The 238,291-nt window shown below is 34.0% G+C and overlaps 10 protein-coding genes across 16 annotated transcripts; 5 read left to right on the top strand and 5 right to left on the bottom strand.

Moving 5' to 3' along the window:
- Window positions 1–3,738: 3,738 nt before the first annotated feature.
- On the bottom strand, window positions 3,739–28,231 carry LOC105329528 (trans-1,2-dihydrobenzene-1,2-diol dehydrogenase). Of its 2 annotated transcripts, XM_066070382.1 has the most exons (10): window positions 28,093–28,231; window positions 23,269–23,394; window positions 9,569–9,665; window positions 9,304–9,415; window positions 8,732–8,895; window positions 8,159–8,411; window positions 7,840–7,964; window positions 6,693–6,843; window positions 4,660–4,784; window positions 3,739–4,520 (listed from the first exon to the last, which is right to left on the bottom strand). In XM_066070382.1, the coding sequence occupies exons 2-9, from the start codon at window positions 23,298–23,300 to the stop codon at window positions 4,684–4,686; spliced, it is 1,035 nt and encodes a 344-aa protein (XP_065926454.1). In that variant the 5' UTR covers window positions 23,301–23,394; window positions 28,093–28,231; the 3' UTR covers window positions 3,739–4,520; window positions 4,660–4,683. The 2 variants fall into 2 exon arrangements, with proteins under 2 accessions (XP_065926454.1, XP_065926455.1); XM_066070383.1 differs by lacking the exons at window positions 23,269–23,394; window positions 28,093–28,231 and adding an exon at window positions 16,651–16,807.
- On the bottom strand, window positions 27,654–30,549 carry LOC136270672 (trans-1,2-dihydrobenzene-1,2-diol dehydrogenase-like). Its single transcript, XM_066069031.1, has 4 exons — window positions 30,489–30,549; window positions 30,175–30,299; window positions 28,093–28,243; window positions 27,654–27,790 (listed from the first exon to the last, which is right to left on the bottom strand). The coding sequence occupies exons 1-4, from the start codon at window positions 30,547–30,549 to the stop codon at window positions 27,654–27,656; spliced, it is 474 nt and encodes a 157-aa protein (XP_065925103.1).
- A 61-nt stretch (window positions 30,550–30,610) lies between these two features.
- LOC117690426 (trans-1,2-dihydrobenzene-1,2-diol dehydrogenase-like) lies at window positions 30,611–35,069 on the bottom strand. The gene is made up of 5 exons (XM_066070384.1): window positions 35,002–35,069; window positions 31,938–32,034; window positions 31,673–31,784; window positions 31,072–31,235; window positions 30,611–30,747 (listed from the first exon to the last, which is right to left on the bottom strand). The coding sequence occupies exons 2-4, from the start codon at window positions 32,025–32,027 to the stop codon at window positions 31,108–31,110; spliced, it is 330 nt and encodes a 109-aa protein (XP_065926456.1). The 5' UTR covers window positions 32,028–32,034; window positions 35,002–35,069; the 3' UTR covers window positions 30,611–30,747; window positions 31,072–31,107.
- A 68-nt stretch (window positions 35,070–35,137) lies between these two features.
- On the top strand, window positions 35,138–49,235 carry LOC105329554 (poly [ADP-ribose] polymerase tankyrase-1). The gene is made up of 26 exons (XM_020067753.3): window positions 35,138–35,362; window positions 37,555–37,779; window positions 39,393–39,488; window positions 40,584–40,696; window positions 41,550–41,644; window positions 41,766–41,832; window positions 41,938–42,240; window positions 42,355–42,446; window positions 42,545–42,623; window positions 42,871–43,042; window positions 43,505–43,584; window positions 43,835–43,986; window positions 44,114–44,180; window positions 44,292–44,390; window positions 44,503–44,596; window positions 44,721–44,846; window positions 45,099–45,208; window positions 45,306–45,428; window positions 45,753–45,818; window positions 45,937–46,378; window positions 46,490–46,581; window positions 46,725–46,793; window positions 46,912–47,095; window positions 47,279–47,387; window positions 47,794–47,950; window positions 48,166–49,235. Exons 1-26 carry the CDS (start codon window positions 35,167–35,169, stop codon window positions 48,250–48,252), a joined length of 3,495 nt encoding a protein of 1,164 aa, XP_019923312.3. The 5' UTR covers window positions 35,138–35,166; the 3' UTR covers window positions 48,253–49,235.
- A 2,377-nt stretch (window positions 49,236–51,612) lies between these two features.
- Window positions 51,613–60,448, top strand: LOC105329527 (sialin). Its single transcript, XM_011430809.4, has 10 exons — window positions 51,613–51,876; window positions 53,928–54,181; window positions 54,434–54,667; window positions 56,141–56,228; window positions 56,443–56,538; window positions 57,779–57,921; window positions 58,012–58,161; window positions 58,342–58,468; window positions 58,878–59,119; window positions 59,371–60,448. Exons 1-10 carry the CDS (start codon window positions 51,810–51,812, stop codon window positions 59,566–59,568), a joined length of 1,599 nt encoding a protein of 532 aa, XP_011429111.3. The 5' UTR covers window positions 51,613–51,809; the 3' UTR covers window positions 59,569–60,448.
- A 4,341-nt stretch (window positions 60,449–64,789) lies between these two features.
- Window positions 64,790–81,121, top strand: LOC105329553 (sialin). The gene is made up of 10 exons (XM_034472604.2): window positions 64,790–65,087; window positions 67,739–67,980; window positions 69,619–69,852; window positions 73,019–73,106; window positions 73,301–73,396; window positions 75,122–75,264; window positions 75,345–75,494; window positions 77,479–77,605; window positions 79,730–79,971; window positions 80,114–81,121. Exons 1-10 carry the CDS (start codon window positions 65,024–65,026, stop codon window positions 80,309–80,311), a joined length of 1,584 nt encoding a protein of 527 aa, XP_034328495.2. The 5' UTR covers window positions 64,790–65,023; the 3' UTR covers window positions 80,312–81,121.
- A 1,991-nt stretch (window positions 81,122–83,112) lies between these two features.
- Window positions 83,113–90,603, bottom strand: LOC105329524 (polycomb group RING finger protein 3). Of its 2 annotated transcripts, none has more exons than XM_011430808.4 (11): window positions 90,573–90,603; window positions 88,957–89,058; window positions 87,591–87,732; window positions 87,140–87,236; window positions 86,992–87,047; window positions 86,011–86,064; window positions 85,587–85,752; window positions 85,115–85,139; window positions 84,885–84,986; window positions 84,511–84,606; window positions 83,113–83,735 (listed from the first exon to the last, which is right to left on the bottom strand). In XM_011430808.4, the coding sequence occupies exons 1-11, from the start codon at window positions 90,582–90,584 to the stop codon at window positions 83,661–83,663; spliced, it is 927 nt and encodes a 308-aa protein (XP_011429110.2). In that variant the 5' UTR covers window positions 90,585–90,603; the 3' UTR covers window positions 83,113–83,660. The 2 variants fall into 2 exon arrangements, with proteins under 2 accessions (XP_011429110.2, XP_034328496.2); XM_034472605.2 differs by having other exon boundaries at window positions 90,531–90,582.
- Window positions 90,604–90,656: 53 nt separating this feature from the next.
- LOC105345062 (nucleolar protein 56) lies at window positions 90,657–95,764 on the top strand. The gene is made up of 10 exons (XM_034472602.2): window positions 90,657–90,704; window positions 91,119–91,326; window positions 91,541–91,708; window positions 91,900–92,098; window positions 92,642–92,829; window positions 93,368–93,519; window positions 93,840–93,940; window positions 94,245–94,393; window positions 94,744–94,865; window positions 95,144–95,764. The coding sequence occupies exons 1-10, from the start codon at window positions 90,702–90,704 to the stop codon at window positions 95,486–95,488; spliced, it is 1,635 nt and encodes a 544-aa protein (XP_034328493.1). The 5' UTR covers window positions 90,657–90,701; the 3' UTR covers window positions 95,489–95,764.
- A 1,655-nt stretch (window positions 95,765–97,419) lies between these two features.
- On the bottom strand, window positions 97,420–104,649 carry LOC105345043 (uncharacterized). Of its 3 annotated transcripts, XM_034472607.2 has the most exons (5): window positions 104,462–104,646; window positions 101,853–101,914; window positions 100,306–100,488; window positions 97,815–98,170; window positions 97,420–97,685 (listed from the first exon to the last, which is right to left on the bottom strand). In XM_034472607.2, exons 1-5 carry the CDS (start codon window positions 104,578–104,580, stop codon window positions 97,545–97,547), a joined length of 861 nt encoding a protein of 286 aa, XP_034328498.2. In that variant the 5' UTR covers window positions 104,581–104,646; the 3' UTR covers window positions 97,420–97,544. The 3 variants fall into 3 exon arrangements, 2 of the variants coding, with proteins under 2 accessions (XP_034328498.2, XP_034328497.2); XM_034472606.2 differs by having other exon boundaries at window positions 97,420–98,170; window positions 104,462–104,641; XR_010708221.1 differs by lacking the exon at window positions 101,853–101,914 and having other exon boundaries at window positions 97,420–98,170; window positions 104,462–104,649.
- Window positions 104,650–109,790: 5,141 nt separating this feature from the next.
- LOC105321734 (uncharacterized) lies at window positions 109,791–234,538 on the top strand. Of its 3 annotated transcripts, XM_066069434.1 has the most exons (15): window positions 109,806–110,099; window positions 113,138–113,357; window positions 125,181–125,297; window positions 130,779–130,851; window positions 133,723–133,835; window positions 135,536–135,595; window positions 142,605–143,006; window positions 155,671–156,060; window positions 171,297–171,347; window positions 172,971–173,047; window positions 196,328–196,592; window positions 198,567–198,641; window positions 206,877–206,981; window positions 231,114–231,226; window positions 231,321–234,538. In XM_066069434.1, exons 1-15 carry the CDS (start codon window positions 110,028–110,030, stop codon window positions 231,597–231,599), a joined length of 2,412 nt encoding a protein of 803 aa, XP_065925506.1. In that variant the 5' UTR covers window positions 109,806–110,027; the 3' UTR covers window positions 231,600–234,538. The 3 variants fall into 3 exon arrangements, with proteins under 3 accessions (XP_065925507.1, XP_065925506.1, XP_065925508.1); XM_066069435.1 differs by lacking the exon at window positions 125,181–125,297 and having other exon boundaries at window positions 109,791–110,099; XM_066069436.1 differs by lacking the exon at window positions 142,605–143,006 and having other exon boundaries at window positions 109,808–110,099.
- Window positions 234,539–238,291: the final 3,753 nt, after the last annotated feature.

Raw genomic sequence — 238,291 nt, 5'->3', positions numbered from 1 at the left:
TATGATCTCCACTCCAGCTGGTATCGATGACGTCAAATTAAATAAGTTTTGTTTTGATTTTGTGTTGGTTATGTTTTAGTATTCATGAAAGTTCGTATATTGCACGAAGAACGATTTTAGAGGTCGTTCAGAGCAATTGTTCATTTAAGAAATAAGGTATCATTTTTGGATGTCTATCGGGATATAGACACGGGTTGGTCACGTGATCAAATCCCATAAAGCATTTGATTATTGTGATAAATGAATATGACACTACTTTTGATGAGACAACACTTTTTTATCATTAAAAAGGGAAACAGAAAAGAAAATTCACTTGTACAATTGAAAAAACTGATTGAAGCTTGGCGGAATAGTACCACCTGTGTTGAAGTCGCAGAGCGGTTAGAAATTTAAAAACAAGCGATTGAAAGTTGAGTTAGAGTATACCAGTATATATATACTTAGGCATTTTCAGGGGGAAATCTATCGCAGAATCAGATTCAAGAGCATAATGATTTCCTCCGACATTATAGAGGAAAGGGATTTTAACTTCGATGATCTTTTTACGGAACAAATCGGACAAAAAACACAAGGAGTTAAATTTGACCGTGATCCGTGAATGTACTACACACGAAAGGTATGTAATATTGCGTTTGCAATTTTGACCGAGGCTTGTAATAAAATCAGAAATGAATTTTAACTGAGTTAACTCCTTTGACAAATTACGATTGTAATTTTCAAGAACGCCTCGTTACGATGTCGAACCATAAACATTCTGTTTACATGCCTAACGTGTTATCTATAACATGAATCATTTAGGCCTATCCCCACAATTAATGTTATATTTTTTATGAGAATGAATGAATAAAACTTCGTATAACAAAATACAAATACGTTTATTTTTTATGCCCAAATTATGTTTTCATTACGATATCTAATAGGTGTGTTTCAGCACAAGTACAAGTCGATTAGTTTGTGTACATAGAAAAAGTAGTGACCTACATTATTCATGCGCTACTTTGACCTCTTGACCCATAATGATGTTATGCAGAAATAACACCGGATTGCTCAAACAGTGTTATATAAGGGAAAACATTTGCAAGTGTAAATATATTGCATTAGATTAAATTTCAATCATTCAGATGTTTAAGGATTTTTCAACATGTTCAAAAAGAAAGAGATTTGGTTCCTCTTAAGTTTGTATTCTTTGGATGTCTGATTATGTTGCGTCAGATCAATATTTGTTTCCCTATTACTCTAAGGTATAGGCCTATATACCATCCCGGTTAATGGGATTTATCCGAACTCAAAATGTCCCAGTAACTGGGAAATACGCGCCGCAGCGAATAATTCAAAATAAATAAATCATCATGACTTTAACTATTGTATTAATGTATATTATTATTGTCATAAATAACATATTTCCCCAATGTGTTTATTTATTTTTTACAATGTATCTACATAACGTCAAGTAAATTGTATATCAATCCACATCATGTCCTTGAGTTATCTCTCCTTTGAATGCCTTGTGGAAAATGTTCAGAATCAAAAGGAGCCAAATTTAAAAGACAAAGGCTGTTTAGATTAAATAATAGCCGGCGCTAGTGATGGAACCCGGATAAGTGTGGATAAGACACTTTGAAATACACAATAAACTACACACCTAAGTTATACGTGCATTTAATTCATAATTAGAATACCGGCCTAACCGAACTCAAAATGTTCCAGTAACTGGTAAATACTCTCCGCAGCGAATAATTCAAAATAAATAAAAAATGTATATTGTATTAATGTATATTATTATTGTAATAAATCATATATTTCCGCATATGTGTCTATTTATTAACTCACCTGAACCAAAGGTTCTAGTGAGCTTTTCTAATCGCCTGTTGTCCGTCGTCCGTCTGTAAACTTTTCACATTTTTGACTTCTTCTCTATAAAACAGGGCCAAATTTAATTAAACTTGGTACAAAGCATCCTTATGGAAAGGGGATTGTAAATTGCTAAAATAAAGAGCCAAACCCTTTTTAAACGGTAGATAATTTGCGAAACAGTTAGTATCGGGTGTGTGTCTTTAAAAATCGTCTTCTCAAGAACCACTGCACCAGAAATACTAATATTTACAAAAAAGCTTGTATATATAGTGAACATTCTATATTGTAAAAATTGTGACCCCCTGACCAAAACTTGGGCCCCAGGCGGGGTTCAAAGTTTAACATAGAAATACAAACAATTTTCTAAATCGTCCAAATGATTTTCTAATTCTTTCTAACGATTTTCTAAATCGTTCTTACGATTTTCTAAATCGTTCTAACGATTTAAAAAATAGTACAAACGAATTTGATTTATTTGTATTAATTTGTGAAATGGCACTTATTCGCCGTCGTAGACAAGTGTTGGTGAGATACTTTAAAATATTAAATTATTTACCTACGTGCATTTAATAGTTCTACACCATTATAGGCCTAACGCTATTATTATACCCCCCCTACAAAGAATCACCTTGTCTGTCCGTTCGTCCGTCCGTCTGTCTGTCTGTGCAATCGTGTCCGGTCCATATCTTTCTTATGGAGAAACATTGTAAGTTCTTACTTCACACAAAGATTGCTTATGACCTAAGGGTGTGTCATGACTCTGACCCAAGGTCATTCGGGCAAGGTCAAGGTCACTGGCAGAAAAAATGCAAAATTCGTGTCCGGTCCATATCTTTCTTATGGAGAAACATTGGAAGTTCTTACTTCACACAAAGATTGCTTATGACCTAAGGATGTGTCATGACCTTGACCCAAGGTCATTCGGGCAAGGTAAAGGTCACTGGCAGAAAAAGTCCAAAATTCGTGTCCGGTCCATATCTTCCTTATTGAGAAGCATTGAATGTTCTTATTTCACACAAATATTGCTTATGACCAAAGGGTGTGTCATGACCTTAAGCAAAGGTCAATTGAGGAAGTTCAAGGTCATTGTTCCAAAAATTCTGTCTCTGCCATGTCTTGTATTAATGGAAATATTAGAAGCTAAAATTTGACACAAAGCTTGCTCTTCTCAGGCCACATAAAATCATTTTAAAATTCTCATCCCCGTCTCTCTCAGAATGGCCTGCCCCGATGAAATTTTTTTGGGGGAAAAAAATGTGTGGAAAAAAAATTTCGGAAAAAATTGGGCTCAGTATACCAATAATTCAAAATGTTTAAATATTAAATGGCTGCTTGACATGTGGATTTCGTTTGATTCGAGTCATGGTTGTTAACGGAAGGATGCAAATGTCCTCATGCATTAAAAGTTAACTTAAAATAAAATGGAATTAAAGGATAGAAATTGGTTTGTTTACTCCTATTAGCATTAACTGTTTTAAAAAATAGAGCAGTTGTTACTTATAGAAAATGGACAGTGAAATAGATTCATCCAATATTTTCTATAATAGCAAAAATACACGCGTTATGATTTTTTCTTAGCGGGGGGTAATACCGTATCAATTGTGAGCTTGCCCACAGTACCTCTAGTTTGGTTTGAACCACTGCTAAATTAATCAGTGTTGGCAATTTAATAAAATTCTTGCTATATTTAACCAATTTTTCTTTCTTGAAAATAAAAGACAACTGTATCAACAAGTTGTGTTAATAAAATTTTATAAAGCTTTACATAATAACCTGCATATATCAAACATTTTAAAAGTAGATATCAAGTAGTAAACAAATCACATCAAGTAGTAAATAAATCACACAGTAAATACATGTTTGTAAAAAAAATTAGCACCTTAATCATAAACAAATAATTTAATTCTGGTTGTAATGCACTTTCTGAATGGCTAAGATATTATTTTATATCGTATAAAGAATGTTGCCTACGTCATAGTAAGACTAACGTCAAAAACGTATCAATACGCCTGACGTAACGTTTGAATTTTGTACAATTTTACGTCATTTTAAAGGTCAAATGACCGTTTTATCTACAATGAAGAGTAAACAAGTTAAATTATAAGCAATGAATTCAATATTTATTTAATTTACTGTGGTTTCATTAATTTTCAAGGGCATCAATTTTCGTGGATAAAGTGAAAATAAGTTTCAAGGATACGTAAATTCGTGGCCAATGACCCTATTAATGTTAATAAAAATTGCACTTCAATGAACATTTAATTTCGTGGATCAACTAAACAATGAAATCCACGAAAATTGGTATTCAACGAATATTGATGAAACCACAGTAGCTTTATACGATATAAAATGGTTTGAAACAATTTACGCTTTCTTATAAACCGCTTCGCGGTTTATAAAGCGGAAACTGTCCCAAACCATTTTATTTCGTATAAAACAAATAAATATGTATAATTAAATTATTAAGAATAATAAATAATTGAATATTCATTAATTGTTTATAGTCACAAATACATGTAAATCTTATATTATAAGCATCAATAATCGATAAATTTCATGTGTGTGTCATTTGCAGGTATTTATCTAGCACCACATTCATACAGTTTATACTGATGAACTCTTCATTGGGTTTAAAAAAAAAACTCCCCGGAGACAGTTGGAAAAATCTATTAAAGAGAAAAGATAGATATAATTTTAGATATCTCACCAAGATTATCAGCATACCAATAGCTTACTTATTAAGCACAAAAAGACATACCGATTATCAAACATGACATGGTCTGAGTCTCTCATTGACATACTTACCATTCAGAATCAGAAAGCTTCTATTCACCATTGAACATTAATTCCCGTTAGTCTCACCACTTCATCAATGATCTGGTAAATAGCCTGACTCTCAGCGAAGGTCACTTCACTGCACTCCAAATTTCCTACCAAGATATTGATAAATATTAAAAGATTTGAATTCACCTAACAACTCAAACTCTTAAATATTGCAGATCTACAGGGCATAAAGTAAAGATTATGTGGATGCCTTCTTCAAAAGCCAGGGTGCTAGATCCACAAATCTTTTTTACAAGAGAGGAGTGTATTGTAAACCTTTGGCATGCATTGACTGATGCAACTAAAAATATGTATGCGACAACATTTTGGAATTCATACTTGTATATAATAGCTTACATCACTTTTTAAATAACATATTTCTCTTTCATTTACCGAGTTGCCCCTTTGTCAAGGCACCAAGATATTTTTTACAGGTATCTCTTACACCTATAATAACTTTCAAGTGTATCCAAAAGATATCATATGATTTATTTTCTTCTAGACTAAGTTATATAAGATGTGGTGCAGATTTTCACATGCATTGTTGTTTTTATTATATACTTGAATTTAGAAAGCTAGTTTTCATTTTGATGTGGGAAAAACTTTTACATATTTTTTCTTTCTATCTCAAAACTGCATATTTTCGACGTTCAAATATACTGTGACGTCATCTATAATGAAATGTTTCAAACGTGACGTCATAGTTTCGACTTCAGATATGCAGAGAAAAATAGAATAAGGTCCGAAGTAATCCGAATAAAAAGTGAAAGGTGTTCAGGAAAGGTGTAATAAAGGTTGTGATAAAGGGTGAAATAAAGGTTGATGATACGGGTGGTGTGATAAGAACGCGTGCCACCGTTCATATCTTACCTCCTGCTAAATTTTACGTGGAGACTATGTATATTCCATACATAGTCAGAAGAAAATATTATACCCCCTTCAAGCATTACGACGTCATTTTAAGGCATTATGACGTCTGGTTTTGTACTCAAATTCAAACTTGTAATATTATTATCCAATCCAAAGCTTGATTTCCATTGTTTTATTTACTTTTTTTAAAAAAGACAGTCGGTAAGATATAAAAGTTACACGGTTTGTAGTTGACCGAATATGGTTAATACATGGTCAGTAAATTCCATACGGGGGCTTGCGCTCCGCTCTTGCCCCATCAGAAAGTTACTGACCATGTATAAACCATATTCGGTCAACTACAAACCGTTTAACTAATAATATCAGGGGTGCAAATATTATAGCACGGAATCATGAATTTTTTAAGTACATGTATACGGTATCATAACTGCAGCGGTGTGTGTATACAAATTAAGTAACGCGCGTTATACGGTATAGTCATCAAAGGGCACCTGCTCCTAAAACTTTACCCAGCTCCAAGCACCTTAATCTCCTCCACATTTGAAACCTTTGGCTCATTTAAGCCTGTCAAGTGGGTATGTATCATAAAACACACCATCCGTGCAAGTATGGTGAAGATAAGACCAGCTGTAACTGAGATATGGTCATCAAAAGGCAACGCTCCTAAAGCATTAACTAAGCTCCATAAACCTTAACCTCATCTAGCATCCGAAACCTATGGCTCAGATTCAGCATCCAAGGCTATGGAGTGCATTATTATCACAAAATGCACAATCCATGCAAGTTTGTTGAAGATAGGACCATGTGTATCTTCCCATCAAATGGTACTTGCCTAAAAAAAACCATAAACCAGCTCTTTTAAAACACCCAAATCTTCTCCAGCATCTGACATTCATGGCCCAGATTCAGCATCCAAGTCTTTCAGGTCTATAGGTAGGCCAAGATGCATCATCCTTGCAATTTTGGTGGAGATAGGATAAGTAATAACTTAGATACAGGACCTGATCCAAAAAAGTTTAACCAGGTCTGGATGCCGAAGCCAACGCCGAGGGAATAGCATCAGCTCCCCCTAACTTCCTCTCAGTGAGCTAAAAAGGAGTAAGCTTGGTCGCCATGGATGATCAGGCTGTCATTGTATACTTTACCTGCTTCAAGACATGTCTTGACACAGTCGGCCTCATACCGCAGACCCCCACTGTTGGGAAAGTTGTATGGAGCTGGACCACAGGGTATTTCATTGGTTATCTTACCCGACGGCAGATTTGCTGAGGCTGGGGCCCAGAAGGGTTCATCGATCTAAAAGATTTAAGAGCATTCATATTTTCATATTCACTGGCTTTCCAGCAAAAACTAAACATTATAATAAAGGCAAGCCTTGTTATCTTGATAGGTTGGTACTGAAATTCTTAATTAGCTGCATGCAGATCTGTAGCTCTATTCTGGAAAAGTCAGACTGACCGACCTTAAAAGTTACCAATTCTTGCATGAAAAAACCTGCAAGTTCAATTTTTGGCCTTCAAAAACTGGTGCTGATGTTTCCCTTTCACCTAATGTCCACATAACAGGTTTTGAGTAAATATTTCATGCAAAAAATTCTACAGTACCGGTAGATATTTAACTTTCTATCACTTAACTTGACTCAGACATTGAATTCGCTTAAAAACCAGCAACAGCCTCTGAAATAGACTTGTGTTCAATTTATCGGCGGATCCTAAGTCACCATTTTTACATGTGAACAAATGGCTCTCTTACTTACAGGGTTGATGAGGGTGTTTATAAAAGAATTTCACAGGCAAGTGAAGTAGCGTTAAAACAGGTAGTGAGATTGTTTGACGAATAATTTCGCATAACATATTACCACTACAAAAGTTTGTGTTAGAACATTAGATTGATAAATCAAAACGTATTTTTCAAGTAAAGACTGTAAAAAGAATTTTCCACAGAGCTACATGTACCCATCTACAGCTAATTGTTGGCTGGAGATTTGCATTTATTAAAATGTAATAATATATGTGCATGGTTTACAGAATCCAAAGATACCCAGAATGAGTTACCAATATTTTTAAAATTTATCAAAATTAATATATAGGATTTGGGACTTAAAACTTATTTCAACCAATCCATAGTAAATGTACTCGAGATATCTTGAACAAGTCTATAGACTCTAATCTGAAAGATAGATACCAGTATACCAATTAAAGTTCAACCAAAACTTGAAACGATAGTGACAGCACAGAAAGTTTGAGTGCCTTTTGCTTTCTTCATAAGTTCTGAAAAAATCAGATGTCTCACCTCTATTTTTCCCTTTGAACCATATATTATTGCTGAATTCTTTCCTTGAAACAGTGTACTGTAGACGAGCACTGCTTTACCGCCATTCTTGTAGGTTAAGGTCATACAGCCATTTTGATCCACTCCTACAGATTTTCAATCAAAATTTACCTTTTAAAGTCCATTTTGTTTTACATGTCTTTTAATTTTTTTTCAGTAAATAAATGGCTGAAAAGCGAATATTCATAATTGTTACTTCAACCAATTTTCTTTTGTAAAGAATTCTGCATGTGAAGTGAAATACCAGTATATCGGTACATGTACATGTAATATGACAAACCTTCATCAGAAAATGAAGCATCAGCTGTGATTTTCAAGGGCTTTTCATTGTTAAATACCATTGTAGCTAGCTGGATTGTGTAAATTCCAAATTCATGCAGACCTCCTCTCCCTAGCTCAGGCTTTTTAAAGCGAATCGTTTCAACCACAGTATAACAAAACTGGCATTGTACATGCTGGATTTCCCCAAGGTTTCCAGAATGAATCTCCTCCTTGATTTTACGATAAATTGGAAAGCACCTGCTCCAAATTGCCTAAAGAGAATGTGAACATGATATAAATTTAAATGTTGAAATGTTATATCTAAAAAGTTTGTAAACCATCTTCATCCCCCTCTACTAAGTTAACTTTAAATATTGAAAAAGCAGAAATCTAGACAGGGCTAAAATTTCGTTGATTTGTTATTTTATATAATTTTTAGGGGATTTAATTTTTGTGCTTCAAAATTAACCATACTGAAAATGTCCTTTATTAATGATATCAATGAAGTAGTAGCAAAAATTAATCCACAAGAAATACAATGTATTTTCGCTTTTACAGTTAATCTAACTACTAAGAGGAAATTTCCCTTTACCTCCATGAAGAAGCGTTTGCAGTCTTTGGCCACTTGCTGGACCTCCAAAAACTGATTCAAACTACTTGCTACTGGTTTTTCACACAGAACATTTTTTCCTGCTTTTAGGATCTGTTTGGACAGCTTCACATGGTAACAGGGTATCAAACCAATGTACACAACATCTGAATGATTTTGGAATATTAGCATAAAAACATATTTTACCAGATTTACATGAAGAAAAACTGCCAAATAAATTTGAAACGTAGCAGAAAAGTGAAATATCTGTTATTAATTAGGTAAGCAAAACTCTTACCTTTACCTTGAACTACTAGTATGTTTGCTCAAAATAAAAGAGTTGGTGGATCAAGAGGCCCATGGGCCATATTGCTTAGCTGAGCCAAAATGCCCAATTGAAACCCGAGCAGTTGATTATAGTAACATGTTTGACATTTCACAAATTAATATTTTCTAAATATCTTTTAAAAAAAATAATTTCTATGCAATAAAAGAGCTATTTTTTAAAAGACAAAACATATCATAACATTTTCCAATTGGGTTTAAACAAAGTTATAAACTTTGTAAGATCTTACCAACATTTGGATCAGTGGCAGCTTCATCGTATGAGCCATAGGCTTTCTTGATACCAAACCTGTCAGCAAATTCTTGGGCTCTAGCTAATGATCTTGCTCCAACGCAAACTACCTTTAACAATCATCAAGGATTTAAAATTAAGTATAATGCTAAAAATAGTTGTCATTTATAGTCTTGATATTACCGTAATACAGTAAACAAATTTACCTCATTGCCTCATAAACATTACTGATAATACAATAAGCAATAACCTTATTTATTTACCTCATGAACATTATTGGGAGGAGCTAACAATGCCGACACAAAATCATTACAAATCAACCCTGCTCCACAGATTCCCCAGCGAAGGACCATTATGTTCCTATCGAAATCAAGAAAAAAGTTGTTTTAAGTTCTATACCGGTATTTGTACTAGAAATGAACACAAATTCAAACTTGAAGAAAACAATAATAAAAAAAATGACAAGCATATGCAATATATCATTTCGTAGGTAAATTGTCCTAAAAGAGAATGGTATTTAACACTAGTCCACTGCTGTTCCCGTGAAAGGGAAAATGATAGCAATCTACCGGAGGAGGTACTCCCAGAATTTGGAGTAAGGTATCTTGTGTTGTAATATTACTATAAAGCGAAACAAGTGCCTATGATCAAATGGGACCTTATCAAGAAAAATATGAGGTAAAAACAGAAAATATGCAATATGATATATACTAAAATATAAAATCTTAACTTTTAATATTAGAGTACTACCAAAAAAGTTTGGCGGAAAACAAAATCTGCAAAATTTTGCCCGAATTTCCTCTGTTAAGCTAAAAGTCTATTTTTGTTTGAGCCTAATTCCGTAATAGTGTAAAAATATCGAATGTTTTGTCAATAATAATTCATTTCATAAATTCTTTTTTTGTTTAGAACAAATTTTACTCATCAAATTGAACTTTATAACAATCCAAATTTGAAAACCCTGAGTAAACAAGACCTTTAATGCAGATATTTGTTAAAGCATAATCTAACTGATTAATGTCTTAAATGTGGTTACTCTTATAAAGACTGACTGTGTTCATTTCTTTTTTTCATTGTTCATATGTTATTCTGCCAGAAACTCTTTGATTGATGATATAAATAACAAAAAGATACCAATTAATGTTAATATTGTATTATTTGGCTTCAGCTGACCATACTATGACGAAAAAATGTTGAGTTTTTTTTTTTACCAAATTCGTCATTTTATTAAAAAAAACAAAAAAGGATTTTAGAATGTACAGTTGCATTATAAAACAATACAAGTGCTTTCATGTAAAACTATACATACAGGTACACATAATATTGCTAGGCCTACTTTATATTTTACATTTTATACATTTTTTTCCATATCTTTGCCTTTTTAATTTTTTTTGGGAGGGGGGGGGGTTGGTTTATTTCATTTTTCAATATTTCTATTATAGTTAATGATGTTTAGCACTTTAAAAATGATTAAGCAAGAGCGAGCGCAGATCTTAAGAAAGGAGTCTTCTCAATATCAAGCATACTTCTTGTAATAAGAAACACATTCAATTTTGACACAGTGTAACAGATCATATAACCAAATGATTCTATCAGTTTAATCAAATTTGACCTCCTTGTTTTTGCATAAAGGTCAGGTCAAGGTCACTACATTTTCCTTAACTTCCTTAAGGATGATAAAATTAAATGTAGTTCTTTGCAGTAATGTAGACATTTGTTTAAGATATGAAGATTCTATCCTTCAATGAAATGATTAAATATCAGAATGTGTATCAGCTTATACTACTTAATTGGAATAAATATTTAAACTAAAATTGATATTGCTAAGCCCGCATTTCCTCTAATTTTCTTAAATTTTGAAGACATTTTGATTATTTTTTATTTATGCTTCCAATATTAAAATGTTTCTGATTTTATATTGACCATTTAATAAGAGAGAAAAACTGAGTTTAATGATTTTTTTTCACAAAAATCAATGTATAGAATGGGAACTTTAAAAAGCTTATAAAAATGTAATTTGCAAATCACATTTTAAAAACATATTCTGAAACCCAAGTATCCTATCTCTTAGTTCACGTTAGTTAAAAAAACCCAACATTATGTTATTATTTAAAAAAATGCTAAAACAGACTCATTAATCTACAGCAATTCTAAATTGCGAAACATGTGATATTTTCCTACGCCAATATTCCGCCAATAATATAGTCCTTGTTAGCTCTAAACATTGATTACTATTTCTATGCCAAGTTGTATGATAGTAATAAAGAAAGAAAATTATACTACTTTAATTTCCTTTCATCTTGATATAATGAACAATTAATCAAATTTACGTTTGACAAGTCGAAAACCAGAAAAGACTCCTTCCTTAAAAGCTGACTCTGCCCCATGCAGAAATGCTCATCTGCTTAGCGTGATGATTTTGTGGAAATGGTAAACACAAAGACCATTGCTAGAAAAGAGGACCATTGTTTTTCATGTGTGTAAGCCTTCAACCTTCGTTCTCTCCTGGAGATGCGTCTCAATCTTAGTAAACACTAATCCAGTAGTTCTTTCACAAGCAGTTTATTAACAAGCGTGATCGTATAGTCAAAATTACATCAATTAAAAGCAGCCCAAATCAAAGATCTTTAATTCAAAATCTAAATCAAAATCTCTAATTCCACATCCAAATTAAAATCCTAAATAAAATTTTTAGCCAAAAAATTACAGATCTAATATAAAATTCTAAATCCAAAAATTAAAAATCCGCCTTAACATTATTTTACAGAGGATTATTAATATTACATTTTACTTATGATTGACAGTTCTGAGTAGTTCGGCCCATCTACGATGACCATGAGTGAACATTTAGTGTTCAAATTCCGGAGTTATATTTTATTTCTAAATAAAGCAACAAAACTGTCTATCATGGAGTATGGATGCAGCTTTTAATCTCTGAGTCCTGGGTCTCTGAGTCCCCCACCTGAGTATGAGGCATTGCTTACGCATAATACATTCATTCATACACGGCTTTAGGGTTACAAAGGTTAATTAGATGTAACAAGCATTATATGGCTAACTTGCAGTATCAGGGCCTTCATTGCAGACACAAGATCGCCAAATATGACAATTCGTTGATTTAAGATTTGAATTTAATAATTTTTTTATTGATCGACGTATCAAAGGAAAAATTGACCGGAAAACATCAATGCGCATTACGCATTGGTGAAAAAGTACCAAATTTGAACAGCAGCGTTACAGACCCTGAAACGTGCTACTACACCGGTTGCACGGTTCGGTTCGTTACGCTTTATGAACGGTACGGTTCGTTTTGTGAACGGTACGGTTCGTTTTGTGAACGGTACGGTTCGCTTTGTGAACGGTACGGTACGCTTTGTGAACGGAACGGTTCGCTTCTTGCACGGTACGCTTTGCTAAAAATAGCTGCACGCTTTGTGAACGGTTTGCGCGCTTTATTAATGAGGTAGGCGTGGCCTGAACGCTTTGATTTTTCTCCATATAATTTTGTTTAGTTTTTGCCCGATCTACTTCAGCAAGGTGGTAAATATGACAAGAATTTTTCTTTTTTTATATGATATATTACAAAAGAATTTCAATCGATCTATTTAAAATCAGAACGTCCATCCGATCCGTTTCCCCGTTTTTGATACGTTGCATGAACCGTGTACTCAGTGACAACTGGGAAGTGGGGGTAATTTTAATTTTGATCAGTCTGTTATTATTAGTATTTAATTTAGATTAATGTAATCATTCAGATAGATTAAAAGAACTGTTTGACTTCAATCCGCTATATTTTTGTTAATTCAGCGAGCTGTCGATAATTTTACAAAGCATCTCGAGTTTTAATTTCTATACATGTTCTTGAGTTGAAAGTCCATTAAATACTTCTAATCCATTTAAAATGGCTATAACAAATTGCCCCGACTTTATTCCGATATTTTTTTTGTTTAGTTTCCTTTATCGTTGTCTTGATTCTCGGCTAGTTTTTATTATTCATAATTCGTATGATCATTCTTTATTGCGTACTACTGTAGTACTATTGCCGATCGCCGATCGCCTTAGTGAATAGACGATGTAAAATTAATGGATAGATAAGAAATCTTGAAATCAACTGTTATATAGTTTTTTGACACGAATTTTTATTCATTTAAATATTAATTCTATGATTTTCTGCACTTGTTTGTATACATAGATCATACCTACATCTAACCCGTCATCGCCTCTCTTATCTGAACTAAGATCGCGTGTATAGTCAAAATTCGACTATCAGTTTTTGTTTTTCCGTTAAACTATTAATACATGTTCATGTAACATATTTCATACGATATGTACACAACTGGATATACACAACAATTCAATAACTCTAATTTATATAATGGCGATATTTATCATTCTGTTGAACAAGTGTCCGCTCTTCAGTGTATGCATGCGATTTAGCTGACGTTTTACAACTGCTGACTAACCTGTTTATATTTTATTTACCTTTTTACACACATACCTGTTGTAAACAGGACACGAAAAAATACCCGGTAATCAACAAATGAATGTTAAAAGTGATAAATATATAAGAATTTATCTAGTAACAATAATAATACGACAGCGAGGGAAAACTACTCTGATCGCCAGTACATGAATTATAATCATGAAATCGGAGAGAAATTATTGTTGAATAATTTAAAATAGGAACACTCGTTTCAATAGGGATATAAGAAAACATAAAACAAAAACGTTTCATTCGATAATTTTCTTCTAGCCATATAGGAGGAGCCAAGTAGCACGCGGCGCGATCTGTACTGTTATACTTAAACTGATTGACAGGCGAAGCACGTGGAGTCCTGAGATAAAATCCCGCTCAAACGACCAACTATAGAAACCTAAAGCGAAATTTAAATTAATAAATTAAAGTTCAGTGATAAAACTTTAATTTAAGTATTATAATCAACACACAAGTTTTATTTGTATGAATTGAATTCATTTATTTTAGACTCATGGTTTTCACAACGATTTCAACACTGTGACAATGACTAAAAGTTTGTACAGCGGACGATGGTACATATAGATTGATCTCGACGGTTAAAATTTCGACGCTATTTCACATCACACATATAAGATTGAAAATAAATTTTAAAAGAGCTGTGTTTGTGCTTACACGTACTTGTTATCTCATTCAACTATTTATGATTTGATTAATCATTTTTTTTTTTTGGTACATTAATGTACCCGGTAAATGATATTTTTATCGCAAGTTAATTTGTGAAAATCCCGCATGTATAGAGTCGCTGAATTGTTCCACGGATCCACGCGCCGATAGTCTTACGTGTAGTTGTTAGTGTGTATATCTACAGACAGTTCTTTTATTTTTTAGAGATTAAGAAAAGCCACGAAACTAACAAAGTAGAAGTAAGATATATTCAGACTATACACACAACAGATTGTGATGAGTGACCTAACAGGTGCCCGTGGAAAGGTGTGAATACCGGCATCTCGTGTACACCTATTTAAGCGTCCAATTGCAAATATATAGAGTTAGTTGTAAAGTACAAGAACTGCTAAAAACCAAAGAAAGACAATAACACCTGTTGTGTATAGAACCAAAGATCAGCTTCTGTACACGTGTTTCGCACGAGTGATTCTTGTTCATGTGAAATCACGACGCCATTACCAGCTATGCGGGAAATAAAGTTGAAAGTTATTTTGTGGAATGCGTGTACTTTTTTTCCGTTCAATGCTTGCATTTAATGCATTAAGATTTTGTACATGTATTTATTTACAATTCATCATACATGTATGAGTGATTTTTTGTTTATTCATTGGTACATAAATAGCTCAAGAACAAATCACTCGAGTCACCGGTAATATGTGGTTGTCATTTACATTTTCTGGGTCTGCGTAACTTAAGTCGACATTTTTTTTTTAATTTAAAAAGGATATAAAATTATATATAGATATATTTCAACCTTGTTTAGCCATAGTGTATATATATATTTCTAAACAAACGCTACTTTTCTGACGTTTCGGGTAACGAGATCTCTCTCTCTCTCTCTCTCTCTCTCTCTCTCTCTCTCTCTCTCTCCCGAGAATCACTTAAAGCTATGTAAAGTCCAGTATGTACCCACTGTTTCAAACATTTCATAAAAATAATCAAAACAGTTTAACCACGAATTGTGTGAACGTTAATAGTTTACAATGTTTAAGAAATCGGCGATGCAAGTTTTGTCGAAAAACAAAGAAATGGTTACGGTATAAGAAAGGAAATATTTTTGTGACTGTTTTAATAAGAATACATGTAACAGTTTTAAATCTTAGTATGTGTTATCTAATCCCGTATAAATAATCTAGCAAAATATTGAACTTATCTGGTCAGCGATAATCTCCGTCCGTATTCATCAAAAGACATTAGGTCAATAAGCCGTATATGGAAGTTGCACGCTTATTGCACGGTACGGTACGCTTTTTTGTCCGTCTGGAGGCGGGTCTTGCATAAATTATCTTGCACGCTTTTTGCACGGTACGGTTCGCTTTGTGAACGGTACGGTTCGTTTTGTGAACGGTACGGTACGCTTTGTGAACGGTACGTTTCGTTTTGTGAACGGTACGGTTCGTTTCTTGCACGGAACGGTACGGTTCGTTTTAGAGGTGTAGTAGCACGTTTCAGGGTCTGTACCCTTAAAGTGTATGTGCCTATATGTTCGTTATGATTTATTCCTGGAATTGGAATAGCCAGCTTCTCAGTAAATGTTGATCGTTGATCTAAAGCAGACGAAATCGTGAGAAGACGCTTAATTTTCTATTTAGAGAATTAAATTATTGGTATTATTTATTTTTGAAGGTAAAACTTTCAATTTTTATGTTCATAAAGTTGCATTTTGTTTGCTGACAATTAAACAGATACAACTTTACATTTTGTTGCCAGTGTTTATCTTGGAAATTCCCGTTCTATAAATAGTGTTAGATCAGAACAGTTGAGAAAAGTAGATCCGGCAAAATTTTATTGATGCAGGTATCAAAGAAATTTTTCGACCAATCAGAAACGCCAATATCGTATCAAACTAATAAGTATTAAATGATAACTTGTCTATATATTATCAATTTGGATTTTACTGTGCCCGAATTCAGTACCTGATGAATTAACGTCATTTAAGACTTGTTGGGATGCAGGCTTTGAATCTCCCGCCTGAGTATGATGCATCGCTTACGTATAATATTAAAAGGTCATACATAAAAGTATACATGAGTTGGTTACAAAGATTATATAAAGCATGCGATACATGACTCAGTATAGAGTACTAGAGCTATCGATGCAGACACAGAATCGCCAAATATGACAACTTATTTAAAAACTCACAATTTGGATCAGGCAAAGATTTTTTTTCCACTGAGAGTAATTCTAAATCTCAGCCTTATCGTTGTGTCCGCATTCTACACCTGATTGCATAACATCATTTAGGAATGCTGCGCAGTGCTACAAGTGTCACAGAGTTCATTCTGTTATTTATTCATTGCGCACTATCTAGGTATACAATACAGAATGTTGCTAAAACGCAGAACGGAAAACGGAACGGGAAACGGAAAAATACTATCACGTTTATCGCTTAGGTATTGTTTAGATTGGACACAAACTTTTACTTTGTAACATTTATTCATATCATATGAATGATTATTATCAAAAGGTTGCTTAATTATTTGATATCATTCTATCAACTCAGTCATTGCATTCAATTTGCTTAAACAAGTGCGAAACGTAAAAATAAAATGTACACACATTGTGTTTAAATAAGCTATTAAAATAACCTTTTGAATTATTTTCCTTTTGTAATATTATGACAAAAATAGTGTACCTACCCTTGCAGTTGGTTGAAGCGTTTGGTTGTGATTTTCATGACTTCAAAACTTGCTTGGGATTTTATACTTATTTTTAAAAATTCATATATTATGAAACCTCATGCACATTAAATTTTTCGTGATCCATAATATTTTTAAAAATTATCAATTATAGCATTATTGATATCAAAAGCGTGACCGGCGAATCATTGTTACGAGGTTTTGTTGCAACATCTGTTTGCTTACCCTTTCGTCTCGCTATTTTAAAGATTATTAATCGAATTTTCCGTTTCGCACTTCTTTAAGCAAACTGAATGCAATGATTGAGTTGATAGTCAAGAGAAAAGTGAGTCTGATCAGCAGTGGGAAACATTGGATTCAGGTAGTCTTTCTGATGTTGCAGCCGACTCTGACATCCTGTTTGCGATCCTCTGTTACTACAGAAGTGACGAGAAGGAAACCCACTGGACAAGTTCCTGTTTATGTTCCTAGAGTGAAGACCATCATGAGTCATGAGTCTTGATGCCATTGTTCCAACTGTTCCAAGTCCTTTCATTACTACAATAATAACTCTACATCAGCAAGCAGCTAAGGGCCTAACCAATACAGCATCTGCAACCAAATCCAGACCAAATCCAGACTTTGCTGTTTTATAACTGATCTAAATACCATGGCGCATTAACCCAAATCTTGACTTCGACCCAGAGAAGATGCATGTTGTCACACAGGCTGAATGAACCAAGAAGAGGCGCTTAGATCAAGTTCAGAAAGCATATCTAGTTGGTGGAAAATTCCTACAAAAACAAGTGTGACAACTATCTGTGCATATTACAGGAAGATACACACCGCAAAAATGACATCGATCAACATCTGATGAAAATTACAGCTTCTCTACTAACAGCATCCGACCAACATATTCCACACGGAAAGTTTAGACATTACTTAAAACCATATTGGAAAGACAGCGGTCTCGACCAAGCTCACTATGACATGAGAGATGCCCGCCGATCATGGAAAGCTGACGGGTCACCGAGATCAAGAGATGCAAACTCGTTTTTAAACTATAAGAAAGCAAAGCGAAACTTTCGAAGATTACACCGACAGACGGCAAAACAATGGCAGCAGTCCGTATTTGACGATATCGACAAGGCAACAGAAATGGACCTAGGAACGTTCTACAAGACGGCATGGAAAAACATGAAACGATCCTCATCCAAACTCCCTAGTTCATTATCATATCAAGGCAAGTCCGCAAACAACATACCTGACATGTGTAACTTGTGGAAAGACTCAAAACTAGCAGAGGAAAATCAGGACCCGACTAAATTCGACAAGTTATTTAAACAGCATATTGACCAGCGTGTGCACGATATCGACAATGATCTCAACTCAACATTAGATTCAAAAATTTCATTATCACGCGAGGAAATTCAACATCATATTAAATCATTATCCAAGGGAAAAGCACCTGGTCCAGATTTTCTCACGAACGAACATATCATTTTTTGTGGCGATAAAATTGTTGATGAATTATGTATTTTGTTTAACTCGATACTTAGACATGCTCATGTTCCCGAAATGTTTAAAGTTGGAAAAGTTATATCAGTTTTCAAAGGTAAAAACAAAGATAAAAGTAATCCTACAAATTATAGAGGTATAACTCTAACATCAGCACTTAGTAAACTGTTTGAGAAGGTTATTCTGTCTCATATTGAAAATGATTTATTAGATAGACAAATCTGTTTTCCACATCCATTACAATTTGGTTTTAGAGCTGATCATGGTGCTGTCCCTGCCTGTTATGCTATAAAAGAAATAATTGGTTATTATAATAGTAGAGGTTCACCAGTTTTCTGTACATTTCTTGATAACGAAAAGGCTTTTGATAGAATATGGCACAATGGTCTCTTGTATAAGTTATATGAACTTGGAATTGACAAAACTTAGTGGAAAATTTTAGAAAATTGGTACTATGATAGCAAATGTTTTGTACCTTTTGCTGGAGTCAATTCTGAACTCTTTAAAATATCTCAAGGTGTTGGCCAAGGTAGGATGCTCAGTGCCTTTATGTTTCTTGTTTATATTGATGACCTATTGTATGAACTATGTACATCTACCAGTGGTAAACTAATGGGCAGTTTGCATATTCCAGGGATTCTGCTTGCCGATGATACAGCGCTAATAAGCAACTCGCCTCGATCTCTTCAAGAATCATTATATGTTGTTGAATTATATGTTTACAAATGGAGATTACATTACAATCCAAATAAAAGTGTCTCTGTTGTATTCAACAAACAGTCACATATTTCATTGGAACTTGATGTTCAACTCTTTGACAATGTGATACCCAATTGCAATGATGTTATTTATGCTGGCTGTTTATTGCAGGCTAATCTGAAAAGTGATAGACTTGTAGAACGAGCTTGCAAAAATGCAAGAAGTAAAACTCATTCACTCCATCCTGTTGGCGTTTATAATTCCCAAATCAACCCAGCTGTGTCAGCCAAAATTTGGAAAAAAATTGTTCTTCCTTCTTCTCTTTATTCATGTGAACTTTGGACTGACATCACAAAAAAGGACCAGTCCAAACTGGAATACACCCAACCACATTTTTCAAGAATTGTGCAAGGACTCTCGAAATTCTCACCTTCTCTATCCTGTACATCAAACCTGGGCCTGTGGTCAGTAAAAGGATATATAGACAAATGCCGCCTTCTATTTCTCGGTAGACTAATGAGAGCGGACAAAACCACTGTTCATGATAAAGTTTTTATGTTTTTATCTTCCGAGAATGTTTCAGATAAATATATTGTTACGAAGACTATTCAAAAGACAGCAATTGAGTATGATTTGTCTCTTAATGTTATTACAGATTGTGTGTACAACAAAGCTAGCTATATTTTCAAAACAAGTTGTCAAGAATGCGTTTATTGAAGAGGAAACAAAATGGAAACAATTGTTGTACAGCACTCCTGAAATGTCAGTATATAGAAATATTCATTGTAAATTAAAGCCAATTCATTTATGGGCAATTGTTAAAGAAAACCCTGGTCTTAGAAAATATTTTAATCGATTTATTGCATTATTGTCTATGAAAACGGTTCCCAAATTGTGTAACCATTGTAAAAGAATGGAAAACAATTTTAACATGCACATTATGCTCAATTGTTCATTATTTATGAATGAGAGAGACAAACTTTTGGAAGATTTATTATATATTCTAGATGTATTTGAATATGTTTCTTTTGATTTGCAAGATACCGAAATCCAATATTTGGCTCTATTAGGGTGCATTGCAAATACCAGTTTTGCCCAAATTACATTTGAAAAGTGGAAAAAAATTATAATTTGTGTATCGAAATTCGTATTTTTATTGTGGGATCATTTCGTTATTGATTGTAGAAAAATTTAAAACAATACTGTTTTCTCCTGAACTGATTGTAAATATGTTTGCATTTATGTTTATTTTTCTCCTATTGTTTTTTTGTTATTTAGTTTCATGTTAAACATCATAATACTCTCCTATTGGACCGCCGGTCAATAGACAGCGATCTATTGGACCGGCAAAGTATATCAGAACGCGGGTATGTTAATGTTACATCCTTTCGATAGTTCTCAGGGAATGTATAATTATTCCTTTACATAGACGCTGTTTTTAGTACTTGGTGAAACCAAATTCAATGTTATCAAAATGGAGTATCAAATAATCAACAGTTTTAAAGCTTTATATATGGTAAAATACTATTTAAAATCTAATGGGTTGAAGACTCCTCCTTCTTTGTGTAAACTTATATTTAATTGAGATGTTGTAATGCATGCAACAGGTTTTGGTGCATGTAAAAGATGAAAAAAAAATCTGTGTATATTGCATAATGGCACGAAAACCATCTGCAATATGCAACCCCGAAAACTAAAAACGGAATTAGGTAATAAAACAATTATTTAATGCTTGAACGGTCAATAGACCAGAATGTTTTCCCTTGGTGCAGGGAACAGCTCAGTATGATCTGGCCTCGGGCAATAGATCATACTGAGCTGTTCCCTGCACCTAGGGAAAAATATTCTGGTCTATTGACTGCTCAAGCATTAAATAATTGTATCATATATACGCATAGTATTGTTGCCCTTACACATTGATACTTGTGTACAAATAAGAACGTTCTAAATTCGATAATAAATGAAATGCGTATGTCATTTTAACTGCGCACATCAGTGGATCAAAGTTTAAAGGTTTTGACTTTTGATAAGAACCCCCGATTTAGCGAATCTGAATTCTTTTGACGCTTGTCTGTTCCCAAATCGAAGTGAATTCGCAGTGGCGGGAGCGGGAACCAGATTACGTTTATGGCCGATATTTCGCGTGAAAAGCTGTATGAATATGTCGATTAAACGATCGTTGCTTCAAAGCAATCCATCGTCTCCTTCTAATGCCAATGATCCTAACAGGGATCTGTTTGAAGCTTGTAGAAACAGAGATCTTAACAAAGTAAAGAAACTGGTGAATCACCGTTCTTAACATTATGTTAACGCGAAAGATACAGCGGGAAAAAAGTCTTCCCCACTTCATTTTGCAGCTGGTATGGATGACGTCAAATCACATTAGCTTTGTTTTTATTTTGTGTTTATGTTTTAGTATTCGTAAAAGTTCGTATATTGCACGATGAACGTTTTTAGAGGTCGCTCAAATCAATTGTTCCTATTGCATTTGAATAAATTGCAATCATTCAAATGTTTAAGAATTTTTCAACGTTTAAGAAGAAAGAGATTTGGTTTCTCATAAGTTTGTGTTCTTTGGATGTCTTTGATTATGTTGCGTCAGATCAATATTTGTTTCCCCATTACAATTATTCTTTCTAATGTATATATACATGTACCATCCAGGTTAATGGGATTTAACCGAACTCAAAATGTCCCAGTAACTGGGAAATACGCTCCGCAGCGAATAACTCAAAATAAATAAAACATGACTTTAACTATTGTATTAATGTATATTTTTATTGTAATAAATCATATCTTTCTCCAACGTGTCTATTTATTTTTTACAATGTATTTACATAATTGTAAATCAATCCAAATCAAGTTCTTGAGTTATCTCTCTTTTGAATGCCTTGTAAAAAATATCCAGGTTTAAAAGAAGCTTTTAAAAGACAAAGGCTTTTAAATTATATAATGGCCGGCATTGGATAGCGGATAAGTTTGGGTAAGACACTTTAAGATACACATTAAATTATTTACCTACGTACATTTAATACATCATTAGCCTATTGACCTAACGCTATTATTTAGTTTTAAATCACTGTTAAATTAATTAGTGTTGGCAAATCTTGCCATATTTAACCAAGTTTCCTTCTATGAAAATATTTATGACCAATTTAATTAGGCCTAGCATGTAGGATTTTATTAATATAAAAAATTAATCAACATTAAATGTGTCCCTAACAGCGGCAGGTGTTTTAGTCACTCGTACTCCCGAATGTTTTGATTAGGAAAAAACGAACACTTTGCTTATCCGATTCTAATTAAGAGAGAGAATTGTATCAACATGTTAATAAAATTTTATTGATTTTTATATCATAACCTGCATATATGTAAAAAGATCACATTAAAAAAGTTTATCATGTAGATTAAGTAATTAAAAGGAATTAAAAGAAATCAAACAGTAAAAAGTGGATCTCAAGCGATAAACAAATCACTCAGTAAATACATGTTTGTAAAAAAAAATTAGCACCTTAATCATAAATATAATTGTTTATGGCCACAAGTACATGTAAAACATATACTACAAGCATCAATAATCATCAGCATTCACATTTGCAAATATGTTTCCTTATATAAACCTACAGAATAACGAAAACGTTCAATTCTGTATGAATATAAGTAACAAAAATCAATGTTAAAAGGTTCACCGGGATATGAAGTTGGTTGGTGCGTGATCAAATTTGCTGAGAAGCCCATACTGATGCACTCTTAATTGGGTTTTAAAAACTCCTCGAAAGCAGTTGGAAAAATCTGCTAAAGACAAAATATAGACATAATTAATACCTCAAGATTATCAGCATATCAATAGCTTACTAATTAAGCACAAAATGACATACCGGTAAGCAAACATGACATGGTCCGAGTCTCTCATTGACATACTTACCATTCCCAATCAGAAAAGATTCTATTCACCATTGGACATGAATTCCCGTTAGTCTCACCACTTCATCAATGATGTGGTAAATAGCCTGACTGTCAGCGAAGGTCACTTCACTGCACTCCAAATTTCCTACCAAGATAAATATTAAAAGGTTTGAATTCACCTAACAACTCCAACTCTTAAGCATTGCAGATCTACAGGACATAAAGTAAAAGTTAAGTGGATGCCTTCTTTAAAAGCCAGGCTGCTAGATCCACAAATTTTTTTTACAAGAGAGGAGTGTATTGTTAACTTTTGGCATGCATTCAATGATGACAATTATAAATGCATGCGACATCATTTTGAAATTCATACTTTAGGTAATAGTTTAACTTATTTTTTTCAATTACATATTTCTCTTTCATTTATCAACTTGTTGAATTTTCCCCGAGCTGCCTACGATCATGCCTGAACTTTTGAGACCACCCGTGTGGAATCACTGTGTTTACCCAAAATGAACAAGCATACAATGTACTTCAGATTCAGTTTTGTTCGGGCATTCGAAAAGAAAAGCCGCTTGTTTTTCTCGGTTAAATTTTTTATGCCTGCGGTCTTAAAATTTCATATTCATTTAAAATTTGCATAAAATGTAATAGAGAAATGACCGTGTTGGATGGCAACTCAAAGTGCTATAGACACACAGTTTGCAACGAAGCGTTTCCATGCCATGCAGTAATTAAGTGGTCAGAGGAAAAACGGACGTTAATCAAAAAGATGATTGAATGAAAGAAAATAGAAGCGAGGAAAAAATCAGCTACATTGCCAAACCCAAAAGTTCCCTTTGTGGGAAATAATGGTAATCTGAATCGTTCCGGTAGTCAAGTTTCCTCTGCGGGAAACGTAGAGCTCTGCATCAGAAAACCTCTCTCCGCGGAAACGAGTCAAAATGGCGCAGGGTTCAGTCCCTCTTCAAGTAGGTAATTTTCCGCCTTTCATATTGGGAAATTTCGAAGCCCAATGGCAACATCATCAAGAGAATTGCATGAAAAAGTTGAATGACGCTAAAATTAAAGAATTAGTTCAGGATTCAAATGAACAACCGACTAGTGCTATAACGTCTGACGTTCGTTCAAACAGGGCGTGTAACTGGTTGGATAGATTTCGACCGTCAGATGATCAACTCTCCAGAGAATCGGATGACGATGATCTGGTAAGCCACAGAGGTGAAACTGATCAAGTCTTAAGCAATTCACTTGATGATGTTATTGATGTTCACGAGGACAATCGTTCAGAGTTTGATAACTCTGTCTTGGGTTCAGTACATACGCATGATACAGACTCTAACGGTTCATGCATGGTAGACTGGGAAAATTTTGTTTAAAAAGTGTCTACAGACACTGAACATCAACTCGGTTAATGTTTCTGAAACTCAGAGCCGATACTTCAAATCATATATGTCCAATCGTTTGATATATTGAGGACAGCAGTTTTACAACAGGGAGGAAAGAAAACAAAAATCCCTACCGTTTCCGTAACCCTATGTTGCATTCACGCACCAATGTGTTATGGAAAATAGATCAACGATCTCGACTTCCTCTCAGAATGTTGACATATGCCTCTCTAATTTCGTCTACGTTGATAAATTTGTATCTGATGAGGACAAAACAGAGGCCCTAAAATCATTGATGCAAGTGTTTAAGTCAATGGCTGATGTTACTTCCTACATATTAGTGGGTGCAGTTGCAGCCCGTAGAGCCATTCATATTGAGGATTTGGCTTTTAAAAAACAAAGCAACTGAAAAAAAAATACTTGTACAAACAACTCTGAATTCTAAACTGTTTTGTGGGAAGTATTTTGACATTCTTCTCTCAAGTGCAGAAAGTTTGCGCGATGCTAAAGAAACACAGCACCTGAGAGGTTCAAAAAAGAGAGGTGATGCAGCCCTCAGTTCTGCAAGGAAAAGAAAGAGAGATGAGTCCATGGGCACATCAGAACCAAAACAACAGAGTAATACTTTGCAAAGAAGGGAAAGTTTGTTGCGGAAAAGAACCATAGGACTACCATAGGAGGGGGACGAAATTTCAGTTCGAAAGTTTCTTTCAGAGGTCAAACTCGTGGCTCTTGGTTTTGCAGCACCTTCTTTGTTGTTCCAAAACGAGATGGAGGTTACCGTCCGATTCTCAATTTGAAATCGTTAAATATATTTCTCTAAAATCAACATTTCAAGATGGAATCTCTAATAAAGGTCAAAAATACAAGCTCTGAATATACAAGACTGGGTTGCATCAATAGATCTAAAGGATGCATATCTACATGTTCCAATTTATCCAGAAGACAGGAAATACCTCAGGTTTTGCATAGACAATTCAGGTCAATGCCCTTCAGTCGAGCAACAGCCCCAAGAGTGTTTACAAAATATATGGCAGCGTGTATAGATTTGGTTCCTCTTGTCAGACTAAAGATGCGTCCCATTCAGTTCTGCCTTCTGTCCCAGAGGCGTCCACAGTAGACAAACTGGATCATATGATTCAAATCGACAGTTCCCTCATCCCACATCTTCTCTAGTAGACAGAGAGAGGGAACGCTCTGGCAGGTTCATCTATTCTGAGCTTCAGAGCAGACCTAACCTTATGGACGGATGCATCAACTTAGGGTGGGCAGCCCACCTAGAGGATCGCAATGTGTCAGGAGAATGGACAGTGATAGAACAGTCATCACATATAAATCTGTTGGAACTCAGTGTATTGGAGAATGCACTTCATCACTTCACAATGTCGTACTGAGGACAGACAATTCAACAGTATTGTCTTACATATATCACCAAGGGCTACAAAGTCTGCAGCCCTGTGCATGATGACATGAAGGATTCTGCATTTGTGTCTTCTTTTTAGGATACAGCTCAAAGCAGCTCACATTCCCGGGAAAAGGAATGTAATAGCAGTTGTCCAGAGAGCGACAAATTCCCAAGATGACGGAATGGAGTCTCAACCAAGAAAAAGTTCAGCAGATTTTTCGAGTTTATCCCATTCCAAACATAGATTTATTTGCAACAAGGGAAAAACGGAAGTTAACAGTGTTTTGTTCTCATTTACCGATCCCTTAGCATGGGGATGCAATGCACTAAATGTAGATTGGACAGGAATATTTGCCTATGCATTTCCTCCACCCATATTAATTCTGAAATTACTCAGAAAAGTGGAACAGGAGTCGTGTGTTCTTTTTCTCATTGCTCCGTTTTCACCAAGACAGTCATGGTTTCCAGACCTTCTAATTCTATTGGTAGACATTCCAAGGGAACTTCCAATAATAAGAGACATGTTAACTATTAAAAAAGAGGGCAGTTCATTCATCCAAGTCCAGAAAGTCTGCATCTAGTGGTTTGGAAAATTTCAAGCAACAAAGAACAGAGAATAGATTTTCTGAGCAAGCTAAGTCATTTATCTTCAACTCCCAAAGACAGTCAACAAGAAAAATGTATTATGCTAGAATACGAATCTACAAGTAATGGTGTGCCAAGAACACAAAGGATTCAGTTGAGGCCACTGTAGCCGGTTTAGCAGACTTCTTCATCTTTTTGCATGAAGAACAATTGTAAGCCACATACGTTAATGGGTTACAGGTCAGAGATAGCATCTATGCATAAGGGTTGGAGCAATAGCTCTTTCAGTAAAAACACTGATCTCTCAAAGTTAATAAAAGGAATATACAATTATTAACCAAATGTACGACCATTACTTAGGTATGAACAAAACTTACTTCATTTTGTAACCATCTCCAATTTGACTTCTTAAATTTTAAACCACCTAAGCATCTAGATAATCAATATCACTCTCTGTATCTGAAACTACATGTACTTCTGTGATTAATTTACAGAGATAAATCAACCATGCAAGTTTGAATAAGTACTATTTATATTTTCAAAAACATGTGATCGGCTCCAAAATCCTTAAATTACTCCAGCATCTGAAACTAATGGCTCAGATTCAGCATCCAAGCCTGAAGAGTGCATCAGTATCACAAGATGCATCATCAATTTAAATTTGGTAAAGACTGACCCAAAAATAATGAAGACTTGTCCATCAAAATGTACCTGCTTCAAAACTTTAACCAGCTGTGGAGTGCATTAGTATCACAAATGCACAAGCCATGCAAGTTAGGACCAGTAGTAAGTAAGAAATAGTCATCAAAGGGCACCTGCTCCTAAAACTTTTCCCAGCTCCAAGCACCTTATTCTCCTCCACAACCGAATCCTTTGGCTCAGATTCAGCATTTAAGCCTGTCAAGTGCATAAGTATCATAAGACACACCATCCGTGCAAGTATTGTGAAGATAAGACCAGAAGTAACTGAGATATGGTCATCAAAGGGCAACGCTCCTAGAACATCAACCAGTTCGAAAAACCTAAACCTCATCCAGCATCCGAAACCTGTGTCTCAGATTCAGCATCCAAGGCTGTGGAGTGCATAATTATCATCAGATGCACCATCCATGCAAGTTTGGTGAAGATAGGACCAGCAGTATCTTGGATGTTGCCACAAATGGCACCTGCCCAAAAACTTAAACCAGCTCTTTTAAAACACCTAAATCTCCTCCAGCATCTGAAATTCATGGCCCAGATTCAACATCTAAATCTTTCAGGTCCATAAGAAGGCCCAGATGCATCATCCTTGCAAGTTTGGTGGAGATAGCTTAAGTGATTTTAGATATAGGACCAGCCCAAAATTTAAACCAGGTCTGGATGCCGAAGCCAGCTGTATGGCATAAGCTTCCCCTGACTCCGTCTCGCTGAGCTAAAAAGGAGCAAGCTTGGTCAACATGGTTGATCAGGCTGTCATTGTATAGTTTACCTTCTTCAAGACATGTCTTGACACAATCTGCCTCATACCGCAGACCCCCAGTGTTGGGAAAGTTGTTTGGAGCTGGACCACAAGGTATTTCATTGGTTATTTTACCCGACGGCAGATTTGCTGAGACTGGGCTCCAGAAAGTGTCATCGATCTAAAAGATTTAAAAGAATTTATATTTTTATAATCATTAGCTTTCCAGCAAAAACTAAACATTATAATAAATGCAAGCCTTGTTATCTTGATCGGTTGGTACTGAAAATCTTAACTAGCTGCATGCAGATCTGTGGCTCTATTCTAGAGAAGTCGGATTGACAGCCTTAAAAACAAATTCTTGCATGAAAAAACTTGCTAAAACTTGTGCCATTTTTCCATTTCACCTATTGTCCTACCAGGTTTTGAGGAAATATTTGATACAAAAAATTCTTTAGTACCAGTACATATTTAACTTTCTATCTCTTTACTTGGCTCAGACATTCTCTTACAAGCATCAGCCTCTGAAAAAGAATTTTATTAGACCTCAATATGATTATTATACATAACGCGTCATCTGATTGGTCTAGAGAGTCATGTAACAGGGCACACAAAATGTTGTGTCTCCCGGGAAATAAATATCATGTCTCACCTCTTTGGAAATTTTGGGATTTTTTATTCCAAAGAAATAAAAAAGACAGTATGAGCATACCATGTTGACAAATATGAATAAAGCAAAAATATTTGATCATTCAAATTTTCTTAAAACCACAAAAACCAATTTTACTACCGTATATTTGATTCGAATTTATGAAAAAAAAGAGAGACAATAGCAAAAAAAAATCCCAAGCAATGACACTACGTTATTGCTTTTGACAAGACAAAAAATTATTAAAATAATTGAAATTAACGTATTTTGTAAAATCATATATTATTCGGTATAAGAAAACTTATTTTGCATGAATGTTTGAGTAATATGAGGATTTATTCCCCCAGAAAAATCATATTACTCTCGTGCGAAGTCCTCTGGAAATATGATTTTTCTTGGGTGAAATAAATCTTCATATTTCCCTCACTTTCATGCAATAATGTATATTGTTATACTTTCATGTTAAATACTGAAATCTGATTGGTTAAGACGCAGTTAATAATATTTACTATTACCCTCAGCGTTAGCAACGCACTTGGCAACGGGTAACATTAAAAAATGTTACATGCGCGAAAATTATGCGCGTACGGTTCGCTGTAGAATTCACGTTATTCCTATATAAAAGCAGTAAAATTTTCTTAAAAATTTTAAAAAAGACATTCAGTATAACAAAATAAATAGTGCCTGTTTGGGAGGATAACAGTTGAAATTGACACCCCTCGAAAACCATTGTCAACCTCCGCTTCGCGTCGGTTGACAATGGTTTTCTCGGGGTGTCAATTTCAACTGTTACCCTCCCAAACAGGCACTATTTATATAGTGTTAAATTCGTTGGCGGATCCTGAGTCACCATTTTTTTCCTGTGGACAAATGACGCTCTTACTTTACAGGGCTGATGAGGGTGTAAATTTATAAAAGAATTTCACAGGCAAGTGAAGTAGTGTTAATACAGGTAGTGAGATTGTTTGACAAATAATATGGCCTCAAATATTACCACTACAAAAGTTTGTGTTGGGACATTAGATTAATAAGTCCAAGATTAAAGCACATTATTGTGTCCTGAAAATAAAAAACATTTTTCAAGTAAAGACTGTTAACTCTAAAGAATTTTCCACAGAGATAGACATCTACAGCTAATTTTTGGCTAAAGATTTGCAATTATTAAAATATGATGATATATATGTGCTTGGTTTACAGAATCCAAAGATTCCCAGAATAAGTTACCAATACATTAAAAATTTATTAAAATTAATATATAGGTCTTGGAATTTAAAACTCATTTCAACCAATCAATAGTAAATATACTCGAGATATCTTGAACAAGTCTATATATTCTAATCTGAAAGATAGATACCGGTATACCAATTACAGTTCAACCAAAAATTGTAACGATAGTGTTGCACAGAAAGTCTGAGTGCCCTTTGCTTTCTTCATTAGTTCTGGAAAAAATCTGGTGTTCTTACCTCTATTTTTCCCTTTGAACCATATATTATTGCTGAATTCTTTCCTTCAAACAGTGTACTGTAGACGAGCACTGCTTTACCGCCATTCTTGTACGTTAAGGTGATACAGCCATTTTGATCCACTCCTACAGATTTTCAAAATTTACCTTTTAAAGTCCATTTTGTTTTGCATGTATTTTAAATTTTTTTCAGCAAATAAATGGCTGAAAAGCAAATATTCGTATGATAACTTCAACAAATTTTCTTTTGAAAAGAATTCTGTCTGTGAAGTGAAATACTGGTATACCGGTACATGTACATGTAATATGACAAACCTTGATCAGAAAATGAAGCATCAGCTGTGATTTTCACAGGCTTTTCGTTGTTAAATACCATTGTAGCTAGCTGGATTGTGTAAATTCCTAAGTCATGCAAAACTCCTCCCCCTAACTCAGGCTTTATAACACGATCCATATTTAAATTAACCATAGGAAAACAAAACTGGCATTGTACATGCAGGATTTCCCCAAGGTTTCCAAAATGAATCTCCTCCTTGATTTTACGATAAATTGGAAAGCACCTGCTCCAAATTGCCTAAAGAGAATGTGAACATGATATAAATTTAAATGTTGAAATGTATATTATATCTAAAAAGTTTGTAAACCATCTTCCTCCCCCTCTGGTAAGTTAACTTTAAATACTGAAAAAGCAGAAATCTACACAGGGCTAAAATTTCATTGATTTGTTATTTTATATGATTTCTAGGGGATTTAATTTTTATATTTCAAAATAAACCATTCTGAAAATGTCCTTTATAAATGTTATCAATGAAATATGGTTGGCAACAAAAATTAATTCACAAGAAATACAATGTAATTCCGCTTTACAGAGAACTACTGAGAGAAAATTTCCCCTTACCTCCATGAAGAAGCGTTTGCAGTCTTTGGCCACTTGCTAGACCTCCTGAATCTGTGACAGACAAGCTGCTACTGGTTTCTCACACAGAACATTTTTCCCTGCTTTTAGGATCTGTTTGGACAGCTTCACATGGTGAATGTGTATCACCCCAATGTACACAACATCTATAATTATTAAGTATGATTTTGGAATATCAGCAAAGAAAACATATATTGATTTACAATGAAGAAAAACTGCCAAATAAATTTAATACTGTTTAGCAGAAATGTGAAATATTTTGACTGTAATCTGTTATTCATTGGGTAAGCAAAACTTTTACCTTTACCTTGAACTAATTGTTTGTTTCTTCAAAATATAAGGTATTTTGGATCAAGAGGCCCATGGGCCATATTGCTCAACTGAGCCAAAATGTCCAAATGAAACCCAAGCAGTTGTTTTTACAGTAACATGTTTGACATTTCACAAATTAATATTTTCTTAATATCTTTAAGAAGAAGACGATTTCTACCAATAAAAGAGCTATTTTCTTGAAGACAAAACATATCATCTTCAATTGGGTTTAAACAAACATAAATTTTGTATGATTACTGGTACACCTTACCAACATAATGATCACTGGCAACCTCTTCATATGAGCCATAGGCTTTCTTGATACCAAACCTGTCAGCAAATTCCTGGGCTCTAGCTAATGATCTTGCTCCAACGCAAACTACCTTTAACAATCATCAAGAATGTAAAAATTAAGCAGAATGCTAAAAATAGTTGTCACTATAGTCCTGATATTACTGTAATACAGTAAAAAAATTAACCTCATTGTCTCATAAACATTAATGATAATACAATGTACAAACACCTTATTTATTTACTTCATGAACATTGCTGGGAGGAGCTAACAATGCCGACACAAAATCACTACAAATCAACCCTGCTCCACAGATTCCCCAGCGAAGGACCATTATGTTCCTATCCAAATAAAGAAAAAAATTATTTTAAGTTCTACATTTGTACTACAAATGAACACAAATTCAAAATTGAAGAAAATGATAATTAACTAGACTCTTGTTGCTATAGCAACAAAAAGGTCTTCCATTCCTCATGTATAAGTAAAACAAAGCAGAATGACAAAAAGTCAATTTTTGAGTACTTTACGTGACGAACAGAAGTTATGCCGGATCAAACAGAACATAGTAAACAAATCTTCATACATTGTTCTGTCTTTCCTGAAAGTTTGGATGCTCAAATTTTTGTCAGTTATGAAATCTCGTTAAAAAAAGATTCTTTGTCTCGGGACTGGAAACGGACAAACAGAAGTGATTAAAGAAATTATAAGTAAATATTTTTAGTATATTTACCTACGGTATGTAACTGTTCATCACACTGAGAAAAATGTTTCCAAAAAAATTTAAAAACTTTTCAAAAACTCCTCGAGTGAGAACCAGAAGTGACAGACGACCAGGGTGCGAAATTTGCATTAAAAAAAAACCTACCTGAGATATTTAAGATGTCTTACCGGAAGTAGAATTTTTTGTGGGTTTTTTTTAACCATGTGTAGATGACCTATTGTATTTCTATTACTAAAATTGGCTACAGTTGTCCAACCCTTGAAGGAAATTTAAAATGTTATTTTTTGACCGAATTCATAATCATTTTATATAAAAAAAAAAATTAAAAGATTTTAAAATGTATAATTGTATTGTGCAACAATACTTTTATGTAAATGGTAGACACATAGACCATTACTAGAAGGAGAACCAATGTTTTCTGGTGTGCAATGAGCGCATTATGGAAATTAGTCAATTCCAGGGAGAAACATGTGATAAAGAGTGGACGGAAGCCTCGCCAGAAAATGTTTGAGTTTATGCCACCACCAAAGAAAGTAACATACAGAGACACTAAAGAATACAACATAGTGGAAATTCAGGAACCACTTCCAGCTAGCAGAAAGTGAGTCTGATCATGAGTGGGAAACATGGGATTCAGGGAGTCTTTCTGACATAGTAGGCAACTCTAACATCCTGTTCACGATCCTCTGTTACTCCAGAAATGGTGAGGAGGAAACCCACTGGACCAGTTCCTGCTTATGTTCCTATATATAGTAAAGACCATCAAGAGTCATGATGCCATTGTTCCAACTGCTCCAAGTCCTTTTGTTACTCCAAAGATATTTCCATATGAACAAGCAGCTAAATATCTAACCATTACTGCTTCTGCAACCAAATCCCGCACCTTATGGGACTTTGCTGTAGAAGCTGATCTTAATACCATGGACACATCCACCCAAACCTTGATTTCCGCTGGAGTAGATGTTGCTTAGATATACATTCAAGGAATTAAGAAACCCAGAAGTGGTGCTTAGATTAAGTTCAGAAATCATATCAAGTTGGTGGAGAATTTGTGATAGAAATCCATGAAGATGAAGATTGGTTCTAAGATGACTTTTGGATATCAAGCTACGTACAGTGCAACTTTCTGTCACCATCAACATGTTACAAATTAAATTATGTCCATTATTGTTTTCAAATTGATGGCAGCTAGGGCATCTGTGATTTCAAACATGTTTCTTTTTAATATAAAGTGGAACATATATTTTTCAAAAAAATATTCCATTTTTTTGTTCACGATATTTTGATATAAATGTGCTATACGCATTTCTCAATTAAAGGCATGACTTATGAAGCAAAGTTATAATCAAAATCAGAAATATCCCATTGAATAGCTCGATCAAGCAGAGCAGCCGTTTTAGTATCAAACTATTAGAGACATATTACAATATTTTAGCTTGTGATATAGAATAGTTAATATTGGTTGACATTCAATCATTATTCATAGGACAGCACCATCAGTGTCTCAAACTACAATGACCATCTTTACCAGGTTACGTTCAAGATCGTAGCTGCTAGTTGCGTGTATTATAAGCAGTCATCCTGTTGAACAGTAAGCTAACCAAGATATTCATTGCCTTAATTTTTAATGCTAATTAAGCATCAAATTCAAGCCACATCTTAATATAGTTACCACTTTGTAACAAAAGTTAAATCTATTCTAATAATTTAATTGTTCATCCTATAAATTATTATGAATTTAACAAGTATACATCCGCTGGAAATATAAATAATGTTGATGTATTAATTAAGTCTTTGTTAAATAAATATCTAACTTAATTCGAATCAGAGACATAGCAGCTAAACTAGCAGTCCGTTCAATAGACCTAGATATCTACGACCTAGCAACTAAGTTAGATGCTACGATCTAGGATACATTCCAGGATTGTAGCAGCTATATTCACCTGTATACCTCTACTGAATAGCTTTCAATAACTGCTATATATATATATGATCTTGAATGATATAGCTTAGCAATATAACAGCAATTACAGCATTAATGTAATGTAAACGTTCCAATAGACTATCAAAGCTAGCAGCTAGGCTACTAGTTACAATCTTGAACGCAGACCGAAGCACTATCAGCATATATGCACTGTATAGTTGCCCTTGCACTATATAATAGTTGTTTACGTTGTATGTGCAAAAGAACGTTCTAAATTCAACAATAAATGATTCCCTTCCATAAATGCGTATGTCATTTTGCAGGCACGTAGCATCAGCCACCCCCCCCCCCCCCACTTTTTCTGGCAGCAAATAATTTTCTTAAATTTACACAGTAAAAATTGAATTAAATATCATGGAGTTGCCCCCCCCCCCCCCCACTTTTTTGGGAGTATGAGAAATCGAAGTTATAAGTTATAGATATACTACGCCAGCCCCCCCCCCCCCCCATTAGGATTTTGAAGATTTTTTTTTATTTGCTTGTCAAGATTTTTTGGATGAGTCTGCCCCCCCCCCCCCACTTTCAAAATCGATGCTACGTGCCTGTTTTGAAACATAATCAATTTTACCGATCTTTACTATGTTAAAAAAGAGTGACACTTACGAGAAAGATTAAACTGCTATTATGTACACTCAAACAGCAGTGGATCAAGTTTGTAGGTATCGACTTTTGATAAGTACCCCCGAGTTTGCGAATCTGGATCCTTCCGACGCTTGTCTTCAAATTTTCAAATCTCGTTTTTGGCCGATATTTCGCGTGAGGAGATGAATGAAAATGGCGACTAGACGATCGTTGCTTCAAAACGAATCGTCGTCTCCTTCTCATGCCAATGATCCAGGCAGGGATCTGTTTGAAGCTTGTAGAAACGGAGATCTTAACAAAGTAAAGAAACTGGTGAACCACCATAATGTCAATGCGAAAGATACAGCGGGAAGAAAGTCATCTCCACTTCATTTTGCAGCTGGTATGGATGACGTCAAATTAATTAAGCTTTGTTTTGATTTTGTGTTTGTTTATGTTTTAGTATTCATTAAAGTTCATATATTGCATGAAGAATGATTTAAGATGTCATTCAGATCCATTTTTCCTATTGTATTTGAATAAATTTCGATCAATGATCAGATGTTTAAGAATTTTTCAACATGTTCAAAATTGACAAGAAGAAAGAGATTTGGTTCGTCATAAGTTTGTGTTCTTTTGGTGTCCTTGATTATATTGCGTCAGATCAATATTTGTGTCTCCATTACAGTTATTCTCTCTAAGAAAATAACACATCTTCTTACTTAAAGTTCTAGTGGTTGTCATGCCAACTTTTACATTCTTTTTTTTTAGACATAATGTCAGTTTTGTCTTTTTATATCTTCACTCAGTAAGAATGCTAGTTATTGCTTTCTTGATAATTTTAATGAAATTCAACATGCTTGGATATTTGTACTTTACCAAATTAAATTCTTGAAGCCTTTGACCTGAAAATTAATTGGTACATCACACACTATAGCAATATCTAGGCTTCAACCTGCTTCAGTGTAAAATTGAAGTAGGTTTGACCTACGGAAATTATGATTTTCACTGAAAATTTATCTGACATGCATGTATCGAAGGTGGCCTATTTCGCCAAATTTAGCTGAAATAATATCTTAGTCCCAGCTTGTGCATGACTTTGGCTTAGCAAAAAATAACTTTGACAGGTTTGTTGACCAAACCTAAATTACATATGGAAACCCAGATGTTCTAATGGACATATTATCATTCCTGGAAATGAAAGTATCAATTTTCTTATTTTTAACTCTTAAAATTCATCTAATTTCTTGATTTTTTCTGCATCAAATGAAAAGCTTATGTCTCCAGTAAGAATCAATTATTGTGTGTTGAATATCCTCAGTGTTTTGACCATCTGTCAAGCCATTTGGGGGGGGGGGGGGGGGGGGGAGAGGATGGACAAAGAATGAAAATGACCTTTATTTTAGTAACTCAAGAGGAAAGAGAGATTTAGTAATATCTTCACTTTTTTTTGTTGCCTGACGTCTGTAAGCTTTTTGAAAAAGAACACACTTGGTAGACTCCTGTTTAGCATAACATTTCTCATGGCCTGAGGGTGTGTCATGTGTGATGACCCTGACCTAAGGTGACTTTACAAGGCCAAGGTCACATCATCTAGATGATGACTTTAAAATGAAACAAGGAAAAATTAATTCATGATGATTTTTGTATTAATTTGCTTCAAAATGGTAATGGCAGTACATTTCAAATTCATACCCCATTAAATAAGATTAAATTAATATATATACTGAGCAAGATTTCTAGATTTATTGTAGTATTTGGTATTGATCTGCAATATCTGCATATTATTTTGTGGTTGAATGGCTTTTGTTCTTTATTGAACAATATTGATAGGTGCTGCATACATGTTATTTGGATTTCAGTGTCACAATTTGCAAGTCCAGGTATTTACCTATGAATAAGTAATAACATGTAACAGCTGTCAATAACAGCAGTTCCAATGATCCAGACATGGATATCTCAGCAGTAGTTAGCCAATTACTTGACTGGTTTTGTGTGTCATATAATGTTCACTGTGATTTTATGTGTGTTCAGAAAGCTTTGAAGATTAGGAATTCAATTTTTGTACCTGTTTAGGCTTAAAGCTGTAATTCTTTTCTGTTTTTCCCCAAATTTATATAAGAAACTACTCTTTTTTCCAACCTTCCATCCATCCTTAAATTGTTCTTTGAAAACATTTTGAACACTGTGATTAGATCTAATCAATGTTCTGATTTTAATGGTCAAGAAGAAAATTTCCCCTGTCTGATTTTCAAACTTTATTTGGAAGCATGAAGACTGGACAAGAAGATTAAGTTTTGTTATATAATTTATGTCAGAGAGGATTTATATAGGCAATGCCTGCTATCCGTTTATGTGATATATTGCATAATAAAATGTTGTTTAAATTAAATTAAAAGTTTTGTGATATTAAATGATTTCAATGGAATTTATTAAAATGCAAATGTTCTAATAATTTGGGGGAAATATTTACAAATTTCAATTTGACTTTTGGTGTATTATAGATTATTCTTCACCATTGTAAATTTTGCATGTCATTGTTAAAAGCTGTGTCTTTATAAGGTTTTAATGTTTACAACTTTTATTTGACTCCAGGTTTTGGGAGGAAGGATGTGGTAGAGCATTTATTGGAGTGTGGGGCAAGTGTCCATGCCAAGGATGACGGGGGACTGATCCCCCTACACAATGCCTGCTCCTTCGGGCACGCCGAGGTGGTGCAGCTTCTACTGAGGAGTGGGGCGGACGCCAATGCCCGAGACAACTGGAACTACACCCCCCTACACGAGGCTGCTATCAAAGGGAAGATTGATGTCTGTATTGGTGAGTTTCTTTTTGAATGTCAGTCACTTGATGTATTTTGATGAAGATTTTTGGGAAATATGACCAAGAATTTGTTTTTAACAAAAATTATTTGATTTTGTGGAATTGATAAGCGGATTATCTGAATTGCATTCTTAAAGTTTTGCCAGAAAAGTTATGAAAACCAGAAAACCTGGTTTTGTAAGCATTTGAAATACGGCTTAAATATGAAATGACAAGATAACAACCCTACAAGTATTGTAAAGGCTGTTCTATTGCTGGAAAAACAAGCAAGTTTGATTGATGATCATGCTGAATTAAAGACGAGTTCAATAGATTTTTTTCAAACACAGTGTTTGCAAAGTCAAAAAACAAGATATTTTCACCCTTATTAGAATAGGGTTGAGTTATGTCCTATATTCAAAAGACCTTTGTACAAATGTCATGCCTAATTTAGAAATTAACAGATGCATCATAAATACAATGCATACTGGTACACATCCATATTTAAAACAAATGCAGCTTTATTTAGAAAATCTCCAATGAAAATAGCTTTCTATGTCAGAACCAGCTATTGTCTTAGTGATTGTATTGGGTACAAAAGGAAGTAAGAGTTTGCAGTATGGAGGTCTGGTTAGTGATTCTAACAAGGAAACAGAATCAGGGCCATTAATTGTTGAGTACACATACTTATCTCCTCCTAATGAAGCACACATGCTGTTTCCTGTAAGTGATCTGATTTTGGTGATTTACCAATTGATGATGCTGTGATTTTGTGGCCTAATTAAAAGCATTTCCAGCACCCATGACCTAGAATGATTCATTTATGAGAAGTTGCTGCAAGTCTACAACTTGTTTATCACTGTTTTATTGGTGTTTTCTTATATATAACACAGCATTTACCTGGGGTATAGGTGGAGGTGTGAATTTGTGTGTCCAGATAAGTGGTTACCTGTATGGCCAATCAAGTGTGACCATGTATTCAGGGCTAGCTTTCACTGTGGTCCCTCAGGCGTCCAGTGTCACTTGGCAGCTGAGTTGTTTTTTCCTGGCTAATTGTGAAGTACAACTTCTTTTACACAAGATCATGTAATGTAAACAATAGAAGGTTTATGGGGTCTTGAGTAGTTTTACAATCCTCCAGAGAAGTCACATGACTGTCCTCTAGAGACTACTGGTCTTGCTGAATTACACACTGTACACATCTGCTGCCCATACACAGATGATCAGTGATAGTAGACTTCATTAGTAGAAGAAACTTGCAGAGGAAAGGAGAATTTTATAGAGATTTTTACTTGTTTTAAGAAAAGCTTTCAAAAAGGAAGTAGGTTTTAGCTGTGACTGGTTTTACATGTGAATTAATCCTGGATTAGACAGTGTGTTTATGGAGTAGTAGATTAAAGAGCATAGAATCCCTTTAAGTGTCTGTCTTGGAGATTACCACAGATTTTAGTGTAACTGGCCACTTCAACCGACTGTTTGTTGTATTATGTGATCGAATGTGAAAAGAGGAACAATGCCCAGAAACAAACTCCAGGATCGCCCAGATACTCAGGGCAGTATCCTGGATATCAGTCTCTCTGAGATCTCCTGTATCCACCCTGTCAATGCTAACTGTACTGTTGCCTCCACAGTTTTGCTGCAGCACTGCGCTGATCCAAACATCCGGAACACCGACGGAAAGACGGCCCTGGACCTGGCTGATCCCTCCGCCAAGGCTGTACTTACCGGTGAGTAAGACCAGAATCAAACTGAATTCAATCAAACTAATATAAATAATCATAATGTAAAAGTTAGACAGGGTTAATTGATTTAATCAATTGCTAATTTATGTATGAAAAAGCAATTGCATAATGCACATTCTTCCAGGGTTTCAAGGTAGGATTTGATTCATATTTAGATATGAATAAAAGAATCTGACATCTGTCAACCAGAATATAATAATGCCATATTGAGTCAATAAAAAGTAAGCTGTTTTCATAAAAAAAAAACATGTACAAGCTGTTTGCTTTCAGAAGTTTTTTTTTAAATATGTAATGCAAAGAAAAGGGGAAAAATACATACTTGAAAATAACTATTAACTGTGTGTCACAATATTGCATTATATAGATCATGACAGATTACTATGCAGGGTCAAAATGATCAATTTGACTGCGACATATTTTAACTTTTTATGGGCAATTTTCAAATCCACATGTCAATTTCCAGATTCAGGGAACATTTTTTACAATGCCACCAAATGAGCTTTTATTGTTGTACCCCAGGAAGTGTCAGCCCATTCTTCTCCCTGGCACCTTGCTCCTGTTAGGCAGACAGGGAGATAAATGGTCCTAGATTATGTGGTGATTGTCTTTTAATTGACCAATAACAATGTCAATTCTAATCCCTCATTGACCAGTGTCCAACAGGGCCCTGGGGCCTCACCTGGCAGGAGGTGGTAGGAATTGGGATGTTATTGTCACACCTGGGGTGTGGGGATGGCCCCCAGCCCCAGAGCCTGACACCCAGAGAACAGGGTTTATAGTCCCTGCTCATCAGTAGGACTATTAGATTTATGATTTAGTCTCTCCACAGTATGAGAGCTAGTACACAAAAAGATTAACCAAGTCATATTTATAGATATACACTTCCCAGCCAAAGAATTCTACCTCATATCATAAAACCACATCATGCTCTGAAGATAAAAAACATAAAACATGAAAATAAAAGGTCTGGATAGAGAGAATTGCATTTTTTTAAATCAAAAAATCAACATCTTTGAATATCTTTGGATTAACTATTAATGAAAACCAAATCATTTATTCTTGTACCCAAAATATTTACAGGAGAATACAAGAAAGATGAGTTGCTGGAAGCAGCCCGCAGTGGAAATGAGGATAAGTTGATGTCCCTACTGACCCCTCTCAATGTTAACTGTCACGCCAGTGATGGGAGAAAGGTAGGTACCCACTCATTAAAAATCTCAGCATATGTCTCTCTTATCTCTCTTGTTTTGCATTTGATAACTATCTCCAGGTAAATTGAAAGTTAATCTGATGGCTTGTATTGAGTTCAGTCTGTGACAGACTTGGGTCAACAAAATTAACTGACAACAGTAGCATGCTCCAGCTGTCAATGTATGTATCAGTATAGATACACAGGGCCCCATTCTGTTGAGTAATCTGTGTTGACTTAGGCATGTTAGTCGGAGTTGTAACTTTCATGTTTTCCTTTCACCTGGGTGACACAGTACATGTTATGTTGGACAGGGTTTGACAGATATCCAATCTATAAACCTTCAGACATCTGTCTACAAATTCACTCAAAACTGACAACTGTCACTGGATCAGAAATAAAGAAAATTAATTATTTAGACTGCATAGAAAGCAGGCATGATGTATAGCACACATCAGAATTAATTAGTGTTGTCATGGGGTGAAAATTACTAGGTTGTTTTTTGTGCTTGTCAATCATTATTAAGGTCTTGATTTATGTTGATTTGAATATAGTTGATGCTATTTTTATGGGAGAAATGTTTTTATAAAATGAAAAAAAAAACCAGCTTTTAAAATAAATTGGTTTTAAAAATTGTTGTTATGCTTGGAAGTATTTAAAGATTATTTAGTACAATATACAAATACTTTAAAATGACTGTTTTATAAGTTCATGATAAATATCAACATGATGTGGGGGAAGGGAGAGTAATGGCATCGTATGAAAATGTTCATGTAGCACTAAACAGTTTAATTGTTAATAACATTAACTATGATGAATATGGATTTACATTAGCAATATTGATGTTATTTTTTCAGTCCACACCACTACACCTAGCTGCTGGTTATAACAGAACTCGAATTGTACAACTGCTGTTACAGCATGGAGCTGATGTTCATGCTAAAGACAAAGGGTATAGCTACTTGTACTTATTTAATGAAGAAAATAAAATCACTGCTTGAAAGTTCAGTAACATATTTAAATTGTTCTTCTTGCATGTAACTTATTTTCTGGACTTTATTTTTTCTTTTCAGGGGACTTGTTCCACTTCATAATGCTTGTTCATATGGACATTTTGAAGTTACTGAAATGTTACTTAAGGTACAATATGGTCTTTATATATATATATTCTATTTAAAATAGCTCAAATAAAGAACTGTAAATACTGATATCTTCTCATCATAATTATCTTTTTAAAAAATTTAGGCTGGAGCCAGCGTGAATGCAATGGACCTATGGCAGTTCACTCCCTTGCATGAGGCTGCCTCCAAATCCCGAGTAGAAGTTTGTTCGCTTCTTCTAGCGCACGGGGCTGACCCAACACTGGTTAACTGCCATTCAAAGAGTGCTATTGACGTTGCTCCCACCCGAGAGCTCCAGGAACGACTCCAACAGGAGTTCAAAGGTCATTCACTGCTAGAAGGATGCCGACAGGCGGATGTAGCCCGAGTGAAGAAATACCTGGAAGTAGTCAACTTTAAGCATCCATACTCTGGGGACACAGCTCTGGTAGGTGTCATTATAGCATAGTTCAATAGAGAGCTACATATTGAGTTATGGTATTTTTTAGGCACACAAACTGATAAAGTTCAAAATAATAATTAAATAACTTCTGTTTTATAGCACTGTGCAGCTGCATCACCTTTCCCAAAGAGAAAGCAAGTTGTTGAAGCTCTGATAAGGAAAGGAGCAAACCTCAACGACAAAAACAAAGAGTAGGTGTCTTATGGAATACTGTAACATTGTAATTGAATTACATTTTGCGAAATGATTTTTGTGATTTTTTGAAAATTTGTACCTTACTGTTTTACAGATACGTAACTGCTCTCCACATAGCTGCTGACAAAGCTCACTATGATGTGATGGACGTTTTACTGAAACACGGTGCCAAGGTAGGGACTTATTTTACCAGTCAATTTAAAAGATGCATTGTAAAAATTACTTACATTTCTATCATTTCTTTATAAATTAGTGAAGTTAAATTGATTTTTTGCACTTCAAAGTATGCTTAATATGCTTGCATTTCATGTGTGATTTTTTTATTTATTTTGTAAATGTTCAGCGTGAAATTGTGTCAGAAAAATGTTTGAAATATCCATCCTCTCCATACATTTCATATGGCTTGATTTTACCCCATAGGTGAATGCACTAGATGGTTTAGGACAGACTGCCTTACACAGAGTAGCCCAGCAAGGAAACATGCAGGCATGTCGACTTCTCATGTCCTACGGAGTGGACTCCTCTATTGTCTCATTACAAGGATACACTGCTGCCCAGCTAGCCACAGAAAATATCCAGAAAATGCTCAAAGGTAATATACAGAGCTCACTAGAAATGTATAAAACATATAAATGGGTAAAAAAATACATTAAAATAAATTGAAATACTTTAGAAGCAGATTTGTTGGGTTAAATTTTCTTTGTTTTTAAGCCAAATTAAACTTTGTTGAGATATAATTTTGTGTTAAAGTAATCTATAAAATGGATACCAACTTTTGTGATAATGTAATCTATAAAATGGATACCAACTCTGTAATTATAAATACTTGGGTTAAAATATGTCATGGATTTAATTTTGCCGATTAATACTGCTTACGAAAATAATGAAATTAAATCCTCAACGAAAATTTTTTGCCTCTTCAGTACATGGAAAGGAAACATAATTTTTTATATTCTTATGTACTCAACACTGTAAGCGGTAGTTGTTTTGCAGTGTTATTTTTGTTAACATTGATGTTTAGGATGATAGTAACTGTTTGTATTGTTGTTTACAGAGGACCCACCGGTAGGAGGAACAGACGTTGATATTCAGCTGTTGGAAGCAGCCAAAGCTGGAGACATGGAAGTAGTCAAGGTCTGTTCAGTGCAACCATCATGTCTTTTGCTAAGAATTTTTTTTTACACCCATTAGAAAATCTATTACCTCTGAACTAAGAATTTTTGTGCTCCATAGAGATTACAAATGAGTCACATCTGAATAATTTTTGTGTTGTAGACTAGTATTTAATGTTCATTAGAATTTCTGTTACCTTATATCGAAGAATTTGTGCACTTTGTAGAAATTAGATACACATCTGATTAATGTATTCAATTGTTATTTGTAGAAACTGATATCCCAGAATCCTCACTCGGTGAACTGTCGTGATCTGGATGGACGACACTCCACCCCCCTCCACTTTGCCGCGGGATACAACCGAGTGGTGGTGGTGGAGTATTTACTACAGCACGGGGCCGACGTTCACGCCAAGGACAAGGGGTGAGTCACCGATCGCACACCTAACTGTGTGTACAGTGTACTTGCCTGTAGATTTACTTTGAGTTGTGTGTTGCTTTATAGGTTGTTTAGACAGAGAAGTTATTCTATGTAACATTATTCTTTTCAGTGGTTTGGTCCCACTTCACAATGCCTGCAGTTATGGTCATTTTGAAGTCACAGAACTCTTAATAAAGGTATTCTTTTTTCAATAATGTTTAAAGAATATAAAATGTATGGTACAAATGCCATGTATGTGGTTATTCAAGTGTGAGAATACTAGCATTGTCATCTTATGTGTTTTTCAGCATGGTGCTTGTGTAAATGTGGCAGATCTCTGGAAGTTTACCCCATTACATGAAGCTGCTGCCAAAGGGAAATTTGAAATCTGTAAATTATTGTTAAAAGTAAGTGCTTTGTTTGTAAAAAAGGTTTTATCTTTTAGCTACTGTTTGGCATGTCTTGATCTGATGCACGTTCACAGATGTAGATATATAACCACTGTCCGATGTATTTTAGCATGGTGCTGACCCAAACAAAAAGAACCGGGACGGTAACACACCTTTGGATCTAGTCAAAGAGGGCGATCAGGATGTGGCAGACCTTCTCAGAGGTAAAAACATCTACAATTTACACATCAAGATAAAAAAAAGTAAACATTAACCATACAATTAGATCTAGATACAGATAGATCAAGAAATGAATTTATACCATGGTGTTGTTTGATTTTATTTTAGGGGATGCTGCTTTACTAGAGGCTGCCAAAAAGGGAAATCTAGCCCGAGTTCAAAAATTAGCATCACAAGAGAACATAAACTGTAGGGATACACAAGGCAGAAATTCCACACCACTGCATTTAGCAGGTATTAATTCTGTTTCTGATAATGTCATACTTGATTTTGAAGGTTAATATGATTGGAAGATGACTTGTTAAGTTCAAAGTTTTATCAAACTCAAAGTGACATTGTTCTTAAGGACAGGATTCATTGTAGAGTACATGCATTGTGAAAAGTCACAGAATCTATGTTACATATGTTTACCCATTGCTTGTGTAGACCCAAGGCCCACTGATATAAGCACTTCCTAACGTATGTTTGTAAATATGTTTCTTCCAGCTGGATATAACAATGTAGAAGTAGCAGAGTTCTTGTTAGAAAATGGTGCTGATGTCAACGCCCAGGACAAAGGGGGTCTGATCCCACTCCACAATGCCTCATCTTATGGGGTAAGAACATTTCAAGTTTGATACATTTATGAACATGTGGACCATAATTTTTTTATGGGAGTTAATCTTATTTGGATATGCTTTCTGTGTTTTTCAGCATGTGGATATTGCAGCCCTGTTGATCAAGTTCAACACCTGTGTGAATGCGGTGGACAGGTGGGGATTTACCCCTCTACATGAAGCTGCTCAGAAGGGCAGAACACAGTTGTGCTCTTTACTGGTAAGATACAGATTTATTTCATGTAGATTCAGCAGGGTTGTCTCTAAGACCGGGGGTGGGAATTCTCCTGCCAAAAATGGCATAATTACCCCGCTATTATTGCATTTCTAACACAGTCTACCTGTAAGCTAGACCCTCAGACCCCCCTTCTACTTTTTTATTTCTTCCTTCTACTTCAATTTTTTTTAGACAACCCTGGATCATTCAGGAAGAAATCTGCTGGTTTTTCTACTTTTGAATACTCTATGTATGCTATGTAGTTAATTCTTTAAAAGACACACTTACACATACACTGTACTACAGAATTTTACATTTTAATTCTAGCTGGCTCATGGAGCTGACCCTACCATGAAAAACCAAGAAGGTCACACACCTTTGGATTTGGCCACTGTAAGTAGATATGCCTGTTTATCAATGTAATATCTGATTTAAACTTGCAGATACACTGTAATTTTAAAATAAGCATTCAAAAGAGATGTGTTACATGGAATTATTTCCTGTATTGTAGGCTGATGATGTACATGCTTTACTACAAGACGCAATGCCCCCTGCTGTTCAACCTCCCTCTCTCACAAAATCCAGTATTAACTTGGGTAACACAAGTGATGCCAGCTCTAACAACAGTTTAACGTTTAATGCCTCGGACCTTGGGGTCGCGGCCGGAACCTCTGGCACCTCAGCCGCTGGGGCCTCAATGTCGATGGGCGCGGAAGGGTGTAACATGGAGCGCACCATGGCAGAGGGTGAACGGGGAATAGACAGTATGAGTGTGTCTGCATTCCTGAACAGTGTGGGATTAGAACAGCTTGTGTGTGTGTTTGAAAAGGAACAAATTAGTATGGACATTCTTGTTGAAATGGGACACGACGAGTTGAAGGAAGTGGGAATTAACGCTTATGGACACCGACACAAAATTATGAAGGGACTAGAAAAGTTAGCAGCCAGCAAAGGTAAGACTGAACAGAGTAAAGTTATGGACATGCTCAAACAATAATTGAATGTTCTGTGAAAAAGTATTTCACTGGTAGAGTTTTTATTAATTTGGGTGTGTTTTGTTTCAGCGTCAGCTTCATTGCCTGCAGTGCCAACACAAGGAACAGTGCTAGTTGATCTGACTACAGATGACCCGGAGTACATCTCTGTCGATGAACAGGTAACCACATATGTCTATTGTCTGTTTCCTTGGTCCATAGTTAATAAGACGTGGTAAAGTTTTGGTAATTCAAGGTTTTTTCTCTTCATATGCCAGGATATAATATTTCTTTTCTGAAATTGAATTGGAAATCATCTTTTCAGATGCAGAGCACTCTTCGAGAGCACAAGGACAACGTAGGAGGATTATTTAATAGATATAATATATCTAAGGTCAGTTGACAAAAAAAGATTATCCAATTAAATTTTTGCTTTTCAAAATTCACTGATATAAAACGGGAGAGCATGTTTGATATTATTTTGAGAATTTTGCCCGATTCATATTTCACAGATCCAAAAAATCAGCAACAAACGATTATGGGGTAAATACTGTCACCGACGAAAAGAGGTGGCAGAAGAGAATCACGGCCACGACAATGAGCGACTACTGTTTCATGGCTCTCCCTTTATCAATGCCATTGTACACAAAGGCTTCGATGAGAGACATGCCTACATTGGTGGAATGTTTGGAGCAGGTTAGATTTGAATTGACTCATGTATTTATTAAGAAATATTACTTGGTAATAAGTAATCAATATACTAAACATAGATTTGAAGTTATTTGCATTAAAAAAAACTGGAAAAAATTTCTTTTTTTTCCCTGTAGATTTAATTAATTTATTTCTAGTTCATCTGTTAAGGTGATTTCTTTCCTAAAGGTATTTATTTTGCTGAGAATTCGTCCAAGAGCAACCAGTATGTCTATGGCATAGGGGGAGGGACAGGATGCCCTGCCCATAAAGACAGATCCTGTTATATTTGTCACAGGTAAATTGTAATTTTGTTTAAAAAAAATAAATACAATATTAAGCCTTCTTTTTGTGAAATGTAAAATTATAATGTGATGTTTTCTTCTTATTAGATCCCGACCAGGTCAAAAGGATATTAAATTTCTAAGGCATCAAATTTCAAAACATATTTTTGTGGGGGGGGGGGGGGGTTATTTAGTTTTGATAATTATTAAAAAGGGGGTTTTAAGATGGACGAAATGAGTTATTCCCCTTTAAGAGATGACCATAAAGTTACCCAATGCAGATGCATTTAACCTGAAGTGGCAGTGCCAGAGAAACTGAATATAGATATTATTTTTAGCTCAATCAGTACAGTTTACTGCTCCAGTCATTGAGATGGGATTTTGTTTAGGATCTGATGTTTTATGTTTTTGACTTTGCAGACAGCTGATCCTATGTCGGGTGACACTTGGCAAGTCCTTCCTACAGTTTAGTGCAATAAAGATGGCCCACGCTCCACCAGGCCATCACTCCATCATTGGGCGCCCCAGCAGTGGTGGGCTAATGTTCCCCGAGTATGTTGTGTATAGAGGAGAACAGGTAAATACCATTGTTAATTTCTCTAAACGCATCTCTGCAAATGCTTTATTATAGTCAACAAGCAAATTAGTCTTAACAACTTGTTTTGTTTATTTTTCTGCATTTTCTAACTGAACAAAGTATATGAATTTGAATTGATTATCCACACAATTTAGATTAAATGTATTATGTTATATATTATTTTAATATAACTAATATGTTATTTTTATATTCAGGCATATCCAGAGTACCTGATCACCTTCCAGATCTGTAAACCAGAGTCCCCCGATAATTCTGCAGCTCCAACCCCCAAGAAATCCTAACCACCAAAACAGTTGACCACTCAACCAAGAGATACCAACCTGCCCAGAAAATTGGCACTAACCATATGATTTCCTTGTCTCGCTCCCCGTTCTGATGTCAGTACTGATAGAGACAGTAGAAAATGGCAAAGAAGGGAGTGGCAATGTCCCTGTGGAAGTTTTGGATCATTTTAACAGTTGAATTTGGACAATAATTCTGTGTTGACGATGACCCAAACTGAGCTCGGCACATGGAAACTTCTTGTTAATAGATATGAAAAACATCTTGTTACACGATCTGACAAATTTAGTCATGATAAATCATTACGTGCATACATCCGAGTCTAAACCAGATATTTTTTTGTTTTCAAAGTTGATGTCAATTCTTGCCTGGTTGTGAAAATAAATTTATCCAAATTTGATAGGTGTGCTAAATAATCAAAGAAATTATTCATTCTTTGGGGTATTTTTTCCTTTGAAAAAGTATTTTGAGTGCCATACATTAGTGTTGTTACAGAACTATGCAAGATGCATGAGTTTTAGGTACCTGTTTTGGTTCATTAATGGCAGAATAATTAGTTGAAAACTTATTTAATTTGGACCTTGAATATGATTTTTAAGGTGTTTTGATTTCAAAATTTTAATCATAAGATCATGCTTTCGCATTATTGATTTAGAGGATTTTATGTTTTATTAAAAAAAATAAAAATATTTTTAGATTGATCTTATCCAGTACAAAACTTCTGACAATTTCTTTTTAAGTTCGTGTTTTACAGTAGATATTTTATGTGACAACCAAATGAGAATCTCATTCTAAGTACTTTGTATGGAATGGAAACTGACTGTAATGTAACGGATACTGACCGGGAAGCTGTTATTTAATACCTGTACATTTGTAGATATACTTTGTGAATATTGCTGTGTGTAGTCTGTCAGAATTCTGTGTCCTCTCATGTCTGTATTCGCAAAACCACGTGTCTAAATAAAGCCATGAAGAAAGATAAGCCGTTGTTTAATTTCTGTTTGCCTAGTACAACTGATAATGATACACCCACTGAACCTTTTACCGTTGAATGCTATCCTTGTGTTCTATAAAATATTGTATGCAAGTAAGTTTTGGCCCCCTGTTTTATTTTCACCACTTTTGTCCTTGTCAGCGGGCAAATTTGAGACTTGGCTATTTGCAATGCCTCATATGATCTCTTTTTAAACAAAAAACTGTCTCTGGGCGAATTCCAGAGAGGGTGAAACTGTTTGCAAGTGTAGAAGGGCGAAGATTACACGGGGTAAAAATAACCCCTATAAAGTACTAGTATTGATAAGAAGTAAATACTGGCATATAGATTGACTGATACCCCTTTTCGTAACAGTTTGAAGACAAAGATCTTTTGCATTAACGACCTCTTACTAGTATAATAAAAAAAAAATGCGTGTTGACACCATGAGTCACAAGCTCGTTGTAAGGTATAAGTTGTATTGAAATCCCCCCCCCCCCCCCAAGTGTATTGTATTTGTACTTGGGATAAATCGTTTGAGACTATGCGACAGCTGGGCAAAGATTTATATACTTTATCACAGATCAATGTGCTGGGTTTTCTATTTGGACTTCTTTTTACATGTTCTATGCGGTAATGTTGAGTGCCTAGTGGGAGTGAAACACCTACCGGAATTTCGTTTATCTGCGTTGAATTCAGATCAATTCGGAGAAATGGGTCAAGTGAAGATCAGATTTTGAACATCCCCCCACTTGAACCTCACTCCCCTGTGTCATTTTGCGGAAGATGTAAATGTAAGAGTATTGAGGTTTATTTTAAAGACATCCGTATAAAAGTATGGTCATATTTGAGACATTGGGTTAACACAAAAAGGATGATATTGGGAATATTGCTCTTGCAAAATCTGTGCAATATGCAAGCGCTATAACGTTTGAAGATTTTAATAAAAATACACGATATCTTTTTCAGTACATTCATACAAAATAATTATATTTAAATGCCTCTTGTATGATAGATTTCGTCAGCGCTTGTTTTATATATATACTTTAGTTGCACCATTTTAATATATCTTAAAATTTACCGCTTCTAATCATATTGTGGTACCTTTTGTTATTATTTTTCAATTTAATTTGAATTTTAATAGCATCCATTTTCACTTATTTGTTACTAACTGTGTACAAATGCAGTTCAATATGTATATATCGCCAAAGCCAGAGTAGAAGTATCGCAATGCATTACGATATCTATGAAAAAGAATGAGGCAAAAACCCCAAAACATACGATTTCATGGTACTACATGTACTAGCATATCAATTTTTACATGGCTGATTTCTATATATACATGTATATTACAATTTTGATTTTACGACAGAGTAGAAATAAATTTTTTTAAATCCTAAATTCTGCATGTATAAATTATGGACATCATAACCTCTCTCTTTTTTATTTAGTTCTATACAATCTTTGTTGAATCTAATGCGAACGAATATTTTGGCGAACAGACTCTGGGCCCAGAAGCATCTTACCCGCTCTGCTATATACGCCATATACATGTATATGTATTATTTATACATGTATATTATTATATGTCACAGAGACCAGAGCAGATAAGATGTCCCTGTGCTCTGTGCGAATGCAAATTGCTGCATCGATGCATTTTATGTACGAATCCTTTAAATTCAATATTGTCAATTTGGCGTGTGCGGACCCAGAAATGTTTACAGGGGGGGGGGGGGGGGGGAGGGTTGAGGCCTCTTTTCGGTAAATTTACGTGAATTCATTAAATTTTAATTTTCCAGGAGAGGGGATCCGACCTTTCTCTATAGATTTTTGCATGAAAGATAACACATTCTTAGAAAGTTATTAAAAATGTACGAAAACTGAGCTGAGTAATCATTATATTACATGTATATATTTCATTTTTACTAGTTTGTTATGAGGAAATCGGACGGGGAGGGTGACAGGCAGAATTTATTTCTATACGAGGAGGGAGGGGTTTTACTACTTTTTGGACAAGGCGATTTACCTTCCTTTTTTACACTGACCTAAAAAGAAACTTATCAAGTGTTGGCCTTTTTATTTTATGTAATTGAAATTGTAAGATTAATACAAGTGTAAAGAATGGTGTAGGAAGTTGATATTGCAAATCATATTCATCTACCCCGGATCAGGTTTTTGACTATATATCTGCGGGTCGTAGCTCCCGGTCTGAAAAAATTCGGATGGACGACCTGGGAGCAGACCTGCAGCTAGTTTTTGACGTGCCTTTCGAGGCAAGACTTCGCTTCGTTGTACGCAGTAAAATACTTCAAAAGTCAACCATTGTAAATGAATCGATTTATGCAGTAGGTCCGCATCGCCAGGCCAGATTTTCCACAATGCCTGTTGCATCATTCATGCTGACGTTTTGTTGTTGTTTCATCTTGCACACGTGTTAAAGGAAATTAAAGACACGAACGGCTTTGTGTATTTCTGTGTATCCTCAAGAAACCATTGGGAAATGGCCAGATTTCTTTAATCCCCGACTTTATTAACAAGTAGAAAGGATATTGCTGTGGTTCTATAAACTGCAAAGGTGCAGAAATGACCAAATCTAAAGATTCTTTTGCCGTTAACTCTGGAGATGAAAACACGATTGATCCTAAGGACGGTAAGTAGAGTTTATTACAGAAAAGTTTTGATTCTTACTTCGAATTTGTTTTTAGTCTTTGCATTATTTTAGAAAACGGGTAATATAGGCCTACAAAATGATGTTCATTTCTGCATGTTCTAAAAATATATACTTTTCTATGGCAACGTTGTACATGTAACAATATTGCTCAACCTATATTTCTTACAAATAAATTTGTTTCGACAAGGATACCCCATTGTTTAGAATTAATTTTCTAGCACAGTCAAATTATAGTCATTGACGCATTTGAAAAAAAGATAAATGATTTTTTAAATCCCCGCTTGGTCGGCATAACCTTGTTAATTATCTTGTACCCAGAGAAACATGGGGCATATTGTAAAATACGAGATGGCACATACCAGGGTCGAGTTTTACTATAGTCTGTTCCAAGTTTTATTATTTTTTAAGCCACATTTAAACGATTTTTATGAAATAAACATACCTGTGAAAGAAGTGTAATTGAGATAATTGAAAGGGAAAATATTCAGTACATTATTTTTCAGTTGGAAACCATTGTCAACCGACGCAAAGCGGAGGTTAACAATGGTTTTCGAGGGGTGTCAATTTCAACTGTTATTCTCCGAAACAGGCACTATTTATTTTATTATACTGAATGTCTTACTATTAGAGAATTTTTTACTACTTTTATGTAGAAGTGACGTGAATTCTACGCCGCACCGTATGCGTATAATTTACGCGCATGTAACAATTCGTTGTGTTACCCGTTGCTAAGTGTGTTGCTAACGCTGAGGATAATAGAACGGATTGTCAACCGTGTCTTAACCAATCAGATTTCAGTATTTAACATGAAAGTATAATAATATCTTTGGGGTATACTTTCATATCTGTTGCAAGGAAAATCCCTATACACTCTTTTTCTTCTGCCATGTATTGAAACCTGATAAGCTAGGGGAGGTGTTTCAGGTGGAATGTATAAATAGTAAAATTAATAGCAGAGGGATATTAGACCTTAAAAAAGAAATCTCGACAATTTTTTTTACTTTTTAATGAACATCATTTAAACCCTGAGGTATTTATTAATATGGAGTAATTATGGAAAGTGTTAATCAAAGACGTATTGGAACAGAGTATAAAGTTTGCAATTTTGTTGTTGATGTAAACAGACTTTAAGTTCGAATTTATGTGTTGGTGTTTAACCAAAGGTGGTAACTACCTACGTAAATGTAATTTACTCGTAGACATTGTCATATTTCATGAATGGAACTCTTTAAAACACGGTGTATTTAGTAGAGTAATTGTAGTAACTAATGCTATGCAGGCATGTTCATTACTTCCATATTTTCTGTTTATCTTCCATGACAGTAAACATATCCTGCATAATTAAAAAGAATTAGAATTATACTTAGCATAAGCTGCAGGTCTGTATCTACTGGTTTAAAAATTTGGATGAACAACCTGGGAGTTACTGTGCCTGTAATAATTAAAAAACTGCAATTTATGGTGCGCAGAAAATTGCGCTTGCTGATCAATAACCTTATTTTCAGAAAAATCATGTGGAAAAATTTAGTACCATTAAATTCTTCTTTAGTCAATTTACAATTGATATTGGTAATTACCAGTAATTTACTCATATCAAACTTTCTTTTAAAAAATTAAAGTATGTTTAATTAAAATAAAGTTCAAGAGTTACCATTTTTGCAAGTAAAAAAACTGCACCACTTCACTCTACAGGGCTGGTGATGGTGTTAAATAGAGTATCAGTGGCAAGTAAAGTGATGATATATTTTAAAGTATAATATGTCTGAGGATTTTGTTAAAATCAAAAACATGTATTTGTATGGAAAGTGTTTTGTAAATAAGGTTTCAAAGCTCACAAGCGCAATTTTTTGTGCATGGTAAATTGTCGTTTTTTACTATGGGAGGCACTGTAGCTCCCAGGTCATGATCCAAATTTGTTCAGACCGGAACCTACAGATTTCACCTGCAGCAAACTTTAAAAAAATAATGTTGTCTGTTTTTTATGCAAAAATTGTTAATGAATGCATGCTGTCCTTAATTTTTACCCACAGTTCCTTGGTGGACCTCCAGTCGTCTTGGTCTGGCTGTCCTGGGATTTTTTGGGTTTGTCAATGTCTATGCATTACGGTTTAACCTCAGCGTGGCCATTGTGTGTATGGTCAATGCAACAGCGGTACGATTGAATTCCAACGGAGAGAGTGATACTGCCAACAGCACAAATTCTATCCTAGCCAATGAGCATTTCACGAGTAGTTGTGGATTGATTTCAGCAGATGCTAATGCAACTCTAGGTAGAGAATTCGAGGTATTGACACCAGTTTTAAAATGATAAACCAAAAGTAACATTTATGATTCATTTAATTTTGAACCAAAAAATTAAGAAAATTTTCTGTGAACAATGATATTGTTGGCTATCTTTGTGCTCTGTAATGTTCAAAGAGTAAAATTTGTAATAAAGAATGAACTGCTCCAACACTTTTTTCAAATGATAATCTTGATATCATTGACATGTACATCATACTTATATAACATTTTCATCATTTTGTAAACTTCACAGGATGGTGACATTATATGGGAAAAGACAACCCAGGGACTTATTCTCGGGTCCTTTTTCTGGGGTTACCTGGCAACACAGATACCTGGGGGATGGTTAGCGGTGAAGTTCGGAGGCAGAAGAGTCCTCGGCATCAGCATGGCTCTCTGCTCTCTCTGTACATTTTTGACTCCTATCGCAGCCCAGACTGGATACGTATTTCTGATGATAATCCGAATTATATTGGGCATTGGTTCAGTAAGTATTGTTACAGTATGTCATATATATTTAATATTGATAATAACTTGGACGACTTCATTTTTATTTCATTTAAATCTAAAGATATCTGACTTATTAATGTAGTTTTGCACCCAAATATATACATTTTCTCTAATCTGTTAGTTAGTTATCAGACTTTAATATTAAATCAAGTACAGTTATTGCCAAGATCAAAGAAATGCTGTGACCAGTTATTCTCTAATATACCAAGAAAGTTATCAGTAAATTAACAGATGTTCCAAGGACCTCCCAAACTCATTTGCAATGCATGCAGTTCTCTCCCCCCCCCCCCAAAAAAAAAATTATCTAAGTACCATTTTAATTATGAGAAATTGAATTTCATTAAACAAAAAAAAAAAAAAATAAATGATACAATGATAATTAAAATGTACTGTATTATACATCCAACAAAAATTCTATCATTTGCATTCCAATTTGAAGTCTGCTATTGATATACTTGAAAAAAACTTATGAGGTTCACAGAACAGCTGTCTCAATAACCTACTTAATTTGTCTCTCTGAAGAGAAAGAAAATCAGCAGAAATTCTGAGCTGCTAGCTATATAGTAGAATAGAAGTAAAGTTCTTATTATTGTGGTAATGTCTAATCTTTTATATTTCAAAACAACATTTCTCAACCAAGGAGGTTAACCAGCATCATCCACAATATGTGTACTTATTGAATGCAAAATCTGCCATCTTCCCTAGATTTCTCAAAGAATTGTCAGCATGAGAAACAATTAATGTATTTGATCCTGTATTTTGACTACAAGTACATGAAGCTGTACAGTAAGCTATTAGTGTTGATATATAGTACATTTGTGTTAGGATTCAGAGGAAGCTGTGTAGGAAAGCAAGCACAGTGTCTTGCATGTAGTCAGTACCTAGGTCATATACCGGTATATCTTCAAAACAAGCATGGTGATAAATAGGTCATAACATAATTACTGGAATGTATATATGTACAGTAATGTCCCTTTCGATTATCACAACTAAACAACTTACCTGGTAGATATAGAAAATGTAGATCGGAGTAGACTATATAGCTACCAATAAATATGAGAGAGAGAGAGAGAGAGAGAGAGAGAGAGAGAGAGAGAGAGAGAGAGAGAGAGAGAGAGAGAGAGAGAGAGAGAGAGGGTTTGCAATGTTCATTAAACAAATTCTGGATCAGTTGTTAGGATCTTAAGAAAACTCTTGTCTTGGATTCTTTCCCATGCACTGGCTCAATCTGACTCGTATAGTAAATACTTTACCAGCAAAGGGCCTAGGATAATAATTAAGCAGTTTCCTTGGATCAAGTTTCTTGGTCAGAGGTCAAGGTTATATTAGACCACTGAAAAAAATCCTTTTCTGGACATACTGTATGGCAAGAAATTAACTTAAGGAGTTAATATGGACCTTGTTCTGTGGATGCCCTGTAGTGAATATTTATATCTTAATTGATTTGTAGGGAACAGTTTTTCCAGCCATGCACACCATGTGGGGAAAATGGGCCCCACCCCTGGAGCGAAGCAAGCTTACTGCATTTACATATGCAGGTGTGTATAATTTTATTATGATAACAAATTTGACCATGAAACACATGGTTTGACAAGTTGAATTTTGTAATTATTCTGTGGCAATATGATTGATAAAAGTGCTTGCCACATTGTACTAACCCATAAACATGAATGTGACCTTAAAGGTGTGAGGCCTTTATTTTAAAGTATAATTGTTATTTTATGTATTTTGACTTGTTTGATTTTGTTCCAGGGGCTCAGGCAGGAATAGTGGTGACATTTCCTGTAGCTTCTCTGTTGTGTAAATATGGTTTTGCTGGTGGATGGCCTTCCATTTTCTACATATTGGGTGAGAGCAATTTTTTTTTTTCAATATCCTAGCTCCTTCCTCTCTCTCTGTTACCAACAACAGACTTTATAAGGAATTGAAATGCAAGCTCATTTCATTATACTAAACTATTACTTTATACTTTGTCAAAGAGTGATAAATTTAGTCCTTTTTAGTTTATCACCCAATATTGACCAATGGTGACCAGCTTATAGCCATGGAAACTATGTTGGACAGAACACACTTTGTTGTTGAAATTTATTCTTGTTGTAAATTGGAAACCAGTTTGATGTAGTTATAACGTGCAGTATCCCTCTTTAGTCTTTTTTTTATAGACATTATCTGTTGATAAATATTTGATTACCGGCATGTGTAACATTAAGTTTTAAATATTCCTTTTATAACATCATCATAAGTATCATAATAAAGAATATTATGTAATGCCACTTGCACTTTTATGTTACACATAATCAGATATTTATCAGCATTATACATCAGTTCTGTCTTGGTTGTGTAACATGCCAAATCCTACTTGTTGTAGGTGAAGAAGGCAGTATTCCTCTTGTATGCAATTAAGTTCTGTCTGGGTTGTATAACAGGCAGTGTCCTTCTTGTTGTAGGCATTATAAGTTTTTGTATCGGTTATTTAGTAGGCAATGATCTTCACGTTGTAGGCTTTATCAGTTCTATATGGGTTATAAAACAGACAGTGTCCTTCTTTTTGTAGGCATTATAAGTTTTAAACTGGTTGTATAATAGGCAGTATCCTTCATGTTGTAGGCATTATAAGTTCTGTATGGGTTGTGTTTAAAACAGGCTGTATTTATCTTGTTATAGGTATTATTAGTTTCTGTAAAGGGTTGGAATCCAAGCAGCGTCCTTCTTATTTTAGGCATTATTAAGTACTATATGAGTTGTATAACAGGCAGTGTCCTACTTGTTGTAGGCATTTTAAGTTTCGTATGGGTTATATAACAGGCAGTATTCTTCTTGTTGTAGGCATTATCAGTTCTGTATGGGTTATATAACAGGCAGTATCCTTCTTGTAGGCATTATCAGTTCTGTATGGGTTATATAACAGGTAGTATCCTTCTTTTTGTAGGCATTTTAAGTTCTGTATGGGTTGTATAACATGCAGTGTTCTTCATGTTGTAGGCATTATAAGAACTGTATGGGTTATATAACAGGCAGTGTCCTTCTTGTTGTAGGCATTATAAGAACTGTATGGGTTATATGACAGGCAGTGTTCTTCTTGTTGTAGGCATTTTAAGTTCTGTTTGGGTTGTGCTATGGATGCTGCTCACCAGTGATTCACCTGAACAACACCAAAGGATTTCACATGTAGAAAAGCTCTACATTAGGCAGTCTCTTCAAAGCACCGCCTCCAAAGAGGAGCCAGGGAAAGTAAGTTTTATTTTCGTAGTTAAAAAAGTATCATAACTTATTTAAGTTTCCAATTTTAACAAAATTCTTTTTATTTACATTGTTATGTAGAAGCTGAACGTTCCATGGAAGAGCATATTTACTTCAATGCCAGTTTATGCCATCATTGTGTCCAATATTGCTTGTGATTGGGGAGGATACACACTACTGACAAACATTCCTACCTACATGAAGGAAGTCCTTAAACTGGACATCACCTCAGTAAGTATCAGTATTGGATATCCAATAGGAGTACCGGTACTTTGTATTTTAAAAAGTAAATACAGGTGTCTCCATAGCATCAATCTTACAGCATTTAATAGTGAAACTTTTAACCAACATTATAGAAAAATATTAGAAAAATATTTCAGTCCTAATTGTGTGTAAACATTAATTTCTTAGAATGGATTCTACTCTGCATTACCTTACATTGGATTTTGGGCCATAATTAACATCGCCGGGGTGCTAGCAGACTTGGCACAGAAATGTTTTTCCGCCACCTTCACCCGCAAATTTTTCGACATCACAGGTGTGTTTTTTTAACTTTTTACATATGTTTTTTCTCAATTTAAAAACAATATACTTTTTTAGGTAAACATAACATAAATACTGATGTGGCATATGCTAAATAAATATAACATTTATGATATTATATGCTGAAATTTATTCAGAAATAATTCCATATTTCAATGCAGGTACTTAATTCTTCTGCCATTTCGCATGTTGTAACAAGTTGGGGAATGAAAAGATCAAAATTCCAAACCTTTATTATATAAAATTTCATATAGATTAGAACTGTGAGAAAAATAATAGCGAGATTTTAAATTCTGTGAAGGGTGCTTCCCATAATTTTATTTGGATAATAATTCCTTGCATTAATTAAGGAATCTACAATTAATCTTTAATTATGTTAATTCCATTGGTTTTTTTTTACACAGGTAAGGTGATTCCAGGCCTCCTGCTAATTGGTCTGGGTTACCTGGACTGTACAATGAAAGGCCTGGCCATTGCCCTTTTGGCCCTAGGTGTAAGCTTATCTGGATTTCAGTACAGCGGTTTCCTCATCAACCACATGGACATTGCTCCAGCCTACGCAGGAATCCTGTTTGGAATTTCCAATGCTGCAGGAGCAATCACTGGCTTTATATCTCCAGCTGTGGTTGGACTAATTACAGAGAAGGTAGGGAGAAGAAAAATATTACACTGTATATTTAGCAGTTTCACATAACATTACAATTGTGCAAAGTGCAGCATTCCCCGTTTCGAAAAGATAAAATTGTGAATTTATAGGGAACAGTATATGAATCCATTTTTGAAGATTACTATCTTTAAGTTGTTATTTATACTGCTTTTTCCCACTCATTAGCGCAGAAACATTTTACTAAAATTCTTTCACCTCTTATGCAATTTCCCTCTCTTTTGGTTTTAAAGGGCCAGAGTCAGGTCGAGTGGCAGGTTGTATTTTATACTGCGGCAGCTATATACCTGGCGAGTGCACTCTTTTACATGATCTTTGCTTCCGGAGAAGTCCAGAAATGGGCCGTTGAAGAGAAGACTCTGGACGTAGAAGAAATGAACATGCTAGAAGACAAAGCAGAGACAAAAAAGAGCAGAGACCTTGAGATTTAGAAAACAGCAAAATTTCTGTGGCATTTTACAAAGATACAAAATAGTACCGGTAGATGTATATGGGTTAATTTGCATAAATGATATTTCAGCAGTTTGATGGAATATCAGCATTTATTTGGAAAAAGCCAATTCATGTATTTTCGGTGCCTTTTAATTTGTCCATCATAAATACATGTAATGGTTTGTGTAAATACAGCCATCTTTTTATTAGATAGAATGCGGGTGTCTTGTAGAATTACATTTAACTAAACTGCTAGCACATATGTAGTGAAATGGGAATATCGTTACTTTTAGAACAAATGGTCAGAGACTTTTCCATGTACATTCTTTGTAGAATTCTCCTCCAGCATATGGCATTGAAATCTCATTAAACAATACCAAATTTCTCTCATAAATATATATAGCTATTGCTCAAAGACAAAGTGTTATTTCTTACATATGTTTAATATAATGTGAGTCAATATTATTCAACAGGTGCCAAAATATTGAAAACAAAAGTCAGGGCTTATTATTCTCTGCTTATTCATTTTTGTGACATACGTGTACCTCAGATGTCTCATAATCGGTCAAGGGTATCGCCATCATTGTTCGATAAGGTCTCATGCAGTGATCTCAAATAGAGGTTTTTTGTGTAAAATTTTAGAGTAAGATGAAAGCATTTCTGGTTTACATGTATAAAACATGTATCATTTTGCAAAATAGAAATGAGAGTGTATGGGTGTATTGGGTTGATTTCATTGCAAGTTAAATATTTTCATTGTGAATTTCATCTGATGAGATTATACATCAGAATATAATGGATGAATATAATTATGTGTACCTATATATCTACAATTTTACATAATTAATATTTGTGACTGCAGACAACTTTTATTACTGGTACATAAAACGTGTATTACTGATAGTATTTAAAGAACTTTATTGATGAAATAATAGTCCTGTATACTCCTTAAATCTTAGTTGTGAGGGTTGAGTAGGTGTTATGTATAATATTTGACAACACTTTATGTAAACATGTATACCTTTGACTTAGAGAATAAGATGAGACATTTTACTGTTTTAATCAAGCTAAGTTAGCTTTACATCTGTCTCAAAAGACATTGCTCAGGTGAGTGATTTTGCCCATGGGCCTCTTTTTGTAATGTTCTACTTTTTTTCCTTTTCTTGTGCCATATGATGCATCAAATAGACTTAGAAAGACATTTTACACTGTATAATATTCTATGAGATTGAGCATAATAAATTAGCAGGAAATTTTTGACAATACCCTACAGGTACATTGCATTTGTAATCATGAGACTCTAGCAAATACTGTATACAGGGAAATATTTGCCCCCGTTTTATTTTTGCTACTTTCTCCCTCCTTGTCTTTAGGCAATTTAAGACTGGGCGAACTGCATTAGCTCAAATTATTTCTTTTTAAACATAACTTTGTCTGGGCGAATTCAAGACGGGGCGAAATTATTTGCAAGTGAAGAAGGGTGAAAATAACACGGGATAAAAATAATCCTGTATACAGTATACAAGCATGATGTCATGTATATACAAACATTCTCCAAATTGGTCTTAAAGTGACACAAATACCACCCTGTAAACAAAATTTGTCTTTATAAGGCAATTTACATATCTCATACTCCCATTTATCTATTAACACACAGTCCCATAAATTTTAGTACAATGTACTATGTAAAAACATTTCCCAAAATGATATCTTTTAATTAAACCATTTTGTAAATTTATAACTAAATGGATTCCTTGCATTTTATTATTCATTATACCTAGTAAAAATTACTAAACTACATGAATGTGGAAGTTAAAATTATTTTACAGTCGACGCTGAGGATATTTCTTTTAGTGCATTAGTATTACCGGTAATACTTTGCAATGCTGAGGATATTTCTTTTAGTGCATTAGTATTGATACTTTGCAGTGAATAGACACTGAGCACCCATTAATTTTGTGTATCAAGCTATTTTCTGTTCTACAAATGTCTACATCAGCTTTTCTATTAGTGCTTTTTATAGTCATACTTAATGAAATTTGTATGTATACATGTAAGTTAAAATTGCATTTCTGTTCCATATATCTTTGGTACAAGTACTTAAAAATGTACTTAAGATTGACAGAATCTTTCTTTGTTGTGAATGATTTTTAGTTTGTTGACTTCCTTTCTTGTTTATTTGATTTCTCTTAAATTACAGGGTGTATATATTTTGACTACAGTGTTATATCTACAATATAATTTTTATACAATGTATAATATTTGTGACATATGTGATTCCTTTTGTGGTAAGTCAATGCATCTTTTCTTTTTAAGATTTAATATATTCTATTTTATGAACTATAACTCTTCTTATATACTTACATCACATATCTTTCCTTCCTGAAAATATACATAATTATGTACATGTATGTACTCAATATGTGCACTTTAACAACAAAAAAATAAAAAGAATTCAAATCAACTAATGTCTTTACAGCCTGATAAACATTTGTCCTCTGTCTTCTATTGAGAAGATGATCATGATGACAGCATGATTATTTCGTGCAGTCTGTGATTTTTCATAGGCTGTCGAATGTGTCGACCAATGGATAAATGGAACGTGTATATTTCAGTCCCGTAAGTTTCTACAGAGCTATGAATGGGCATATTAATTCCCGTAAGAAATAGAAGGAATCATACTTAGTGGATTGAGTCATCAAAGAAAGCATTTTATTCATGATCGTAAAAAGCAAGAAAAATTCTCTAAATTAATATTGTTAATGTAAACTCAGTACATTAAGTAAAAGGAAGAGCCAAATCGTCTTATTTATAAAGATTTAGTCTGGCATAACAGCATTATTATTTTGTGCAGTCCGTGATTTTTCTTAGGTTGCTGAATGTTCCTACCGATCGATAAACTTTCTATAGAACTGGATAGTGTAGATTTCAGTCCTGTCAGTTTCTATACAGCCGTGAATTACAATTTATTTCCGTAACAAATAGAGGGGGCATGCATACTTACTGGATGTAAATATATGTTCTTGACAATGTCTGTATATTCTCACTGTTTTGTTCCATGACTATATGACTATAACATATTGGGAAGATGAAAAATTAAAATGTTGATGATAATTCCAGCAATTTAACCCTCTAAAGTTCTAATCTCCAAGCTACATTTACAAGTACGAATAAAACAACTTTCAAAATGGTATTTACAGGTAGACTGAGTGTAAACTGTATTAGGGCTAAAATTGTAAAAAAAGAGGGAAAAACTGCTATTTGATTTTCCTTGTACCGACATCTTCCCAAGTCAAGGATCATAGCAAGCCTGCCATGTGTTTTGTGGATGTAGATGATATACACAAAACCCCCGTAGCTTGCGACAATGAGGGATTCTGAGAAGCCAAAAAGGTTACATCATATGGAAGTTGATTGTAATTCACAGCTCTATAGAAACTGACAGGACTGAAATAAACAACACCCCCCCCCCCCCTTATCAATTGGTCAAAACCTGCAGCAATCTAAGAAAGATAACGGACTGCACGAAATAATCACGATGATATTAGACTCACATTCTTATTACAGCTATTTCTTTTATTTAATGTACTGATGTACAGTAACAAAAAAATAGTTTTAATAACATGCTTTCTTTGATGGTTCATGCGGGTTGTGAAGGTAGCAATTATTTCAGAAAAAAAATCAATAACTTGCTAACGTGGGTTATGTATTTTCCTGCAATTAATTCTGTAATTTATGCAGTTTAGAGTATAAAGAAATTGTCATGATTGTCATTTCAATGTCGCCAAAGGAAGCATTATTTTTTAAGTAAAACCACATTTGAAAATCTGCTTATCTTAATTATATACAACAAATACCCATAAACGCTTTTTTTGAAATTTTCTTATCACTGATGTCTAATGAATGCATATACATGGATATGATCAGGTAGCACTGCTTTATGTAAACAACTGTAACTACTAGTACCTGAAAGGTTGAGATTACCCCATGCAGATCCGTGGAGTCCATGCTCTCAATATAGCCCAAATTTCAATAATTCATCTTAAAAAATCCCCGCAAACTCAACATTAACAAAAGTTCAAAGAAGACATTAACGAATAATGTTTGAATTATTCATCATATCTGCTAGTGTTTGAATTAAAGATGACAGCACATGTTCATACTACGACATAATTTCACTGAATCGCGTAGATTCTTGTCAGTTTACTACTGAACTGAATACAAATAACTTTCTCAAGAAATACAGGAAAAACTGAATGTTTATTATTATAAATTGAAATTATAGAGTAAAACACATCAACACTACGATATGTAACAATCTTATTCAGTACACTGCATTTTAATTAGATTAACTGTTTTCTGTAAGCTCCATAGCTAAAAAAAAAATGCTGTTTTGTACTCTGGAGTATGTGTATAATTAAAAAAAAAAAAAACCTTGAGTACAATTTGGAGCGCGGAGTACGATTAAAAGTATAATATCGTATCCAAGAAATGTTTATAATCTCGTGGCCTGCTCAAAATTTGTCCCTTGTCTGTCATCGTTGTTGTCATAAACTTTTTAACATTTTCATCTTCTCCAAATCTGTTGGACGAATTTCAATTTGATTTAGCAAACTTAAATCTACATTACCTGATGATGCTTCTACACAAGTTTCAGCCTTTCTGGCGAAATGGTTTTCGCAAAATAAAATTATTAAAGAATGTTCATTATTTATTCCTATATCAAAATGTCAGACGGACGCCGGACAAAAATTCAGCTTAGGTGAGCTAAAAACTCGTCAGCCCTACTATTAGCCTCTTCGTTTTTCAAAGAGAGTGTAAAAATTATAATATACTCTTTGAGAGAACATGAAAGTGCATATTGCAGTTAACATAAATTACCCCAACCCTATACCCTCGGACCAGTATTTATTCATTTTTAATGTGCTTTAGTAAAAGGTTTTCAAACTCTACCCTGTCCTAAGATATTTATGCAGCACGTTTACTTAAATTATTCTATAACAATAGATACCCCAGGGTTCAAACGATGTTCATATAAAAGTGTGAAAAAAAATCTCAAGATCACCTCCTCTGGCTTAAAAAATCTCAGATTTGAATGCAAAGCTAAAAATATAAAGTATACAGTGGTTTGCATTGAAAGATGCAACGTTTTTAAATTCTGTAACCGAGTCACCGATTTATATTTGCTCGGTTAGGTCCGCATTACCACACCGGATTTTTGACAAGGCCTGTTGCATTACCCGATAATGCAGCTGACGATTTGTTGTTGTTTCATCTTTACAGTGCAATGACTTGCACACGTGCAAACGGGCTTTATTACATTGCACACCCACACTGGCCACAGGGAAACTTTTAAAATTGACACTGTTGCTTTAATCCCCGACTTCATGACCAAGCAAAGAGGTACATGTAATTTCCCGTGGTTTAGAACCGAAAGGCAAAGGAGCAGCGGAAATGAAATCTAAAGATTCTGTCACTGTTAACTCTGGGAATGAAAACACGATTGATCCCAAAAGCGGTATGTAGAAATTATAACAAAGCGTGTTTTAATATTGAATTTATTTTCCTTATTTGCACTTAAAAAAATATGATCAATGCTAATTGTGATTGAAGATCGATGCATGTACATATTCATATATTCTTTTACATCTGAAATCTAATGCATGCTTAACACATATTTATATAACGTATGACTTAAACGGCTATATAACCATATTGTCAAAAATCATTTCTCTACGTTATATTCGTTTAGTTGTTGGCGCAATTGAAAAATGAAACACAATATATTTAAATAGCCGCATGGTCTGCGTAACCCAGTTTTATATTTTTATCTGAAACATGGGGCTTATTGTAAAATATGGGATGGAAGGGAAGCGTAGTAGGCTTGATATGGTTTAAATTATATGGTTTAACATGTTTTGAAATTGATTTTTGGTTTAAGAATGACATACCTCATTCATTTCTTATAATTTAATTCCAAAAATAACATTAAAATCAAAATTTATATAAAGTTTTAATGAGAACCATTAAAAATTGTTTGCACTTTAAAAATATCTTAAGTTATATATCCACTGGTCAATGGGGGAAATGTAATTCATATGATTAAAAAATTTTCACGGTGTGAAAAATTCTGGAGTGGATTTTCAAACCAAATTAGTATATGATACATATTAATATAATGATTTTGAAAATTGAAATATCATTAAAAAATGACTTTGTCATCAACATGAACATAGTTTTCATGGAGAAGCATGCCAGATTGCAGTGCATTATTTTCATTCATGCAGGTTTCCAATAAAAGTACTGTGTAATTTAAACTCTAAAAAAGGTTTATGTACATCATTGTGGTTTATGAAACTCAACAACTATTAGAGTTTGTAAAGAAGAATTTTGACCCGGGTTGAAAACCAACCCAGGGGAAACCTGTTTCTTTTCCCGATGGGATTGTTTTTATTTTGAAAAAAATGTCCTATTATTATGAATTTGCATGTTTTTATAAATATTGAAGATAAACAGGAATAAATAGATAATCATTTATTTCCAAGGAATACAATGTTATGAGCAATTAACATAACAGTTGCACATTAACAGGATGACAATAATGCACTTTTGCTTCAATTTAAATCTCTAAGTAGTTTTTCTCGCTCAAATTTGTTCATCAAGGTTTATCAATTGGTAATTAAGCGATACAATTGTTTATAAAATAGCATATTAGAACTGGATAAGTTCTCATTGCTATTGTAGGGGGACAGTAGGTATTTAAGGTGCAGTCCCTTCCTACAGTTTAATAAAATTTCGTAAACGAAGTTGTTATATCTAGTGTTTTAAGAATGTTGAATACTTCCTTAAAACACCCACAGAAAAGTGTCAAGTTAATTTATTTAAAGTAGATCCAGTGTTCTGTGACGTCACACTTTTTTGTAAAACTTTGAATTCTTTAAAAATTGTGCAAGATAGTTTTATTTATTTTATGTGAATATAATCACATGGATGTAATTAGAATTATTGGTAGGTTAAAGATATTTTCGCACTTAATTTTATACTTAATTTCCAAATTTTTATATATTTTATCTATGCAAAGGGGAAATAACTCTTTTTCTGACTTTCTCTCAGTTGTATGTCTAAATGCTATAGTTTTTCTTATTCCAACGATTAATTTTAAAATATTTTTGTAATTTTAGTTTTCTGATAAAGTTGACATTAAAATTAAAGAAGAAAAACAAATTTCTGCCTACAAGATTTTACTTTTAACAGAAAAAAAATACATTTTTCTAATGCTTAAATATGCTTTAGTTTGTGTTTATCTGGCATCTCAAAAAGTGTGATGACATGTATATTTTTTCTAACAATTGATGACATTTAAGTCTATTAAGTCGAAATCAGTTCGGTTTTTCAACTTTCCTCAGAGAATTTTACGAGTATGGAGCTACCTTAAATCAGGGAGAGCAATTTCAAGTTCAAAGATACAATTCTGTAGCAAGTTTAGCTTGAAATTGACACCCCGAGAAAACCATTGTCAACCGATGCGAAGCGGAGGTTGACAATGGTTTTCGAGGGGTGTCAATTTCAACTGTTATCCTACCAAACAGGCACTATTTATTTTGTTATACTGAATGTCTTAATTTTAAAGAAAACTTAACTGCTTTTACATAGGAATAACGTGAATTCTACGGCGAACCGTACGCGCATAATTTTTCGCGCATGTAACAATTTTTAATGTTACCTGTTGCTAAGTGCATTGCTAACGCTGAGGGTAATAGAAGGGATTATGAACTGCGTCTAAACCAATCAGATTTCAGTATTTAACATGAAAGTTGTACAAATAAAAAATTAAATTATCATGAAGTTGCCCCCCTCCTCCCCCCACTCAATTTTCAATGTTGGAAAAACACCCCCAGATCCATATTTAGTGTTGAAGTATGATCCTTGAGTCAATTTTCAACCTGGGTCAAAATTCTATATTAAATTTTCTACACATTTTCTATTATAAATATTTCAAAACTTATAAGTACTTACCAGTTTAACTTGATTTTCAATATGAGTGATAAAAGACAGCTACGGGTAGTATCCCTGGATCTGTGATTAGGAAACCATTATGTGGTCTCTCGGTGATGCAAGAAAGATATATAAATAGATGTCATACTTTTAATTATTTTATTTTACCCACAGTTCCTTGGTGGACCTCCAGTCGTCTTGGTCTGGCTGTCTTGGGATTTTTTGGGTTTATCAACATCTATGCCTTGCGAGTTAATCTCAGTGTGGCCATTGTGTGTATGGTCAATGCAACAGCCGTACGATTGAATTCCAACAGCGAGAGTGATAGTGTCAACAGCACAAATTCTATCAATTTCCCAAGTAGTTGTGGATTGATTTCAGCAGATGCTAATGCAACTCTTGTGAGAAAATTTGAGGTACTGATATACCATATGTATAATACTCCCCCCCCCCCCCCCCGAAATTCTTTTGTAAAATTTATGATTCATTATGCCTTTCTGTTTAATTATACCACCAAAAACAAAGTTAAGAAGGGTTATTCAAATCACACTGTCTGCCCATCTGTTCTTCTGTCCGCATACATTTTAACCTCCAGTGGTGAAAAAGAGGTAATACATTTACATACATATTTAAATACATACATTTTAACCTCCAGTGGTGAAAAAGAGGTAATTAAGAACAGGAAAGAGGTAGCATTGTGCGTGGCCTAGTTTGTGTATATTTTAAAGCATATAGTTTTATATGCTTTATATATAAATAGAGTTTCTTATTTGTAATTGAGAATTTCAACTAAAATATGAAAGACTAAAAATTTAGCAATATCAACACATGCCAAAAAAAGTTTGCATGCATTTACCATCAATCTGATTAAGCTATTTTTTTGGAGGAAAAAAATCTTTGTGTGCAGAGACTTTGACAATTGCCTTTGTTCATGCTGTAAAACAAAGTTAGTAGTAAATTGCATGAACATGCACATTCTTTTTCAATATCACAAGTCATGCAGTGTAAATGTTGCAATAAAATGCAAGTCAAGTTTACTGTTATGGCCAAGTTAAAAGATATGCTCAGCATCGATAAAGCCATGCGTGGAATAGAAAAGCTCCTTTACTTCTTGGCGAGGATGATACAGACATATCTTGTAACTTATGAAATCCCTGGCTTCTTTCATCATTTAGTGTTAAACAAATGCTTGAAAACTTATCATTCAACCAACTAAGAAAAGTGTTTGTATGCCCCTGATTCAAGTCATGCGCTAATTTCTGGACCACAGTGTCTTTCAAAAAGGCTGTCTATTAAAACAACAAACATATTTTGAAGAAAAAAAGCAAAGTTTTTATAATAAAAGCGGTAGGCAAGAGACAGAGTTATAAAAAGTGGTAGACTTCAGCATAAGGCGGTGGAGTTAACATGTCTGTTGTCCATCTGTCTGTAGACACATTTTTGTCCCCCCAATAGACTTTTTAACTACTGCATAGAATAATCTGAAAATTTGTACATATGTTGAAAGCCATCTGAAGATTTTTGGACAGTTTGTATTTTTCGTAATTCTACTGTACAAGTAGTTATTTACGCTGGTGGTAAAATACGTGTTTTATACAGTCAAACAATATACGTTGGTATTAAATTTGTGAATGTATAGATTTACCTCGCTAATGTTTTATGTTCTATATATGTATTCCATCAACTCACAAGTCAAAATATTTGTTTGTCAATGATAAATTCTTAGGAGCTAATATAAGAACATCAAAGACAAGTCTGTCTGAATTCATTTGTCCCAAGGGGGCCATTATCTGAGCCATGGTTTAAATTCCATAAGGTTCTAGTTTTAAAACAGGTTGCTATACAAGTTATTTTGCTGTAAAGAGTAGTTTTTAGAATATTTTTGTGGTTTGAAATGATTAAAAATAGGTTGTCGATCTGCATTAATAGGGTAACGATCAGAGAGTAAAAAGATGTTCCGCTACAGCGCTTTTTTCAACTAAAAGATTATTTTTTAGTGTCATTCATCATTTTATGTACATTCTAAGCATTTCCATTGTTTTGTTTTTTGACAGGATGGTGACATTATATGGGATAAGACAACCCAGGGACTTATTCTCGGGTCCTTTTTCTGGGGTTACCTGGCAACACAGATACTTGGGGGATGGTTAGCCGTGAAGTTTGGAGGCAGAAGAGTCCTCGGCATCAGCATGGCTCTCTGCTCTCTTTGTACATTCTTGACTCCTATCGCAGCCCAGACTGGTTACGTATTTCTGATGATAATCCGAATTATTCTGGGTATTGGCTCAGTAAGTATTGACACGTTATTTCAATGTTTAGTTGGATGAATTTTCATTTCATTTTAATCTAATCTGTTCCTCAGTCATCTGACTATCGAATCTAGTACTGCGAGTTATTGCATAGTGCAAAGAAATGCTGCTATCATTATTCTTTAATATACCACAAAAGTATAATGGTTTTCATAAATAATTACATTACTCTGCCGGAGCCCCATATGGAATTTACTGACCATGTTTAAACCATATTAGGTCAACTACAAACCATGTTTTGTAATACCAGACCTAGAAAACATATCAGCCTCTTATTGATAATGAGTACCGGGTATATAGCATGTAATTCTTACTGAAACAATGTAAATATCACATCTCTATACCTTGTGTAATTTTTGCCTCAAACCCAAAGAGCTCAATGCAAGGAACCATCCCCCTAAACATATTTGCACTTAGCACTGTGTGTTCTTCAAATAAAAAAAAAATGCAGACTAATTGGAATAACTGCATTTTATTAAACAAAAATTAAAAAGAATATGATACGAAGATATTATTTAATTAAAGTTTACATCCAACAAAAAATATGTAATGTGCAGTCCATATACCAATAATATGGTCTGCAATTAAGTGTGATTGACACACATGAAATCTATTACTAAACAAAACTTTAGGTTTAATGGACATGCTGTTGAACTTACTTTGTTGCTCTATAAAGGAAAGGAACAGCAGAAATTCTGAGTTGCTAGTAGAAATAAAGTTCTTGTTATATTTCAAAGCAACATTTCTGAACCTCAAAGGTTTATCCAAATAGCAGCATCCAAGACATTTGATTAACTTATTTATTTCAAGGTCTGCCCTCTTCCATAGATCTCTCAGAGAATTGTCAGAATGAGAAACAATGTTTTTGAGCATGACTTTGATGTGACAATGTGCATGAAGCTGTGTAAGCTATTTGTGTTAATTAATATACATGAATGCCGTTGTGTTAGAATGCAGAGGAAGCTGTGTAGGAAAGCATGCTCATTATCTGGCATGCAGACAGAATATGTCATATCTTCAAAACAGGCATGGTGATCATAAATGAGGTTTATACTGTAATCATGCACTGGTATGTAGAAGCACAACAATGTCTCCTTTGATTATCACCACTTAACCACTGAAGTGTGAAAAATGTAGACTAGCTGACTAGCTACCAAGCTACCAATACATTACCGGTAAGTGCAGAGAGACACAGAGAGAGAGAGAGAGAGAGAGAGAGAGAGAGAGAGAGAGAGAGAGAGAGAGAGAGAGAGAGAGAGAGAGATGCTTACATATACACATACGGTAGGTGTGAACATTGTCATATTGTCAGATACCATTAGTGCTGATTTGTCATGCTTTGGTATCTGATTATGATCCCTCAAATCATAGTACAGTTGAATTGAAATGCTTGGAATTATGATCGATATTTGTACCAATAAAATACCATATGCCACCACAAATTGTTTCAAAAGGTTCAAGTGAGCTTTTCTGATCACCTGTTGTCTGTTGTCCATCTGTCTATCCATCTGTTCATCCATCCCTCTGTAAACTTTTCAAATTTTTTACTTCTTCTCAAGAACAACTTGGCCAAACAAAATCAAAGCATGTTTATGGGAAGGATATTCTAAATTGTGAAAATAAAGGGCCAAATCTTTTTTGAAAGGGAAATAATTGCAAAACAGTGAAAATAGGATGTGTGTCTCAACTGCACCAGATAAGCCAATATATTTAGATCAAAGCTTGTATATATAGTGGAGATTCCAAATTGTAAAAATTGTGACCCTATAAGGACTAATACTCACTTTAGGGGCTCCAAGAGGGATTCAGAATTTAACATAGAAATTTATAGGTAAAATGTTTAAAAATCTTTTACTCAAGAACTTTAAAGCTACAATTTGTGATATTACTATAATGCAAGCATCCTCAAATAGTGCAGATGTTAATTAAATTATTAGGGTAAAACTGTTAACTCCCAAATCAACTTATTTTCATATAATTTTCAGTAATTGTATGATTAAATATTAGAATATTAATAAGTAACCCCCCCCCCCCCCCAAAAGCATCCTCAAATAGTGCAGATGTTAATTAAATTATTAGGGTAAAACTGTTAACTCCCAAATCAACTTATTTTCATATAATTTTCAGTAATTGTATGATTAAATATTAGAATATTAATAAGTAACTCCCCCCTCCCCCCCCCCCCCCCCCTCAAAGCATCCTCAAATAGTGCAGATGTTAATTAAATTATTAGGGTAAAACTGTTAACCCCCAAATCAACTTATTTTCATATAATTTTCAGTAATTGTATGATTAAATATTTAAATATTAGAATATTAATAAGTAACCCCCCCCCCCCCCCCCCCCCCCCGCCTTGCACTCCTACTATTATATTATACATGTATGTCTTTATGTGATTTGAATTTATTGGACTGTACAATACAAAAATGATACCCAGTGTTATCACATACAAAGACATTGAAAAAAGGTAGATAATTTGCTATATAATTATACATTTGATCATTCTTGGGTATATATTAAAATCAGAGCAAAGCTTTGAAGTTTGCAGCAAAAATTTCCTCACGATTAGCATGTTCACATTCAATAAGCCCGAGAAAATAGCAGTGAATTTCACCCTTCAATGCAAAGTGGATATTTACAATTTTACTGGCATACCATGCAGTAATTGCACAACATTTTGCATCTTTCAGCTTTTGTTCAATTTTCTTATGCTCCACAGCAGCTATATTGATACATGTACAAAAAAACTCTTTACAACTTTTTACATTTCTGTATGTTTGACTGACATCAATGCCCTTTTTCTCAACGAGTCTTGCCATCCATGTATCTTTTGCTATATTGCATGACTTCCTTCAAATTGAACAAATTTTGATATTTTTCACCCACAATATTAACCTAGCTGTTATCCAATATTTTCTCTCCCCATGTCCAAATCTATTCATGCAAGCCCCCAGAGTTGGACTTTATTTATTTATGAGAAAAAAATACAGAGCTGACCCATGGTCATTACTGGTATCAAGAAATGAATAATAATTTACATTGATGACTTTAACTGGGATAAATATAGTAATTTATATTTGTTTCTGTAAGACAATTAACATCAACACTCAAGGGAAAAGATTGATATTTATATCTTGATTTTCAGGGATCAGTTTTTCCTTCCATGCACACCATATGGGGAAAATGGGCCCCACCCCAGGAGCGAAGTAAGCTTACTGCATTTACATATGCAGGTATGTGTGAGTTTATCATATTACTTCTGTCAGTAAAACACCACTTGACAAGTTGAAATTTGTGGTTGTCTTATTGCAATATAATGTGTTTGCCACATTGCACAAAAGTATAAACTTTAATGTGACCTGTGATGTCATTCTAATGTTTTATCTGTGTTGATCAGTGTAATTTGAGTTGTTTAAATTTGTTTCAGGGGCTCAGGCAGGAATAGTGGTGACATTCCCTGTATCTTCTCTGTTGTGTAAATATGGTTTTGCTGGTGGATGGCCTTCCATATTTTACATATTGGGTAAGAAAATTAATGGTTTTCTTTTTGAGCATACACTGCTCTCCTTCCTTCATAAGTGACAGTCAGACCGGTTTGAATACCGGTGCCAGACAGCGCAGTTGGTAGAGAGCACGTGACTAGAGATTCAGGGGGTCTAGGTTTGAATCCCGGTCTGGTCCATCATTATTTCTCCCATCCTGTTACATTTGGTGCTGTGACCAACATCCGGAACTGACAGGTTTACTCCTGCCAGGGGAAGAGCCGGGGGTGATCTGCGAGGGTGATATTTTGTGATATTTCTCACCGTAGTTTAGTCTTATATGCTTCTGGTTGATTTATTTTTCAGATAGCCAACTTTTTTGTGAAAATGAGTAGCCGCAAACCAGTATATCTTTCAAAAATTGCGAAAAATAAATTCATCGCAAATGAAAATTGGTTTATTACAGTATTTTCTGATAAAGATTGACATATTAATTATTTCAGTAAAGTTTTAGTTATTTACTAGTATTTAATAAAGAATTGCTGTATGGTCTTAAGTGTTATGTTCTGCTGAAAGTTTTGTTTATATTGAATTTTCTCATCTGAGGTTGTTTTATACTCAGTAGGACAAGCTTGACTGTACTGCCATACTTTATTAGGCAGAACACACGTCTGTGTTGAGATTTATTGCAGTTAACACGGATACCAGTTTGTTGTAGGTAAAACAGGCTGAATCTTTCTTGTGTAATAGTGTGTATATAAAGGCTCAGTACTGCCACCTCCTACTAGCACTAGCTATTTATTATTTTTGCCCTTCTTTACTTGCAAATGGTTTTGCCAAGCTTAAATTTGCCCATACATAGTTGTGTTTAACGAGAGATAATTTAAGACATTGGAATTTGCTCGTTTAAATTAACCCGCTTACAACGAGGGCGGAAGGGGCTAAAATAAAATAGCAGCGATTATTTCCCAGAATACAGTAGTGTGTATATAAAGGTTCAGAATTGCCATGCTCCTACTAGCACTAGCTAGTGGGTTAACCCTTTAGCTCAGTCGGTAGAGCGTTGGTTTTTAAACTGAAGGGTCCCGAGTTTGAGCTTAGTTGTGGTCATTCCTCCTCTTCTATTTTACTTGTTTTAGGAAATGTAAGTTCTATATAGGTTAGACAACTGCATACAAGGAAATAACAATTTTGTTGTAGGCATTATAAGTTCCGTATGGGCTGTATAATAGGCAGTGTTCTTCATGTTGTAGGCATTATAAGTTCTGTCTGGTTTGTATAACAGGCAGTGTTCTTCATTTTGTTGGCAAAATAAGTTCTCTATGGGTTGTGTAACACACAGTGTCCTTCTTGTTGTAGACATTATATCTTCTTTCTGGTTTGTATAACAGGCATTGTTCTTTCTGTTTGAGGCATTATAACTTCTGTCTGAGTTATATAACAGGCAGTATTTTCTCTTTTTGCTCTATATGGGTTGTATAAGAGGCAGTAGACTTCGCATTGTATGTAGGCAGTACAAGCTCTATACTGTGGTTTCATCAATATTCGTTGAATACCAATTTTCGTAGATTCGTTGTTAAGTTGATCCACGAAATTAAATGTTCATTGAAACCCAATTAACATTTTGTATTGAAATGGTCATTGGCCACGAATTTACCTATCTTTGAAACTGTGATTTTCACTTTATCCACGAAAATTGATACCCTTGAATATTTAATGAAACCACAGTATATGTTGTATAACAGGCAGTGTTCTTCTCTTTGTAGGCAGTACAAGCTCTTTATGGGTTGTACTATGGATGGTACTCACTAGTGATTCACCTGAACAACACAAAAGTATTTCAGATGTAGAAAGGCTCTACATTAGACAGTCACTGCAAAACACAGTTCACAAAAAGGGACCAGGAAAAGTAAAAAGTTTTATTTTTGTTACTTACGAAGTATTATAACTTTATAATTTTAACAAAATTCTTTTTGTGTTGGTTTACAGAAGCTGAAAGTGCCATGGAAGAGCATATTTACTTCAATGCCAGTTTACGCCATCATTATGTCCAATATAGCCTCTGACTGGGGAGGATACACACTTTTGACCAACATTCCTACCTACATGAAGGAAGTTCTTAAACTTGACATCACCTCAGTAAGTATCGGTATTATTGAATATTGTAGTTCTATGAAAGAGGTCCTAAAGGTGGATGTCACTTTAATAAGTATGAGAGAGGTCCTTAAGGTGAATAATACTTCAGTAATTATTAGTATTAGTGAATATTCTACTTACTGTGGAATCATTAGATTTCGTGGTGGTTCATTTTTCGTGGATTTCGTGGGTACCTCTCATCCACGAATTAACATCCTCCACGAATAATATAATAGGTTTATAAAGTCATATTTCGTTTTGTAGGTATAAGAAAATACACGAAATTACGTCCCCACGAACCTATAAAATGTCACCAATCCACGAAAATTGGCCCCCACGAAAATTGATGATTCCACAGTATATGAAATACTTTATAAAGTACATCACTTTAGAAGTTGTCAGTTACTGTAGTATTCTACCCACCCCAGTACAAGAAAGAGGTCCTAAACTGTACATCACCTCAGTAACTATCAGTAGTTTTCTACCTACTTCAGTACAAGAAAGAGGTCCTAAAATGTACATCACCTCAGTAACTATCAGTAGTATTCTAACCACCCCAATACAAGAAAGAGGTCCTAAACTGTACATCACCTCAGTAACTATCAGTAGTATTCTGCCCACCCCAATACAAGAAAGAGGTCCTAAACTGTACATCACCTCAGTAACTATCAGTAGTATTCTACCCACCCCAATACAAGAAAGAGGTCCTAAAACTGGACACCACCAGAAGTGATGAAAATTCTTACTTGTAAAAAGGTCCTTAAACTGGATATCACTTCATTAAGTATCAGTACTGATGATTATTCTACCTACCCCTTAACTTAAAGGAGGTCCTTAAACTGAGCATCACCTAGGTAATGAAAATTCTTACCAGTACGGAAGAGGTCCAAACATTGGTTGTTTTGTTAGTAAGCAATATAAGTTAGAATAAAGTTGAGGTCCTGCAACTGCTTGTGTATATTCTCAGTAAGCTTTGATAAAGCTTAGGTCCTGCAACTGCTTGTGTATATTCTCAGTAAGCATTGATAAAGCTTAGGTCCTGCAACTGCTCGTGTATCTTCTCAGTAAGCATTGATAAAGTTGAGTTCCTGCAACTGCTCGTGTATCTTCTCAGTAAGTAGCAATGGAAGAGGCCCCTTATAAACTTAAATACCACCAAGAATGTTTTGAATGAAGCGTTCATAAAATTAGACATAACATAAGCATGGACATTTTAACTATATATTGAAAATAGATATACAGTGCCACCCATTGAAAAAATTGTGTATTTATTGCATTAAAAAATGTGCACTATTTTTGGATTGTTTAACCATATTTATATGCAAATTCTGTGAAAACAATTAGTACCATTAAATTCTTCATGCAATTTACTACTGAAAATGTCTCTTTACTTGCCTCAGAATTTCTTTGGACACGCTACCCACCTTGGGAAATTAAGTATGTTTAATTTACATTGAGATTGAGAGTCACCATTTTTTCATGTAAACAAACTGCACCACTTCACTTTACGGGGCTGGTGATGGTGTTTAAAAGACTATCAGAGATAGTGTAGTATCAGAGATGAATAAGCTTGATCGTGAAAAAAAGTTGTTGCAAACACGTTTATCTCTCTTAAATCACAAAATAAAGTCATTGTGAATATTTTAAAGTTGGTTTAAATAATTAATCTACCGGTATTCAAAATGTGTGATAACATTTACGGTATACGCCCTGATCAGGTTTGGTGTATTATTAAAGAAATTAAATTATTATGAATGTCACGTCAGATTTCCATAACATAAGAGGGAATTTGTTCACTAAATATACTAGTAAATTCAATATAATGATTAAATGAAATACTGATATAGTAACTTCTTATTAACTTTGTAAGCATGCAAATAAAAATGTGCTATAGCATCAATTTAATATCAAGCGAAAATGTTCACCAAAATTTAAGATATAAAAATTGAAGAATATTAGAAAAGTAATTTAAACATTTATTCTTCAGAATGGATTCTACTCTGCTCTACCTTACATTGGATTTTGGGCCATGATTAACATCGCCGGGATGCTAGCAGACTTGATACAGAAACGTTTCTCAACCACCTTGACCCGCAAAATTTTCGACATCACAGGTGTGTTTTAAAATAAAAGGATTCCAATGTTTTTTCACCAACTTTAAGTAATTTTGCTATGTAATTTAAAGAAATTTTATTTCTTTGGGGGGGGGGGGGGGGGGGGTGGGGGTGGGGAGACTTTAGCTTTTATACATAACAAAGCTCTGTATTTCCTTTGTCACTTGACTTTTGAATTTTAGAGTTTAGTTTAGTAATACATAAAAAGTCTCACTTTACCTTTCTAGACTTAAAAATTGGAAAAATAATATGTATATATTTATACCCCCACTCCGAAGGAGAGGAGGTTTACTGTTTTACCCTTGTGTCTGTCCGTCTGTCTGTCCGTCCGTAACAAAAATTTCTGTCGCATTTATCTCAGCAACTACTTATTGCAGATGCTTGAAATTTTTACACAGTGTTTGTTAAGGCATGCAATATCGTGGGATATATTTTTGTACTAATCGGACGTCAACTTCCTGTTAAATGACGACTTTGCTTATTTTTTAACCAAAATTTTCAAACAAATTTTCGTCAAAGATTTCTCAGCAACTATTTATTGCAGATGCTTGAAATTTTTACACAGTATTTGTATAGGCATGCCATATCGTGGGATATATTTTTGTACCAATCAGATGTCAACTTCCTATTAAATGAAGACTTTGTTTATTTTTTTTAAAAAAATTCAAAAAAATTTTTGTCAAAGAATTCTCAGCAACTGTTTATTGCAGATGCTTGAAATTTTTACACAGTGTTTGTTAAGGCATGCCATATCGTGGGATACATTTTTGTACTAATCGGACGTCAACTTCCTGTTAAATGACGACTTTGCTTATTTTTTAACCAAAATTTTCAAAAAAAATTGGATGCCAGCAGATTGGATACCAATTGGATGCCAGCTTTCTGTTAAATGTCAACTTGCTTATTTTGCAAATTCACATCAGAGCGGGGGTATCACTAGTGAGCATTGGCTCACAGATATCTTGTTTTATGTATATATAAATATGTATATATTTTGGGGGGGGGGGGGGGGGAGGGCTCTCTAATCGTGTCCAATTTTAGGTCACCTTAAGGAATTGATTCAGAAATTATATTTTCTAAGAAATTATTTTCCTATATTATGCTCTCATATACAAAAGTTTTGAAATATTTATGGTATATTCTCGAGACATTAGAATATTGCAGTATGAAAACAACCCCATCAAAAATGTGCTTTCATCTTTTTATTGTACTGGGACTGTCTAGCTAGGGGTTAAATTAGTCCGGTACATAATCCGAGTTTGGAGGGATAAAAAATTAAAAAAGACAATTTCAGTGTTTAAAGAATTGATTTCATATTCTGTGTAAGTATCATGCAAAACAAACATTAAAGATATGAAACAATATCATATAAAATCTAAGAATGGGATAATTCCCATTATTGTAGATGGAAATTTAGAACCAAATCCCCGCAATATGTCTAATTGATAATTAATAATATCACTGACTGCTGATGATTAAGAAAATGTACATACTATATGATAATACGTACTACATGTAAATCCCGGCCGGGTACTATAAAATCTACTAAGAAGCCCTTCAGGCTTCACAGGCTTTGATCACGTGACCAACCAACTTCATATCCCTCTGAACTTTTAAACATTGCTGTTTATTCCATTATGCACAAAACCATCACTTTATTCTTAGCATACTGTATAGATTGGTTAATTGGAGACTAGGTTAACTACTCAGGCAACGCTTGTTCGTGTTTCAACACAATTCAGTATTGCAGGTGCGTAGTGGGGGAGGGGGAGCGGCCTCCCTTCCACTTTTTCTTGCAGCAAACATTTTTATAAAATTCACATATGAAAAACCAAATTATCAAGGAATTGGCCCCAACTTTTTTTTGCAGTATGTAAAAACTGAAAGCAAAAATAATGATATTAACATTGAAAATAAAGTTATTGGTGGGCGCATACTCCTTTCTATCCCCCCCCCCCCCCCCAAGTTTTGACAGAGTTATGCCCCTTGGACATTGAAAAATTCCAATTATTTGCAGTTTTCATAGGAATGATTCATTTTTTACAGAGTTCTTCACGGGAAGGGGGGATACATGTTTTACAAACATATCTCTTGTTAATCAAAAATGAATTGTTTTGTTCACAGGTAAGGTGACTCCAGGCCTCCTGCTGATTGGTCTGGGCCACCTGGACTGTACAATGAAAGGCCTGGCCATTGCCCTTTTGGCCATAGGTGTAAGCTTTTCTGGACTTCAGTACAGTGGATTCCTCATCAACCACATGGACATTGCTCCAGCTTATGCAGGAATCCTGTTTGGAATTTCCAATTCTGCAGGAGCAACCATGGGCTTTATATCTCCAGCTGTGGTTGGACTAATTACAGAGAAGGTAGGAAAAATATAACTTTTTATTAATAAGCACATATTTACCTGTCCACTCATAAACAGAAATATGTTTTACTACATATACAGTTGTAAGCCTGTATCTTCCTTGAATGTTTGTTGCAACTTCCTTTTTTTTGGTTTTGAAGGGCCAGAGTATTGTGGAATGGCGGACGGTTTTCTACATTGGGGCATCTATTTACCTAACTAGTGCACTCTTTTACCTGATCTTTGGATCTGGGGAACTCCAGAAATGGGCCGTGGAAGAGAAGACTCTGGACGTAGAAGAACTGAATATGCTGGAAGACAAAACAGAAACTAAAAAGAGCAAAGGACCTGAAAGTTAGACAACAACTATAGGCGTTCCCATCCAACATTTTACAACAATACAGTCACGCACTTGTACGTTTAGTACAATGTACATGGAGTTTATGTGTTTTATTAGTTCAAGAAATACTCAATGCATTCATTTTTACAAGATCAAAATTAATGCAGTTTGATTAATTAAGGGAATGTGCAAAATCTCACAGTTTTTCTTTTATTATCTTTTGAAAACAGTTTTGGGCAGAAACAAGCCAGCTTAAGAAATATTTACTTTTTGATCCTCAAATGTAAAAGACATCCCCCTTTAGAGGTTATTAAAGCTTTGACTAAATTTCATAATTTGATTTTAGTAAGCACAATTTATTTGCATGAATGCCATAAATGATTTACATGCATTAGCAATTTAAAGCTGCATGGTCCAATTTCTTGGATATTACAGTATCAAATAATTTGCCATACAAAACCAATCATCTTAGTAAGTTATAGACTTTCGCCTATCTACACCAGAGTCGGTCTCATTTCAATGTAATAATATAATCAAAGTTAATAAAAATTCTTTATTTATGGTAACACAAAGAGATCAAACCAGTTGCATCATGGGCATGTTTAGGAAAGGAAAAATGAACATCCATTTCTAGCTCACCTGAGCAGAAAGGCAAAGAAAAAAAACCCCCTAAAACTTTTGTGAAGCATCTTCATATCCCCAGGCCCTGCCGTCACCATGTTTCCTCAAGTCAATACTCTGCCTCAAGTCTGAGTTTTGACTTAAAATGTATGTTTTGAGAATTTGAGTTGTGGACTGAGTTAAGGGATGGGAAATTTTGGTGACGGGGGGGGGGGGGGGGGGGGGGGGGGGGGGGGGTGGACTGAGTTAAGGGATGGGAAATATTGGTGACGGGGGGGGGGGGATCAGGTATAGTTAGACTCAGGTTTGTTCCAGTTATGATTCTCAGGGGTAGGGCTTGGGGGGAGGGGGGGTCTTTTTACATAGGAATTAATAGAAAAATTATAAAAAGAAATGATCTTTAAAGACGTTCTTCTCAAAAACTGATGCACAGAAAGGGACTATGTTTCAGCAATATTTAACATGATTAATAATATGTAGAGTATATTTAAAAATCTGTTTGAACAAGATTTTCCAGATATTTTGTATTTGATACTTTACACCTAATTTAATCAGGGTATTGAATATTGTTGCTCAGATGATCGATGTAGTCCATGGGCCTCGAGATCTTATTGTGACATACATATACCTCCGAAGTCTCATAATCAATTAAAAGTAGTATATTCATCATTAGCTGCAGGTCTGTAGCTCTTGGTCTGAAAAAATTTGGATGGACGTCCCAATTTTTTCAGACTGGGAGCTACAGACCTGCAGCTAATTCATCATGTGATGAAGTCCCATGCAGTGATCTCAAACATATGTTTTGGTTTGTTAAGTTTGTAGTAAGAAGTAAAGCCCTTATATTTTGATTGAATACATTTGTCATTTAGTATGAGTTATCAAGGTGTATACACTATAAATTGGGCTATAAACATATACCAGGGGAAAAGAAATATATCATTACATTTGTGTTCATGCTCAAGTTTAATTACATGTTTTACTGTTTAATAGATGTATTTTCCACATATACAAAGCATCTATCTACTGTAGATTCCAAATTAACGCAAGGAATTAATATCTGCGTAAAATTGGAGAAACACATCGCACAAATTTTAAAATCTCACTTTTATTTTTCGAACATAATTAAACTACATGAAACTTTGATGAAAATTCGGCAATTTTATGTTCTCATGATTTGATGGAAACTGGTTGAATCCGAAATTAAGTTCTCTTGTAAAATAAGGAAACTACAGTATGTAACATGCAGCAGGGAATTTATATACACACCTTTGTTGTATTTACTTTAATAAAGCTATTTACATTAGTATGAAGCAATATATTTTTTTTTTGTCAAAAGATGTTATTTCTCTGATGAGTAGTCGTGCCACTTTTTGGTTGTTCTTTCCTTGTGCCATACAATATCTCCAAATTTATCGATGTTACATGTAGAATGTATTTTTTTACACTGTTTTATTGTTTTCAATTTAGTAAAGCTAATTAGCAATGTATTTTACTCTCACTCAGATGAGCAATGTGGCCAGTAGGCCACTTTATGATTTTCCTTTCCTTGTGTCATATGATATTTCCAAATTAATCAATGTTACATGTAGCATGACATTTTGACTCTATTTTATTGTTTTAATTTAGTAAAGCTATAATTAGCAGTGTATTTCATTATTGCTCAGATGAGCAATTAACAAGGCCAGTGGGCCTCTTTTAAGGATTTCTCTCCTTGTGCCATATATTTCCAATATGATGTTAGAAACAAAAGAAATTATATTCTGTGATTTTTAAACCAGATTGACCACATTAATTAAAAATGACTGAATAGAAATTCAAAGTAAACATATTTTGAAAAACCTTTTGTACAAAATGTATTTGTTCAATAAAAAATGTTTAAATCAGAATTAATCAAATCATAAGACTTTAAAGAATTGCAAATATAATATGTAAATCAATCTTATAACAGGGCTTAAAATAGCACATATATTCCTGTAAGTATGTAATTTTTTGGGTTAAGTTGCTTTCTCCAAGGTATTCTTTTTTCATAATTCATACAACTATATCTAGAGTCTGTGTATGATAATACGGTTTTATCGAAAAACGCATGCTCTTTCTGCCCATTCATTTGAAATAAAATTCATTCAAAGAAATATGATGCAATTTTTTGTGACATCATAATTTAAAAAAACCCATGTTTTTCTCCCATATTTTATGTTGGGGAAAATTAAACAATATTACTTTTTATTTGAATCACAGTTTACAAGTTTTGGCCAAATACTTTTTAATTTATACAAATTTCAAACGGTAGAAGATTTTCTGGGACATCCTGTATATGTACTATTATGTAGCATTTTAGAATTATTTTACAGTCAATGCTTACAATCTTGTACACAGGTGTACTTTACAACAAAATGACACTGCATAATCAGCCATGCTACTTTGTGTTTTCATATGTTTACATCAATTTTTCTATTAGTGCTTTTTAAAAATAAAATCCAAGTTGCATTTTTGTTCATATAAATGCACTTATAATTTGACATTATCCTTTTTTTGTTGTAAAAGATTCTTAATTTATTTCTTCTTTATTACAGGTTGTACCTCTATACATGTATATATTTTGACTATGATATTAACAGCATTAAAATACAATATTAAGAATATTTGTGTTATTTATGTATAGATTTAATTTGTAAAGGATAACAAAATCAACAACAATATGCGTAAAACTAAAATTAAAAAATATTAACAATGAAATGGGGAAATCATCATGTTATCTCTTCTTCTTTCAAAACTTCCTCTTCTTTTGGATCTACTTTGTAATGGAGTTCAATCAAACAGTCCTGAAAAAAACCCACCCAAATATATTCAGTTCATGATAACCATTAATAACTTTTAACTTGATAATATTAGTTAATTAACCAATTGACACAAGTATGGTATAAATGATGAATTTAAGACTTAAGCTTTTTCACTCCACATTTTGACAGTAAGAAACCTGCTAAGTGGTTTATCAGGCCTCGGCATCACCAACATTTCTAAATCACTCAATTCAGTCCTCAACTCAAATTGTTAGAGGGAAAAGCACATGAATTTGAGGTAAAAACTCAGACTTGAGGCTGAGTATTGACTTGAGGAAAGTTGGTGATGGCGGGGCCAGAATAGAATAGATACAAGATATTAAGACTTACTAAGGAGGAATAAGCAGCTAGAATATTTGCTATTCCTGTGAGTGGAAGAGTATTGTAGGGGACTGTTTACTAGATGACAAAGATATTTAAATTGTAACAAGTACACCAAAACTTAAACTCTTGAATTTTGTGCAAAACTGAAATGTTTCTGATTGTGATTTGTTTTCAAAACCTTTAAGTGATGTTATATTTTACATATAACAAAACAAAGGTTGGCTGGGTTGGAAAGAATTGATTATATGAGCCTCCTTTGGATGAAAATATTGTCTTCTGCTCCTCTAGGGCAATGTTTCATATTTTAATGTAGCCTTCAACCCCAGTCAACATTTATAATATAATACCCGATAATTAACGAAGAATAATTTATGTTTTCTAGCCCAATTCTACATTACTTTGCCGTTTTCTAGTGTAAATGTAATGGCCTTACCTGACCAGCATAATAATTATCTCGTACACTTTCTAATGTTGTATCCTCTTTTATGGATCCAATTGAACTTATTTCTTCAGGGTGAAAAATGTTAACCTATCAAACAAACATACAATTTACCATTAATTTTTAGTCAATTTGGTGAAAAATTATCAACGAAGGATAAGTAAAAGAATGAATTTGAATAATTTTTTTTTTTATTTAAAAAAATGTGTCTATACATGTATTAATATTTCTGTTAATATGGGAAATCATTTATTTCTCAACTATGAAAAAACCAAAAATTCCATTCCCTTTGTTCTATACTGTTTTATGAGATTCTTTCTACCATCAAGTGTGAAACATTTGTGTAATTATATGACAACATGACTTACTGTGAAATAATTTTCTAACTGTAACTTCTTCTTGATAAAGCTTTTAACATTTCCTATTGTTGCTCTCTTGGTGACTCTTATATACTGCTTCTCAAGTTCAAACTAAATATAAACAACGTCATGACAATACTTAAAGCATGTTTTTAGTATTTAGTTAATCTAAAAATATTTTTCTCATAAATTAATGTATTTTGCAAGTACAAGACAACTAAAATAAAGGAATAAAATACCTCTTCATCTAAATCTTCTTGTTCACTGTAAAAAAAAAATAAAACAATTAATGATAAAGATACTCTTAATAAATTGATCCTGATCTCGCCTGTAGTTTTTGTATTTTCAGAATTTTGTAGACATTTAATATACAGGTGCCATAAATCAAGTTTTTTGTGTTTTTATTGTGTAAATTGGATTGACCTTTATCAATTACCAGTAATGACAAGAGTTTGATGTTAGGTAAACATTATCTGTGACCTATTAGCTTAAAACTGAGTGAAGTTCCCAAGAAAAAGTAAAAAAAATGTTGGAAAAAGATTATTCCCTCTCCTTCTCCCAAAATGAGGATGCATTAAAAAACAGAGAACTAAATGTACAATTGTAAGGTTTAAAACAAACATGGTAGTATAAAACATGTACTGTAAAAGTACATGGTACATTTTCATTTCTGTTAGTCAGTTCTGACCTTGTGTATGTACTGGTACTAACCTGATTTGTGTTAGCACTAAAGAGACAAACAGAGATCTGAAGTTCCCCAGCACTGGTTCCTTCTTCTTCTTGCGGATGTACTCGCTGGGGAGGAGAGGTTGGTCCATGCGAGGGGGAGGGGTCCTTGGAGGGGAGGGAGGTAATTGTAGTTTGGGAAGAATTACCTCTGTAAAATAAGAGAAGGAGTCATCTACGCATCACAGCAAAACAGTTACAAATAACTCTAGTCCTTATAGTGAATTCTGAATTCGCAAATACAACAAAACATGTTGCTTACAGTGTACTGTTTCTCATTCTTCATAGTTTTAAAATGCAAATATTGTGCATATGACAAAACATTTGTATTTAGAGATATTTTTTTTGACATACTTGTACATGTATCATCAATATGCTATTATAAAATTTACACACATATTATTTTTACCTCCAGTTTCTTTTTCATGATTTTCATAAAATTCTATTTCTCTCTTCTGCTCCACTGAAAAAAAACCCACTCATTATAGTAAAAACTTAATTTATTTTTTATAGCATTAGAATATACATATATATTCATGATATTCATTTAAATATTTATTTTAACAAGAATAGAATTCCTGGGTCCCCCGCCGGTCAAGCAGTAGATCTATACTAGTATCGACCAAGGCTGATTTAGGAACTTGACCAAGGTATTAGTGATATAAACATTTGGTATAAATTTCATGTAAATCCGTCAAAATTTGTAGGCATGAGAGCGCTTACAAGGTCAATTTTGGGATAAAACGGAGTCATTAATATTGTGGTCAAAGTCCCATAATTCCAACAAAAAGTATCGACCAAGGCTGATTTTCGAACTTGACCAAAGTATTAGTGGTATTAACATTTGGTATAAATTTATTGAAAATCCGTCAAAATTTGTAGGCATGAGAGCGCTTACAAGGTCAATTTTTGGATAAAACGGAGTCATTATTGTGGTCAAAGTCCCATAACTCCAAAAAAAAGTATCGACCAATGCTGATTTTCGAACTTGACCGAAGTATTGGTAATATAAACATTTGGTATAAATTTAATGAAAATCCGTCAAAGTTTGTAGGCATGAGAGCGCTTACAAGGTCAATTTTTGGATAAAACAGAGTCATTATTGCAAAGTCCCATAACTCCAACAAAAAGTATCGACCAATGCTGATTTTCGAACTTGACCAAGGTATTAGTGGTATAAACATTTGGTATAAATTTAATGAAAATCCGTCAAAATTTGTAGGCATGAGAGCGCTTACAAAAAAGTGTGACGGACGGACACACGGACGGACGCCCGGCATTTCTATGTCCCCTCTCCGCGTTGCGGCAGGGGAAAAAAATATACAATAAGAAAAGAACCAATTTCAATTTTAACATGATTGAACCAGGCTTTTATTGTAAAGAGGCATACCTTCGGCAACTTTTGGCAAGAGTCTGTAAACTATGTCTTGTAAAGTACTGTCATGTCTGGAACAAAGACATAAACTTTAATTCCAGGAAAAATGTAGTGCATTGTGAGTCATTTAATTGATCCATAGCAGAGTTGTAGCTTAAATTACCTGATATGAACAAAAGGATCTGTTGGGTGGATAGGGGTGTCACAAGTAGGGCAAGTCAGACTCCTCTCTGTGTAACGGACAATGCATGTTTTGCAGACTGAAACAAAGTACTAGTACTTGCAATTATGGTCTACTGAATACTGGTAATTTATTTACACATCCCTTTTCAAAAAAGAAAATTTTTCAAAACAAGAGATTCTGTAGATGTCTTGTCATTTCAGTTAAACTTTTCTATAAAACTCTGTATCTTTCATGGCTGTTTTAGCAGCTAGCATGCAGGATGGTTGGCAGAAAATTAGTTCAAGTGACGAGAGTACGGAAATACCAAATGGTGTTTTAATCACCAGAACTTTGCCTTATACCAGAGCATTTAAAGCAGTATAAAGTGCAGTATAAAGCACTTTTACTCTTTCAACCAAATACTTTTCAATTCAAACATTGATCTACTCACAAGTGTGCATGCACTCTGTGATGGTAGATGCTTCATACAAGTAGCCCCCACAAAGAGCACAGGTTATATAGGGGTTCAGCTCTCTCAGCTGTAGCACTATGGGTTCTTTGCTGAGACTGGGTGGCTCTGGTAGTAACTTGAGCTGGAAGAAAATATAGTTCATACATATAGATAGAGAAGAATCAAAATGCTGTGACTTATTTATATGAATGTGACTCATAAAAATGTATTTCATCAAATGCATTTCCTGAATACTAAGTAATCATTTTAATCATGTTTTTTAATCTATAGAAATACTGTCTTTTTATGACCATATAAACCAATAACAAAAACTGAATTTTGACATGAGTTTTGTAATTGATAAATATTATTGAATACTTTTTGGGAGTTGATTTTAATCAACTCTCCTATGCAGTTACTCTGGCAAACCAAAAGTGAAACAGTGTTTGGACCTAAGCACAAATCATCGCCGCTGACAAGATTTAGTTCTTGAAAATAATAGAAATATTCAATGTAACGTATGCTGAAGCATTGTTTTTCAAGGAAACTTATCGATAAACACTTTGAAAATAGTCAGATTTTATATAATACGAACAATTTAGGTATTTTTGTAATCTCATGTGTTCCTACGCCAGAGTGTAATAAAGTCTCGTTCAACCAGACGCTCGGCTGTCTCCGTAAATTTCCGACAAGCAGAAAGGCTCTCTTGCTTGTCGGAGATTAACGGAAACAGCCGAGCGTCTGGTTGAACGAGACTAGAGTTCGATATCAATAGTGCCTGGATCCATACGATTTTTAGAATTGTTTACATACATACATAGTTTAAAATCTTTAAATATTACACAACATGATTCATAAGGGATTTCTTGAAATTCTTGTCGGTAAAGTAAAAAAATCCATATAATAAAAAAGTGTGCAATTTAAATACAGACTAGAAACTAATTGCCATGCAAGATAAGTTGATTTTAAAATAAATGATAATCTATAAAATCAACTCCCGTCAGTACTTCAGTACTTTGATTCTCTGAAGCAATGATCATGAATATCAAATACTGTGGTTTCATCAATATTTGTTGAATACCAATTTCAAGGATTTTGTTTGTTGAGATGACATTAATTTTAATTATTTAATTAAATTAATCAATTAAACATTCATTGAAGTGCAATGTCTTGCAACCTTTCCGATTGATAGGATCATTGCCCACATTAACATATCCTCTAAATCATGATTTTCAACAAATTCTTCAAAACTGATGACCATAAATATTCATGGAACTCCAGTATTTAGGGCAACATTTCTGCAAGCTAAAGTTCTGTTATTGTAAAGTTTCATAAGCAATGTGATAAAACCTACAGAACTACTGACCTGCTCCAATAATGATGCTGGCTCAGATGCTATTTCAGGTTTAGACACACTTTCAGATGACAAATTTATCTTTTCAGTTTCATTGGAGAGTTCCTCTACTTCCTTGATAAAAAATTAGACATAAAGAATAATTAAATATTGACAGATCTATACAATCATCATAAATATCCACCATAAAATAAAAATGCATATGTGAATCTGATTCATCATGATACATTAACATTTGAAAAAAAATGCTGATGGTCTCTGCCTGCATAGTTGCCAAATCTTATGCCTCCTTATGTGCCATTAAAAGGCCAACCATTACGTTCTGGACTTTTAATTAATGAAGCAGTTTCAAATCAAAACTGATTTACATCAGTTTCTTTCCATGGTTAACTTTATCATTAATCACAGTAGAGATTGGGCTTAGTTATTTATATCAGTCTGAGGTCAATCCTTCATATTTTATTTTTAAAAATTCAGTCCAAGCCTCTTTTTTAATCCAGGTTAAAATTGATAAATATAATATACACATGTGTGCCTCTTTTACTGCAGGTACCGGTATATTTGATTTGATTTAGCATCTTCTTTTGCTCAATATCCATACGATCTCGATGTTCAAGCTATGAATTATGAAGGAATGTCCCAAAATTTATAAAAGCGTCAGTCCAAATATTAGCTGCAGGACTGTAGCTCCCGGTCTGAAAAAATTCGGATGGACGACCTGGGAGCTATAGTGCCTCCTATAGTATCTTCACACAAATTCTGTAAAAATAATTAAAACCATTAAATTCTTCAGCAAATTTACTACTGATATCGTCACTTTACTTGCCGCAGACTTTCTCTTAAACATGATAACCGACCTCGGAAAATGAAGTATGTTAATTTATGTCGAGATCGAGAGTCGCCATTTTTAAATGTAAACAAACTTACACCACTTTAATTTACAGGGCTGGGGATGGTGTTTAAAAGAATATCAGAGGCAAGTGAAGTGACAATATTTGTAGTAAAAGGCCGAGGAATTTTTTGGGATCAAATATTTGTACAGAATGTGTTCTTAAATAAGATTAATCAGTCCAAAACTAGCGCATTTTTTTGTGCGCAGTAAATTGCAGTTTTTTAAGGTAAATAAGTACAAAACTAGCGCAATTTTTTGTGCGCTGTAAATTGCAGTTTTTTACTATGGGAGGCACTGTATCTCCCAGGTCGTCCATCCGAATTTTTTCAGACAGGGGGCTACAGTCCTGCAGCTATCAAAATATCTAACCTTTATCTATCTAGTTCTGTTGAATTTTAAATATGTGAAAAATTGACAATTAACGAGACATTTTCCAAAGAATAGTTTGTAAATATCAAATTGAAAATATTACTCAATAGTCAAGGTAAAAGGTGCATAAACTTTTACACAAGTTTGTTTATCTTTAATTAACAAATATGCAATTTAACATGAAAAGTTATTTTAAAACTATTTCTCTGTCAGTCTGACAATGTTTTCTCATTTTATTTAACTACAACGCAACTCCAATGAAATGAAAAGCAAGTGAGCATCTGTATAAAAATATTAAAAGCAGTGTGGATAAAGTATTCAATACTCTAGATGCGTCCATGCATCACCTATTCGCAATACAACTTACTGTAGCAGCCATTTTGAAGAATTAACCAAACGCCGCTATGAGATAAGTTTTCATTGGACGAAATTTCGGAAGCTCAAAATATAATCCAATCCTTTTCATCGTAACAAGTTGTTGTAGTATGTTGTGAAAATGGTAAGAGAACACGTGGGGATAGCAAAACACTTTAAATTACCTTATTTAAAGAAATACAATCAACTTGTTTTAGTTAGTGATGTAAAAAAAAATCTTCAGATTTATATTTATTGCTTCTGCGTTCTTATTATGCTGATTATAACTTATTTGTTTTATTTTTGGAAAGGGGGGGGGGGGGGGTTGTATGCAAGTATGGCAATGCTATTTTACTGATTTATACTCTTTAAGACATGATTGAAATGTCAGTTTGTCTGCACGCTCTATTTAGTACACTTTAATAGGTAACCGCTCTCCTGCCAAAGATTAAGATATGTAGCATGTGTATACAGATGATTACGTTATATGTTTTTGTTCTTTAAGTCATGACATGTGTATGTTAAAGTGAAGGAAATCATTTCCTGTTTTATTTTGTAGCCACAATCGTTATACGTGTTATTTGAACATGCCTCTGGGTATGGCTTGTTCCGAGTCAAAGAATTTGAGGAGGTGGCAACCTTTATCCCAGAGGTGGAGAAGAGCACAAATGATGTCAGCAAATTCCAGTCGCTCGTCAAGCTGCTGGCTTTTTCACCTTTCAAAAGTGGAACAAATGCCTTGGATAACATGAACAGCATCTCAGAAGGTAGTTTCAATGTACACAATCAATCTAATACTCCGTTTTCTGTGTATAGTTAAAGGATATCCTTATAATTTATGAAAACGATGCTCAGGAACACAATTATCAGATTTTTAAAGTTTGTTATAGGCACATATTTTAAAACTTTCATTGTCTCTGTGTATTGAAGACTCAGGAATATATATGTTCTCTCAAATTTGCTTTTTGGCACACATTTCAGGTCTCCTTCATGATGATCTGCAAGTTTTTCTGGAGTCTAATGTTCCTAAAGGAGGAAAGAAAGACAAAGTGGTAGTAGGAGTGTCCGATGCTAAAATTGGTGCCGCCATTACTGAGGAACTAGGAATCAAATGCAGTCATATTGGGGTAGTACCAGAGGTAATCAGAGGTAAGGTGCAAATGTTTATGCTATAGATGTATAATTAATGATAATTAAAGGTTTCAAGAAAATGAACAATTATAATATATTGAATTTAAAAAATCATATAAATTTTTATATGTGCAAAAATAACACTTAAAGACCAAACATGTTTTGCTTTTGTTTCCTCTTCGTAAACAAGTACATATTGTTTTATTTAGGTATCAGACTTCATTTTCCTAACATGGTTAAAGGACTGACGGAGGTTTCATCCGCTAAAGCTCAGCTAGGTCTGGGTCATAGCTACTCCAGGGCTAAAGTCAAGTTCAATGTCAACAGGGCAGACAACATGATCATCCAGAGCATCAGCTTAATGGACCAACTGGACAAAAACATCAACACTTTCTCCATGAGGATTAGGCAAGAAAATTCTTTTAATACCTGCATTCCATAAAGTTCTGTTCTGCTCATTACACAGTTGGATTCAACATAAATAATTGACAGTATTAGATATATTGTGAGATTATTGGCAAAAGTTTATGCAACCATGCTGTATTTGATTCACATATTTGACAAAGTTTAACTTCAATTGTTCCTTTGAGGAATCCTATGTCAATGATTTTTTCCATGAGTGTTCTTATAGTTTACACTGTAGCTATATTTATTTGAGTACCAGAGGTCTGCTGAATTTTGATTTTGATTTATATATTAGTAGAATGCCATTCCAAAAACAGTTGTCATTTTGGGAGAGGGCGATCTAAGTTTTTGAACTTGTGTCCAATCCCTGTTGTAATTTTTGTACAATAAAAATATGTTCAAATCAAATCAAAACAGTAATCAAATCAAAAGAATTGTAAGAACATTTAATTTTGTATTAGAAATACATGTATTCTAATAAAAATCCTATGAAGCTACACGTACAATGTTCCAAGTAAGGTAATAATGTAACTTTATGCATTGCAGAGAGTGGTACTCCTATCATTTCCCAGAACTGGTGAAGATTATCTCGGACAACTATTTGTATGCTAAGGTGGTCAAGTTGATTGGAAACAGGAAGGCGTTTACAGATGAGTCCATGGAACAACTGGAAGAGCTGGTCATGGACGGTGGCAAGGCCCAGGCCATTCTGGACGCCAGCCGCTCATCTATGGGTCAGTACTTTATGTACAGTCTGTTAATTAAGACCACTTAGAATGTGGGGAGTATTTGCAAGAACTTGTAAAAGTTGTCATTTATGCTGGCGTAAATGTCAACATTTGATATGACAAATTACTAAATATGTTAGTGGACGGATGCATGGTTTTAGCCAATCTATCATTTGATCATGTAAAACTTTTGTCTATTGAACATGAATAAAACATGTACATCTGGTATGTAAGAAATTGTATTTTTGATACGCTGCATTTATATCTGTACAACTTTTTTCAATGGTCCAAACATTTTGAGCAATAAACAAAATATAACCTTTTATAAAACAAAACCTTTTCTGACTCCTGCAACAAGTTTAAAAAAGAAAATAAAATAAGTTTAGATTTCAGGCATAATGTCAGTATCAATACCCATTTTATTAAATTTTGCATGTTAACTCTTGGAAAATATGTGACTCTTGGGTCTTTGTTTATCATTTTTGGTTGTCTCCTGGTAATAGTGTCTGACAGTTCTTGTAAGAAATCTTGTTGTTATTGACAGGAATGGACATTTCTCCGATCGATCTGATGAACATCGAGGCATTCACCTCCAAGGTGATTTCACTGACAGAGTACAGGAAAGGTTTGGCCGACTATCTCAGGAGTAAGATGAAGCAGGTGGCTCCTAATCTAGGAACACTCATTGGGGACCAGGCAAGACTATTGTTATATTCTTAATTTTTTTTGTAATTACTTTTTTGGTGGGAAGGGGTGTTATACATTGGTAAGATTTTAGGCGGGGGAGGTTGGAATTAACACATTGGTAGAATTTAAGATTTAATTCTGAATTGAGGTGTCGTGAATTATTGCTTATGTTGAATATCATTTTTATTTAAAAATTGCTTGGGAAAAAATCTTAGAAATTGACTGATGTGGTTGTGAAGAGTTAGGTTGGGGTGTCATTGTTGGGTTAAAGTTTTGTTGTACATACTATTTTTGTGGTAAAATCACAAGTGATATACAATGTATTTCAGGTTGGAGCCCGTTTAATTGCTCATGCAGGCAGCCTGACAAATCTAGCTAAATACCCAGCATCCACTGTCCAGATTCTTGGAGCAGAGAAAGCTCTGTTCAGGTGAGATTGACCAAATTATGAAGCAGGATGATGATACAAAAAGTAACTACCGGTACATTATTTTCTACATTACCGGTAATGTAAACATTGTAGATATTAGGTTTTTAGTTTAATGTTAAAGCGTTACATATATTGTCACTTTTGAGAATTTGAACATACAGAGGGCTCAATTGGCTTACATTGGGCAAGATGTGACTAAAAACTGATGTGACAGTTCATATCAGAAGTAATACCAGAAGCTTCCAAAGACAAAAGTGATATTGAACTTGAATTAATCTTATTTTGATGATTTCCGTCATTTTAGGGCTATCAAAACAAAGGGAAATACTCCCAAATATGGGCTCATCTTTCACTCCACATTCATTGGTCGGGCTGGAGCAAAAAATAAGGGAAGGATATCTAGATACCTAGCCAACAAGTGTTCCATTGCCTCTCGTATTGACTGCTTCTCAGGTAGTTTTGCTCAATTTAGTGGTTTATCACTGTAACGCTATGTTGAAGAAAAGTATACACAGTCATTACTCCTTTTTTATGATATATATGCACATACAAGTGTACAACAATCTTAATTAGACTAAATATTATACTTGTATCAATTGCTATGTTTAGTTTAAACAAAATGTTATACTTATATCAATTGCTTTAATGATAAATTAAGTATTTTAGATAAATGATATTAATTGAAAACAATTCAGATTAGTGTAGAAGCTACATGTACTGTTGATGCATAAAAAAAGAAATGTATATTTGGTCCTAAAGATAGTTGCAAACAGTGTATGATTTATATACTTTATTTTGTGAAGAAATTCCAACACAAGTGTTTGGGGACCATCTTAAACAACAAGTGGAGGACCGTCTGAAATTCCTCGACACTGGGGAAGTACCACAGAAAAATATTGATGTCATGAAGGAGGCAGTGCAGGAGGCAAGTATTAGAAAGGGTTGATCTAAAAAAAAATTTTAAGGTTTTCATCATCTTAACAACATTTGGTTATGAATTGAAATGCAGGCAGCAAACATTGATGAACATTTGATTTTGATGTACATTTGACTTTGATGAATATTTGTTTTGTCAATCGACTCAACAATGAAATCCATGAAAATTGGTGCTATTCGTGAGTACATTGTACATGTATTAATGATGAAAACACTGTTACTTCAACTAATGTTTAGTGAAGACATATTTGTTTTATTTTATTACAGGCAACTGTTGTTCAAGCCAAAGTGGCAAAGAAAGAGAAAAAGAAGAAGAAGAAAGAAAAGAAAATGTCCTCTGCCAATGATGATACCCTGGATACTACACAGGAAGCAGACACCACTCAAGAAATGGATGTCTCACAGACAGAGGAGCCAAAGAAGAAGAAGAAGAAAGCGAAAAGAAAGTCAGAGGGAGAGGGTATGGACACCACCCAGGAGATGGATACCACCCAGGAAGAGGAGCCTCCCAAGAAGAAGAAGAAGAAGACTAAGGTGGAGGCTGAGGAGGTTGATGAACCTGAAGAAGACCTGTCAAAGAAGAAGAAAAAGAAGAAGAAGAATAAGGAGTAATGGTTAAAGGGGAATGCAAAATTTTTTGAAAATTGCCACATACAATAAGAATCCCCCACACACATGTACATTGTACTAGTATTTACTGGTGTTTCATTTATAACAAATTTTAATGTAATTCGTAAATAAGTGAACAACTGGTATCAATTTTCAGTTTATTGCAAAATATTTTACACAAACATGGAATTCTCTTCTGTTAAAATGCTGGAATGAAAAACAGATACATTTATTGCATATAATAGAGTAATATTTTAATAAACCTGATAGAAAATCATCGGTAGAATTTTGTTTGTGTTCGTTTAATATTTTCTGGTATCTTTCTTACAGAGTAAGCATTGGTTTTAATATTCCGTGTTGGTCGTGTTAATGTTGCAATATTCAAGTTTCAGTTAAAATTCATTTATTTACCCGAAAAATCATTGAATGACATACTAGTACATCAATGGATTCGTATATAGTTATCTCTGAGAAGAGACATGATAATTTTCAATACTTTCCAGAGTTTCAATATCACCAGAAGGCATGTGAAAATGGTCTTGTAAAACGCTTACTACTATTGGGGTGTTTATTAAACTAAATTTGGCGTTAATTAAAGGCAAAGATTGAATTCCACACTGCGTCCCCATTTGATTTTAATAGAATACCAGTATAATCTCATTATAACATAACTCTGACGAATAAAAAAAATCTAGATTGGAGCTATTCCGATTGAGCTATTTCACGTATTTAAAATAGATCGAAATTAATGGTTAGTATTTTAATTAAGTGACACAATCTCAACAGGAAATTTTAATTTCATGTAATTTCATTCCTATAAAAGTGAACAGGAAGTTAATGTGGATATACTTGTAACTTTTCGGATTTCCGAGCTTTCTCCTATTCAGGAAATAATTCAGTCTAGGCATTGGTGGTTAAGTAGAAAATGTCTGGTTTTTGTCTATATTCAGAAACATTTAAGATATATATGAACTGTGTGGATAAGGCCAAAAATGCATTCACATGAACAATAAAATGCTTTCGGTGATTCGGGATATGAAGGTGGCGACTTTGCAGAAAAAAAATACATGACCCGCGTGAGCGGGTTAACGCGGGTCATGTAAAAAAAAATTCTGCAATGATCGCTACCTTCATAACCTGCATGAATCATCAAAGAAAGCATTTTATTGTTTGAATTTACATCTTTCTTTTAACAAATTAATAAATGGATGGTAAAAAGTAAGTTAAGGTCAGACGACACGTTCCTCGAGCATCTTTTTTAGTATCTCCTCGTAATAGAGTTCCAGTAAGAATTATTATTTTCATAATTAATTTTAGAATGATTAAAATTTACTTGTGTATGGAGAAGTGCCTAGATGGCCGAGTGGATAGACCCATTGCCGCTCACTGTCATGAGCGTAGGTTCTAGAGGTCCTGAGTTCAAAGCCTGGCCTCGGCCGAGATAGAATTTCAATATGGTGAATTTCGCTGTCCTGTATATTTATTTATTTTGATATCAGCATTGAAGTGTATTTTCAGATGATTTGTAGGGAATTGCATACTCTAGTATTTTGCAGAAATGCCTGGTAAGGTATCCTAATTTTTTGCAAGAAAGCTTGTCAAAGTAGTAGTAAACCATGAGTAAATTCCTTGAAAAAGTTATATATAATTGAGGAACGTGTCGTCTGACCTTAAATTAACTATAAATTACTGTTAACGTACATCAGGTACGTTAGCGAAAAGAAACAGCCAAATTGTCTCTTTTGGGAATTTGAGTCTGGCATCATCATGATTATTTCGTGCAGTCCGTATTTTTTCGTTTTTTGTTAAAGGATAAATGGGGCGTAAAGATTTCAGTCTTGTCGCTTTCTACAGAGATATGAATTAACAATCTATCTCCGTAAGAAATTGAGGGAATCATACTTGAAGCATGTAAATATAAGATAATACAGGAACGGATTTGAGAAATTTATTTTTAAGATGGTATGGATACCTTAAGATATCAAGATGGATAAAAGTACATATGATTGTTAACACATGAAAAAATGATATAGTATTGCTCATAAGCATCCCCATCTCTCTAAATTGCTGACAGATACAGCTGCTTGGAATAAGTATTTTCACTCGCTGAAAATTCAGGATCCCGTGTACTATTCTTGGGGGATCCAACAATCTCTACGTACTTCGGTAAGGTTCTGTCCTGTGCCGTCGCATCTTCCGCCTGTAAATGAACGTTGATGTTTGATTGGCACGGTAGTGGTTCATTGTTTTTTTTGTGGACATGTTCAGTATAATTACATGTATTAATTTCAGTGTAATGGGAATCTCTCCGTCCAGGTTTTGTGTTTACCTGTGGCATGTCATCTACCACCGGGGGCTGGTCTGCATTGATGACGTCATATGAATTCAAATTTACTCCCGTGGTGCTTTGGGTTGTTAACGTGTTTTTGTTTAAACATTTGGATCGAATCTGTGTTCCAACAAAGACAGCGAACAATACAATGAACAAACCACAGAGCACGAATAATCCGAACATCGTGATCTTTTGTAAGGTGACCGTATCATTTTGTGAATCACTGTTTCCCAGAAACATCCGATTTCCCGTGCTTGTAGATAAGGTTTCGCCAACAGCTACATTTGCCGTTTTGGTTGTTGCGCTTGCACGGGGTGTTGCAACTTCGTCAGCTTCTGTTGTCCTGATATCGTCTGCATTAATGATTGAGGGTTAATTACAATATATAAGATATACGATACATGGACCTAATATGGCCCCCTAGGATGAACATCATTAATTTTCTGTAATTTTCTGCTTCCCTCGTACGGATATACAATCAAAAGAAACTTTTTCATAATTTTCATTTTAATCCAAATGCCTACAATTTTGAAATATGACATCAAAAAGTTAACATTTCCCCGCCATTTTCGCATTTTTAGCATAAAACGGTTTGTTTTCTAGCAGTTTTCCTTTCAGAAAACATTGAGCGATTGCTTGAAAGAACAAAATATTTTCATCAAAGATCATGTATCTATCCAAGGCTTGTAAGTGACGAAAAGTTTGTTCTTGTTCAAAGCATCGTTCTATTCTTTTAAAATAATGTCAATTTTTGACTGATTTTGATTGAATTTAAAAAATAGCGTCACTTCTGATGTCATATACATGTACTGCCATAGAATGCAAATAAATCAAATAGGTAAAAAACAAAAAAACATTATATTAACTATTCTAAAAAAAAAATTACAACAATTTGCGGATAAATATAGGTAAAAAACACATACTTAATCATCTATTGTTAAAATAACAATATAATGTACCTGAAACACTTTTTAAAAATGCGAATTATGGGGCCAAAGAGAGTGTTGCAAAAAAGCAGGAATATTCCCTAACGTGGAAAGGACCTTATAAAATATCCGTATCGCTTGAGGAATCTTATCTAAATATAGACACATTACGTAGACGACTATATTTACAGAGCGGGCATGTATGTAGGCAAAATACAGTAAAACACAAACATTAATTATCGGACAAGGCAACCACCAAATACAGTTAGGAAGATGACGATATTTTCTGTATTTATCAATTTGATTTCTACTGTCCAGCATGTTTTAAATAAATCTGACTCTGGCTCTTCAAAACCGTCAAAGTTGTGATTATAAATTATCGCATGTTTCTATAGTATCTAGATAAACGCCTAGTCCGGATAAAAAGTTGGAGCAAATTTATCCATACATATTTAATTTCATTAACCTGTTGCTAAATCACCTATTCATACTTTTTAATGATTTTTTTTTGCGTTTAACAACCTTTACACGTATCTTTGAAAACAACACACTCAGTTATTTCATAAAAGGGAGATAATCAACTTTCTGCGTTAAAATCCCTTATATTGTTCAGAAGAAAACGTTTATAATTCAAGTTTATAACGGGGACTTCTTACAGTTAATAATGTTGAAAAAAATTAAGCGTGCATGCAAAATATTACATTTACAAGCGTTTAAATAAATAACTTTATTCCGGCATCCTTGAATTATCTATATATACATGTACATTATTTTTTCATGTGATCAAAGAAAAACACGAGCATAAAAAATAAATTCCAACTGTTTCGGGATTTGAACCCAATCGAAAAATTCGGACACGGTTACAATCTATTCTACCTGCGATACCACTCGACTTATCTAGACATTACTTAAAATGGAGGAACTTAACACAGCGGTCTTAGATTTCAAATGTATGAATGATTTTTCTAAAAGTTAGAGTTTTTCAAGATATGCCCCTTAGAAATTAAACAAAAATCGGAAATGGCAGTTTTCAAGAAACTGTCTTATTCTAAATTTTAAGATTGAATTAATTTTATTTCAAGGTAGTATTCCTATGACTCCAACTTTTCAATATTTCAATCTTTTCCAGGTAAATTTAGGAACAATTATATTTGCTGCGACAATAAGTGGGGGGGGGGGGGGGGGAAGGGGGGGGGGGGGCTGAACCCTCTCTGATGCTATGTGCCTTATGGTTAGGTCTAACTTTGCAAAAAAAAGTGGCGCTAACCCCCCCCCCCCCCGCCCCCCGATTCCGACGCCTATGATGTTCTTATAAAAGTTACTACAAACTTTTCAGATAAAATTCTACACTGCTTTATATACAACGTTGCAAGCAAAAAACAAAAAAACAATTACATCGAATTATGTAACTTTAATTTTTCCATTTTATCTGCAAATCCTTTAAGGAAAATTAGCATAGGAACTGCAACACCCTTTTTGACTCATATCATTTATATTCTTTGATATGATAAAAACGAGGTTTCTGATCTACAAGATTTATCTACACATTATAGTAATAATACCTTCAGTTGTTGTTGTTATTTTTGTTGTAGTTTCTGTTGTTGTTGTTGTCGGTAGGACACAACCAATAGATGGGTGACATGTTTCACTTCCTTTGCAAGCACACGTAAACTGACACCCCACTCCGTAACCTGGAGGATCACAAGGTATGGTACAGTTGGGACCCAGATACCCTGCTGGACAACCTGAAAGTGTCTGAACTACTATATTAAAATGATAGACTCGAATATTTGGGCTTTAATACTGAGAAATCGGAAGAGTACTGTCTTTTGTTTTATATATTTTCAACATCATTGGTACTTGAAGATTACCAGTTTGTTTTCATTTTTTCTCAATCAAGCTTCGCTAATTAATCAACGAAAATTCCTTTAAAAAATCCGGATATCATCTGATTTTTTTGGATTTTACATTCTTGCGCATGCGCATTACATTCACGCTAAATCACGGGAGGCTCTTTAGTTTATGTTTCCACAAAATCACATTTGCATGCATAAACTCAGAAACGATCATACAAATACCTATAAATTTTCATTGAAAATTTGTCATATATTCTGTTCACCAAAGGTAATACGGGAGTATTACTCTAACTCAGTGAATTTAATATGAAAAGTCCAGAGAGTTCTGAATGTCAGCATGGGTGTAAATTCGAAGCGAATAAACAGATAAAAAGAAGTTGGTGAAAAAGTGTTTAATTCTTCATTAATATGAATTAAATTTTTAGATGAAAGGTATTCACAGCCTCAAAATGGTTTTTTATGAATAATTTAACTGTTATTTTCAATGCACCTTTGTTAATTTTTTTCTAAAATCGTTTCGGCATTTCTGCAATTTTTTGCTACATTACAGGTATATGGAAGGCATTTTAACTGTGGTGAAGACCTGTCCCGTGACACATTTAGATTATTCTAACTAAGCAGAGTGTAGTGAATTTAATAGCAGTATTGTAGGCTGAAAGCTTGGTTATTTAAACGATACGGTGTGTCGATGTATTTATTTCGTAAATGTCCGATATCATATATGCAAGATAAGATAATTTTATTTCCTACGGAAGCGTATTAGTGCCACTTTGCATTTTTTTTTCTTTAAAATTCCAACTTTAAAGTTGGAAATTCAAAGATTAAAGTTGGAAATTCCAACTTTAAAGTTGGAATTATAAAAAATAAAAATATATATAGAGTGGCACTAATACGCTTCCGTAATTTCCTAAATCTTGTCCCTTTTGGGCATACAAAGGTGCATGTAAAAAAAAAATAATAATAACCTTCACACTAACAGAGAGAGAGAGGGAAGTTTTCTAAATGATAGTTTATATTTACATAGAAGATGAGTCTATTACATTCTCAGCTGAACATGAGGCTTTTCTCAGCTGAAAACAACTATAAATAAATGTAGCTTGCAAAAATTTAAATAACATTATCACATTGCAATGTCAACCAGTGCACGCACGGGTCAACGTCTAGTTGAATTATAACTTGTATTTTAACAATGTTGCGGTGTTTAGTCTGTGTTCACGTTTCATCATCCAGTTTGTCCTGTAAAACGTACTCACCGACACACTTGTTCTCTTCATCGTCCCATATACTGTCTGGACAACACCTTAAGTGGGGGTAACTGAAGAATAACGAAACAATTATTAGAAAGAAAGGGCAAACAGACAGGCGATCAAGACATTAAAAGCCCATAAAATATAATAAATGAAAAAAAAATGAAAACAGATAATTATATAATAACACATCAAGTTAATATGTACTCATATATATATATATATGAATAAATTTTCAGATATTTTCATATCGGTAAATATCGGTCTTCTCTAATGGGGAAATTGGTACATGTATTTACTGTGTACTGAGAATGTAAGTATCCCTCTATATTAGACACACTTAAAATTTTATTATTAAAGGAATCGCAATCATAAGTAGTTTCACGAGATTGTTAATCGTTTTCACGAGATATTCATAATAAGTCGTTATCTCGAAATAATATACGAATGTTGTTTTCACGAGATGTTGTCGTCTACACAAGATATAATATGTCGTTTTCTCGACATAATTTGTCCCTGGTATCTTGAAAAAAAAAATTAAATGTACCACGTAAACAATATCTTTCTATCAGGAAAAAAGCTAAATCAACAGAGAAAAAAAATACATTGTTACAGTGTATAATGTACTTTAATAAATTTATTATCATTACTTGAGTATAGTTTCTTAAAAAAATAAACACTTAGAAATCCCAAATTCTGGCAGATATGGTAAAACCAAGGAAATTTAAAAGTCTAGTACATGTCATTCTTGGTATATGTAAGTACATGTCAGTGTGGGTTTTTTCAATATTATAATGTTTCAAAACCAATCCGACAGCGACGCCAAACATAGAAAACGGTTGAAATTTAAGGCCTTATGGGCTATATTGTTCTGTCTTGATTTCAAGAAAGCATGGGGAAAGTCAAATTAAAGCACTAAAATGTTGTTTGCTGAGTCTTAATTAGTTTAATTAAGTTTGTTTTTGACTTGTAATGTTTGTTGTACAATCATTATAGGTAAACCGTTTGGAGTTTCGATATTGTAAGGAGAGGTAATTAATGACATGCTTGCAAACAATACATTTCGAAGAACAAATCATACTCTCGACTAAACTTTGGATATACCCATGTCAAAATATCTCCGTTTTACGAGTTTGCTATACAGTTCCAATTCTTCCATAGCTGGCCTGTAAACATTTTGAACAGTTTCTTACGTACAATTTTCACGTTGAAAGGACGTCTTTTAGCCAAATATTTTGAATCTGCTCAAAATCAAATATATCTGCTAAATGGTTGTGGGATGCGTGCGGTGTGTGTATCTGTATCTGTTTGTATACGTCATGTCTGCGTAGTCAGTATCGCTTTCAGCCCCCTCCCCCCCTGCTAGCAGCTTGCTGTGAAAAATAAACGGATGTCATAGCTCGAAAGCAACAGAACAGAAGTATATGCTTCACTGCGATACATCTGGAGATCAACAAAGATCAGCAATAACACCAAACTCAGGATCTGCAAGAGTAATGGGGTCCTCGTATATATCATGCTGAATCTTGGAAAGTGACACAAACATTTCAAACAATTGCAAGATAGACACCTTCCAGACCCGATGTCTTTGCAGATTACTGCGCATCTTTTGGCCAAACGCCATCTCAAATGAAGAGATATCTATCAGAACACAATCCCTCTATCCCATGTTATAAGTCAGAGAAAATGACAGTAGATTGGACATGCATGTAGAATGCATCCAGCTTCCATCCCAACGATACCAATGAGGTGGACACCAACTGGAAAGAGAAAGAGAGGAAGACCAAAAGAGACATAGGGAAGATCAGCAAACAAGGAAAGGAAGGAGAACAATTAGAACCATTCTAACAAGACCTTGGACTTTCGGTTGGACGCAGCTGTCTATTTCTTGCGTCAAAACAAGTTAAAAATGACGCGGTTACAAGCGAAATATGCACCGTTTGCGTAGTCTTGGCTCAAAAGCCAGACAAATCTTGTTGATTTTAAAGAGCATTGGCTGAGTGGCCAGCAATGAAATAGACAGGCCTACGTTACATTGCTGTTTGACACAACTACCCAAAGTCCAAGCTCTTGTTGGACATGGGGACAAGTTCATATATAGATTGACACAGGACAGACCAGAATGGGGGTCTCTGATGATGGCCTTATGTGCTAACCAGCACAAAGAGAAGTAAGAAAGTATTAAAGTAAAATGAAATAATTATCATTTATAGTATCCTAGAGTAGTTTCAAAATAGACCAATTCAGAGTTTTATTGAGAATACACAACGAAATGCTTTGTAAATAATTCAAATCGGCTGAAGATAAAAATCAGATATAATCAAGATGCTTTTTCTTGGTCTTAACGGTGAAATCATATTCAAAAGATTTGATTGATGACAATTGTGGTGTAGAATTCTATCTTAACATTAGCAATTAGCTTTTAATTATGGAGATGTGGGGTATGCAAATATTATTTTCTATAAAAAAATCACTCAAATTGAAGATCAGTTAAAATATTGTTTCGCATATGTTGTGTACTATCTCACTGATAGATAATAGTAAAACTGTTCGACCCTCTTCGCTCGCTCTTATTTTAGACTTAATATTATATCATGTAATAGTTCTGTACTTACCTTGGACATTCTGTGTTAACTCGGCAGGGTTGAATTAAAAATATCAAAACGTAAATAACAGAATTATTAATCATTTCAGTCAGAATATTAGCTCTTGTTCTTCTTCCGCATTTCAACATCGTATTGTTCAAAATATATTGAACCTAGAGACCCTTGTCGATTTTACAGAAACTTGATGTGAAAATTCCAAGTGCCTATCATAGTCTGAAATACAGGAAATTAAACACACAGGAAATACAAATTAGAGATAATAGATTTAGATAGTGGCACTTCATGTATTGAATACACATGGTTCGTATACCAAAAAAGAAAGGGGGGATTTTCAAGCACTTTTCCGGAAAAATGTGCCGTCTCTTTAAAATGATTCAAGCTTCAAGTATTCGCAGAAAAGCATATGTGCGAGACAGTTTTATAAGGAAACATTATAATAATATATAATATGATTATATAAATATGGATATGGCAAGTAAAAGTGAAATCAACACATTTTTTTCTATTCTACATCTTGGAAAGTAGAGTACGCGGCAATAATTCAAAACCACAGCAAAGAATTCAATCATTTTAAAAAATAGTACACGTATATATATATATTGATCCAGCCGGTGTTGTATAGCGAGACTCCCTATAAACAAGGTATTTTTTGTTGTTGACAAAAAGCCATTTAATATTGTTGAGCGCATCAAATGATTTAATGCGCGAATTCAGTGTATTAATTTAATTCAAGACATATATAATTTCTTTTTTATCCCCTCAAGATAAAGTTTTGAATTTTTTCAAATGGAGTTTTGTCAAAATCTTTTTTTTTTTAAATCACTAAAGCCCCTTTCACAATTGGCGCACGAGCAGAAGCGACAAAATATTCGTGCGACCGAAAAAATTTAGATGTGAATCGTAAACTGTTGCCGAAATAATCGCATTTGAAAAAATATTCGTACATAATTCGCACGATCTAAGCGAGCGTTCTGCGATGTAAACGCATTAAATCTTGCGATATACCTTGCGTCTATATGCGAACGTTGTGCAATGAATGCGACTGATGAAAGATAATGCGATAGGATCGCGCGAGAGACCAGGTGATCGGACGTTTGAACGTGCTCTAACGCGATTGGACGAGCGATTGTGCGTTCCATGGCACGAATGCTCGTGCGAGTCAGATGGGTTATACGTACCGCCCATTCCCGACGCTCTTCAGTAGATATAGTTGAAAGCGAGAGAAGAAACAGAATTAATGCAGCTGCATTTATTATTATACCTGAGTTTGATTATTCTATCGTACCTGATTGCAATTGGTCTTAAAAGTCACGTGACAGGTCGATTTCATATTAATAAAAAAGCCTATATGAGCATACGATGTAATCAAATATGATTAAATCAGAAATATTTAATCATTCTGATTCTCTTTATATCACAAAACCTACAATCCATGATTCGAAATTATGAAAGAAAAGTGAGACAGTAACATAGGAAATCAAACAATCACAACGTTTTTGCTATTGAAAAGTCAAAAAATTTTTTTTTTAGAAATCAACGTATTTTGTATAATCATATGTTGTTCGGTATAATAAAACGTTTATTGCATTTATGTTCAGGGAATATGAAGATTTATCCCCCCCCCCCCCCGGAAAAACAAGTTTCCCTCGGGAAATATGATTTTTCTTGGAGAAATAAAACTTCATATTTTCTTCCCCATCATGCAATAAATGTATTGTTGAATTGTGGTCTGAAACAGAGACGCTTATACAGGGTATATATACTAGTGGTAAAGCATTGTACATTGAGGCTGATAAGTCGTCCATTGATAGTAAAACATTGCAAGATTACAGGATACATGTTGAGCAACAGTCTCGTGATCGCAAAACACATGCATATACAGCGGCGATTCATCTTACGACCTTTAAAAATCGTGCGTCACTCTTGCGAGTACACAAAACGTTGTAAAATGTTCGTACTAATGTTCGTGCGTTGCACTGCGATGATTTTGATCGCATTCGGTCGCGTCTGAATAGTGTGCATGTCCACTATTTTGAGGAGACTTGATGCGAGCACTAAAACGAAATGCAACGAATACGAGAGCTCGTGCAACGTATGCAAGCGCTCGTGCAACGCATGAGAGAGCTCATGCGAATCTAAAAAAATTCCGATCGCAAAGTGTTGTAAAGTGCTCATGCGCCAATTGTGAAAGGGGCTTTATCTAAATTTCCGAAGCTAGCATAAGTCAAAATCGACATGCATGATTCATAAATCTTATATTGAACCTTTCCTGAAAGACTGTGATTGTTTGGTAGTTTTAATTTGATTATAAAATATGCCTTCCTTTCTCTACCTGATAAATCCTTACATGCATATTTCAATTTAAATTACTACTATTTTTAAGACAACACCCAAATAAATATAACCATCAACAAAAACAATGACATCTTCTTTATACCTCTTTGTTTTACAACTCAAATTTTTAAAGATTCCTACTAAAAAATATCATAGCATTAGTTTTTGTGTATTAAAACGGCGCCCCATACAAGAGGTATAGCGCACTTAATTAACATACGATTTGACCTAAAATATAGCACTTTTGTAAACATCAGGCATTTTCAACACTATACAATATTTATTTTAAATATATTGAAAAAAAACCCCGCAAATTACACAATTACCATGCTCTAGGAGTCTTAATTATCTTACACGACATCATTAAAAAAGTCAGTTGTGTCAGGGATATATAGGAAAATATAGTTAGTATGCGATATAAATTGTATATACATGTACCACTATTTGAACCACTTTAAACCAAAGAAATATCCGATTAAAATTATGTTCTACATACGGGTATTGTTACAGTAGTAAACGTTTACATAGAACTAATTTTGGTTTAACGTGGTCTATTTCAATAAGTGAATTTTCTAATACAATCATGTATACACGTATAGCTATATATATTTAAAAAAAGACATCCAATGAAAGTTTTCTATGCATGGCGTAGTGATAACGCGGAGGTTATTTTGATTTTGTGGTCGCTGGATGATTATTTTTTTCACTTATAATTGTAGATTAAAGGAAAAATCTAAATAACTTGTATCTAATCGGCTGGATTAAAAAAAAAAATATCTTGCTTAATTCAACCTGATGATAAGCACACCAAAACCAGGTCTCTTCAATAACACTATATATGCATTTATTCAATATACAACTGTACACTTGGATTTATTGTATTTTGCTAGTTATCACGGTTCAGAATACGAACTGACATAAATTCATTTCTTGATGCAGGTTTCCCGAATTTATGACAAATCAGTTGATGAGCTGATTATTGCCTTATATACGTCCTGCCTGACGTCAGGCATATCTAAGGTTTGATAGTTGCATTCTCCGAAACAGTGCAGGCAATGGAAGCAAGAAATATCAAGATTTTTCATAAAAAGATAAATCACTGCATGTTTAATACGTGTCTGAGGGACGTATATACTAACGTCCCTGAATGTGTCAACATTTACATTTACAACTGATGAAAATGTTATATAGGATGTTATAAAGCAACAGTGAGCAAAAGTTTTCAAGTATATGTAAAAGGACTGTTCACCATGCACGTGTGTACATGTTGTAATCCTGATTTAAAAATAGATTGTCATATTTGAACGGTGTCAGGCAGGGATGTCAACGGAAAAATTTGTTACACATTGCTATTCTCTTTTGAGAAGTTGACAGGCATAGCCTACATCCATGTGAATGTAGGCTATGCCTGTCCACTTCTCAAAAGAGAATAATACATTGCCTATTACGGTATATAATTTTATTAGACTTCTATGTTTTCTTCAATTACTCTTTGGCAAACGATACTGAAAAATTCAAATCTGTACTTTATTTATTTCTCGAGAAAATGAATAATAAGTAACAACAAGTTTTGTCAGGCGGCGCAATGTGCGACGTCGAAAATTTCCAGTTTTACGTTGTTGCTAAGCCCTCCACATCGTTTACGATAACATTTACGTTTTATTTCCGAAAAAGTCTTATATATATATATATATATATATATATATATATATATATATATATATATATATATATATATATATATATATGTGTATTATCTTTGAACAAGAAAACCTGAGTGCACATTCAACATGTATTTGTAGGTTGTTTTTTGTTTAATATTTTCTTAGTACAAACGATCTGTTGGCATCAAACTTGCCCTGTATTACTTGTTGTCTAACGTCCGTATTGCCGAAATGTGTCGTTCAGCATTTTGACGTCCATTGATATCGTTCGGGGTTTCTTTTTTCCACTTATTGTTATCATACTTGTTCAAATAATTTCAATGTTGTTTAACTATTCATTCACAAAACGCATTTTTAATCAATTTTGTTAATTTCGTTTACTTCCAAAGCCACTTAGGATTTCTTTCATCTGTTCATGGTATTTACAAAATTGTATCAGTTACTGCTGCGCCGCCTTAAACGCTGACATCGTCATTTTATTACAAGTTAACTTTTCAACTTGTCACAAAACGTGCTATAAAATATTTAAAAGTTTTGTTATAGCCAAAACATTTTCGAAGTAAATAATAGAATTATTATCAAATATCAGTGTATGTTTTATTTGAATTTTTTCATTCGAAAAGTACTTTTCCTCGCAATTTTCATCTCATTATGTTGATTTTACCTTTTTGTTTTTGACATTGCGCCGCATGTCGAATTTCTGATCTAACATGTTTTCATTTCACTTATTTAATCTCAAACAATACTGATTCGATTTTAAAACATTATTTGAATGCAAATTTCTTGAACCCTAGTGGCACAAATTTCATCTTCCTTTGTCTTCGATTAACTGAATAACGCCACTTGTCTACGCTATTTTGGGACAACCCTCGTACAAGTCTTGTCTCTTTGGCTTTATAAATTATAATATCAAGAATTTCTTAAAACACAAAAAACTTCTGCGTTTTGGAGGGAAATCCGCAGACCAATAAAACCCAACTATACAAACTTAAAAACCTTTTATTTGACCATATAATTATATGGACCATTTAATTAACTTAAGTCAGGTAAACCTAGGTGTTCTATCTGGGTGACTTAATGTATACTATACATGTATTGCCAAAATATATTTATTTATATCCTAACTAATCAGTATCAATACTGTAATTTGATTTATTATATTTTAATATACAATATAATAATTAAGAAATCTCATACTACATGTACTAAATATGTATCGAAAATCATATTGTGACAGGTACCTGCAGCTATAATTAGTAACAGGTACTTTCCGTTCATGCACAGGTGTAGGCGAAATAATCAGAAAAGGCGCTATACATATACCTCTTTATGGCAATGATCGAGGTACATGTACATGTATAGGACGTCGAAAAATGATAAGACAGTGCCATTGCTGAAGATCTAAGTAATTTAAAATTTAAAAAAAAACATAAGTGTACGAGTGAAGAATTTAAAAAATACTATAGGCATATAATCAAAAGAGTTTGTAAAGTTACACATTTGCATTGCACGTGAGGATTATTTTCAGGAAGTTGCTATTTTCGGTTTCTATATAGTTTTTTTTCCTGTCGTCAGTCATGGTGGTCGCTGCTAAGAATATCTTACTCCATCTGTGCGTGATATCGAATTTCATATTAATTGGAAATAAGGTCGGTATAGTTTACAAATATGACATATTCTATATCTAGAGGTGGTATATATAAAAGGTTGAAAAAACTTCGTGACGAGCCCCTGTGGTTGGAACACTTATACACCAAAATTTTATTCGATGGATCATTAGAGTATCATCTCTGAAAGATGTCGATTTCCTTGTCCGAAGTAGGATAATATATACTCTTATACTCTGTCTCGAGTTTTTGCTTCCACCACTTTTTGCTCATCTTCGCTAGCCAAGGGTTTTCGGTCCACTTTGCTCCCCATAAACCCTTGGCGCATTTCATTACGAAAACTCGGTGACAATTAAGCTCCGTTTTATGATTGGCTGCAGCTGCAAGTAGGTGCAGCATGATCCAAACGCAGTGCTGGTAAATATAAACTTTAAAAGAAAACACAAGTGTGATCTTTGGTAAAACATTCCGTGTTTTTTACAAGTTGGGACAAAAGTTCCGAGTATAGTGCCTCCCCAATGATGGTCTAACCAGGTCGCTTTAAAAACCTCTATAGTTTACTGGAATTGAACATAATGTTAGTTCTACAAACTTGTGTCAAGGCTCGTGTGATAGCATGGGAAGTAAACATGGCGAATTGAGAAGTTGCCTATCCCGTTAGTATATACGTCCCTGCTAATTATTATTACTTTTAAGGGTTCAATGAGCTGTATTTTATTTAATTTCTTTGGTCCGCAATATTCACGACAACGATACCTGGTTTTATGGCATTGAAGTTTTCATACAAATTGGCGACTTTTTCACTCCCGGTACAGGTCCTTACAAAACACTATGAATAAAACACTCCGTGCTTTCCCTAGGCTATAATGTAAATATGCAAGGGGCTCAAGTTGCTCGCCAGATAGCGCCACCACATCACAGAGTTTTCGTAATGAAATCCGCCAAAGGTTTATGGGGAACAAAGTGGACCGAAAACCCTTGGCTAGCGAAGATGCTTTTTGCTTGACATTTTGATAATCATAATACATTTGTGCTCAAACTACAACTTCATCCAGTAATATGAAAAATGACCAGATTATCTGTTTTGAAACGCCCCCTCTACCACTTCAGGTTGTAATACACATCCCAAAATAAAAACTCTACAGGGATTTTGCATTGTATCAGCCATTATTAAGCCCGGATGATAACATTGAAAAATTGCGCGAGGTATCTCTATTACTTCCGAATGGAGAAAAGATGTAAACAATTCCCATTATAAATCTCCGTACGAAAATTTGTTTTCATTTCTGTGTACTTTTATGAGTGAAAAATGATAGTTGTTTAATGAAGATAACTTGGATAGTGAAGATAACTTGGATATATTCCCTTTTATCGATTTCAACTGTATTTCTTTCACTGGTATGTGTATTTTTACTAAAAATCATCAAAAAGTGATGGAAGCAATAATTTGGGAAAGACTATAATTATTTATTTTTTTCTGTTATTTTTATAAAAAAGTAGAAAATCTGTTTTGGTTGCAAGTAACACACTCAGATCAGTTTAAAACTTGCCATGTTTGCGTGAATAAATGCATAATGTTAATTAAGGAATCATTCTTTGGGTATTATGAGCCATTGAGGTGATAATTTTGGTCGGGGCTTGATCAAATCCCAAAAAGCCCAAAGGGCTTTATGATAGACTTGATCACGCCTGACCGAAATTATCACCTTATAATATTCAAAGAATCCTCGCTTGCGCCCCTGGATTATACGTCATTTGAATTCATTGGACTGTATGGTACAAAATTGATACGTAGTGTTATCACAGGCAAAGACACTGATAAATATAAATATTATTTAATAAATCATATCCATTAATGTCGTTTTATTTTTTTTGATTAAAAAATTATTTATGAGAATAAAAAAATATCTTTTGTTCATATTCTTTAAAAACCTATGGAGAAAAAATCTTTTTATAATGAAAAATTATTGTTGATTTTTATTTTTTTTTCAATTTAGATTGGGATCAGTTTGTTTAAATCAGGATTGATCAGATTTTTAAAAAAGTAGCAATATTTCTAAAATTTTGCCAGTTTTATTCAATATCTTTTAAAAAATTATTTTATTTTATTTCTTCTCTATATGACACACCTCTTTGAAAGAATTTCTCCATAGGTTAATTTTCCCCTTTGTTCCTTTATACAACAAAAAATCATTAAAAATTCCACCATTTCAACTCAAGTATATGGCATACCTATATAATGACACTAGTCCACCAACATATCCAAACTACAGCAAAATTAATTAATTCAGAAACTATGTGTAAACTGACCTCTTTAAACCCCTCCGATTGCAGTCCTTTAAAGATAAATTTTCTGACTTTTTTCCAGCTTGTATTTTTTTTTCAAACTTGATTATTTCCAATCATGCTCTATAAAGAACCGAATTTGCCCATTTAACATCCCTGGGATATTTTTGAAAATTTATACATTTTTAGAATGGAACTACTTGTGTGGTCAGTGAGCAGAAGATAAAAATAGTGGTATGTGATCTAGCTAATAGTATTCCACCTTAAAATATTTCAAACCCAACTCTTATCGGTGTATTGTCAAAACAGTGTATCGAATATCACTTAACAGGCGTACTGGTACATTTCTATATATTTACATCTACCGAGTATGATTCCCTCTGTTTCTTATGGAAACTCAATGTTAATTCATATAGCACCACCATTCCAGGGGAAGACTCACTATATAGCAAGCCTTCCAGGGGGGGGTGGGGGGTGATCAGATGATTTGATAATACTAGTTGGATCTGATTTCACTCGCTGTATAGGGAAAGTACAGCTAGTTGAATGTACATTCAACCAATTATACTTAATGTTTTACTTAATGGCATGCTTACTGCCTACATGGCATTTTATAATCATCAATGTTGCCCAGCCCTGCAGTCAATATTTGCTATTATAATATAACTATGGACAAACAGACGGACACTGTTTAATTATGAAATGTCTTTAACATGTTTAATTATTCTCTATATATATACACTCATGTAAGCTATCATATCACCAGTTTTAAAAATTTATTCCTCCTTTTTCAGGGACTTGCACATGCCCAAAATTGTTTAAAGTCAGCAAAGACGGTGCAGGTTGTTAAAAATTGTCCAGAAAACCAAAGAGAATGGGAAGAGGCGGCACAAAGAAAGAATTGCTTAGTGATACAGAAGTATGACAACTGTTCCAAAGTGGAGTACCATTGTTTGGTGAATGAATTTAGAAATGAAACTATTGAGGTTTGCACAAGTCCTAAATATTTACAAGGTAAGTACAGTTTCGTTATAAAATACAATTACATGTACACTCAACAAAATCTCTAAGTGTTCACCTTGATATTAAACCTAAAAATAAAAAAATGCTGGCCTAAAGTTAAACAGAATAATTTAAAAATTTTGAAATAAAATAATGTGAAATTTTTAATATTTCATAACTGATATGTCTTCTCACCAATAGCACATATAAAATAAGACAACAGCGTTTGAAATCCATTAAAAGTGGCGAATTGCAAACCATCAGATTGGTAATTTTCTATGCAAGCTTAAAATGATTGGCAATCTTTGAAATTGATATTTGTCTTTGGTGTTAGAGCATGGCCAAAATGTTCATTGAGAAAATAGCCAGAGCCGTTGGAATATTGGTGTCTGCATTGTTTCTATGACAAGATTGTTCTCACTTTAAATATATGCTATTAATTTTGTCTTTGACATTGTAAAAATGAAGCAGTCCAAAGGAAACGATATTTTGACATAATAGTTTTCTTCCAAAAGCGTAACATCATTTCCGTCAACGACCTAAAAATTTAAAAGCTGTGAGTGAAATTCAGTGAAACCGGAGTGTTTGTGATATTTAGCAACGGTCAGTTGGGTCAAAACCAGAGGTCAAGATCAATATTCGTATTTAACTATTTGAAAGTTAAGTGGAAATCAGTCATCCCAGTGATGAGATAAATACATTTTTATTATTTCATAAGTAATACATAATACTGGGTGAACATTTAGAACTTTGGTTCACTGATGTATAATAATAGATGTCCTAGCTAGTGGAGAAATGATAACATACAATATACAGTACAATTATATAGAGTCATTGACTGGATATGATTTGCTAGACCTGTTTACTCAAATGTTGCCTATGACCAAGAGCCAAGGGCAACAATTCTGAATGTCCAACAAATCATGTGTTGCCTGAATCCCAGTCAAAAACTGTTTTGTATAGGGATGTCAGATTAATCGGGAGCTTTGGTTGAATCAAGTATTCATTGATTTATTTGAAGCTGTTTGTCCTTTTCACATGAAATATGCTACTGTCACATAAACAGTATCTTTAACACCAAAGCATTTAGCAAAGCCGAGTACAGATCGAGTACGCATGCTTTCGTGCAGCGTTTCATTTGTATTGTGACGTCATCTTTTTGCTTGGTTGTTGTCATGGCGTGATAGTTTCAACTGCAGATGTTCAGTGAAATTTGTTGAAAATAGCTTGTTTGATGCGTAAAATTGATATTATATTGTGGAATAAGCATAAATGTCTCAAAGTATAAGCTATATTTGGGCTTGGGTTGAAAACGTGAAGAGGGTTCAGCAAGCCTAGCCCTCTGTCATGTTTTCTTAAACCCCCCTATATATACAAGGTAACTCGATCTTGATGGCTCGAACTTCGATCGCTCGAAGTTCTTGATCCCTCAAAGTGAGTCTAGGGTCCCGATTTTTTCCCCTATATAACTTAGCAATTTTACTTTTGATTTCTCGAACTCTTGATCTCTCAAAACCCTCGATCTCTCGAAGCCAAACTGCAGTCCCGTTATTCATAATCTATAGTTTTTTACTCTCGATACCTCGAAGTGGTTGTTTATATCCAAGCGTTGCACCTAATTAACACCTACTTGGTCATTTAAATGGCTCCAGGCGTTAGACGCAGGACCCGTGTCAAGGGTTGTTTATTCAGGCGACACTTAAATTGTCCTGCAAGGTGATAATTGTTTGATGATTGACCATATCGATACCTAATCTATAATTAACACTGACCGTTTTACGATAATTTGGAGATGCAGGGAAAATTAGAAGTAAATTCAGACGAAGAGATAATTTTGAGCCATGGTCAAAATTTTAGAGTTATTAAACTGTAGAAATTATGCTTATTAGCATCATTGGCATTATAATGATTATTGCTGAACAAGTTCTTAAAGCTGGTGAAAGACCCGTACAGTGGGAACAATGGTTGATCATGTTGATACTCATTTATCTAATTTACGACATGTAGTCTCGCAGTTAAGAAGTACTGAGCAATCTGATCATCATAAAATATATATAAATTATAGTGTATCATGAATTTATTCAATATTTGTTTGTATATAGTTTAAAAATATCCAGGTCTGTATATTGAACTGAAAAGAAAATTTTGTTTAAGGTTCCTCGACACACCAAAATTTTATTTTATGGATCGATAGAGAATCCTTTTTGAAACATGATTCCACAAAACAGAGATCAATATCGGCTTTCAGTTATTTTATACGAATTTTTTTGTATTTTTTCAGTGAAATAGGAAAAACTGTTTTGCAGACAAACAGAATATATCAGAGCTTAAAACTTGTTGTCAATTAATGTGTAATATAATTATAAATAAATTCATGCCAAAGATCGTTTGGTCAAGTGTTTAATTTTTTAATTAAAAAAATATTTCTGAAAATCAAAATTGTAATTCTTTAATATCTTTTTAATCTATGGATAAAATTTTAAAAATAACATATAGTCACATAAACTATTTACTAAACAATGATATTTTACAAAGAAATTGAAATGAAAATGAGAAATTTTGGAAAAATTGCTATTTATCAAATTTGAACCGATCCCGATTGAAAAAAAACTGATCCCGATCAGAATTATTTTAAAATTGAAATTTTACAAATAAACTGCAGTTTTTTTCTAAGTAATTGATATAAATTATAAAGTTAGTAAATGATGAAACCATTTTACAGCTAAAAAACGTGAAATTTTTGCAAAATTCTGATTCATTCTAACTTTATGTGATTTCGTTCGGGATCAGTTTAATTACAATCGGGATCGGTCCGATTTTAAAATTTTCCATTTATACTTTAATTTCACTATTTGGTTTCAATTTCTTGTTGAAATATGATTGTACAGCTATTGTTAAATGCGAGTAACAGTTTATCTGCAGTTTTTATCCATAGATTTAAAAAATATCTACAATCCTTTTTTTTCATTTTCATAAATATTTTTTTTACAAAAATATTTAAAAGATTATCTGGCCGTTTTTGATATGTATTTATAGATAATTGTATTGTGCATTAATTGATAACAAATTTTTAGCTCTAATATATCTTGTTCGCAGCTAAAACGATGTTTCCGGTTTCTATAAAAAAAATACAAAAAAATTCATATAAAATAATCAGAGGCCGATATAGGTGTCATTTTTGAATAATCATTTCTCAAAGAGAATTCTTCATTGATCCATCAAATAATGCATTGGTGTGTCGAGCCACCTTAAGCACGTGCGTAAGATTAGCACTAAATAAATGGGTTAATTATTAATCATAACATCCGGTAAAACTAATTCCAAAACCCGTCGGTCAACCTGAAAAATTCCGAACTCTTGAAAGCTCGAACTCTTGATGCCTCGAAGTTTTTCCCTGGTCCCATGGACTTCGAGCTATCGACAGTTACCTGTAGCTTAATTCATAAATTTCAAGACAGTAACCATGCATTTTATATTAATGACCCTTAAAATGTGATGTTATATTATATTTGTTTATTACTTAAAGCAACATGAGCTGTATTTTTTTGTATTTTATTTTGCTGCAAAAACCTGCTAGTATGATAAATCTGCATGTATTAAACTTTCATGATAAATAAGCTTGAAAAAAATCATTAAATTTTATCATAAGAAAGATTTCTCCTCTAAAGAATTTATAGCAGATCAATTTATTGTACAGGATCATCGATGACAATAATTATTCCCTCGCGCAACTTGTTGCGAAGGGGATATAGCATCGCTACCGTGCGTGTGTGTGTATGTGTGTGTGTGCACTCCATTTCAATTTTCTAGTAAATTAAACAAAAACCTTCCAATAGAATTTCCTCAACCTTTGCACAAATATTCCTCATTGTAAAAGATTAAAACAAATGCAATGTCATATTAATTGGTCAAATTTTTATGCAAAAACTTAGATAAAATTACACCATTGTAAATGAGGGGGGGGGGGCATACATTATGACAAAATTTGTTCAAAACTAAAAATATTTATCATAGATTGCACACTTCTGTAAAATAAAAAATAAAAAATGCATGTGCCTTTCCAAACCATTAATACTATTACAAATTATTATTTCATTAAATCAATGTCATAATCAACTTTGTATACGAGTTATCAATCAAAATTTCTGAGTAAGAGTTATCAATCTTCCGCTTCACTTCTTTGAAAACAAAGTGAAAGTAAGCAGTTCAAATCAACAACTTGATATTTTTTGGATTTAGATGTAGTACAGGTAAAGAAAATGTAGCTTTTGCAGTAATGGAGGGTTAGAAGAATGTGGTCTTCTCATTAACATAACTAATATATATTCCTAAATAATGCATCCCTACACACAATAACTCATGTCGCGAGGGGATGCTCCGCTTAGCGGTGCCCTTGTTCAATTTTGCTTCAGTTAAGGCTTTTAACGGCTTTTCCGACAAAAATAAAGCTAACAGAAATTAAAAAACCATGGTTTTTTTGTCATTTTAGTAGAAAACAACATTCTTTTAGGAAAAAAAATTCAACATGAAAATTGCAGCTCATATTGCTTTAAATATGTCTGAGTGTTTTAATAATGCTATAAAGATCACCATTTCTGCTTTTGTCAAATAAAAAATAGCCATTATTTATCTGACAAATCTAGGAAATTGGGCATACAATAAACAACTTTGATAAGACCCCTGGAACAAACCAGGAGGTAAAAGGTTTTTTTTATTTGACCATTTGATGCCTTTAGCAAAAACTTTAATATGTAGTTAAAAATTAACAAACTTTGAGATGAGCCTTAAACAAACGGTGTGGTAAATGTCTTATTTTTTTTTTATCTTAAAATAATGATTATATCAGTAGAAATTCATGTAAAAAGTTTCATTCAAAAATCTAGGGCAGAACAAATTAGACCCAGCTTCGTTAAAAACATATACCGGTAATCATATACTGTAAACGTATTATATTTGGCGTGTACGATATTTTGCTGAAATTAGTTTCTGAACAAGTTGGCATAGATTTGAATTAGCGCATTCTTGAATGTTACTATTCTTATACATACAGGTATGGCATTTAGCGATGTACTTGATTTAGCAGAAGCCACTTTCCGCCAAAAGCGCTAAATAGAATACACAACCAAATGTAGTACGTTTATAGTATGTACTGGTATTATATTTTTGATATATAAAAAAAAAGGAATTTTTTTTTTCAAAATGCTGGCGTAGTATATCTATAACTTCATTTATTTTCATATCAATTTTTTACATACTCCCAAATAAATGGGGGGGGGGGGGGGGAACTCCATGATAATTCAATTTTTTGATATGTAAATTAAAAAAGATTAGTTGCTGCAAGGAAAAGTGGGGGGGGGGGGGGGGGTGCCTGATTTAGCGTCCACCCAAAACTCAAATCTTACCTTTCTATCAAGAAAAAAAACACAAACCTTAGAAAAAAAACACAACTTTAAAGGTTCCACAAAAAAATTGTTATATATTTTGAAGTGTTTTCTGTATTTTGTAAAAAAAAAAAATACAAATATAACAAATACCTAATATGATTTCCATTTTGAATGTTGTTATATTTGATTTCCAGTCCGGATTTAAAAATGCGATCCTGAGCCCGACATATGAAAAAGCGATCTAATTTTAAGAACAACCATTGTGGGTTTTTAAATTTTTTTTTTTTACATCTTTAAACCAGTCCGTCCGTGGACGCTAAACATAGAAAAAACTTGGAATGGCCTTAGCAAATGTTCAGGCTTTTTCAGTTTTTGTGATGCACGTTAATGTACTACATATAATATAAGGCAAATCAAACATGCTTAGTCATGTCCCTTAATTGCCCAATGAATAAAGTTGAATGATTATATTATATTTTAAGATGTAAATAAAAACAATAAAATGCTTTCTTTGATGAATCATGCAGGTAATGAAGGTAGCAATCATTGCAGAAAAAAATTAAGGCAGGTTATATATTTCTAACTTACCAAGACGAAGTCAGGGGGAGCTTGTGCTATACCCTCGGTGTCAGCATCCCGACCTGGTTAAAGTTTTTGTTGCAGGTCCTGTATCTAAGCTATTGCTTGTTCTATCTCCACCAAACTTGAATGTAGGATGCATCTGGATCTACTTGTGGACCTGAAAGACTTGGATGCTGAATCTGGGCCATTAATTTCAGATGCTGGAGGAAGTTAAGGTTTTTGGATCAAGTTAATGTGTTTGGGGCAGGTGCCTTTTGATGGCCATATCTAAGTCACTTCTGGTCCTGACTTCACCAAACTTGCTTGGATAATGCATCTTGTGATACTGATGCACGCCAAAGCCTTGAATGCTAAATCGGAGCTGTAGGTTTCGAATGCTGAATGACGTTAATGTTTTTGGAGCTGGTTAAAGTTTTTGGAGCAGGAGTAGCTCAGAAGTAGAGCCTGATCTCCATTATAAAGGATGCTAAAAATCCCTACCTCATTCAGACTTACTTGATAGATGTGATTGTTGTTTTAAAAATGATATAACATGATTCCTATGATAAAGTATTGTATGATATGATACACTATTGTATGATAAGATACAATATTGTATAATATATACAAATATATATATATTTTGTGTAATATATGATATGATAATATATGATACAGTATTGTATACAGTGAAACTTCTCAAAACCGGCACCCCTGAAAACCAGCACCCCCTCAATATTGCCTTATATAAAAAGTCCTGCCCAGCTCTCTATTTATTTCTTATATAAAAACCCTTAGAAAACCGGCACCCCCTGAATAGCGGACACCGGCCGTTTTTTGTCTGCCGGTCTTTAACAAACAACAAACGTGTGAAATTTACCCTCACAAAACCGGCATACAGCCAGAGGACAGAGACACCCCTATAATTGACGGAAGGTGTGAAAACAGAGTGTTAGTGTGATAGGTGTTAATTACACATATATCATAGTATCATAGGATGCAATATCTTATTTTTAGCTCACCTGAGCTGAAAGCTCAAGTGAGCTATTCTGATCACTTTTTGTCCGTCGTCCGTCCAGACGTCTGTCCGTCCGTCCGTCTGTCTGTCCGTCTGTAAACTTTTTACATTTTGAACTTCTTCTCTAAAACCGCTTATCCAATTTCAACCAAATTTGGCACAAAGCATCCTTATGGGAGGGCGAATATGAATTGCAGAAATAAAAGTCCGATCTGTATTCAAAGCGGAGAAAACCTTGAAACTGTAGAAAAAGGGGGGTGCATTTTTAAAAATCTTCTTCTCAAGAACTACTGATTCCAATTCAACGTAGTTTAGCATAAATTATCCTTATGGGAAGGAAAATATAAATTGCAAAAATATAGTGGTAATTCTGTTTCAAATCTGAGTTATTACGAAAATAATAAAATAGGAAAGGCGTGTTTCAATCAGTTTAATAGCTTCGGATTCGGCATCCGGTAAAATGGGTAGACAAGACTTGGCCTGGGCAAAACAAAAGATTGGCAGTTATTAATCTGCCAATCTCATTAAAATTTCAGGATATTTGATGGACCAGTATATTTGTATTTGCTGTAAATATTGCTGCAAAATAATGCGCATTTGGAATTGACGATTGCCGATCTGCCCCGGCTTTTATTTTGCCACGGCCTGGGTTTGCGTACCCATTTTACCAAGACTCGTATTCCATACTTCTAAAACGAGGTTCTTTGTTTAAAGCAGCCATGACATTATACGAAAAAGGGTCGATCTGACTATGATGAAATTGCTTGTTGTGCAACAGTTCGCGTATGAAGGGAAATTTTTGAAACATGAAAAATATATTGGTGCCGATTTTGTGAGGTAAATTGAGGCTAAATATTTCAATGCGTTGACAGTTTTCACACATGACGTTGGTGTTTGTTCTGATTTTCGTTTCGTTCTCATTATGCTTTGTAACCTGGAAACTATCGTCTGTATTTCGTGATTTTTACGTATCAAATCAAACAGAGACTTCGGTAAATCAAACAGTTACCTGTTTACCTGCGCAAATTAAGCAAAATCGGATGTAGGGGTACTGAAATACAATTCATTCTATCGGTAATTCGGCATTATCTTTTGCGTAATGGTACATGTAGATTAATGCAATAGGTTTTGTTGAGATGCTCGGCATTTTTTCGAGTTTATTCAGTTTAAATAGAGTTTGATATCACTGACGGAAATATGTAGGTATATATATGTATATATATGATTCATTTCGCAAAAATAAATTGTGTTCTTTATTTGTTATACATGTAGTGCATGTTTCTTGTGTTTAATTGTTTACAATTTCTATTTACTAACCATATTTGAGTGTTAAGCTTCGAATTATAAGCAAGATACAGAGATTTGCTCACAATTCTATGTTTGTACACAGATCTTAAAAACTAAAGCTTAAAAAAGTAAAAAAATTGTCAATATTTATTAAGAAAATTTTCAAAGTCTGTTCTTCCAGAAACCAACTTTAACAACTTATTGTATTGTAAACTTAACCTTTTTAGCTCACCTGAGGGTGGGGCCACAATGGGGGGTCGAAGTTTAACAAATGAATATATAGAGTAAATCTTTAAAAATCTTCTCCTCAGAAATTAATCAGCCAGGAAAGCTGAAACTTGTGTGAAAGCATCATCAGGTAATGCGGATACAAATTTGTGAAAATCATGATCCCCGGAGGTAGGGTAGGGCCACAATGAAGGATCGAAGTTTAACATAGGAATATATAGAATAAATCTTTAAAAATCTTCTTCTCAGAAACTAATCGGCCAGGAAAGCTGAAACTTGTGTGGAAGGATCCTCAGGTAGTGTAGATTCATAGTTGTGAAAATCATGACCCCCAGGGGTAGGGTGGGGCCACAATGGGGGATCGAAGTTTAAAATAGGAATATATAGAGTAAATCTTTAAAAATCTTCTTCTCAGAAACTAATCAGCCAGGAAAGCTGACACTTTTGTGGATGCATCCTCAGGTAGTGTTGATTCAAAGTTGTGAAAATCATGACCCCCGGTGGTAGGGCGGGGCCACAATGGGGGATCGAAGTTAAACATAGGAATATATAGAGTAAATCTTTAAAAATCTTCTTCTCAGAAACTAATCAGCCGGCAATGCTGAAACTTCTTCGGAAGCATCCTCAGGTAGTGTTGATTCAAAGTTGTGAAAATAATAACCCCTGGGGGTAGAATGGGGCAACAATGGGGGGTCGAAGTTTAACATATGATTATATAGAGTAAATCTTTAAAAATCTTCTTCTCAGAAACTAATGAGCCAGGAAAGCTGAAATTTGTGTGGAAACATCCTCAGGTAGTGTAGATTCAAATTTGTGAAAATCATAACCCTGGGGGTAGGTTTGGGCCACAATGGGGGGTCAAAATTTAACAAAGGAATATATAGGGTAAATCTTTAAAAATCTTCTCAGAAACTAATCAGCCAGATGTTTCTTTATAATTGTTAAGACTTTGGCCCCAGGACAATTCTTTGGCCTCCCGAGAAGGTTCAGAGTTTGATGTACGTTTATATCTAATATATAAACTATTGTTAAGGATCATTTTGAGAACTGCAATACTCAACATATGATATGACTATAAAATCATCTTGTTAGAAAAGGGACTAATGATTATTAACATAAGAATATCCAGGGGAAAATGGATTTTATTTATACAGGATCTACATGTATTATTGTACATTGTCCAGATAGTTTCTATTATGACTCCATTAAGCTGAATTTATCATACCTATTGTTCCTCAGGTGAGCGATGTGGCCCATGGGCCTCTTGTTTACATTTTGAACTTCTTCTCTAAAACCGCTTGGCCAATTTCAACCAAATTTGGCACAAAGCATCCTTATGGTAAAGCGAATATAAATTGCAGAAATGAAAGACCGATCTTTATTCAAAGGGGAGAAAACCTTGAAACTGTAGAAAAAGGGGGGTGCATTTTAAAAAATCTTCTTCTCAAGAACTACTGAGTCAAATTCAATGCAATTAAAATAAATAATCCTTATGGAAAGGAAATAACAAATTCCAAAAATTGTGGTGGGATTCGATCAGTTTATAACTTCGGGGTCGGTATTCCATATCTCAAAAACCTCTTTGAACCGGCCATTTTGAACGTATGATAAATGGGTCAATCTGACAAAAATGAATTTGGTTGTTGTGGAAGAGTTCGCGTGCGAAAGGAATCTTTGAAACATGCAAGATACAATAATGCTGATATTGTAAAGTAAATTGAGATTAAATATTCCAATGCATTGACATTTTCACCTTTGACGGTGGTTTTAGCTTGTTTTGATTTTCGTTTCGTTTTCATGAATTACGGTTTGTAACTTGGGGGAACTATCGCCTGTATTTTGTAATTTTTACGTATCAATCAAACATAGACATCGGTAACTAAAACAGCTGACTGTTTACTTACGGAAAATATGATGCATTAACGGGTACAGTACATTAACAACTAAAATACAAATTCTAATGGTTATACGGTATGATCTTTGTGTAATAGTTGATTTATACTGCAATGTATTTTAGGCTTGTCATTATTTTCTCTAGTCTATTCAGTCTAAAGGGAGATTAATTTCGCTGATGTAAATACAAAATGTGTGCACATGTAGCAGAGTCATAAATAATTGTTAGCTCACCTGGGTGAAATATACAGAAAAAAATCTTTGAAAATATTCTTCTCAAAAATCAATTGGCCAGAAAAGCTGTAACTTGTGCGGAAGCATCCTCAGGTAGTGTAGATTCATATTTGTCCAAACCATGATCCCAGGGGGTACGGTGGGGCCACAATGGGGGATCAAATTTTTAGATAGAAATATATAGAGAAAAATCTGCTTCTCTAAAACCAGTTACCCAGAAAAGCTGTAACTTGTGTGGAAGCATCTTCAGGTAGTCTAGATTCATTTTTTTTCAAATCATGATCCCCGGGGGTAGGCTGGGGCCACAATGGGGGGGGGGGGTCGAAATTTTTACATAGGAATACATAGAGAAAATCTTCTCAACTAAAATCAGTAGGCCAAAAAAGCTGTAACTTGTGTGGAAGCATCCTCAGGTAGTGTAGATTCAAGTTTGTTGAAACTGTGATCCCGGGGGTAGGATGGGGCCACAGTGGGTGGGTCGAAATTTTACATAGGAAAAAATAGTGTAATATCAAATCTTTAAAAAATCTTCTTTTCAAAAACTAATTGGCCACAAGAGCTGTAACTTGTGTTGAAGCATCCTCAGGTAGTGTCGATTCATTCTAGTTTGTGCAAGCCATGATTTCAGGGGGTAGGGTGGGGCCACCATGGGGGTCGAATTTTAACATAGAAATGTAAAGAGTAATACATGTATATATCTTCTTTTCAAAAATCAATTAAGCAGAAAGGTATTGCTTGAGTGGAAGCATTTTCAGGTTGGGTAATATATATAGAGAAAATAAATCTGATTGTTTTCTAAAATATATAGTATGTAGTATTACTTATATGCAAACATATTGATATTTGTTGATTCTCAGTTGTTTAGACTTTGGCCCTGGATGATTCTTGGGCCACACAAAGGGTTCAAAGTTTGATGTAGGTTTATATTTATATGATCAGTTGTTTAACTAAAGTTTTTTTTTGAGAATGGTAATGCTCAATATATAACTATAAAATCATCTATTTACAAAAGGGGCTCAATATAAGAACATGGGTACAAAAAATTTGAAAATCTTTTAATACAGGATCTGTCTTACTCATTCTTTGTCCCAATATTTTGGATATGATTTCATGAAGCTGATCTTATTATATATAATGTTGCTCAGGGAAGCAATGTGGCCCATGGGCCTCATGTTAAATTATCTATCATCATAATATCATTACAACCCATGTGTTTTTTAATTTTTTCAGGTTATTGCCCTCATTACTATTTGAATGAAGCAAAAAATGACTATACCAAGGAATGTGTGGAATACTCATATCCTTGTAACTGTTCCAGCAGATATCTCTCAACAGAGGCATATAAATGTAAGGACATAACTCATGATTGTTTTGTGAATGTCGGTTACACCTTTATTTTGCTCACCTGAGCCATAGGCTCAATTGAGCTTTTCTGATCAAAATTTGTCGTCGTTGTTGTCCTTGTCATCATTGTAATCTATTGAATTTCATCTTCTTTACCAGAACCACTGGGCCATTTTTAACCAAACTTAGCAAAAAGCATCCCTGGGGAAAGGGCTTTCAAGTTTGTTAAAATGAAAGGCAAGTTACCTTCGAAGGGGATGTAATTAGGAATAATGAAAATAGGGCTAATTGAATTACTTATCTTCTCTCGAACCACTCTGCCAATTTGAACTAAACTTGGCACAAAGCATCCTTCGGGGAAGAGCTTTTAAATTTGTTCAAGGGAAAGGCCACTTCTTCTTCAAAAGGGAGATAATTAGGAAAGAGTGAAAAAAAGGTTTGGTGTTTTAAAAATCTCCTCCAAAACCACTGGGCTAATTTCAATTTAACTTGGTACAAAGCATCCTTGGGGGAAGGGCTTTCAAATTTGTTCAAATAAAGGGCCAGTTCCCTCTTCAAAGGGGATTCTTCGGAAGCAAATGGCTAGTAGATGCGGGAGGCAAATGAGGAAACAAGGCTTAAGATTTTTGTGAATTAGGTTTGTTATGATGAAGTTAAAGTGTTATTATCTATTGCAAATACATACATTAATAAGTTAGAAATTTAAAAACATATTTTTTAGCTCACTGAGAAAAAGTTGGGGGTAGCTTATGCTATACCCTTGGTGTCTGTGTCCTGACCTGGTTAAAGTTTTTGGAGCAGGTTCTGTATCTAAGTTATTACTGGTCCTATCTTCACCAAACTTGCATGGATAATGCATCTAGGCCTGTTAATGGGCCATGAATTTCAGATGCTGGAGGAGGTTAAGGTGTTTTGAGCAGGTTAAATATTTGGGGCAGGTTCCCTTTGATGGCAATATCTAAGTTACTACTGGTCCTATCTTCACCAAGAAAGTCCTCTATTTTACGACAAGTTGCCATGCAGTACTGAGCAAGGTCATAATATGATGCATCAAATAAAGATTGCAATTTTATTAGGGTTCAACTCTGCGGGCGGCTATAGTGATTAGTCTGTCTGTCTGCCCGTCTGTCCATCCTTCTGTTCATCTGTCTGTTACTTGCTCGAACTTCACTCACAGAGTGCCCTTGGTCAAAGGGTGTGCAGTGACCTTAAATGAAGTTTGTAGGTCAAGGGTCAAGGTCATATTGGATTATGGAAAAATTCTTTTTTTCAGATATATACTCTCCACATAGCCCTATTTGGCTCATTATTCACATAAACAGAGCTTTTGAGTAAAGGGTATGCAGTGACCTTGAACCGAGTTTCAGGGTCAAATGTGAAGGTCAAAGCAGAACTGTATAAAAAATCCTTGTCCGGAGCATATCTTTTCTCCCTTTGGTCCAATCTGCACATACTTCACTCACAGAGTGCATGTGATCAAAGGATGTGCAGTGACCTTGAGTGATGTTTGTAGGTCAAGTGTTAAGGTCATATTGGATCATGCAATATCCTCTTTTTGAGAGCATATATATACTCTCTACTTGGCCTTTTTTGGTGCCTACTTCACATTAACAGAGCTTTTGGGTTGATGGTTTGCAGTGACTTTATAAATTGAACAAAGTCAATGTGAAGGTCAAAGCAGATCTCTTTATAATCAGTTTTAGACGATAGATTGATTCCCAATTGCTTAATGTTGCTCAGGTTGAACCAGAATGTTTGTATGTAATGGGTAATGAGATTAAATGAAAAGTTTTATGCAGATGGAAAATTAAGCGGGGCCCTTTGAGATGGTTACCATCTCAATGTTGTCTAGTTCATTATAGTTTCTATTTTGTTTTTAAAACATCAAGATCTGTACATGCATTCAATCTAAGAAAAAAATGTTAAAGCACATGTGTAAAATTAGGACCAAATTAAATAGCTTATTAATAGCTTCTATTAAGACTAAGTTTAAAACCTGTCGGGCAACTCGGAAAATTCTGATCCTTATCCATCAAAGTTTTTCTTCTGTCCCATGGACATGAGAGTCGTATGTATATGAGAAAAACTAAATGCATGGTAATGATGTCCATGAAGTCCTCTACCTAAATTTTGAAATTCATGACCCCTGGTTCAAGGGTTCATGCCCCTGTTTAAGGCCAATATGATCACATTGTGATAATATTTCATAAAATAAAATGATAAATAAATGCATTGTCATTATACCCATAATGTCCTCTGCTAAAATTATGAAATTCATTACCCATGAGGTCTTTTATTAAAAAATTATTCATGAAAATAAAAAGCATCTTTTGTTTATATTTTTAAGGCGTCTAGCTCATGCTCGGCAGCCTTCTAGCGATTGTCTGGATTGGCAATCGTCCAAAAAAATTCATGCTCTGCACCGCCATTTAAATGCGTATAAGAAATAAGTTCCTTAAAGTATTAAACGTATTACAAGATTTTTGTGATCGGCTTCGGCCGATCACTACTGTGTCCGTATGAGGCATCCGGCAAATGCTTCCACTTGCGCACACATTCCGCTTGCATATTAAGTAGTTCTTATAAAAACTTGAAGCTTTGATTTAGTATTATATAACTTTTTGCTCAGTTTTATTTCAATTCATTTACCTTAAGAGATGCAAACATACATTAAATACAGTTCGACCTGTTAATTCAAGAATGCACATTTTGTCTCACGCGTAAGAATTTCGATCGAAAGGTTCATTCAGTAATGCAGTTGACCTTGATGAACTGACCTCGATCATAAGAAGATGCTCCATGAACTGACCTCGATCTACTGATGTTGCATAATAGTAGCTAGGAAAACGGCTTGATTTATAAACAAGGTTACGTTATAATGCGACCTTAATAGCAAGTTATGATGGCATTCAATGTTTTTCAGTCGCATTAAATTATTTTAGAACAACTCTTTTTTTTTATACGTGTTACGTGAAGAGCTCTACTCAGTATTCTGAAGAAGAAGATAAATTAACATTTAATAATTACGTTAAAAATATAAAACTAGACAAGGAGTTTGCGAACGGCTTTCCCCAAATGTATTTCCAAATTAAATTTGTTGACGGTTTATAATGATGAAATTATGGTGTACAAATTCAAAAAATTCTATATTTTGTAATAATGCATTACTTTTTTAATTATTTTACATCAAACTGATCATTTTGATTGCATCTAGCTATCTATATATCTTTATTGCCGATCATTCCTTTAAAAGGAATACTTGTTTTCCCATTTATTCAACTAAATTGTATACAAAAAACCCAACTTTGCCTCCCTGGTGATTGACAACTCATTGCATAAGAATAAATTTGCTTAATCAAGAAATGGCGGATGAATACAATCAGGCCTAAGTGTAAAGATTCACTAAATATTATTTTAGTTTATCGCTTACATTTTAATTGGAGACCGTGCCTGATAGAAATAACATTTTAGATGTAAATTTATTTGTTATCGGGCACTGTCTCCAAAATAAATCTAAGGCTAGCGATAAACGTATCTAGTAATTTTGTTGCAAAAAATAAACACGATAATGCAGTTGGTTTGGTCGAGCATTTTAGATAGCACGTGTTGTGGATTTGTTTGTAAACAACCATACCATAGGAAATCTTGTTTCAAACAGGAATTAAAATAAATAATATTTTGAACACTGTGTTCTATTTTTTATAGGGGGTCCAATATTTTGCAGCAAAATATTGAATTGAAGTTCAGAATATCACATTTTATTTTGAACCCGCGGGTTCAATATTTCATGGTATCAAAATATTATATGACACCAGGTGTAAGATTGGGCCACATGGAGGGTGGGTGTGTGTGTGTGTGGGGGGGGGGGGGAGTTATTGATCCCAAAATTAAAAGGTGGGGCCAGTGTGGGTTAAATTTTTACATAGAAATAAACCAAATCAAGATAAAATCATTGAAATCTTTCTCCCTAAAACCATTAGGCTAGAAAAATTGATATTCTTAGTCTTATATAGTGTCCTTTCATTATGTTTAGCATGGTCAAGTAATGAGGGAGCATAGGATATGTTAGCTTGCTCGCTTTTCCTTCCTCAGTACCTGTAAATATGTTAAAGAGACAGTACGGCGCATCTTATAAAAAAAATCGACCTGAAAAAATTTTCCGATCGTGTTCGGTATTTTTGTACTACTCATGAATGTATAAACTTTCAGAAAATTACAAAGTTCTCCATAAAATAAATCTAATTATTTCATTAAAATTAATAATTATGTATAACTTATCACATAAATACATCGCAACGTACGGGTTACGGGGTCAGCCTTCTATACTATTACGCATGCGTATTTACTGTAAACAAAACACATGCAGGGCTCACAAAGATTCTCCTGAACATGTTTGTTGATAAAAATATGTCTTTTTTACTTCTCCTAGGTAATAGTTGTTCAAAGTTTTTAAAATAACCACAATTATTTTTTTGTAAGCATGCATGTATTTTGCATGCTTATCATAGGAGTTGACTACAAGCTAAATTTATTTTTGTAAGTGAGGCTCCTTGAGGGGTTATTTGACTCATTTATGTTTGTTTATTTTAAAATGAGCCGAAATTGGAAAACCATTAATAGATTATCGACAAAGTGATCATGTGTTCCGTTTAGAGAGTCTTTTTTACCTCGTATACGACGATGATTGGAGTCAGGCGAATATCTTGTAGTTTTCAGCACGTGTTTATTACTGTCAATCAAAACCCACGTGGTACAAATAAACGATATTAGATTAATCCGGTTTGTACGACTTTTAAATTTCCGGAAGCTCATAATTACATTAATTAGGTATGTGAAAGGGATTTTCATCTATTTCAACTGTTACAATCAAGGTTATTTCCTAACGAAACAATGGGTAAATCTGAAGTTATTCACAGATGTGTTTTCAGCTGTACTGTCTCTTTAAGAATTACGGTTTTTTAATGGTTAAGTAAAATGACTCGAAATATTTGATTATATAAGGTTTTCAAATTTCAAATCCCACCATACAAATTTACCATGAATTTTTTTATCGAAATTCAGCACAGGTTAGAATATATATAAAACAACACTCATCTATAGGTAATATAGAGTTTGAGTTGGTTTATATGTGGAGTAATTATTAAAAATTCTAAATTTTATACAGCAGGCCAGACAGTACTGTTTTAAACAGATTAACATCCATGCTAGATCTCTATTTTCAAACCTAATCAGTTTAACAATTAACGTACATGTATGTGACTGATGGAAGTGCTTGCCATGAGTTTGTAAGTGAAAGAACCCACCCACATTCTAGTGTCCTCCTGTCACACTTGGTCCAAACTTTCAATCATGGTTAAGGTTAAGGTAGTATGTGTCTCTGGTTTAAAGGACAAGTGTTACTGATCTTAGTCCAGGTAAATTTGTAGTTGGGTCAAGTGTTTTCCACTTTTGTTTACCAAATTTTGATATCTTATTCTCTTTCAGTGAAATGCTGCTTTAATGGAACAAATGGCGATTCCAGAGAAATTCAGATTGACACCAATTCAGACAAAAACAGGTATTAAATTAAATTGCATGGATTTTTTAAAGAAAAGTATATTGTGAGATAATAAAATTTACCCCATTAATAATGACACTTTTGGATGTGCATTAATTAAATTCCATGTATCGTATTTAACAAACATTTGGACAATATTTTTATGCCCCCGTTATGTTACCCTGTTCAGTCATTCCATTCTCATTCACTTTCCAATCATTATTTCAACAACCGTTGCAGACATTCAACTCAAATTTGATACATGGATGTGTCTTATAAATATACAGGTTAAGATTAAATTTGGTTCTGGTTTGAAGATTTATGAAAGAGATCTGCCTCTTGAACTTTGAAAAATTGACAAGCGGTTCATTAACTTTATTCCAACATTGATAATTTTTAAATTTTTGATATACTGGTATAACCATTTTAAGCAATGAAGTCAAATTTATATAAAAAATACCAATCATTCCAAGATTCGTACCTGATCAAAAAGGTCAGCCGTGGTCAGTATTTGGCCAACCTGTGCAACTTGACTAAACTACCGGTAGATATGATTAAAAGTAAGGAAATTTAACTCACTGTTCTAGGTATTCATGTTTTTTTCCAAAAAGTTAGATTTTTATAAATATGCCTCTTTTAAACAAAAATGGGAAATGGCAGTTTTCAAGGAAATTTCTGACTCTTAATGTTTACTTCAAATTAATTTTGTTTTAAGGAGCCAGTTTTTAACTACAAGGAGGATTCCATTTATAAAAAACATGAAATTTGCCCATTTTTTGTATCCATTTTAATATTCATTTTATGATCTTAAAAAAGTTGGAATGGAGTTGCCAGATTTTATTCTGCATTGCATAATGTATAATGTTGCATGTGAGAAAGACTATATATATAACATTAAATTATGTCACTATAATTTTTCCAATTGATATGCAACACCTTTAGGAAAAAATTTATCAGAGGAACTTCAACACCTTTTGTGGAAAATGTAATAAAATCAATACTTTTTGTATTATCTAAGCATAATAGAAAAAATATATAGATATAATGATATACTAATAACATAATGTAAACCAACTTTTATTCGCCTCATATGACTTGATTTCACAATTTACTGGAGTTAAACTGATTCACACCAGCTAATTTTTGCGAGCAATCCTTTTTATTACACCTGTGCTGGTATTTTAGCCAATATGGCAGAAAACATTGACTGGTTTGCTGCGAGTAATATTCACGACAATAAGGCATGGTGAACCTCATGAAGATATCTTGCGAATAAAAGTTGGTTTACAGTATATGTTAAATATTAGATTAATGTTTGCTTGATTTGAACAATGATATTTTATGTTGTAAATAAATAGAATGAAATTTTAAAAGCTAAGTACATAATCCTTTTGTCAATTTTTAGGTCACCTGAGTCACCCAGGTGATCTATTGTAATTGGTCTTCATCAGTTGTCGTGTCTTCCATCTTCCATCCTTTTAATTTTACATTTTTAACTTCTTCTTGAAAACTACCACACCAATTATTACCATTTTTTGTTCGAAGTATATCTACTAGTATAAGAGGAATATAAATTGTAAAATTTATAACACTACCACCCATAGGGCCTCATTGGCAGGGCTAAATAATCAAAAATTGTCCATGAAGCCTTCAGCCTAAATTGTGAAATTCATGGCCCAAGGGTCAGAGAGTAAGGCCTTAAGGTAGGACGAATTGATTTATTGAACTATAGTGAAAATGTTTTATGCACAGTTATGAAACCTTGTACCTAAATTGTAAAATTCATGGTCCCTAGGTCAGGAGTTTAGGCACAAGGGTGCAGCCAATATGGCCATATAGTGAAAATGTATTCAGTCTTAGAAAATCTTCTTTCCTATAATATATTTGAGATAAACAATAAATGCATGGTTGTGATATTCATGAAGCCTTGTAACTAAATTGTGAAATTAATGGCCCTTGTTTCACGGGTTCAGGCCCTATGGCGGGCTAATAAAACCATATAGTGAAAATGTTTTAAATCTTAGAATATATTTTTCTGTCTATCCACAACAGGGGAGATAAAATGAATGCATGAATCTGATGCTCAATATGCCCTCCACCAGTTTATGCATGTTGTGTGCATTATAAGATAAAAGATGGACTATTAAAGGCCTGCTGGTATCTTTTTATAAAAAGTTTACAATTTTTGGCGCAAGGAGCTAGGATATAAATAATCCAAGATTCTTTTGACTCGATCTGCCCTCCCCCCTCCCCCCTTATGAGCAAAATAAAGCTTAAAGGGACATGGTCACTTTGGTCAAAAATTATTTTATTTTATTTTAATGTTTACAATGCTTCAGTAAGGCATTTTTAATAGGCAACCAAAATTTGAGTGTCATATGATGAGGCATAAGCGAGTTACAGAGCTTACATTTCTTCGCTATGTAAACAAAGCGTTTGTTTACATTTTGAATGTTGAAGTGAAAATTCCAGTTTTAGACCTAAAATGAATTTGTTAATCATTAGGAACTGTTTATTTATGCTTAAAATGAATAATAACATAGACAAACCAGCTTTAAAAAGATTTTTACTGGTATATTGAACCTATGTAAACAAAAAGAGGGCACGAGCCTTGTTTACATGACGAAGAATTGTAAGCCCTGTATCTTGCTTAAATCTCAACGACTGGCACCGAAATTTCATTTGATCATTAGAAATGCATTCCTAAAGCATTGAGAATAAAAAAAAGAGAAAACTAAAATTTGACCAAAATCGTGACCCTGCCCCTTTGAAATGCAAAAATGAGACCGTGTGTCTAGTCAGTCTAAGGGCAATGGTACTCGGGTGACAGTCAAGGCTTATAGGCCTCTTGTGTCTTTTTGAATACAATTTATTTGCATATATTTCTTACAGCAATGGACTTTTGGGATTATGGATAGTTTTAGGAATAGTAGGACTCGTGGGAATTGTGTTTTTGGCATGTGTGATTTATGGAATCAAGCGTCAAAACAAGCCTTTATGTGAAGGTAGAAATGAATTATCTATTTCTCTTCATTCTTAGAAGAACCTTAAATAATGCAAATTAAATCCAAATTGACAACATTGAGATGGTGACCATCTCAAAGGGCCCCACTTAATAAATAATGGACAATAGAATGAAAAGGATTTCACAGAATTTTGCTTTGACCTTGACCTATATGAAATTTTCCACTCAAAAAAAGTTATAAAAATGCATATTTTATTAACCGGGTTTTCCAACGGAAAAATCCGGTTATTAAAATGGTGAAAATGGCGGGCGGGTGGGCGGGCGGGCGGGCGGGCGGCTGCCAAAAGGGTACCCTCATTGTACGGATAACTCCTCCTACAGTTCTCAAGATAGGAAGTTGTTCTTTTGCAGATCAATTGTACATATATCAGAGGTGTGCATATTGCTAGGATTTTGATTTCCGATAATTTATCGAAAAAATACCAGCTTTTGAACTTAGTCATTTTTTGGCAAAATATTGCATATAGGGTACCCTCATTGTACGGATAACTCCTCCTACAGTTCTCAAGATAGGAAGTTGTTCTTTTGCAGATCAATTGTACATATATCAGAGGTGTGCATATTGCTAGGATTTTGATTTCGGATAATTTATGAAAAAAATACTAGCTTTTGAACTTAGTCATTTTTTGGCAAAATGTTGCATATACATGTAGGGTACTCCATTTCACTGGATAAGTGTTGACATGGATTATGGATACAGTTTACATAAAAGAAAGCCCGGTTTGCTGTCACATTGACAGCTTTTCACTTGTCTTAATATTTGGTTTGTTTATAAAAATAACAGAGAGAGAGAGAGAGAGAGAGAGAGAGAGAGAGAGGAGAGAGAGAGAGAGTAGAGAGAGAGAGAGAGAGAGGGAGAGGATATCTATATTGTGTGATTTTATATTTGCTTTATCCAACGAGTTGAAATGGTGTATATATATTCGCGAGGCTTGCCGAGTGAATATAACCATTTCAACGAGTTGGATATAAAATCACACAATTATAGATGTTCTATTTATCTCATACAATTTGATTTAAATTATGAAGCTTTTGAGACAGTTCCTTATATGATCCGTTAGTTCGTCATTTCTGAGAGAAATCAAAATGTTTTGATGTAAAATTTCACTGAATTAAACCTTGAAATAATTTTTTAGTCCTAAATAATTTTTCTTAGAAATTGAAAATAGTGAATAAAGATGCTTACTTGTGGTGGAATAAAAGTATTATGAAACATTATTTTGGTAAGTTCTTGTATATAAACACAACCAGAGCGCTCTGTTTTCATCGCGTCTACAGGATGAACTCCTTGAAAGTTAACGTAATTGCAGTTTTATAAACTACACAAAGCAAATTGAAAGTTGGAAGGGGGCTAAACTTATAAAAAATCTTGACAAACAAGGATAAAGGGTCTTTTGGTTACGGTTATGTATAACTTTGCAAAAAAGTTGGGAGGAGGGTTTAGCAGCCCCCCCCTCCCCCCGGTTCCTATGCCTATGCTATGCAGTTATGTGTTTTCCTTCATATTTGTAATTTTTATATATTTTGATATAGCAAAGGTTTATCACACGGGTATTATACACCACATGTATGAGATAAATATATATATACACACACAATTTCTATTCATTTCATATGTAGCCATTTTAGAAGCAATACTTCTGGGCTTTAAATAAAGATTAAATATCATTTCCATTACAGCGCTTCAGATATGGAGGAATATTTCATGCAAATCACCGATTTGTGCTTGCTTGTCCTCAGGTATGAATTCGCTTTTGTCCTCTTTTCTGATTGACCCTGATTTCACGCAAAGCCTTTTAGTACTTACTTATGTAGATCCTCTTTGCAAAGAAGGGGGTCATATAGTATTGCACTAGAGGATTGATGTAAGTCTGTACAGATGTCAGTAAACTAAGTGATGCTTGATCAATATCTTGAGAACTCTTAGCTTGACAAAGGACAAGCTTTATGTTTGCTACATGGGTATCCCCAAGGAGAATAACCCCTTTTGATTTCAGGTCATAAGGGCATATTGGTTAAGGATAAAACTAGTTTAAACATCATTTTGCTGAATATGTGTTATCCAATCACCAATTATAAGAACCTTTGCTGGACAGACATCAGTCTTTGTATGCATGAGGTACCCCAGAAAGAGTAGATGAAAGGTCTACTTCAAAGGTCAAGAGTTATTAGCAATCTAGCATGAAAGTACATGCTACGACCAATGTAGCATTGCGTTGAGTGATGACACTTTCTAATTGGTGTGTATTTTAATTGCTATTAGCAACAAAGATTCTGATTGGCTCATTTATATAGACCCACCCATTTAACAAAGGCATGTTGAGAACATATGATGCTAACATGTGGAAACAAATTTTGGAGAAAGAAAATTATAATAACAATGTATTCGCAAGTTAAAAATTACATACAGAGCTATTTGAGAACAAATGAGGCGATGATTACGTACATGTATAAATAATTTTAGTGAAAAAAAACTAAGGAAAAGTTCTCTAAAAGCAGGGACAGGCGCATATATCTGTAGATAAAAGTCAGATTGTATTTCGCTCATCGAATAACGTTATTGAGTTTATTCTGAAGAAATTTGTCAGAAACTGTTTAGTGAACAAATATATTTTACGTTACCGTTTATAATATACCAAATGTGAAAAATCGCATGAGTGGAACAGACTGTTTTTCCTCCAAAAAAGCTTGCTGCGAAATATAGATCCATGGGCAAATTGGGTTGAAATCCATGAGATGTTTTACAGCATACATTATGTCTTTACTTATTGCTTACAAGAAATCTGTAAAGCTTTGAAACATTGTCACCAGTTCCGTAATTTTTTTTCTGTAATACTTTTGAAATGTGCGACATGGTTAACAGTCACAATAAGGTGGCCCTTATTTGGAGTATGTGGTTAAAGCCCCTTTCACAATTGGCGCACAAGCAGAGGCGACTAAATTTTCGTGCGACCGAAAATTTTAGATATGAATCGTAAACCGTTGCCGAAATGATCACATTTGAAAAAAGTATTTGTACAAAATTTGCACAATCTAAGCGAGCGTTGTGCGACGTAAACGCATTTAATCTTACGATATATCTTGTGTCTATATGCGAACGTTGTGCAATGAAAGCGACTGTTGAAAGATAATGCGATAGGATTGCGCGAGAGACCAGATGATCGGACGATTGAATGTGCGCCAATGCGATGGGATGTGCAATCATGCGTTCCATAGTACGAATACTCGTGCGAGTCGGACGGGGTATATATACCGCCCATTTCCGACACTCTTCAGTAGACATAGTTGAAAGCGAGAGAACATGCCACCCAAGAAGAAACAGAGATGCAGCAGCATTTAATATTACACCTCAATATGATTATTCTATTATATTTGATTGATCTAGAAAGTCAGGTGGCAGGGTGATTTCATAGGAATGAAAAAGCTTATATGAGCATATGATGTAGACAAGTATGATTAAATCAAAAATATTTAATCATTATGATTCTTTATATATCACAAAAACAACTTAACTATGATTTGAAATTATGAAAGAAATTTTAGTGAGACAGTAACAGAGGAAATCAAACAATCAAACAATTTTTAGAAATCAATATATTTTTTATTATCATATGTTGTTTGTTTATTGCATTAATGTTCAGGGAATATGAAGATTTATTCCCCCAGAAAAACATATTTTCCTTAGGCGATGCCCTGAGGAAATATAAGTTTTATTAGAGAAATAAATCTTCATATTTCCCTTACCATCATGCAATAAATGTTTATTGTTGAATTGTGGTCTGAAACAGAGATGCTTATACATGGTATATACACAAGTGGCAAAGCAAGGCATATTACACTGATAAGTCGTGCAATGATAGTAAAACGTTGCAAGATAACATGAGACATGTTGAGCAACAGTCTCATGGTCGCACAATACGTGCATTAACAACTGAGATTCATCTTACGACCTTTAAAAATTGTGCATCACTCTTGCGAGTACACAAAACATTGTAAAACGTTCGTACTAATGCTTGTGCATTGCACTGCAATAATTTGGATCGCGTTCGGTCGCGTCTGAATAGTGTGCATGTCCACTATTCAGAGGAGACTTGATGCGACCAGTAAAACGTATGCAACGAATGCGAGAGCACGTGCAATGTAAGCAAGGGCTCGTGCAACGTATGCCAGAGCTCGCGCCAAGCTCAAAAATTTCGATTGCAATGTGGTGTAAAGTGGTCGTGCGCCAATTGTGAAAGGGGCTTTAGATTTTTAAAACCCCGATCCCCATTTACTTTTCACCAACTTCGGACACTTTTTTTTTTCTAAGACGATATTTGCTTTTAACTTATGGGAATTTTCTGTGATGAAATACTTTTTACCGTTGGGAATGGGGCCGAATACAGGCCCCCTACGACCCCTAAAAAAAAAGTTTGAGACTACATGACTGTCATAACTTAGCTTTCATGTACAATTTTACATAGAGTTAAAAAGTAAAGCTCCAATTCTTGCTAATAATCTTCGTAGTTATGATGTATTGCTTCCAATCTGCATTTTCAACTTACGATTCTTACATGAAAACTAAGACTTGGTATGAATTACTACTTTAGTATTTACACTATAGAATTACTTTATTATAACTAAGAGCATTTGACATTAGAAAATGTGAAGTGGGAAACCTTGAGATGTCTCCTTTGTGACGTTATAAACAAATGTGCGCAAAACAGCCACTGGAGTTGTCTAAATTGAGTACAGAATTTGATGACGTAAGCAAACCCGCTAACACTGTTAAACAGTGTGTTTTTGACAATTGTTTACACCATAAAAAAAAAGAAGCAATTATTGTTAGAACTCTTAGTTAATCATTGCAGTGATTTAGTTTTTGCTATCCTGATACATAGTTAAACAACACAGCTGGCAGTTGGTGCATACATTATCAATACCACATAGGCAGATAAGAGTGGGCGGGTGCTAAAACAGCCAATGGAAATGCTTGTTTCATAAACTGCAACTCGCGATTCAAATTGTTTACCTATTACACCCAATAGTGTTTTCACTCAACGCATCAGTCCATCAGTCGCAGTGAGTACACCCATGCTAGATTTGCGATAATGTACATGTTTTATAAATTCTTTGCTTTTGCACTAAGTATCTTATGAAGGGGAGCATATTTGTTTTAAAATATTTCTTGTTAGCTCACCTGAGCTGAAAGCTCAAGTGAGCTATTCTGATCACATTTTGTCTGTCGTCCATCTGTCTGTCCATCCGTCCGCCCGTCTGTCTGTCCGTCTGTCCATCTGTCTGTAAACTTTTCACATTTTCAACATCTTCTCAAGAACCACTGGGCCAATTTCAACCAAACTTGGCACAAAGCATCCTTAGCCTAAGGGGATTTAAAATTGTGAAAATTAAGGACCACGCCCTTTTGCAAAGGGAGATAATTAGGAATTTATGAAAAATTTCGAGAAATTTAAAAAAATCTTCTTCTCATGAACCATAAGACCAGGAAAGCTGAAACTTGTGTGGAAGCATCCTCAGGTAGTGTAGATTCATAGTAGTGAAAATCATGAACCCCGGGGGTAGGGTGGGGCCACAATGGGGGGGTCGAAGTTTTACATAGGAATATACAGAGTAAATCTTTAAAAATCTTCTTCTCATAAACCATAAGACCAGGAAAGCTGAAACTTGTGTGGAAGCATCTTCAGGTAGTGTAGATTCAAATTTGTGAAAATCATGACCCCCGGTGGTAGGGTGGGGCCACAATTGGGGGTCGAAATTAAACATAGGAATATATAGAGTAAATCTTTAAAAATCTTCTTCTTATGAACCATAAGACCAGGAAAGCTGAAGCTTGTGTGGAAGCATCCTCAGGTAGTGTAGATTCAAAATTGTGAAAATCATGACCCCCGGGGGTAGGGTGGGGCCACAATGGGTGGTCGAAGTTTTACATAGGAATATAGAGAGTAAACTTTTAAAAATCTTCTTCTCATGAACCATAAGACCAGGAAAGCTGAAACCTGTGTGAAAGCATCTTCAGGTAGTGTAGATTCTAATTTGTGAAAATCATGACCCCCAGGGGTAGGGTGGAGCCACAATTGGGGGTCGAAATTTAACATAGGAATATATAGAGTAAACTTTTAAAAATCTTCTTCTCATGAACCATAAGACCAGGAAAGCTGAAACTTGTGTGGAAGCATCCTCAGGTAGTGTAGATTCTAATTTGTGAAAATCATGACCCCCGGTGGTAGGGTGGGGCCACAATGGGGGGTCGAAAATTAACATAGGAATATATAGAGTAAATCTTTAAAAATCTTCTTCTCATAAACCATAAGACCAGGAAAGCTGAAACTTGTGTGGAAGCATCCTCAGGTAGTGTAGATTCATAGTTGTGAAAATCATGACCCCCGGGGGTAGGGTGGGGCCACAATGGGGGTTCGAAGTTTTACATAGGAATATACAGAGTAAATCTTTAAAAATCTTCTTCTCATGAACCATAAGACCAGGAAAGCTGAAACTTGTGTGGAAGCATCTTCAGGTAGTGTAGATTCAAATTTGTGAAAATCATGACCCCCGGTGGTAGGGTGGGGCCACAATTGGGGGTCGAAATTAAACATAGGAATATATAGAGTAAATCTTTAAAAATCTTCTTCTTATGAACCATAAGACCAGGAAAGCTGAAACTTGTGTGGAAGCATCCTCAGGTAGTGTAGATTCATAGTTGTGAAAATCATGACCCCCGAGGGTAGAGTGGGGCCTTAATGGGTGGTCGAAGTTTAACATAGGAATATACAGAGTAAATCTTTAAAAATCTTCTTCTCATGAACCATAAGACCAGGAAAACTGAAACTTGCGTGAAAGCATCCTCAGGTAGTGTAGATTCAAAGTTGTGAAAATCATGACCCCCGGTGGTAGGGTGGGGCCACAATGGGTGGTCGAAGTTTTACAGAGAAATATATAGAGTAAATCTTTAAAAATCTTTTTCTCAGAAACTAATCAGCCAGGAAAACTGAAACTTGTGTGGAAGCATCCTCAGGTAGTGTAGATTCAACGTTGTGAAAATCATGATCCCCGGGGGTAGGGTGGGGCCACAATGGGGGATCGAAGTTTTACATAGGAATATATAGAGTAAATCTTTAAAAATCTTCTTCTCATGAACCATAAGACCAGGAAAGCTGAAACTTGTGTGGAAGCATCCTCAGGTAGTGTTGATTCATAGTTGTGAAAATCATGGAAAATCATGGCCTTCGGGGGTAGGTTGGGGCCACGATTGGGGGTCGAAATATAACATAGGAATATATAGAGTAAATCTTTAAAAATCTTCTTCTCATGAACCATAAGACCAGGAAAGCTGAAACTTGTGTGGAAGCATCCTCAGGTAGTGTAGATTCATAGTTGTGAAAATCATGACCCCCGAGGGTAGGGTGGGGCCTTAATGGGTGGTCGAAGTTTAACATAGGAATATATAGATTAAATCTTTAAAAATCTTCTTATGAACCATAAGACAAGGAAAGCTGAAACTTGTGTGGAAGCATCCTCAGGTAGTGTAGATTCAAAGTTGTGAAAATCATGATCCCCGGGGGTAGGGTGGGGCCACAATGGGTGGTCGAAGTTTTACATAGGAATATATAGAGTAAATCTAAAAAAATCTTTTTCTCGGAAACTAATCAGCCAGGAAAGCTGAAACTTGTGTGAAAGCATCCTCAGTTAGTGTAGATTCAAAGTTGTGAAAATCATGATCCCCGGGGGTAGGGTGGGGCCACAATGGGGGGGGGGGTCGAAGTTTTACATAGGAATATATAGAGTAAATCTTTAAAAATCTTTTTCTCAGAAACTAATCAGCCAGAAAAGCTGAAACTTGTGTGGAAGCATCCTCAGGTAGTGTAGATTCAAAGTTGTGAAAATCATGATCCCCGAGGGTAGGATGGGGCCACAATGGGTGGTCGAAGTTTTACATAGGAATATATAGAGTAAATCTTTAAAAATCTTTTTCTCAGAAACTAATCAGCCAGGAAAGCTGAAACTTGTGTGAAAGCATCCTCAGGTAGTGTAGATTCTAAGTTGTGAAAATCATGACCCCCGAGGGTAGGGTGGGGCCACAATGAGGGATCAAAGTTTTACATAGGAATATATAGAGTAAATCTTTAAAAATCTTTTTCTCAGAAACTAATCAGCCAGGAAAGCTGAAACTTGTGTGGAAGCATCCTCAGGTAGTGTAGATTCAAAGTTGTGAAAATCATGATCCCCGAGGGTAGGGTGGGGCCACAATGGGGGTCAAAGTTTAACAAAGGAATATATATGGTAAATCTTTAAAAATCTTCTTCTCAGAAACTAATCAGCCAGATGATTCTTTATAATTGTTAAGACTTTGGCCCCAGGACAATTCTTTGGCCTCACAACAAGGTTCAGAGTTTGATTTACGTTTATATCCCATATATAAACAATTGTTTAGGATCTTTTTGAGAACTGCAATACTCAACATATGATATGACTATAAAATCATCCTGTTAGAAAAGGGACTAATAATTATAAACATAAGAATATCCAGGGGAAAAATGGATTTTATTTATACAGGATCTACATGTATTATTGTACATTGTCCAGATAGTTTGTATTATGACTCCATTAAGCTGATTTTATCATACCTTTTGTTCCTCAGGTGAGCGATGTGGCCCATGGGCCTTTTGTCTTTTTAGATTATTTTCTATAAAACAGTGTAAATGAATTGATTAATTAACACTTTATCTGAATAATAAAACAATTAATTTATTAGAACCAAGGGAAGATAAACATGAAAGAAACCCAATGTTGCCAGAATCAATTGAAATAATTGTACCACCATTGGAAGTACCAGCAAAAGAAGATAACTTAGAATTAGAGGTGTCTACAGCCTCATCAGCAAAAGAGGGGAGTTCAAATTCTAACAAACCTGCATCAGAATTAACACCAGAAACAAACAATCCAAATTCCGGTACATTTGGAGTAAATGGTCCAAAACCAGAGGCAATTGCTTCACAAACACCAGAGGCAGCAAATTCAAATTCTGGAGCATCTGAAGTAGATTGTTCAGAACCAAAGGCAATTGCTTCACATTTGGAAGCCAATTTAAATTCTGGAGCATCAGTATTACAAATATCAACTGCAACACCAGACTCAAATAAGAAATCAGTGACAGGTATTGAATGTGCATGTAGCAATTTGTTAATGTCTTCTGTTTCTATCAGAAAACCTTATTGTTTTTGCTTTGTTTCTTTTCCTCTATTATTGTTGGGGTCTTCCGTTTCAAAAGATCCTCTTGTTATTCTATGGTTTCTTTTTAGCTCACCTGAGCTGAAAGCTCAAGTGAGCTTTTCTGATCAAAACCTGTCTGTTGTCTGTCGGCATTGGCATTGCTGTAAACTTTTCACATTTTTATTTTCTTCTCAAGAACCACTGGGCAGATTTCAACCAAACTTGGCACAAAGCATCACTGGGTAAAGGGGATTCAAGTTTGTTCATTAAATGAAGGGCCACACCCTCTTTCAAGGGGAAATAATTAAGATATATTGAAAATTTGTTGGTATTTTTCAAAAATCTTCTTCTCAAAAACTATAAGGCCAGAAAAGCTGTAATTTGTACTGAAGCACCCTCAGGTAGCGTAGATTTAAGTTTATTCAAATCATGGTCCTGGGGGAAGGATGGGGCCGGGCAATATGGGGGGATGGATTTTTACATAAGAATATCTAGAGAAAATCTTTAAAAATCTTCTTCTCAAAAGTTATTTGGACAGAACAGCTTAAACTTGTGTGGGGGCATCTTCAGGTAGTGTAGATTCAAGTTTCTTCAAATCATGGTTCCTGGGGGGTAGGATGGGGCCACAATGGGAGGATGATTTTACATGGGAACATAATGAGAAAATTTTTAAAAAATCTTCTTCTCAAAATGTATTTGGCCAGAAAAGCTCATACTTTTGTGGAAGCATTCTCAGATAGTGTAGACTCAAGTTTGTTTAAATTATGATCCCCAGGGGTAGGGCGGGGTAACAATTGGGGGGGGGGATGAAATTTTACATAGGAATATGTAGAGAAAATCTTAAGAAATATTCTATAATAGTTTTTGGTCCAAAAAACAGTTACTCGTGAGAAAGCATGGGTTGTGCAAATTAAACTTTGATCAAAACATGATTTCCTAGAGAAAAGTGGGGCCACAATTGGGGGGGGGGGGTGTTATGTAGAAATAGAAAAAAATCTTTTTACAGGTACAACAACAACAGGGGCTTGGTATTTACCATAAAAATATGTGGATAAAAATCTTGAGCAAGATTTACTGTACTTATTTGTCAAGATATTTTGATTTTGATACTGTAATGCTAATTTGATCAGAGTTAAGGCAATTGTTGCTCAAGTGAGCGATGTGGCCCCTGGGCCTCTTGTTTGATAAACAATGATTTTACTCAAAGCTTTTAAGCTCACCTGAACTGAAAGCTCAAGTGAACTATTCTGATCACATTTTGTCCATCGTCCGTCCGTCTGTCTGTCTGTCTGTCTGTCCATCTGTAAACTTTTTACATTTTGAACTTCTTCTCTAAAACCGCTGGGCCAATTTCAACCAAATTTGGCACAAATCATCCTTATGGGATGACGAATATAAATTACAGAAATGAAAGACCAATCTTTATTCAAAGCGGAAAAAACCTTGATACTGTAGAAAAAAGGGGGTTGCATTTTTAAAAATGTTGTTCTCAAGAACTACTGAGTTAAATTCAACGTATTTTGGCACAAATCGTCCAAAGGGGAAGGAAAATATAAATTGCAAAAATTAAGGGCTAATTCTGTCTCAAACTTGAGTAATTTACGAAAATAATAATAAGACAAAGAGAATGGGGGGTCGATCAGTCTAACTTCGGGCTCGATATTTCATATATCGAAAACCAGTCTATGTTAGAAGCAGCCATTTTGAACTGAAATGAATTTGGTTGTTGTGCCACAGTTTTCGGGCGAAGGGAATATTTGAAACATCCAAAATATTTTTGTGCAGTTTATGTGAAGTAAATTGAGGTTAAATAATTCAATGTGTTGACATTTTCATTTGTGACGGTGGTTTTAGCTTAATTGTTTTGATTTTCGTTTAGCATGTTTAGTTTCATTTTGTTTCGACTTAAGAGGAGGGGCCTCTTGTTTGATAAACAATGATTTTACTCAAAGCTTTTAAGCTCACCTGAACTGAAAGCTCAAGTGAACTATTCTGATCACATTTTGTCCATCGTCCGTCCGTCTGTCCGTCTGTCTGTCTGTCCATCTGTAAACTTTTTACATTTTGAACTTCTTCTCTAAAACCGCTGGGCCAATTTCAACCAAATTTGGCACAAATCATCCTTATGGGATGACGAATATAAATTACAGAAATGAAAGACCAATCTTTATTCAAAGCGGAAAAAACCTCGATACTGTAGAAAAAAGGGGGTTGCATTTTTAAAAATGTTGTTCTCAAGAACTACTGAGTTAAATTCAACGTATTTTGGCACAAATCGTCCAAAGGGGAAGGAAAATATAAATTGCAAAAATTAAGGGCTAATTCTGTCTCAAACTTGAGTAATTTACGAAAATAATAATAAGACAAAGAGAATGGGGGGTCGATCAGTCTAACTTCGGGCTCGATATTTCATATATCGAAAACCAGTCTATGTTAGAAGCAGCCATTTTGAACTGAAATGAATTTGGTTGTTGTGCCACAGTTTTCGGGCGAAGGGAATATTTGAAACATCCAAAATATTTTTGTGCAGTTTATGTGAAGTAAATTGAGGTTAAATAATTCAATGTGTTGACATTTTCATTTGTGACGGTGGTTTTAGCTTAATTGTTTTGATTTTCGTTTAGCATGTTTAGTTTCATTTTGTTTCGACTTAAGAGGAACCATCGTCTTTATTTTAGAATTTAAAATTTTTACGTGTAACATGAAACCGGTAAATCAGACTGCTGATCATTTACATGTACCTGCGCGAAATCTGATGCACTTACAACATATAAAATAATATTCATTATGTCGGTACATGTTATTTGGTACGATCTCTACGTAATGGTTTATTAATGCAACATGTTTTGTTAACGTAGCTCGCGGGTTTGCTGACTTTACAATAGGAATCGACGTAAAGAGTTGACCGTCATAATAAACTCATACATTTTTTTTTAAAATGACAAATGAGATATTTAGAAGTATAAAAAAGAATATTTTAGAAAGCTTAAATGCGGTTTATGACTGTTTATACAAACATTTATAATATCAAGTGCTGAAAATTTAAAGATGTCACATACATTGTCACATTTTGTTCCATAAAGATAAAGAATGAGTGTGCGTTGGAACTTTTCCATTCAAAATCATGTTTTAAAATAGAATGTATGCAATAACTTCGCTTTTTTTTTTTACAATTATAACTTCGTAATCTGAACTACCGATTACGTTTTTAAAATTCTTTGGGCTTGAAATAACTGTTTTATTTGATTACTAACTTATAATGTCAGTAGTTGCCTGGCATTTTAATTTTGCATTGATTGACTCAGAGTTTCATGAAATGGCAATTTTCTGTGTCTTTACAGCCTTACATAAATTGCATTTGATAACATTCACAATAATGTCTAATTGGCATTTACATGTTCTAAAATGTGTTAAACAGCTAGTCTTGTCAATAAATGCATTTCAATTTTTGGGTTCTAAGACGTAAGGAAATGATGACGTCGGGCTAATGTCGTAATGTAAATATAAAGTTTTGAGAAATCTTTTAAATCTTTAAAGTATTTTTGCCAAAAATTGGCCGAGAACACATACGATTATATTTTATGAATTGATTCATAATAATCTCCTCTGTTTTTGTGTTGAGTATGATTAATTTCGTTTGAATTGTTTAAATTTTTGAAGCATAGTTTTGTAATGCGTTTTTCGGTTAAAATGTGCATTTTGCTATATATTTCATTAAAACGGCGTTGCTTGATTTTATTAATGACACTGTATTTGAAACACGATAACATTATTACCGCACAGACGAATCTTAAAAAATTTTTTTTAGAAATAAAACCCTAAAACCTATGGATCACATGGACAAATTTTCAAGATAGGTTTTCTAACAAGTGGTAAACCCGCGAGCTACCTTAAGATGCTCAGCAATTTCGATCTAATCGAAGATTATTCTCGCTGCTAGAAATACAAAAGTATTTAAATGATGAGAAATAAATTGTTTTTTCTTTGTTTTAGTGCATTTTTCTCTTGTTTTAATTGTTGACAAATTTCTAATTACTATAATCTAAGCTTCGAGTTATAAGCAAGGTACAGAGCTTTGCGCACAATGCTACTGTATGCTTGTACACTGTGAATTAAGCTGAGGTTATGCTTTAGTTCAACCAGGCCTCTCAGTTCTCTTTAATTTGGGCTGATATTTGTCCCAATTCTCAACGTGAAAAAGGCATCTTTTTTTTCCAAAATTGAGTGTGTTTTTCCCAATTTGAGTTTGACTAAAATAAATAATGTAACTAAAAGATTACCATACTTATTCTAAATATATATTATGTACATTTAGCAGTCATAAAAACACTGTGGAGATGTGCAACACTACCACATTGTAAACTGTTTCTTGTGATTGGTAATTAACTTAGCCAGAATTTCCTCAGACAGAGACAGTGTAATTGAAAAACAAAGTTTAATACTTTAATCCTGATATTACAGTCTATATGCAGTTGATAAGCTGTTAATAGTTTATATTTCTGCAATAAATGTTAAAATTATAATAAAAATGTTTGTCTAAACAGATCCTCTACAAAACGGTAGTAAGTGGGTCAGAGGTATGGACTAATACCCCAAATACACAGAAGTACAGGGACTGATTTTATAAATATTGTCATTCAGCTTACACAAACTAAAAACTTATTATTTGTAAAAGGTATAAATACAAAAATAAATTAAATTTTACATTAATACAAAAAAGATAACTTTTTTGGAAATTCTAATAAACTGTTCCATTTTATTCTTTGCCATTTGACATACATAGAATTACACAAAAACCTTGAGAGAAATTTTACATTTTTATTAAGAAACTTGTGTCACGCTCTATGAATAAACTTTTTTCCTTCTCATTGTTATACTCACATGTTCTCAGTTTTAAAAATAATTAAAAAAAAAATAATTTAAAAAAATTCTTATCAGTATACCGGTACGTTAGTTTTTTGTTCAGGGGACTGTACGTATAAAGTAAGAAAAAAAATTCCCAATTTTTATCAAAACGTCGCATTTTTCCCAATCTATTGGCCCCGGCCCCAGTACCATTCAAAGTACTGAAGCACTGACGGGAGTTCATTTTATCGATTATCATTTATTTTAAAATCAAAAATATATGATTTTGCATGGCAAGTAGTATCAGTAATCGAGATATTTCTAAGAAATTGTATGGACCCAGGCAAGTTTTGTTCAATCAAACGCTTAGCTGTCTCCGTTTATTTCTGACAAGCCGAGCTTCTGGTTGAACGAGACTACAATGAACTCTAGCGTAGAAATACATACAACTTCAAAAAATATCTAAATTGTTTGTACCATTTAAAATCTTACAGTTTTCAAGGTATTAATAAGAAAGTTTTCTTGAAAAACAATGCTTCAGAATACATTGCATCAGATTGATCGATTATTTTGAAGAACTAAATGTTCTCAGCGGTATTGATTTGCGCTCAGATAGGTCCAAACACTGTTTCACTTTCAGTTTGCCCGAGTAAGTGCATAGGAGAGTTGATTAAAATCAACTCCCAAAAATGGATGTGAGAGGCCTGCTGAGTTCGTTTATGTTTTAAATTCAGCTATGCTGAATAGGAAATACCAAGTTTAAAAATCTTAAGTTGAATGTAATAAACTACATGACTCAAACCAAGGTATGTATCTTTCTTAGAATTCTATGATTGATGCTGAAATTTTGGTTGATCAATAGAAATGTCTTGCTAAAAGGATGATATGCTGTAACTACTTTCTGGTGTCCCTTCTTAAACGATGAACTGCATAAAATCTACACAAATTTTTGATATTTTTTAGAGCACAAATAAAAATGAGGTCTTTAAACAGTTTCCATAGTTCTGACACTTTATTATAATGAGGATAAAAGAATAAGCATTGTTGTTAAAAAATTATTGCAACGGAAAATCATCTTTGTAGACATTTGTTGTTTTTTGATAAAGATGAAAATAATGGTTGGGCCTTGGTACAATAGAGCGACATGCCTGCCAATACATTGATTTGAATTATAGCTCTTTACGAATGTTACGAATGTAACAACATTTTTCAGTTAAGTTTATTCATCAGTCAAGTGAGTAAGGATATGAAATGTCATACGAAATGAAACATGCCTGGTAAACAACAATCGTTTATAATGGAGAAGGCCAATGAAATTTTTCAATGTTTTTAATTTGAGGAATTGAACGCATTCATTCTGGTGCATTGAGGTACACTTTTCTTCTTTCACATATAGGATTTTTAAAAATAAAATACAATAACGAGTCAGTTCTGGAGGGAGAAAATGTAACTTTGAACTGAACTGAACTTTATTTATTTTACAACGATTGATAAACAAGTTCTACAACTTATATTAATATCTCTCGTTGGCACGGAGTCATTGGTGTTGGAAGAAGCCGGAGTACCCGGAGAGAACCCACGTGTCCAAGCGGGCGACCGCCATACCCTATCACATACAACCACTGTCGATCACGGGGATCGAACTCGGGTCGCAGCGGTGAAAAGCGAGTCCATTGTAATGTAACTTGTTTCTCTCATGTATTTTAATTGTTTTTTAAAGTGATTTTTTTTTTTGGGGGGGGGGGGGTTAAAATAAATAGAACTGGAAGTAAACTGTGAACACCAACTGAAATTTCAGTTATTTATATTGCATATAATCTTATTTTCGGTAAAAATGGTATTCCATAAAGGTCAAAGATTAAGTAAATGCTAAAATGAGTGTAAAATTCGGATATTCATTTTTGGTTAATTTATCGAGGTGCCATCCTTTGAACGCCCATATAAGGTCGGTGTTGTTCAGGTGAGCGATGTGGCCCATTGGGCCTCTTGTTTGTGTTTATGTTTATTAAAGAGGTTTGCTCCTTAGGTTTTGGGTTTTTACAGAGTTTAGTAAGGGACTATATTTTGTGGCAGAATGTTTTCAAGAAGGAAATGAACAATTTTCATAACTCACTAGTTTTAGAGTACTGTAACTATAGCTTCCTAATTTTCAAGTGCAGACCAATCGTCTAGATAGTTTGTGTATTACGATATATTCATGATATTCTTAAAAACAATATTTTGATTTTTCTATCAATATATTTTGGCATATTAAGCTTATATTTCACAAAAGTTAAGAAAAAATTAACTAGAATTTTGGACTAAAATTAGCTTATTTCATACTATATCTCAAATTTTTGAAATTGACCCCTAGTTGTTTAATTTTAAATGAGACATTAAATGAATGTCTCTTTGTATGCAAAGTTTTGGAAAGATGACAATACTTTAATTTTTTTTAGCCCCCTACTGGTTTCACCGGTGGGGACTATAGCTTTCCTCTGTGTCTGTCAGTCCGTCTGTCTGTCTGTCTGTCTGTCCATCCGTCTGTATGTCTGTCCCACTTCAGTTTTCCACGCTTTTTTTCTTAATGCATTTGAGGAATAACATGAAATTTGCTGAACAGCTTTAAAATGTCAAACTACAGATCAAGTTTACATTTTTGTAACGTTTGCTTGACATAGTTTCAAGAAAATTAATTTTTTATATTTCAAGTTTTTAATGTTCGGGTTCGGTATCGGGTTTGGTGTGTATTGAATAAACGAGGAAAGTATGTAGTCAGTAATAATATTGTGCATTACTTGGACCATTCATTTTATTGTTTCGAACAAAGAAATAACTTTTATAAAATAGTTTCTAGCATTGTGATGTTAATTTAATCGACAGGGTTTTTTGTATACTTACAATTGGGTTCGTTATCGGGTTGGTCTGTTGATTTGGGGTACATAAGATGGTAAGAATGATATTCTGCATAACAGTGCATTGTTTTCACAAACTTCTACAAACTAGTAGGGGATGTGTATTGCTTATGTTGTACTCTCAGAATGCTTGTTTTATTTGTGTTATAATTTGATTACTCCAAAATTTTGTAACATCTGATGTTGTGTTCATTGTGTACTGGCCTTTGAAGCCACCAGTAAAGCAAGAATATTAATCTTTGACTTAGATTTTACTTTTATAGTCACTACATATATGTTCAACTTCATACTGTATTAAATCAAAATCATAACTAAATAATTTTTCAAACTAAAAATATTTGTTATACCCCCGCTCCGAAGGAGAGGGGGTATACTGTTTTACCCTTGTGTGTCTGTCCGTCCGTCTGTCCGTCTGTCTGTCCGTCCGTAACAAAAATTTCTGTCGCATTTATCTCAGCAACTACTTATCGCAGATGCTTGAAATTTTAACACAGCGTTTGTTAAGGCATGTCATATCGTGGGATATATTTTTGTACCAATCGGATGTCAACTTCCTGTTAAATGACGACGTTGCTTATTTTTTAAACAAAATTTTCAAACAAATTTTCGTCAAAGATTTCTCAGCAACTGTTTATCGCAGATGCTTGAAATTTTAACACAGCGTTTGTTAAGGCATGCCATATCGTGGGATATATTTTTGTACCAATCGGACGTCAACTTCCTGTTAAATGACGACGTTGCTTATTTTTTAACCAAAATTTTCAAACAAATTTTCGTCAAAGATGTCTCAGCAACTGTTTATCGCAGATGCTTGAAATTTTTACACAGTATTTGTATAGGCATGCTATATCGTGGGATATATTTTTGTACCAATCGGACGTCAACTTCCTGTTTAATGACGACTTTGCTTATTTTTTAAACAAAATTTTCAAAACAAATTTTCGTCAAAGATTTCTCAGCAACTATTTATCGCAGATGCTTAAAATTTTAACACACTATTTGTTTAGGCATGCCATGTTGTGGGATATATTTCTGTACCAATCGGGTGTCAACTTCCTGTTAAATGACGACTTTGTTTATTTTTTGCCAAAATTTTCAAACAAATTTTCGTCAAAGATTTCTCAGCAGCTAATATTTATCGCAGATGCTTGAAATTTTTACACAGTGTTTGTTAAGGCATGCCATATTGTGGGATATATTTTTGTACCAATCGGACGTCATATTTCTGTTAAATGAGTACTTTGTTTATTTTAGCCAAAATTTTCAAACAAATTTTCGTCAAAGATTTCTCAGCAGCTATTTATCGCAGATGCTTGAAATTTTAAAACACTATTTGTTTAAGCATGCCATATTGTGGGATATATTTCTGTACCAATCGGATGCCAGCTTTCTGTTAAATGTCGACTTTGCTTATTTTGCATATTCACATCAGAGCGGGGGTATGTTGCAACCACTATTGAAATAAAACCACTATTGAAATAAATTATTTCAATAGTGGTTGGGAATGCATTTCATTAGAAAAATCACTTTGCAACCACTATTGAAATAAAACCACTATTGAAATAAATTATTTCAATAGTGGTTGGGGAATATTTCATTTGAAGAATCACTTTGCAACCACTATTGAAATACAATTACTATCGAAGTAATTATATCAATAGTAGTTGGGGATGCATTTCATTTTAAGAGTCACTTTACAGACACTTTTAAAGACTAATGTTTAATTATTTTTTTTTTTTTGTATACGAGAATGAACTTTTTAGAAATATTACTTTGTTATTACTATTGTAACGCAAGAAACGCTTTATCTAACGAACAATATCAGATACAAAATGTAGGTATTATACTTGCATATTTTACGGTATTAATAATCAAGACTAAAAGGAAATATGGTATAATGTTACAATTTTCACGGATGTGCAAAAATATATAACCAATTCACGCAAATTAAAATGCAAACAATTTTTTTTTCGAACAAACGATTGATTTCAAATTCACAATAAAGGTATTGAAGACTTATATTTTACAGTAATTATAACCGAGACTATCAATTTAACGTACCTTTTTCGGATTTTTACTGTTGTGCAGATATAAAAAAAAATCTCGTAGAATGATGTATAGATTTGTTTTCATATTCTTTTCTTTACCTTTTTCTTTCTATAGATATAAAATGTGAAAATCGTAAATTATTTGTACAAGAATTAACACATTTGAAATTACCGGAACTTCAACTCAAACCCCCTGTATATTAAAATAAATCAATTAAGGATACATGTAATTATAAACATTAATATTAAGATAAATTATTTCAATTAGTGATGAATTTTATTAGGACCACTATTGAAATAAATTATTTCAATAGTGGTTGGTGATGAATTTTATTACGACCACTATTGAAATAAATTATTTCAATAGTGGTTGGTGATGAAGTTTATTACGACCACTATTGAAATAAATTATTTCAATAGTGGTTGATGATGAATTTTATTACGACCACTATTGAAATAAATTACTTTTATAGTGGTTGGTAATGAGTTTTATTACGACCACTGTTGAAATAAATTACTTCAATAGTGGTGGGTTATGAAGCTTATCATGAGAAATAATTTGCAACCACTTTTGAAATACAAACACCATTTAAAATATTATATAACATATATCATTATAATAATCTTTATTGAAATACATTATGATAATCGTAATTGTATAGATGTATTTCAGTACAAGAATAACTGTGCAGTATTGGCAATAAATTTCATTTTACACATCACATTTATGATATTTTTTTGTATAGGTCGTGGATGTACTTCATTTCAAGTATCAATTTGCAAAAAGTAATTCGATATTTTTTTTATAAATTATATATAATTGTTATTTCATTATATATATATATATATATATATATATATATATATATATATATATATATATGAGAGAAAGATAAGTAATGTAAATAGCGGTTGAGGATGTATTTTATTATTAGGATATTGAAATAAATTATTTCAATAGTGGTTAAAGACGCGTTTCATTACAACCACTATTGAAATAAGTTATTTCAATAGTGGTTAGGGAGGCGATTCATTACAACCACTATTGAAATAAGTTATTTCAATAGTGGTTAGGGAGGCGTTTCATTACAACCACTATTGAAATAATTTATTTAAATAGTGGTTAAGGATCCGTTTCATTACAACTACTATTGAAATAAACTATTTCAAAAGTGGTAGGGATGCATGTCATTTTTATGCCTATTATTCCGTCTGCGTATAGCACTGTCAGTTCCAGATGACAGGTGGTATGGAAAGCATGACCATATAAAGGTAAATCATGATTGAAAAGGAATTTATCATATCATAAGACATATTTCATATCTGAAAGAAATTCCCCTAGCAGAAAGGAAAGTGCTACAAATAGACATAATAATAGACATAAAACTGATATGCATCATCAATCACTATTGAAATACTTTTTTAAATAGTGGTTGAAATGAAAGGTATCCCTAACCTCTATTGAAATAATTTATTTCAATAGTGGTTGAAATGAAACGCATCCTTAACCACTATTGAAATAATATATTCAATAGTTGTCGTAATGACGTACATCCCTAACCACTATTGAAATAATTTATCTCAATAGTAATATTTATAATAATATTTATCAATAAATAATGATTCATTATACAGGGGGTTTGAATAGAAGTTCTGGCAATTGACAATATGTTCACTATCATTTAAATACATGTAATATACAATATTCATAGAACATGATATGTCTGTAGAAAGAGAAACGTAAAGAAAAAAAAATAAGTAATACTTATAAAGATATTCATTCTAAGCTACGATTGAAAAATAATTTTAATAGAATATGTTCTTCAACAGTGTCTGTAAATTGATTTTTAAAATGGATTACATCCCGGAACAATATTTAAATAATTTATTTCAATAGTGGTTACAATGTGATTCTTCAAATGAAATACATCCCCAACCACTATTGAAATAATTTATTTCAATAGTGGTTTTATTTCAATAGTGGTTGCAAAGCGATTTTTCTAATGAAATGCATTCCCAACCACTATTGAAATAATTTATTTCAATAGTGGTTTTATTTCAATAGTGGTTGCAACAGGGTATCACTAGTGAGCATTGGCTCACAGATTTCTTGTTTGATTTCTTCAAATTATCAATTTCTATGTCAAATTTTAGCAAAAATTTCATAAAAAAATATCATTACTGTTTGAGACCCTATATTTCCAAAAATGGCATGTGACATGGGTCACAAATAAAATAGATGAACATTTTAGGCCCCCCTCTTTATATCTAAGTGTTTTTTGGATGATTGACATTACTATTATTTCGAGAGCCAACCTCCTTAATAATGCCCCATTTTAAAAAAGGGACTTATTGTTCTGCATCTCTCTGTAAGTCCTCATGAGGGTTGGTCAGTCTGTATACATGTCAGTAGACCAAGTGATGTAAGATCAATATTTTAAGAACTCTTATTGGACAGAACCTGATACACCTAAAGGAGTTAAGTAACTTTGATTTTGATATCCAAAGAACAATTAATAATTAGAAGAGTCAAAAATTATTTTATCCCAATTGTTTGTTTATTATCTAAAATATTCTGCTTTTGCTCTTTGTACCTTGTGAGAGATTATTTTGTCAATAAATATATTACAATGAATGATGAAAACTTCATCTGAATAATGCAAAATATAATTAACAGTGAATGATTAAAATTTCATCTGAATAATGCAGAATATAATTGATAATTTATGATTAAAACTTCATTTGATTAATGCAAAATATAATTAACACGTATGATTATCATACAAAATGCATCTAAATAATACAAAAAATAATTAAACAGATTGCAGGCAAGATCAAAATGAAAGAGTTCCTGGAGTGTTGACAGAAACATCTACCTTCAATTCCATAGAACAGAACAAGGAAACAAAACCTATGTTAAAAAAAGACGACGAGAAAGACAATTTAAATGCAGAAACTGCTGTAGCACAGGCATCAGAAGAAGATACTTCTAAATTAGAGATGTCTGCAGTCGTATTAACAGAAGGAGGCAATTCCATGTTTGAAAAACCTGCATCACATACCCTAGATACAAACAGTTCAAATTCTGGAATATCTGAAGTAGATGGCCCAAAACCAAAGGCAATTGTTTCACAAACACCATATAAAGACATTTTGAATTCAGGAGCATCTTTGTTACGAGCACCAGACTCAAATGGGAAATCAGTGACAGGTATAGTATATATGCTTGTATTAATTGTTTGTGATATTTACACATATTAGTGTGCTGCATTTAATCAAGTCACCTGAGTCACTCATTGCAATTAGTATCCGTCTGTCATCGTCGTGTGATGTGTGTTAACAATAGAATATTTTGAAATTGTTGAAAACTACATGGCCAATAGTCCAATCCACACTTTGCAAAAGTTGTTCCCCTTTAGGGGGTCAGCCCAAAGGTCAAAAGGGAAAAAACAACTTTTTCCTTCTTTATGCAACCCAATATTTGGGCGTCCTGTGAAAAAATCTCTTGGAATCTAATTTATCCCTTCGATGTGTTGGTTGCCCTAACTTGTGGCAATAAAAATTCACAGTGGAAACAGATTTCTAATGTCAAATGAACCCTCTAAACTACAATTGCTGCTGTGAGAAATAGATGGGTTTTTCCCCAAAGATGGCGCGCAAAGGACATAACTTTTGTAAAGTGTGTATTGGTCTATTCTTTTTTAATATGTGGTATGATATGATGCATCTTTAGGGTAAGAAGAACATAAATTATATTTGTTTTTCCTCGGAATGAATTGTCACACTTTCATCGGTTTAAACATTACACATGACTCCCAGATAAACCTCAGTATGTCCGTTCAGTTAGAATTAATATTCGGCAATATAGCAGACGCTTTGCCTTCTCATCTCGATATTTCATATCTAACAAAAACAGCTATAACGAATTTACAGCTTTAACAAAGTAAATTCAATATCCCAGCTGACAAAATTTTAATGTATTTTATCATTTATATATTGAATACTTTCCAATACAGTCAGATTTCATTCAAGATAAATGAAATAAAAAATGCATACCCTAGCATATAAAATTACTGAAATTCAACAATTATTATGCAGAAAATTCCTTAGAAACTGATTACATATTTAGAAAGACCATAATTAAAGCTTTCTACTTCAATTTTAAAATCAAAATCATTATGTTGATATTTTTTTAAACCTATGAATATTAGGGATGTCAATTTTACTCGGTTGGCTTAGTCGATTAATTGGAGGCTTTAGTCCAGCGATAGTTGAGTACTCGATGATTTAAGCGTATTTGAAACTGTGAGTCTTTTTATAATCAAATAATGTTACTGCCACATTGATCTCATCTTAAATTAAAGAACATTTAAAAAATTATGATAACATATACTAAATGTATTTGATTTAAAATATACTAGTGGAAAAAAGAAACTGCATTATAAAATTTAGTATAATTTTTCTATATCTATTGTTTGTATTTATAAAATTTAAACAATCGATAATGGTAATGTTTTTGACAATATCTGATGGTAACCATCCGGGTGCACAGACTTTTTCATGGTTAGTGAGCACCTGTTGTTTATTGAAGAATTTGTACGCATGGGTTTTACGGGCCAATACTGTTTGAAATAAGAACTGTAAAGGATTTGTTTAAACTTTTTAGCTCACCTGAGCTGAAAGCTCAAGTGAGCTATTCTGATCACTTTTTGTCCGTCGTCCGTCTGTCTGTCTGTCTGTCCGTCTGTAAACTTTTTACATTTTGAACTTCTTCTCTAAAACCGCTTATCCAATTTCAACCAAATTTGGCACAAAGCATCCTTATGGGAGGGCGAATATAAATTGCAGAAATAAAAGTCCGATCTGTATTCAAAGCGGAGAAAACCTTGAAACTGTAGAAAAAGGGGGGTGCATTTTTAAAAATCTTCTTCTCAAGAACTACTGATTCCAATTCAACGTAGTTTAGCATAAATTATCCTTATGGGAAGGAAAATATAAATTGCAAAAATTAAGGTCTAATTCTGTTTCAAATCTGAGTTATTACGAAAATAATAATAAAGGAAAGGCGTGTTTCAATCAGTTTAATAGCCTCGGACTCGGCATCCGGTAAAATGGGTAGACAAGACTTGGCCTGGGCAAAACAAAAGATAAGCAGTTATTAATCTGCCCATCTCATTAAAATTTCAGGATATTTGATGGACCAGTATATTTGTATTTGCTGTAAATGTTGCTGCAAAATAATGCGTATTTGGAATTGACTATTGCCGATCTGCCCCGGCTTTTATTTTGCCACGGCCCGGTTTTGCTTACCCATTTTACCAAGACTCGTATTCCATACTTCTAAAACGAGGTTCTTTGTTTAAAGCAGCCATGAAATTATACGAAAAAGGGTCGATCTGACTATGATGAATTTGCTTGTTGTGCAACAGTTCGCGTATGAAGGGAAATTTGGGAAACATGAAAAATATATTGGTGCCGATTTTGTGAAGTAAATTGGGGCTAAATATTTCAATGCGTTGACAGTTTTCACACATGACGTTGATGTTAGCTTGTTCTGATTTTCGTTTCGTTTTCATTATTTATGCTTTGTAACCTGGAAACTGTCGTCTGTATTTCGTGATTTGAACGTATCAAATCAAACAGAGACTTCGGTAAATCAAACAGCTACGTTACGGTCCTTAAAGTAACTATATGCGGCGTTCCACTCTCTGTGGACGATTCGGCCATACATGACATGCTTAAAAAATTAGGAGTACATCCTAAGAGCGAGATCAAATACGAAAAAAATAGAAATCCTACATCCAATAAAATGACCAAAGTATTAAATGGCAACAGATTTCTGTATATAGAACCACTTGAACAAAACAAGGCCTTGCCTCGATTCAGTTACTGCGCAGGTCTCAAATGTAAGATCTTCCATCGCGGACAAAATGTCGAAAAACCACCTAGTACCTGTACCAACTGCTGGGAAACTGGGCACTCTTTCAGGCTATGCCAGAATATTCCGCGTTGTTCCGCTTGTAAGGAAACTGGACACAAGCCCGGCTCCAATCTATGTCCGCAATACATCGAAGATAACTCTAATGAAGTTGAAGCTTTTGATGGTAAAGAAAATGTGCTTTCAAATTTCTTCCCATGCAAGCTTATGGTCTTTGGCGAATCTTTTGAATCAGCTGAACAAGCTTTTCAGCTTACGAAGGCTGTTCGAGCGGGAGACCTTTTGGCGGCGGAGAGGATTCGAGCAGCGAAATCTGCGTTGGAATGTAAACAAATCGGAAACTCCGTCCTACCATCCACTTCCTGGCATCAGGACGCGCCTAAGGTTATGGAAGAAATTGTGATAGAAAAAGTGAAACAAATATCTGAAATGAAAAAGAAAATTACGCAAGTGTTTACAGATAAAAAAGTGTTTGCGCACTCAGTATATGACCAGTTTTGGGGAACTGGTCTAAACTCGGCGCAAACCGTGCACACAAATCCGAAAGCGTGGCCAGGGCAAAATGTTATGGGCAAGCTGCTGCAACGTGTTGCAGAATCCTTTCATGCAAGCTCACAGCGTACAAGTTCCCGGAACAGGAAAACCACAGTTAACAACGCCAGCAAAGCCAACCAGAAAGACCTGGATGGGTATGTTAAAAAATCATGTAAATCCAGCAAATAAACATGTAGACTATGGCTTGTATTAAGTTTTCATCTCTGAACTGTAGAGGGTTAAATAGTTATGATAAAAGGGTTATTCTATATGATTGGTTAAACAGTCAAAAATGTGATATAATTTTCTTACAAGAAACGCATTTTGTTGATAAAAAACAGAGTATTTATGATTTAAGATGGCATGGTTCTGCTGTTCATAATTTTTTTGAATCTTCACACAGTAAAGGTGTGTCAATATTTTTTCACAAAAAGTTTGCCTTTAAAACTCTAAATTTACATAAATCTGCCGATAGTCGAATTTTATTAATGAATATTGAACATGACAACAATATTATTACTTTAGTAAATGTATACGCCCCAAACTTAGAAAATCTAAGAATTAACTTCTTTAAAAAGGTTGCTAAATAGATATCACTATATGCAATGAATGAAGAAAATTTAATATTTGTTGGTGACTTTAACTGTAGCGTACAAAATGAAAAAGATAAAAGTGGGAAAATAGTCAGGGAAATAATACAGAGATTTGATTTATATGATATGTGGTCGGAATTAAAACCCGACAAAAAAGGTCTAACGTGGTGTGATGGCAATGGGACACCAAAAAGTCGAATAGATTATGTAATAGCGAGCGAACACTTTTGTTATACTCCAGAGAACATATTTTTACGCAAAGCTCCCAATGTGAATGATTGCAGACTGAGTGATCACCTGTCAATAGTTTTTAAGTTTAGAATATCGGGTAACACAAGAGGAAAAGGCTTTTGGAAATTAAATGTATCTGTTTTACACGATGCAAATTATGTTAAAACAATGAATGACTTTTTAAACAACCTACCAGATGAAATAGAAAATGAGATCAGTCCGCATATCAAATGGGATTTAATTAAGATACAGATAAGAAATTTAAGTATAAATTTTTGTAAACAAAAAGGTAAAACAATAAGAAATAATATTCAATCGATTGAAAAGGAAATTGAAAAAATTGAAAGTTCTGATTATGCACAAATTAATGTCAAAAAGAAGAGAGAATTAGAAAACGAGTTAGACGAATTATACAAATATAAAGCGAAAGGCGCACAGATCAGATTGAGAGCAAAGTGGATCGATGAAGGGGAAAGAAATACGTCCTACTTTCTTAGGCTTGAAAATAAACACCAATCTCATAATGTAATCAATAAGGTAGATAATAATGGACATATATACACTAAAACGGATGAAATCTTGAAACAACTTTACATATTTTATGATGATCTCTATTCGAGCAGACGCGTCCCAGATGCGCATATTGAAAACTACTTAAGTGAAATAAATCCTGAAAACAAAATATCAGATAAAGAAAAAGAAATAATTGAAATTTTTCCCACTTTAAAAGAATGTGCCGAGGCAGTTTACAATATGAAACAAAATAAATCTCCAGGCAATGACGGTATTCCAGTAGAATTTTATAAAATGTTTTGGAAACACTTAAAAACATATTTTTACAATGCTCTGAAACATTCTTTCGAAGAATGTGAACTTTCCTCAACACAAAATGCTCAATTTTATCACTTATATATAAAAAAGGTTCTCTAGAAAAAATAAAAAAACTACAGACCGATCAGTTTAACTAATATAGATTACAAGATCATAGCTTGTGTCTTTGCTAAAAGACTACAAAAAGTAATGGATAATATAATAAATGAAAATCAAACAGGGTATATCAAAGGTAGATTTATAGGTAACAATTCTAGACTTATATTAGATATTCTAGAGTACTGTGAAAATAATAACAAAGATGACATATTACTTTTCGCTGATTTTCAAAAAGCCTTCGATTCGGTTGAATGGAACTTCCTATTTAAAACACTACAAAAATTCAATTTTGGGCCGAACTTTATAAAATGGATACAAATACTTTATAAAAACCCATGTTTTTATGTAAAAAATAATGGCTGGCTGTCACGGAAATGTAGAATGGAACGTGGAATAAGACAGGGTTGTCCAGTATCAGCCTTATTATTTTTATTCGTAATGGAAATATTGAATCTAAAAATACAGAATTGTGGAGATATAAAAGGGTTCAAAATTAGTTCGTTAGAAAAAGAAATTAAATGTATACAACATGCTGATGATAGTACATTTACATTGGAAGATCAATTATCATTGGAAAATGCGCTAAACATTTTAAAAAAATTTGGCAAAATGTCGGGCACAAATTTAAATATGACTAAAACGGAATGCATCATTTTAGGACCTCTTAGAGAAAGATTAGATCACCAAACACACGTATATCAAGTAAGAATAAATAAAGATACTTTAAAATGCTTAGGTATATATGTTGGACTAAATAAAAATATATGTAACGAAAAAAATTGGATATGTAAATTAAAGGAATTTGAAAAGATACTGGATTCGTGGAGATGTCGAAAGCTTACTATCTTCGGTAAATGTCAAATTGTAAACTCGATTATTCTATCAAAAATCATTTTCACTGCAACGGTGTTAGAAAATCCGGGAAATGATTACTTTAAAAAATTAAATAAACTAATTTTTTCATTTTTATGGGGCAATCGTGAACGCATCAAAAGGCACACATTAATTCGCGAGATAAAAGAGGGGGGTATAGGAATAATTGACCCAGAAATCAAAATTAAAGCTACTAAAGCAGCTTGGATTTCAAAACTTACACAAAATAAGAGTAATTTAAGTAAATTTTTAAATGCATGTTTAGCAAATCATAAGATGAAAATCGAATATATTCTAGAATCAAATGTAACAAACACCTCTGATTTTAATAGTCTGAAAGGACTTCCACAATTCTACAAAGAGGTATTTACTGCATTTAATGAATGCAAAACTCAAAAAAGCATTGATACTGTGGAAGAAATATTACGGCAGAATATTTGGTTTAACGTAATATTTAAATACAAGGGAAAAGTTTTATATTTTCAGAACTGGTTCGAACGCGGCTTTCATTATGTGAAAGACCTTGTGAATGATAATGGTTTTAAATCGCTCAATGAAATAGCTACTACATTAAAATCGAAACACTAAAAAAACGTTTTTCACTCTAAAATACATAATGATACAAGCAGGAGGAGATATATAAAAATAAAAAATGAATTTCATTTTAAATTACAAGGAGAAATAAAAGATATCGGTAAAACGAAATCTGGCTTCTTCTATAAAATACTACTTGATGACAAATCCAAAAAACCTATCATGGAGAGTAAATGGAAAAATGAATTTAGCGACATAAACTCATTGTGTTGGCGAAAAATATATGATGAAAAAATTGTAAAAATTAATGATAAAAGCATTGCTGAATTTAATTTTAAATTATTGCACAATTTGTTGCCAAATAATCTATACCTTAGTAAATGGAATAAAAATATTGATAAATTTTGTACGTATTGTCGAGAAATTGAAAATACAAAACATATGGTTTTCGACTGTATACTTGTAAAAAACATCTGGAAAAAGGTTTCTGCTATACTTAAAATTAATATTGCTTGGAAACATCTTGTTTTGGGTTTCATTTATAATGGAAACCAAAGCAATGTAGTTTTAAACAATGTAATATCCTTCATTGCATGTAAAATTTTTAAATACAAAATGAAATGTAAATTGATAGAAGACAATGTCACAAATGAAGGCCTAATTTTATTTTTAAGGTCATCGCTTGCAAGCTTTTTCCTTGTAAATCAGCAAGCACAAACTGTCAATTTTAATAACTGTATACTTAGAACTCTTTCTGAAATGCTGTAAATTGTAAAATATGAAATAGTAATAACAATAATGTTGTATTATTAGTAATAGTATATAATGAACTAGAGGGCGACCTGGCTCTCGTACTTTTATGCGGTATAGGACAAAAAGAACTGTGACTGTAGAAGCAAGTCCTACCGCATAGTACCGCATTTTATATTCTCTATATTCACAATAGTCAATTCCTATTACATGTTTATTCGTAAATTGTATTTAAATTATGACTTAGAATTGTTTTCATATATATATATATATATTTTTTTTTTTCGATAAATCTTTACATAAGGAAAAAAAAAATGATAAATTCGCACTATTAAGTTAGATATGTGTATGATCTACTATGATTATAATTAAATTACTTCACTTTATTAACTTTACTTTGTAAAAATATAAATGTATAAGGTATCCTCATTTTTTTTTTGCTACATAGTTACCGATCCAGGGGGCCCCTGGCACCCCAGGTAAGGTATACAAAGAGGGCCATTGCGGAGGTATTACCTCAAGCAATTTGTATGTAATTTCAAATAAAATCATTACCTGCGCAAATTAAGCAAAATCTGATGTAGGAGTACTGAAATACAATTCATTCTATCGGTAATTCGGCATTATTTTTTGCGTAATGGTAGATTAATGCAATAGGTTTTTGTTGAGATGCTCGGCATTTTCTCTAGTTTATTCAGTTTAAATAGAGTTTGATATCGCTTACGGAAATATGTAGGTATATACATGTATATGTATGATTCATTTCGAAAAAATAAATTGTGTTCTTTATTTGTTATACATGTAGTGCATGTTTCTTGTGTTTAATTGTTAACAATTTCTATTTACTAACCATTTTTGAGTGTTTGCTTCGAATTATAAGCAAGATACAGGGATTTGCTAACAATTCTATGTTTGTACACAGATCTTAAAAGCTAAAGATTAAATCAAAGTACTGACAGTACTGAAAAGCGCTAACCCAGCTTCTGTATGTATATAACAGATATATGTATATAGCATTTCAGCTTCTGTATACGCACTATATTTCCTCATCACTGCATGACAGTCCCTGCAATGATGTATGTAAGCCCCGTACATTAATTTCACAATAACCCGTAAATTAGATTCACAATAGCCCGTGCAGTTATGTGCATAAACCCCTGAAACTGGTTCCCTAACCAGTTTAAATGATGTATACTTTTGCTTAGAGGGGGCGGTTATTCGATGCACCGGAAGTTGAAGTCTAACGACAATAAAGGGCTGAGCTATGCTTAGCGCTTTAAAAAGTAAAAAAATTGTCAATATTTATTACGAAAATTTTCAAAATCTGTTCTTCCAGAAACCAACTTATTGAATTGTAAACTTAACCTTTTTAGCTCACCTGAGAATGGGGCCACAATGGGGGGTCGAAGTTTAACAAATGAATATATAGAGTAAATCTTTAGAAATCCTCTTCTCAGAAATTAATCGGCCAGGAAAGCTGAAACTTGTGTAAAAACATCCTCAGGTAGTGTAGATTCAAAGATGTGAAAATCATGACCCCTGGGGATAGGGTGGGGCCACAATGGAGGGTCGAAGTTTAACATATGAATATAAAAAGTAAATCTTTAAAAATCTTCTTCTCAGAAACTAATTGGCCAGGAAAGCTGACACTTGTGTGGATGCATCCTTATGTAGTGAAGATTCAAATTTGTGAAAATCATGACCCCCGGGGGGAGGTTTGGGCCACAATGGGAGATCGACGTTTTACATAGGAATTTACACAGTTAATCTTTAAAAATCTTCTTCTCAGAAACTAATCAGCCAGGAAAGCTGACACTTGTGTGGATGCATCCTCAGGAAGTGTAAATTCAAAGTTGTAAAAATCATGACCCCCGGGGGTAGGGTTGGGCTACAATGGGGGATCGAAGTTTAACATAGGAATATATACAGTAAATCTTTAAAAATCTTCATCTCAGTAACTAATTCGAAGGCAAAGCTGGAACTTGTGTGGAAGCATCCTCAGGTAGTGAAGATTCAAAGTTGTGAAAATCATGACCCCTGGGGGTAGGTTGGGGCCACAATGGGGGATTGAAGTTAAACATATGATTATATACAGTAAATCTTTAAAAATCTTCTTCTCAGAAACTAATTAGCCAGGAAAGCTAAAACTTGTGTGGAAGCATCCTCAGTTAGTGTAGATTCAAATTTGTGAAAAGCATGACCCCTGGGGGTAGGTTTGGGCCACAATGGGAGGTCGATGTTTTATATAGGAATAAACAGAGTCATCTTTAAAAATCTTCTTCTCAGAAACTAATCAGCCAGGAAAGCTGGAACTTGTGTGAAAGCATCCTCAGGTAGTGTAGATTCAAAGTTGTGAAAATAATGATCCACAGGGGTAGGGTGGGGCCACAATGGGGGGGGGGGTCAAAGTTTAACAAAGGAATTTATAGGGTAAATCTTTAAAAATCTTCTCAGAAACTAATCAGCCAGATGATTCTTTATAATTGTTAAGACTAAGGCCCCAGGACAATTCTTTGGCCTCACGAGAAGGTTGAGAGTTTACTGTACGTTTATATCCCATATATAAACTATTGTTAGGGATCTTTTTGAGAACTGCAATACTCAACACATGATATGACTATAAAATCATCCTTTTAGAAAAGGGACTAATGATTATAAACATAAGATTATCCAGGGGAAAATGGATTTTATTTATACAGGATTTACATGAATTATTGTATATTGTCCAGATAGTTTGTATTATGACTCCATTGAGCTGATTTTATCATACCTATTGTTCCTCAGGTGAGCGATGTGGCCCATGGGCCTCTTGTTTTGTTAAGGAAATCACTTTAGTTTCAACAAAATTTACCCCATGTCATGCCATGACTCAACGAAAACCAACGTAATCGTGCTGTTGGGATGGTGCAAGCTGGAATGGCACAAAATACTGTAGCAAGACACTTTGGAGTTCATCGGAACACCATCAAGTTATTATGGAGACGTTTTCAACAATCTGGCGGCACTCAGGATGGACCGCGCTCTGGGCGACCTCGTGTGACGTCACGTTAACAGGACAACCACATTAGACTTGTGCATCTGAGAAATCGTTTGCAGGCAGCAAATTTGACTGCCCGTAGCATTCCAGGGCTTCGACCAATTAGTCCAAGAACTGTGCGTAATTATCTGCGCGAGCAAAACATCAGACCAAGACGTACAGCGGTGCGCCCAATACTGCTTCAACGTCATCGTATAGCCAGACTAGTGTGGTGCACACGACATCTGCAATTCAGAATACAGGACAGTGCCAATATTCTGTTCACTGATGAATCCAGATTTCATTTGGATAGCAGTGACAGCCGTTGTAGGGTGTATCGCCGCGTTGGGGAGCGTTACCAGGACGCTTTGTTTGGCAACATCGACAATTTGGTGGAGGTAGCGTTATGGTGTGGGGTGGAATATCAGCACATGGAAGGACCCCTCTACAAATTGTCAATGGAAATCTCACCGGCGTACGCTTTCGAGATGAAATTATTCAGCGTCATGTGATACCCTTCATACAGAGACATCAAAATCACATCACTCTGCAGCAAGACAACGCAAGGCCACACGTTGCACGTACATGTATAGTCAGGGACTTGTTTGTTCAACAGAATGTCGATGTCTTGCCTTGGCCAGCTGTTTCCCCCGATTTGTCGCCGATCGAGCACATCTGGGATGAAATGGAAAGACGTTTACGCCGTTTACCAAATCAGCCAGTGACATTCAATTTGGCTGATTTAGGCCAGGCTTTAACCAACATCTGGAACAACATTCCTCAAGCTTTTCTGAACACTTTAGTTGCATCTATGAGGTGTCGCTGTCAAGCATGCCTGAAAGCAAATGTTGGTCACACGCGTTATAAATTTTGTTAATTCAATTTCATATAACAGTGACTTTCGAGTGTGCTGACATTGACGTTATTTGACGTTGACATTAATGTGTTATGAGATGTTGTTACGAATAAATGTGTTAACAGTATAACAAAAAATAAAATTTGTTCACTGTAATTTTTAAATGTTTTTTCATATAGTAAATAATGCACAGTTTCTTTTTTCCGCTGGTATAATTTGGAAAGTAAGTCATCTAAATATCCTTTTAGAAATGTTCTGGCTTTTTCTTTTTTTCTCGAGACTCTTACATATACCATAATTGAGTTGCATATCGTCTTCGCAAATCAAATGTGATCTGTTCCACGGTACTGAGTCATTTTCGTTGCCTAATCAACAATCAAATTTTACTGATTATGATTAAAGTTTTGGTTAAACAAACCTCTAATCTAATAAATGACTAACTAAGAAGAAACTTAAATTGTTCTCAAGTTACAGTATATGTCTGTCTAAGTAAATCAAAAGAGATTAGTTATTGTCGCTTCAAAAATACACAAGGGACATCGATGGAAAAGAGTTTAACTTACGGATCAATCATATGCATGTCAATAAAAGAAAAAGTTATTTTAGTCGATGATCGGTACGACTGAGCGATAGTCGAGTACTCGAGTACCGGTACTTGTTGACATCCCTAATGAATATATATATATCTTTCAAATATTGATTATAAGTATTTTGGGCAATTCTGAAACGATTATTATATTTTAAAAAGAAATTGAAACAAAATTACAAAGTTTGACAAAAAATTGCAAATTTAAAAACATACAGTTTGGAATCTTTACATTTGCACAAATGACCTGAGTGACTCGAGTGACTTAGGTGACCTATTGCAATTGACTTTCATTATTCATCGTCAGTTGTGCATTTACAATTTTACAATTTCAACTTCTTCTTGAAAACTACAAGGCGAATTTTTACCAGTTTTGGTTTGAAGCATCACTATGATAAGAGGAATTTAAATTATGAAGTTTATGACCATATCACCCCCAGAAAGTCATTGGCAAAGCCAAATATGCCAAAAGAAAGACCAATTTTACAAAAATCTTCTTCTCTACTCTCACACATTTTGGACAAAAACTTGATGCATGGCTTTTATGTCCAGGAAGCCCTCTACCAAAAGTTTGACATTCATGTCTCCTGTGTTAGGGGCTCAGACCTTAGGTAGCAAAGAACAGTTTCGGATAAAGTACCCGTCAATATTTTTGTAAAATTGAGAGTTGCTGTACTTGAAGGCTTAAGAGTGTTCCTAAAATTCATAAAATGATTTTTAATGATTATCATTAGTTAAAGGGGTGTTGAAATTGATAATTATGCAATATGTAGGCCCCCTATGTTAGGTACATGAGAATCAGAAGTAAAATGCGAAACCGGCGGCTATGCCTGTTGTGTTGACTTTGCACAGTGAAATTGCAAGTTACAGAAGGGAGGTAAAATAACACGAAAAGTAGGTGGATGGGACATTGTAAACTATACACCGGTAAGTTTCTGACATGTGATAGTGCAACATTCACGCGGTACGGAAGGTCAACCCTCTGCAGGGAATTAGCGGGGGGAGGTCTAAAAAAACGAAAAATCATGAAAAATTAGCAAAATATGAAAGGGTCAAAATCTCATAAAAACCAGTATGTAGAGAATTTTGCAGGTTTTGACTAGTAATTTTCTTTAGAAATTGGTGTTTTGCCTTATAAAGGGTGAATTAAAGGTATTTGTGCTGAATGGGAAGTGAGGAAATTCTAGTTACAGAGTTCCGTAGACATGCATCCCTTAGCTACAATGAATTGTATCAGAAAAACTGTCCCGTGCCACCTTAAGGCAGGGCCTTGCCATATAGTGAAAATATATTAAATCTTGCAAAATCTTCCCCTCTTCTCTGATATATATCTGAGTAAGCTAAATGTGTGGACTTGTGATCTCCATGAAGCTCTCTAGTAAGATTGTGAAATTCATGGTTCCTGGGTCAGGGGGTTAATAAACTGAATGCATGGTATGATATTAAAATAACCCTCTATCTAAATTGTGAAATTCATATCCCCTGGGTCAGGGGTTCAGAACCTTTGGGATGGCCAATGTGATCAGATATGGCCACATATTAAAAATGCATTGAATTTTATAATATACCGGCACTTTTCTGTATTTTCTCAGTTGGTAGAGAAAAACTTATTGCATTGTTAATATGTTCTTTGCTTAAATTGTGAAATTCACTGCCAATGGGGCAAGGGTTGAGGTTTTTTATTAGGAGGGGGTGTCACATGTCGCCGTTTTGTGAACATGGAATATTTTTTTAAGGTCTTGAGAGTCACCTGGGTAACCTATTGCCGCCATATTTTAGGAAATCTACTTTCATTTCCTGTTCATTATATGCCTGTAAAAATAAAATATATGCATATTGTGTGCATTGTACATATAGATAAACATACATGTGATACTTTGTTTGCATACAGTATGTAAAATGTATTTTTTTTTACCTTAATCACAAAATCACTGTAGGACACCAAAATTCATGGAAAACAAAAGTGTTTACAGTATTTTGAATTTTTCTCTAAATTATTTGCCACCATTTTCCTCTAACTCTTGCACACAAGACACTGGAAATTATCACCTGTGTTTGATATGTGACCTTCCTATACTTGTATAGTGTACACAAACCGTTGCATGTGAAGGTGTGAACTGTCATTTGCAATAATTATCTCGCTAAAAATCTGTATCAAGATACCCCTTTAGGTATCTTTGTTTTTAGACGGGTAATTATAACTGACAATGTTTCGTAATCTTATAGAATATTAAGTTTAGAATTGTACATAAATCTTATTGTACCGGTACGGAAACATCATAGACTGACTTTATTGGCAGTCTCCATTTAAAACTGGAGCCGTAATACTGAATCATTGTTTTGTTTGTTGAAAAACAATATAATTTCGTTAAAAATAATAATACCATGGCTATGGTTTTCTACAAGTAAAATGAATTTTGATGAAACATTTCACACGGTTCTCTCACACTTTGCTCGTTATGCTTTACAAGTCGGATGTGACCCGCATTTCACGACTTTGTTGTAATGGTAATAATATTTTTCGTGCAAGCAATTTGCTGAATAAAAAACAAAACAATTTAGACTTAAAATTCTAAAATTACAAGTTCTCAATCATAAAGGAATAGAAAAACAGTAAAATTACCGAATAACGGGAACAAGCGTTAGATTAAGATTGCGAAGGCTGACGGGGGGGGAGGGGGGGGGATAAAATCATGTGACATCGTTATGGTCATTGTGAAAAAAAAATAATTTTCAAAAATATGATAAAATTTTAAAGATATTGATAAAGGGAATTAATTTATATCACAACTTTATTATCATTAAAATAAAAATAAAATAAAATAATAAAAATCAAAATAAAATAAAATATGTTGGAAATTTTTATTTGATAAAAAAGAATTATGATTACACTTTTTTTCGTTAAAGAAAAAAAGTATTTTACTGTGCATGATTTGCAGCCCTAGAGTTACTTCCCCGTAGTGATTTGGTGGGAAAAAATTTTATTTTTAGAAACTACTTACCCATATCTATCAAATGAGTATATAAAATATATACCTTACCAGGCATCATTTTTTGGTCAATTGTACATCTGATACCTTAAGTGGGGTGCACTATCTAAGCTTTTATAATAACTGATGTAAAATACAATGATTTATTAAGAAATGGTTTTGTGTTTTGAAAATTTTTTATATTAACCGAACTCTAATATTAAATGGGTATTATGTTAAGCGGTGTCCTCTGTAATATATTAAGAAGTATACAAACATTTCTTTTTTTTTCATTCATGTTTTATATAACTTTAACCATATTAATTTTTATATATTTGTATCTGTAACAGTTTAAACTTTCAGAATCTTTGATTAATTCTATTTATCATTGGAAGTCAGTTAAAAAATTGATGAATTTTTATGCTGAATCAAAGCATGTTACTTTTCATTTATATTATTGTATGCAAGTGAGATTGTAGACGTTAATGAAGAATTCAATTTTTCTGTAATTTTATCTTGGACATCAATCCTACATTTGTTTAAATTCTTAAAGGTTTATATCATACTCAGGTAGCTGTTAGGCCCTTGGGCCTCTTGTTTTAAGATATATACTTTTACCTTTTCAAAACTTTTACAGAAACAGATGCTCCAATTAGGCATCCATCAGATAATGACTATGAAGCAAAAGGTAAGTTTTTAAAGATTTGATAAATAAATGTAATACAACAAAATGATTTATTAAGGTTAAGATTTATATCTGTATTAATTATTTCAATGGTAGTACTAGTATTATTTATGTATTAAGGTTAGCATGTATCCATAAAATGGTACAGTTTCTGTATTCTCAAAATGCAGAGTTCACACAATTTATAAAAGAACAATAACTGAACACACATTTTTCATTTAAATATGAATTTAATCTGAATTAAACTCCAGTATTAATAGTCAATTGACATAAAGTGAAATTAAAATGGAAGGGTCTAATATTTTGAAAACTATTCAGATCCTGCCAAGAAACAATTTATTCACATTTCACAACTAATTCATGGAGTGGTGCAGTAGGCTTGGGGATGTCCTGAGGGTCATATCTTTCCCTTACCCTGCTGATCAATCACCTTGATAACCTTGGTTATTTTCTTGATTCTCAGTCAAAATTCAATGAATTTAGTCTTCTTATTCACAACATTAGAATAGGGATTATGAAATGGTTCGATTCAGGCAATTTTACATATTCTCTTTATACCAACATTTTATTAGAATGTTAAAAATGAGTGCAATACTTTATTTTCTACAATATTCTTTTTCAATATGTACCTCACAGAGCACAAAATACAATAGAATCATGATGATATGTTCAGGAAATGGATTGTATAAGTACAGTTAAAAAGGCATGATCACAATTTTGGTCAAATTCAATTTTTAAGTTTTTAACCGGGTTTTCCATCGGAAAAATCCGGTTATTAAAATGGTGAAAATGGCAGGTGGGCGACTGCCAAAAGGGTATCCTCATTGAACAGATAACTCCTCCTACAGTTTTCAAGATAGGAAGTTGTTCATTTGCAGATCAATCGAACATATATCAAAAGTGTGCATATTGCTAGGATTTTGATTTCTGTCAATTTATGAAAAAAATACCAGCTTTTGAACTTAGTCATTTTTTGGCAAAATATTGCATATAGGGTACTCCATTTCACAGGATACGGGTTGACATTGATTATGGATACAGTTCACATAAAAGAAAAGCCAGTTTGCTGTCACATTGACAGCTTTTCACTTGTTATTATTTACAATGCTTTCGAAAAGCATTTCTAATGATCAAATAAAATTTGAGAGTCATTCGTTGAGTTAAAAGCAAGATACAAAGCTCACAATTGTTTGTCTTGTAAACAAGGCTTGTGCCCTGTTTTTGTTTACATTGTTTCAATATACCAGTAAAAATCTTTTTCAAGCTTATTTCTCTATCCTTTTATTCATTTTAAGTATAGATAAACAGTTCCTAATGTTTAAAACATTCGTATTAGGTTTTAAACTGAAATTTTTACTTCAACGTTCAAAATTTAAACAAACTCTTTGTTTATATTACGAAGAATTTCAAGCTCTGTAAATTGCTTATAACTCAACAAATGACAATCAAATTTCGGTTGCCTATTAAAAATGCCTTTCTGAGGCATTGTAAATTTTAAAATCGGAATTTTTTTTTACCAAAATTGTGACCATGCCCCTTTAAGACTAAAAAAAAATACTTTCTGCAAATGGTCAAGGCCAGTGCTTAAACCTTAAATAGCCCTAAAACAGTTGTTTTGCCTTGCAGGTTTGTGTCATAATTTAATGACAAAGTATGATGACCCTTTGAATGCAGGGAACAAAATAATGACACCTGTGAAAGAGGTATATAAATGTTTACTGTATTCCTTGTTTGCATTGTTACAACACTCTTTAAAAAATTACATACTTTGAACATTTTTTTAAAGTGCGTTTAATTGGGACTAAATCAACACACTTTGAATTTTTTCTAAAGTGTGTTGATATGGTCGATATTAACTCACTTTGAAAAAAATATTGTGCAGGGTCCAGTTGAAATTGTCAAGACGCTCAAACATCTATACTTATAAATTAAGACATTTCAATGATAAACTACAAAACGCCTAGACCAGAGTTACTGCTTATACCTTTGGTATTTCAACACATCTGATATTATGTCCATAAGCTATATTTGAATTTCACCTGATAAATAATTAATTGTTGAGAAATAGATAAAAAACCTTCTTTAATTTTCGATAAACCAGCTCGAAATATCAAAAATGAGAGTAATTAAGGTGGTGGACACGCTTTGGCGGATCCAAGTCAGTTGGAGTTAGCAGTAAAATATATCCTTGCAATGAAATAATATTGAATGATTATACGTAAACAGTGAACATATTTATTAGAAATTTTCTTGGATTGTACAGTACAGGCAACACAGATCCCGTATTGGCTCGTGTTACCGTCACAGTATTTTTATTGTTCCCGCGATACATACACCACTACGGTTTTTGACCGCGGTATGGATTGCGACCGTGATGACACCGCGACGGTGTGGTTTACTGTTATTCCTGCTGCTGCTTGTTGCTGTTACTTTACCTGTACTGTACATAACAGGCAATGCGGGCGCGTTAATCCAAGTCAAATTTGCGACTTCAGATTTAAGCATAACAGCTGCATTGTAAATAAATTGTGGTCTATATTATTATGAAATTAACAAATTATATTTATGAATTAGAATTTCCTGAAATTGGAAACTTCATTCGAATTACAACATAACATGATTATTACGCTGTTAAATTTTGTGATGTTTAAATAAGAACACATATGTGGTCCTTCTGTATTTGACTTGCTTATTTTAGTTATTATTTCTATTAATTGTTAATCCTGTTTTATAACAATCTTAAAATTAAATATTTTCAATAGATGAACTTGTTTCAATGCATAACAATTTCATCTTCTCATTTTATAAGCGTCATAAACTGTCAATACATATGTATGTTTTAAATTTAGAAATGAACAAATGTCGGGATTCAACTAACAAATCTATTTTTCCATTCAATAATAAAATTATCATTCAAAAGTTGGTGATGCATTAAAGCTCATTGAATCATAACTTGTTATATCAGTATGCGTTTTTGTGTATACATTTCTGTGTATACATTTAGTGATTAACAAACTTGGGGTAGAAAATGACATGCCCTTGAGGGTTTTCACACCTATTCATGACAAAAGAAAAAGTCTAAATCGCGTACGGCTTCGTCTAATCGCACAACACCTTACAGAAGAGAGAGAGAGAGAGAGAGAGAGAGAGAGAGAGAGAGGCGTTAAGGCGTAACTTATTGAAATATACTAATATCCAATACTAAATATTCATAAAATTACTATTCATAAAAGAATATGGTACAGTGTACACTGTGGTTGAATACATCATGCAAATTTCAGATTTTAGTCCACGTGCTGCACCTGTCAATCAAATTAGCCCGCAAGCTCTATCACGTGTTCCCTCCATGATAAAGTTTCGTTCTACTAGTTTTATTTTTAACAAGCATTCTGAGAGTATTGCATAAGCAATACACGTCCCCTACCGGTTTGTATTATTCTATGAAAGCTTCAAAGCACACAACTATTTCAGAGCTATTGTAAACGAGATGTCGTGCTTTAATCACAGGGGCTTGGTTGTTGGATAGTGAATTTCCTAATTATTTGTTCCCGAAGAAAAAATTGATAAAAATTGGTAATCTTACGTGTATTTCTGTGTATTGCAATAAATAAATTCACTGAAACCCCCCGTTTCAGTCATGTTAAAAAAGTGTATTCAATGTACATTAAAAGAAGTAAAGGGACGACACTGGCCATCTTGGATTTATAGGGGGTCCTCGTTTTAAGCTATGTTTTAAACAAGTTCTTCCATTTATCCAACGATTTCTGACAAGATCTAGGTTGAAAAATGTTCAAATGACTTTTTCCTATCGTCTGACTACATCTGTACGCTGCATAATAAACACATCGTTCCGAAATGTACTATATACTTGCCAAACTTATCGAAAGCAACAGAAGTTTACTTTTGAGTGACGTAAATTCTCTATATAATAACTGAGATGTTCCGAAAATGTATGATAAATCTAGAGAGAGCAAAAATTCCGCGAAAAGATATTCCTCTTGGTTTATCCAATGCTTTCGGATCTCCTCAGTGATTACATGGAGAGTTTGCATCAACTTCCGTTGCTTATCTAGTTATTCTGTTGAGAGAGAGAGAGAGAGAGAGAGAGAGAGAGAGAGAGAGAGAGAGAGAGAAAGAGGGGGGCTCGGTCGCGAGCAATTGCTAACCTCTGTCACGGCGGGTAGCTGGTACACCATCACGACAACATGACAAGGGATACCCACAATATCTTTCGATTACATAATTTTATGCAACTCTGGGTATATTTAAGGCTCCTTACTCTCTATTTGTTATAATTCAGTTCAGAGAGATGCACGTTAATTTGATTTTTCGCATGATTTTTCGCATTACGATGGGGCGTATTCGAAGGTGGCAAAGAAGTTGATGAGCAATGAGAGGCTGGTTGACACTCGGAATCTTCCATCTCTCGCAGCTTGGCCCTCATGTCCTGCTCACATCCAGCATGCAAGACCACAGCTCGATCGACTTCCTTAGGCCGGCCCCACTGAATGTCATACTCATTTCCACACTGAATATTCAAGTCAGACTGAGTCTTGAAGAACACACGGCCTTGCACTTGAAGATTGTTGTCGCAAACGTAACGCACTAGAAAGTGGGAATCCTCACGCAATGACAAACGACGAGCCATACTTAAAGTAACGCAACACAAAATCACTATTTCAAAAAATGTTCTTTACACAGATTTTAGTTTTTAATCCATAGAATTTTCCACAACGGTGTGCCTATGAACGCGGTTCGACTAATTTACACCATGGTGGAAAATGTAGGGCGAGTTATCCATTGGCTAGATACTTGGATATGCCAACTTTGGTTTAAAAATGCAAAATGATATGCCTATGTAATTATAATACCATGGTAGATTGGTAGCAAACCTTAGGAATTAATTTGTAAACAAGAAATTTGTTCTTTAGAAGTCTGTTACTAATTGAATAAATGATGTAACAGTATAGTATGAAGTTAAATTGGGGGAGGTGGTGACTCCCTTACCCAATTGTTTTTTTTTCCAAGTCAGTATTTTATCAAAAATTCTCATCAATTGGGACAGTGATAAAAATTGTAGTGAAATTTGACCTAAAGAACAAAATCTAGAGATATGATGTCCTAAATACCCACACACTGGTTTAAAAAAATCATTGTTATCATTTTCCACTCAGATTCAACAAAAGAATTAAGGCCCATGTACATGTACATTAGTATATATCGATCATCCAATACAGTTTAGATTTTTCATCTTTCAGCTAAATATCCAGCTATTCAGTTTGGTTTGTTTTTTGTTTCAATTTCAAGGAATAGGTTAAGAAAACAATTTAGAAAAATGGACTCAGTATATACAGAAAAAATATATGGTTCAACGTTTTAGCATTGTGTCATTAATGAGTGAAGTAATAATTCCCAAGCAAGCGCGGGAAATCATAAAGTATGATAAGTAATTGTTTAACCTACATGTAGTTTAGCTCAGTGCTACATTGACAAGAGAACCCATGAGGTTTTTAGCTATTCTTAACAGCAGTTTTGCAATGAAGGGCTTGTCCATAAAATCATTTGCACTTGGAAAACAACAATTCAACGGTTTATTGAGATTTGTATATTAAAGTACTGGCATCTAATTCACATAGACTGCACCAATTAGCTGACAGTTGTCTTTACAATGTTTTGGATCTATTTTTTGGGGGTTTATATTAATTCTTTCAAGAGATGGGTAAGAAATTAAATTTGTTTGACTAAACTATGTTTATATAAGTTAATGGATTTTTTTGGAGCTGATTTTAATCAACTCTCATATGCAGTTACTCTGGCTAACTGGAAGTGAAACAGTGTTTGGACCTAAGCACAAATTATCTCCGCTGACAACACTTAGTTCTGAAATATAATCGATAAATTCGATGTAATGTATCCAGAAGCATTCTTTTTCATGGAAACTATTTATAAATACCTTGAAAATAGTCAGACTTTAAATGGTGTGAACAATTTTTGTAGTCATATGTATTCCTACTCCAGAGTTCAATATAGTCTATTTCGAGGTTCTGGTTGAACACGACTAAAATATATTTTAATATTGCTTGGATCCATAAAATTTTCTATACTACTATATTAAAATAATAGACTCGAATGTTTGGTCTTTAATACCGAGAAATTGGAAGAATACTGTCCTTTGTTTTATATACATGTATTTAAAACATCATTGGTACTTGAAGATTACCAATTTGTTTTTAGCTCACCTGAGCTGAAAGCTCAAGTGAGCTGCTCACCTGAGCTGAAAGCTCAAGTGAGCTATTCTGATCACATTTTGTCTGTCGTCCGTCCATCTGTCTGTAAACTTTTTACATTTTCAACATCTTCCCAAGAACCACTGGGCCAATTTCAACCACACTTGGCACAAAGCATCCTTAGCCTAAGGGGCTTCAAAGTTGTGAAAATTAAGGACCACGCCATTTTTGCAAAGGAAGATAATTAGGAATTTATGGAACGTTTTGAGAAATTTTCAAAAATCTTCTTCTCATGAACCATAAGACCAGGAAAGCTGAAACTTGTGTTGAAGCATCCTCAGGTAGTGTAAATTCCAAGTTGTGAAAATCATGACCCCCGGGGGTAGGGTGGGGCCAGAATGGGGGATCGAAGTTTTAAATAGGAATATATAGAGTACATCTTTGAACATCTTCTTCTCCGAAACTAATCAGCCAGGAAAGCTGAAACTTGTGTGAAAGCATCCTCAGGTAGTGTAGATACAAAGTTGTGAAAATCATGACCCCCGGGGGTAGGGTGGGGCCACAATGGGGGGGGGGGGGTCGAAGTTTTACATAGGAATATATAGAGGAAATCTTTAAAAATCCTCTACTCAGGAACTAATCAGCCAGGAAAGCTGAAACTTGTGTGAAAGCATCCTCAGGTAAAGTAGATACAAAGTTGTGAAAATCATGACCCCCGGGGGTAGGGTGGGGCCACAAAGGAGGGTCTAAGTTTATCAAAGGAATATATAGAGGAAATCTTAAAAAATCCTTTTCTCAGGAACTCATCAGCCAGGAAACCTGCAACTTGTGTGAAAGCATCATCAGGTAGTGTAGATTCAAAGTTGTGAAAATCATGACCCTGCGGGTAGGGAGGGGCCACAATGGGGGGTCGAAGTTTTACATAGGAATATATAGAGTAAATCTTTAAAAATCTTCTTCTCAGAAACTAATCAGCCAGGAAAGCTGAAACTTGTATGGAAGCATCCTCAGGTAGTGTAGATTCCAGGTTGTGAAATTCATGGCCCCCTGGGGGTAGGGTGGGGCCAGAATGGGGGTTCGAAGTTTAACATGTGAATATATAGAGTAAACCTTTAAAATCTTTTTCTCAGAAACTAATCAGCCAGGAAAGCTGAAACTTGTGTGAAAGCATCATCAGGTAGTGCAGATTCAAAGTTGTGAAAATCATGACGCCCGGTGGTAGGGTGGGGCCACAATGTGGGGGGGGGGTCGAAGTTTTGCATAGGAATATATAGAGTAAATCTTTAAAAATCTTCTTCTCAGAAACTAATCAGCCAGGAAAGCTGAAACTTGTGTGAAAGCATCCTCAGGTAGTGTAGATTCAAAGTTGTGAAAATCATAACCCCTGGGGGTAGTTTTGGGCCACAATGGGGATCGAAGTTTCACATATGAATATATAGAGTAAATCTTTAAAAATTTTCTTCTCAGAAACTAATGAGCCAGGAAAGCTGAAATTTGTGTGAAAGCATCCTCAGGTAAAGTAGATACAAAGTTGTGAAATTCATGGCCCCCTGGGGGTAGGGTGGGGCCAGAATGGGGGTTCGAAGTTTAACATGTGAATATATAGAGTAAACCTTTAAAATCTTTTTCTCAGAAACTAATCATCCAGGAAAGCTGAAACTTGTGTGAAAGCATCATCAGGTAGTGCAGATTCAAAGTTGTGAAAATCATGACGCCCGGTGGTAGGGTGGGGCCACAATGTGGGGGGGGGGGTCGAAGTTTTGCATAGGAATATATAGAGTAAATCTTTAAAAATCTTCTTCTCAGAAACTAATCAGCCAGGAAAGCTGAAACTTGTGTGAAAGCATCCTCAGGTAGTGTAGATTCAAAGTTGTGAAAATCATAACCCCTGGGGGTAGTTTTGGGCCACAATGGGGATCGAAGTTTCACATATGAATATATAGAGTAAATCTTTAAAAATTTTCTTCTCAGAAACTAATGAGCCAGGAAAGCTGAAATTTGTGTGAAAGCATCCTCAGGTAAAGTAGATACAAAGTTGTGAAAATCATGACCCCGCGGGTAGGGTGGGGCCACAATGGGGGGTCAAAATTTTACATAGGAATAAACAGAGTAAATCTTTTAAAATCCTCTACTCATAAACTAATAAGCCAGGAAAGCTGAAACTTGTGTGAAAGCATTATCAGGTAGTGTAGATTCAAAGTTGTGAAAATCATGACCCCCAGGGGTAGGGTAGGGCCACAATGGGGGGGGGGGGTCGAAATTTAACATGAATATATAGAGTAAATCTTAAAAAATCTTTTTCTCAAAAACCATATAGCTGAAACTTGTGTGGAAGCATCCTCAGCCAGTGTAGATTCCAAGTTGTGAAATTCATGATCCCCGGGGGTGTGGTGGGGCCAGAATGGGGTTTCGAAGTTTAACATATGAATATATAGAGTAAATCTTCTTCTCCGAAACTAATCAGCCAGGAAAGCTGAAACTTGTGTGAAAGCATCCTCAGGTAGTGTTAATTCAAAGTTGTGAAAATCATGACCCCCAGGGGTAGGGTAGGGCCACAATGGGGGGGGGGGGTCGAAATTTAACAGATGAATATATAGAGTAAATCTTTAAAAATCTTCTTCTCAGAAACTAATGAGCCAGAAAAGCTCAAACTTATGTCAAGGCATCCTCAGGTAGAGTAGATACAAAGTTGTGAAAATCATGACCCCCGGGGTTAGAGTGGGGCCACAAAGGCGGATTTAAGTTTTACATAGGAATACATGTATATAGAGTAAAACTTAAAAAAAATCAAATCATGACCCCCGGGGTAGAGTGGGGCAACAAAGGAGGATTTAAGTTTTACATAAAAATATATAGAGGAAATCTTAAAAAATCTTCTCAGAAACTAATCAGCCAGGAAAGCTGAAACTTGTGTGAAATCATCCTCAGGTAGTGTAGATTCAAAGCTGTAAAAATCATGATCCCCAGGGGTAGGGTGGGGCCACAATGGGGGGTCAAAGTTTATCAAAGGAATATATGGAGTAAATCTTTAAAAATCTTCTCCTCAGAAACTAATCAGCCATATGATTCTTTATGATTGTTAAGACTTTGGCCCCAGGACAATTCTTTGGCTTTACAAGAAGGTTCAGAGTTTGATGTAGGTTTATATTCCATATATAAACTATTGTTAAAGATCTTTTTGAGAACTACAATACTTAACATATGATATAACTATAAAATCATCCTGTTAGAAAAGGGACTAATGATTGTAAACATAAGAATATCCAGGGGGAAAATGGATTTTATTTATACAGGATCTACATGTATTATTGTACATTGTCCAGATAGTTTGTTTTATGACTCCATTAAGCTGATTTTATCATACCTATTGTTCCTTAGGGGAGCGATGTGGCCCATGGGCCTCTCGTTATTTTTTCTCAGTTATGCTTCGCTAATCAATAATCAACGAAAATTCCTCGAAAAATCCCAGAAATCACCTGGATTTTTTGGATTTTACAATGTTGGGCTTGCGCAATACATTCACGCTAACGGGATCTTTTGTTTATGTTTCCACAATATCACATCTGTATGAATAAACTCAGTAATGATAATGCAAATACGGGTAAATTTCCATTGGACTTTCGCTATATATTCTGTTCATATATTAATAATTTCTCATGGGAGAAAGTATAAGATAACTAATATACATTTCAACTAAGTACTTACTTTTGTCATCGTGATGACAAAAAATATTTGATTACATGGGAAAAATTTACATTATATTTGTTAGGAAAGTGAAGATAGAATATGTTTTATTGTAAAAATGAATAATGTCCTACGGACCCAGTTTTACAAAGAAAATACGAGTAAGTTCGTGAAAAGGTGTTGAATTCTTTCATTCTATGGATTAAGATTTCTAGTTGAAAGGTACTTGCAGTCGCAAAAGTTTTGTTGTGATGAATTTGACTGTTATTTTCAAGGCAACTTCATTAACTTTCTCCAAAATCGCTCCGGAGCGATTCTGCAGTTTTCTGCTACATTACGGGTATAGGGGGGGGGGGGCATTCTAACTGTGGTTAGGGGCTTTGCCTAGGCACAGTTAGATTTTTCAAATTAAGGAAAGTGTAATAAAACTAATAGCATTGTTATTTAAACGTTAATAATAAGGTGTGTCGATATACCTATTTCATAAATGTCCGATATGCAATGTCAACATTAAAATGATTCTATCTTGAAATATTACTTAACAATGATTCATATAAGTTTTTCTCGAAATTCTTGTCGGAAAAGTCTGAGAATTCATATTATAAAATTTTGCGTAATTCAAACACAGATTAGGAACTACTTGCCATACAAAAAAACATATTGTTAATTTTAGAATAAATAAAAATAGGTAAAATCAACTCCCGTCAGTACTTCAGTACTTTGATTTGATGTTAAAGTAGTCCGAGTATCGCACTACGTCATAATACGGAAATTACAATATTGGTTCGACTTTTACAAAGCGTTTTAGATACACGGTATTGATTTTGCTCTACATCGCTGTTGTAAACAATGGCAATAATAAGCAATTAAAATGGTAATATATGTATTCTATGAAAGATAGAAATGTTTAATGTTGAGAAACTCGATTCTGTTAAAGTAAAATGAAAAACGAAGTTTCTGATTAGCAGGATCTCAGGTATGCTTATATCTTCTTTGTTTTGATTTGTTTAGGTCCATAAAGCGAACTTACTTACAAAAATTTGCGCAAAATTGTTGATGAGATATGGCTTAAATAAATATTTATACTCTATTTTGTATGCTCAGTTCTAATTTTCCTAAAATAATTGGTAATTATTTTTAGAAAAAATGGACGTGTGGCAAATTTCATAATTGTCAATAATTTTCGCAAGGGGGTACACCCGTCTGAGAGGTGATAACAAACAAACTAGCATGTAAACATGCATATTTTCTTTTGTATATGTATTGCTAGAATGTATATTTATCATTTAAAGCTAAGCTTTTAATGATTGAGCCCATTTAGTGCCGAGTATAGGACTACCTTAAGGAGGGAAAGATCCTGGTGTTTTTTTCAAGTAATCAATTTGAATATTAATACATGGATATTGGAAACTGGGCTGTATTTAAAACACTTTATCTGACTAAATATAAAGTTCGTTAAGAACGTCCATATTTTATGATTTATACATTTTTAGCTCACCTGGGTCACTCAGGTGACCTATTGCTATTTGTTTTTATCTGTCGTCGTTCGTTGTACTTCAGTCGTAAACTATTTTTAGCTTCTTCTCAAGAGCCACTGAACCAATTTCAACCAAATTTGGGATATAGCATCTTTGGGTGAAGAGGAGTAACAATTATGAAATTTATGGCCCTGCTTTAAACCAATAACGCTATCATAGTAGCCTTTTATCTTATTGTACAGCTTTCAACAAAAGGGAAATAGAATGCATTCCTTAAATTTACACATTGTAAGAAAATGTCTGAATTTGCATCACAATTTTCAAACAGTGATTGGTGTGAGGCATCTTTATGGTAAGAGGAATATAAATTGTGAAATTCGTGGCTCTACCACCTCTGGGGCACCACAACTGGGTCCAAATATGCAAAAAAAAGCCAAATTTTCAAAAATCTTCTTCTCTACTCCCACACATGTGAGGAAAAAACTAAATGCATGATTATAATGTCCATGAAGCCCTCTACCAAAAATTTTGAAATGTGTGACCCCTGTGTCAGGGGTTCAGGCCCTAGGGTTGAGCCAATATGGCCATATAGTAAACCATATATATTTGTAAAGAACTAAATGCATGATTATATTGTCCGTGAAGCCCTCTACCAAAATTGTGAAATTCATGCCCCCTAGGTCAGGGGTTCAGGCACTAAGGTGGGGCCAATATGGCCATATAGTAAAAATGTATTAAATCTTAGAAAATCTTCTTCTCTACTCCCATATTTATTTGTTAAGAACTAATTGCTTGATTATGTTGTCAGTGAAGCCCTCTACCAAAATTGTGAAAATCATGGCCCCTTGATCAGGGGTTCAGGCTCTAGGGTGGGGCCAATATGGCCATATAGTAAAAAGGTATTAAATCTTAGAAAATCTTCTTCTCTACTCCCATATATATTTGTTAAAAACTAAATGCATGATTATGATGTCCATGAAGCGCTCTACTAAAATCGTGAAACTCATGACCCCTGTGTCGACATCCTGGGGTTCAGGGTCGGGGGGGGGGGCATATTGGCCATTTAGTAAAAATGTATTAAATCTTTAAAAATCTTCCTCTTTACTCCCAAATAACTGAGTACATGGTTATGATGTCCACTAACTCCTCTACCTATGGTAGCTAAAACATAATTTCGTATAAAATCCAGGGGGTTTTTCTCTGGGGAAAAGCATGATGGGTAGGGATTTTCCTGCTATTTTATTGCGGTATAGATGAAAATTAATTTTTTTAATTTAAAAATTAATTTTGTGAGATCTTAAATAAAGGGAGGTAACTCCAAAAACATCCGGATTTTGCACATACAGAGTTTCATGAATTTTTTAGCGGTAACATAGCTCATTAAAAACCTGGCGAATGTACCCTGACAATACTATAAAATGATGCCTAAGTACTTGATCTGGAAAATGTACATAAATTAAAATGGCTGATTTGGTTGCATTCTGCTTTTAGGGGGAGCAAAAAATGCATGGGCGTAGTGCATTTAGAAGAATCCGTTTCTCTATTTTCCGCATGTTTTGAGTGCCAAATAAATTCTAGCATTAAGTTACATGTGCATTATTCTTAAATATTTAAAAAAATCACAATTTTATCTTTGTATTGATACAGTAAAACACGCTTATAGCGAAGTCCTAGGGACGGGCAATTTAACTTCGTTATAAGCATAATTCATTATATCCGTCAAGTTTACAACATGAAATAGAGTCTAGGGGAATTCGATTCACTTCGCTGTAAGCGAGAATTCATTAAAAGCGTGTTCACTATAACCGTGTTTACTGTATATAGATATATATGTAACATGTTTTTACAATTCATTTTTATAGGGGTCAGATTTCCTTGCCCGTCATCTGGAAACGCCCTTATAATGTTACCGGTACATATAAAACTGTGTTTTGCACCCTAAAGTATGCAGCGCTTAAAATCCATGGCCCCTGGGTCAGGGGTTCAGAGGACATTGGGGGGGGGGGGGGGGGAATATGGCAATATAGTGTTAATGCATGTAATGTTTTGAAATCTTCCCTATTCTCACATCTGTATGAAAAACTGACTTCATAATTATGTTTACCAGGAAGTCTTCTACTTCATGTCCCCTGGAATGTGGGTTTTCACTCTAGGGCAGGGCCAAAATGGATGCATAGGTGTTAATGCATATAATGTTTTAAAATTATCTTTTTTACTCCCACACACCTGAAAGGAAAACTGAATTCATGATTTTGTAGACCAGATCTTTAAGTTTTTCACCAAAATTATAGGTTTACTAGTTCTTTTTGAAAGATTTCAGGTAGGTAGGTGGTCGTCATTACAAATTTATAATTTTTCTACTCCATAATGAAACCCAATTTAAAGAATATATGAGACTCCTCGGCAAGTTTATATGAGTTATATGCTAACCAGGTGACCGTTAAGGCCTATTGGCCTCTTGTTAATTCCACCCGACGATATTTCCCCCCGTAATTACCCTTTGTACAGTTCTCATTTTACTTTTACCATGTGAAATCGATTTCTTGTTTATCGTAAGCAGATGATCAAAATGCATGACAGCATGTAACAAGGGCACCGCTAAGCGGAGCATCCCCTTGCGACATGAGTTATTGTGTGGGGGATGCATTATATAGGAATAATGGTGTTCAAGAAGCGTAGTGGACAGAGCACTCGCTTCTCACCGCTGCGACCCGGGTTCGATCCCCGTGATCGACAGTGGTTGTATGTGATAGGGTATGGCGGTCGCCCGCTTGGACATGTAGGTTCTCTCCGGGTTCTCCGGCTTCCCACACCAATGATCCCCTCGGGCTTACATCCGTGCCAACAAGAGATATTAAAATAAGTTGTAGAACTTGTTTATCAATCGTTGTAAAAAAATAAAGATAAGGTTTTTAGCTCACCTGAGCTGAAAACTCAATTGAGCTATTCTGATCACATTTTGTCTGTCGTCCGTCTGTCCGTCCGTCTGTAAATTTTTACATTTTGAACTTCTCCTCTAAAACCACTTGGCCAATTTCAACCAAAGAACTATATATGATAAGAGTTAAATTTGGCCCCCATAATTCGCCATTTTTTAAGTGTTTCGGGTACCGTAAAATGTTAACTAATTTTTTAGAAGAGTTGATATAAAATATATTTTTCATCTATTTATTTGATTTATTTGCATTTACTGGCAGTATATGACGTCAGAAGTGACGCCATTTCTATAATTCAATCAAAATCAACCAAAAATTGACATTTTTCTTATCTATTTACGAATGGGAAATGTAGAGCGCATGCTTGAACAAGGAACATTTTTTTGTCACTTATTAGTCTTGGCTAGATACATCTCTGATTAAAATATCTTATTTGTTCAAGAATGCGCTCTATGTTTTCGGAAGGAAAAACTGCTTGGACACAAGCTGTTTTACGCTAAAAATGCAAAATTGGCGGGAAAAGGTTGTCTTTACAATGTCATATTTCTAAATTGTGGGCACTTGAACCAAAATGAATATTATGTAAACACATCACATACATATCTGTACTAAGAAAACAAAGAATGATAGTAAAATGATGATGTTCATTTTAGGGGGCCATTTTAGGCCCTTATCATATATAGTCCTTTGGCACAAGGCATCCTTATGGGAAGGCAAATATAAAAAATATAAATTGCAGAAATGAAAGACCGATCTTTATTCAAAGCAGAGAAAACCTTGAAACTGTAGAAAAGGGGGGGGGGGTGCAATTTTAAATATCTTCTTCTCAAGAACTACTGAGTCAAATTTAATGTAATTTAGCATAAATCATCCTTACGGGAAGGAAAAGTTAAATTGCAAAAATTAAGGGCTAATTCTGTTTCAGATTCGAGTAATTTACGAAAGTAATAATAACACACAGAGAATGGGGGTCAATCAGTTTAACTTCGGGTTCGGTATTTCATATCCATGTATTGAGATACTTCAATGTGTCAACGTAGCTCAGTGTGATAGGCGGAGGCTCGTAGTCCATCCTTCTCCATGGAGAGGGTTTTCGAATCATATAGGAGGCGTTTTATTTTTAATTCATTTGCTTTTAAGTAAAACAAGTTTTGCTTTTTTTATTGGATTATAATGAAAAAAATATCTAATACCATTTATATAATGACAACAATTACATAATGTTCACAATCTGTACACACAATGTCGGATAAAAATAGCGCTAGCACATATGAGATCATGCAGTAATGCTAAGAAAGCATCAAATAAAACAAAGTGGATAAGTAGCAAGTGCATGCATTATCGTATATTATGTATTTGTAAAAGAATGCAGTTCTATATTATGCATGTACATGAACTGATGCACAGTTTCAAATATAAAGATTTTTTTTATGTTCATGTGCCATTTCAAAATCCTGGGTACGGGGGATTTGTCAGAGCTTGTACGCTCTTGTTCTTTCTGTTACTATTTCTATACTAACCTGAGAGTCAAACTTCGAGTTATAAGCAAGATACAGAGCTTTGCGCTCAATGCTACTGTATGTTTGTACACAAAGCTGAGGTCATGCCGTAGTTCGTTTATATTTTAAATGCAGCTATACTGATTAGGAAATACAGTTGAATTAAATAACCTCAAGTGAACAAAAACTTGACTCAAACCAAGCTATGTATCTTGCTTATAATTCTACGATTGACGCTGAAATTTTGGTTGATCAATAGAAATGTCTTGCTAAAAGGATGTTATGCTGTAACTACTTTCTGGTGCCTCTTCTTAAATAATGAATTCCATAAACTCTACACAAATGTTTATGATAGTTTTTCGAACACAAGTAAATAAAAACGTCTTTAAAACAGTTTCCATAGTTGGCTGACACATTACTATTATGAGAATAAAAGCATTATCGTTGTTTTTAAAAAAAATATTGCAACAGAAAATCATCTTTGTTTGTAGACATTTGTTGTTTTTTAATAAAGATGAAAATAATGGATGGGCCTTGGTACAATAGAGAGACATGCCTGCCAATACATTGATTTGAATTATAGCTCTTTAACATATGTGACAATATTTTTCAGTTAAGTTTATTCATCAGTCAAATGAGTAAGGATATGAAACGTCATACGAAATGAATTCATGCCTGGTAAACGACAATCGTTAATAATGGAGGAGGCCAATTAAAATTTTCAATATTTTTAATTTAAGGAATTGAGGGCATTCATTCTGGTGCATCGAGGTACACTTTTCCTCTTTCACATATAGGATTTTTGAAAATAAAATACAATAGCTTTATAAGTAAGTAGTGGAAGGAGAAAATGTACCTTTATGCTCTCATGTAATTTAATCGTTTTATAAAGTGATGGGGGGGGGGTGGTAAAATAAAGGGAACTCAGAAGTTAACCGTGAACAACAAATGAAAATTTAGTTATTTATATTGCATATGATCTTATTTTCGGTAAAAATGGTATTCCAGAAAGGTAAATATGTCAAAGATTAAGTATATGCAAAAATAAGTGTAAAATTCACATATTTTTTGTTAATCTATCGAGGGGCCATATGGCACAATATCCTTTGAATGCCCATAAAAAGCCAGTGTTGCTCTGGTCAGCGATGTGGTCCATTTAGCCTCTTGTTATTCAGGAATATATAGTATGTAATTGAGGAAACCACATTCTACTTGAACCCTCCATTACTACAAAAACTACTTTTTCTTAACCTTTACTAGATCTAAATCCAAAAATATCAAGTTGTTGATTTGAACTGCTTACTTTCACTTTAGTTTCACAGAAGTGAAGCGGAAGTAGTTATTGTCAAGTCGTACATAAAATTTCTGTTTAAAATTGTGTTATTTTAACGATATATTAAAAAGTACTCAACTAATTGACTTGAAAATTACACGGCTTTGTCCTTTGACCATGCCAAAATAAGTGTACGAAGTTTGATTAATATCCGTGCAAGGGTTTTCTTTTAAACTTGCTTCCAAGCTGAACACACACACATACATACATAAACACGCACAGCAGCGATGCCATATCCCCTTCGGAACAAGTGGCGTGAGCTAGGGGATAATAATGATCGAAAAATGATTCAGTCTTAGTGATCGAAGTAAGAAATGTAAAAAGAAATAATTTTATTTACATTTAATTAATTTGTTATGATAATTACTACAGTATATTGATAAAAATTCATAATTTTTTTTAGACAGAAATTCAAGCAGTGTTATTGTAAACTCTCATGATTTTATTAGTTTTAGTTTGCATTAATTTTTGCAAAGGACTATATATGGTTTGAGCTAGAGTTGGGTATTGCCAGTGGAAACCATATTGCGATATATTGCAACATCATACTCTGAATATTGCGATATATTGCAATATATATTGCAAAGACATTAACTTTGATAATTTTATAAATGAATTAAGAAATGTGATCAAAATCTAGGGGTTTCAATTACTATGTAACATTTTAATTAGGTTCTAATGTGTGTGTTGTAAGATGTATGTATACATGTATATCACATCAGTTTAAATTTAACAAGGGCACCGCTTAGTGGCCCCTAGCGACATGAATCATTATGTGGGAGATGCATTATTTGGGAATAATCAATGTAATTGAGGAGAACAAAATATTTGTGGTAGAACAGGGCATACATTAAACATATAATTATGCAAATAACTTCAGAGTAAAAATGAAATATGACACAAGTATTCATCTCCTTAAAACTGGACTAATGTTAGTTCCATTCTAAGTATGGTAATATGGGAAAAATTCGATGTAAATCGGATTTAATATCTTGCCCGCTTAACAAGCTGAAGTAGACACACATGCATATATAGCAGCAATGCTATATCCCCTTCCCAACTAGTTGCACGAGGGGATAAAAAACATAACAACTATTTACAATACTTATTAATTAATTTTACTAAAAAGTCTGTAGAAATAAACAAAGGAATATTTCCACGAGAATTTGCTCACAAATCACATAGTTGTTTCGTAATTGTCAGCCATTTTGAATAAACAGTGTTTAAATACTATTCCAACTGGAACGATAAATTTCCGTTTCCCAAGAAAAATTAATATAACTTCGACTCAGATGAAAAAAATCCCAATCAGGTAATGATTAACATTTAAGTGAATCTTTATATTTTCCTAATGTTTTCTTTTTTACGTCCATAAGAAAAAATAATGAATTGAATTAATAACCTGATCCTGTTCCGTATTCACACATGCCTACCATACACAAACATGGTTACTATCGTTACATTAAATTTACATCCGGTGCCTTGTTGGTGTTAGGGCGAGTTTTAAACACTTTATTTAGTTTATATCAGCTGTTTATTTAAAATTTTATTTTTTTCTTATATATTCATATGTATCGTAAAATACCGGTATTTGATTTTAATATCATGATATATTGTCAGCAAGGATTAAACCGCAATATATCAATATGCCGGTAATATTGCACACACCTAGTTTGAGCCTAAAATGGCCCCCTTAAATGAACATCGTCAATTTACTGTAAATCTTTGTTTTATACTGAGTATGTATAAATGTACATTCTAAGTTTTTTCATAATTTTGATTTTGATTGTAAGTGTCTACAATCTAAAAATGTGACATCATAAAATGTACCTTTTCCCACCATTTTCAAATTTTTAGCATAAAATGGCTTGTTTTCAAGCATTTTTACTTCAATAAAACTTTGAGCGATTATTTGAACAAACAAAATATTTTCACCAAAGATGTTTCTCTCCAGTACCCTTTAGTGACAAAAAGTTCGTTCTTGTTCAAAGAATCGCTCTTTACTTCCCATTTGAAAAAAAGAAAAGAAAAATGTCAATTTTTGACTGATTTTGATTGAATTGTAAAAACATCTGACCTCATATACTGCCAGTGAGTGTATATAAATCAAATAAATAGGGGATAAACATGTATATAATGTCAAATCTTCTAAAAAATAACACAACAGATTAATTTCCCTGAAACACTTTAAAAAATGGCGAATTGAAGGGGTCAAATTTGACAAATATCATATCTAGTTCTTTCATATCAAATTTAAAAAAATAACTTAAATAGGGCAAAGAGATAAATAGGGTGAAGTTCATGTGCCAGGCAAAAAAAGTATCGACCTAATTTCTGAAAAATATGTTATGTCACTGTATGTTATGCTTCTGTAGAATTTTTCACTCAGATGACCTATTGCAATTGGTCTTCGCCCGTCATTGTTGGTAATCTGTCGTGCGTCTAGGTTAACAATTTTATCTTCTTGAAAAATACAAGGCCATTTGTCACCATTTTTGGTGTGAAGCGTTTCTTTGGTAAGAGGAATCTAGATTGTAAAATTCATGGCTCTACCACCCCCTGGGGCACCATAGGTGGGGCCAAATATGCAAAAAAAAGCCAATTTTTCAAAAATCTTATCTCTACTCCCACACATGTGAAGGAAAAACTAAATGCATGATTTAATGATATGAAATTCATGATCCCTGGATCAGGGGTTCTGGCCGTAGGGTTGGGCCAATATGGTAAAAATGTATTAAATCTTTAAAATCTTCTCTACTCCCATATATATCTGAGAAAAACTAAATGCATGATTATGATGTCCGTGAGGCCATCTACCAAAATTGTGAAATTCATGGTTCCTGGGTCAGGGATTCAGGCCCTTCTCTGGACAGGGCAAATATGGCTAAATACAATGTAGTAAAAACATTAAATCTTAGAAATCTTCTTTACTCCCATATATTTTTAGTAAAACTAAATGCCATACATGTTAACTCTAGATCTACCGATTTACGCGGAAGTCTACCACTTTTTAGCTCTATCTCCCGCCTAACGCTTTTATTAAAAAATCTACAGCTTTTCTTCAAAATATGTTCCTTGTTTTGATACATAGCCATTTTGGAAGCCATTGTGGTCAAAAAATCTCGTCGGGTTTGAAATTAGCGCATGACTTTGATTCAGAGGCACACAAACGCTTTATGAAGTCGCTTGAATGACAGGTTTTCAAGCATGTGATTTGCATTGAACGATGAAAGAAGCCTCTTCCTGTGATTACATAAGTTACAAGACATGCCGATATTATCCTCGCAAAGGAAAAAGAAGCTTTGCAATTCCACACATTGCTTAATTTAACGATGACTGAATATATCTTTTAACTTGGCCATAACTTAACCTCCAGTTTATTGAATGCAGCATGATTTGTGATGTGCATGTGAACATCGTTTTGATATTGGAAAAGAATATACGATTTCCTACTAGTTCTTACTTCTCTTATATGTTACTTTTTGGCAACTTAACCAATTTTTTTTTAACAAAGGCAATTGTTAAAGTCTTTGCACTCAATATTTTTTCCTAAAAAATAGCTTACTGGTAATCAATATAATGGTGAATGCATGCAAACATTTTTATTGCTTATGTTGATATTACTAAAATTGTCTTGAAAATCTGTACATTGAAATATAAGCGAAAAAGGCTGCGCAAGGTGCTACCGCTTTTCAGTTCAAAACCTACCTATTTTTCATCACTGGAGGTTAACATGTATGTAAGTGCATGGTTATGATGTCCATGAGGCCCTTTACCAAAATTGGAAAATTCATTACCCCTGGGTCAGGGTTCAGTAAATGCATGGTTATGATGTCCATGAAGTCCTCTACCAAAATTATGAAATTCATGGTCCCTGGGTCATATAGTAAAAATGTATTAAATCTTATAAAATCTTCTTCTCTACTCCCATATATATTTGTTAAAAACTAAATGCATGATTATGATATCCCTGAAGCCCTCTACCGAAATTGTGAAATTCATGGCCCCAGGGTCAGGGTTCTGGCTCTAGGGTGGGGCCAATATGGCCATATAGTAAAAATGTATTAAATCTTAGATTATCTTCTTCTCTACTCCCATATATATTTTTAAAAAACTAAATGCATGATTATGATGTCCATGAAGGCCTTTACCAAAATTATGAAATGCATGGTCCCTGTGTCTGGCGTTGAGACACAAGGGTGGGGCCAATATGGCCGAATAAATTCATTCAGACTGTAAATTGCCAGATCATTGGTAAATGTTTCTGTGATATTCAATATGAAACTTAAATTTGCCTACAGTGTCTAAATATGTAATGTTTATCACTGAATTAAGAGAATAAAACTATATTACTTAATTTTAAAACATTTATGGTGTGTTTTTGCTAGTAATGGGAGGAATTATACAACCATGTAAATGGATACACCCCAGAGCGTTCATAGGGATAGGAATAAATGAAATATTTTAATTCAACATGGATTAAGAAGACTCTTCAGCTACTTGTATATTCCCGAATAATGCATTTCCCCGCACAATATTTCATTCTGGAGGGGATGCGCTGTTATTATGTTCATTATGTCCTGAAGTTAAATTGTGAAATTCAAGCTTGTTATGGGGGGTGGGGGGATATGGCCATATATCGAACATGTAATTTTACTGAGGATAATTGCTGTGTGCCCTCCATGAACAATTTGAACTTATACATGATAATTTGTCACTTGGCATCCATTAACAATTTTAACTTAAATATGATAATTTGTCACTTGGCAATACTGAATTAAATATAATTATGTTCTATTTTAAGAAATCTACTTTAATATCCTGTACATTGTATACTTGAAGAAATAAGCTGTATTCATTTTGTGTGCATTGTAAATAAAACTGTGAATATAATAAAAGATTGACCATTAATTAAGGGCCTGAGGTCTCTTATTACCAAAAATTTTGGCCCCTGGAGCTAAGGTTTAGATTCCTCCAACTCTTGAACTCTCAATCCCCCATTTTATGAAACAATGAAAGCAGGGTAGCAGTCAGAGGAGTCTCAGATTAAGGTTTAGACTTCAAAATCAAAGTACTTCACTACACCGAGACTTATACTTTTTAAGACACTACGTCACAAGATGGCGATTTAAATGTTTTATTAAACTGTTTGAATCAATCGATTCAGATGTATATCATCATAGCTCAGTGGTTGAAGTATCAGGCTTGTGAACCGCAGGTCATGAGTTCGAATCCACCTGGGGCTTTTGTTTATGTTTACTGCATGAAATTTTTGAAAATATCATTTTTTATCTAAAATTGCACATTTTTTCGCCTATTTTACATATATACTTCTTATCCATCATGCTTCCTATCATAATCAAGTAATTTTCTGCTGATTTGAGAAACTATTTCAAGATGAAGTGAAGCACCTTAAAGAGGCATGGTCAGGATTTTGGTCAAAAATTATTTTTCTGATTTTAATATTTACAATGCTTCAGAAAGGCATTTTTAATAGGCAACCGAAATTTGAGTGTTATTTGTTGAGTAATAAGCGAGTTACAGAGCTTGAAATTCTTCTGTATGTAAACAAATCGTTTCTTTAACATTTTGAACGTTGAAGTAAAAATTTCAGTTTTGAACCTAAAACGAATGTATTAAATGTTAGGAGCTGTATATCTATGCTTAAAATAAATAAAAAGATAGACAAATAAACTCAAAAAAGATTTTTTACTGGTATATTGAACCAATGTAAACAAAAACAGGGTATATAAGCCTAATTGTTTACATGACAAAGAATTGTGAGCCTAGTATCTTGCTTATAACTCTACGAGTGACTCTCTAATTTTATTTTATCATTAGATTCTGAAATGCATTTCTAAAGCATTGTAAATAGTAAAAACATAAAAATAGAATTTGACCAAAATCGTGATTATTCCCCTTTAAACTTAAAATGCAAACATTAGACTGTCTGACATGTCAATCTGAGGGATATGAGACTCAGGTGACCATCAAAGCCTGAGGACCTCTTGTAGATATTTTTTGTTAGAATTTTGAAAGTTTATTGGATTTAATTATCCCGAATATTAAAAATGATTTCATTAGCCTTGTAATAATCATGCACATAAATAAGCATTTAAAAAGCCACACTGCAGTTACTCAGGTGATGATAAGGCCTTTGGGCCTCTTTTTTTAGCTCATTTGAGCTGAAAGCTCAAGTAAGCTTTTCTGTTCACAATTTGTCTGTCATTTGTCTGTCAGTAAACTTATCACATTTTCAACATCTTCTCAAGAACTACTTGGCACAAAGCATCCTAAGGCAAAGGGGATTCAAAGTTAAAATTAAGGACCACACCCTTTTTCAAGGGGAGTTAATAAGAAATTATTGAAAACTTTTAAGAAATTAAAAAAAATCTTCTCCTCGAGAATCATATGGCCAGGAAAGCTGAAACTTGTGTGGAAGTATCTTCAGGTAGTGTAGTTTCAAAGTTGGTAACCTAACAATAAAACTTTATGATAGACGTGATGACTTAAATTTTTCTATAGTCAACTTTCCTTGTAGCAGTATACCTTCTTCACCTGCATATGGTGTTTTTGTCTCTTGGTTAATTTGATACACAATGGTTATAATAATATATAAACAGTTTCTAAGGCGAGGCAAGCTACTGACAAGTTGATAAAACAAGACTATCAACATGCAGTCTCGTTTGAAGTCATCTTTTCGTAAGTTCTATGGTTGATCGACGACCTTGTCAGCAAATACAATCTTCCATTGGGTCGCATGCTGACTGACGGTTTTCATACTAATTGTTAGACCATAATTAATCACCTAATTGTCTAAGGATTTTTCTGCTTTTCCCCGATTACGACAAAGAACACACAGCGGGTGTGACCGGTTAGCATAGGATGAACACTCCTCCATGACACCTGATCCTAACTCTATCTTTTTAGAGGTCTGTGTTGCTCTGCTTTGAATTTGTATTTGTTTTTTGGATTTTTGAGATGGTTGACAGTTTGTTATTGTCATTTTTTCATTGTTTTACTCATTGGCAAGCATTTTGACACATTGTTGGTTCTTCAAAATTGTTCAGACTTTGGCCCCTGTACAGTTTTGGGCATTACAAGTGATTCAAAGTTTGATTTAGGTTTATATCCCACATATAAACAGCATTTTGAGTTTCTTGAAAACTGCAATGCTCAGTATGTGATGACTATGTCTATTGTTGATCAAGTGAGTGATGTGACCCATGGGCCTCTTATTGATTATACAAACATTTAATCCAATAGATACATGTAATTGATTTAGAGAAGCAAAAACTGTTCTTCTGAGATACTAGTACATGTCTTCTTAAGTTAATCAAAAGAGATCAGTTATTAGCAGCTTAAAAAGATACACCAGTGATAACAATGGAAAAGAGCACATGCAACTTATAGATCAAACATGTTGAGCAATGAAACCTGTTATTTTCATTCATAGTCCAAAAACTGCAGACTGAAGAAAAATTCAATAAAATGTTTTGATTTCTATTCAATTTGTTACGAGAAATCAGCGAAAAATATTTAAGTTGATCGGTGTGACCAAACGATAGTCAATTTGGCTTCGCACAAGGATAAAAATATTTCCCTAGCTATACATGTATATTTATAGCTGTTACAGTAGCATATTAACAAAGTATAAGAATTGGACAGGTTGGCAACTTGATCTGATGGATTTTTTAGATCATTTTTATGTACAATTTAATATAAAAAAATTTTTTTGATATCCATGTCAAATATGGCCATCCCTATTATTTTGGGGCTTGAATATTTATTTTTAATTAATACAGCATGTTTGTTTTGCATTTTAGCTGACCCTTTTTGATAGAAAGAAATGTGTGAAAAAATTGAAAAATGACCTGGAAAGAAAAGTGTTTTATTATTTTGGAGGAGATGGACATCGTCTTGAATACAAATTGAAAAGTATTAAACAAAAAATCATCAATAGGAAGTCCTGTGGAAATTTACATATGTCTACGTTTAAAATGGATGAAATAGAAGATAAACACAAAAGCCTTGAAGAAAAAGCCAAAACATTGGAGGAATATCTACAGAAAATGAATGAAAAAGCAGATGGTAATGTTGATAAATTTCTAAATACAGGTTTTTGAAAACAAATATTTTCATTAAATAATGTAAACTACATGTAAATTAAGGGGGGGGGGGGTCATTAGAGAATTATTGAAAATTTGTTGGTATTTTTCAAAAATCTTTTTCTCAAAAACTATTTGGCCAGAAAAGCTTAAACTTGTGTGGAGGCATCCTCAGGTAGTGTAGATTCAAGTTTGTTCAAATCATGGTCCCCGGGGGTAGGGTGGGGCCACAACAGGGTGATCAAGTTTTACATAGGAATATATAGATAAAATCTTTAAAAATCTATTTTTCACAAACTATTCTTCTTCTCCAGAACCACTGGGCAGATTTCAACCAAATTTGGCCCAAGCATCACTGGGTGAAAGGGATTCAAGTTTGTTCAAATGAAGGGCCACGCCCTCTTTAACGGGAAGTTAATTGAGATTATTGAATATTTGTTGATATTTTTCAAAAATCTTCTTCTCAAAAACTATTTGGCCAGAAAAGCTTAAACTTGTGTGGAGGCATCCTCAGGTAGTGTAGATTCAAGTTTGTTCAAATCATGGTCCCCGGGGGTAGGGTGGGGCCACAACAGGGTGATCAAGTTTTACATAGGAATATATAGATAAAATCTTTAAAAATCTATTTTTCACAAACTATTAGGCCAGAAAACTCAAATTTAATTGGAAGCATCCTCAGGTAATGTAGATTCAAGTTTGTTTAAATCATGGCCCCCGGGGGTAGGGTGGGGCCACAATTGGGGTATGAATTTTTATACAGGAATATTTAGAGAAAATCTTTAAAAAAATTGTTTTTAAACTTCCAGTATTAGGCTAGGAAAGCTCAAATTGGCATGTAAGCATCCTTAGGTAGTGTAAATTCAATTTTGTTCAAATCATAGTCCCTTGGGGTAGGGCGGGGCCACAATGGGGGATAAATTTTTATATATAGAGAAAATCTTTAAAAATCAGTCTGAAAACTATTAGGCCAGGAAAGCCCAAATTTGAGTGGAAGCATCCCAAGGTCGTATGGATTCAAGTTTGTGTAAATCATAGTCCCGGGGTACACTGAGGCGACAGTGGGGGATGAATTTTTATATAGGAATTTATAGAGAAAATCTTTAAAAATCTTCTTTTTAAAAATATTTGGCCAGAAAAGCTGAAAACTGTGTAGAGGCATCCTCGGGTAGTGTATAAATTCAAGTTTGCAAAATCATAGTCCCTGGAGGTAGAGCGGGCCACAATGGCGGGTTGAATTTTTACATAGAAATTTATAGAGAAAATCTTTAAAAATATTCTTGGAAAGTTTTCAGTCCAAAACTCAGTACTTTGTTTTAAAACTCAGGTTATGCAGATTTAAGTTTGATGAAACCATGATTCCCTAGAGAAAAGTGGGGCCACAAAATGGAGGGGGGGGGGTATATAGGATTAGAGAAAAATCTTCTTAGAGGTACAACAACAAAAGGGGCTTGATATTTACCAAAAAAAAGATGTGGATAAAAATTGGCAAATTTTCATTTTTTTTTTTAGCAAAATCTACTGTACTTAGTTGTAAAGATATTTTGATTTCGATACTGTAATGCTAATTTGATCAGAGTTAAGGCAATTGTGAGCGATGTGGCCCCTGGGCCTTTTGTTATTTATCGCCCATAGGTTAGGTGTTTTGAAGGTAACATTAAATGTAGAATTAACTTTGGGCAGCATTAGCAAAAATCAAATGATGCTAATGATGGGAATATATTTTTTAGGGGTACCCACACAATCCTCGAAGATTGTGCCGATATTATTCTAATGATTCCTCAATATGAATTGACATGCTTTTATTGATTAATAAAGAAAGCATTACAGTGTATATTATTGATAATTAAGTTTAAAGTCTACATTTTTAATACAAAATTCTCATTACATATTAAACTTTGATCATTTCAATATTTGACTTAAAGACTGTATTATAACTTTGATATTTTATTTTTTTTAGCCAACATTAAATTGTGGACCAATGCTGAATTTGAAGGACAATTTGCCAGCTGTATTGATAATCCACTTCTCCAAGGTACACACTTACAGTTTGTAATGTGTTAGAGGTAAAAATGTAACCCTATTTTGATCAGTGCACGGAAAGTGGGTACATGCATAAGAAAAAGTTTTCAGCACCATTAATAGGGGCATATATACCCAGTGGCATCGAAGCTAGGAATTTTTTTGGTGTATTCAAAATTGGCAAGGAGTGCAGGGGGCGAAGCTCCCGGAAGCTCCTGGATTTTGAAATGTTGAATTTTAAAAGAATGTATATTCTATATGAAACATGGATGCTCCAACCGAAACCAAAGGCATTTGACTATTAAAATATGGCACTTTGAAACGGCTCTGTTTTTAAAAAATAAAACATACGAACCTTAGATAACAAAATTTTGATCAAGTGTATTATCGTTACTTTTTATAAATTTTGAATCATCTGCAGACTTTAAATTAAGTTTAGACAGATTAAAATTACGGACAAACAAGCAGGCATTCTCTCAAAATTTATTGTGTTTCCAGATTTTAGTATGAATATAAAAACTGAAAAGGGGTTAAGAGTTGTTCATCTTATTTTAATGATTTCATTGTAGGTAATTTTTTTAGCAAAAGACATGAGTGTCAATGTGGTTTAGTTAGTTCATATATAATTATTGATTCAAACAAGCTTTCAATTTTTGTGTTTTAAAGACGCAAACTCAGCAATGACCTGATTGGCATTGATTTCTACTTCTCTGTGTATATGGAGGAGACAATTAATGATCATCTTTCTTGAGTCAGGGTGGAATGCAGTATGTTTTCACACATTTAAGGACACTAAATGATCTTTAAACTGTGGTCTTCTCAACTGGCATTGTTAGGAGAACCATACATGTTAACTTTACTGATTAACGTAAAAGTCTACCGATTTTTAGCTCTGTCTCCCGCCTACAGCATTTATTAAAAAAATCTACCGCTTTTCTTTAAAATATGTTCCTTGTTTTGAAAGATAGCCATTTTGGAAGCCATTGTGGTCAAAAAATCTCGGTGGGTTTGAAATTAGGGCGTGACTTTGAATCGGAGGCACACAAACGCTTTTTTTTAGTCGGGTGAATGACAAGTTTTAAAGCATGTTTTTTTTCATTGAACGAAGGAAGACGCCACTTCGCATGATAACATTAGTTACAAGACATGTCGATATTATCCTCGCCAAAAAAAAAAGAAGCTTTGCAATTCCAAAAGTGGCTGTAACAATGACTGAAGATATATTTGAATTTTGCCATAACTGTAAACTTGACTTGCATTTTATCAATGCTGCATGATTTGTGATTAGCATGTAAACATCGTTTTGATATTGAAAAAGAATATACGATTTCCTACTATAGTTCTTACTTCTCTTATATTTTATGTTAAATTATGGCAAATTTACCTATTTTTTCTGGACAAAGGCAATTGTTACATATGGTGGTTTCTCTGTCCATTGTGTGCAAGTTATTTTTCTATCAAATATGTCGACATGCAAGATAAATATGCTGACATGCAACATAACTATGTAAACATACAACATAACTATGTAAACATGCAAGAAAATTGCAATCAAAAACAAAAGCAAACAAGACAAACTGTTCAACAATACGTGTGTTTTCTGATTTTCAGTATTATTCAGTCATAATGTGGAATTTGTGGAAATTGACCATTCTTCTTGCACAGTACATGCCCTTTTTTCTGTCTTTTTGATACAGTTTGTATTTAGAGGCAGTCGGCGCAGTCCAGTTGATAAGAAACCAATGCCTAAAATTAGGAATATTTATCAGTTTAAAATTAAATTTCAATAGGTATCAATGAAAAATATTATGATAGATTACAACATATAGTAATATAATTTTAAAAAAACAACCAAATATGTGTTAAGTAAATGAGTGAAAGAAATATTTATAGAGTACCTACTTTTTATCAACACCCCCCCAAAAGTGTCTCCAGTGGACCATATACTGCTTAAATAACCCTGAAAATGAATGATATGTCATAATTAGCAAAACATTGTGCTAAACATACATATGTAACATAAAAATGAAAAATTACTGAATTATTGTGCATAATAATAGCAGTTTTGATTTCGTTAATATCACAACACGCATAGTCAAATATTCTTTAAAATGTGTGGAAGTTCTGTTTGAACAACACTTTAATTTTTCTTCATAAAATAAGGCTAAATGAAAAAACACATTTCTATTTACATAAACAACAATACAGTTTTTTCTACATTCAATCCAGATCCTCACAGTAATCTTTGTAGTGCTAGCACACATAACCTGGGATGTCAGTTTTGAATGCATTAAATATGGCATTAGGTTTTACGTCATTCAAACCCGAAGTGTAAGTGGCAAGAGAAAGAAACCCCGGATCTCGCATATGCTGTATGATATGGGCCAGGAACACGATAAAAAGGCACAATTCCACGTACTCTGATGGTGTGCTAGCTGGGATGTTGGCCCTGTTCTGCTGTATAGTGCTTAGGGATAGTTGGCATCAGGTCAACAGGGTAAACTTCGGCGATAGACACATCATCCTACACCACTGAGTCAATTCTCTCAGCATTCAACTGTATGATAAGAACTTGGCATTCTTTGTTAGCTACCAGCATACCACAAGTTAGGTCCTGAAGGAAGAACGACAGGTGCAATGTGCTCAAAGATTACATTGAGGTTAATAATGACTCAAACCGCAATATCTCAGATTAATGAAGTGCTTCTTTGTGATCATTGTGGGTGGAAAGATATTAGAGTGCTCTACCCTGAGCAAGGCATTTTTTGTTCACTGAGACGAAGTCTGGGATAGCTTATGCTTAGCTGCAATAATGCAGCCCCCTCTAATTTTGTATATATGATGTTTACTGCAGAGAGCTACAATTCCATAGAATCTCCGTATTGGTGCAAAAAAAATTTTTTTAATGCGACTGGCTTCGGGTCAGAAAAATCGTTTTTAAGTGAGACTTCCTTTAGATTAAATGATTTTTAGCTCCCCTGAGCTGAAAGCTCAAGTGAGCTATTTTTATCACATTTTGTTTGTCGTCCGTCTGTCCGTAAGCTTTTCACATTTTCAAGATCTTCTCCTGAACCACTGGACCAATCTCAACCAAACTTGGCACAAAGCATCCCTAGGCTCAATTGATTCAAAGTTGTGAAAACTAGGGAGCAGGCCCTTTTACAAGGGGAGATGATTAGGATTTACTGAAAATTTTCAAGAAATTTTCAAAAATCTTCTTCTCAAGAACCATTAGGCCAGGAAAACTAAAACTTACTTAGAAGCAACCTCAAGTAGTGAAGATTCAAAGTTGTGAAAATCATGACCCTCAGGGATATGGTGGGGCCACAATGGGGAATCGAAGATTAACATAGGAATATATATATTAAATCTTTAAAAATCGTCTTTTCAAGGACCATTTAACTACCCATTGCTTCAGCTATAAAGTCAAAGTTTGAGTCATTCTTGATTTCAGAGTTTTTTTTAACTCACCTGAGCTGAAAGCTCAAGTGAGCTTTTCTGATCAAAATTTGTCCGTTGTCTGTCGTTGGCGTTGGCGTTGTCGGCGGCGTTGTCGTTGTAAACTTTTCACAATTTCTTCTTCTTCTCCAGAACCACTGGGCAGATTTCAACCAAATTTGGCCCAAGCATCACTGGGTGAAAGGGATTCAAGTTTGTTCAAATGATGAAGGGCCACGCCCTCTTTAAAGGGGAGTTAATTGAGATTATTGAATATTTGTTGGTATTTTTCAAAAATCTTCTTCTCAAAAACTATTTGGCCAGAAAAGCTTAAACTTGTGTGGAGGCATCCTCAGGTAGTGTAGATTCAAGTTTGTTCAAATCATGGTCCCCATGGGTAGGGTGGGCCACAATAGGGGGATCAAGTTTTACATAGGAATATATATTAAAATCTTTAAAAAATCTTCTTCTCAAAAACGATTTGGCCAGAAAAGCTCAAATTAAAAGGGAAGCATCCTCAGGTTGAGTAGATTCAAGTTTGTTTAAATCATGGTCCCCGGGGGTAGGGTGGGGCCACAACAGGGGGATCAAGTTTTACATAGGAATATATAGAGAAAATCTATAAAATCTTCTTCTCAAAAACTATTAGGCCATATAAGCTCAAATTTAAATGAAAGCATCCTCAGGTAGTGTAGATTCAAGTTTGTTCAAATCATGGTTCCTGGGGGTAGGGTGGGGCCACAATAGGGGGATAAAGTTTTACATAGGAATATATAGAGAAAATCTTTTAAAAAATCTTCTTCTCAGAAAATATTAGGCCAGAAAAGCTAAAATTAAAATGAAAGCATCCTCAGGTAGTGTCGATTCAAGTTTGTTCAAATCATAGTCCCCGGGGGTATGGCGGGGCCACAATTGGGGAATGGATTTTTACATATGAATGTATAGAGAATATCTTTGAAAAGCTTCTCCTCAAAAACTATTAGGCCAGGAAAGCTCAAATATGAGTGGAAGCATCCTCAGGTAGTAAAGATTAAAGTTTGTTCAAATCATGGTCCCCGGGGGGTATGGCGGGGACACAATTGGGAATTGATTTTTGAGAGTTGATTTTAATCAACTCTCCTATGCAGTTACCCAGACAAACCGAAAGTGAAACAGTGTTTGAACCTCAGCACAAATCATTGCTGCTGACAAGACTTAGTTCTTGAAAATAATTGATAAATTCGAAGTAATGTATGCTAAAGCATTGTTTTTCAAGGAAACTTATTTATAAATACCTTGACAATAGTCAGATTTTAAATGGTACGAACAATTTAAATCTTTTTTGTAGTCGTATGTATTCCTACGCCAGAGTTCAATATTGTCTCATTCAACTCGACGCTCGCCTGTCTCCGTAAATCCTTGTCGGAGATTTACGGTGTCAGCCGAGCGTTTAGTTGAACGAGACTAGAGGTAATATTGCTTGGATCCATACAATTTTCGAGAAATTTCTATCACTGATACATAGGTTGTTTGAATTAATTTTATCTTTATCTTTAAATCTTTATAATATTATTTAACATTATTCATATGTGGGTTTGTCGACATTATTGATGAAAAAGGGCCCCGCAAGGATTTGCGGGTGCCCTATAGTAATCACTCTGTCCGTCCGTCCTTCTGTCCGTCCGTCTGTCACTCTTCCGTCCACAAATTTTCTGTTTTTGTCTAATAACTTTTTTATGATTGCCCAATCAAGTTCAAATTTGGTATGGTAGTTCAGTAGGCAGAAATACATATTTTGATGCTAAGTTTGGTTCTATATGTCTTCTGGTTTGGAGCTGGGGTGGTGGGGTAGATTCCTTAACTATGCATAAGAATGAATGGGCAAAGAGAGAGAGAACTGCTGAGAATGTTACAATCCCTCTTTACTTGAAAGGCTGTGCAATATTTGTCCTTTGGGATTTTGATATTTTTATGAAATTCTAAAATCAAGATTTATATTAAGATATCCCTTTTCACTATTTTATTTTTTTATTATTTATTTTATTTTTTTCTGCCTTAATGCTCTTAATTTTAACAGGTAATCAGATAATAACCCCATTCTGTCATTTATGAAAAAAAAAAATTTATTGTAAATTTAGAAGAAAAGGATGAGAGAGCAGAACAATTAATCCCCTGGGATTAATTATCTTGCCTGCTGCAGAATATTTAGAGGCTTATCTCTATCTGTCATATGAAGATTAATGAACACCTTTGTCTGCAACTGATGTTTGTTTTGAAGTTGAGGTCAACCCTGGGTGATACAATGTATTTGCATTCACTGAAGGCTTGCATTTTATAAAACACCTGTTTAAATCTTTTTTAAATACACATTTAATAAAAAAAATTTATAAGACATGAGGTTATCCCTGTTTTATGCAGAAACAAGGTTACTATTTAGAGTTTTTGGACATTCAGGAATTATCTTGAAATTTTAAAGATAAAGTTGTTACTTATAATTTTCATATTTTTTTTTACCATCTTACATGTATATATATTGCAGTTCTTTACATCTTATGCCGGGCATTTATTTTTCATCATTGTTAATATAAAGAGGATGGAATTCAAAGTTTTTTTTACTTCTCTATATTAATTGTCATAGCGGGGCCCTTCCTGACTGGTCAGTTTTCTAGTTCAAATTAGAAACTACATGTATTTGTCATGCAGAATAACATATCATTGATTTTAGAATAAATAAACTTCGAAAAAATCAACTCCCGTCAGTTCTTCAGTACTTTGATTATATAGGAATATATAGAGAAAATCTTTTAAAATCTTTTTCTCAAAAACTATTAGGCCAGAAAAGCTCAAATTTGACTGGAAGCATCCTCAGATAATGTAGATTCAAGTTTATTCAAATCATGGTCCCCGGGGGTAGGGTGGGGCCACAATTGGGGTATGAATTTTATACAGGAATATTTAAAGAAAATTATTTTTAAAAATGTTTTTTTTAAACTACCGGTATTAGGCTAGGAAAGCTTAAATTGGCATGTAAGCATCCTTAGATAGTGTAGATTCAAGTTTGTTCAAATCATGGTCCCTTGGGGAAGGGCGGGGCCACAATGAGGGATAAATTTTTATGTATAGAGAAAATCTTAAAAAATCTTCTTCTGAAAACTATTAGGCCAGGAAAGCCCAAATTTGAGTGGAAGCATCCCCAGGTTGTATGGATTCAAGTTTGTTTAAATCATAGTCCTGGGGTACACTGAGGCCACAATTGGGGATGAATTTTCATATAGGAATATATAGAGAAGCTGAGAAAGAAAAGCCGAAATTTGTGTAGAACGTAAAAGAAGATTCCCTAGAGAAAAGTGGGGCCACAAAATGGAGGGAGGGGGGTATATAGGATTAGAGAAAAATCTTCTTAGAGGTACAACAACAAAAGGGGCTTGATATTTACCAAAAGAGATGTGGATAAAAATTGGCAGATTTTCTAATTTTGTTTAGCAGAATCTACTGTACTTAGTTGTAAAGATATTTTGATTTCGATACTGTAATGCTAATTTGATCAGAGTTACGGCTCAGGTGAGCGATGTGGCCCCTGGGCCTCTTGTTCTATTTCGTGGGGGTCTTGTACTTTGATTGAAAAAATAACAGGACACACGCATTATATAAATTTCAACAAAAATGAAGTCTGCATCACATGGTTTTGAATAGTGTTTTAGAAACACCAGACTATACATATACTAAGATGTGTATTCCTGAAATCGGTGGACTTGGAAATGTTTCAAATACGATGTTTTCGTTCGCATAATAGTAGTCTAAAATTTAGATTTTTTTTTAGCATTTTTTACTATACCCCCGCTCCGAAGGAGAGGGGGTATACTGTTTTACCCTTGTGTGTCTGTCTGTCCGTCTGTCTGTCTGTCTGTCCATCCGTAACAAAAATTTCTGTCGCATTTATCTCAGCAACTATTTATCGCAGATGCTTGAAATTTTTACACAGTGTTTCTTAAGGCATGCCATATCGTGGGATATATTTTGTACCAATCGGACGTCAACTTCCTGTTAAATTACGACATTGCTTATTTTTTAACGAAAATTTTCAAACAAATTTTCGTCAAAGAATTCTCAGCAACTATTTATCGCAGATGCTTGAAATTTTTACACAGTATTTGTGAAGGCATGCTATATCGTGGGATGTATTTTTGTACCAATCGGACGTCAACTTCCTGTTTAATGAGTACTTTGTTTATTTTTAGCCCAAATTTTCAAACAAATTTTCGTCAAAGAATTCTCAGCAACTATTTATCGCATATGCTGGAAATTTTAACACACTATTTGTATAGGCATGCCATATCGTGGGATATATTTTTGTACCAATCGGGCGTCAACTTCCTGTTAAATGAGTACTTTTTTTATTTTAGCCAAAATTTTCAAACAAATTTCCACAAAGATTTCTCAGCAGCTATTTATCGCAGATGCTTGAAATTTTAACACACTATTTGTTTAGGCATGCCATATTGTGGGATATATTTCTGTACCAATCGGATGCCAGCTTTCTGTTAAATGTCGACTTTGCTTATTTTGCATATTCACATCATGGCGGGGGTATTACTAGTGAGCATTGGCTCACAGATATCTTGTTTTAAAATAGTTGATTAGAAATGTTTAAAAAATAAATAATGATATAAATAGTGACGTTGTTTTCGAACATTTTAAGCTTAAATAACCCCATTATAGTTTCATGTCAAAGTACATATGTATTTGGACAAAATTATTAACATTTCATCAACATAAAAATTTGAAAGCATGAGCTTTGACCTTGCTGAATGGACCAATTTTTAATTTTTAGAATCAACAGTGAAAGAAAATGAAGAAAAATTTGAAGACAATTTGGCTGAAAGTAATGTTTTAAATCTGGAAGGAAATGCTTCTGGTGACGATGAACATGGTGATGGCAAGTATATTTGATATTTGTTGCTTACTAAAGTAAGTAAACAATGGTAGGTATTAGTCAGTGTCAGGAGTTTTAACTCCTAATAAATAAAGCTATGTATCTTGCTTACAATTTTACGATTGACGCTGAAATTTTTGGTTTATCAATAGAAATGTCTTGCTAAATGAATGATATGCTGCATCTACTTTCTGGTGCCCCTTCTTCAACGATGAATTGCATAAAATCTACACAAATATTTGATAGTTTTCCGAACACAAGTAAATAAAACCGACGTCTTTTAAACAGTTTCCATAGTCCTGACAAATTTTTATAATGAGGATAAAAGGATTATCGTTGTTCTTAAAAACAATTTTGCAACGGTAAATCATCTTTAAATCATCTTTATATGTAGACATTTATTAAATATAGTAAAGTTGAAAATAATGGGTGGGCCTTGGTACAATAGAGCGACATGCCTGCCAATACATTGATTTGAATTATAGCTCGTTAACATATGTTACAACATTTTTCAGTAAAGTTTATTCATCAGTCGAGTGTGTAAGGATATAAAACATCATACGAAATGAATTCATGCCTGGTAAACGACAATCGTTTGAAATGGAGAAGGTTTATTAAAGTTTTCAATGTTTTTAATTTGAGGAATTGAGCGCATTCATTCTGGTGCAATGAGGTACAGTGTACACTTTTTCTCTTTCACTTATAGGATTATAAAAATGAAAAACAATAAGTAGTGGAGGGAGAAAATGTTCCTTTTATGCTCTAATGTATTTTAATCGTTTTTAAAGTGTTTGGGGGCGGTGGGGCTAAAATAAAGGGAACTGGAAGTTAACCGTGAACACCAACTGAAAATTTAGTTTTTATTAGCTCACCGAGACGAAGTCAGGGGGAGCTTATGCTATACCCTCGGTGTCGGTGTCGGCGTTCGGACCTGGTTAAAGTTTTTGTTGCAGGTCCTGTATCTAAGCTATTACTTGTCCTATCTTCACCAAACTTGCATGGATGATGCATCTGGACCTACTTGTGAACTTGAAAGACTTGGATGCTGAATCTGAGTCCTAAATTTCAGATGCTGGAGGAGGTTAAGGTTGTTGGACCAGGTTAAAGTTTTTGTTGCAGGTGCCCTTTGATAGCAATATCTAAGTTACTGCTGGTCCATACTTCACCAGACTTGCATGGATGGTGTGTTATATGATACTGATGCACCAGACAGGCTTGAGTGCTGAATCTGAGCTATAGGTTTGGGATGCTGGAGCAGGTTAAGGTTTTTGTTGCTGGTGCCCTTTGATAGCAATATCTAAGTTACTGCTGGTCCGTACTTCACCAAACTTGCATTGATGGTGTGTCTTATGATACTGGTGCACCAGGCAGGCTTGGATGCTGAATCTGAGCTATAGGTTACAGATGCTGATGGAGGTTAAGGTTTTTAGAGCTGGTTAAAGTTTTTGTTGCAGGTGCCCTCTGATGATTATATCTTAGTTACTACTTGTCCTATAACTTCACCAGACTTCCATGGATGGTGCGTCTTATGATACTGATGCACCAGACAGGCTTGAATGCTGAATCTGAGCCATAGGTTTCGGATGCTAGAGGAGGTTAAGGTTTTTAGAGCTGGTTAAAGTTTTTGAAACAGGTGCCCTCTGATGATTATATCTTAGTTATTACTTGTCCTAACTACACCAGACTTCCATGGATGGTGCGTCTTATGATACTGATGCACCTGACGGGCTTGAATGCTGAGTCTGAGCCATAGGTTTCAGATGCTGGATATGGATAATGTTTTTGAACAGGTCACATGTTTAATAGATAACAGTACTATTTCAAACTTGCATAGTTGATGAAACTGTAATATGAATGAATCACAGAGGAAGCTTCAGATGCAGAGCTTGATCTCCATTATCAAGGATGCTAAAAAATATATCTTAGTTATTACAGGTCCTAACTTCACCAAACTTTAATGGATGGTGTGTCTTATGATACAGATGCACCTGACAGGCATGGATGTTGAATCTGAGCCATAAGTTGCGGATGCTGGAGCAGGATTTAAGGTTTTAATTGCTAGTGCCCTCTGATGATGATATTTTAGTTATTACTGGTCTGAACTTCACCAAACTTGCATGGAGATGCGTCTTATGTATACTGATGCACCTGACAGGCTTGAATGCTGAATCTGAGCCATAGGTTTCGGATGCTGAATGAGGTTTAGTTTTTTTTTAACAGGTCACATGTTTTATAGATGATAGCTTGCATAGTTGATTTAACTATATTATTAATGAAACGCAGAGGTTGCTTCAGATGCAGAGCCTGACCTCCATTATCAAGGATGCTAAAGAAATCTCTTACCTCACTCAAACCTGCTTGATAGATAGATGTGTTTGTTGGTAAATGATATAACATGATTTCTATGATATAGTATTGTATGAAACAATATTGTTTAATATGATACAATATAATATAATATGTAATATTATAAAAAGTTATATGATACGATATGATATTGTATCAATGTTTTGATATTTTATGTTATGATATTGTAACATGATATCGTTATGTATAGTATTGTATATTATGATACAATATTGTATAATTAGGGCTTTTCGACTTTCGGTCGAAAAGACCTATTGTTTTTGTTCTGTTTTATTATTATTATTCTTCTCGACAAAGTTTCGTCAGCGATTTTTGAAACAGAACAGAATAATAAAACTTTTATGTTAGATTCTTATAGCAATTGTTTAGTTCTCCCATATGTCACTTTTTGGACTTCCGGTTTATATACTTCCGGTTTACACATGCAAAAAACATAATTTTAAAAGGACCTTTGTATCTATTTTATTTTTTGATTATAAACTAAGAAATTTTGGATTTAAATACATTGTACTTCATAGTATGATATACAAAATCGTGAGCGACAACTTTTTTCTATCTCATGCTGTTTTTGAGATATTAGACTTCAAACTATGAAAGGGGGGGGGGGATGAAAAAACTAAAAATTGAAATAACCACTAAATTTTTAAAATGAGGAAAATATTAAAACTGTCATAATTATCATATATTTAAAGTTTCGTTTGAAACCATTGAGAACTTCCGGTTTTATAAGTTGAGAAAAAATCGTCTATGGGTGTTTTAATATGTTAAACTGAATTCACGCGTGCCACTTTTTCTCAAAGAGTTTTCATTTAAATATTTTCATATTTGATATTTATATTGAGGGACCTAATTTGCAGACCGAAAAATGTTTAGGGATAAAAAAATTTAAAGATAAGGGATCTAGAGAAGTCAAAGCTAAAAACAACCCTTTAGCTGTATCTATTTTATATTTCATCCGATTTTTAAAATCTTTTCGGTTTTAAGTTTTGAGTAAAGAGTACAATTTAAAAATTATGGTCCGTAGGGCCATTTTTGACTTCTTATAGGAGTTTTATGGGCGTGAATATTGCAACTTTTTTAAAGTTGAAAAAGTGACTTAGAAAGAGTTATCTCGCTTTGCTCAATGAACGTAGAACATTAATACTCTAGGCATACCATGTTTTCTATTTGAGAAAGGAATACTTACTTTTTTATGATTTTTTGGAAATATTCTTTTAGAAATAAAAGTATATTTACTTTTAAAGTTCTGAAGTTATCTTTTTTTAACATTGCATTATTTATAAGGTTATATTTCTAATAGGCAACTGATTATACCAAGGCGGTGAAGAATTTTTAAATAAAAAAAGATACGATTTTACCTGACATTTACAATCAAAAAAGGGAAAGGGAATGTCGAAAAGCCCTTACTTTTTGTTGAAGGCAAAAAAGTTATAGTATTATATTGTATTATTAATTTAACATTTTATCACATGATACTATTTCATAAGATATTGCAAAATATGATATTGTATCCTATGATACAATATTGCATTTTTTATAATATTGTATCATACCATATTGTATAATATGATATTAGTTTCTGTAATATAGAATTATATCACATGAAATTGTATAATATGATACTGTTATCTTATATAATATCGTATCATACGATATTGCATAATATGATATTGGTTTATGATATGATATATTATCACATCACATGAAATTGTATTGTATGATATTGTAAAATATATTATTGTATCACATGATACAATATGTATAATATTATGTTGTATTATATATTTTACTTTATCACATAATATTGTATCAATTGATATGATACAATGTTGTATCAAATTATATTGTATTATATTATATAAATAGTGCCTGTTTGGGAGGGTAACAGTTGAAATTGACACCCCGAGAAAACCATTGTCAACCGACGCGAAGCGGAGGTTGACAATGGTTTTTGAGGGGTGTCAATTTCAACTGTTATCCTCCCAAACAGGCACTATTTATTTTGTTATACTGAATGTCTTTTTTAAAATTTTTAAGAAAATTTTACTGCTTTTATATAGGAATAACGTGAATTCTACAGCGAACCGTACGCGCATAATTTTCGCGCATGTAACATTTTTTAATGTTACCCGTTGCCAAGTGCGTTGCTAACGCTGAGGGTAATAGTAAATATTATTAACTGCGTCTTAACCAATCAGATTTCAGTATTTAACATGAAAGTATAACAAGATACAATATCATATTATGTTTCAAAAATGATACAGTATCATACAATATCATACTATATTATACAATATAATATCATATGTTTCAATGTTATGATGTACTATGTAATATGATATTGTAATATAATACTATATTGTTTTATATATTATGATATTGTATTATGTGATCATTGACAAATACAATAACGTTTAACACAATACAATGTCATATCATACGTTACAATATTATATCTCATCATTGTTTATTATGGTATTTTATTGTATTATATGATATATGTTGTAAATATGATAGGATGCAATATTTAATTTTATATTTTTGTATTGATTAACATATGAACATATGATTATCATACAATTTTTTAACAGATGATATACGATATTGTTTCAAAACAGAATCCATGAATATCCAAGATCATAAAGTATGATTTTCATTGAATATGATATAGGTGGTCTCATAAAGGTGAAGTCTCATAAGGTTGATGTCTCGTCTCGATGAGCTTTGTCATCTGTGATTACCTATGTTTTATATTGCATATGGTCATATTTTAAAAAAAAATGATATTCCATAAAGATAAATATGTCAGAGATTAAGTATATGCAAAAATAAGTGTAAAAATCGGATATTTATTTTTGTTTAATCTACCGAGGGGCCATATGGCACAATATCCTTTAAACGTCCATATAAAGCCAGTGTTGCTCAGTTGAGCGGTGTGGCCCATTGTTTACATGTCTGTTAGTTAGTCAATAAGTCGTCATTAGTTGATCTGTTCGTCATTTAGTAGTCATCCATTCCATCTGTCTCGTTCATTTTAACAAAAAATTCTACTGTCTTCAATTTTCTTGGGTTGTTCCCCCTTTTGAACCTCAATCATGGTAATAACCGAATATACTACTGAAACAGTTAGCAGTTGCAGCTTTGAATACAAATTCCAAAAACTGTGTAGTTATTTAGGATATGTCGTGTAAAAGTAATGCTTTTTTGTCGGCACCATTCTACATTTAATCCATGTTTTTCCTTTATCAAAAACAATATATACTTCTGAAACAGTTTGTTAGCACATTTCTTTCAAATTCACTGAATTAAATGTTAAGAATTGTTTTAGCTTATCTAAAAATGTATTGTACAGTTTGCGTTATGAACTGTAATACTTAAAATCTGGAAAATCACAGCATACAGTACATTAAATTTATGCACTCCTAATCAGAACTTTCTACAATATTTCCATGTTTGATCGCTTGCTCGCTCATCAACAAATTACCAGATTTTATTATGGAATACAAACTATTAAAATTTTCATTTCGAAATTGTTTAGTTTTTTATAACAGCTTTTTTGTCTTGTTGCTGAACTTGAACAAACATTGCTTGGTAGCTCAGGGCAAACACAGGTCAAGACTTCTGTCTGCCTTTTATTCTGGTGACTCACACATGTTCATTTTTGCGTCATCTAGAACACAACATAATTGCCAATGTTAGCTAGGAAAATTATGATTGATTACAAGCACATTGTCATCTTCACCAATGTCTTTGTGTGTTCCAAGTCTCTTATGAGCATTTAGTCCTAACAGCCTCTCTTGATTCTGCTATGCAAGAGGTTTTGCACAAACTCCTGGATTGTTTTATCATGTTCTTGTGGTTGAAATTAAGTAGTACATGTATCTATCCTACATGAACATTCCCTCAGTTTTACCATGCAGACAATGATGTGGAGTCAATGAAACATTGTTGCAGCTGGGAGGGATTTGCTGATTGGTAAGTTAATTGGGTGTGGCTCGAGGTTCTGCTTCTATGAATGCTGAATTAAGTTCTTCATCTGTAAGATCTGTTGGTCCAACATTGAACAAATATCCCTTGACTGCTCTAATCAAGATTTGATGGACACTTCTAAATTAGGGACAGGGATTTAGAAATACAGAAAACTATGACATAAAAATGTTATATTGACATTTTTTTGTGGTAGTGACATCAATTTTATCACTTTCGATAGTCTAAATAGTTTATTTCCTCTGTTCTGGGGTAGCAATTTTGGGTCACATTTATAATCTGAAAATTCTGCATCATATAATATTTCTACTTGTAAATTCATATATTACTATGCCAAATAATTATTTCGAATAAATATTCCAGGGAAAATTACATATTTACAGAGTTTATATATAGTAAATAACTATATTTTATGGGGGAAGGTTTTCAAGAAGGAAATTCACATTTTTCATAACTCAGTAGTTCTAGAAAGTTTGAACTTTCTTTAGCCTCCAAAATTTTAATGCAGACCAAATTTTCAGATTTTGCCTAAAATTAGGTTATTTCATGTCATATCTCAAATTTTACATAATAGACCCATACTTTTGGTTTTATTTTCTGAATTAATAGGATTTTTGGGAGTTGATTTTTAATCAACTCTCCTATGCAGTCACTCTGGCAAACCAAACCTGAAACAGTGTTTGGACCTAAGCACAAATCATCACCGCAGACAAGATTTAGTTCTTGAAAATAATCCATAAACTCGATGTAATGTATCTTGAAGCATTGTGTTTTAAGAAATGTATTTGTTAATAGTACGAACAATTTAGATATTTTTTGCAGTCGTATGTATTCATACGCCAGAGTTCAATATAGTCTCGTTCAACCATTACATCAGCTGTCTCCGTAAATCTCCGACAAGCAGAGAGTTATTCTAAATTTAGAGGTCGCGTCATCAAGCTAACACGTGACCTGTTGTACACATTCTCTTGCTTGTGGGAGAGCCGAGCATCTGGTTGAACGAGACTAGAGTTCATTATTGCTTGGATCCATACAATTTTTGGAATATTTCGATTACTTATACATAGTTTGATGGAATCAATTCTATCTTTAATTATTACACAACACAATTCATACGGTGTTTTCTCGAAAATCTTGTCGGAAAAGTCCAAGAATTCAAACATAGGTTATTTATAAACTACCTACCAAGCAAAGTAACATATCGTTGATATCAAAATGAATAATAATCGATAAAATCAACTCCCGTCAGTACTTCGATTAGTACTTTGATTCTGAAATGTGTACCGTAATTTAAGAAAAGGTTAGACTTTTAAATAATTTCATTGCAAGTTGAATTGTTAATGACTAAAAAGAGCGTTTTATTATGGCAGAAAGGTCAAAATATCAATAAGGTGAAGATTAATGTATTGTGAACGTTTTCTTAATAATAATTAAAATTTTATTTATGTTAAATACCGTAGTTTAAATTTACATTTGATTTCATGGTTTATTCCGATTAATTATTATTGAGGTAAAAGCTATTTTTATGCAAGTTGCACTTTCAGTGCAGAAAGGTCAAATTAGATATATAAATATTGCCGAAAGGGGCATATACCCCCTGCAAGATGAAATTCATGATTGAACTTTAAAGAACCGTTCATGAAGTTTCATGATGTATTCATGAATGGTTCATAAAGGTGCTTCATGAATTTTATTCATGAATATATTCTTAAAATGTAATTCATGAACAAATTATGAACATACAATACACTGTATAGACCCCAAACTTTTGTTTTGAATTTTGGTTAAACTGTACGTGTAGATTAATTTTAAAAAATACGTTATAAAAAACCTGCAAGACTTTTGATCTCAGGATCTAATCATCTTACTGATTGTTTTAGGCTACATAAAATTAATATTCAGGATATCATCCTGATTTGCAAAAAGTATGGGTCGGGTGGGTGGATTTTATTTATTTTTTTTTATTTTTTTTTAAATCACCTTGTTACCGTTCATGTTCTAGAAATAACTGCTCTATTCTTTTAAATTGTTAATGCTAATATGACTACACAACCCCAATTTTGATCTTTTAATTCCATTTTTTTTCAACTTAACTGTTTATGCACGAAGACATTTGTATCCTTATGATAACAATCATGACTGGAATCGCCCAAACGGTACATGTAATCCACATTAGCAATGTATTGGCAGCCATTAAAATGTTTTGAATTTTTTGTTTACCAAGCCTGATACTTTTCACCAAAAAAATTTTCATTTTTTTTTTCAAAATAAAATAAAGTGCATCGGGGTGGGCCATTTTCAGAGAGGCTGGCGGGGATAAGAATCTAAAAATAATTTAATGTGGCCTTATCACAAATTTGCTATATGAGCTCATACGAATTTGCTATTAACATTAGACGAATTAGGGTGATAACAAAGTTTCATCTACGATTGGTAATACAAACACACAATTTTTATCATAAAATATTTCATCCCAATCACAGTATGTACAGATTATCATTGAAACATGTATAAATGTGCTTTTTACAGGAAGTTTTTATTTTAAATTTTACTTTTTGATAGTGAGGACAATAGCTATTTTATTGCTCCTCTTGGCAGCACCATGCAGGCCCTGGAGCATAGATTTAAGACGAGCTAACTTTTGATTTCAGTCTCACTTTATCACAATATATTTCTTTAATAAAAGTATCTCTGAGATCAAAAGTGAACTCACCTATCATATTGACATAATTTTTGTGTCCCCGGGGCCAGATAGTTGCTTTCTATAACCAGTTAATAGGTATATGATGCTGAATTGATTTTTAGCTCACGGAGATGAAGTCGGGGGAGCTTTTGCTATACCCTTGGCGTCAGCGACCGGACATAGTTAAAGTATTTGTTGCAGGTCATGTATCTAAGTTATTACCCGTCCTATCTTCACTAAACTTGCATGGATAATGCATCTGGACCTACTTATGGTCTTGAATGACTTTGATGCTGAATCTAGGCCATGGATTTCAGATGCTAGAGAAGGTTAAGGTTTTCAGCTCACCTGAGCTGAAAGCTCAAGTGAGCTTTTCTGATCACTTTTGTCCGGCGTCCGTCTGTCTGTCTATCCGTCTGTCTGTCTGAAAACTTTTTACATTTTCGACTTCTTCTCCTGAACCACTTGGCCAAATTCAACCAAACTTGGCACAAAGCATCATTGGGTAAATGGGATTCAAGCTTGTTAAAATAAAGGACCACGCCCTATTGCAAAGGGAAATAATTAGGATTTATTGAAAATTTAGTGATATTTTTAAAAATTCTGCTCCTCAAAAACCATTTGGCCTGAAAAGCTAAAACTTGTGTGGAAGCATCCTCAGATAGTGTAGGTTCAAGTTTGTTCAAATCATGGTCCCTGGGGGTAAGATGGGGCCTCAATTGGGGGGTCGAATTTTTACATAGGAGTATAGAGTTAATCTTTAAAAATCTTCTTCTCAAAAATCATTTGGCCAGAGCAACTGAACCTTGTGTGGAAGCATCCTCAGATAGTGTAGGTTCAAGTTTGTTCAAATCATGGTCCTTGGGGGTAAGATGGGGCCTCAATGGGGGGGGGGGGGGTCGGATTTTTACATAGGAGTATATAGTTAATCTTTAAAACTCTTCTTCTCAAAAATCATTTGACCAGAAAAGCTGAACCTTGTGTGGAAGCATCCTCAGATAGTGAAGGTTCAAGGTTGTTCAAATCATGGTCCTTTGGGGTAAGGTGGGGCCTCAATGGGGGGGGGGGGTGTCGAAGTTTTACATAGGAGTATATAGAGTTAATCTTAAAAAATCTTCTTCTCAAAAACCATTTGGCCTTAAAAGCTAAAACTTGTGTGGAAGCATCCTCAGATAGTGTAGGTTCAAGTTTGTTCAAATCATGGTCCCTGGGGGTAAGGTGGGGCCTGAATTGGGGGGGGGGGTCGAATTTTTACATAGGAGTATATAGAGTTAATCTTTAAAAATCTTCTTCTCAAAAATCATTTTACCTGAACAACTGAACCTTGTGTGGAAGCATCCTCAGATAGTGTAGGTTCAAGTTTGTTCAAATCATGGTCCCTGGGGGTAAGGTGGGGCCTCAATGGGGGGGGGGGGGGTGTCGAATTTTTACATAGGAGTATATAGAGTTAATCTTTAAAAATCTTCTCAAAAACCATTTGGCCTGAAAAGCTAAAACTTGTGTGGAAGCATCTTCAGATAGTGTAGGTTCAAGCTTGTTCAAATCATGGTCCCTGGGGGTAAGGTGGGGCCTCAATGGTGGGGGGTCTAATTTTTACATAGCAGTATATAGAGTTAATCTTTAAAAATCTTCTTCTCAAAAACCATTTGGCCTAAAAAGCTAAAACTTGTGTGGAAGCATCCTCAGATAGTGTAGGTTCAAGTTTGTTCAAATCATGGTCCCTGGGGGTAAGATGGGGCCTGAATGGGGGGGTCGAATTTTTACATAGCAGTATATAGAGTTAATCTTAAAAAATCTTCTTCTCAAAAACCATTTGGCCTGAAAAGCTAAAACTTGTGTGGAAGCATCCTCAGATAGTGTAGGTTCAAGTTTGTTCAAATCATGGTCCCTGGGGGAAAGGTGGGGCCTGAAGGGGGGGGGGTCGAATTTTTACATAGGAGTATATAGAGTTAATCTTTAAAAATCTTCTTCTCAAAAACCATTTGGCCTGAAAAGCTAAAACTTGTGTGGAAGCATCCTCAGATAGTGTAGGTTCAAGTTTGTTCAAATCATGGTCCCTGGGGGTAAGGTGGGGCCTCAATGGGGGGAGGGGGTGTCGAAGTTTTACATAGGAGTATATATAGTTAATCTTTAAAAATCTTCTTCTCAAAAATCATTTGGCCTGAAAAGCTAAAACTTGTGTGGAAGCATCCTCAGATAGTGTAGGTTCAAGTTTGTTCAAATCATGGTCCCTTGGGGTAAGATGGGGCCTTAATGGGGGGGGGGTCGAATTTTTACATAGGAGTATATAGTTAATCTTTAAAACTCTTCTTCTCAAAAATCATTTGACCAGAAAAGCTGAACCTTGTGTGGAAGCATCCTCAGATAGTGAAGGTTCAAGGTTGTTCAAATCATGGTCCTTTGGGGTAAGGTGGGGCCTCAATGGGGGGGGGGGGTGTCGAAGTTTTACATAGGAGTATATAGAGTTAATCTTAAAAAATCTTCTTCTCAAAAACCATTTGGCCTTAAAAGCTAAAACTTGTGTGGAAGCATCCTCAGATAGTGTAGGTTCAAGTTTGTTCAAATCATGGTCCCTGGGGGTAAGGTGGGGCCTGAATTGGGGGGGGGGGTCGAATTTTTACATAGGAGTATATAGAGTTAATCTTTAAAAATCTTCTTCTCAAAAATCATTTTACCTGAACAACTGAACCTTGTGTGGAAGCATCCTCAGATAGTGTAGGTTCAAGTTTGTTCAAATCATGGTCCCTGGGGGTAAGGTGGGGCCTCAATGGGGGGGGGGGTGTCGAATTTTTACATAGGAGTATATAGAGTTAATCTTTAAAAATCTTCTCAAAAACCATTTGGCCTGAAAAGCTAAAACTTGTGTGGAAGCATCTTCAGATAGTGTAGGTTCAAGCTTGTTCAAATCATGGTCCCTGGGGGTAAGGTGGGGCCTCAATGGTGGGGGGTCTAATTTTTACATAGCAGTATATAGAGTTAATCTTTAAAAATCTTCTTCTCAAAAACCATTTGGCCTAAAAAGCTAAAACTTGTGTGGAAGCATCCTCAGATAGTGTAGGTTCAAGTTTGTTCAAATCATGGTCCCTGGGGGTAAGATGGGGCCTGAATGGGGGGGTCGAATTTTTACATAGCAGTATATAGAGTTAATCTTAAAAAATCTTCTTCTCAAAAACCATTTGGCCTGAAAAGCTAAAACTTGTGTGGAAGCATCCTCAGATAGTGTAGGTTCAAGTTTGTTCAAATCATGGTCCCTGGGGGAAAGGTGGGGCCTGAAGGGGGGGGTCGAATTTTTACATAGGAGTATATAGAGTTAATCTTTAAAAATCTTCTTCTCAAAAACCATTTGGCCTGAAAAGCTAAAACTTGTGTGGAAGCATCCTCAGATAGTGTAGGTTCAAGTTTGTTCAAATCATGGTCCCTGGGGGTAAGGTGGGGCCTCAATGGGGGGAGGGGGTGTCGAAGTTTTACATAGGAGTATATATAGTTAATCTTTAAAAATCTTCTTCTCAAAAATCATTTGGCCTGAAAAGCTAAAACTTGTGTGGAAGCATCCTCAGATAGTGTAGGTTCAAGTTTGTTCAAATCATGGTCCCTTGGGGTAAGATGGGGCCTTAATGGGGGGGGGGGGGTCGAATTTTTACATAGGAGTATATAGTTAATCTTTAAAAATCTTCTTCTCAAAAATCATTTAACCAGAACAGCTGAACCTTGTGTGGAAGCATCCTCAGATAGTGTAGGTTTAAGTTTGTTCAAATTATGGTCCCTGGGGGTAAGGTGGTGCCTCAATGGGGGGTCGAATTTTTACATATGAGTATATAGAGTAGCTGCAGGACTGTAGCTCCCAGTCTGAAAAAATTCGGATGAACGACCTGGGAGCTACAGTGCCTCCCATAGTAAAAAAACTGCAATTTACGGCGCACAAAAAATTGCGCTAAGTTTGGACTTATTAACCTTATTTTCACACAAATTCTGTAAAAATAATTAGAACCATAAAATTCTTCAGCAAATTTACTACTGATATCATCACTTTACTTGCCTCAGACTTTCTCTTAAACATGATAACCGACCTCGGAAAATGAAGTATGTTAATTTACGTCGAGATCGAGAGTCGCCATTTTTAAATGTAAACAAACTTGCACCACTTTAATTGACAGGGCTGGGGATGGTGTTTAAAAGAATATCAGAGGCAAGTGAAGTGAAAATATCTGTAGTAAAATGTCCGAGGAATTTTTGGGGATTAAATATTTGTACAGAATATGATCGTAAATGAGATTAATCAGTCAAAACCTAGCGCATTTTTTTTGCGCGCCGTAAATTGCAGTTTTTTACTATGGGAGGCACTGTAGCTCCCAGGTCGTCCATCCGAATTTTTTCAGACCGGGAGCTACAGTCCTGCAGCTATATATAGAGTTAATCTTTCAAAAATCTTCTTCTCAAAAACCATTTGGCCAGAAAAGCTGATACTTGTGTGGAAGCATCCTCGGATAGTGTAGATTCAAGTTTGTTCAAGTCATGGTCCCTGAGGGTAAGGGGGCCACAATAGGGGGTCAAAGTTTTTCATCGGAGTATATAGAGTTAACCTTTCAAAATTTATATCTCAAAAACCATAAGGCCAAATAAGCTGCTACTTGTGTGAAAGCATCCGCAGATGGTGTAGATTTAAGTTTGTTCAAATCATGGTCCCTGGGGGTAAGTTGGGGCCACAATCGGGGGTGAAATTTTTACATAGGACTATAAAGAGAAATTTTAGTTTTTAATCTTCTACACAGATCAAGACTGGCCAGAAAAGCAGTTACTTGTGTCAAGTATCATCAGGTAGCAAAATCATACTTTATTTAGGAGTAAGATGGAGCCACATGGGGTGGAGGGTCCAATTTTACCAAAGAAAACAGTTTAAATTCACCAAAGTTCAAATGTTATAATATATGGCTTAACTTATATGCAAGCATTTTGACATATTTTTGATTCTTAAAAATTGTTTGGACTTTGGCCTCTGGACAATTTTTGGGTTAACACAAGTTAACAGTTAAAGTTGCAGGTTTATATCCCAGTTGATTTTGATCTTTTTGAGACCTGTAATGCTCAATATGTGAAATGATTATAGTGTGACAAAAAGGGATAAATGATAAACAGAATATCCTGGGAAAAAATTGAATTTTTGATATACAGGATCTGTGAGACTACATTGTCCATATTTTTTTGGTATATTATTCCGTAAAGCTGACTTTATAATGTCTATTGTTGTTCAGGTGAGCAATGAGGCCCATGGGCCTCTTGTTGGAGCTGGTGCCCTCTAGTTATTACTGGTTCTAACTACACCAGACTTGCAATGGTGAGTCTGAGCAAAAAGGTTTTTGATGCTGGATGAAGTTTAGGTTTTAGAGCTGGTTAAAGTTTTAAGAGCAGCTAAGTGTCCTTTGATAGACGAATTAGTTATTATTGGTTTAGTCCCTATCAAATTTGAATAGATGATGCATATTGTGATTCCGATGCACTCCACAGGCAAGGATGCTGAATCAGAGCCTTAGGTTGGGGGAGGTTTTTTTAGCTCACCGAGCTGAAAGCTCAAGTGAGCTATTTTAATCACATTTTGTCTGTCGTCCGTCCGTCTGTCCGTCTGTCTGTAAACTTTTCACATTTTCAACATCTTCTCAAGAACCACTGGGCCAATTTTAACCAAACTTGGCACAAAGCATCCTTAGCCTAAGGGGATACAAAGTTGTGAAAATTAAGGACCACGCCCTTTTGTAAAGGGAGATCATTGGGAATTTTGAAAATTTTCGAGAAATTTTCAAAAATCTTCTTCTCATGAGCCATAAGACCAGGAAAGCTGAAAGCATCCTCAGGTAGTGTAGATTCAAAATTGTGAAATTTATGACCACCAGGGGTAGGGTGGGGCCACAATGGGGGGTCGAAGTTTTACATAGGAATAAAGAGTAAATCTTTAAAAATCTTCTTCTCAGAAACTAATCAGCCAGGAAAGCTGAAACTTGTGTGAAAGCATCCTAAGGTAGTGTAGATTCAAAGTTGTAAAAATCATGACCCCTGGGGGTAGGGTGGGGCCACAATGGGGGGTCGAAATTTAACATATGAATATATAGAGTAAATCTTTAAAAATCTTCTTTTCAGAAACTAATCAGCCAGATGATTCTTTATAATTGTTAAGACTTTGGCTCCAGGACAATTCTTTGGCTTCACAAGAAGGTTCAGGGTTTGATGTAGGTTTATATTCCATATATAAACTATTGTTACGGATCGTTTTGAGAACTGCAATACTCAACATATGATATGACTATAAAATCATCCTGTTAGAAAAGGGACTAATGATTATAAAGATATGAATATCCAGGGGAAAAATGGATTTTATTTATACAGGATCTACATGTATTATTTTACATTGTCCAGATAGTTTGTATTATGACTCCATTAAGCTGATTTTATCATACCTATTGTTCCTCAGGTGAGCGATGTGGCCCATGGGCCTCTTGATTTTGGAACAGGTCACATGTTTAATAGATTATAGTACTATTTTTAACTAGCATAGTTGGTTTAACATAAATGAATCGCAGAGGAAGCTTCAGTTTTAGAGCCTGATCTCCATTATCAAGGATGCTAAAAAAAACTTCTACTTCACTCTTACTTGCTAGATAGATGTATTTGTTGTTAAATGATATAACATGATTCCTAAGATAAAAAGTATTGTATAATATGTATTATTATATTATTGTATTACACATCACAATATTATTTATTTCAATATTATTTTGCAAAAACTTATATAAATTAGTTTGATTTATATTAGATATCATTAGTATTATTACTATTATTATTATTTGTTGATTTAGTTTACTTATATGGTTTATTGTATCAATTTTTTTGTAAAATATGATATATCATATGATATTGTTATATATAAAATTGTATATTTTGATATGATATTGTATTGTATAATATATTATTGTATCATATGATAATTTTATATATAATATTGAATCATATGATTAAACATTGTATGATATGATATCATATTGTATAATAATAATATGATATTGTATTATATATCATTGTATCACATGATATTGTATCATATAATATTGATATATATAAAATTGTATCATATTATACGATGTTGTATAGTATACATATAATATTGCATTATACATGTATGATATATTAGTCAATATTCAAAGGGCAACTACTCTAATTTTAAAGAATTTCAAAGGGCAACTACTCCAGTGACGGCCATATTGCCTTATAATTATTTTAACTGAACTAAAGACTCGTAATAAAATGGTCCGCTCATACCCAAATCTCTGTGGTCCATTCGTACCCAAACATTTGATTACGACTTTAGGGTTTGACACTAACGGTAGACCGGTGGCCCGAGTCCACAGAAAATTGGAAAGGTCTACCAACTGTTTAGAACCAGGTGGACGGTCGGTCCAGTAAAATTGTCAACTCTTATGTAATGCATTTTTAAAGGTATGAGTACATTAAATTAATCAAATTTTACAAATAAGATAACCTTTTTAATTTAAAAAAAAAAGAATTCTTTGCTGTTGTTGACAATTATTTATTTTAGGTAACTATATTTTAAAATAAAGTCTTGAATTGTCAATATCATTATTAACTTATTAAAATAAATGAAGTATCCCGGATTTAATTCGCAAACTTCTTTCTATATATTTTTCTGTTAAGACAAATGTTATCTTCCTACAGAAAATTGTGAACTTATTGTAAATATTAATGTGATATGCTTTGCTAGTGACAACGATCATGTAGGAAAATGAAATAAATTCAGTAAAGTAGAAGTAGATATGCATGTACATGTTCAAATTTATTGCATTTAATTAGCGTGAATAGCATTGATATAGCATGGAAATAAATTTATTAACATTATTGAAGGTCCACCAGAATTTGAGAAGGTCAACCTAAAAATTCTTGATCAGCTAGTGGACCTGGGGTCCACCAAGGAAAAAAGTGTCAAACCCTGGACTTCACTAGTCAACTCGTGTCCGCGATAAATATTTTGATATTATAATAATAATAATGATAATATAATAATAGCTCAAGTAAGCTATTCTGATCGCAGTTTGTCCGTCGTCCGTCCGTCCGTCCGTCTGTAAACTTTTTACATTTTGAACTTCTTCTCTAAAACCGCTTGGCCAATTTCAACCAAATTTGGCACAAAGCATCCTTATAGTAAGGCGAATATAAATTGCAGAAATCAAGGACCGATCCTTATTCAAAGCAGAAAAAACCTCAAAACCGTAGAAAAAGGGGGTGCATTTTTAAAAAACTTGTTCTCACGAACTACTGAGTCAAATTCAACGTAGTTTAGCATAAATCATTTTTATGGGAAGGAAAATATAAATTGTAAGGGCTTATTCTGTTTCAAATTTGAGTCATTTACGAAAATAAGACAGAGAGAATGGGGGTCAATCAGGTGAATTTCGGGTTCGGTATTCCATATCTCAAAAACTCTTTGAAGCGGCCATTTTGAACGTATGAGAAATGGGTCAATCTGACAAAGATGAATTTGGTTGTTGTGGAACAGTTTGCGTGCGAAAGGAATATTTGAAACATGCAAGATACATTAATGCCGATTTTGTGAAGTAAATTGAGATTAAATATTCCAATGCATTTACATTTTCACCTTTGACGTTGGTTTTAGCTTGTTCTGATTTTCGTTTCGTTTTCATGAATTACGGTTTGTAACTGGGGAAAACTATCGCCTGTATTTTATGATTTTTACGAATCAATCAAATATAGACAACGGAAAATAAGACAGCTGACTGTTACTTGCGGAAAATAAGATACATTAACAGGTACGGTACTTTAACAACTAAAATACAAATTCTAATGGTAATACGGTATGGTCTTTGCGTAATAGTTGATTACTGCAATGTGTTTTAGGCCTGTTGGCAGTATTTTCTCTAGTCTATTCAGTCTAAACGGAGATTAATTTTGCTGATGGAAATACGAAGTGTGTGTACATGTAACAGAAACATAAATAATTGTTAGCTCACCTAAGGTGAAATATACAGAGAAATATCTTTAAAAATATTCTTCTCAAAAATCAATTGGCCAGAAAAGCTGTAACTTGTGTGGAAGCATCCTTAGGTAGTGTTCTGGGGCCGCAATAGGGGTCGAAAATTTTACATAGGAATACATAGAGAAAAATCTTCTCAACAAAAACCAGTAGGCCAGAAAAGCTTTAACTTGTTTGGAAGCATCCTCAGGTAGTGTAGATTCAAATTTGTTCAAACCATGATCCCGGGGGTAGGGTGCGGCTACAGGTGATGGGTCTAATTTTACATAGGAATACATAGCGAAATATCTTTAAAAATATTTCTTCTCAAATACCAATTGACCAGAAAAGCTGTAACTTGTGTGGAAGCATCCTCGGGTAGTGTTGATTCATTCTAGATTGTTCATACCATGATTTCAAGGGGTAGAGTAGGGCCACCATGGGGGTCAAATTATGTTGGTGTGTAATTCGGTACGATCTCTACGTAATGGTTGATTAATGCAACATGTTCTATTAAGATGCTCAGCAATTTCAAACGAAACGGAGATTATTCTCGCTGCTAGAAATATATAACTAAAGAATACCGGTATATATGATGAAAAATAATTAAATTGAGTTTTTTTCTTTGTTTTAGTGCAGTTTTCTCTTGTTTTAATTGTTTACAAATTCCTATAATTTTACTAACCTGAGAGTCAAGCTTCAAGTTATAAGCAAGATGCAGTGCTTTTCGCACAATGCTACTATATGTTTGTACACAAAGCTGAGGACATGCTTTAGTTTGTTTATATTTTAAATGCAGCTATGCTGAATATGAAATACCAAGTTTAAAAATCTTAAGTTGAATGTAATAAACTCATATGAACAAAAACATGACTCAAACCTAGCTTTGTATCTTGATTATAATTCTACAATTGACGCTGAAATTTTGGTTGATCAATAGAAATGTCTTGCTAAAAGGATGATATGCTGTAACTACTTTCTGGTGCCCCTTTTTAAACGATGAATTGCATGAAATGTACACAAATTTTTGATAGTTTTTCAAACACGTCTTTTAAACAGTTTCCATAGTCCTTACACATTTTTATTATGAGGATAGAAGCAATATCGTTGTTCTAAAAACAATTTTCAACGGTTAATCATCCTTGTTTGTAGACACTTCTTGTTTTTTTTAATAAAGATGAAAATAGTGGATGGGCCTTGGTACAATAGAGCAACATGCCTGCCAATACATTGACTTGGATTATAGCTCTTTAACATATGTGACAACATTTTTTCAGTTAAGTTTATTCATCAGTCAAGTGAGTAAGGATATGAAACGTCATACAAACCGAATTTATGCCTGGTAAACGACAATCATTTAAAATGGAGAAGGCCAATTAAATTTTTTAATGTTTTTAATTTGAGGAATTGAGCGCATTCATATTGGCGCATTGAGGTACACTTTTCTTCTTTCACATATAGGATTTTAAAAAATGAAATACAATAACTAGTAAGTAGCGGAGGGAGAAAATGTACCTTTATGGTCTCGTGTATTTTTGAATTGATCGTTTTATTGGAAAGGAGGAGGGGGGGGGGGCTAAAATAAAGGGAACTAGAAACTAACCGTGAACACCAACTGAAAATTTATTTATTTACTATATAGCATATTGCATATGATCCTTTTTTCTGTAAAAATGGTATTCCATTAAGGTAAATATGTCAGAGATTAAAGTTATGCAAAAATAAGTGTAAAAATCGGATATTCATTTTTAGCTCACCTGAGCTGAAAGCTCAAGTGAGCTTTTCTGATCACATTTTGTCTGTCGTCCGTCTGTCTGTTTGTCTGTCCGTAAACTTTTCCCATTTTCAACATCTTCTCAAAAACTACTGAGCCAATTTCAACCAAACATGGCACAAATCATCCTTGGGCAAAGGGGATTCAAAGTGATGGAAATTAAGGGTCACACCCTTTTCAAGGGGAGATAATTAGAAATTAATGAAAATTTTGAGAAATTTTCAAAAATCTTCTTCTCAAGAACCATTAAGCCAGGAAAACTGAAACTTGTGTGGAAACATCCTCAGGTAGTGTAAATTCAAAGTTGTGAAAATCATGACCCCCGGGAATAGGGTGGGGCTACATTGGGGGTCAAAGTTTAACATATTAATATATAGAGTAAATCAATAAATAATTTCTTCTCAAAAACTAATCAACCAGGAAAGCTTAAACTTGTATGGAAGTATCCTTAGGTAGTGTGAAATCAAAGTTGTGAAAATCATGATACCCGTGGGTAGGTTGGGGCTTCTATGGGGAGGGGGGGGGGGGTCGAAGGTTTAAATAGTAATATTTAGAGTAAATCTTTAAAAATCTTCTTCTCAAAAACTAATCAGCCAGGAAAGCTGAAACTTCTGTAGAAGCATCCTCAGGTAGTCTAGATTCAATGTTGTGAAAATCATGACCCCTGTGGGTAATGTGGGGCCACAATGGAGGGTCGGAGTTTTACAAAGGAATATATAGAGTAAATCTTTAAAAATCTTCTTCTCAGAAACTAATCAGCCAGGAAAGCTGAAACTTTTGTGGAAGCATACTCAAGTAGTGTATATTCAAAGTTGTGAAAATCATGACCCCCGGGGGTAGGATATGGACACAATTGGGGGTCAAACTTTTACATAGGGATATATAGAGTAAATCTTTATAAATTCTTCTTCTCAGAACCTAATCAGCCAGGAAAGTTGAAACTTGCGTGAAAGCATCCTCAGGTAGTGTAAATTCAAAGTTTTGAAAATCATGACCCAAAGGGGTAGGGTGGGGCCACAATTAGGGGTCGAAATTTAACATAGGAATATAAAGAGAAAATCTTTAAAATTCTACTTCTCAGAAACTAATCAGCCAGGAAAGCTGAAACTTGTGTGGAAGCATCCTCAAGTAATGTATATTCACTGTTGTGAAAATCATGACTCCTGGGGGTAATGTGGGGCCACAATGGAGGGTCGGAGTTTTACATAGGAATATATAGAGTAAATCTTTATAAATTTTCTTCTCAGAAACTAATCAGCCAGGAAAGCTGAAACTTCTGTAGAAGCATCCTCAGGTAGCCTATATTCAATGTTGTGAAAATCATGACCCCTGTGGGTAATGTGGGCCCACAATTGAGGGTCGGAGTTTTACATAGGAATATATAGAGTAAATCTTTAAAAATCTTCTTCTCAGAAACTAATAAGCCAGGAAAGCTGAAACTTGTGTGGAAGCATTCTCAAGTAGTGTATATTCAAAGTTGTGAAAATCATGACCCCCGGGGGTAGGATATGGACACAACTGGGGGTCAAACTTTTACATAGGGATATATAGAGTAAATCTTTATAAATTTTCTTCTCAGAAACTAATCAGCCAGGAAAGTTGAAACTTGTGTGGAAGCATCCTCTGGTAGTGTAGATTCACAGTTGTGAAAATCATGATCCTTGGGGGTAGGATGGGGCACAAAGATGTCTCTTATTTACATAGGAATATCAAGAGAAAATCTTAAAAATCTTCTTCTCAAAAACTAATCAGCCAGGAAAGCTGAAACTTGTTTACAAGCAAGCATCCACAGGTAGTCTAGATTCAATGTTGTGAAATTCATAATCCCTGGGGGTAATGTGGGGCCACAATGGAGGGTCGGAGTTTTACATAGGAATATATAGAGTAAATCTTTAAAAATCTTCTTCTTAGAAACTTTTAAGAAACTAATAAGCCAGGAAAGCTGAAACCTGTGTGGAAGCATCCTCAAGTAGTATATATTTAAAGATGTGAAAATAATGACATCCCAGGGAGTAGGGTTTGGGCCACAATGGGGGGGGGGGGTGTCAAAGTTTTACTTAGGAATATGTGAAGTAAATCTTTAAAATTCTTCTTCTCAGAACCTAATCAGCCAAATGATTCTTTTTAGTGGTTACGAATTTGGCCCCAGGACAATTTTTCGGCGTCACAAAAAGGTTCAGAGTTTGATATAGGTTTATATCCCATATATAAACAATTGTTAAGGATCTTTTTGAGAAATGCAATACACAACATGTGATATGACTATAAAATCATCCTGTTAGAAAAGGGACTAATGATTATAAACATAAGAATATCCAGGGGGAATGGATTTTATTTATACAGGATCTACATGTATTATCGTACATTTTCCAGATAGTTTGTATTACGACTCCATTAAGCTGGTTTTATCATACCTATTATTCCACAGGTAAGTGATGTGGTAATGGGCCTCTTGTTGGTTTATCTACCGAAGGGCCATATGACACAATATCCTTTGAACGCCCATATAAAGCCAGTGTTGCAATGTGGCCCACTGGGCCTCTTGTTTTAAGAATGTGATGATGATATGTTTATAAACAGTGATATTTGGATTGTAAATATAAAAAATGAGCTGATTAGTTTAGGTTTAATTATAATTACTACTAATAATTTCGAAATTATGAGATATCGAATGGAGAATTTTGGATATCTCCAAACAAAGTTTAATGCCATCTCCTTTCAGTTCGCCAAAAAGTTTCCTTTATCAACATTTGATAGACCATTTCTGTTTAAATGCAATCTTTATCTTAATAGACAGTTTAATTTTATTGCAAAATTGATATAAATTCCCCTCACTCTTTGAAGGCAGGCATATTTTTATATTAAACACACAGCAATACATGTACCTATGAATGAAAGTATTACTGTAATTTACTTTCCAGATTTGTAATGTTATCATATAAAAGTGCCGTTGGTACAAGTTTACTAGTGAAGTCGTAAACAAATATTTGGATAAGAATGGACCAAAGAGTTTTGGGTGCGAGTGGACCATTTGATTGCGAGCCTGTTTGGGTACAAGTCAGTTTTGGTACGAGTTGACTCATATAGAGATATATAAGGCAGTCACGTGCTATGTTTAATCCAATAAAAGTATTCACATTTCCGTCAAAGGGAAAACAAAATACATGTACATTATTGTATCACACGATGATGTATCAAATATTGTGTCATACGATATGATACAGTGTTGTATCAAATTATATAATTTGATACTATATCATACCATGTTTTATATATAATACAATATCATGCAAAAAATATCATAATTTATAAAACGATATCAGACTACATCATACAAAATAATATCATATTTTACAATATTGTGATGTAAATGTATAATGTGATGTACAGTATGATGTCTTGATACTACAATATCATATTGTATTATATAAATAGTGCCTGTTTGGGAGGGTAACAGTTGAAATTGACACCCCGAGAAAACCATTGTCAACCGACGCGAAGCGTAGGTTGACAATGGTTTTCGAGGGGTGTCAATTTCAACTGTTATCCTCCCAAACAGGCACTATTTATTTTGTTATACTGAATGTCTTTTTAAAAATTTTTAAGAAAATTTTACTGCTTTTATATAGGAATAACGTGAATTCTACAGCGAACCGTACGCGCATAATTTTCGCGCATGTAACATTTTTTAATGTTACCTGTTGCCAAGTGCGTTGCTAACGCTGAGGGTAATAGTAAATATTATTAACTGCGTCTTAACCAATCAGATTTCAGTATTTAACATGAAAGTATAACAACATTATATATCTTTCCTCCTGCCAAATTGAAAGAAAATGAATGACTTACAGCAGTCACGTGGAGACCATGTATATTTCATACATAGTTAGTAGAAAATATTACCCCCTTTGAGCATTATGGCATGTTTTGTACTCAAATTGAAACTTTTAATATTATTATAAAAGCTTGATTTCCATTCGGTTTTTTTTACTTTGATCATTAAAACAAAGTCAGTCGTTAAGATATAATCGTTACATGGTTTGTAGTTGACCTAATATTGTTTACACGTAGTCAGTAAACTCCATATGGGGGCTCGAGTTCCACTCTTGTCCCATATGGAATTTACTGACCATGTATAAATGATACAATATACATGAATATCCACGATCATTTACTATGATTTTCATATGATATGATAAAGGTGGTCTCATGAAGGTGATGCATCATAAAGACAATGCCCCTTGGTGAGCTTTGTAATCTGTGATTATATCTATGTTTACCTATGTATTGTTATAGATGACAACACAAAAAGGATGGAAGGTCACATAAGAATGCCTTGTAGTCAACCAGCAATTTCATCAAAACAGTCCAAAAAAATATGGTCAGATGGAAAAGGAGCTCGAGAAAATGTATTTTATGAATTTTCTATTTTTAAGTGGGGTTTTTTTCTTGCTTAAATAAAACCATAGAAGTTTAATAATATATTTATTATTTTCTTTTTAGATATCAGTATCTGAGAAAGTTGACAAATTAAAAATGAGTTTTGAAACTTGGTGGGCAGGTTTGAAACTTCATGCATTTCGTCGCCTTGAACAAGACTTGTTGGATATTGAAGTTGACACTATTATTATAAATTATTTATTTGCATTCAATATTTCTGCACTTAATGATAAAATTGAAAACAGTCATCAGAAGGCATTAAGTAAACAGGGTATACAGGAAGCATTTGAAGAAATAAAGGTAACTTTTGATGAATTGAAAGAAGAAAATGAAGTGTTCTGAAGTGAAATCGTTTAAAATCTGATGAACTTACTAGGTAATGAAGTCAGTGAGGTATGTAGTACATTGTACAGCCGTTCTATGATAAGTTGCACAACAGGCTGCTAAAAGGGTACCCTCATTGTACGGATAACTGACGACCTCCTACAAGTGTGCATATATTAGAGGTGTGCATATTTTAAGAATTTTAATTTCCGATTATATATGAAAAAATACCAACTTTTGAACTAAGTCATATTTTGGCAAAATATTGATATAGGGTACCCCTATTGTTCAGATAACTCCTCCTACAGTTTTCAAGATACGAAGTTGTTCTTTTGCAGATCTAGATCAATTGTACATATATCAGAGGTGTGCATATTGGTAGGATTTGGATTTCTGATAATTTATGGGGGGAAATACCAGCTTTTGAACTTAGTCCTTTTTTTGCAAAATATTGCATATAGGGTACCCTTATTGTACAGATCATTGTAAAAAAATTGCTAGGATTTTGATTTCTGATGATTTATAAAAAAAAAAAAATAATACCCTTTTGAACTTTTTTGGGCAAAATATTGCATATAGGGTACTCCATTTCACTGGATAAATTAGATAATGTTTATCAGTTTAGGGTTGACATGATTATGGATACAGTTCACATAAAAGAAAACCCCGTTTTCTGTCACATTGACCGCTTTTCATTTGTTGTACTTTTTACAGGTAACTATTCAACTTCCATAGATAATTTTTTATTTATATTTTTTACAATGATTTGTACATCATCTTTTATAAAATACACAACACTTGTGATAGGATGGATTTGTGTGTGAACAAAATAATTATACATGCATAGTCAATCATTGATGCATAAAATGATTTTTTAAAAGCTTGATCACTATATCTTTTAAAGTTTCTGATTTTGAATTGTCGTCAATGTTGTTTTAGTTTTATTACATTTTATCTCTCTCTCTCTCTCTCTCTCTCTCTCTCTCTCTCTCTCTCATTTTACAAAAACAATTATAAAAAATTAATTTTTTTAATTTGCCAAATGAACTACCGTCAATCAACAGGAAACTATTGTCTATATACATGTATAACCCAATCAATTTATATATATATATTAATTTTGTCATTGGGCAAGAATTATTGACCTAAGAACTACTTTTGTCTTATTCTGTACTTGAGCCTACAATTGTTGTGTATAAAATGGTTTACTTGTGTATTTTGAATGATTCAATAAAATTTGAATGTTGAAAGTCAAGTCACAAGCGAGATTAAGAGGCAAGAAACCATTGTTTTGTTATGTGTTATGTTAACAAAACTCGAGTCTTATAAATATTTGTTTACAAATAATATGGTAGTAAAAAGTACCATTTCTTTGACGCAATAATTTTGACAAACAAGATGAAATGATTCAATGTGTTTATGATATAAAGATAAATTTATTAACAACAAAAGACATTAGATAGAATTTTATACCAATACAACACATGAGTAAACAATAACATGACTCGATCTTTGTTTAAAACTCTGTATCTTGCTTATAACTCGATATTGACTTCCAAATTTTGACATAGCATTAAAAACATCCATAAGAACTATTCTAGACATAAAAATGAATTTGCAAAATTCAGATTGTGTCAAAGACCCTTTAACTTCATTTGTTTAGACAGTATAATTTTCAGATAAAAATAAATGGAAAATGGCCCCCTAAAACGAACATCATCATTTTACTGTAATTTTTGTTTTCTTTGTACAGATATATATGTGATGTTGTTCCATTATGTTCATTTAGATTCAAGTGCCCACTATTTAGAAATATGACATCGTAAAGATAACCTTTTCCCGACATTTTTGCATTTTTAGCATAAAAAAGCTTGTTTTCAAGCAATTTTTCTTTCAGAAAAAATAGAGCACATGCTTGAACAAACAAAATATTTTAATCAGAGATGTATTTAGACAAGACTTATAAGTGACAAAAAAATTTTCCTCGTTCAAGCATGCGCTCCATATTTACCATTCGTAAAATGATAAGAAAAATGTCAATTTTTGACTGATTTTGACTGAATTACAGAAATAACGTCACTTCTGACGTCCTATACTGTCAGTGAGTACAAATAAATAGGTGAAAAATGTAATTTATATCAACTCTTCTATAAAAAAAACATAACATTTTATTGTACCCGAAAACTTCAATAAATGACAAATTATGGGGGTCGAATTCAACTCATATCATATATAGTTCTTCCGACAGCCTCATAATATACCAAATAAAATTATTACTTTTTATCATTTTTAAACATATTGAATTTAGGAATCTGACCTTAAAACAAATTGATATCACACAAGCCTCTTTATTGTTTCCTAAAAATATCTTTTTCCCATTTATTATTTTGAGGACAAAATGTGACATAAAACTATTTTTAGTTCATGTTCTCATTTAGGAGTCTATTGTCTTTGAAAAATGGTGTTGTGGTATGAAGTAAATTTTGTCAGAATTTTTAACAATATTTTTCATCTAGGTTTTAATTTTAAGCATAATTTTTTTCTGTATTTTATATGAACTCAAGAATTTAATGTTTAGGTTTGTTTTTCGCAAGATTTGTTATTAACATTTACTGTATTAGTTTCTCTGATTCAGTTTTAATGTTATTTATCTAAATCATACATGTACATCCTGAGAAGAGTTTTGAAATTTTATGTGAATTTTGCATAATATTTTTGCAGCAACGTTTAAAAGGTCATGTTATACAAACTCATTTATTCACCGAAAGAATGACAAACATAAATGTGATATAGATGTCCATGTAAATTCTAACTTGTATAATATCTCAAAGTAACATATTGTGTTCAAATTATTAGAATATGTTGCTCATGCTGTTAATATTGCAGTTCGAAAATAGTAGATATGCTAACAATGTTATAACCAAAACGCCAGTCAATAAAGTTTTATTGATAAATTACTTTACTTTCTTATTATATATTTACTCCATAAAAATATGATATAATTTGTGTGAACCCTTTGAATTTGATACATTTTGAACAGTATCTTATGCACGTTACTTGTAATTCGTTTTAACAAAACACGCATATATGTATGTAAATGAATATTATACGAAAGTCTAAAACATTGCTATTCTTGTCTACATTTTTCATAAAATGTACATATTAACCAACCCATGCATATGATACATGTACAAAATCAATAAAAAAAAATTGACAAATTAAATTAATTCATGTTGAGATTGCTAGACCAGTCTAGATTAAACTACTTTCAGTTCATTATCATAAGTAAACGTAGCTACATATATCGAGTGCAGGATCTACATATACATGTAGCATATGGCCTATAGCTAGAATCGAATAAAGTTTATATGATTTAAGTCGCATACTGTTCATTTCTGTTCTTACATGCACAATACATTTAAAGAAGATGGGAATAAGATAGCGCAAATGTAGATTTTGTTTAGTCGTAAAATACAACTTCGATTTTATTTTTTCCTAATTAAATCTATATAATAATGTTGTAATACAGGTTTGCAAAAGCACAGTTTCTAACTACATTGTATATTCCGTTTTGAATATTTTAACAAACGATAAAAAAAAAATATTGTCCTCAGTTTTGGTGGCAAAGAACCCACAACCATAAAAGAATATTTGTATTAGTCTTAAAGGAGAGGGCTCAAATAGGCAGATTGCCTGCTGCCCAATCCTATTATGTAATATTTTTTACATAATAAAATATTGTTTTTTAAAAAAAAAAAGGTCAACAATTATCGATGATTTTCGAAGTATCTGTGCCTGGATTTCAGCCGTGGAAATACCATGAAATATGGATACCATGGAAATTCTTTCAAAGAATAAATATATTTTGTAATTTATTGATTGCTGTTTCCTTTATTAAAACATTTTACTACAATGTGTAGTTAATGCATTTAGAAGTCCGTGTCACCCGAAAGCAACCGACCGTAACTTTCTCGACTGGTATATATACCCCAGTGTCAGTAGAGGAGCGTTCGAAACTAATATGGCGACCAAATACTTTATGAATTCATGTCAGCTGTCGTCGGTCCTATAACACACCAAACGGTGCAGACTACAAGACCGACGACTTCCAAAAAAAAGCATTCAATGCTAACATTTATATTCACACTGATGTCTATTTGAAATATATGTATATTGTCGATGCCATTATATGCGCTCTTAGTCAAGTACTGCAATAATGGAAGCATGCATGGATTGATGAGGCTATCTTTTAAAAAATGAATTTTAATTTTTGCTGCTGATCATAAATTCATAAACTGAACGTTTATTAACAAAAAATTCTGTCTTTTTCTTTGATCTAGTGCATGTTCATCACTTGAAATTAAATTATTTCATTTTATTTTAGGAAGGTAAATGCGTGTATCATTCAAGTAATTGCATGTAAGCTTGAAAGCGGAAGATAAAAAACAATCAAATTTTAAATTTTGTTATATTAAGAAATATTAAGGAAATAGGAAGGATATTCAAGCACGTATTATCTTCATTCAAAAAATCTTAACAAGCAATTAAAAACAGGGGGGAAATCTCAAAATCATGAAGGAAAATCCTAATCCGTGGTGAGGGGGCGGGGGTTGGAGGGGGCGGGTAGTTTTCGTTGTAACTTCAATTCAATTCAATTAAAATTCTTAATTATTTTCAATGTCATATATTACATGCTCCGACAAAAGTGGAGGGTAGGGGGCACCCATGGTATTTCCATTTTTTTAATAAGTCAAGTTAAGAAAAGTGTCTGCTGTGAAAAGGTGGGAGAGGAAGCCCACCCACTTCCGATGCTGCGTGCCTGTGATGTGTATACACGGTGTGCTCTGGAGTATTCTTATGATCCCCATTTGAACTAGTCAACTAATCGACGAGCAAAAATTATGAATTAGACACATTATGGCGCGATGCCCTGCTTTACCATTCATGCAGCAGCTGCAATCTCCGATGGTTTGAATGAACTCATCCACTGGCATAGATTCATTTGGAGGGCATCAACTGATTTTTTGACATTTGTTATTTAACAACACTTACTACATAAATCATACTTTGGATCGATTGTTTCAGAAGAAATGTATCGAATTAACATATATATACAATTGAGTTGTAATTGTTTTAAGTACATTTAGTGCGACACGTGAGTCACACCCTTTTCAAGATGAATGAACTCGCCCTATTGATCGAAAATCGGGTCATACCCCGCTTCAGCGAATTTGTTCCTCCAGTAAATATTCCAGCTACATGAATACTGTGAAATCATTTTTTTTTCTTGCGGGTCAATGTTCGCGGGTAGCCAAAAATTTCCTGGTTCATGGGGACGTAATTGCGTTAGTAACAAGTTCCATTTCGTAAATAAGTATTAAACTTAAGTTTGTATATACGTTCATGGGGATGTAAATTCGTGGGCAAAGGTTTTCCACGAAAGCCACGAACATTGGTGCCCCGCGTACAATGATGATTCCACAGTAAATATTTGTTTGAATTCAAAATGATGATTTAAGGAATAAGAATCATTCTTTGAATATTATGAGGTGATAATTTCGGTCGGGGCGTGGTCAAATCCAATAAAGCCCGAAGATTTGACAACGCTCCGACATAAATTATCACCTCATAATATTCAAAAAATGAATCCTTATTACTTATATTTATTTTTTTCCAATTTGTACACTTTAAAACAACATTATTCTAAAACCACTATTATTTTTATGTAGCACAGGATATGTATTGATACGCGGCGCAACCAATACTGTTTTTCAGTTATGCTATTAGACACACCTATTTTGTGTCACTCATGTTTTATAAAGATATTGGATTTTAGGGTTAAAATTGATTCGTAATGTTATCACAGACAAAGACGGTTAAAAATGTAAATATTCGTTGTTAGTGATGATAATCCAACATCTATTATTACTTGCATTGTACAGTACATGTACCGTAAAAGGCAATGTGTAACAACTTGTTCCGTTGACACCCCTACCTCGCACCGTTCAAATATGGCAATCTATTTTAAAATCAGGATTACACCATGTACACACGTGCATGGTGAACAGCCCTTTTACTCTTGCTCACTGTTGCTTATTCCATCCTATATTATAATAACATTTTCATCAACTGTAAATGTAAATGTTGACACATTAAACATGCATTTGTTTATCTTTTTATGAAAAATCTTGATATTGCTTGCTCCCATTGCCTGCACTGTTTCGGAGAATGCAACTTTCAAACCTAAGATATGCCTGACGTCAGGCAATAAAGGAGTTTATTAAGACTTATTTTATGATTTGAGTTAGATCTTTTTATATATACATGTATTTTGAATGCTCAATAAAAGCTTAATCAAACATTGAGCAAAATTCTTTGTGGGGACCGGGTTTAATAAATTTTTTCACTTTTTTCTGCTCAGATATAAGACTCTATATCTTTAAATAATGTCTGGTATTTTTCTCATCCAATTTCGGGATATTTTTATAAAATAATATTTATACAGGGACTTTATTAACACAATTACGCAAAGGGGGTGACTAGTTTGCTTCACTTATTACACTGATGTACTCTGTTTACCTCCTAGAAACCAAGGAACAGAGAGCAGAGGAATTATATATTTACTTAATTTTATACTCATACATTTACATTGATTTTATTGCATTAATTTTGTTTGCTTCAATGGCCAAGGAATTTTTAAAGTATTTATA

Source organism: Magallana gigas, chromosome 8 (assembly GCF_963853765.1).
Source record: "Magallana gigas chromosome 8, xbMagGiga1.1, whole genome shotgun sequence".
NCBI classification, from domain to species: Eukaryota; Metazoa; Mollusca; class Bivalvia; order Ostreida; family Ostreidae; genus Magallana; species Magallana gigas.
Note: the sequence above shows the minus strand (reverse complement) of the source record. Positions and strands in the feature narration are given on the sequence as shown.

What these genes read in the sequence shown, in the direction of transcription:
- LOC105329553 (XM_034472604.2), top strand. Translation starts at nt 65,024, where the DNA reads ATGAAATCTAAAGATTCTGTCACTGTTAACTCTGGGAATGAAAACACG. An exon ending in CACGATTGATCCCAAAAGCG is followed by an intron (nt 65,088 to 67,738) that starts GTATGTAGAAAT and finishes TTTTACCCACAG; the next exon opens with TTCCTTGGTGGACCTCCAGT. An exon ending in TTCCATATTTTACATATTGG is followed by an intron (nt 73,397 to 75,121) that starts GTAAGAAAATTA and finishes TTCTCTTTGTAG; the next exon opens with GCAGTACAAGCTCTTTATGG.
- LOC105329524 (XM_034472605.2), bottom strand. An exon ending in TTAGTGCTAACACAAATCAG is followed by an intron (nt 85,140 to 85,586) that starts GTTAGTACCAGT and finishes TTTTTTTTACAG; the next exon opens with TGAACAAGAAGATTTAGATG. An exon ending in ATAATTATTATGCTGGTCAG is followed by an intron (nt 83,736 to 84,510) that starts GTAAGGCCATTA and finishes GGTTTTTTTCAG; the next exon opens with GACTGTTTGATTGAACTCCA.
- LOC105329528 (XM_066070382.1), bottom strand. Translation starts at nt 23,300, where the DNA reads ATGGTGAATAGAATCTTTTCTGATTGGGAATG. An exon ending in CTCCCAATAATGTTCATGAG is followed by an intron (nt 9,416 to 9,568) that starts GTAAATAAATAA and finishes TGATTGTTAAAG; the next exon opens with GTAGTTTGCGTTGGAGCAAG. An exon ending in GTTCAAAGGGAAAAATAGAG is followed by an intron (nt 6,844 to 7,839) that starts GTGAGACATCTG and finishes TAAATCTTTTAG; the next exon opens with ATCGATGAACCCTTCTGGGC.
- LOC136270672 (XM_066069031.1), bottom strand. Translation starts at nt 30,549, where the DNA reads ATGGTATTTAACAACGAAAAGCCTGTGAAAATCACAGCTGATGCTTCA. An exon ending in GTTCAAAGGGAAAAATAGAG is followed by an intron (nt 28,244 to 30,174) that starts GTAAGAACACCA and finishes TAAATCTTTTAG; the next exon opens with ATCGATGACACTTTCTGGAG. An exon ending in CAAGACATGTCTTGAAGAAG is followed by an intron (nt 27,791 to 28,092) that starts GTAAACTATACA and finishes GTTTTTGGGCAG; the next exon opens with GTGCCATTTGTGGCAACATC.
- LOC117690426 (XM_066070384.1), bottom strand. Translation starts at nt 32,027, where the DNA reads ATGGTCCTTCGCTGGGGAATCTGTGGAGCAGGGTTGATTTGTAGTGAT. An exon ending in CTCCCAGCAATGTTCATGAA is followed by an intron (nt 31,785 to 31,937) that starts GTAAATAAATAA and finishes TGATTGTTAAAG; the next exon opens with GTAGTTTGCGTTGGAGCAAG. An exon ending in TGCCAGTGATCATTATGTTG is followed by an intron (nt 31,236 to 31,672) that starts GTAAGGTGTACC and finishes TAATAATTATAG; the next exon opens with ATGTTGTGTACATTGGGGTG.
- LOC105345062 (XM_034472602.2), top strand. An exon ending in CATGAACAGCATCTCAGAAG is followed by an intron (nt 91,327 to 91,540) that starts GTAGTTTCAATG and finishes CACACATTTCAG; the next exon opens with GTCTCCTTCATGATGATCTG. An exon ending in GCAGAGAAAGCTCTGTTCAG is followed by an intron (nt 93,941 to 94,244) that starts GTGAGATTGACC and finishes CCGTCATTTTAG; the next exon opens with GGCTATCAAAACAAAGGGAA.
- LOC105345043 (XM_034472606.2), bottom strand. Translation starts at nt 104,580, where the DNA reads ATGTTGAAATGCGGAAGAAGAACAAGAGCTAATATTCTGACTGAAATG. An exon ending in GTTAACACAGAATGTCCAAG is followed by an intron (nt 101,915 to 104,461) that starts GTAAGTACAGAA and finishes GTTATTCTTCAG; the next exon opens with TTACCCCCACTTAAGGTGTT. An exon ending in AATAACAACAACAACTGAAG is followed by an intron (nt 98,171 to 100,305) that starts GTATTATTACTA and finishes TCATTAATGCAG; the next exon opens with ACGATATCAGGACAACAGAA.
- LOC105321734 (XM_066069434.1), top strand. Translation starts at nt 110,028, where the DNA reads ATGGTGGTCGCTGCTAAGAATATCTTACTCCATCTGTGCGTGATATCG. An exon ending in AAACAAGCCTTTATGTGAAG is followed by an intron (nt 133,836 to 135,535) that starts GTAGAAATGAAT and finishes TTTCCATTACAG; the next exon opens with CGCTTCAGATATGGAGGAAT. An exon ending in AAATAAGAAATCAGTGACAG is followed by an intron (nt 143,007 to 155,670) that starts GTATTGAATGTG and finishes ATAATTAAACAG; the next exon opens with ATTGCAGGCAAGATCAAAAT.
- LOC105329554 (XM_020067753.3), top strand. Translation starts at nt 35,167, where the DNA reads ATGAAAATGGCGACTAGACGATCGTTGCTTCAAAACGAATCGTCGTCT. An exon ending in AAAGTTAGCAGCCAGCAAAG is followed by an intron (nt 46,379 to 46,489) that starts GTAAGACTGAAC and finishes GTTTTGTTTCAG; the next exon opens with CGTCAGCTTCATTGCCTGCA. An exon ending in ACATCTCTGTCGATGAACAG is followed by an intron (nt 46,582 to 46,724) that starts GTAACCACATAT and finishes TCATCTTTTCAG; the next exon opens with ATGCAGAGCACTCTTCGAGA.
- LOC105329527 (XM_011430809.4), top strand. Translation starts at nt 51,810, where the DNA reads ATGACCAAATCTAAAGATTCTTTTGCCGTTAACTCTGGAGATGAAAAC. An exon ending in TTATATTGGGCATTGGTTCA is followed by an intron (nt 54,668 to 56,140) that starts GTAAGTATTGTT and finishes ATTGATTTGTAG; the next exon opens with GGAACAGTTTTTCCAGCCAT. An exon ending in TTCCATTTTCTACATATTGG is followed by an intron (nt 56,539 to 57,778) that starts GTGAGAGCAATT and finishes TTCTTGTTGTAG; the next exon opens with GCATTTTAAGTTCTGTTTGG.